Here is a 213,852-nt window from a genome sequence, read left to right as displayed (position 1 = left end):
AACAAAAAAAGCTAAACACCTTTTGTGTCTGGATTTTCACTTTTTGAAATATGGCAACCCTAGTTTATGTAATGTAAGATCTTCAAATATGTTTTCATATTATCTATACAGGATATATGCAAAAATAGACTTCTTAATTAGAACAAAGAACTCTCATTCCAGACCCTCCAAGTGCCCCTATTTTCCAGGGACAGTCCTAGATTTACAGAAGCCATCCTGGTTTCTGATTCGATCCTGGAATATCCTGCTTTTCCTTAAGGCATCCCTATTTTCATCAGATAAATGTTGGAGGGCGTGGAGTAGGATGTCCCTACTTTCACTGGAGAAATATTGGAGGGGACATTTATTTTCACCGGAGAATTGTTGGAGGGTGTGGAACAGGATGTCCCTATTTTCATCGGATAAATGTTGGAGGGTATCAGTTTTCACTAAGACATTATGCTGCCTGAGGTGAAGGACAAAATTATGCCCCCACACCCTAATTCCACAAATGGAAGCTGACTGGACTGGAAGTCAACTCTTACTTTAAGTGTGGTTATGGGACACCATCTTCCACCATACCTGAAATCAGGCTGGTTGTGGGGGCACAGAACAGGTCGCAAGGCACGCACAGTTCTGTCTTCCTATGAAGCGGAACGGCTAGGACTCTCAGAAGAAATTGCAGGGGGTTGCCATTCCCCTTCATCTCCCAGTAAACACTGTCTGAGGCAGTTGCCTGAATTTCACCAATAGCAGGGCCAGCTCTGTGTGTAACCATCACAAAACTACCCCAGACATCAAACCTGCAAGCAGTTCCATTGCAGAAATCTCCATTTTCCAGTTTTCAGACTACTAACTCTAGTTGCTAGGAAACAAAAATTCTTACAAGAAGTGCAATTTAAAAACCATGTGTGATGGTTGATTGGGATAATGTGGTTTGATTTTACAATTTCGATTTAAATTGTACTAGTTTTAATTGTAACCTCTCTTTTTTTGGTAACCTGTCCTGTGACCATCTAGGGAAGGGGGGGGGTTGTGATAAGTACAAATAATAAATAAATAAAGAACACCACGGAAACAGAGCCCATCACGCCACTTTCTGATGTGTCGCAATTCCCTCCCATGACTACCTGTGCCATTTTGAATGATCTGCCGTTTGTAATTTATTTCTACTTCCCCCCTCCCTTTTATTTTTGCATAATTTCTTATGTGGCAGCTCTGCGCTCCCAGCACTCAAGCACGCAATATTTACAATGGGAATGAGCCGTAGTCTCATTGAGCTTAAATGGGTTTATAGTAGGGACTGTTGTGATTAGTAAGGATATTTTATTTTCCACAGAGCATTCATTTTCCTCCCTGCTTTAGCAATGACGGTGTCAAGCCTACAGATGTGTGTGTGTGAGAGAGTTTTTGTGTGTGTATCACTCACTCACACACGCACGCTTCAGTCAGCGGAAGCTTCCAGAAAATCGATAAAGAGCCTGTGCCTTAGCTGTGGGCAATGAATATAGAAAGCTCATGCTTCTGACGTTTTCAGATTATAATGTGGGGCAAACCAATACATTTAGTGGACTCCAGCATAGCTGGGGAAATGAGCTAAGACCAACTCCGGGAGATTCCGTTGATCTGGTTAAGATCCATGCGAACGCAGCTGAAAATTGGTTATGAATATTTATTTGAATTTTCAAAGCAGCCTTTTCTTTTTTTTTTTTTATAAGAATTTATTGGCATTTTTCCAAACAACATATACCCTCACCCACACCCACAAATACAAAACAAATATGACAAATACAAACGGTATCAAGATTCTTATAGCATCTTTCTAAAAAGAAAAATTTCTTTTTCCATATCTTGACCATTGACTTCCCCTGCCTTTTCACCTTCGATTTTATATCCTTAATCTATTTTATAACCATTTCTTCTGAAAAAAAAAAAAAAAAAAAAAAAATTGGTTCAATTATATATTTACATCAAATTATCTTTTCAACACCTTACTAGTAAATACATCACCATAATAATACCTCATCCTAGTTCTTCTTAATTCAATCTTATCAATTTCTTAACTTAATCTAAGTCTTAATCTTGCTCCTCGCATCAAATCTAATTCTTCTATCCTTAAGATTACTGCTAATAACATAAAAACTTGAAATATCTCCTTTCATATACAAATAAAAATATAACAGAATATTGTTGACAGTATTCACCCTCCACTTTCGATTTGCCGTGTTAGACTACTTTAAATTTTGTTTAAGACTTCACCCCACACCCCCTCTGTCCATTATTCTTCTCCTGGTGGCATCGGCACTGAACATCCGTGTAACTTCTCTCTCCCAACGTCCACAGATCCAGGCACAGTCCATGTCTCTTCTTGCCACGAGTTCAGAGGTGTCCATCTCATCATCTCCCTGCTTCTTCGGTTCTTTGTAACGTTCCTTTTCTTCTTGTAAATACCTTAATTCTCTGTCCCTGGCCCCCGAGCTCACACCCCGGGGACTGGATATAACAAATCTTAACGTCGCCTTGGGGCTGCCACCCCCAAAAAGCGAATTTCTTCTCCGAAGTTGCTCACTCAGTTCTCTCCATCTTTCCATCCACTCTCTCAGCTCATTAGCAAGACATTCTTCATAAGTGTCAAAAGTTTTAAAAGCCTCCTCTGTGGGCAATTGGTTCCCTTTCAGATCCCCACACAAGACTTTGACTTTTCTATAAACAAGTTCCACCTTCAAGGCAGTGAGTCTCTGTTCATCTGTTAGTCCAGAGTTCAATACCAGTTCAAGGACAAAACCCAGCATACTGGCAGAGGAGGAGGAAGTGGGTGTTGTATTTCTGCTCTCCTCTTTGTTCAACGCCATTTTTCTGTGCTGAAGCGCAAACACCGCAACTTTAAATGGAGATATTTTCCTCTAGTTAACTGCCCGAAAAAAGAGTTTGCCAGTCTCATGTGTCAATTTTAGCTACATTGAAACCAGTTCTGTAGCAGTAAACCCTCATTTGGTTACATTCTTCGGCTCGAAGGGAGGGAGGCAGGCTACCTTTCCCCTTCCCCCCGGATCGTTCCAAAAGCGCGATTTTTAATCCAAATCCAAGTAAAGTAAAGATCAAAGCAGCCTTTTCATGCAAATATTTGATCAAACGGCTCAATCGTTGGGGCTCACAGCCTTAATATAAAGTGTGCCTGATGCACACATTGCTCCCTGTAACTCATGGTGCTTCTGTGTGCGACGTGATTATGACAATTAGACTTTATTAACCCCCTACGCTCTGAGGTAGAACAAAGTACAATTGGACTGTGAGATGGGTTATGTCTGCACTGCCACTGTTTAAAATATATGCATTATACAGTACATTAGCTGACACAAATGTATCTGGCATGCTGCATGTCTAATGCACACCCGAAAGCCTTGCTACTGAGCTTGATTAATCAGCTACTCAGTTCTCTCACCACTTCCCAGAAAGACTGAAAATAGCAGGTTTCACCTCCTCGGCAGTTTTGATGGCGGAGTTAATAACCTTCCATCAGAACAGGAAAATTAGGTCTGCTACACTTGCAGCAAGCTATTGCACATTTGAATTATCTTCTTTGCATTCAGGCAGTCCCTGGTTCAATCCTCCACAGCTCCATTTAAATAGTGTGGTAAAGACATCTCTACCCTTGGAAGATTACACGTTGGTCAGAGGAGGGCTAAATAGACAACTAGAGTGCACCCATAGCAGACTCTGTCAGCCTGGTGCCCTCCAAGTATTTTGGACTATGGTTCTTATCAGCCCTGGCCAATATAGTGGCAGAGGCTGATGGAAGGTGTTGTTCAAAACACCTGAAGAGCACTAGGTTGGTGAAGACGGTTTTACAGCATTTCTCCCAATAGTTCTGACAGGTTGTTGGTTTTTTTACAAGGCATCTGCATCCCCACCTTCATCCTTAACCTCTGCCCTCCTGCTGCCACCCATTTTTCCCCAATTGCAAATAATGTGGCTTTTGGGAAAGATCTGGAACAGCAGCGCCAAAAACTTAGGTGTGGGTGTTCCAGAGCAGTTTTACAGCTCAGGTTTCAATGGGTGTGGCAATGACAATCTGGTGGGCAGTTTCCCACTCTCATTCAGTTGCTCCTTCCTTGATCATATGTGAGCCATTTTGTTTCGGTCCACCATTACCACCATGAGAAATTGTAAATGCTGCTGTTTAATTTAATTTTATTTTTTAAGGCGCAGGTATTCTGGAGCATCAGTATTCCTGGCCTTATCTGAATGGAACATAGTATTTCCCTGTTGGGCCTTATGAGGAATGCCTCCCTCCCTACTTTTGCAGTGCCCTGACACAGGGATTTGGGGTTTTCATGCCTGCTTTTGCAACCCTTCAGATATCTCATTCCCTGTGGCGAACCAACCCTCTGTACACAAGCAGTCGCCCAGAAGGACGCAGGTGCCACAAAGAGCCATTAGAAAGTGGTCTCCTGGTGGTGACAGATGTTTGTTTTGTGTGCACTGGCTGTAAGTGAGCAATTCAGGCTGACGAGATTAACAAGCAAGTCCATGTAGCAGCAGGCCAAAGCTTCAGTTAGGATAAATCACTGGAATCAATCAGAAACAACTCCTGCAAATGGTTACCCTGACTCTGACTCCAACCAGCGCATGTTAATGAGCATGTTGCATTCAAGGGACCCGTAGCTGAAAGAAAAAGCTCCTTGTAAATTTCAGGGCGAGTTCTGCTACAACAATAAGCAGAAATGGTTTCAGATTCAGAAGAAGGTGATGAAGTTCCCACACAGTAAATACTAGCACTAGTGTAACATAGTGGCTTAAGAGTGTCAGCTTAAAATCCCCAGTTCGTATCTTGCCTTAGCTCTTAGCTAGTAATTTTAAAACAAAACAAAACAAAACAAAACACCCAGACTATATAGTAAACGGAAATATATTTCAGAAATGGAATATACATATTTATTACACCCCTTTGTGAAAGGGTGCAAAATTGATGCAACAAGCCGATGCTTCTTCTCTTGCCTTGATCCAATCAAGTATAGTTGCATAGCTAGGGCGGTTGTGGAATGTAATATGCATCCAAAATCACATCCTACTGAGGATATTGCCATGCAGATGGTCAAGATTCAGGTGCACATTCAAATAGAGACATTGTCCATCCACACTTGATCACTTTTTGATCACTTTTAATGGGGTATGCATAAGATGGCTAATTAGACATCATCATAAAAAGAAGAAATGCATCACTAAAAAAAAAAAAAGAAGAAGGGAAAAGATAACATAGATTTGTATTTGTTAATTTATACTTATGGATGAAATTTAGGAATAACTAATTATTTAATAATTTATAAATATGTACAACTCAACATAGCAGAGAAGACTGACCAGGTGACCTGTGTGCCTGCTCAGTTTGCTGTCCAGGGGATTACTACAAATGGGGGTGGGTGGGTGGGTGGAAGACTTCAAGAACCCAACAGCTTTATTTCAAACTAAGGACTCCTTCATATGGAGAACTGTTCTCTGTTAAGAAAGATATGTGGCCACCCCAGGTTTGAAAGCACACTCCCATCCACATTCTGTCCCAACTAGTCATATGTAACTACGGTCAAACTTCGGTTTTCAAACATCTCAGCTGCCGAACGTTTCGGAAGCCGGAAGCCAAAAACCCAGAAGTGAATGCTTCCGTTTTCGAACACGCCTCAGAAGTCTGAGGCGCGTTTTCCATTCCCCACCCCCCACCCCCCTGACTTTGCAGCCAGCCCACTGATCCTTGGTTTTCAAACGTTTCGGAAGTCAAACGGACTTCTGGAATGGATTACATTCGAAAACCAAGATTCCACTGTACACGCAGCTAGAGCAAGCTAAAAATCTCAGCACTGGCCAGCAATTACGTAACCAGTTTGTCATGACAAGAAAGGGCTTATGAGTGGGCAAACCAGTATTATTTGGCCTCCATTTCCTCTCCGTAACAAGATACTAGTGCTTCGCCACCACCACACCCTAACACAAGGTCTTTAGTGATGAATATGCCAAGGAAATTTTATAGACTGCCTTGAGCCCTAGAAAGGGTACGGAATAGGTCTATAGGAATAAATGCAGATTGCTGCAAGAGTTAACAGAAGCAGCAGGAATCCACATCCTGGCAGAAGCTGTGATGAAGAACATGTCTTCTTCTCTAGAAAATGTGCATCTGTGACCAAAAGCATGCATGTCATTTGATCTGCTCATAGCTCCAATTCTGCCGACTTGGTTGCCTGAGAGCACCAGGACCCTTTGTGCAGTTTGTATGGCACGAACCACTTTCCCCAACCCAAGAGCTGAGAGGATCAATAAAGTGCACCCAAGGGCCCAAAGCTAGCAATGTGCCTGCAATTTAACAATGCAGAAAATTCAATGAGGTCAACGATGTCACAAACACTCATCAGTCATTATGGGTCTGTCTCTCTGAGCTGATTACTAACTGGGAAACAGAGCAGTAAATCAGCAGAGCTCTGTCTGCCTCCATCTGGCAACAACGTACATGTCAGCATGGGAGATTCCTATGCTCTTTCCATGCCTTAGGAGCCGTTTCTGTGACCTCTGCGATTTGGGATGGCTCTTCATGTGGAGCAATCTCCAAGAGGCTTTGGATTAAACCAGCACCAGATGCTTGTTTGGTTGACATGATTCCAGCTCACAATTCAGAGTAAAAGAATCAAATGTGATTCAGCTCATGTCTGCAAATGCAGGTTGGGCAGCTGATTGGCAGGCCTTCTGCAACAAACCCGCTTCCTCAAAGGCTCACGCTTCCTGTGATAAGGGAAATGCAAAGGAAAGTGTGGGATAACTCTTGATTTGATGTAACATCGTCTAACATCCCTACAAACAAAGCAGAGCAAATTATCATTAGATAGCCCACACTGAAGATCTGGTACCCACAAATGTTACTCTAAGTCTGCAGGTCAATATGAGGCAAAGATTTGAAAGAAACTTCAGAGAGGCACTGAGGGATTGGGACCTTAATGAACAGTCTCTACCCCCCCCCCAACTGAATACAGGAAGGTTTGGGCTACAAATAGGACATGTTTCTGCCTATTTAGATTTTTTTTTCTGGGTTGCTCTGTCATTGAAATGATTTATGATCAACCGTCGCCCTGGCGACCCCACTGGATTTCATTAGAAACACTGCAGCTGGTTCTAAATTTAGTTTCAGCCAAAGGAATGAAAAGGAAAATCTTATTTGAGACTGCAGGAGGGATAGAATAAAGGGGCTGTTAAAAATTATTCCACTTAATGCCACACAAATAATACAGCAGAAGCAGCTTAGAAAGGTTCCCCATCCACAGGATGTAGCAGAAGGAGGTTGCATTGAAAGGTTTTGAAAAATGGATTCAGATCTCTATGAGCAGCAGATCAATAAAACACAATCAAATATAAAAACAGACGTTTACCTTAACTCTTAGGCAATAACATTGCAAACCTAAATACAATGTCCAAAAGTAAGGATCAGCTGAGCTGGGTACATGACAGGTAGCAGTGTATTTATTTGAGGTTCAGGACTCCTGCTTGTCTGGAATAAAACTTAATTCTTTCCTTTCCCCCTAGTTACACTTTGGATTTATCTGGAACTGTATTTAATGGCCACTTGACTGACCAAGGTGGAAGCAAGTGGAGCACAACCTTGAAACAGAATCACAGAATTGTAGAAATGGAAGGGACCCCGAGGGTCATCTAGTGGAAGCCCCTGCAATGCAGGACTCTCAAATAAAGCAGGTAGCATGAGCAATGAAGTGTGTGTGGGGGGGTGTCATGGTAGGGTTAGGAGAATTACATTAATTTTCCCAATAATGTTATACATTGATATTGTTGTGAGTTTGTGGGGGCATTAGGCTGTATGCCTGAGTCCCTTCTCATTCCTGGATCCAACTGGTGGAATAGCAGCCAGGCCAGCTTGGTAGTGGCCCCCTAGGTATGAGTCATTCAGGTAACAAAAGAAGTGGCTCTGTGCCAGAGGACAAATGGGTACTCCCCCCCCCCACACATCAGCTGGTAGTTTGAAGGGCAAAAACCAGAGTTCTGTGAGAGAGCTGGGCTAGAAGCAAGAGGCAGGCTGAAGCTTGTGAATAAGAGACATGCTTGATTTCTGCCTGACTCCAAGGCTGCGGCTATGGGAGAAGGAAGGACTTCTTGTGGTGTTAATACCATGAGCCCCTACATCATAGGCTCAGGTTGCGGACAGGATCCGTTCCGGAGCTCTGGTCGGATCCTGAGGTTTCTGCAACTGGAGGGACCACTTCTGCGCACACATGCACGGGGCGGTAGAGCACTTCTGTGCATGTGGGCGTGGCAAAAACCCAGAAATATACTTCAGGGTTTGCTGCTTACATATCCCGAAGTTTACGTAACCGGAGGGATACGTAAGCGGAGGTATGACTGTATTTGTAAAGAAACCAAGAATAGGAGCAATTGTGAAGGATGGAGGCACCCGCCCCCCAAAAAAGGCGTTTTATCTCAAGTCTTCCTCCATAGGGAAGCCCATGGGTTGAGAGGTGTAGTGTTGATTGTAAATAACAAAGCTGTATTTAAACACAGCTTCTTTGATTTCTACTAGCTGTGGATGTGGTCCACTTCCTTCCTGATATTGCACAGAGCTTTCAGGTTACATGGAAACAGTAGAACTTATCAGAACCACACCCATCGCCAAGCTGGTGGGTAATTTTAGAAGTATGACTTAATAACAGTGCTTGGTGGGGCTTTCAATGGCCAGCTGCTTACTTCTGCACACAATATTTCTCTTCTTCCACTGCCATTCCATGCTTAAAGCTTCTACATTCCTGATACATTGCAGCAATAACAAAACAAAACAAACAGTCTGCCAACCCTGATATGAGAGAGGAGAGGAGAGGAGAGGAGAGATTGCCAAGCAAGTGTAGTTTCACATTTTAAACTACCGTACTGAGATTTCGGCACCATCATGGCTACAGAAATAAAATGGTGTTTTCTGCTGCTGTCCTGATGCAAAACTAAGGGCACAGCCAGATCCTATATTTAAAGGACATTCAACGCACCTTTGAAGCACATGACTTCCCCTGCAGAGCTACAATTCCCAGTACTCTTGACTGACTACAACATTAGCTTGGCGTAACACAGGAATAAGATGGCCGGGGGGGGGGGCGTGCAAAGCAGCAGTGAGCTCCTCTCTGGAAGCCCACAAGTACATGCAGTTCAAGTACGCCATATCTTAGCTTGATGTGGCCTTCTCTCTCTGGTAGCCCGTCTCTGCGCACCACATGGAATTAGAGCCTCGTGAAATTAGGCCAAGGCCACAGGCTCCTCATCCCAGCTTTGTGGAGAGGGGAGAGATCTGTGTTTCTTGCGAACTCTCTCTTGAGAGACCTCTCCACAACACACACAAACACACATTTTCCCTCAACTGTGCTAAATCAGCCATGGGGGAAGCTGCTGTCAGGGTTGCAGCCCAATTTGCTTTGATGGAGGAATCTGAAGCTAAGGAAGGGAAACAGAGAGGTTCAGATTGCCAGCCTGCAACATCCAAATGTAATTTGCCTCACTGGAATCCCTCGGAGATGCCATTTCCCATCTGCTCAGGCACTGGGAGCCAGAGGCGGCTCTGGGCATCTGCATATCACAAAGCACCCTTGCTGACAGATCAACAGCAAACTCTCACTTTGTTTCTCCATCTGGGGAATCAGTCGGCAGCTCGTGACCTCTTCTTCTGTTCTGCATGTAAAACATGCAAGCCTCAGACAAACAAATTTCCTTTTGTGTCACGGGAAATAATTAAACTATCAACAGCTCAAGCTCAGGGCTGGTGCAAGAGATTCTGCCGCCTAAGGCAGGCAGCTGTGCTGTTTCTACCCACCACTCCTCCTCCTTCTGCTCCAGTCCTCCTTTCTCTTGTTGCCATCCCCTCTTCCTCCTCCTGTTACAATTTATTCTACGTTTAAACTGCATTACTAAATTCTTACAACACTACCATGGCAAACCACAGCACAGGCAGTTTCCTGGCCATCTCACCTAGAATGCCTTGCTTTGAGGAAACACCCCCTGCCTCATGGCCACTCCTGAGTGAGACAGTTGGAAATAGAGGGGGTGGGAAGCACTGTGCCTCTGTAGGTGGGTGGCACGAACATTGCAATCCTATGCACACACTTAGTAGGGGTAAACCCCATTGAACGTAGGTAGACCTACTGTATTTTTCCATCTACAAGATGCCCCCATGTATAAGACACCCCCTATTTTTGGGGACTCAGGTTTAAGAAAATGGGGGGTGTATCCATGTATAAGACACCCCCTAATTTTTGACATTTGGGGGGGACCTAGCCTTATACACGGAAAAATACAGTATATGCATAGTACTGTATATTTTTATGATCTGTGAATAGGTGTATTTTGTAAATATCAATGTTTAGGTACAAACACCACCACCAACAACAACAACAACAATAACAACACAAACAAACAAATGAAAGAACCCACAAACCTGGTAAAAGTAGAAGAGAGAAGGCAGTAAACTATATGGAAAGACTTTTGCTGCGTCAAAGAGCCACTGGCAGTAACTACCGTTTTTAAAGTAGGAACTGTATTCAATTTAGCAGTTTGGCTCCATCTGCACTATACAGTACATTTAAATTAGTATTATACCACACTGAACACAGCTCCCCCCCAAAAAAAACAATAATCCTGGGAACTGTAGTTTGTTAAGGGTGCTGAGAGTTGTCAGATCATCTGTATTCCGCCTCACAGAGCTGCAATTCTGAGTGGTTTAACAGCCCCTCTTTCTAGGGAACTGTGGGAATTGTAGCTCTGTGAGGGAAAGGGAAACTCCAATATGAAAGTGATGAATTAGAATTTACCAGGCAACTGATTCAAGCTCCCCTGCAGCTTGAATCAATAATGATTATGGATTATTTTTTTTATCACACTATATGTGTTAATTAGCTGACCAAGGCCAGGATGTTTGTGTTATCACCAGCACTGCCTTGTTAATTGGTCACGGTAATTATTTTGCTTTTAGGTAATCGCCTCTTCTTTTTGAATTGTACTTTGTTCTGATCTCACTTCTCTTCACCCATCCCAAACACGCACATGCCCCATACATAGCTGTCAAATTTCGGATTTGAAAATAAGGGATCAGAAGCCTCACCTATCCCGGGACAGTCACATGGCAGTGGTGGGCGGAGCCAGAAGCAAAAGTGGGCGGCACTGGTGTGAACGCGCGCAGTAGGCTTACTGTATTTTGGGAACGCTGCCCGTGGGCTACGATGCCTGTAAGCACAGGAAATGGCTCCCGCTTGCTTTGAGGCTGCAAGGAGGCGAGGTCTTCCCAGTCCCTGGCCAGCAGGGGGAGGGAGAGGAGCTGCTTCCTTTGAAAAAACAGGAAATTAAAGGGATATAAAAAATAAGGGATAGCAGCGGGAAACTGCTTGAAATAAGGGAGATTCCCGGGGAAAACGGGATACTTGACAGCACTGGCCCCATAACCATGTGTATATGATTTCCGGTGTAAGTTGCACTTCAGGCATCTGATGACATAGAGTCCATGAATGTTTATGCCGTAATGATAATTGTTAAGCTTAAAATGCCAAAAGACCTTAAGTTGTTTTCTGACGACCAGGATATCCTTCCTAAGCCAAATAGAGCTCACAGAAATATATCTATTGGCCAAAGGAAAACAAGCCACCAGTTGCTATTCAAGGAAGATCACCAGCAAGGGAAGATCAGACTGGCCCCAACTGGAGATCATGCTTTCCTGACCTTTGTTCTGACCTTTTGGGACCCTCCACTCTACCTTTGCCTTCCCTTAGTTCTCCTTCCCTTCTGTGTCTTTTTAGCTGGTAAGCTGCATTTGTCTGCCTGCCTTTCCTTTTGTACTGACATGAACTGCTTCAGGAAACAATGAGGTCACATCCATACCACACTTGTAAAGCACTTGGCTTCCTCCAAAGAATCCTAGGAACCCTAGTTCAGTAAAAGCGTTGCGAATTTAAGTTCTGTGGGGGATAAACTACATTTCCCATGGTCCTTTTGGAGAGGGGTGCCATTGTTATGGACAAGAATCTGATGCTTGGGGTGACCTGGGTTCAAATCCATGAAGCTCACTGAGTGTCTTGGGGGACTGGTATATTCCTCTTAGTCTAATCTACCCTACCTCACAGGGTTGTTGTGGGGATTAAATGAGGAGGGTAAGGACCAGGCACACCATCTTCAGCTCCTTGGAGAAAAGGTGAGGTATAAATGCAATAAACAAACAATAAATGAAATGGTGATGCTGCTTCTGACATGTCCCTCTTCAGACTGCAAATTTCAGGCTGTTCCACCACAGGTGGTGAATTCTGAGGACAACACAGGCAAGATCAACAACTGTTTCCCAAAATATGCCACTCTTGGGCTCTAATCTCTCCAGCTTCTAAGATGGCGCCATGGGTATGCTTCTACATGTTCTGTTGCCAGATGGATATGACAGAGCCTGTTGTGTTTAATAAAATCTTCAAGCTTTTCCAGAAACACCAACTATCAAGATGGTCCTATCTGAGGCTCACCTTCTTTGAGTGAGGCTTTGAACAGGATAGGAACTTTGATTGCATCTAAATCAACAATAACTTGAAAGGGATGTCAGCAGCAACGCCCCGTGACCTTTCAAGAGCCGAATGGCAGGGCTTAGCATGTTATTATCAAGATTAAGCTAACCCAGCTGGTGCACATCGTTTCAGCAGTGGCCTAGACTCTGTACGCAGCTTTGTGCTGATAACAGTTTTGATTTTCATGCATGCATTTGCAGCTTCACCTTCCTGAGGAGAGACAGAGAGAGGCTGCTGGGTGTATAAGCCTCGAGTCAGCTCTGCACAGTTGGGCGGGAAGGTAACCTGTCCCCAACTGAGTGTTGCCTGCAAATTTCCTGTCGCTCAGAGCAGAAAACTTTCCCACCTCAAACAGAGACCACAGACAGAGATAACAAGAGAGTAAATATAGAAGGAGCCAAAAATGAAGGGGGGGGGGAATTGTCAGAAACCCAAAACAGGCACAGGAAGTGGCAGGCTATTATTGAAACAAAGGCAGTTATTTCTGTCAGGCAAGGCCTAGTTTTATGCAACAACCACATCAATGTTATTGCTCAGGCTGCCTCCTTTGTGGATATTATTTGCCAGATACCAAGCTGATGTTAAGTAAGCATGAACTGCAATAGCTGTAGACTACAAGCACCTGCCAGGAGAGACATGCCCCATTGACTCTAGAGGAGTCTACATCATGTAAATACTGACCTATTATATTGAAGTACCTCATTTACAATACTTCCCTGGATGGGTGTTCAAAGCTTGACAGTGTGGGTTTCAGCCAAAAGTTAACATGCTTCCGGATGTTTTATTTTGGAGCTAAGGAATCAGGAAGTCAATGAACAAGCACGGATACAGTAATTCAGTGGCTGAAGAACAAATAACTTACATGTCATGGACAGTATGAAACTAAAATTACTGCTAGTAGCTAAACCAGTTCAGCATGAAGCATATAAATCAGGTTATCATCATCCTAATCCCCTCTACGGTATTTGCAATGTTCAAAGGCAGTTGCCGAGCCTTATGTAGCCAAGATGGCAGCATCCACAAGAAAGGAAGGCTTCAGTGGGTTTGGGGTAATTTCAAGGTTTAAAGAAAGACAAATAAACTTAGGGGGGGGACACGCGTGGAGGGGTGGGGGAAAACCAAATCAGGCCAGCGATGGTTGAACATGCTCACTTCAACAGACTCCTGACTACTGGGGTGGGGAAGAAAGAAAACAGAAAACCAAAAGGAGGAGGGAATGGAATGGAGTATCCTGGATGGAGGCATGGCTGATTGGCTGGAATACTAAAGAGGAGCACTCCACACTGCAACATTTTATTGCATACAGTCTAAGTCAGGTAGCCATGGTGATGCCTTCCAGTTGTTGTTAGACTACAACCCCCATGATTCTATTCACCATGCTGGCTGGGACTGATGGGATTTGCAGGCCAACAACACCTGGAGAGCATTGCATTGGCTACACCTGCTCTGATCTGTTTCCAGTTCCTTTTAGCACACATATAGATATATTTGGTTCAAAGGCTTGAGTTCTGCTGTTTCAGGTGCTGGGCTCAATTGGCAGCCTTCCCCTCAAACAACTGTTCCTTTAGAGCCAGCGGACTCTGGTGGAGTCTCTGTGGAGCTGCTGCTGCTTCTTTCCGGTCTTCCAGCTCATAAGGCTTTGTCCCTCCACCTGGGCAGGACCAACACCTTGCTGTCAGGTAGGACCTTCTCAGCTTCTTCCAGAAAGAGGTACCTCAGATTAATGGGCACCTCCACACCACAGTTGATTGTGGACTTGGAGCCAATCCACATACATTGCTGTACATGCAGAGGACTCCCTCCGTGAAGTTAGGGGCTGGACTGACAGAGGATGAGCAGCAGTGGCAAGTGGAGGAGGGAAGGCTGCCGAAGGAAAGAAGCCTGCTCTGTGTGATATCTGCTCGGCCACAGAGTCATTCATTGTCCTTGGGACCCTTTCAGCCTCACTGTTACCCTTCTATAAAATGGGTAAATATTTCCTAGAACGTCTTCTATATACATAATCCCATAAACATATATACTGGTATGTGCGACTTGACCTGAGTATGTTGCTTGGCTCCCTTCTTTGAGCTATCTGCTCTGTTCACAATGTATTATTTCCTCATGTCCAAATGTGGGCACAGTTGTACTCTGGGACTGTGATACTTGAGGGCCTGCCTGATGTCATGTGCAGATGGTATGTGCAAGGTTGGTTGGGAGACAATGGAGGAGTGCATCTTTGGGAGTGAAGTCAAACTGTTGGAAGGTTATAGTGCCTGCTGTGGCTGTAGAAGCAGATACAGGAGAGACATCTTTTGTTGCAGCTGGGGCAGATGAAGGCGTCTAGTTGTGTTGATGTTGCCAGGCTCCATGCCACTTTTGCAGACATCTTTGTAACATGGAGTTGGTCTGCCAACAGGCCAGTGCCTGAAGCCAGCTCCCCGTAGAGCACGTCCTTGGGGATCCTGCCATCTTCCATTCTGTGGGCATGACCAAGCCAGCGTAGATAACACTGAGACAGGTGTGTGAACATGCTGGGAATGTGGGCTTCGGTGAGCACATCTTTGTTTGAGACTCTGTCCTGCCATGTGATGCCCAAAATCTTCCTGACATAGCGCATGTGGAAGACTTAGAGGCATCGCTTCAGGTGGCTGTAAGTTGCCCACATCTCACTACCACAAAGCAGAGTGCTCAACACACAAGCCTGGCAGACCTTCATCTTGGTATTGGATGTGAGCATCACATTCTCCCATACTGTTTTGGAGAGGTGAGCCATTACCATAGCTGCCTTGCCAATACGCTTGCCCAGCTCAGCGTCGATGGAGGGGCTGCTGGTTAGGGTGGAGCCCAGGTAGACAAATTGTGTACCACTTCAAACGTGTGGTCAGCAGTGCTGGTGCGTGGAGTGCAGATGACGTCCTGACCCAGGATGTTGGTCTTCGTAAGGCTGATGGTAAGGCCAAACTCCCTGCAGGCTTGTGCAAAACAGTTGAGTCTCTGTAGAGCTTCATCAGTGTGGTGTCAAGGCTGTGCAGATGGTATGCTCGTGAACACAGGTGACTAATAACGATTCTGCAACAGTTGGGCACCGTATGTTTACAGACTGCTTTTGCACTGGGCTGTGCCTGCACATCTAGCAAAAACCACTCAGGCTCCATGCAGGTACTAGAATTTTAAAATTACTAGCCAGTCAGTGATCCTAAATCTGACTAGTTTCCATGGCAACCAGAATTAGTGAGCGACCTGCCTTTCACCTTGGTTTAACTGTTAGATGGTCACCCAGCAGCACCACACTGCTATGCTAGCGAAGTGGCCAATTGAATTTATTGCTGTGTGGCAGGATGAAAGCTTTGCCAGACTCTATTACATACTCAGTGAGGCCTCAAGGTAACACCAAAGAGGAATGCCAAACACCTTCCACCCCTCAGTCCTTAACACCAAATTTCTCAAAAGGAGTTCCTTCCAGACCAGGGTAGTACCTCTGCTTTTGAGGATAAGCAGTAAGTTATATGGCATGCGTGTTTCTCTGTCGCTCTCTCTGTCATCTCATTTAGACCAAATTCTCGCTCTATTTTGAGAGACTCCCTCCGTGGGTTCCAGTGCCTGCTGTGGAAGCAGAGGTGGCGACAAATACGGTATTATCCACTTCAACTTCTAATGCAAATGGCCTAATCTTCACTTTCCAAAGTAATACGCAAACTGAAACACGGTTGTCTTTCAAAAGGCACACTTCTCCCGATTATGTGATGCAATTCTTCAACCAAATAATGTGTACAAAAATGGGTATATTAGGGGAAAGTAGGAATACAAATAAATGTTAGCGAATACACACACACACACACACACACACACTCACTACATTACATTAGGGGAGATTGTTTGCACACAAAAAAGTAAGTTTATTTCAGGCAAAACTGCATGCAAAGAAAGTGTAACTTAGGGGGAATTTTAAAAAAATAGCAAACGGATACAGAAATGTGGAGATGTAATGCTGGAAAAATGAGGAACCGAGAGAAACTGAAATTGACAGATCACCCATCTCTATGCAGAAGAAAGTGGGGATTGTTACTATTGTTGTTGTTGTATTTTTTGTGGCTATGTAGGGTCTGGGGAGGCTGGGGAGCAGCTCTAGGACTCTGAAGGATAAAGAGAGAAGACTGGTACAGAAAGCACAGTTCAAGCAACTGAGACATGACGCAGAAAAACCACATCAGGACGGGGAGAAAGTACACTGCTTTCCTCCCCAACCCCTCCCTTTGCCTAGAGCAGGTAGCAGAGAAGCATCAGGGCAGGAACACAAAAGCGCTGCCTGTATATTGTCGGATGAGGAGGAACGTGCCGATGAAATTCAATCATCTTCTAGCCTTTGTCCCATTGACGTTGGTGGGGATGTGGGGTGAGTAGTGCTATCAAAGGCCATTCCATGGAAGGAGTAGTTCAAAACTCAGCAGAGTTGTAAACTCCCTGGTTGGCTTTAAACAAGCCACAATCCATCCCCCCCCCCCCCGCCTCCCTGGAATCTTTATAAATGATGATAATACAGGGTTTTTGAGTTAGTGCACGTGAAGCATTTTGAGCATTTCGGGGAAAGTCCTGTAGAAATTATAAGAGTTCTGATGGAGCTCTCTTGCTTCTGGAGTGCATTCAGAAATGTCACAACCCTGGGAGGGGCATTCAGCTGTCCCTGATCAACAGAGCATCTGTCAACAAACGGGCTGGCTGGGTAAAGGCGGCCAGTGGATGCCAATGCTAATATACTGGCCTAGGCCCAGATTATCTGAAGGAACATTCTCCCATATGTTCTCCCCCATGCACTGTGATCTCCAGAGCTTTCTCTATAATGTGTTCCTTCGTTCATGTAATTATGGTCAAGGGCAGATGGACGGTGGGCTTTCTCTGTCCGGGGGTGTGGGGGGTTGCTTTCTTTGACACTCGCTCCCTAGAGAAGATTACCTGGCAAATCCCCTCACAGTTTATGGAAGGTTATTGAAGAATTTCCATTTGGGCTTTTAGGTTGATGTAGTGAGGTGCATAACCTGCACGTTTAACAGATTTTGGAGACTGACTTGCCACTTACTCTTTGGTCTATTTTTTACTGTGAAAATGTATTCTCTTAATTGATGTTACATAAACTGCTTATTATCTAAGCAGCTGCTGCAAGAGACTTTAGTATAAGGGCATGGTGGGCCAGTGTAACTCACCCCAAAGATATCTCTATTTTTATTAAGTCTTTACCATTGGCAGGCAGACAGATTCTCAGCTCGATTACATCTCATTTTCCCGGTACCAATTTAGACCCGGGGCCAAATCCACACAAACCTTTTAAACTGGTATTGCTTGTTCTTGCTTGCTCTTAATGCTCATCACCACTTGTATTAATACGGCTTCTTAGAATCATAGAAGTGGATGGGACCACGAGGGTCATCTAGTCCAACCCCCTGCAATGTAGGAATATTTTGCCCAACATAGGGCTTGAACCCACAACGCTGAGATTAGGAGTCTCGTGCTCTTCTTACATTTTATTCCAGGCTTTTTTAGACAAGACAAGTCTTAATGGTGCTTTCTTTTTGTTATTGCATTTTGCTACAACCCTTTAGCAAGGTCTAGAACTGCTGTTAGTGGCAGACTGGCAGTGGCTTTGATCCTGCAGAACTGAGATGATGTACCCTCTATATATTATCTAATACATGGGTAGGCAAACTAAGGCCCGTGGGCCGAATCCGGCCCAATCGCCTTCTCAATCCGGTCCGCAGATGGTCCAGAAATCAGCGGGTTTTTTTTACATGAGTAGAATGTGTGCTTTTATTTAAAATGCACCTCTGGGTTATTTGTGGGGCATAGGAATTCATTCATATCCCCCCCCCCAAAAAAAATAGTACGCCCCCCCCAAGATCTGAGGGACAGTGGACCAGCCCCCGCTGAAAAAATTTGCTGACCCCTGATTTAATATTTCTTAGTACTGATTGTCTCGACTTCCTCCTCTGTTGGGTCAGAGCAATAATTTCATAGATTAAAAAAGGAAATAAACCCCATATCTTATGTATCTGAGGGGGAAATGTGCTCAGATGCAAACCAGCCTGTTTTCTAGGAGAAAAGCAAAGCATTTCAAACCAAGCCCAGGATCCTAATTAAGAGCAGAAGTCACTCCACTTTAGCAGGTGAGGTTAATGTGTGTGGAAGGAAGCCCTTGCACACACAGTCCTGTATGAGTGCTGCAAATGCACTTCCACTGTGATTGTGGGGGCAGGGGGGGCACTAAGCATTGCTACATCTGAATTAGCAGCTTGGGTAGAAGTCTGCTGGTGGAATATTGCTAATCATTTGGACCAGCAAGCGGTTAATCCTGAACTCCAAACCTTCCTTCTGCTGCTCCCTTCTTCTCCATTGTGCCTGAACACGATCAAAGCTCTTTTTATCTGTCTACCCTTGTTACATTTCCATTTAACTAGAGATAGTGAACTTTATATTATCAAGGGGGACTGTCAATGCTAGCAGAATATTTTTTTTGGGGGGGCTTTATTTTAGTGCAATACAATGCCAGTTCTTCTAGCTATGAGTAAAGATATAGATAGATTGATCGATGTAATAAAGAAGTATTACCTGGATGTTGAAGATGGATGGAAGGCTGATCGTAGGCTGCCACGGGAAAATCAAGTTCGGGGGACAAAATCAGTTCACCTCGAATTGTTTAAAATGGGAGAGATTGCAGTGGGCAGCGTATATGGATGCTTGCAGATTCTAAATTGTGCTGAGCATACCAACAGTGCTGTAATTCTGCATTACTATGCAATGTTTATGTATTTGTATAAATTTGCTGTGGCCTACCGCTAGTTTAGTACATTTACTTTACTTTACATAATGTTTATTTCACACAACCAGGCTAGCGGTCCTTGTCCCACAGTATCCCTTGTAACATGCGGTGCATAGAATATATATATATATATATATAACCTGAAAATATTATCTGATGATAATGATAGATGTCACCCATGCCAGGGCATTCATAGCGGAAGATAATAATAAAAAAATTTCCCAGTGCAGCTTTCTCTAGATAAATATATGTTTTGAGGTTTGTGTTCTGTGGTGCCTCCAGATGAGTTGTTTATTGAGCATTTAGCTTCATTTGTTTGCAGAAAGCTTGCACAGAAGTCATTGATGTTTACTGAGCCTTCATTCTGAGTGGTTTGCTCAGAGGTTACTTGACTTCCCACCAATCGATAGTTATCCCACACTTCCTTCACTGTGAGAAGTCTGCTTTAAAAAGTGGGTTTGCAGAGCCTCCAAGTGTCCCTATTTTCCTGGGACAGTCCTGGGTTTACAGAAGCTGTCCCAGTTTCTGATTTGATCCCGAAATGTCCTTTTCCTAAAGATGTCTCTATTTTCATCAGAGACATGTTGATGGATATGGTAGGACGTTCCTATTTTCATTGAAGGGTATGGAGTTATGCAACCTCCGAGCCAAGGAGATAAGTAACTGTACAACCTTTAGAAGACATCTAAAGGCAGCCCTGTATAGGGAAGTTTTTTTTAATGTGTTGTTTGTTTTATATATGTTGGAAGCCGTTCAGAGTGGCTGGGGCGACCCAGTCAGACGGACGGGGTATAAATAATAAAATTGTCATTGATTAGGACGTCCCTGTTTTCATCAGAGAAATGTTGGAAGGTACGGGGTTGTAGCACCAGAGCACTTTAGTATACTTTAACTGCAGAAACCTAAATTTGCTGATACATGATTGAAACCCTCCCATAAAACAGTGACAGTTTGGAGAGGACCCTAATTGCAATCAGGCAAAACATCCAATGATTAACTGGGAATCAACTGTAATTTGCTTTAATTGTTTTTAGTTCTGAATTTTGAATTGTTGCAGCCTGCCCTGGGACCTGCCAGAGAAGGACAGGTAATAAATATAATAATAATAGACATATTAACCCGAGAGTCTCCAGAAATGACTGAGCTTGTGTTAAGGGACCATTCTGGGGGTTTTCAGGCAACAATGATGCATAATACGAGAAATCACATTTAAGAGATACGAGTCTGGCTTTTGTTTTCAAGTGACAGTGGACAACATAGTATTGTGCCCTTGTTGTTTACAGCAATTAAGAGTGTGTTCACACAGTGCACAATTATTTCAGAGCCCTGTGGGGTACTCTGCATTCGGAATGATTCAGGGCACAGCATGTTGGCATTTGACCTCGGGAGATGGATTAACATTGTTGTTCTTGGGTCAATGACCAGCTCTGGACAAGCCACTTTGTCTCAGCCTCAGCTCTCCAAATGTAAAAGGAGAATGAAAATTATCACCCTCACAGGGTGGTGTAAAAAGATGCTGAATGTCATAAGGAACGTTAAACATTTTGCATGTTGAAAGTGTCAAATATGTGACAGGGCATGCCCAAGACATTTTGGCCCCTTGAGGCAAACCACAAAATGACGTTCTCACCGCCCATCCCTGACCAGGGAAGAATGGCTGAGTGAAGATCCACATCAGGAACAAACGGGGTAATAAAGATCTGCATCAGAAACATGGGTGGGAGGGGGATCAGTCATGCCTCCTATTTGCCAAGGTGCTGCTGTAGAGGTGGCATTGAGAGGGGGGCTGCCAAGGAGGTGTAAGATTCAGCCTCCGAGGAGCACACCACAGCTGTTGCTGCCACCACACCAGTGGCAGCCAATGATGCATTCCTTGGATCAGCTGCCCCTCTGGATCTTGCCGCCTGAGGTGGCCGCCTCATCTTGCCACGTAGGTGTAGTGGGCCGGCCCTGATGTGTGATGATTAAAAGTAAATGGGAGCTAAGCATTATGACTTAAATCTAGTTTCTTTCCAAGCATGGTCATTTTTATGTTGTTTGTTTATTTTTTAAAAATAGTTAGCACTTCTGGCGCTGTTGGATATAGCTGTAAACAAATAAATACTAAAAGCAAACAGGAAAGATGTATGGTACCTCCCCCATCCCCGCCGCAAAGGTGCGCTCTGAAAACGCATCGTGTTATTTATTTCATTTCCCAAATGTTTGCGGGTCTTGTCCTTCCTTATAAAAGTCCAAGCTGGCTGAATATTCTTTATAACAAAGAATAAAAAGCAAAGGTTTGTAAAACTTTTCAAAATGGAAGGATACTCTTACAGGGGAATGAGTGGCTAGACTAAAATGTATCTTAACTGTCTTGTCATGGCCCCCTCCCTGGCTTTTGTAAAAGGCTTGTCTGTCTGGTGCAGCACACAGCAAGTGAGTGCTGAGCCTCTAAAGACATTTTACCTGGCTCTCTGGACAGTTATTTTTCCCCTTATGAAACAGTGCCTTTGGGAGGGGGTATTTGAAACTCAGGAGGCTGGTGAAGAAAAGTGAGGGGGGGTGTTAGCAAAGAGGGAGCATTTCAATTCAGTTTTCATTCCCAGGCAAATCTGCCTAATTCGCACTTTCCTAAATACCGGTAATACACGAACTGAACCACAGCCATTCTTCAAAATCCACAGTTCTCTGAATTCTACAATGCATAATGTTTACAAGGATGAATATGTTGGGGGTAAAGTTTGCATAAAAATGTGTGTATTAGTGAAAATAAGGGTAGGGGAATTGCCTTGCAAGCAGAACTAAAATGCTAACAAACTTCCTTGAAGGCTTTATTTTAAAAAATGCAAACAGATAGGGAAATGTGGAGAACTTAAGACCGGGAAAATGAGAGAAACTGAATTTGACAGATTCATCAAAAGAAATTGGAATTACCGGTAATGCTCATTAAGTAACCAATGGCCATCTAACCTCTTAGCAAACCAATCAGGATTGATGCTCAACAAACAGGTCATGTGGAGACGCACTCTGTCGCAGGGTTTCAGGTGATGAATAGCAGCCATGAGACCCTCAATTTGGATCAAGACTATGGTGCTGCGGGAGGTGCAGGACAACCTTTCGTCTCCTGTGGCGTTTTCCCAATTAAAATCCTGCCCCCAGCTGCTATGTGTCTCAGGGGGGGGGGACTGTTATCCCCTGCTGGGCCTGTGGGAGGGGGTTTCTAGTTGGGGAAAGTGCAGGGGGGAAATGTTTAAATCCCCACCACCCCCAGCATCATGCCCATGACCTAAATTGGGGTTCCTGTCCGCTGTCCACTAAAAGCTTTACTATGGGTTTTTTTGGGGAGGGAAGCTCTGATTTTTTTATTTATCTTTAGCCCACCTCAATGCATGTCCACTCACAGAACAAACTTTTGCATATCTGCTCAGAAGTAACGGGGTTTCTGGGTAAGTGTGTGTCGAACAGCTGCCATAAATATTAATTTGAGCACCAGATACACTGAAATCAGTGTGTATGGTTCCTAGCTGTAATCCTGGTGTGCCCCGAGTTTCAGTCCATGTTGACTCCCTCAACCCAACCTGAACCTAAAATATGGAGCACGTTTCCCCTCCAGTCATACATTTCCATCTCTCTTGTCCCTGTTTTCAAGAGAGCCCTGGAACTATCAAGGGCTCTAAGCAGGCACACATATTTGAACATTATCAAGACATTACAAATTTGCTGGACGTAGCAATATTACAGCATTGGTGTGCCTGCCTAAAATGGGTCTTCCTTATAAAAGTGTGATGCAGCACTACTCAGTGCAGGGGATAATATAATTGGATTCGGGTGGAGGGAAAGGTATGTTCAAATTCCCACTGGGAGTCAAAGCTGAAGTGATGTGCAGGGGGTTACAGATTCTAGTTTATTTATTTTTTAATTTTAAGGCAGCAGAGGAAGTGGGAGATGTGTTTAACACTTTCATCCATGTTGGCTCCTTGATCAAAATGCTGCCGTTAGGTACCTATGTCCCCCACACACCCCAATTAACAGCAGCTCTGAGGGAGGAGGCATTTAGTTTGAGAGAAATGCTACAGGCACAGAAAGGGTTAAGCCACTGCTTTGATAAAAATTGGAGGCTCCTGTGGCTGCTTTGAAAATTAAAAATGAAGTTAAATGATCCATCAGGAACTTGGATCTCTGCTGTGAATTTCACTTCAGTGGCTGCTGTCATTCTTTCAGGCTAACTCTAATGATCCTGTCAGGATTGTTTCATGCTGTCACTCTGAGTTGCTTCAGTGCGGGTGCGGTCAGAGAATAAATGCATAATGAACAATTAGGAATGTGAGAGAAATTCAATTCAGTTCACATTTAGAGGTGAAACTACCAAATTTGCGCTTTTTGCAACCATATGCTAACCAAACCTCCGCCATCCTTCAAAATTTGCGCTTCTCTGAATTTTGCAGTTCAGCTGCGCAGCCACGTAATGTGTATACAAATGCATATAACTATGGTAAAGTGTGGATAAAAGGGGAAATAACAATAAAAATACATTATATTAGATGAAACAGCTTTGTAAAAGTGTGTACAGTATACAGTTTGTGAAAATGTGAAAATGTGTATGCTGGGAGAAATGGGCATGATTTCTCATGATTTTTCAATGCAAATTGATGGGGAAATCTGAAGAACTGAATTTGAGATTGGAAAAAACGAGAAAGTTCAAGAAACTGAAATTAACAGTTTTGCCCTTCCCTAGTAAGAAGTAATGTGGATATCGGCTATGGTGAAAGAGTTAAGCTTGGGTGCCTACAGGCTAAACAGGAGATGGCCTTGATTTTTTAATGTAATTAATGCACACCTTGTTTGTTCTACAAATAGCAGCTGACAGGAAGGCTGAGCAGCCTCTCATCCCGAGAGGCTGGAGAGAGAAAGTCTGACTCTTTCTCTTTCCAAAGTTGCCACTCCTAAGGTGTTGTTTGCATTTCAAGGAAAGCCTCCAATGATGCCAATTGGAGCTTCCCTTGAAATGCAAATAGCAGCTTCAGAGAGGCAAATTTTGTCAAGGACCATGGCAGTGAGAGAAAGGTTTAAACATCCTCGCCCTACCCTGCATGATCCTGATGCTGCTGAAGCTTCCCTGTGGCAGCTAACTACATAACACATGCACACATACATGCACAAATCACATTCATGCAATGATTTTCCATGCAACTGGCTGTTTAAAACAATGCAGTAAATGAAGCCTGGATAGTGTCGAGATCATTGCCCATTCAGAGTATCAGTAGACACTTGATGGTAGATGCAGGAGGCAGTGAGGTTGAGGACCTGCTAGGTCCAGCAAGAGGGCTGCTTGATACATGGAGCTGCAAAGCCATGCCAGCACAAGCACAATTGCCAGGGAGCTAGAGTTAAACCTTGCAAACATGTTTGTTGTATGCGCCTACAGATGTGAAAATGTAAAACACATTGGGTACGTTCTTCCTTCATGCGAGTACAATCCTTGCTGAAATGGTTGCATGGATTTGTGTTTTTTAAATGGAGGGGGAAAGCAAGGTGGTTTAAAGTAGGTAGAGGTGTAATTATGTTGCATGCTTAATTGTCAGGTCTAACGGGGAGAGAAAATTCCCTTGGTACAAATCGGGACAGCTCCACTGAGCTCAGCAGAAATCTAACTTGAGCCCTTAACCCGCATCTTTAATTATTATTCACTACTCTCGATGTACATCAAAATTCCGCTTAATCAAATTGTTCTTCTGAGAACAGTAAGAAAAGATGGTAATTGGTGCGGTAATCAGAATCAGAAGGAGACAAAGGGCCTAATTTGCATTTGTAAGGAATATCTCCTGCACATGTTCATTTAGAATGAATAGGAACAACATAAATTTGTTCTTTTGCACTTTTCTCATTAATGTCAAAGGAGCCTGTGGATAGGCTTTCCCAGTGGGTTTTATGGTTTTCAAGCACAGCTCATCTACTTCATAGACTCAGGGCATTTTTACACATTATGCTTAAAGTGGCTTTCATCAAGTCTGCAATGCCCATGTAAAAACTACATTTGTCAAAATGTGGTGTTAGGAATAGGAATAGGAATAATTTATTATTGACCAAGTACATTTTCCCCATACTTGGAATTTGTTTCAGCTACATTGCAATGTAAACATACAGACACTGTTCCTCTCACAATACAAAGAAGCAAGGAAACCCCACCCATAATTTACCCCCCCCCTTCAGCTATACAACTATGAATTTAACAATTTAATGGCACAAGGGAAAAAACTATTCTTGTGCCTGGCCGATTTTGTATATGAACTCCTGTAGCGATGTCCAGATGGAAGTAAATCAAGCAGATGATGACCGGGATGTAAAGGATCTGCTACAATTCTCTCTTCCTAACTCGGGTAGCATAAATTGTCTCTATTGAAGGCAAGCTAACACCAATTACCCTTTCTGCAATTCTTACAGCACGTTGGAGCCTTTTCTTGTCTCTCTTGGAGGCTGTACCGTACCAAGCTGTTATAGAATTACAGAGAACAGTTTCAATGATGCCTCTGTAGAATTGGAACAACACTTCCTGGGACAATTTAAATTTCCTTAGTTGACGCAGGAAATACAGCCTCTGGTGGACCTTTTTAATAATACTATTGATGTTGCTTGACCAATTTAAGTTATAAGAAATTATAGAGCCCAGGAACTTAAAGGACTCTACTACTACAACCATGTTACCAAGAATGGAAAGTGGTGGCAGAACGGAAGAGTGCCTTCTGAAATCAATTACCATTTCTACTGTCTTTTGGGTATTTAGTACCAAATTATTTTCGGTGCACCACGAAACAAGATGGTCTACTTCCCTCCTATACACAGATTCATCGTCCTCCTGGATAAGCCCAATAACTGTTGTGTCATCAGCAAATTTCAAGATCTTAACCGATGGATCAGTTAAGGTACATTCATTTGTGTAGAGAGAGAAAAGCAGTGGGGAAAGCACACACCCCTGGGGAGCACCGGTATTGATGGTATTGTTGCTCGATATAATTTTCCCCAACCTCACCTGCTGCCTCCTGTCCATTAAAAAGCTGTATATCCATCGGCAAACAGGGGCAGGTAAATTGAGATTAATTAATTTAGAAAACAATTTAGATGGTACAATAGTATTAAAAGCTGAGCTAAAGTCCACAAATAGAACTCGTACATAGGTCCGCAAGGAATCCAGGTGTTGCAGGATGTAGTGCAATGCCATGTTGATTGTATCATCTACTGACCTATTAGCTCGATAAGCAAATTGCAGCGGATCCAGCAAGGGATCAGTAACGTTGTTGCTGCTACTGCTGTCGTTGCATTTCAGGCATCTATTTCTTCCATATTTACAATACTTAGATATTATGCTCAAGAAGGTGGTGTCTAGAAAAAGAAGTGCCGGGACTCATCATGAACACCTCCCTCATTCTCTTAGAATGGCAATGGTGTCCACCTCAGAGGTACCAGAACTGAGTTCCAGCGAGTTCCAGCTGGAAAAAAGCGCTGGTCGTATTACATCAACCAGAATGTTCGATGGCGTTCAGGGCAGCCCAATACATTTTGCTGCCTGAGGCAAATTACAAGATCTCTCCCTCCCCTGCCCTCCCCATTCTACTTACAGAAGCCAACTGGACTAGCAACTAAATCTTCCTTCTGCACTGGCAATGGTGCTGTGTCCCCCTTCCCACGTGAAGGAAGCAGGCTCATTCAGATAGTGCAGAAAACGGTGCATGGCAGAAGGAACAACTAGGAAGGCCTGCTGTTGCTGGTGCCCTCCTGTCAGCATCTGCAAATACCTCTTTACCATATTCATTTACCTGAACAGGTTTTCTTAATGAGCTCGAGGTAAGAGGAGGGTCAAAAGCATTTGCAGTGTAAATTATTATTTTGGACAACGCCAGTTTTATGTTCTCACTGCAGCCCAGATTCAACAAGATCTGCTGTAAGCCTTTCGTCTGTAGGCCTCTGGTAGTTATCATGGTGTAACACAGAAGGAATGGCTTTACCCCCTCACATATCAAAACGCAGCCAAGGGGGACTAGCAGACTCACAGGGGGCATATGATTTCACCCCCCTTCCTTATTTGCATTTTGCTGACTGGCAGCTGATAGTTGGTGTAAGGGGTTATAATGGTGAGCATCAGGGATGGAACGGTTTTAGGGTGAGCTAGGTACAATACTATTAGGTAACATACAAACATAGCAGACTCTAACATACTTAACTGATGGATGTGTCACTATGTAGCCTACAGGCAACTCCCCACTTACGTGGGGGTTATGTTCCAGGCCTCCACACACGTAAGCGAAATGTGTGATGGGAGCCCACTGTAGTACATAAGCTCCCCACCCAACAGCATAGCGTGGTAGCAACGAGAGCTCCTGGCTGCCATTTTGGAACCCTTGGAGTCTTTTCTTTTTCTGGACTTTTGGCTCACTGACATCCTCTTCGGGGTCTGGGGAGGGTCTCCTCATGAGTTACAAGGACTTTCCAGTTCTCTTCTGCCATTTCAGGTTAAGAATGGAATTATTCATTTATTTCCCATCGCTTGCGTAGATGTGGTCATGTGTAAGTCAATAACGCACGAGTGGGGGGATGCTGGTTCCACCAAAATCCCAAGGACCTTGTGGTGTTCACTTCAGTGTGTGTGTGTGTATGTTGGGGTGGGGGCTTTTCTAGGGGCCCTTTCTCATTTCAGTTCCTTCAGCATGTCCCAAAAAAGCTGTAGAAAGATTCTCAAGAGCCATGTGCCATGTGGTGTGGGCGTATGCACCTGGTGGGCGATGAATCTGGAAATTCTTCCTTCTGCAGTTTGCGCTCACACACACCTTATGGGCTTCTGTCCCACTTTATGGTTGGTTGGTTGGTTTTTACTGTGTTCCTTTATTTGCAGTGGTCACTTGTGATGACGGACAAAGTGAAAGCCCTAAAGGTCAGTACTTCTCATTCAGTCAGTGGGGTCAGTGGGGTCAATCAGTTGCTTTAACTGCATTACAGCTGCACACTTGCCTGGGAGCAAGTCCCACCAAACAGAGTGAAATGCAGGGGCGTCGTTGGGGAGGGGCGGTACGCCCCCAGTGACAGATTGATAAGCGGCGGGTGGGTGTGACAAGCGGCGGCCCCTCCCGCCACTCCCACGCGCCGCCGCTCCCTCCGTCACCCCAGGAGCAGCAGCGCTGCACGGACAGGGTGCTCGCTCGGCTGAGCGAGCACCCGTCTGTGCAGCGCTGCTGCTCCCGGGGTGACCGGTGGTGCGTGGGGAGTGGTGGGAGGGGCCGCCGCTTGTCACCCCCACACACCGCCGCTCGCTCCGTCGCCGTGGGAGCAGCAGCGCACAGTGTGTGCGGTGCTGCTGCTCCTGGGGCGACGGAACGAACGGCGGCCGAAAGAGAAAGCGGGCGGGGAAACAAAGCGGGCGCTTAAACGCGCCACTTTGCTTCCTTTTTTCCTCCCCTTTCGGCTCTGAAAGAAGCCAAAAGGGAAGGGGGGGAGCAAAGCGGGCACTCTCAAGCGCCTGCTAGGTTCCTTTCTTTTTTCCTGGGGGCGTGGCGTCACGCTGTGAACGTGCGTCATGACGTCATAACGCACGCACACATCACGATGCCCCGCCCCCAGGGGTGCCTCTTGGCTTCCCGCCCCGGGCGGCCAAGGGGCTAGGAACGCCCCTGGTGAAATGCATTTGTGAGTCAACATGCATAGGACTCTGCTTCACCACATGGATTCAATTTTCATGATTTATACCTGTAAAGATGGTGCATAGCTAGCTCAGTTTCTGCCTTAGGCTGTGCCATGTCCCAACTGACATTTAATTTCCATGTTTTTTCATAAGAAAGGGCACGAGGCCTCCAAAATTAAGCACATTTAAATCGCATTATGCTTCAACATGGCAGTGTATTGTGGACTCACTGCTGCTGATTATTATTGTTATTTTTGCCATTATTATTATTATTATTATTATTATTATTATTATTTTATGAGTAACTATCAGAATTAGGTTTCTTATCTGCCATTCACCATAAGGTCCCAGGGCGCATTACACCAATGTAAATACGGAAAACAGTTAAAACAATTTACCATCAAAATATTAGGGTATTTCGTCTTGCACAGGACTTTCCCCCCTCCCCTAGTGTGTGCCCTGCACTGTCCTCAAATCTGCTCCAGAGGGTTAGGAAAAAAACCCCATAACAGATTTAGGAAGGGAACAGGGGCAGGCGAGAGGGGGAAAGTCCTGTTGAATACACGGAAACTGTTCCACTTACGCAATGAATGACACAGTGCCACATTGAATACAAGCGTATATATTTCAGGTGTCAAAGGCAAGGCATGCATTCTAGTTTTGGGCAGCATCCACATGGCATCTTCATCATCATGCCACCCCATACATCCCCATCACCACAACTTAATCTGGATTTTGTGTTTCCACGGGTACGTTTTTTCTAAAACTTTGTATTTTCCATGGATGTGGTAAAACTGGGTTGCACAGGGAAATAATACATGACAAGATAGCATTTTGATGAAGATGTTGCTGTGCCGAACTTGCTCGTATGATAAGGTTACCAGATTTTTTTCAATGAATCCGGGGACACTTTTAAACTTCAGTGGATTTTGTATGGGAACTGATTTGTAAATCCGGGGACTGTCCCCGAGAAATAGGGACGTCTGGTAACCTTATCATATTAGCCCACAATAAACAGCTGTGTGGAAGCAAAATTGGTCAGCCACCCCAAGAGGATGGAGAAGGTGCAGGGGGTGATGCTATGTTTGATGGTTTTGCCTGGATGTCTTCAGTATCTTAGTGTTTCCCCAACAGAACGGACTGTGAGGCTCAGTGGTACCAGCTCCAAGTGTTCTGGGTTGATGGAGATTTATCACACAGGCAAATGGAAGAGCATTTGTAGCACAGGTTGGACACAGCAGAATGCAGACCTTGCCTGTAAACAGCTTGGCTGCGGTTTCCCCTTTGGACTGCTGCAGCCATTTGCCAAAGAACCGCAGAAGCAAGAGATGCTCGTGCTGGGCTGCCAAGGAAATGAGACAGATCTGAGGGACTGCACCCCACAAGAATCCAACTGCACGTCCCATTTGGCCTTAGTTTGTCAAGGTAGTTAAAACACTCCTTCCTGCTTGCATTCTCTCTTTGGGCAAAACAAATGTGACAAAGAAGAGCGGTGGGGTGTGTGTGTGTGTGTGTTTTGGAAGCGCTTTCCCGTTGTACTAGAGCAGGCACGTCCAACAGGTAGATCGTGATCTACTGGTAGATCACTGGACACCTGTGGGTGATCACTGGTAGATCATTGGCTTCCCCAAAGTAGCTCAACAACTTTGGCCCTCCTAAAAAAAGCTCAACTTTTTTGCCCTGCACCCCAAAAAACAGGGGTTTCCTTCTCCCTAAAAAAAAGCTCAACAACTACTTTGACCTGAACCCCACAAAAGGGGGTAGATCACTGCCAGTTTTTAACTCTGTAAGTAGATCACAGTCTCTTCGGAGTTGGCCACCCCTGTACTAGAGATTCAGAGGTGTTCTCTGGCTTCTGCTAAGAGCAGACAAACCTTCAACTTGAATGTAAACTGTTTTATGATAGAGACACCTTTGAGGCCTAAAGCCACTATATGCAGCCAGCCATCTGAACAACAGTAGGGTTGCCATATTTCTAAAAGTAAAAACCAGGACACCCTGAAAGTTGTTGAGCTTTTTTAAGACAAAACCCAAAACACGATTTTCAGTTGACTTGCCTAAGATCCAGGACAAATCACCGCATTTCAAAAAATCCTCCCATACGTCATTTCTGCCTTTGAAATCCTGGTAATGTCTGGTTGTGTGGCAGCCCTAAGCAACAGCAATAGTTCTTCTTCCCACACTCCCCCTAGAAGGCAGATGGACCTGCCTCTAAATATTAACATGACTTACCGCAGAACAATTTACATACTGGGGGGGGGGGCTACTCTATAGAGGTAGGTCCTCTGCTTTGAATGGCTGTCAGGGGAAACAGTCCTCTATTTAAAAACGTCATCCACTTGAGGGCTATCCAGTCCAAGTCTGATTTAACAAGGAAGATCAGGAGCTACCAAGTCGCTTGCCAACAGTTACCAAGACCTGATCAGCACCCTGAGCAGGCCAACAAGGCACCTTGTGCCTTCCCCCCTTTTGACGAGCCCCAATTTTAAACCTATTTTTTTGGTAATAAAAAAAAAAACACCTAGTCTTACACGTGGAAAAATATGGTATATTTCTATTTTAAATTTTAGTAAATATTCATAATTTTGCATCTATACACTTATATGAAAATTTTATGCAGATTGGTGTCCTCTTTTATCGGTGATACAAATCCACATTTTTGGCCATGCGTATCTGGCCACCGTACAGAGAATTTAGCACAGTTCAGTACAAGTTTCACCTTTTTTCCATGCTGGGACAAGCACTCACTCTGCAAGTTTTCAAGTGTGGTTCAGTTTGAACCAGAGGGAAAACCTACCTATAGAAGGCTGCTCTTGGCTCTTGCCTGTAGCAATACTGATAAACTCACTCCCCGTTCCCCCTGTGCGACCCCTCTTAAAAGCTATAGCTCTTTTTCTTCTTTGGGTTGAGCTCATCCCTTTGGTTGCATTGATCATTTCAGATCCCATGGAAACCTCAACAGTATCACAGCCAGCAACAGCACCTTTCGTGACCTCCTTGAAACCCACCGGTAAGAAAACTAAGAAGCATAAATCCCCCAACTCTTTATTGATTCTGCTGCAAGTGATCAAAGCTACAGAAATCATAATTGTGATTTTAAAAATTAGTTTTCCTGTCCAATAACTGTCAATAGACCTCTCTTCCATGCCTTTGTCTAATCCCCTTTAAAACCATCTAAACTAGATAGCATAGCCGTATTCTGTAGCAGTGCATTCCATACATTAATGATGTGTTGTGTGAAGGACTGCTTTCTTTTATCTGGCCTGAACTAGCTGCCAGTCAGTTTAATTGGATGACCCAAAGTTCGAGTATCACAAGGAAGAAAATCCCTTCTCCGTCCAATTTCCCCCCATTATGAATATCAATATCCTAAATGTTCTCATTGTCATTTTCGTATACATGTCTACTCATGAGACAATCCCACTTTCAATGGGGCTTTGTTCCAGGAAAATGTATATAAATTTGCAGGCTATGTAATCTCCCCTTCCAAACGCAAAAGCAGTGACAGTTTAGCTTCTCCTTGTAAGGTGAATGCTCCCACCATTCATCATTTTGGTTGTCTTTTGCTGCACCTTCCCCACTTTTGCAATGTCCTTTATTCAGCACCCCACCTGTAGCCTTGCTATCTACTTATATAAAGCTATCATCATGCTGGCTGTTATTTCCCATCGCTTTCCTAGTTTTTGCTTTTTTGAACTATCAGCCATGACCTGACCCCAAGATCTTTCTTGTAAAGCTACTAGAGCCCATGAAACTATGTGAAATCATGTTTCCCCTTCCATGGGTCTCATCAGAGATGATGCCATGTAGGGTTATATGCCATTTTCTTTACCCATCCACCCTGTTTGGAGACATCCTTCTGGGTCTTATTTTAGGCAACTAAAACAACACAGCCAACAGTGAAGTAAGTCTTATACTAGGGTTACCAGACGTCCGGGGACAGTCCCCAGACTTGCAGATTTGTCCCCGGGAAACGGCGCAGTGGCAGCCTCAGCAGCCCGGAGCTAGCCTGGTAGCGCAGTTGGCTCTGGCTGGCTTCAGGAGCTGCTCGCTGCCACCGCCACTGCCGAAGGGGAATCAGGGACATCTGGCGGTACAGATCTCCTGCCCCCTTCCCCCTTTCTTTTGACAGATTGGGAGAGGCTCGGGAGTCATGGGCCCAGGAGGGGCACAAGGCGCGTGGTTTCTCTGCCAGGCAAGGTGCAAAGCCCTTCTTTTGCACCCTGTGAAACATAAATGTGCAGAGTTGTTTTTTAAAAAAAACTGGGCAACAGCCCCCCACCCATGACTCCCAAGCCTCCCCCAATCAGTCAAAACAAAGGAGGAAGGCGACAGGAGATCAGGGGAGGCTCAGGAGTCACGGGCGGGCAGCGCGCCGTTGCCCAGTTTAAAAACTCTGCACATTTATGTTTCACAGGGTGTGAAAGAAGGGCTTTGCACCTTTATACAATATGCATGTGTGCTTGGGCCCAGGGTCTTTTGCCTTACCATCCCCACTACTGACTCCCTGTTGCTACTCACCTTCAAAAAAAAAAAGTGTCCCCAGATTCATTGAAAAAAATCTGGTAACCATATCTTATACTGCCAGTCAGCTTCCTCCTCCTTAAGTCTCAGTACAGTGGTACCCCGCTAGACGAATGCCTCGCTAGACGAAAAACTCGCTAGACGAAAGGCATTCGCTAGCGGAAGGCTGTCTCGCAAGACGAATTTTTCAATGGGCTTGCCTCGCAAGACGAAAAAATTTCCGATTTTTTTTTTTCTTTTTTTCGTCAAACCGCTATTCTCTCGTTGGTGCTTCGCAAGACGAAAAATTCGCTATACGACAGCACTCGCAGAACGAATTATTTTCATCTAGCGAGGCACCACTGTATTTCTCAGCAGGGAGATGGATGGGGACAAAACTAGAATGGACTCTGCCTGTCATTGGCTCTGGCTTCACCTGTGGTTGACCTCCCTGCCTTCCACCCTAGCAGTCCCCAATGGCACCAGCCACCACCGAGTTCAGGGATAAAGTTCCCATTCAAGCCAGACACTTGCAGCTCATGCTGTTGAACACTGTACTGCCGCACGACTTTGACAGTGCCTTACACTCACTTCCCTGCTGTCTTTCTCTTGCAGATACTCCAAGGATAAGGCTAGAAGATGGGACCTCTTTATGCTCTGGGACTATGGAGCTGCAGTTTGGAGGTCGCTGGGAAATGGTTTGCCTGGCTTTGCAAAGCTGGTGGAATGGGTTAGCACCCAGGGATTGCCAAGGAGCGAAGTGTGAAGCTTCAGTAGGACTTAAGGACCTGGCGTGGAGGAATCCGTTGCCTGCCCACTGGTCGACGGTGCAGTGTGAGCAAAGGAACCTTAGCTTGGGCTGTCACGACAAGACACAAGGGTGCTTGATAACCTTGGTTAAATGCTCAGGTGGGCAAGGCTGACTAGAAGAGCACACCTATGCTCTGCTTTCCTCATTTGGATTACAGTATACGGAATTCCATTTTAGCATTGCGGGGGGGGATATAAATTTTATACACAACTGTAATCAGCTGAAGTTGTAGAATTCTGGATTCTAGAAGACTGCAAGTATAGGATAGTATTTTTTTAGAATAATAAATTCCCTCATTTTACAATTAATAATAAGCTCCATGCGGGTTTTTTGTTTGTTTGTTTGTAAATCACATAATGGTTTTAATATAATCAAGTGGTATATAATTTTTTAAAATTAGATAGAATAACTATAGTCAACTGGAACACCAGGGCTAAGACTTTTACTATGATACATTAGTTTAATATCTGTTTATTAACTTTTAACATGTTTTTACATAGGGGGACATTCTCAAATATGGTTCCACACACCCCTGCAGTCTGAAGGGGTGCAGTCCAGAATTCCACAACCACATTTTGCCACCTTACCTTATTTCATGTGGTTGCTTGGTTCATTGATTAAATGTAGAATGGCTTGCAATTTCCTGGGCTCTCTGAAAGTGAGATTTGAAGTATACCAGTCATTTCCTTTTCAACTTTGTTGCTATCCTGAACACCGAGGTTGGTAAATAGTATTTGAATGCTGTTTGCAGTGAAGGTTGAAAGTGGAAGATTGACTTAGGCTGCACTCCCACCCCCCTCACACATAAAAAGAATCCTGGGAATTTACAGGGTTGCAATTCCCAGCATCCTTAACAAACTACAGTTCCCAGGATTCTTGAGACAAGGGGGTGTGCTTTAGACTTGTGTTGTAGACACAGCCTATGTGTGTTTTTTTTTGTAGCATATTAGGAATGAATTTTGGAAGATAGATTTGCAGGTTTAGTATGGACAATGAGATAAAAAGGTGAGCACAATCCAGTGAATATCAGGGAGCAGCTGGTTTAGCTGTTAAGTGTCAGAGGCACTAACATTGATCTGAGGGCGAGCTTCCTCTAGGGAGGAAATAATATGTAATCTCAACTTCTCTCTCCTGACCAAGTTTCCAAGCCCAGGGTGTCCAATACTGAGACCGTCTTGGGAATCCTGCTGGGTCTTCTCCTCACAGCTGCCCTCCTGTTTTTCTGTGTTCCCCCAACTTATAAAAAGCTGGTGAAGAAATGTAAGTGGCATTCTTTGGTTGTGGCAAACTAGAAGCTCTTCTGTTTTGTAGAACAATGCCCCCAGCCTAAGTACCTATTCATCCTATCATATGGGAGCCCTCAGGGCGTGGGGGTAACGTGACCATGTGAGTTTTAGCACTGAAGCATATTGGGGGGGGGGGGGCTGAGGCCATGAGGGCGTGGCTTACTTAAGGTCATTCACTGATGGACTGAGATTAGATGTGCACCCGGGTCTTTCTGGTTCCCAGTTCCCAGTCTAAGACTACAGTTAGGGCAGGGAGAGTCTGTTTCTCCAAGTTTCTCATTTTTTCCAGACTTAAATCCACTTCTTTGCATTTCAATACCATTTTGTGGATTTACTTTTAAAAGCCCTCAGAAAAATTCATCGCTATTTTATGGCCTCCCCCCCATTTTTCCTAATGTACACATGCTTGTATGCAATTCTGCCTAATAGTCACATTTTAAATGTTATTTTTTGCTGATATAGGCATTTATACACACACTTTACCTTAGTATTTTCCTTTTCATACACGTTACTTGCCTGTAAAATTGCCCTGTAAAATTAGAAGTGTGAATTTCGAAGGATTGCTGTGTCTTGGCTTGCATTTTGTTTTGGGAGGTGCAAATTCAGTAAGTTCACTTTTAAATGCTAACGGAATCAAATTTATCCTGTAATGCTAGCTACGTTGTCATGCCCTACACTAGTTCTGTGATTGTGTGCACTAAGCTCTCTATATTGATTTCTTTCTGTTCTTGTTTCCTGTTACTTTCTCTGGAGTTTTTCTCTTTCTTGGCTTGTCAATTGTTCTGGGGAAAACCAGGGTAAGGTTGATTAAGGCCTAGGTATATTCCTGAAGGGAAAGGGTTTAATTTTTGATTGACATCTCACACATACGGAAATGCATGATGTTACAGGAAATTGTTTGCAAAATGGTTATAATTGTTTAAACCGCATACAAAAATATGTTTGCTAGGAGAAACTCACACTAAAGTTCTAAAAAAAATCATGAGCATTAAAAAAAATATCTCAAATTGTTGCAGAAATGTGGAGCACTGAATTTAATATTGGGAAAGTGAGAAACTTGTGAGAACTGAAGTAGGCAGAGTTGTCCATCCTTTGTGTTTACACATACCCACTTTTCTCCATCCTCTGTCCAGAAAAGCAAGAGGCATTATCACAGTTCAGTGGCATATTTCAGCCAGGCAAAAACATCGGGGGGGGGGAGGATGTCCTAGTGAGAGTCCCAAGGTCCGGAGGTTCCACACTCCTAGTATATAAGCCATATAGCTAATGTGCCTTAACTACATCATTTTTAGAGCCATGCAGTTTGGCACAGGGTATTTATTTTTGCCTATGCTCTATCTTGCTTATTGACCTATCAAACGTCCCCCCCCCTCTTCCCCACTGCAGATTCAAAAACCAGACAGCATCAGTGGATTGGCCCAAATGGAATGAATCAAAATGGTATGTATGTGCGCATGTGTGACATTTTTATACTGTCCTTCAAGCAAGTCGCCATGGTGTTTTACAAAAATTAAAATCCATAAAATACAAAATACAATCAAAATAAGCTAAAACAATAGCAATATAACATCTATGCCATGAGCGTAAGAGAAACATAAACAGCATAAAATCAATATGAAACCAGTTGGTAAGGAACCAATTAACAAGGTAGTGGATAAGAACAAACCCAGCTACCTCTCAACCCAAGACATATGCAAGACATAAATAAATCCATGTGAACCTCTTTTGAGGTTGTGTAATGTTAATATGGAATAGACAAAGAGATATTGAACATGCACCCCAGGTGTTTCAGGTTTTACATTCTCATTATAAACTGTTTTAACGGGATTGCCTACCGTAACTTGCAACTCTGGCCAGTTTGGTTTCAGACAGACTGACCTGGTGTTGCTTGACTCAGTAACAGACTATCATTTGCTAACTAGCAAGTATGGTGTAATGTGTAATCGGGGTTTCCATTTCCTACTATGTACAGCCAAAATGTGGAGTTTTATTATAGTGTGATATTACAGAGCTACAGAAGCGATGTTATCATACTGTAATAAACAGTCCACTTATTCTTTACACCTTTGACTGTTAGGGTCAGAGACCCAGTCTAATAATCCCAGTTCTATTGTTCCACATTTATGTCTGAAACATCATAGCAGAAAATTGAGCTTCCATACTTATATGCTGCTATTAGATTTTTGATGATTACATGTGATCATCTTTTAGAGACCACAGTAAGATCATTTGCTCCCTCTAGAGGCAAGAAATAGCTTCTTTTGTTGCAGCAAACCAAAAGCCAGGAAGCCAATATATTCATTCTGTTCCTTTCATTAAACAATAAGATGTATATTTAACTGAAAGTTAGGATATTTTCTGGATAGAAAGTGATTCCACATTATGCTCTTATTTAGTTTCATTCCATCGCAGCAGTTCTGTCACTTTCCAGCCACGTCCTGAAAGCCAAGAGGTTCAGGAAGAGAATAAGTATCCAGCCCTGAAGAAAAACCTTTATCTCTCACCCTATGCAGGTAACATACAATAGGTGGGGTTTTAAAGTCCTATAGTGTGTATCACATGACCTTTCTTTAAAAATCCACTGGGTTTCCCACTGTGTTCCAAAGGATCTAAGTCCCACTGCAGCCCAGGCTGGCACTCTTGGTATTAACTGAATGAATTTACATACCATTCATATTGTTGAAGCTGGGCAAATGTGAGTGTAATGTGCCATCTAAACCAATAGAGTATTATGACTGATAATTTTTAGTTCTATGCCGGACCTTGAGGCTTTATGTTATTCCAGTCTTAGCTGTATAGATGTTCACCCATAGGCTGCATTCTCACATAATATCACATGGTTTGACATTGCATCCATTCCTTTTGTACCATTGGCACATATTCTTGGAAAAGTCTCTTCTTCCTGGACCTCAGTTTCCCCAATACCCTTCTTCATATTTTTTTGTTCATTACATTGCTCAAGGTGAGTTGTTTATTATATTGATCCAAGGCGATCCAATGGTTTGAATACAAATATCTACATAAGCAAATGGAAAGCATTCCCACTTATGCAGGCAGCGGGAGCATCAATTTCCAACCATTTCTCCCACCCCAGAAGTAGCAAACAAATCCTGTGCTGGAGAGACCTCCAACCAATTAAGAGTGGCTTTTCAAGGGAGAATGAGTGGCTGTAGCAGGAAAGATTCAAGAAAGCCCTGTTGCACTCATGGAACACTGCATGCCATTCTCTGGATCAAATACCATTATCATTGAGCTTTGAAAACACAAAAATACAGTATTAAAACCATTCTCTTGGCATTCCAAATATTTTCTGAAAGAGGAGGGTTTGAGTCTCTTCTGGATGATGGCCATTATAGAAAGGTAACAGTCTTAAACACTCCCCAATTCTCCAAGCAATTAGAAGTTCACTGGCAGCACTGCAAGGTTTTGTTTCCTTCCAATGAAAATACGGGAGACATATGATGCCTTTGCAATATCTTGTTCTCTGCTGCCCCGGAGGGCAGAACCTGATCTGTTGGGCTTAATTCACAGGAGGGAATATTACATCTTCTTTAAAGTAAGAAGTTTCACAATTGAACCAATTATCTGCAGCGATGATAGGCTCTCCCTTACCAGAGGTATTCAAGCACAGATTGGACAGCCTTCTGCTGGGGATGCTCTAGCTCTGGGTTTCCTGCAGTAAGCTGAAGGTTTAGCTAGGCAGCCTACAAAGCCTCCTCAAATATGAGTCTATCCTTTAATATGTGTGTGTGTGTGTGTATGTGTTTTGTATGTGCACAAAGAGAGAGAGAGAGAAACCTTAGTGGCAGCAATTGGGCTCTTTCAGCGCAATCACTAATTCTGCATCAGATTTCCAAAGAGAGGATCTTCACCACAAGTGTGCCTCAGTATTAATTTTGACCAGCTCCAGCTAAAAACTGTGTCTTCCCCCAAATTCAAACTGCCGAAAACCTTTCTTCTCCCCTCCCAACCCCCACCCAGTGTTGACTTTAGACTCTTACCATGCAGGTAAGTGCCCTGTTAAGAAAACATATCCAGAAAATAGAGGAAACACCAGTCACTCACACCCTGGTATTAGGAAGCAATTCGCATAATTGTGGGCAGTCACCTAGAAAAATATAACAATAGCATGCACTGGTATATTGGGGTGAAAGCTGATGAATTGCTGGAATTAATTGTTGTTAGGATCTTGACCTCTATTAAGGAAATGCAACATATAAATGTAAGGTGATTGGATGAAGACAATTACTGAGTTTGTACAACACTAATGCAAAGGGAGATCCTCAAAATACAAACAGCATTGTGGCATATCCTGCTGCTACTTTAGTCTCTGTTATTTCAGTATTTCCCTGGAATATGCAATTCCCTTTGAAACATTATTTCTCTTTTTTTGTACAGCTCTGGAAGGGGCAAGCAACAGATCCTCCAACCCCCCAGACAACTCTTCTGACAGTGATTACGACTTATGTTCTGCACAACAGCTGTAAAATCTGAAAGGTATGAATGACTACTTCAAGAAACTTTCACGCCCAAGCTGACCTCCGATTGTTTTTTGTTTGTTTTTGCATATCCTTAGGTTGAAAGTAAACACCAGAAATAGGGCAGGTCTACAGCATAAATTAAAACTGATTTTTGCTGTTTGTGCAAACAATGAGAGTTTAGACAGCCGCTTTAGCTATGAGTCAGGCAAAACCTGTAGGATATAATCCTACAAACTTCAGTAGCTGCATTGCCACTTCTTAAAATATTGAATGAACTGAAATATTAATTTTGTGGGATTAATGTTCTCCCCTGCAGATACAGGCAGAATCCAATACAAGGAAAAGCTGGGATCAGCAGAACTGAAAAAAGCTTTCCACCCACACCAATCAGTGTGAAATACCATCAGCATCCTCCCTGCAACCATATATACCTTCTCTACCTTCATAGAGATGTAATAGCAAAGCCAGTGCATTTCCTTTTCAATGCACTGAGAGGAATTAGGATCTCTACCTCAAATCATCCAGAGCACTATTGTTCTATATTCAAACCTCATAGTGCAATTATGGTAGGTTCTCTCTGTTTGAGGGCCTATAAAAATGACCTTTGGACTTCTTTGCCAACCTTATACTGTACCCTGCAGTTGTTTAGGATGATTCCCATCAGCCCCAGCCTGTGCTAGAGGACACGAGGTTGGTGAATGTTGGTAGATTGTATCTACCGGTAGATCTCTCAATGGATATCATTGCAAAAATTAGGGCCGTCTCAAAAAATGCTAAGGTCCCTGGCAAGCGCTAGTTGGGCAAGATTTCTGACAATATTGTGCAATTGGCTGGGTAACCATTCTGAGTTAAGACAGGATTGTATGAATTAAAACAAAAACAAAAAACAGGGAAAGCTGTTGTTATTGAACAAACCAGGACTGCTTTTTAAAGAATATTTCCAAGCACAACAGTTTACCCTAGTAGCTAATGTATTATTGACTAAACTAGATTATATGTTTATAGATTTGTCATAATTGAGTAAGTATAGCTGTGGGTTTTTAATGTCAACTCTTAGTTTTGCACTTGAGTGCATCTGTAATTTAATTTAATTTGTAAATTGTGTATATTCATGTTTAATATCTGGAAGTATAATAAAAGCAGGAGGGGACACCCCAGACATGCAAACTGGCAGGAGCTTAGTGTATTTTGTATTTGAGACTGGACGCAATGACGGTTAAGTGGTGAGCCACAGTTCAGAAACCAAAAGCTGGCTGGCATATTGTACAAAGTTGCCTCTCATCCCGGTCATTGAATACAAGCTTCCATACATTTCAAAGGCATTTTAGACATTTAAATGATGCAGAAGCCATTTCATAGTTTTCAGCTGCAAAGTGAGATAGCAGTTTGAAAGCTGCCAGTGAAATTCTTTGTGAAGTGCAGTTACCCCTTACGATGATCCTCACAGTAAAAACCTATAAATAATTGAGGAACTTCAGAATAATTTAGGAAGTTGCCATGCTCTGGGCCAAAATAATAATACTCCCCCTTCCTGATCCAAAGAACTTTTTTTTTTAAGGTACCGGTACTTCTGGAATTTTAAAAATGATGTTAGTATCTTAAAAGATTACCATACACGTAATTACACACATGGTGTAGTGGCTAGTGTGTTGAATTAGTAGAGAGATCTTTGTTCATATCTTCACTCAGTTGTGAAGCTTATTGTGTTACCTCCAGCTTACCTACCTGACAGGGTTGTTGTAAGGACAAAGGCAGAGAACCATACGATTGTAAGTTCCAAGGTAGAAAGTTGAGACTAGAAATGCAGTTAAAAACGATAATGTGGTTTCCCTTTGGAATGAAATTGACTAGACAAAAAACCTGTTCTGTCCTAGACAATTTAACCACTCCATTGATTTGTATGGGATTACAAAAATAAATAAATTAGAAAGCAGAAAAATGGAACAAATAGCCTTACACTGGCTTTTAGACTCTTTAAGAGCCACCTTAGAGCTCTGGTCATTCCTACTTTCTATAGTCGGTTTTCAGAGTACTGTCCATATTTATCTACAAACAGAATTTTTCACATGCAATCCTCCGGGACCTAATTTTAGTGCACATAGGACAGCTATTTTCAGAATGTATTCTCTGCAAGGGCTGCCAAGATCTCCTCCTACATAGAATGTATTAATATGTGATGCAAAACTATGTGCATGCAGCCAAAGTTAAGGCTCCTCACACTTGTCTTGTATGTGTCGACATGCACTAATCCATGCGGGAGTGTGTATGAGAGTATGGGGTGACTATACTCACTTTTGTCATGTGGCCCATGCAGCCCTTGGAGCAAACAAGGTATATCACCTCTGATCTAGTGTTAGGTTAGAGTCTAACCTAGTATAGATGATAACCCTAATAGATCAAAGTTGGGGAACTGAGAGTTAAAAGTCATTGCCTTCCATATGAGAGGTTAATTACAGTAAACTGAAACAGAACAACACTAAACACATCAATAAGGAAAGGGCAAATGGATGATAGAAATTGCAATGGACAAGATAGAGGAAACATGGTGTTGAAGGATGTTGAGAAGGGCAAAGTTTATTAGTCCATGGGGAAGAAAGATGCACAAATGGATCTCTTAAGTAGGGCACAGACACAAGGAACAGTCAGATACGACCAGGAAACATATGACTCTGTGAGATGAAAGGTGAAAGGCCTTATTGACACAAACTAGACGTCAAAGGGAATATGTTTAGCAAGCAAAAAAGAAGCATCAATATCAGATATCCAGCACCACAACTCCATTTCCAAAAGTCATAATCATAAGCTTCTGTGCAATTCATCCAAGTTTTATTACCATAATTAATCACAGATATGGAATTGCTTCCATCAAATTCCAGGCGCGTTCTACCGGGTCAAATCTATTAGTAGTCTATTTTTTAAAAAATAAATTACGGGCAAGCAAAAGGATAAAGTGCTTAGCAAAGCTATTTTGATCAACATTAGATCCCCTCGGTTTCCTCAATTGGTAGCCAGTGTTTCTTCTTGTCAACTGAAGTGGGACAACAAATGAAGAGGGAGAGGCTTTCATTATCAAAGTCCTCTCTTACACTAAGAGGTTACTGACGAAAAAGGGCAGCCACAGAGGCCTACATGCTTCAGTGAAGCAAACTACAATCAACAATGGAAAGAGGAACAATAGCATTTTGTCCATTATTCCCACGTATAAAAACGCAGAGCGATTTGACTTTCTATAAAAGTCAACTTGCTGTCTTATTGTTCAACGAATCGTTCCAAGATCCTCTAGCTCACACCTTCCACATACTAATTATTAGTACAACTAATACATCCACTGTTTACCCTCAGAAGGGAGGATAAAGACAAATAAGCCATGATGAAAACACACTGGAGGAAAGGAACATGCAAACTAGCTAACCTCTATGGGAACGGCCACCATAGACGGATTAATGGACACTTGACTGCAGCTGAGGCTAGGTGAGGGAGCTTTTCATTCTCCATTTGTGTTAGCTGGGCTGTGCTTTCTATCTACTGTCTAGTAAATAGTACGTTTTCTTGTTGCCAGGAGAAATCATACATTCATTCCTCTTCTGGAAAACATGCTCTTCACATCAGAAATGCTGACCTGATTTCTCCATCATGAGTTTTGTGGAAATTATAAAATGAGCAGAATTCATTTTATTTATGTATTATAGATACTCTAGCGTAGTAAAGTACAAAATGACACACACAGTCGTGAGCACACAAACACACACACAGGACCAGATCCAAGCTGCGGCCAGTAAGCGGCTTACTTGGAACAATGTGAGTATACGTCAGCTAAGTGTCTGGGCCTAGATTTGTATTTTATACTATGGCTTGGACGGACTGCTTAGTCAGTACAGCTGGCCAGTGAAGGCTGCCAACAGTCATTGCCTGCTGATACTCAGAAAATGGAACCATCCCACACAGCCGTTCCTTTCCAACTCTTACAGCATCAAACCACACATGCCATCAATATAATGCTTACGGAAGTATGTCTCTCAAGAGGATACACCCAAGTTTTCATCTTGGGCTTCAGTAGCTAGCAAAAATCAATTCATCAGGCTGCTATGAAAAAGAATACTGTCTGGGAACAGGGACTAGTATCCTGGCCAAGAAGGGCCCCGAGGGGGGAGGGGCGGCGGCGGTGGATACCCAAACGGTGGGCTTGGACCTGTGGGATATGGAGGCTGGGAAGGGATGGGGTAGCTAGGCACTGGAGGCTGGGTAGGGTAAGGGCACTGCGGCCTTCCGGCTTGTGGAAAAAATTGAGACTGTGGGTATCCTGGTCCTGTAGATGGAGCCCTAACAGGAGGCTGAGGGTATCCTGGTCCAGAAGGGGGTGCTCTGGAGGGAGACCAAGAGTACCCAGAGGATGCAGATGGGTCTCCTACCTGAGGCTGGGGTAATGAATTGCTAGAAGATACAGGTGGGTACCCAGGACCTGAAGGTGATCTATTCGGAAATGAGAATTGGCTACTTGGCTGAGAGGAGGTGACATGTCCCACCATAACAGGTGCTCCTGCAAAAGAAGCTGGCTGGAGAGCTCCGTGAGCTGAAGGGCCAGTGGGCATGCAAGGGGATAGACTGTAAGGTAAAGGATAGGGTAGTCCCCCAGCCAGGCTATTCTGCGGCTGCTGGTTTGCAGGCCCAGAAGGCATCGGGGAAGGATGCTGGTGGTTGAACGCAGAGCTTCTGGCTGGCTCTTGGGAAGACTGAGACTTCCTCAACACTTCCTGAAGCTTCTCCACTTTCACCCGCCGTAGATGGGACAACTTCCTCATGGAGGAAAACTGCTCCAGGAATGTCTCCAGAGGCACTTCACCCTCCAGGAACTTTTCAGCCATCATCTGCAATGTAAAAAGACAATTAAACCAGGGCTTTCATTTGCAGTAAGAAACAAGGTTCTCTGCTGCATTCTTCATCGCAGCATGCACATCCCATCTCCCAATGACCACTCACAGTGAAACAGACTGGGCAGGGGGTGGGGGTGGCGAGAGAGAAACTGGATCCTCTCAGGCAATGGTGACCAAGTTCCCACAAGTCCACATATGATATAGTGCCCCTCAAGTGTATTTACAGCCCTCAGTTCCTTGGCACAGTTTTGCATCTAGTCTACCACCCTGGGAAGCAGGAAGGCAGGAGAGAGAGAGACAGAGCGCCAAACACAAGGGCAGGCCAGACCCTAAGGCATAGTCAGGTTCCTTGGCTATTTTGCCACCACACTGGAGTGCCATAAACTCTTGACCCTTGTGTGGTTTATGGGGCCCATGCTACTGACTAACCACCCACTCCAGCAAATAAAACAAGCTCAGTAAAACAAAACACATGAACTACATTACGAGACGATTCTCATGCTGGCTTGAATTTCGGGTGTGAGAAAGGAGAGATGACACAGTCCTGGCTGACAGTCTGGGTGTATGAGGGTCAGCATGGAGAGAGGTGAGCTCAGAATAGATCATCAGTATTAACAAACAGTATCATATGTGAGTCTTGTTTCCTCTTAAGTTTAAATCATAGGCTAACCTCAGATTCTTCTTCGATTTTCTGCCCTTCTACCTCCAGAAGATTTAACAGGGTGCCAGGCTGCATCGCTGCTGAGAATTTCTCTGGTGGGATGGGAAAAGAATAAAGGTGATTAAAAATGCCATGCAAAACAAGCATGCCTCCTTCCCTCCATCACAGTAACAATGTCAGTTCCTGATGGAGTGCCACCTCTGAAGGCACAGCTCCCATAACTTTCAGAGCTGCCACCACACAACTATCCAGCCACAACTGAGAGAGTGAGGTCGGGGAGATCAAGAACAGAGGTCTCTGTTGCCTATATACAAGCACCTAGCTTTCTATGGTTATCCAGGCACAAATAGCATTGAAACTATGGTGCACACCATCAGTCTGTTCAGGCTGCTAGAAAGCTCAGAAAAGAGGGAATCAAAATATTTTCTCATAAATGACCCTTCCTTCTTGATGACCACCCACATTTGCAATGGGAGAGGTGTCAAGAAACAGGAGCCATTTCCAGATCAGGAGTGGCTAACCCTAGGGTTCGTCTGCATACATCCCAACACAGAAGAGGAATCACAAGAAGTAAATCTGATTGTGTGTGTGGGGGGGGAAGCCTACTGATCCCCCACCTGGGCTGAGATCTGAAACATTACCCAGTTTTGCCTTTTGCTCCTGGCATTGCTCGACCAGCTTCTGCAGTTCTTGATATTTGTCTGAGAGGTTTGCACGTCCTGTTTCGAGGGGTTCCTGAAACTTCAGGTTCCGCTCTGCCAGACTGCGATTTGTGGCCAAAGCCATCTCCCTTTCCAACTGGACATCCTGAACCTGATACAGACAGACCACTGTTAGGGAAAGATGGCTCCCCTTAAGTCCCCCCTCCATTCCAGTACAAGCCTTCTGATGCATTCCAATATATTCTAACCTCATTAGACTCCAATGCCAAGCGTTCAATCTCCTCTGAATTGTCCTGCAGCTCCTTCAGCTCATCCACAGTCTTGTCTCTGAATGCCATCATCATTTAGGAGGCTCATTAATACCTCTGAGTCAAAAGAGAAAGCACAAGTGATTAGCAGGTTTTATATCCCATGCTAGACATTCCAACCCTTTCATGTGTTGATAATACAATGGTGCCCTGCTAGACGAATGCCTCGCTAGACAAAAGGCATTCACTAGCGGAAGGCTGTCTCGCAAGACGAATTTTTTCAATGCCTCGCAACACGAAAAAATTTCCGATACCCCCCCCATCAAACTGCTCTTCCCCCGTTGGTGCTTCGCAAGATGAAATTTTCGCTATACGACAGCACTCGCAGAACGAATTAATTTTGTCTTGCAAGGCACCACTGTAAAGCTCTTTACCCTTATTATCCATATAGACTGCAGGGTGACTCTATCATTTTCATTGTTAGTTTATGGAAGCTCTATTTCCACATAAGGCAAAACCACTGCACAGTAGCACACCATGATCGTGCTCATTCCCCCCCCCCCTCATTTTGGCATGTTGGATTTAAGAGTACATACAACAACATACAAATCCTTTATTCGACCGATAGTCAGAAAGAAGAAAAACATTTCTCAATACAAAATTATAGAACTAAAAACATCAGAGGGATACACAATTAAAAATTAAAAATAGGACAGCACTAGTAAACCTCATACAGAGAACCCACATCGAGACATTCGATTTTGCGCTTCCGACACTTGAGTGCCAGGAAGAGGAATTTAGCCACAGATAAGGCTATTTTCCCAGTGGGCTTATTCAGCAGATATGCTACCTGCCTTTCTCTTAAACGAGAGCTAAACTGAGATAAATATGGGGCTATGAGATACTGCCTTAAATCGTTATAAAAGGGACAACTCAGTAGAATGTGTTCTGTGGATTCTACCTCTCCTAAAGCACAATGGCACGTTCTCTGATCATATGGAACTCCTCTAAATCTTCCCCTCAAAACCGCCGAATCAAGAACGTTCAGTCTGGCCGCAGTGAGAAGTCTGCGGTATTCCACATAGTGGATATCCGCCAGGTAACAGGCTGGTGCAGCCCGATACACCTGCTCCCCCAGAAACATCCCAGGTTTCATGCGGGCTATGTCCTCGTGTCTGGCGATATCCCCCAATCTCTGAGCAACCACCGCTTTAGCGTGTTTATAAGTCATGGACTCTATATAGAGGGAGGACAGTCCGCACTTCTGCACTTCCTCCACCACCTCCCCTTCCCATGGTGATTTAAAATTATCCTTCAGTATCAGGGGGGCCAAACCCACCGGTCTAAAGCACAACTTGAGCCATAGCCATAATTTTGCCTTCAGGGCCACATACCTAAAGGCTTGGCAGCCGGTCTCTAGTCTCATGACTGCACCCGCAACGGAAGGGGGGATCCTGAGAATGGCCCTAAGGAATTGTGACTGGATAGATTCCAATCTTTCAAAGTCTCTACGTGAGCCCAAAGCAATGCCCACCAGTAATAGTGGAAGGACTTTCATTTGGAAGAGTCTCAGGATTTAAGAGTATACCTGCCACATGTGAATGTTAGCCCAATAACACATGATATTTTTTCTTCCAGATTTAGTAGGGAGGAAAGTACCAATGCATGCTGCACTTTCTGCATGCACGTGCCAGTTATACATTGTGTTCCTTTGCACAATAACCCTGTGTTTAAACTCTGTAATCCATCCTCGTCCTGCTAATCCCCAGCCCACTGTTTGAAGTAGCAGGATCTGCATGGGAATCTGCAACGTCCCTGCATCACTCTAGGGGTCAGGTACACTCAGGCAGCCCAATAACTGAAAAGTTCTAGGTATGAAAGCATGCAAAATTAGGAAACGGCAAGCATAAGAAACCACCCAATTCAGAAGCATGCTGCCTTACCCAGTATCAAGGAAACACACACACACACACAATTTGTATATACAATATTATGTCATTTGTATCTGAGAAACTCACAACAGACCTGTAGCTCACTCTCCCTTTGTTTGAATATCTAGTCTAAAAATGGCTTGCCTTTGTTTTGGAACAATGAAGAAATAGGCAAGCTCTCTCTCCATACTTCCTGCTCATTTAGCAACAGGCAGTGCACAATTGTTGGCACAAGACTTGGTTCAGATACTGCTCTTGTCTGCTAAAAAGTATTTATTTGATTCTGTTTATGAATCACTTCCCATAAAATATCTCAAAGTGATTTCACAGTAAAAAACATCAACAACAAAACCAAGATTGTATCTCAAGACAACTTGCATATTTAAAAACAATTTCACATCCAGCACAGATACAGATTTGGATGAAGATCTACACTTTTTTTTTGCTGGTCAAAAAAGAAAAGGTCTTCAGAAGGCACCAAAAAGACAATGTCTTATATTTAACAGAAGTGAGCTCCAAAAGGCAGCTCCCACTACTCTAAAGAATATTATACTGTATATTATAAAAATGGACTTGCTGATGAGATAATACCCACGGGAGGCCCTCTCCTGTGGAGCACAGCAGCCAACTGGGTACGTAAGGGGTATACAAAAATGATCTCTCTCGAAAATGATACTGTAATTTGAAATCACTCCCTGTTAAATAAGGCCGCAACCAACTCCAGATTGCAATGGAAACAAATTAAGTGGAGGCACAATACCCAATACAAGGGCAGGGAATAAAGAAACAATAAAGCAATTATCATCTCAAATACTTTATACAGACTTACTTCATATTATCTTGTTGTTGTTTATTTGATTTATTAGTCACTCAATGCAAAAAACAACAACTCTCTAGGCAGCTGAATTCATCTAACAGCCCCATAGAAGGAAGCCCCGACACAAGGACTTCTGGCTTTCCTCCACTCTCCGCCCCAGTTGGGAGAACTCCAAAACAAGGGGAGGATTGTTCCATTTAGTAAACTGCAATGTTTGCGCAGATGGTACAGCTGGATGAGAGTGATGTTGAATTCCACCCTATCAACCAATAGTCACTCCACACTGCATAATTAAGAGTGAAATTAATAAATTATTTTAACTCATTCCAAGTTTCTCAACAGTTCCTATCTACCAGTGTCCGTTAATATCAAAGGATCTGGTGGTTCTTTTTCCTTCCTCAGTTAAGTGAGTGAGTCCACCTTACTCTTTGTTTTTTGTGCTGATCAGAGGTGGGAGCAACTTTTTCCATTTCCTTTCTTTACCCAGTGTTTTCCAAGGGAAAACATAATCTGTGTCTGAGTAATGCTATCTCAGCATCTCTAGCAGTCATGTTGGGGCTTCATCATCTGCTGACTGCCAAGTGGTGCTTTTATCATAATCTTGCCAGCCAAGATGTATTACAAAGATTACTACTCAGTCACACTGTCACAGTCTCCCATTGTATGTGCTCATTGTCGCTGATTCTAGGATTAACCAAACTCAGTAGTCCTATGGGTCCAGATTAACACCTGACTTTTCAACAGTTTATCAGATCCTTCAAACATAGTTTCTCCCCCTTGCTGTCCCACCACATCTACTCTCGTTAAAGACAAGGGATGGAATTCAATATCACACTTTGATGGAATGCCCTGTCAGTACAAGCACTGCAGCAATACCCCACCCATCTGGCTCGGTTGCCCCAGCCACTCTGGGCAGCTTCCAAAACATATAAATACACTTTTGGGGATGGAATGGGGGTGAGGCATGATGGCAGTGAGGGCGCAGCGGTGCCCACTGGCAGAACCCATCTGGCGCTTCCACCCATGTACCAGCAACAAAACAATCCCCCTCTTTTCCCACTGTCACATAATAGTTTGGTCATTATTTTCCAAATATTCTGTTCAACACTAGGGGCAGAATCCAATGCTGGGTCCAACAAAACATACTCCTGTGAGCACAATGAAGCTTCTTCTCCTATCCCCTCCGCCTCCCAACATCCCAAATCAGCTTTGGAAAGTTAAGAAGAGCATGGGGGAGGAGAGAAAATGGATGCCATGCTGCACCAGTTGAATTCTGCCAAGAGCACTGGATACAACCCATAGTCTTAGCCTTTTCTAAACCAAAATTTGCACACAACAGTTGGCACAAACAACAAACTGGCACGGATCATAAGCTGTTACTACCTGGTAGTAGCTCTTCTACCTCTTGTTGAAGCAAAACATTTCACAGGTTTGGCTCTGAGGATCCTGCATCAGTATCTGCAAGAGAATTTAAGTCAACCTTGTGTTAGCCTACCTGCCTCCAAAGCCGAATGAATTGAGCGCTTCCATGGGAGGGAAATAGGTTTTCGTTTCAAGATTAGTGCCACAATTTGAGCAGCTGGGGGCCACTAGACATATTAAATTTTTACATCTACACCCAAGATGCTATTGAGTGTACACCCCCTTGAGCATACACTTGGTAGCAGATCATTTCCCTCTCTCTGTAATGTACAAAACTGCCTGTACAATGTGAAATGTGCTCAATGGCAGATAGAGAGGTGAGCACTCTTATTTAGCAAGTCTTTTAGTGAACTCTGGGGGCCAGCCAGGAAGCATTTGTTAGTTAGCAGACTGGACCAAACAGATACTCCACATCTTTCCAGGGTATCATTGCACATGTTTATCCGGTTTATCCCAGATATGCCAGTTCTTGAAAGGTATGCACATATGCAGGCAAGACTCAATTATAGCAGCATAATGGAAACTGTGTTTTGCACATGTCTTTACAGGCCATCCACGTGGGTTGTCACAGCTACAAAGCTGTTCTCTGCAAGTGGCAAAAACAGAGAACATTCCAGTAAGTCCAGAATGTGAATAAGCATTAGCATAAATCCTTGCTGTGCGCCAATACTGGACACAAATACAACTATCAGCAAGAAAACCTAAAAATTACTAACAAAGCTGTGGGAATCATTTCTATGTTGCGTTCAGGACTGGGAAGACAATAGATGCTCAGTTGTCAATGACAGGTGAGGCAGCATGAGATTTGCAAGGAAAATACTAGCTACAGAGGAAGTTGCTGTTTGTTCACCGGAATGTCAGTAGGAAACATATACCTGGGGGGTAAGGTAACTGATAAACAAAAAGTTCAAAAGTAAAAGATAACTGAGTTATTATTAATAATAATAATTATTATTATTTATTCAATTATTATTACACATGCATTTCTGGTACCATAGTTAGCTTTCCCCTTCTTTAACCACAACCTCAGAGGCAGCCAAAAAGGGGGGGGGCACACAATCATTCAATCCGATTTGCTATATGAAAATGAGCAGCGTCCCCTCCCCTTTTTAAAAACTGAACCAGAAATTCACACTAGGATTTGTTTTCAGTGCCATGAGTATTCCCCCCCCAACAAAGTTACAAAGTGTTGCTGTAAAGAGAGGACACATCTTTGAGCATGTAGCAAGCTGCCCCTAGCCAAACAATCCCATAATACCTAAGAGGAGGAGGAGGAGGAGATTCCCCTCAGGGAAGGCGTGGCTCCCAGAAGGGCACAAGCCCCAGTTCCCTCCCTGGCCATTTCAGAAGCCAAGCGATTACCACCCTCCATCGCTCAGGAGTGGGACCCTACGCACTAGGAGCAGGTGGCGGGGAAGGTGCCGCCCGCACAGAGGACTCCTCTCCACACACCTACACACCCTCCACTCGAATGAAGCAAGAAGACGCAGCTCGACTCTTCTCGCGAGACGGCGCGAGGAAGGGTTAAGTGATGAAACTACCGTCAGGGTCGCGATTTACCTGCGATGATCCGGAGGGAGGAGAAGGGGGAAGTGAAAAGCCGAACAGAAGAGGGAATCCCTAGCCTACGAAGTACTTCCGGCTTCCGGTGGAGATCCGGAAACTGTGTGCGCTCATTCTACTCCGAACCAAGAGGGGAGTGATTAACTCGAAGCTCATTCCCCCCTCCCTAAAGGAGGAGAGGTGGCATGTTCCGCAGGCATAACCAATGAGAACGGCGCGCGGCACCTCCGCCACGGCCATTTTGTCGGCCGGGGGAAGCCGCGCGGCGGACTGGGGCCTCTGTCGCGGGCAAGAGTGGGCGGAGTTTCTTCGCCCTCGCGCCACCCAAGTGGTCGAGGAAAGGGCGGGTATACGTGGTGGGGGGCGGAGTCGTCACGTGAAGTCTCCTCCCCCCGGACGCGTGGCAGGGAGTTGCGACGGATATTTCCATATACTGTACAGTACTCTCTCTAGTTGGGGCTGTTACCTAAGCTAAAACCTGTTCGGGCATAGCTTTATATTAGTCTTTTATTTTAAAGCTAGTTTTTAAAGCATAGTGGTGCAGTAGGAGCATCGCGCTGTAGAAATCCATATAGGATCCTCTCGTCCATTATTTAGTTTTTCTCCATGCGGGCGCCCATAAAACGCCTTAGGAAGCATCTTGCAATACTGGAAACTCTTTTAACAGTCTATTAAATGCAAATCTTCTACACACCTATTCGCTTGGTTCATTATTTCTACAACTTAGGTGTGGTCCACTTGGTTTGTTTTGTTTTTTTAACTGATTCTTCTTTTAGATAACTAGAAATGCACGCTTGCTTGCTTTCTTTCTTTACATACCATCACTTCATTTCAAGTCGACTGTCCTGCTCAGATGTGGTCCAAGGGGTCAGCAGGAGCTGTCCACCTGACGGTCTCAGGTTCCCTTCTGTCAAGACAAGCATCAGCCAAGAAAACGTCCAGCCAGCCAAGTGCAAGCCCCAGCTCTAAATAAATTAGTACAGGAACCCTTAAGGCAAAAGATGCCCTAAGCTGAGACAACAGCAATGGACACAAAAGCTGTGTAGAAACTCCCATTTACTCTACCCAGTGCGCTCCACTGCTGGTTTGGGAAGAACATTAGCCACAAGCCATGTCCATCCTGTTGTTTCTGAGGAAACTGTTTGGATGTGTTTCCCTCAAACCAGATTTGATCTGAATTTAGAAAAACAACGACTTAGCTGTGTTATAAACCCATAAGCCATGGGGAGTTGTGTCCAACAAATTTCTACTCAGAGTAGATCCACTAAATTTATTGGATGCAAGCTAATAGTGTCAGTTGATTTCAGCGGGTCTGCTCTCGAGAATGATTAATGTTGGATAGAACTCAAGGGTATAGGAAAACTTTGTGGCTCTTAGCTGAAAATAGAGTAGGCGTAGCTTGCAGGTGTGCCCATGCTGTTAAGAAGAGTGGGCAATCTTGAACCTTGTAGAATACAAATTTTTGACCTGCAAAGGACATCAGTAACTAGAGCTGTAGTTAGCACATGCTTTTGTTGGGTTTTTTTTTTGCACAGCAAAAACTAATTACCTTTAGTTTATATTGCATAAAAGAAAAATTTCTATGACTTTTCCAGCACAACAATATTAAAAACAAGTTTGTACTTGGGACAAGTGTCCAGTCTTTTTATTTTTAAAATCACCAGCTATTAAAATAAGACTTCCCCTAAGAGGCTTTTACACATATATCTACTAGCTTTATAAGATAAAAATACTAATGTGAATGGCTTCTTCCGCCATTTGGTATTTCAGCTGTAAAAGGCAAATAACAAAATGCTTATTAACCTGCCCAGCTGCTTCTTGATATACTTCCTCTAGAGCTATGCCAGTGCTAAGAGACAGGTGAAGTGGAAAAATGCATTATGATAATCCTCCATGTCTACGAAAAATTATATAGTTGTTTAGCTCTTTGACATCTGCCAGGAGGGCATTCCACAGGGCGGGTGCGACTACCAAAAGCCACATCAAAAAATGTCTGTGGCTGGGAGTCACCCACTTAACCTATGAATTTGAGCACAGCCACTGATGATCTCCATACATGGGCAGGTTTGTGCTGGAGAAGGTTATAGGCATCCTAGGCGTCCTACACTGAGCATTGTAAGAAAGCAAAGAATTGTTTCATGGCAGAACACAGTTCATGCAAACACGTACCCCATATAGAGAATATCTAGGGAGCTGATTTAGGAGATTGATTCAAATTGCATATGATTATGACAGACCCATTTATTTAAACCCAAGTCAGTGAGCACATACAAAGTGGGGGGGGGGGTGGAGCTCATTTTTCTTCAAAGAAAAGGGCAGCACATTAATGGGGGGAGCAGAACCCACCCCCTCCCACAGCTTACCTTCCTGCAGTTCCATTTTTCCTGGAAATGGAAGTGAGCCAAGGAAAGTGGCTTGGGGCGGGGTAGGATCTGCTCTGTCAGTACAGCTAGTTTACAAAGTATGTGCAGCAGAATGCTGCAGCCCATCCTGGTCATCTGCTATCAGTCTACCAACCTGATATTGACTAGCATGGGCTATGCAGTCCACATAGCCAACTTTTCAAAGTGGGCATGGAGCTGGTTCTGGGTTTCCTGCCTTTTGCATGATGCTGGATATAGTATGTATTTAGCATTGGAAGAGTTAACCCCCTAGATATTCATACCAGTAACAGGATGCTGAATATAGTGTTTCCATGTGGCTCAAATGACCTGCTGTAGTTAGCATTTAGCTGGCAACACTTTCCATTAACCACTGTTAAGATATTGGGACAAACATCCAGGAGCCGTTTGGGAACCACCTTGCACCACCTGTGATAACAAAGCAAGAATGCTAACAGACATTTCTACAGTGGCCAAACGATTCAAGCCCTTGGGTCATGTTGTAAAGCAAAAGATTGAAGGAATTCAAATCCATTTAGTTTATCAAAAACAGAGAAAAGGTTCAGAAGTCACTTGATTCCACCTTCAGTGGAAAAATACTGGGTACTAAAAAGTGCTGCTCCCTAATCAAGAGGGAAAGGAGTGGCAATAACCAATGACTCGCTTCCAAATTCCAATAGGAAAGAAAGTGCATGTATTTTTAACCATTGGTGAACACTGCTAATTTAATGGTGGACACTTTATCACTGCCAGTCTTCAACCAAAGCAAGAGAGTTCATTTCAAAGTGACACAACTTGACGAACCTCAATGTTCATTTACTTACCTTACTGGTGAAATCAAATTAAACCATTCCCAGTACCTTCAGGGACTCTTTCATTCTATGATTCTGGAGTTTGGCCAGGAGAGGAACTGGAATAACTGCTGAAGATTACCTTAGTAGTTCTGGCAAGTATCTCCTTTGTTAGGTGGCAGGTGATGTGCTGTTATCGAAACTGAATAGAGTGGCGAATTTATCTCAACAGCTGGCCTACAGCTGGCCTGAACTGGTGCATTTCCTCACATTCAGAAGCCAGACAAGTCTTAGTTCATCAGTGATGGGAAACATTCTCCACAGCACCTGAAGGCAGCAGGGAGGTGTGGGGCAAGTTGAATGCACACACAGCCATGGTATGTCTTCAAACATCTTGCTACCACTCCTTGCCCACCAACACCTGCTGCCTGAGGCATGTGCCTTGTTATGTATTGGTTTAATATGTATACATGAGTTTCACTGCTAGTTCTGTAACTACTGGTACCTTTCCAGCTCCAGGGTGATTCAAACGGGTGTGGTGACAGTTGCTATTAGTTAACTTGTTGGCACAATTTGGATCTTTACTCTGATTGGGTCCCGCCAAAATCTAAATGTATCCTTTCCCCAACTCCTGTTCCTGAGAGTATAAAAGGAGCTTGCCTTTCCCTCCAGTAAGTCAAGTTCCTACTGCAATAAAGGAGATTGTTCTTGTTAGACTTGACTCCTAGCATATCCTTGCTAGCATGCTGAATCATTACCAAGAGCTTATTACATGAAGAGCTGAAATCATATAGACACTGCACTCGCGACATAACATGCCTCCTTCCGCCTAATGGAATAATGGCTCTAGCATACCCAAAAGAGGGGTCAGATCTCTAACCCTCCCCACCTGAGGATTTTTCTGTGAACAAAAACAAAAGGAGACTGCAGTTTGTGTCTGGAGTCAGACTCAGACAGAGTCAGAGGTCTCTGGAAATCATTTTATATTCCTGGCTGTCCCCTAGGAGATATGATGTGGGAGAAGTAGATTTTGGCCGGCTTAGTTTAAATTTTTGTAAATAAATGCAAACAAGTATACAAAGCCATAATTTATGCCTCCTGCATCATTTCCTTCAAAATGAACCAAACCTGGGTGAGTGGCTGCACCCCCTAGAACTTCTCACTGTTCAAAGAACTGGAGTGTGCTTAACACCATAGTTACTAAAGGGGATCTCACCTCCACCTTCAGGTTGGCTGGTAGGCTTTCCTGCTCAGTAAAGAGGTGTAAGCCACAATCTACTGTGCTGAGGTTATAAGTGAGACGGGTCTCCCTTCTCCCCAGCTATCATTACTGCAGAGAATAGGAAATGCACTTATTTACCCAGTTCAGTTTATGAAGCAGCACACAAATAAATTGACCAGATAGAAATCCTACTAATTTGCACTTGTATGTGGGCAAAAGGTAAAGGTACCCCTGACCATTAGGTCCAGTCGTGGATGACTCTGGGGTTGCAGTGCTCATCTCCCTCTATAGGCCAAGGGAGCCAGCATTCGTCCGCAGACAGCTTCCGGGTCATGTGACCAGCATGACTAAGCCGCTTCTGGCGAACCAGAGCAGCGCCCAGAAATGCCGTTTACCTTCCTGCCAGAGCGGTACCTATCTTTTCCCTGCTCCTGTTTCCTTGCTCACATCCTCTGGGTTCAGACTGTTACTGTGCACTTGCAAATGCCCTGGATGAGCTACCATAATAGAAAATGTAAAAGATGCATCTTTACAAGCAAGTGCAGTTGCTACTCACAGATGCACAATTATGCAGTTCTTGTTAGAGTTTTTTAAATGAAATTGAAGAATTTGGGAGGGATAAAGCATGACCAAATCAGGCCATGCGCAACAAGGGACTATGAGAGCAAGCAAACATTGAGGATGCCCTGAGAAGTGGGAGATTATAGCTGTCCAACAATAAACATGTAAACAATGTGGGCTAACACTACATTAAACATGATAGAGCTGGTGGCACCTTTTCCATCAGTCATATACACATTTTAATATAAGACCTTGTTGGGCAAGTTAGCATTGTCACAATTTTGGCAATGCCATAAAATCTACCGGTAACTCATCTAGGAGTTGTAACACCTGCCCTGTCAACTGGGCTCATAGTTACCCAAGGGCATTTTCAGACAAGCAAGTGGAAGAAGAGTCAAATTACTAGGGAACATTACTAGGTCTACTTCTCAAGCAGCAGGTGAAGTGATAATTCTCTTCCTGAACTGCACCATTTCAAAGGGGACTCTCAAGATTAAATCCCCACATATAGAAAACTGGCGTGTCAGGGAGAAGCCTAAATTACAACCCTTTTCTAGGGCATTTATTGTTTGATCAGGACCTTTACTCTCTTTTTTTAAATGAAGGAATGTTATATCATGAGAATCTCCCCAACCCCCAGTCTAGATACAGATTTTCTAAGTCAGTTGATGTTTGTGACCTGAGATTATATGGAGGCATTATATGTCAAGAAATTAAAACATTTCTAACGGAAACTATTTATCAGTTTCACAAATTTATTGAGTTCTGTAATCTACTCTGCGAAATGTCCCCAAGCAGAGAATGAAAATTAAATTCCATTAATTAACAAACTACACAAGAGTATCAGGAGACAGCTGATAAACAGTATTTGCAATGCCATTTTCATCTTTTACGATAAATAAGGAGCAGATATGTAGCATGGCAGTATCAGGCCAGTCAGCACAAAAACTTTAGTAAAGGTCGCCCGAGAACTCATACACATCTATCCCACATTCCAATCCACTTAATTTTCTGGGGGTTTGCTTGTTCCTGCCAGTTCAGGACCCCAGTAGCTTTAATGGAAAATAAAGTTTGTTATCTAATGCTTGCAATGACTTAGTGTCTGATGGAAAAACCCTAACTTTTCTAAGCACTTCACTTGCAGTTACCCCATCCAGAGTCATAACCGTACGTGATTATATGTAACTGTGCTGTCACATGACCTTACAACAAATCTGGGTTTGCTACCATTCCTACTTTTCTGGAGATTTATGGCTTTTATTGTACATTTAAAAATACGTTGTTTTATATATTTTTATTCTTTTATGCATATTGCATTTTCATGGAATGAAATACTATGCATAAAGAAAAACTGTAATGACCTTAATACAAATCAACACAGCACACGTAAATGCAACAATTGCACTTGTAAGGCTAAGAGGGAAATCACTATTTCCCCCAGAAAGTTAGGACACTGGTTTGAGTGTGGGAAAATGTTTTCTGCTCTGCAATGGATGCAGTAGCAGAAGTATCATCTCCATCACAACTCAAATAATGCACAGCATCGGCCCTACCGTTAGGCAGAGTGAGGCAGCAGATGATTAAAGGCAAGGAATGACTAGGGATGTGTTTATCAAGCGGCCTTTCCTACACCAACTAAGATAGACCGATGCCCTCAAGTGCAGCCGAAGGTGTCCATCACCAGGGCTGAATTAAGATTTAATAGCTAGTCTGGTTGACTTTTGTAAATGGAACAGGAGAGTTACAGCAAAATGGCTCGAGCCAGTTTTGACAACCCATGTGCTTTAAAAATGTTTTGAAAAGGAGGCTAGATTTTTAAAAAAAGTTGGCTCCTATTTTTTTAAAGTTCATAAAATGGCACATGGACAGAAAAAGGGTCTAACTTTGTGCCTTACTACTAATGATGTCAATGGCATCATAAAATTGGCTCCCATTACACTAATGCAACCAGACTCCACATACTACTACTGCAAATGCAATCAACATGCTAGTTTAGGGGCAGGTTTTGTATTCTCCCAGTGACAACTTATTGCTATCTGTCCCAAACACACCCAGAATAACGAGTAACTGGATTTACCACAGTTTCTAGGAGTTCAGCTATCAGGTGATCTTTAGCTATGCTGCTGTGCTACAATATAAAATAATATAATATAATATTAAACAGCATATTTACAATTCCATACATTTTTTTGTTTTTTGAAGAAAAAATATTGGTGCTTATTGTCCTGAGTACCATAATAAGAAAATGTTCTCTTTTTAGTAAAAAGTCCTACTCAGAGTAGGCCCATTGGAATTGATAGACACTGTGAACTTAGGCCCATGTTTACCAATTATCTGCTAGCTGACACAGATATAGAGACTACTAGGGTTGTAGCTAAATATTGCTACTTGGTGACAAGAATAAGACATGCAATGATGAAAGCATCTACCAAAGATAATGATCCCAGTTAACCCACAGCAGATGGAGAGGCGACAGAGACTCAGCTTTTAATAGTCATGTTTTTAATAACCAATTTTAAAACTGTGTATTATTCAATATTCAATATTATTATAAGAAATAGAAATCTAACTTACGAATTGAACTGTACTATTTTTCTGCTGGTCTTTGACCGTATTAAAGTTTTCCTTACTTACTTACTTACTATCAATCGGTCTACTCTAAGCAGGACTTGGTTGAATACAATCCATTATGTAAGTGCCCTTGACACCTGCCAATGTGTTCTGATGGGTTTTAATGTCACATGAGTTTCAGCACCCTTTTAGGTCAAGATCCTAATGCAAATGGAAATGAATGAACTTGGAACGTTCTCTAAGCCTTTTCTTTAAGGACATAAAAAAAATCTTATCAGGAAGGTTTGCATTTCTTATCGGAGTTGCAAATACGATATGAAAGACTTGGAGCTCCATGTATATAAGAAGAAGCACCCTGCTGTGTTGCTCTACACTTGGGACCCACATTTCATTTTCATCAACGGCTTGGGGATAAAGGAGACATCATGAAGTTGCTTTTGCTTCTGGGCTTGGTGGCACTCTCCCAGTGCTTGGTGACCAAGTAAGTACTGGGCTTTCAGCTTTCTTGAAGGAAAGGAGGTACACTCTTCTTCAGAAACATCCAGCCTTATTTTTAAACCAGGGATGGTGAACCTATAGCCCTCCAGATTTTGTTAGGTACAACTCTCATCAGTCTTCACTATTGCCCATGCTAACTGGGACTGATGGGTGTTGGAATCCAACAGCATCAGGAGGGCCACATATCCTAACCAGGCTCTAAACTTTGTTCAACAAGCTCTTTCAGCAAACTTTCTGTCTCTGATACCAAGCAAGCCATAAACCCTTTGCTGTGCCCCAGTTCTACCCCCAAGAACTAAAGAAAGCATTAAAAAAATTAATCTATCTATTTAGCGATCTACAAAAACCCTGTACATTCTTAGGGTAGGAGGTGCCATCTTTCTATAGAAAACTTGTTGAAGCCATTCTTGACTAGGATCTCAAAGGCCTACTACATTGCAAATACTGAAAGTCCTAAAACAAACTTTGCTTTGCAAGCTTCGATAACTAGAATATTTTGTTTCTCCTATCACCTTGCCATCTTTCTTTCTTTCCCCCCTTCTCATTCTTTGCTTTTTAGGGTCCCTCTGAGGAAAGGGAAATCCCTGAGGCAAAATCTTAAAGAACATGGGCTGCTGGAAAAATACCTGGAGAAACATCCTCACAACTTGGGCTCAAAGTATTTCCCCAGCCAAGGCAATGCAAATGCCGCTGAGCCCTTGGAGAATTACATGGATGTAAGTATTCTTTATTCATAGGTTATAACTGAAATAATACATTACTAGTCTGGCTTACTGAGTTTTGGTAAAGAGAAGGAACTGACCAGGGTTATTATGTGCTTGCAAAATTAGTCCACTCAGTATAAAATTAAAATCTGATAAGGAGAAGATCAGGAGTGGGACCTACATCTTGGTAACCAGTCAACTCAATCTATTCCTTCCAAAAAATCCCCACACCAATCTCCATTGCTAAGCACCCTTGGTTTGTTCTTCGGCCACTTCTATCCTTCACTGAGGCACTCCTATCCTGGCACTTAGTGTTCCAATGCCAGAGCTTACCCTTAGGACTTCTCCAGATGACCTTTTTATTAGCATTCATATTGATTTGCTTCTACAAAGCTTATGTGGTAGTTAGACTATGCCTGGACTTTATTGAGCATTTGCTCTGTTTATTTATGGGGCAGTTATACCACAGTGAGCATTCATCCTGATCTGCTTGCAAGGCCTTCCTGTTAATAATTTGTTCATAATTTGTTCATCCCATACTTTCCCCTATCATTTTTCTAATGGCCAAAAGTCAGTTTTTTTAAAAAAGTGGATTTGTTGCTTTGGTCAATGGAGCACTTTAGTTCAGTTTAATTGTGCAAACCTAAAGCACCCTTAGATCTGAGGTACAATGTATTTAGAACAGGCATCATTTTAGCAGCGGTTTCCATGCAAACCCCTTCCTGAATGCAGAAGTGGTTGGCATGGACTCCTGCCAAACTGAGCAGGATTTAACCCTGCTGCTTGCACACACCCTGTTCCCAACAGGGAACAGGTATGCAAAGCCAACATGGAATTTAACCCTGCCCTTCTTCCTCTCAGATGATGTCACACGTGATGTCAGCTGATGGGCAGGTGGCTGTGGTTTGGAGAAAGTGGACTTGAGGGCCAACTTGGACTCCTGGTAGACCAAGATTGGCCGATAGGCCAAAAGTTCTCCACCCTTGTCATATGAGCTCCCAATGAACCAATCAGAATGGATGCTCAATAAGCGGGTCATCAGGAAGAACTTCTGCCTCCAGGTGACTCTTCTGTGGTGCAATAGTAATGATAACACCCCATTTTCTTTCCCCCACAGATTGAGTACATTGGCACCATCTACATCGGTACTCCACCACAGCAGTTCACAGTCCTCTTTGACACCGGCTCCTCCAACTTGTGGGTCCCTTCTGTGTACTGCTCCAGCTCAGCCTGCTGTAAGTAGCCTTTAGAATTGTGAATGGACTTGGTAATCCTTTCAGCCCATGCCCAGCGATCACCTCCTCAATGTGTATTCATGGTGGCCATGCAAAATGCAGCCCTAATATTAGGCTTAAGTGGACAGTTGCCTAGACTAGCCCATGGCAGGTGGTAATACTGCAAAGGGAATCGAGGTGGAACAACAACACAAGGTCTACCTTCACATATGGCAGGGATAAGGAACCGTTCTCAGCCCGAGGGTCACAATCTCTCATGGGCAACTTTTCAGGACCTGGGATGGGGAAGGAAGAGCCCTCAGGGGCAGGCAAAGAGGCCTGGAGGGTTGCATTTGGCCCCTGGGCCTGGAGGTTCCCCACCCCTAATATTTGGGGAAGTGAAATGAGGGGATATTTCTCTCTGCATCTACTGGACTGGCTGGAGAGGAGAATTCCCCCAAGCACTGGCCAGGTGTCTTCCCCTCACAACTACAGCCAGCTCCCATTCAGCAGAGGTTAGAGGAAAGAGCTTTCACATTTTAGTACTGAGGCAGCTCACGTCTGTATACATGTTAAACCTGAACACCACAACATCACGGATTAACTCCTTTGTGTTTTCAGCAAACCACAACCGCTTCAACCCCCAACAGTCCTCCACCTACCAGGCCACCAGCCAGAGCGTCTCCGTCACATATGGCACTGGGAGCATGACAGGATTCCTAGCCTATGACACCGTCCAGGTAAACTGCTAGGGGACAAAGAATGATGGGCAGCCAGTTTGGAAGCTAAACACTGGGCATAGGTGGATAAAGAGGAGCAGTACCGACCGAGAATGAGTGCTTTTTTCCAGGGGTACTCAAGGGTATGCAGTACTGGCACCTCTTTTTCTAGAAGAAAAGAACTGCCGAGAACTATAGAACTAAAATGCTGTACATCAGTCTTTGCCAACCTGTTGACCTTCAGATGTTTTGGGCCATGCTCCCCATCAGCCTCAGCCAGCACACCTTTCAGACTCTGCATTACAAGTCATATTCTATACTTTACAGTATAGCTATGCTAGATTCCCTTTTATCTAGATTAGTACAAGGTTCTTTGAAAAAGGATGTTTATATAGAGTAGGATTTACCTAATGAGTCCTGGCAGTGCAATATCTTCTTGCGCAATGGGGCTTTCCCCCCCTCTCCTCCCCAACTTGTCCAGCAGTGCACACACACACACCATTTTTTCCTGGGGGGAGGGGTTGGCAGAACATCCAAAACGGATGGAAGGGAGATCCTTCCATCTGGCAAACTGCAAGACATTCACCATAGCACAATGTTGAATTCCACCCACAGTGTTTTTCCTAGGTTCTCAAAGGAGTCCACAAATATTGGTCCCGTTTGAACAGAACTCAGAATCAGTTTAGTGCTACACAAATGAGCCTGGTTCAGACTTGTTGTGTTTAATAAGGTCAAAATGTGGTTAATTTAAACGATGGCTTATTTAAATAATCCAAGATCAAACTATGGTTTCTGATCCTGGCCTTCTTCAATAAACCGTAGTTTAAGCTATCAGCAGTTCCAGGTCTGAAAGTAATGACAACATGGTTAATTTAAAAAAGGAAACGAGTAATTCTTTTGTTCCATGTCAGAGAAGGATTGCTCATGTAGTACTAAAACTATGGTTTAGCATTAGGTCCAAGCCAGGCCAATATCATAGCAGTCCCTGCAACAGACCACTATTATGCTTCCCATGTTAAGGGCAAGGAGACCGAGAGTGGCTTACCTAACGCTACTTTTCCAATTTGTGGATGAGCTGAGCTTTGAAGAAGGGGAATTCCAGCTCACACTCAAGATTACACCAGCTGAAAAGCCAAAAAAAGAGAGCCTTTATTAGGGTTGCTATATTTCAAAAAGTGAAAATCTGGACACAAAAGTTGTTGAGCTTTTATTTCAAAATCTTGAAGAGAGAGAGAGAGAATTTAAAGCTTTCTATTTTTTTCTTTTGGAAATTTGCCAAAAAATTAACACTTCCAATTGAAATGTCTGGTTTCCCCAGACATTTCAACCGATTTCTGAAAATTCCACTCGGACGCCATTTTTGACAGACGAATTCCAAATAAGTCCAGGAAATTCTAGATGTATGGCAGCCCTAGCCTTCATTATGTTGCATGGTTAACAAAAAGAACTGCCCATCACTGCTGCTGCTACCACCACCACCACATAACATCAGCTAGGAAGTGGAATATTGTCATTTAATTTCATAATGTATCTGACTGTGGCTTCCCTCCCACATAGGTGGGAAGCATTGAGGTCACCAACCAGATCTTTGGCCTGAGTGAGACCGAGCCTGGCACCTTCCTTTATTATTCCCCCTTTGATGGCATCTTGGGTCTGGCTTATCCCAGCATTGCCTCCTCTGGTGCAACTCCTGTCTTTGACAACATGATGAGCGAGGGTCTGGTGTCTCAGGATCTCTTTTCTGTCTACCTGAGTTCGTAAGTACCGTATGAGCTACCTGAGAGCATCTCCCCGCAAAGGGATGCAACAGGGGCCCATTGCTAATGGTCAGAGGACCTGAGCACTTAATAGGTTGTTTCTAGAAAGTCAGCAGCAGGGAAACTTGTGATGGATAGTAAGTCCATAATTTGACCCAAATACCAAATTTAGCTTCACGTCTAAGCACAAAACTGCATGCAATAGTCTCTTTAAAATATTGGGGGTGCTGACTTTATTCCTCACTAGCCATCACCATATCAAGCATCACTTAGGGCTCAGCTGGATAAAGAACTAGGCAACTACTAAATATATTACATCTCCATAGTTTTCTTTACTCTCTATGCATGCCTTTAGTAGATGGTGGTGGTGATGTAACACTTTTTATAAGTGCTTGTTGCCCTTTACTTACTCTGACACCATAGTCTTTACAACAGCATGGATGGCAAACCTGTGTGCCTTCTGATGTTGTTGGACTCTGACTCCCATCGGTCTCAGTCAGCATGGGATTCAATCACATACTGAAAGCTTATTTGGAGCTCTTGTGCAACAAGCCCATTTCCCCAAAATACCAATAAGGAGAATAATTTCCTCATTTGCAATAAGGAAATTGATGGGGAAATGCAGTGGAAAGTGTGGATAACACTTGGTTTGATGCAACACCATCTATCCTCCCCACAAACAAATAGGAACGAATGATAATTAAATATCCAACATCATCAAATCTCCCTGCAAGCAAATGAGGATGAACGCTCAATAAACAGATCATATGAAAGCACCCTATGCTATGTGAAAGACTCTCTGCCTGAGATTCTGGGCAGTTGCAACCAGTCAGAGAAGACAATAATGGGCTAGGTGAACAAACAGTCCCACCTTATATCGGGCAAGTTCTTAGAGTCCTCTGTTGTTATTTTCTTCTCAGCAATGACCAGAGTGGAAGCTTTGTGATGTTCGGTGGTGTCGACTCATCCTACTATTCCGGAAACCTCTACTGGGTGCCTCTCTCTTCCGAGTCTTACTGGCAGATCACTCTGGACAGGTAACAACAACTTCAGTCATCACTTCAATCAGAAGCCACCAAGAAGAAGGTGCAGAATATGATGTGATGAACTGAGGCACATATGAGATTCAGAGAATGGCTGAGGGAGGAGGGAAAGTGGGCAGGAAAGAGGCAGAGGCAGAGGCAGAGAGAGCAGCCATGGAAAGTTGTACCTTACACGCAATGGGTGGACCTCATGAGAGCATTTCTCCCACATTTCCTCATGGGCACCTTGTGGGCTTTTTCTGTGTCACATTTGACCTGCCTGTGTTCTCTTCAGCATCACCATGAATGGCCAGGCTATCGCTTGTTCCGGCGGCTGCCAAGCTATTGTTGACACTGGTACCTCCCTCTTGGCTGGTCCCCCTCAAGGCATTTCTAACATTCAGTACTACATTGGTGCAAGCAACGGTGAGGTAAGGAAAGAAGGGAAGCTTCCAAAGGTACCAAAGAGACTGATATGACAGAGAGTATGTATGTGTGTGTGAGAGAGAGAGAGGCGTGGAGAGAGAGAAGAGTTCAATGCCAATTCTGACTTCAGGTTTGTTGTTGTTGGTTTTTTAAAAAGCACTGAAGTAGGCCAGCAGTGGGAAACATGTGGCTCTTCATATGTTGAACACCAACTCCTGTCAGCCCCTGCCAGCATGGCCAATGGCCAGAGATGATGGGAGCTGTAGACCAGCAACATTAAGAGGGCCACAAGTTCCTCACCTGTGAGGTAGGCCAAAATCAGATTATGAAGAGAGAAAAGGGGAATGGCAAGTTGGTCATTCTTCAGCCTTCCTGTGACCTTTCTCCATTGTACAAAGAACCTTCTGCTAGTGGCTGGTAGTCAGGGTAGTCAGGGTAAATAACTATATGTGAGTCTGAGTTTAAAAAAAAAATATATTAATGAGATGCTTGGGGTTTTAGAAGAAAAGTTACTTTGGTGCTATTGTTATGGTGGATGCAAACAGCTTCCCTAAGAAAGATCTTCTGCTGCAGGAGCATTCCCTTTTCAATCTGAAATAGACTGTTGCCAAGAAAAGGTCATTTCAATCCAAAAACCAGCCAGCTAGCACTATCATGGGATGGCTGTGCAAGAAGGTGGTTGTCTGTGGTGGCAAGTGGCCCAATTCCAGCCCTGCCCTCATGATACTGCATTCCTCACCCCACCCCGAAGTTGTCATAATCATTTCCTCTATTTGCAACGTTCAGGGGGTGTGTGCTGCTGCTTTTGCAGCCAAAACAGCAGCACCCATGCACCAGAGGAAAGCTTGAGGAGCCTCTAAGATTTGCAGAAATAGAACAATCTTTAGGAGACCAGAAGGGTGGGGGGACTCCAGATACAGTCCAATGAAGGCCATGGAAGACTGAACTGTTGAGGTGGGAGCAAAAAATCAGGGATGGGGTGGAGTGGAGTGGAGTGGAAAAGTAGAGTGGCTGGATTCCTGAACAGTAGGAACTCCACACTGCAACATTATGTTGAAGGTCCTATTTGTATTAACTAATGTCCTTCCCAGGGCCCTTCCACTTGGACTAATTGTTGGCTTTTCCTTTTGCTCTCAACATTTGAAGGCAGTGTCACATGGCTAATCTTGTTATTTTTTTATTTGTTCTACTCCACATCAGGTCAGTTGCAGTGCCATGAACAGCCTACCTGACATTGTTTTCACCATAAATGGCTATGAGTTCCCTGTGCCTGCCAGTGCCTACATTCGCCAGGTAAGGGTCATGGTTCATCTAAACTGGAATTTTCTCAAATCGTTTCTGCAAAGGGATCAGCCTGCTGGTTAAATCAGTCCCGCTGGCTAGGACCTGAACCAATGGATTCAAGTTACAAGAAAGGAGATTCTGACTAAACATCAGGAAGAACTTTCTGATAGTAAGAGCTGTTTGACAGTGGAACAGACTTCCTCGGAAGGTTGTGGACTCTCCTTCCTTGGAGGTTTCTAAGCAGAGGTTGGATGGCCATCTGTCATGGATGCTTTAGCTGAGATTCTTGCATTGCAGGGAGTTGGACTAGATGACCCTCAATGTCCCTTCCAACTCTACAATTCTATGAAAAGTTGATAGGAATCAGATTCCTGAAGGGGTAAAAATATAATATAAATTCAATAATATAAACCTAGGAAAGATCCACACCATACATTTGAAGTACATCCAATGCACATTTAAAGCACATGACTTCCTTCCCAAGAATCCTGGGAACTGTTGTTTGTTAAGGGTACTGGGAATTGTAGCTCTGTGAGGGGGAAATTACAGTTCTCAGGATTCTTTGAGAGAAGTTATGTGGCTAGGATATGCTTTAAATGCATAGTGTGAACCTGCAGGGTGTGTGGGGGGAGGAGGGAGAATCTCCTAATGCCACATTCCATAAAATTCACAAGCATTCAAGCAACACATGGCTGAATGGAAGGGAGGAAGGTGTGATAGGGAGATAGCTGGTGTCCAGCGAGTGACACAAACCACAAAGTCCTCCTTATATCAATCACAGGACAGTCTCCACACAGCCCCCAACCTCACTTCAACTTAGATGCTCTGTGAAGAGTCTCCCATGCCAGTGAAGCTACTCAAGTGGTGTGACACAAAAGCCAACACTAACCGTATCTTGTTTCCCCTTGTTTTAGGGCCAAAACGGCTATTGCACAAGTGGCTTTGAGTCCATCAGCATTCCTACTCAGTCTGGTGAGCTGTGGATCCTTGGGGATGTCTTCATCCGCGAGTACTACTGTGTCTTTGACAGAGCGAACAACCAGGTCGGCTTGGCCCCTGTGGCATGAACGTGACAACATCTATTGGCAAAATGATTCCCTCAATGTTGTTTATACTTGCTGGGACTAAATTTAGTCACTACGCTCCCTCCCCACAAGCTGAAACATTAATAACAGTAGAATAAAAGAATATAAAGCAAATGAATTTTGGTTTGCATTCTTCACAGACTGAATACATAGCTATCTAACTAAGTATTACCAGTGAGAAAGTGGCGCTGGTTTTCCTTTTTTCATGTTTATCTTTTCTAGTTTCCATGGGTCTCTGCTCTTCTCTCCCTGGCTAGATCTGTTGAGCAACTTAAAACACAGCACACAGAATCACTCTATCCTGAATTTCTGTTCACCAGTTCCATGTGAGAACACCAGTTCCATGTGAGAACTTCAACTATTTTTTCCGCTTCAGAGCAACTTGCTCTGTCCATTTCTGTTAAACTTGGTTCCACTGAACCTCTGATATGTTCTGTTGCACAGAGGGAATGCTCCCCCCCTCGCTTGAAATGGGTTAACAGAACATGAAACATAGACCTGGTACTTGGGGATCCCAAAGATACATGATGGCCCAAGAAAGGGGGAAGTCAGTGGCCCCAATGTTCCAGGCAGATAGGCAGGCAAGGCACAATCAGCAACTTGGAGAGAGACCTAGATGTGGATTTCAGGACGACAGCTAATAATCCTGCAGCTGAGGCACAGCATACAAGTTGCATCAGTGTCCTGGAGCAACTAGCAGATATGTCATAGCCTGGGCTAGGTATTAACTACCTAGGCCTCACCCACTGTATGCTGCATCTGGCCATAGACTTCTTCTGGCCTGTGTTTTCAAGCCGTAGGGATATCTGCTCTCCTTATCCTCTGAAGAGTCTGTGGACCAATGATCAGAATCTGGTGGCAAAAAGTGTCTCCTTGGGATTCAAGAGAGGAGAGATGGGCTCCAGTGCTAACAGCTGAGTTCCACGTGGGGCGGGCCAAAGACTGGATCCACCTCCTCCATCATTCCAGAGCCATGACAAAGCCCAAGTTTGAAATTTGCAGCACACATTTAGGCCAACCTGACACACCACGTTATATGTTGCAGAAATTCTTAATGTAAAACTCTTTACTTTGAACACTTTAGTTTTTAAAAGCTAAAAACAGCACTTTTGAAGAAACACAGGTTAAATTTATTTGACACAAGCATTGGTTTTTAAAAACAAACTCTTATTCCCCCGCCACTGCCACCTCCCACCCCACCCCCCACATTGGAAACATTCACCATAATCTGAAGCCAGCAATTCAGAATGCACAGCCTCAGTTAAAAATGCATCCTTCTCCAGCTGCCTGATGGGAGGTAGAAGAACCAGTAATACGGAGACCGAAGTCTGGACTGTAGAGATTAGATTTACACTGGACATGCTACAAGCTACTTTCCAAACTACCAAACTATGTTCCAAAAATAATTGACATCCATGATTCCCAAACAATGAGTTTTAAGAAGTGCTGTTTCATAATGGGACCAAGAGATACAACCTCACAAAATTACAATCCCTGGAGTTCAGGGCAGGGGTAGGGGGAAGCCATGGCAACTAGTCTGGTTTCAAATGTCCAGTACAGATGCATCCTTATTATACACCTCTCTGAGGTAGTTAAACAAAATCTGCCCTGCCACCAGTTTCAGGAGTTGGTTGCAAACACCTTCAAAGCCTAAAACAAATTCAAAAGGACCAAACCACTTTCAGGGAGGCTGGTGAGTGGCATGTTACAGCAAAGAAAATGAAATTCATGTTGAAATTTAAATTTCAAAATGCAAATTTACCTATCAATGGGGGGGGGAGACGGGACATGTTTACATTTAGCTACCACAAAACGTATGTTTTTGGTGTGTGCATAAATCTAGCTCCTGTGTAGTGTAATCTGAATTTCAGAACTCCTTACACAATAGTAGATCTGGTATCAAAGCAAGAAATGGAAACTAGCCAACTTCCCTTTAAAATTATCATCCCTGAAGACTGACGTTCTTGTATAAGTCCAAAAACAGCAACAGGATACCTATGCTAGACCTGGTGTGAGAACATTTACTATGCAAGGGATTCCTTCCCTTGGCTGTGCTGGAATCTTTATACTGATATTGCAAATAAAAAAAAAGAGGGTGATTATCCCATGTTGCTCTACAGCCAAGGAGACATTGGTTAGGTAAGAGCACAAACAGGCCTTGTCATCTCAACAGTACCTAGGGTTGAATAACTACCCCTGCTAATTATACCTGCTCTCCAAGAAAAGAGAAAGTAGATCCTGCCAATGGTAAGTAGCACCAGGGCCAGCTCACACCACTAGTGGCAACCCTTTCCCCCCTTTTTTTGGTAGACCCTCTTCTACTACGCCTATGAGGTTAAAAGTGGTTACGTTCCTCATGTTCAAAAGCAGGCCTGGTCTTTCCTTCAAGCTATGGAGCAGTGCCACTGAGGTTATTCTCACCACCAGGGGGCAATGTAAGGCTGCTCCCCCCAGTTTGCCAGTCCATGGGTGAACCTGTTGTGTGTGGTGGTCTGCCATCTTGAAGTTCCCGAGAAGAGTCTGGACTGAAGCTGGATGAAGGGGAAAGTGTTTCTGTTGGAGGTGACAGAGGAAGGCTGTGGGTATCTGAAGGCTGAAAGGGGGTGGTGATGGATTCTGTGAGGTTAGCTACCGTTAGCGGAGTGGAAGCAGGAACTGCGTTGGAGGGTGCAGGGGTCCCAGCAGTCCTTGTCATGAGGAAAAGGAGCCGAGGATGAGTCAACAGAGAGAGAAAAGAGCTTGGCCTGGTAGGAGAAGGCCTGGTGTTTCCCGGCCTATTTACAAGCGGCAAAGGAGACCCTGGTCTTATCTGAGGAGTCACAGATTGGCCTAGTTGAAAAGAAGGGGGTTTGGCACTTGGTGGCCAATTGAAACGCAGCTTGATGGGTCCTGGTCTGGTATGATGGAGACCAACGTTCTCTGGTGCCGTTGGCCTCATTGGCGAGATCTCCCAAGAACTTGCATTACTTGCCACAAGATGAACATCTGGACCAAGTGAAGCAGGTGTGGGAATGGGAGTGCAGAGGCTGCAGTTCCTCTCAGACACTGGGTCCATGGAATGCCTCTGGAAGGTTTGCAAGCCTGCCTTTGATTCTCCATCTTCCAAGTGAGAATTGGCTAGGCTCTTCTCCAGTGAAGCCACATCATCTGTTGTGAAACAACCACAGACTAGGCTGAGCACTGCTTACCCTGAATCATTCCAGTAAACTCGCAGCTTTTGGCCAAGGTTACAGACCACAAATTCCGAACTGCAAGGGCCATAGGCGCACATAAACACAAATGCACATTCTGCACCACACCATGAGATGCAAACACACACACTGGTGGCAAATTTCTGAGCTTTCTTGATTCTGAGAGAACCTGGGCACAACTAACACTCTGCTTCCTTTGGAAGTACATTGCAATAAACTTGACGGGTTTGCGCCAATTTGCATGTTTAAAAATTTGGGGTTGGTGGGAATTAACATGGGAATTAACGTAAGAGACAGCCAGGAATTAGGGGATTTAGCTCCTCTACCTCCCTCACTTCCTCTACCAGAGGTGAACTAGACTTTATTTCACCCAGGTCAAAGGCCCAGTCTGCCACCATCCCCATGCACATTTGCATAAACACACACACACACACACACACACACACAGAGGGAGCCTCAATGGAGCCCCTCTGGAGGCTTCACTCAGGGCCAAAAACCTGGTTAGTCCCCCCGCCCACCCCCGTAGCTCTGCCTCTGCCACCACACTCAATTTCATGACAGACAAATAAAAGCACTTTCTGTGGGCATTCCTGTGCATAAGGAAACTGCAGAGTTTTCCTTAAAGTGGGTAATGCTACCTGACCACACAGTTTTATTTTTCTGTTTCCAAAATGTGAAAAGAATTTTCCCTGCTGCAAGATTTGATGATGCTGAATTTATATCACAACACAAAATCACATGGCGGACCCAATGCAGGTACGATGAGCACCCCTACCTGGAACTTCATTACCATGGCAGTTGGGGCAGCAATGTGTAGGGGGGCCAAAGGGCTCCGCACAGGTGCCTGGACAGGGCCTCTTCTCACAACTCACCTCTCCAAGCTGAGGGACACAAAGCAACAGAGGAGAGGCTGAACTGGTTCAGACAAAAATGGGAAACCATGGCTTCTTCCTGTTTATTTATTGAAAGTGGTTCTAACCCACTCATTGTTGAAACCTTCTCCCAGAGCAGCTTACAGATCACTATAAACAATACAAACCCTGCCCACAGGCTTACAATCTAAAAAGACACACTACAAAAAGTGGATTGGGATGAAGGAGGAGATGCACACACTCAAGTACAACTTTTTTTTGATAACCAACTGAGTTGGAAAAGCTCAAGAGGAGGAGGCGTGAAAAGGTGCTGGTCTCCCAACTGCACTGATGGAGTGCTCATGCATCCTTTCATTTCCCTCCTCTGCTGCAGGCTGATGTAACAGCTTCACCCATGTGACAGTGGACGATGAGTCAGGCATCTTAGCAATCACCACATCAATGAGTTGCAGTGAGCCTTTGTTTGCGTGGTTCCCTCCCCTTTCACATATCAGCGGAAGGCTTTAAACTAACCACAGTTCCCTGTGACATCATAACTTGGATAACTGTTATGTTAATTAAACAATGGTTAGTGAAAATATGTTAGAATCAGCTTCTGGTTTAAACAAATCACAGTTCCAAGCTTGGGTGTCACAGGAAACTGTGGTTAGTTTAAAACGGTAAGTGGATGCTTCTGGCAAGGGAATGAGGAGGAGACAAGAGGGAAAGAAAGAAAAAACCTTTTCCCCAAGAAGGTAAAAGAATACTTTCAAGCTTTGGGGTTCTAGATAAAGAGCATTCATTCATTATTTTTCTAGGTTGCTATCTTGCTAAAGGCCATCTGATCTCCTTAATGCAGCCCAGCAGTTCAACACCACCAAACTTTATTCCCAGGCCTGCTAACAATAATAGCACTAATACAGAGCAAATGGGAAGAGCAAGAGAACAGTGTGGAAGTGTAACCCCTTTGAACCGCAGCAGCAAACCATCCCAGGCTCTCCCGTCACCCCAAGAGCTTCACAACTCACCTGACAAGTACAATGAATGCAGGGTTCACCTTCTGGTACAAAGACGTGTCCATTCACCACTTTCCTCCCTTTGTAATTGCAGTCTACAAAAGGAGAACAGCACAACAGATATAATTTTAGCCATAGAGACATTGCACCTAGTCTGATTAGAGAGAAAAGAAACCAGACATATTAGAATGTTGGTATTCACATATATAAGTAGGACAGTTACTTCCTCTAGCACTAAACCGTGACTATCACAAAAACCTGGACTGTCCTAGCTACTTAATGTTGCACAGTTGCAATGTACAAGTTAACTTATATAAATGCATTCCCGTGCAATTTAGAAGGCAATTGGACAACAAACCACCAGCTACTGATCTGAATACAGTGGTGCCCCGCTAGACGAATGCCTCGCTAGACGAAAAACTCGCTAGACGAAAGGCATTCGCTAGCGGAAGGCTGCCTCGCAAGACGAATTTTCCTATGGGCTTGCCTCGCAAGACGAAAAAATTGCCGATTTTTTTTAAAAAAAATCGTCAAACTGCTCTTCCCCCATTGGTGCTTCGCAAGACGAAATTTTCGCTATACGACAGCACTCGCAGAACGAATTAATTTCGTCTTGCGAGGCACCACTGTACTGTAAAACCATTCTAATGACTGATATATCATTTTCAGTTTTAGTGGGGATACTATATTGCACAACTAGCCCTCATTTTTAAAAACAAACAAACCATTTCAAAATTATTATCTGGAAAAGCCCTAAGATCATAGTGCTTACCATGACAAACTGGACAGCACTCTCCTTCTGGGTGGAAAGGATATGTACAAAAGACAACACAGTCCACGGGAGAACATGCCACAGAGCCTAGCTATAAGAAAACACACACACACACACACAGAGAGAGAGAGAGAGAGAGAGAGAGAGAGAGAGAGAGAGAGAGAGAAATCCTGCATTAAACAGCAGAGAAGTATAGAGAGCCTTGCCTTTCATTTCAAACCTCCCAGCCAATCTGTTTCAGGATACAGAGCATCTTATATAACCCTATGCATTTATTACTACTTGTTTATCTGGTCCTTTCACAGATCAATTCAACTTCTTGGCTGTGGCAGCCAGCGGCGTAGCTAGCCACTCGGTTGCCTGGTGCAGTGAGCACGTCCTGCAGCCAGGAGCGAGGTCAGCCACCCATGGGGGTGGGGTGCACTGCATGGAGCCTCTCCGCCGCCTCCCCCTCAGCTGTAGGGCAGCTGAGGGAGAGGCGGTGGACAGATGCAAGCTCCACGCTACCTATTCAGGCAGCGCTAAGCCTGCAGGCGCTCAAGCCACCACATCACTGCCAGGAGAGACGCGTGGCTCGGGCACGCTGCAGGCCCCGCGGTAAGTGCAGGCCCCCGTGGTGTGGCACCCAGTGCCACCCACATTTCGTTGCATTTGTTGGCTGAACTAAAAAGTTTCCTGACCCCAATTTTTTTTAAAAAAACTCATATTTTGTCACACACACCCTCAGTGATGACACCCGGGGCGGCCCGCACCCACCCCACCCCTCTTCCTCTGCCACTGGAGGCAGCAGCAGCAAAACTTAATACAATGTTAGAGTCACCACTGCACCCAGAGCCCTGTTTCTTGCCTGGGCAGCAGTTGGGTTGAGGGAGCAGGAGGATTCTGCTTTAATTTTTTTTTAATGCAGTGAACATCTCAAATTATCTCAATAACACAATATCAGCTTTTCAATAACATATACATTTCAATAAAGACAGCATCTTTACTGCCAATGCATTTAAAATAATAATAACAATTCCAATCATATAACATTCTATATCGTAAACACATTACAGCCTTCCAAATTAATAGTGCAGCCCTTTAAATGTCTCCTCAGAAGTAAGCCCTACTAAGTTCAACTGGGGTTTATTCCCAGATAAGCAGGTATAGGATTGCAGCCTAGGGTTGCATACACACTATAACTTTCAAAGCACATTTGAAACACGATTTCCTTCAGAGAATTCTGCCCACTGTAGTTTACCGCTCACAGAGTTAAAATACCCAGCAACCCTTAACAAACCACAGCGCCCTTAATTCTTTGAGGTAGATAATGTGCTTCAAATGCATTTTGGATGAATAGTGTATACACAGCCTAATTTTCTGGGGAAGCTGCCTTGTACAATCCCAGATACGACTTTAGTCTTCTTTGGGCTTTACATTTACAGTTAAGTAAACCTGTGTGCAAAGGCAGTGCAGATGAGAGCATTGCCTCCAGCTCTCCTGTTGCCATCTCGCTTGCCTGCCGACTTGTAGAAGGCGACAGTCTGAAGCAGTGAGCTTTTTGCATCTATGGAGGCCTCCCTTTGCATTTTAGAGTGCTGATGCCTCAAAGAGGGCTGCTGTTTGTTGCTGTATTTTTGCCTGCTCTGTAGCAGGCACGGGAACACTGTGGCCTTCCAGGTGTTATTGGACTGCAGCTCTCATCAGCCCCAGCCGGCATGGCCCGTGGTGAGGGATGATGGGAATTGTAGTCCAGTGACATTGGCAGGGTCACGGTTTTCCCAAGCTTCCTCTGTAGGACCTGTTACTAGGGCAGAACACTCCTTATAGGCTGGGAGAGGAGAACAGAGCACTTACCAAGCAAATGCAGCTTAGGCAGGGGTCCAAGACAGAGGGGAATGTCTCATTGTTGTAAAAGACTCTTCCTGCATAGGTGCAGCCTTCAGTCAAGAAAAAAGAAAAACACGCTTAGTTTGTCAACTTGGGTCACGTCAACAACCTGCTTTCATCTCATGCTTTTATCTTGTGAACTGCCCTGAGATCTTTTGACAAAGGGTGGTATATAAATCTAGTAAATAAAATAAAATATATAATAGGGCAATGTGGGTCATGACTCTTGACAATTACCCTTTTTCAGCCAAGGCTCCATCTACACTATACATTTAAAACACCATTATTCAGCTTTAAACAGAAAGAATCCTGGGAGCTGTAGTTTGTTAAGAGTGTTGAGAGTTATTGGGATCGAACCACTTTGGGAAGTGTGGATCTGTGAAGGGATTAGGGTGTGTGGGGAAGTGTGGGGGTGTCTCCTAACAACTCCCAGCACCACTTAACAAACTACATTTCCTGGGATTCTTGACATAAAGCCATGCATTTTTAAAGTGGTGTGGTGATGCTTTAAACGCATGGTGTGGATGGGGCCTTACATATGCAAACAGCAACAAACAGCAGCAGTCTTCTTCAGACATTAGATTTATGGTTAGGTAAACACATGAGGGTCAGTGGGGACAAGAACACAATCTTTGCGCTCCCATTCCCGGCCAAATCACAGAAGTCAATTCATGGAGCATAGTAAGCTTGTGGGCTTCCCACAGGTATCCAGTTAGCCACTGTGAGAACAGGATGCTGGATTAGAAGGGTCTTTGGCCTCATCCAGCAGAACATGTCTTATGTTCTTCCTTTAGTGACTTGCCATACATTTAATGTTGTTGTTGTTGTTCAGTCGTTCAGTCGTGTCCGACTCTTCGTGACCCCATGGACCAGAGTACGCCAGGCACGCCTATCCTTCACTGCCTCTCGCAGTTTGGCCAAACTCATGTTAGTAGCTTCAAGAACACTGTCCAACCATCTCATCCTCTGTCGTCCCCTTCTCCTTGTGCCCTCCATCTTTCCCAACATCAGGGTCTTTTCTAGGGATTCTTCTCTTCTCATGAGGTGGCCAAAGTACTGGAGCCTCAACTTCAGGATCTGTCCTTCTAGTGAGTACTCAGGGCTGATTTCTTTGAGAATGGATAGGTTTGATCTTCTTGCAGTCCACGGGACTCTCAAGAGTCTCCTCCAGCACCATAATTCAAAAGCATCAATTCTACGGCGATCAGCCTTCTTTATGGTCCAGCTCTCACTTCCGTACATTACTACTGGGAAAACCATAGCTTTAACTATACGGACCTTTGTCGGCAAGGTGATGTCTTTGCTTTTTAAGATGCTGTCTAGGTTTGTCATTGCTTTTCTTCCAAGAAGCAGGCGTCTTCTGATTTCGTGACTGCTGTCACCATCTGCAGTGATCATGGAACCCAAGAAAGTGAAGTCTCTCACTGCCTCCATTTCTTCCCCTTCTATTTGCCAGGAGGTGATGGGACCAGTGGCCATGATCTTAGTTTTTTTGATGTTGAGCTTCAGACCATATTTTGCGCTCTCTTCTTTCACCCTCATTAAAAGGTTCTTCAATTCTTCCTCACTTTCTGCCATCAAGGTAGTATCATCAGCATATCTGAGGTTGTTGATATTTTTTCCGGCAATCTTAATTCCGGTTGGGGATTCATCCAGTCCAGCCTTTCGCATGATGTATTCTGCATATAAGTTAAATAAGCAGGGAGACAATATACAGCCTTGTTGTACTCCTTTCCCAATTTTGAACCAATCAGTTGTTCCATATCCAGTTCTAACTGTAGCTTCTTGTCCCACATAGAGATTTCTCAGGAGGCAAATGAGGTGATCCGGCACTCCCATTTCTTTAAGAGCTTGCCATAGTTTGCTGTGGTCGACACAGTCAAATGCTTTTGCATAATCAATGAAGCAGAAGTAGATGTTTTTCTGGAACTCTCTGGCTTTCTCCATAATCCAGCGCATGTTTGCAATTTGGTCTCTGGTTCCTCTGCCCCTTCGAAATCCAGCTTGCACTTCTGGGAGTTCTCGGTCCACATACTGCTTAAGCCTGCCTTGTAGAATTTTAAGCATAACCTTGCTAGCGTGTGAAATGAGTGCAATTGTGCGGTAGTTGGAGCATTCTTTGGCATTGCCCTTCTTTGGGATTGGGATGTAGACTGATCTTCTCCAATCCTCTGGCCACTGCTGAGTTTTCCAAACTTGCTGGCATATTGAGTGCAGCACCTTAACAGCATCCTCTTTTAAAATTTTAAATAGTTCAGCTGGAATATCATCACTTCCACTGGCCTTGTTGTTAGCAAGGCTTTCTAAGGCCCATTTGACTTCACTCTCCAGGATGTCTGGCTCAAGGTCAGCAACCACATTTCCTGGGGTGTATGAGACCTCCATATCTTTCTGGTATAATTCCTCTGTGTATTCTTGCCACCTCTTCTTGATGTCTTCTGCTTCTGTTAGGTCCTTTCCACTTTTGTCCTTAATTGTGGTAATCTTTGTACGAAATGTTCCTTTCATATCTCCAATTTTCTTGAATAAATCTCTGGTTTTTCCCATTCTGTTATTTTCCTCTATTTCTTTGCATTGCTCGTTTAGAAAGGCCCTCTTGTCTCTCCTTGCTATTCTTTGGAAATCTGCATTCAATTTCCTGTATCTTTCACGATCTCCTTCACATTTTGCTTGTCTTCTCTCCCCCGCTATTTGTAAGGCTTCATTGGTCAGCCACTTTGCTTTCTTGCATTTTTTTTTCATTGGGATGGTTTTCGTTGCTGTCTCCTGTATAATGTTACGAGCCTCCATCCACAGTTCTTCAGGTACTCTATCCACCAAATCTAAATCCTTGAACCTGTTCTTCACTTCAACTGTGTATTCATAAGGAATTTGATTTAGATTGAATCTTACTGGCCCAGTGGTTTTTCCTACTTTCTTCAGTTTAAGCTGGAATTTTGCTATAAGAAGCTGATGATCTGAGCCACAGTCAGCTCCAGGTCTTGTTTTTGCTGAGTGTATAGAGCTTCTCCATCTTTGGCTGCAGAGAATATAATCAATCTGATTTCGATGTTGCCCATCTGGTGATGTCCATGTGTAGAGTCGTCTCTTGTGTTGTTGGAAAAGAGTGTTTGTGATGACCAGCTTGTTCTCTTGACAGAACTCTATTAGCCTTTGCCCTGCTTCATTTTGATCTCCAAGGCCAAACTTGCCAGTTGTTCCTTTTATCTCTTGACTTCCTACTTTAGCATTCCAATCCCCTATAATGAGAAGAACATCCTTCTTTGGTGTCATTTCTATAAGGTGTTGTAAGTCTTCATAGAATTGATCAATTTCGGTTTCTTCAGCACTGGTAGTTGGTGCATAAACTTGGATTACTGTGATGTTAAAAGGACTGCCTTGGATTCGTATCGAGATCATTCTATCATTTTTGAAGTTGCATCCCAGTACAGCTTTCGCCACTCTTTTGTTGACTATGAGGGCCACTCCATTTCTTTTACGGGATTCCTGCCCACAGTAGTAGATATGATAGTCATCCGAACTGAATTCGCCCATTCCTGTCCATTTTAGTTCACTGATGCCTAGGATGTCAATGTTTATTCTTGCCATCTCATTTTTTACCACATCCAGCTTACCAAGGTTCATGGTTCTTACATTCCAGGTTCCTATGCAATACTTTTCTTTACAGCATTGGACTTTCCTTTCGCTTCCAGGCATATCCACAACTGAGCGTCCTTTCGGCTTTGGCCCAGCCGCTTCATCAGCTCTGGATCTACTTGTACTTGTCCTCCGCTCTTCCCCAGTAGCAAGTTGGACGCCTTCCGACCTGAGGGGCTCATCTTCCAGCGTCATATCTTTTATATGCCTGTTGTCTTTGTCCATGGAGTTTTCTTGGCAGGGATACTGGAGCGGCTTGCCAGTTCCTTCTCCAGGTGGATCACGTTTGGTCCAAACTCTCCGCTATGACCTGTCCATCTTGACCTGTCCATAGCTTGCCTGAGTAATTCAAGCCCCTTCGCCACGACAAGGCAGTGATCCATGAAGGGGCATACATTTAATAGCCCTGGGAAATCAGGGTTCCAAAACAAACAAGGAACTTTCAGATACAAAAAACCCCCTCTTGCCCCAGATTGTTGCCCTGCTGTTTTCAGTTCTTTCTCTATATGAAAACATTTGGGGTCAAATGAACATGCACTGTAAGAGGCATTATATATGACAAGATATTTGTCATAGACTGTACTTCTTGCATTTCGACCCCGCTGTTTTGCAGTTGCTCTCTGCACTGATGTGTACATTAATTCTGCAATTAGAATAAGCAATGTAATATAAGGAAAAGCAGGCAAGTTAGCAACAACAGCAAAAGTTGAGTTTTCTGGCTGTGGATTCTGGTGTTCTGATTTCCCTGAGAAGGGAATAGCTGTCTGAGAAGATGGGAATTTACCTGCTGAACAATCTGGACAGCACTGCCCAGGGATCCGGATTGGGTGAGGACATGTCTCCAAACACTCTGTCCTCTTACAGCTCACTGAGCCATCTGCCTGCAATGGAAAAGAACTTCACAGAAACCCACAGCACAAACAGCTGGACTGTTGCAGGCAGATAGATTGATATCACCCCAGAAGAGACTTGAATTTCCTAGAGGTATCTGTCTTCAAAGCAGCATATATTTTCTGTCCCTGTGTCAGTTTTCATAAAAGGTTCCAGAATTGTTCAACTGCTTTACATTTGACACCTGAAAGCCCATGGTATGTAAGCAATAATTTTATAGTTTCCTCCTACAAAGGTTGTTTATAATTCAATGCCTGAAGTCCCCTTAACACTCAATAGACTAACTGCTCTGACATCACTTCGGCTAATTAAATGGTAATCACAGAAGCCATGATAACAACTCTGCCTGCCTAGATCCTCTCTGACATCACAGCAGGTCAGCAAGTAGCACTAAGGAATATAGGGCAGAGAGATCACAGGTTGAGGCGATGGCAAGAAGGAAGGCACAGGGTCACTGATGGAGGTTAATTCATTTTAAACATTTCTCTGCCACTACTCCCCCCCCCAAAAAAAAGGGTCCACATGGCAGCTTATACAAGTCAGTGAATTCAGTGACACTTATTGTCTACGGACTGTGAACACACTTATTTAATAAATAAAAGGCACTTCTGGCCTCCTAAACAGTCAGGAGAGATCAAAGCCTAAATTTTATAATTTTTGTGACATACAACAAGAACACAACTATACCCCTTAGGATCCCAGCATACAAGCATACACAGGCAAACAGAGCCTGAGGTTAGAACTACGGTACATTGTTCTAAGTGTTGATTGGATTCTCCTAGTCTTGGCTCAGCTAAGGTGGGGGCAGCAGCAGCAAAGGGCTACCATGGTTTTTGCAATAGGAGATTGGGAGGTTGAAACTGAATGAAGTAGAGCAGGTTATCATTCACCTGGCAGATGCATAACTCACAGGGATCACCCGGTGACCAGATCTGTCCGATTGGAAATTCAACTCCATTGTCATCCACAAAGCAACCTGGCCAAGAAAAGGGGGAAAATGGAAGGAAGCAGCTGTGAGCACAGAGTGGGGACCCCAGCAAGAGGAAAACAAGGTGTGTGACGATGGTGGGACAGTACAGCACAAAGATGCTTAGCTCACCAGAAGTCATGGACCACGTACAAACCTATCGGACAACCCATTGCCTACACTTATATACATCCTCATGCCACAACAACACGCCCCAGCCATTGAGATCTCCTTACCTGTCATGGGTACAGCCTTTCGGCAGGTGAAGCAGCACTGCCCTGGGGCCAACAGCCAATCATCTCGGGGACAGTCCAGAGTGGGACAAGGAGTGAAGGAGCACTCAACTTCACCTTGCTGAGGAAGGGCATGAGGGCGCATGTTACGCACAGTAATTACAAAGATAAAGATAGGAGGTTCACAAACTCTTCCTTACTGAATTTTGCAAAACAAGGGAATCGGGTCCTGCAACACCAGAGCTTCACAAACCCCACCACCATCTTCTACTATGCCCCTGCAGACCTTTCTTATAGGGGGCCCAAGAGTGTCCTTGCCTAGTGTTACTAAGGTTTGCTACAGAGACAGTTTAAAATGACTTGTTATACTGATAGCTACTCTAAGCCTTGGCCTGTGCTAAGCAATGGGCAACTTAAAACGTGCAAAAATCTTTGAGAAAGCCTGTAGCTCGGTAGCAGAGCATCTTCCTGATGTCTCCAGGTAGCGCTGGGAAAAGGTTCTCCCTGAAAACCTGGAGAGCCGCTGTCAGAGCAGGCAGTATAGAGCTGGATGTACTCAGTATCAGGCAGATTCCCATGTTCCCAACTGAATTGACATGTAAAGTCAGTGCAGCGGGGGGGGGGGGGATGATGACGTTTTGTCTTCTTTCTAACAGGTAAGGAGATTTTTACAAGGAGTCAGGAGACTGTGTGAGTGAGAATCACCAGTACTCCAGAGAACAACAAACACACCTAACAGTGAGTGACATGGCTAGCAAATCCTCTCAGATGAGGAGCATGGAGGGAGGCCTAGGCCAACACCTACCCTGCACACACAGGTGGTACAGTCATCGCCATCCAGGCTGAACTCAGCCCCCTCTGGGTATGTCTGGCCGCGGAAATGGCACTCAGCTACAAAGGAAGACAAGAGTATGTCAGTGATTCTCTGGCAGATCTACTGCAAAAGAGCATTAGTAAGGTTCCTCTTCGGCTGCAGTGCCCCATTTATGGAATGCTCCCTCTCAGTGAGGCTCTCCTGGTGCCACATGAAATTGCTTTCAGGAGCCAAGTAAAAAGGCCTTTCATTCGTTCATCTAGGACTTTTTTACATGCTCAACTTTTATGCTCTGTTAGCTGCTCTTCCACTTGGATGACGATTGAGCACAGTGCTTAGATGTGTTGCTGCACTAATTATTATTTCTGCTGAGTTCTGTGAGCAGTCTTGGGAAGCTTTTTAAAACAGAAAGGCAGCATAAAAGTGTTTCAGGTAAGTAAGTCCTTTGCTGTCCCTCCTGGTCAGTAATCTCGTGGGGTATTGCTTCCTCAGGACGTGTGGTATTGCACAGGGAGAACCACATAACTGCAGGCTCCCCCATAACAATGCTTCCTTGCACATAGAAAATGTCAGGGAGAAAGGCTCTACCTAATGCTCTCAAAGCTTGTCGTTTGCAGCTCTGTGAGGGTCAAGCTACAGTCTTCAGGATCCTTTGGGGGAATGTATGGTGTGAATGTGACCTCATTGTAGGGATTTTTTTTTTATCTCTGTCAATATATTGGGGCAGGGGACTTGTATTAGGCGTGTTCACAAACTTTGGTTCAGTAGAAACTCAAACATCGGGGTAAAATGATGAGATCATGAGATAGCACCCCCCCCTCTAATTGCTAGCATTAATTGCACTTGTGTTATCTTCCCTGTATCAGGGTTTCAGTAATTGGGGGAAATTCCACAGCTGTGAAGTCACATGTACACCCTGGATTCCCCGTTCTAGAAAACTACAGCCTTAAATGACTTCCAGTTGGCTGGGAAGGTTCAGGATGGTTACTAAGCAAAAGAGTATAAAGCTACCCCTATGCCCTGTAAGTTTTACCTCACCTTCCTGACTGACACCTATATTACATCTCTGCATAGGATCGTGGATTCATTAGTAATGTACTGTATGAGACTAAGTTAGCTAGCTTTATTGTTATTGTTTTGTGACTTCCCTGATGGGCCTTTATTTCTAACAGTATTTTCCTTTCCTATTTCTCCTGCTTGGTAATGGGCTTCATGCAATACTGCTATTTTGATTGTTATTATTATTAAAACCTCTTAATTTTGGTGTGCTTCTTTCAGGTTAAGCCTTGGTTCTCAACCAGTGCCTTGGATCTTCACATTTCCTGCTGCGTAATTTGGCTTATTTTGCCTGAGGCCCCCAGAAGCAGAGAAGGGTCTTCAACTCTTGCTCGTCGTGACATATTGGAATACAGCCTAAGATCTCCTGGCTCAAACTGGGTGGTTGGTTTTACCCTTGGATTTTAATAATGCCCAAACCCCCAGAAAATGCTGGCATGGCTTTTGGGCAAGACTTTCTTGACAATCCCTGTGAGGGAGCATTCAGCAGTGCAACCCACCCACTCCCTCAGCAGTGCTGTTCCAAGGACAGCTTTACCCCAGAATAATAACATTTTTCTCAATATGTGTTCCAAGCACCTGACATGTAGGGTGGCCTGTTTGTCTAAGCCAGGCCTTTGGAAGAGTTGATCTCACACCATTTCTACCACCCTTCGTTCGGCCTAGGAAACCACACCTCTCTCAGTGGAGAGGAGAGTGCCCAGACTGCCCCTCAGGCCCTGGCTGCTTTGTGAGTGAGCATCAAGTAGGATGTTGCAATCTATCTACCTGGCTGGCAGGGACAGCAGTCAGTCTGAGCAGAACTGGGGCATGGAGTGGGTGCACATTCTGGAGAGATACAGGATACGTTGCCTCCCTGGAATCAAGAACAGAGCCCTCAGCCAAGGTCACAGGTGAAATCAGTTGCAGATCACATGCCACACACAGAAATCAGGTGGCTATTGCCCCCTCAGATATCCCTACACAAAGCTTTCTGGGTCACTAGTAAAAAGTTGTCTACACAACTGAGACATTCTCACATGCCATAGCAAGGGCAAGGACCATTACGCGAAGCTCAACACATGAAGGGCAGGTTAGCAACAGTAGCAAAGTGATGAATATGCCCATTTCAAAGCAAGAAGGCGAGCTAACCTGAGGGACACACAAACAAACACACACACACCTTCCCTGGGACCTGTGGACTCTGTGATACTCACCAGGCAGACGCAGATTGTGCAGTTCTCCTCAGAAAGAGAAAAAACATCCCCCTCAGCTCTGGCAGTCCCATAATAGAAACAGCCTGCAGGAGACAGGAATGTGAAGTTTCTCCTCAGAGGGGAGAAGAGCCCTCTGTGGGTCCCATCTCATCTTGCCACTCCAGATTAGGAAACATTCATTGGCTTACATATGTAGCCACTTTTAAAAGGATTTGGCCGGATGACACATAATCTCCAGTGTTTCACAGATGAAAGTAAGGATAGGTTTGTACCCCTCCTCTTTTATATTTTTGAGTACAAAAACCCCCATACCAAGGTCACATCCACACCATGTATTTAAAACACAAGGTTTCCTCCCCCCCCCAAAAAAAAAAAATCATGGGAGCTGTAATTTACCCCTCACGGAGCTGCAACTTCTAGCACCCTTGTAGTTCCCAGGACTCTTCGGGGGATGTTTTAAATGTATGGTGTGGTTTTAACCCAGTGTCCTTGTGTGTGTGCATTCACATTTGTCTGGAAAGGGGGGATAGGTGCATTTGAGCCCCTTTTGTGGGAAAAGCAACACATAAGAAAGAATAGCTTCTAGAAAACCGGGGGAACAGGTTGAAAAATAAAATTCGGGCTAACGAAACTTTAATACGCCACTCCAAACAGGCAAAAATTTGGACAAAATAGAGATACTGGTGGTTTAAACCAGGGACGGCTTCCAGAAAACAGGGACTGTCCTTGGTGAACTCAGAGGGTTGAAACAAAATAGGAAACTCATACCAAGAACAAACTCAGTTGGTCTCTAAGGTGCTACTGGAAAGAATTTCCTATTTTGTTTCGACTATGGCAGACCAACACGGCTACCCACCTGTCAGAGGGTTGAGGTATACAGTGAAATATATATATATATAGTGGCAAAGTCCCCAATCTGGGTGTAGGGAAGGCCCATGTGCCACAACCAGACCCAGCAATGCAGTCTTAATCTTGAGGGCGCTTCTCTCACCTGTGCAGCTAGGACAGCACTCCCCCTCCATTGGAGGAACCGGATGGGAGCAGGCAACCTCACACATCACTGCTCCACACAGCACTTGCCCACCCTACAAAAGGAAAAGACAGTCACTGTAAAGGTGGCTGCACATATGACACAGGGCTTGGGGGGGCAGGGCAGGAGAAAGCTAGGAACCCAAGACATACTACACACCTCACAGGAGCAGTTCAGGCACCCTGGCTCCACCCAGTGGCTGCCATTCTTGTAAAAAAACCCTCTGTGCCAGCAGGCAGAAGGCAGGGCTGTGGAGGAAACCCCTGGAGCAGAAGGACTTGTGGGAGGGAATGTCGTCATCTCCTCCTGCAGCAGCGATGGCGGCAGTGGGCTCTCCATCCTGGAGGGCCTGGCGGTCTTTAGCAAGAAGGGTGCGCCAAGGGAGGAACTGGGTGGAGGGAATGAAGGGGTGGGAGAAGCTGCAGGCGGGAGCACAGGGACAGTGGGAAGGAGGCGGGAAGGAGGCGGAGTCCCGAGTGCCATGTGGGGAGCGGGTGCTCGGGATGGAGCAGAGCCCCTGGGGGGCACGGCAGGAGCCACCGAATCCGGAGAAAGGCGCAGGAGAGTTGGTGGGTGCTGGAGAGACTGCAAGATGGGAGACGGGGCCAGGCTGGTCTTTGAAAAACCTGGGTTGCAGGGGGAAAAGGGAGGGAGAGAGAAAATCCAGGTAAGTGAAAAAATCCCAACACGCACGTCAAAAATATAAGGCATTTTCCAGCACACTTAGGAGCTCCCCACCTGAGCCACTCATATATATTTCTATAGCCACTGTGGCAGGTACACACCCACCCTCACATCATTTGGCCACAGAAAAACAGGTACTGTAATAGCAATAGGCAAAGAGAGTTGAAGTCCATTTGAGAGTGAAGCTTTTTAACCATAGAAGGGTCATAAGTTTTGAATGTCCATCTTGGCCCTCATACTTCTGTCTCCTCCCTGACGTACCTCACATGTATTCCTAAGCATTTCCCAAGCAGCTGAATGCATATCCCTCATGGTCTCTTTCCAGACAACCAGTTTATATCACAATAAGTGCACAGCTGTTGTTCCTGTGGTGCAAGGAATCATTTCTTTCTTCTAGGTAGCACTTTGGGTGTGCTTGTGGGCGGCTATTTTCTCAGCAGTCCAAGGGTGATATTTTCTTTCTGGAAACGAACAACTCAGTCTTCACTCCACCGCCTGAACAGTGAGGGCAGTCCACATTGTGGCTGCTAGTGTCTATTGGACAGTGCCTATGACATCATTCAACATAAACAACACAACTCAACCCGGATGACAAAGGATGGAAAGATGGAAATGGTCTTTACCTTCACAGGACACTCTGTCCACACTGAGCCGGTAGCCTGGGCGACAGCTGCATATGAAACTCCCGAGCGTGTTGTGACAGGAGTGCTGGCAGGTTCGCTTCTCACCAAGTCGCCGGCATTCATTCACATCTGCACCAGATGCAGCACTTACTTCAGGGCTGGGTTGGGCTCAAGCTTGTGGCTCTACAAGCATTCCTGTTGCTTAGCCATACAAGGTCAGAAAAGGGATTGCACAGCAAGGGACCTGGTGCATTACCACACGGTCAAAGCTGGGCTCGGACCAGCCTTGAGGCACCTTTGACGCAAAGTGTATTCACAAGCTATGTGCAAAATGGTACTTCAGTGGGGAACAGCTATGGGCTTGTAAAAAAAAAAAATCCCGATTTTGCCTGATAGAATGGGGAACTAGGAATAGGAAGTGGTTCTAGCAAAATCCCTGGAGAATTGTTGTCGATTAATTCTTTTAAGGCAGCTAAGCTAACCTTTTTTGGTCAGAGGATTGCACACACAGAGGCACACAGCCTCCCTCCTCAGTTGATGGTTACTGCTCCCTCCTATCACTCCCATCCAATTATCAATGTGATGACCAGGGAGGGGGCAACTTAGATTCTCATCGGTGCACTGAGAATGGATGGGCATACATAAAATAAAATAAAATAAAATAACAAACTAAACATTTTTTTTAATCTGGAGGCAGCAGGAGGTTTTCTCTGGAAAAAGCCAAGCTGGGTTAGTGGCAAAGGGAGGTAACCTACCTCTAGAACACAGGAAGCAGCCTTATATTTAATCAAACCATTCTCTCATCTAGCTCAGTATTGTCTAGACACCAATGGGCTGTGACTCTTCGGGGTTTCAGACAAGGATCTTTCTCACTCTTATCTGCAGATGCTGGTACTGAACTGGGATCTTCTGCATGCAAAGCAGATACTCTACCAGTGAGCTATAGCCCTTCCTTTGCTAAGTTATACAACAGAAGTAGGGACACCTACCCACACAGGAGTGCTGGTTGCCATGCAGGTAGAAGCCGGAATGGCAGGAACATCGATAGCTGCCCATGCTGTTCTTGCAGTGGTGCTGACACGGTGTTGCTAGGCACTCATCAGTATCTAGGAGCAAAATGGAGGGTGCAAATGTCGATATTGTTTGCCCCACAAAAATAAACCGATCTTTGACATCCTCCGTAAAAATATTCCAGCTCCATCCCCCTCCCCTCCTATAGTGCCAAACACACTCACCTTGACAGCTGTGTCTGTCAGCAGAGAGTTGCATTCCTGGGCCACATTCACATACAAAGCCACCTTCTGTGTTCACACAAAGTCCCTCACAGGAGGCACTCAGACACTCATCAATGTCTGCAGGGGAAAACATTCCCAAGTGTCAATGAATGTAAAAGTGTACATTCAAGAAGCGGTACACCTGCCAAAGTGTTGCAATTCTGTGTGCAGCTTACTGTGGAAGAGCAATGACTGAGTAGCACTAAGAGCCCGCAGTCAGGAAGCTCCTTATCTCCCTGGGAGTAGGGGCTTCAGGCCCTGCTGGTTCCATGTAAGAAAGACACCTCTCTTCCAGCTCACCTGCACAGCGTACACCATTGGCTGTCTCAGTCATGGAAAACCCCAACGGACACACCCGCGCCACCTCCTGACAACCTCCATGATTACAAGCAAGGTCACAGCCATACTCTCCACAGGCACCAGGAGCGTCTGAAAAGACAGAGAGGAGAGATTTCAAGCCAGGGAATGGGACTCCCTCACTGAAAGAGGGTTAGAAAGCAAGAAGGAACCGGGAGTGAGAGATGCAGGTAGGCAATTTCAACGTTACATTTAGATCACTGTAGTCTCTGGTCCTAAACCCTTGTTGCGTGCACAACAGATAACAACCTCAAGGTGTCCCCTGCCCATTCTGCTAAGTGGAGCCCTGGATATCTGCCCCAAAGTCTATCCGTGAATGAACATCCAACTTACCTCATTGCAGGGGTCTCCCTACTGATAGATAGCAGGGCTTGTTCTAAGGTGTAAGAGGGCCTTCTTGGCAGGACACTTCTGATTTACGTCATAGTGGGCAGCAGCAGGCACTTCCCAAAATGACCTAGAGTGACACTATCTTGGAGGCATTGTGGGAAGTCAAAATGGCAGCTCCACACGGCCTGGGAAGAGAGACCTAGCAGGCTGGTGTTGGTGCAGCAGTAGGCCTTGTTGGAGCCCTGGGAGCCTAGCAGCTGACCAAGGATGCTGGAGTTGGTGACTAGGAGCAAATTAACTAAAGGCCACACTTTTGCAACAGAAGCAGAGATGAACACAACCCCAGTTGCATGGACTTCTGTTTCAGGAAGAGCAGAGTGTGGAAGAAGAGCATCCTATGACAGAGGCAGGCAAAAAAGAAGGAGGAGGAGGAGGAGTTTGGATTTGATACCCCGCTTTATCACTACCCGAAGGAGTCTCAAAGCGGCTAACATTCCCCTTTCCCTTCCTCTCCCACAACAAACACTCTGTGAGGTGAGTGGGGCTGAGAGACTTCAAAGAAGTATGACTAGCCCAAGGTCACCCAGCAGCTGCATGTGGAGGAGCGGAGACGCGAACCCGGTTCACCAGATTACGAGTCTACCGCTCTTAACCACTACACCACACTGGCAGGCTTAGGCTGCTGCACATCATAAAGCACATTCAATGCACTTTTCCCCACCCAAAGAATCCTAGGAACTAAAGTTTATTAAGGCTACTGAGAACTGTAACTTTGTGATGGGTAAACTATCCTTCTCAGATTTCTTTGGGAGGAAACATGTTCTATGAAAGCATGGTGCATAAGCAGCCTTAGAGAAGACACACATCAATCAGGAAGAACTTTAATGTCTCTTGCCAGCGAAAACAGGATGCCAACAGGAAATTTATGACTTCAGCAAGCTACAACTCTTGCCAACTAATGAATAAGCTATATAATCACAGGCAAATCACAGGCAAAGGTGCCCTAAAAGAAGTGGAAGAGGGCAGGCAAGGGAGGACCAGGCAGGGCATCACTGAAGGTACAGTGAGAAGGGCACAAGCCAGATACTTAGAGGGGGATGCCTCTTATAGGAAAGGGGTCAGAGGCCCTTGCCAGGGTTCAGAAAACCCACAATGGCTGGCCAGATTGCTGGAGGAGAATTCTTGGCCCCAGAAGCTCCAGCATCCAGTATGAGCAAGGAGGCAGCACAGTTGATAAGTTTGTTGTTATTGGGGGTGGTGGGTGGAATAAAGCACTGCTTGACCAATAAACCACTGCCTTCTAGCACAGCATTCAAAAAACGTAAGAACATCATAAACTTTGCATGGCCATTGTTGCAAAACCTACGATTACATAAACTGAAAATCATCCAGAATGTTACAACATGTTTTCAAAAGCCTTGTTCTGATTAAGTGTTGCTCTTAATATAGGTAATAATAACATGAACGGATTTCCCTTAAAAGCAACCAACTCTCAGATACATTTGAAGGGTATTTCACTAAGCCTTCGCAGCAAAAGTCTTGCTTTATACACCCAGAAAGGAAGGGCATTTTAGTAATTTGGTCGGTCCACTAAAATGTTTAAAGGCTGGATCTGGGCAAAGGAGAGGCAGAGCTTCTGCTGGTGTAGACCCATTGGGCTAAATAGAGCGAGGGCTGTCAGCCTTCTTTGGCCTGTGGGCTCATTTGAAAACCAGAGAAACTGCCATGGGCACCACACACACACCACAACCATAATCATGCACACATTCACTTTCCTTGCTTTCCCCCTCAAATCAGATTGAGAGGTGGTGATCTTTTTGGAAGGTAAAGTTGGACAGGCAAGATTTTATTTTAATTTTTCCCAAGCCCAATTGGGGGGGGGGCACGGAATCCTTCCCTTCACAGATGTGACTCTTCAACATGCCCCCCCCCCCGTTCCAATTAGGCTTCTAATTAGTTGTGGGATAACTCATTTCATAAAAGGTAAAGGGACCCCTGACCATTAGGTCCAGTCGCGGACGACTCTGGGGCTGCGGCGCTTATCTCACTTTATTGGCCGAAGGAGCCGCCGTACAGCTTTCGGGTCATGTGGCCAGCATGACTAAGCCGCTTCTGGTGAACCAGAGCAGTGTATGGAAACGCCATTTACCTTCCTGCCGGAGCGGTACCTATTTATCTACTTGCACTTTTGACGTGCTTTCTAACTGCTAGGTCGCAGGGATTTGAACTCATCTCATAACCAAAGTCTAATTAATGCATGAAGGTGTTAACACCATAAAGTAAGCTGTGGTGCCAGGTTTAGCTATGTCACTTCCCTTATCTTGGGAGGAAATAGGTAATCAAGCCTAATGTTCCCATCCAGTACACCTGAGAAGCGGCGTAATCTGTTTGCTCCAGCTCAGCCACACAGTTCTCATTAGCCACTCTTGAGTTCCTATACCAATAATTTAGGGACTTTCACCACTTTATGTAACTATGCTAAGTTCTACTACCTGTGCAACTTTTTTCTGAACGCTTTATGGAAAAGCACATTAATCTGACCCTGGAAAAGTTTGAAAGTAAAACCGTTTTTAACTGACAAAACAGGTGTATATTAGGAGAAATCAGCATCAAAGTGCTGATGAATTTTCTTTCTTTTTTTTTTATAAGATTTTTATTATTTTCCATTAAAACAGAAGAAAAACATAACATAAACATCAACATTAACACCATAAAAACACACTACATAGACACATCAAACAGTAACAATAAAAAGAAAAAGAAACTTATACAAACCTTAAGATAACACTAATCTTCATACTTTCCTTGTTTCTATCTTCTCTATTTGGGGACTTCCCCCATTCCCTCCACTGTCTTCAAAATCATATATATCTTCTAGGTAGCTTTATATCTAATTCCATTAACATTTGCCCCAATTTTTAATATGCTTATTTACTTAATCAAATACCTGATCAACTATAAATCTTATCTTAGCATCAAATCTTATCACATTTTAACAAATACATCATTCGCATAAAAAATTTCCTCTTAGCAATTTTCTCTAACATAAGTCTACTAAAGCCGATTCTATTTAATTCTGCTCAAATATTCAATTTAACTGATTTAACTAAATAATCTTTAAATTTTTTCCAATCCTGTGACACCTTCTCCTCCCTCTGGTCCCGGACTCTGGCGGTCAGTTCTGCGAGTTCCATGTATTCCATCATCTTCATCTGCCATTCTTCCACCGTTGGTATCTCTTCACCTTTCCATATTCTTGCCAATAAGATTCTGGCCGCTGTTGTGGCATACATAAAAAACACTCTATCCTGACTGGGTATCTCTTCGTTGGTTATGCTCAGAAGAAATGCCTCTGGTTTCTTACAAAAGGTAACTTTCATTACCTTCTTAAGCTCATTATAAATCTTATCCCAGAAAACATTTACCGCTGGGCACGACCACCACATATGAAAAAAGGTACCTTTCGCATGTTTACATTTCCAACATACATCTGACATTTTGGTATTCATCTTAGCTATCTTAACTGGTGTCAAATACCATCTATAAACCATTTTCATTATGTTTTCTCTTAAACTATGACAAGCAGTAAATTTGATACCTTTCTGCCACAATCTCTCCCAGTCGTCCATCATAATATTATGTCCTACATCTTTCGCCCAATCAATCATTGACGATTTAACCAGTTCATCTTTCGTATGCCACTCTAGCAAAAGATTATACATTTTGGAAAGGTTCTTAAAGTTCGATTCTATCAGTTCCGTTTCCAGTTTTGATTTTTCTACTTGAAAACCAAGTTTTTTGTCCATTTTAAATGTTTCATACACCTGATGATATTGCAGCCAATCGGGGACCTGACTTTTCACTTGATCGTAGCTTTTTAGCTTAAATGAGTCCCCTTCCTGCTGCAATATGTCCATATATCTTAACCAATTTGCAGACATATTCGGTCTCTTATAGGCCTTGGCCTCCACCGGAGAGATCCATCTAGGAGTCTTTCTCTCCAACAAGTCTTTGTATCTAGTCCAAACCTGATACAAGGATTTTCTAACTATATGAGTCTTAAAAGTTCTGTGAATTTTAACCTTGTCATACCAAAGGTATGCATGCCAACCAAACATATTATCGTGTCCTTCCAAGTCCAGCACATCAACATTCTCTAGTTTAAACCAGTCCTTTAACCAGCAAAAGGCCGCTGCTTCAAAATAGAGTCTTAAATCCGGCAGGGCAAAGCCTCCTCTCTCTTTAGAGTCTGTTAAAATCTTAAACTTGATTCTAGGCTTTTTGCCCTGCCATATAAACTTCGATAGGTCCTTTTGCCATTTCTTAAAACAATCCAATTTATCCAAAATTGGTATGGCTTGGAATAAAAACAGCATCCTTGGTAGGACATTCATTTTAATCACTGCTATTCTTCCCATTAACGATAGTTTTAATCTTGTCCATATTTCCATGTCTTTTTTTACCTCCATCCACAGTTTTTCGTAATTGTCCTTGTACAGGTTCAAATTCTTGGTTGTGAGATTGATACCTAGATATTTTACAGTTTTAACAAAATTGAGGCCAGTGGCTTCTTGTATTCTTTGAATCTGTTCTGCACTCAAATTTTTACCTAAAACTTTGGTTTTCTGCTTATTTAATTTGAAACCAGCTACAAGTCCAAATTGTTCAATTAATTCCAAAGCTCTGGGGACACTGCTTTCCGGTTGAAAGTGCTGATGAATTTTCATTGGAACTTCTAATGTTTTTCTTATTTTTACTATGTATTTTGTGGGTTTTATATTGTAATTTTATGTCGTGAATCGCCCTGAGATCCGTGGATGAAGGGCACTATATAAATGTAATAAATATTAATAATAATAAAACTTCTTTTTAAAAATTAATCACAAGCTGATGTGGAAATAAGGAGAAATGAAGGTGGGAAGATTGAGAAACTGAGAGAAACCAAAACTGACAGATTTGCACATTCCCAACCAGCCCTCACAGGAGTCCACATAGCAAACTGAATAACTAGCATCATTCCACAAAGTTCTCCTTACCTTGGCATGTAATGCCCTGCCCTCCATCCCTGCAGGAACAGACATTGGGAGCGATGCAGAAGCCACTTCCACAGCCAAAGGAACAGAGCGCTGCGAGAAGGTCCAAGAGAGCATCAGTTAATGAAGACCAAAAAAAAAAAAGGATCTTAATCCCACCACCGCTCTATCCCACCACAGTGCAGTAGAAGAGAACCACTCTCATGCCAAGCAGGAAGGAGCCCAGTTAAGAGATCTAGCAATAGATCAGAGCAGAATCACAGGTAAGGAAAGGGATTATTATTTTTTTGAAGAACTTTAAAGATAAATGAATGAGTTAGATGGGGAGGAGGCACTAAGATGCTTCCAGGCCGTCGCTATTTTGGGGTGGAAGTGTCACTTGGAGGCAACGCCATCTAGCCTCCCTGCAAAGAAATAATAATTAATTCTCATTAAGCAGGCAGCACATTCTATTCTCCCTGCAAACAAATCAGGATGAATGCTCCATAAACAGGTAGTGTGAAAGCACCCTCATTTGATCATTAAAAAAAAAACCACAATCTAATCAGTAGGTACTACGAATGTTTGCTGCCAAGAAATGGGATGTTAATGACGCTCCCTGTATCTAGAAGAAATATCTTTAATAAAATCCTGTGTTTATTTATGCAAAAAGAATTCCCACTGTGTGCAATGGAATGGAAGTGAGGACAGAATTGAAGCATTCACTGCCCTTTTAAAAAATAAAACATCGTCTTCTTTTTATTCCATGGGCATTTCCACGCTACCGCCCATTTGCCAGTTTTAAACTAATGCAACTATCCTAGCTCCTTGCTTGCCACCTGTGGTTTTGCGAGCATACTGAAAATGCTCAGGTAGAGCCCACTGATTCCTTTACAGAACTACAACTCCCAGCCCATACAGGAATTGCCCAGTCTAGCTGCCTGTATTCATTGTTGCATGAAAATCCCAGCTGCCATTTGGGTGACTTCTATCAAACACCACTCCATCCCCTCACCCTGCCACAAAAAAGAGAGATCTATTTTACTTCCATACTGTCTGCATGGGCATTGTGACATCAGCCTTGCTGCCTGCTATGCAGGAGGTAAGAGAAGCCCCCACCCCCTCCTTTTAGGGCTGGACTTGGCAGCACTTGCCAACAGTGAAATCTAACAAAAACGGTTAGTGAGTAGCGTGTTCTCGTCTCCAAATGCCAGATGCCAGAAATGAACGAGAGCAGCTGGTAGTAACCCTCTAAGGACGCAGCAGCTGGACCTTACGTGTCGACATGCGAGCAAATAAGCAGCTAAGCCAGGGAGCACCACCGCTATGAGCAAATGCAGCAGGACGCCACATTGGCACAGCACATGGGGCCAGCACTGCTGGGCTAGGGAAATCAACCTTTGCAAGATGGGGTGCTGTGAAAAGCATGTACAGTAGAAACGCCTACTGTGTAGAGGTGTGCAGCACTGTGCATGACGCTACGTGACCCACTTACGCACCACCCTGGAAGCTTTTTGACCATTGCAGCACATCTACAGGACAGACTTATTAATATTGGTTTTAGACAACACCTTAACAGTGGTGGGGACGCAGGTGGTGCTGTGGGTTAAACCACTGAGCCTAGGGCTTGCTGATCAGAAGGTCGGCGGTTCGAATTCTGTGACAGGGTGAGCTCCCGTTGCTCGGTCCCTGCTCCTGCCAACCTGGCAGTTCAAAAGCACGTCAAAGTGCAAGTAGATAAATAGGTACCGGTCCGGTGGGAAGGTAAATGGTGTTTCTGGCCACATGACCCAGAAGCTGTACACCGGCTCCCTTGGCCAGTAAAGCAAGATGAGCACCACAGCCCCAGAGTCGTCTGCAAATGGACCTAACGGTCAGGTCCCTAAACCTTTTTTTAACAGTGGTGGCCTCCCCAAACAATCCTAGAAAGGCTATAACTTGGGTATAAGAGCATCTGCTTGGCCTGCAGAATGCCCCCGTTTTGATTCTTGGCATCTCCAGGTAGCGCTGGAGAGACTCCTGTCTGAAATCTTGGTGGGCCATTGCCTGCTAGTGTAGGTGGGCCATTAGTCTGATTTGGTATCAAGCGGCTTCCTATGTTCCTAGTTTGCTGAGGTGCTGAAAATTATGACTGAGCTGCCTTATCCCCCCACAGCCCACCTCAGTTCACAAAATTGCATGAGCGAATGGACTGCTGAAACTAATTAAAAAGCTGTACACCTAGTATCTGATACTAAACTGTGAACCTAAGAAGAGCCCTGCTGGTTCAGGGCCCATCTAGTCAGGCATGCTGACCTCACAGTGGTCAACCAAGGTATTTGTGGGAAGCCCACAAGCAGGACCTGAGTGCAATAGTACTCTCTCCACTTGTGATTCCCAGCATCTGGTACTCGGAAGCGTACTACCTCCAACAGAGCATAGCCAGAGCATAGCGATGCTTACAGAACATAGCCATTGTGGCTAGTAAGCCTTATCCTCCATGAATTTGTGTAATTCCTTTCTAAAGACCACCAAGGGCACACATCTGTTGGTGCCACAATTCCTATGCACGGAGCCAAAAGTATGCTTTTTTTTTGTCCAGCCACTTTCCTCGGAAAAACCCCACGCTGTTTACCACTGTATTGGAACAAATGTCAATCGGATTTCCCACGGATTCAGCCGTAAACAGTAGGTTTTTCCAGGGAAACAGTGGGATTTGGGGGAGGGGGGACTTTCAGACCTGTGCCTAGGAATTGTGGCACAAACAGGAGTGTGGATGAGCCCTAATTTGGTGGCCATCATCACGTTTTGTGGGAGCAAATTCCATAGTTTAATTGTACACTGTGTGAAGAAGCAATTTGCTTTGTCTTGTCTTGAATCTTCCAATATTCAGATTCTTCGGTTGGCCCTGAGTCCTAGTGTTACAAGAGAGGGAGAAAAACTCTCCGTGTTGCTGCAATGGAGTTGAAAAGTGCTGGGTAGTCTTATGGATTCCATTAATCTTTTGGGCCTCGTAGTGGATGGAGGTTTCTGCAGCCATCTTAACATTTGTGGCTTCCAGTGCTGCTGTCATCCTACACCAACTTGTACATTCCCAGAAATTTATAGCCCAAGTTGAGATCAGTTCACTAATGAGATTTAGCAACAATACAGAAGGACAAGTGAGCTGATGTCTTCCAAAGAACTCCAGGTACTTACGCATGGTGCACTGTCCGCTGCCTGGAGATGGTATCCATCCAGGGCAGCATCCACTTCCAAAACCAGAGAGGCAAACATGTGGTCCGATGCGACGTCTAGGAATAGGAGAGAGACGGACTGAGACATTTCCAGGAGTGAAAAGTAACTCTCCAAGCTGCGCTGTTTTGAGGACTGAGTCACATTCCTCTTCTGCTTATGGAGGGCTAAGATTAGCGGTATGCTCAAGGCTGCCTGTGGTCACATCCCAGAATCCTGGGAACTGTAGTTTACCCCTCACAGAGCTACAATTCCCAGGACCCTTAGCAGTTCAAAGGTGGTGGTTTTTGTTTTTTTTTAAGGAAGCAATGTGCTTTAAATATGTGGTGATCAAAGGATTCCAGGCACTGCCGCGTTGTAGTTTACCCCTCACAGAGTTACAATACCCAGCAATGCTTAACAAACCACAGTGTCCAGAATAAGTACATGGGAATAAAAGGAGTAGATGGAACAGTGGCACATAGGGCTCAGCTGCATTTCTTTTTGCGCAGGTCCACACTTTAAAGCTCTGTTTCTGAGCGGGGGGGGGGGTTTTGTCCGTGGGAAAACCAAATTGCCGTTTGCTTAGATTCAGTGGTAAAATGTGGGCTTTCCCAGGGAAAGCGCCTGGACAAAAACACGAACATCACTCAGACCTGTACCTAGAAACATGACACAAAAGGAAGTCTGAATGAACCCATAGAGAGAAAGCTGTGCCCAGGATATGTGTAAACACAGGTAAGGAAACCACTCTGAACGTAATGATAAACATATGCACTATACCTAGAAAGCACATTCAAAGCACACACACCCCTCAAAGAATTCTGGGCACTGTTGTTTTTTGGGGGGTTGCTGGACATAGTAACTCTGTGGAGCGTAAATTAGTGCCCAGAATTCTCTGAAAGAATGTGCTTCAAATGTGCTTTCAAGGAACAGTGTGTATACAGCCTTCTGGGCTAAGACACACAATCACTCTGCACATGGTTGGGCACTTTCTACCCCCAGCACCTTTCTCTCATCTGTACTGAAACAGGTTCTCTCTCTAAATTGTTCACCACAAGTACACATTCCAGTTTTGCCTGCCACTCGGGGTTTCCCAGGCATGCAAAGCTGCAACTGCTGAGAGGTGGTCAGTCAGTCGGTGATGGTGCGCAGAATATACAGTATATCAGCCCACATTTGAAAGAAAAAGAAAAGGCAAACTAGGACTTTGGGCGCACCGTTGCCCCATCCATTACTATGCAGTCCCTCGGTCAGTCGACCTTTCATCCCAACTTCAAGGGTTGTGCAAGCTGAACTTTGTTCAGAAGTAAATTCGTGGAATTATGCTTCTGTTTAGGCACGTCATGAATTTTATAGATGATGAGGGCAAAAGTATGAAGGGGGCAGATCAACTGCACTGCAGCCTTCAGAAGTGAACAAAAATAGGTAATGGGCACCTCGAGGGAAACAAAATGCTCCAGGCAGGAATCGCTCTCTCTCTACCCATGATACAAACAAACAACCCCCTCTTTGGCGCAGATCAGGGAGGGGTCTCCAGGTCCCGCAGCCAAGCTCCAGGAGGTAGCTGTGTGTGTTTTGGTGTGTGCGTGTGTGTGGAGGTCTGGGACTTGGCTGCCCCTGTACAGAGATGGGTATGGGGGGTGGGGGGGGTACCTCTCCACGGCGAAGTTGGCAAGTTTCTTCCTTCCTGTGTAGACTCTCCCCTGGGCCCCTTGAAGGAACACAGAGACACAGGCAGCCTGGAAGAGCAGCTCGGCGAACATGACAGGCGTCTCTCTCCCAGTTCCTCAGAGATGCTCCCTTCAAGAGAGCTCTTTCCTTTTCCCCCCACAGGCCCCTCTCTACTACAGCATGGCAACTGCCTGGACTCTCCTCCCCAACCAAGGATGAGGCTGGGGGCTCCTTCTGGGCAGAGGGAAGGGAGCTGGGATCAATGATCTCAGGCTGGGGGCAGCATTGGGAGCAGACTCCTCCTCCCCACAGCCAGGCTCAGATTGCTCATTTCTCCCCCCCCCATGTGTACTGACTGGGGGGAAAAACTCTGTGCGCTGTGTGTGTGTGTGTGTGCCTCCCCCCTCCCCTCAAGGGCAGGGGCACCTCGAGAGGAGATGAGGAGGGAGGATCCAGCATTCCTAACACAGCAGCTCTGTTGTTTGACTGGGAAGAGGCTCACTCCCCCCCTCTCACCACCACCACCACCATCACCCCCCTTGTAGGAGTCTCCTTTTCCACATCTGGCAAGGCTCAAGAATCGCCCACCCCTCCTCTCTCTCTCTCTGGGCTGCTTTCCCAACTGCACCAAAGAGGAGCTGAAGGAGATAAAGTGTTCCAAGCCAGATCCAAAGGCGGGCTGGGGATTTGGGGAGGGGGCAAGACAACGCCGGGCATGTGTGTCAAATGGTGAATGTCGGAGAGGTGCCACTTGTGATAAAAAAGTGGGGGAGGGGAGGGGAGCTGTCCCAGAAAGGAGGCGCTGCAAAGCAAAAGCAAAATAATACAGGGCAAAAGGCCTTAGGTTCCCCTGTCACTTTGCATTTTCACTTGCATCCTAAAATAAAACAGGTGTCTCAGAATTCAACCAAAATGTTACTATTTACCATGTGCCCCCCCCCCCAACGTTGAGATTAGCTAGCAACACAAGTACATACCTGTGCACACAAACCCACTTACACAACCCACACCCGTCTTCTCATCTAGGCTAAGTGGTGTAACTATCATTCACAATTTTGGAGTAGAGCTGGTCAAAGCTGTTAAGATGGGCCACATCGCAGATGACACACCTCAAAGCTATTATTGTGCTAACAATAGTGGGCTTCCCTCAGCAGAGAGAACTGTCCAAAATTAGGCAGCTTCTCACCAAGTGGTGAAAACAAACAAGGGTGGGACTTGGGTCAACCCACATTCCAAATGCATAGAGCAGCGATCACTTAGTGTGGAAGGAGGAGGCCTGGTCACAATATGGGTGTCTTTCATGGTGTTGACTCAGTAATTGCACAGCTGCTGCACAGAATCCAGACTTTTTGAACTATCACATTTCCCCAAGCATTCTAATAACATCGTGGGGCAAGCATGGTTTTCCTCCCTGCTGGCAGCTCACCTGTGATTTGCAAATGCCACATGTTGCGTGATTGAACAAGTGTCCCTGGTAACACCGTGGCATTGTGGGTAATGAGCAACTCTTTCCATCCATCATGGCCACACAATTTTGTGGACTTGCAAACTTTCTATTTTTATGTTTCCTACATAGGCTGTGTACACATTACTGACTTAAAACACAGCAAGGTCCTTTCCTTTTCCACAAGTTGGATTGAAGCTGGTTTGTGGTGGGTGGGGTGGGGACACACGAAAATGTAATTAGAAAAGAAAGGAGAAAGAGCAGGTTGTCACTGTCTTTTACTTTCCAAACCAATGGTGAGAGCACACTGGATGCAGAGTAAATGGGAATGTGTGCACAGCCATTATTAGCGTCCGAGTGCTCCTGTGCCATAGAACTTGTATAATCCTTTTATTTTTCAAACAGTGGCAACGAGTAGTAAAGTTGCTTGTCCCTTTCTCCAGCAATGCCGCATTAAGGGAAGGCTTTGCTTTAAAGCAGTCTTCACCAATCTGATGCCCTACAGCTGGTCTATGAAATAGGACAGGCCCATAGCTCAGGGGTAGAGCATCTGCTTTGCATGTAGAAGATCCCAGGTTCAATTCCAGCACCTCCAGGTAAGGCTCTCTGAAACCCAAGAGATCTGCAGTCGGTCAAAGTGGACAATACTAAGCTAGATGGACCAATGATCTGACTCCGTATAAGGAAGCTTCCTATGACTGACAAAAAGGACTGAATCCTTGAAGTGGCGAGTGATTGCCTCCTTGTTTTTCTGAGTCGCACTTGCCCTTCAGACAGAGAAACAGCATCCCTTCCTTTATACTTTGACCACACTGGTCATCGTGGATCCTGCCAAGTCACATTGTTCCTCCCAAAGGGAAACAAAGAGAGGGTAATCTCCTCTTCAGAAAGCTGCCACCGCTGCTTTCCAATTGGGCTACATTTTGACTGAAAAGCAGCCCAGGCTGCACAGCTGTGTGATTGTTTCTCCCCTCGCACGCCAGCTTCAAGCACTTTTTGTACCTGGAGAAGCAGGTAACTTGGTTTTGAGAAGGCAATGAACAAACAATGATAGCAAGAAAACACACAAAGATCCCCGCTGGTTGAAGCCAAGGGTCCGCCTAGTCTCTTTCCAGCTGTGTCCTGCCAGATGCTTCCATGAAGCCTCCAAAGCAAGGCATGAAAGCAACAGCCCCTGCCTCCCAGTTTTGTCCTAAGTGGCAGCTAGTATTCAGAGGTATACTGCCTCTTAACATGGAGGCTCCGTTTAGCTGTCACTGGATGCCACCTTTGATGGATCTAGCCTCCATGAATGTGTCTTTTTTTTAAAAAAAAAAAAGCATACAAACCAAAAACTATTGCTATATTTGGTGCTGTTAGGTAGGAGCTATACTCTGCAACTCCATACATAGAAAAAGGACATGCAAGGATCTCGCTGATGGGGAGCTGATCTATATATTCAATGGCGGGAGGGATGGGGAGACCCTCTCCTGCTGCTATATTACTTCAGAATGCAGGTGTAGGACCATGTGTATGACTGCTTCCCTATATTAAAGCAAACAGCCATCTTAACGTGCATTGATTTGGCGGCAATTCTCCTCTAATATAAAAGTGTTTTAGGCATTAGCCTGGTGGTGGTACCATGGCCCCATTACACCAGGAGCAGTTCCCGCCACCCCCAACTCTACCATTTCAAAATTTCAGATGCATGAAAAATGAAGGAAAACACTGTAAGGAGAATCAAGAGGTATGCCTAGCTGTCTTACTAATCTGAGAACACCCATGAACTTATTCACTTGTGAGCATGTTTGTGCACATGAACAGAGATCTCACAAACAGTAAGTAGCCATCCTGGTTAAAGCTATGAGATGCTGTTAGTTGATTCCAGGCCAAACCAAGAGAACAGGCCGTAATAGCCTTAACATCACTGAAGTTTCAGATCTCTTAATCATTCCTTCTGGGAGTGCAGCCAGGCTCTTTGTGAACGCTCTTACTATAAAACTTGGCCATTCGCTACATAGGAAGGTTTACAGCTCTGTGTAAGGTTACCTGGCCAGTATCACTTATACAAGAAACCTTTCCAAACACCCTGCGCCAAGGGAAAACCTTTTGAAGTATACACTGTTTTACGGGAAGCTTGCAACCTTTGGCACCAGCAGATTTAGCACCTCATCTTAGTTACAGAATTGTACAATGAAACATAAATAATGACGCTAAATGTCTGCCAGACTGTCAGCAACAGTGTCTTGGCATCTCTTTAGAAGGGATGGGAAGCCAGAGGCCACAATCATCAAGTGCACAAGAATTTGTACAGGGCATGGCTTCCTGCTATCACAGGTGATGGGAACAGTTCCATTTATAGGCATTGAGATGTTTAAGAAACATGCTGCCCTCAGCTGGGCATTACAGGGAAGTGTACATCATTTCACCACCTGCAAATGTGAGACAACACAACCCTCCTCCCATATACAGTACCTTAAGACAAGTGCACAGAATCCTTTGGTAGAGCTGCAAACCCACTAGACAGCAGGGTTCCCCCTGCTGTGTGCTTAGCTTTGTGTGTAGGGGAGAGATAATGAGGTGACTTTGGTCTTCAAGAGTGGCAGACAACACAGCTGAAGCTGAGCAAGGCAGAGAACTGATAGCTAAGGAGATGGTAATGACATTTGCCCCTGTGCATTTGCCTCTTCCCATGGTCATTTATATTGTATTTTAATTATTTTTATATTAATTACAGTATTCCGTTTTCTGAGGATCGACTGCAGGTGCTGCCTTCCCCCAAACCCTAACTCCTATTCCTTTTAGCAGTTGCCAAAGCGGAGAGAGCTCTCCTCCCATGTCTGAGAACTGGTGAAACAAAGTGTGGAATTTGGTGTTGCAGGAAAAATAAATGCAGAATTGTAGTTTATGGAGGCTTGATAAAATAAATTTGCCAGCACCTGGTGGCCCTCCAGATACCCAATGGCAGTTTAGATATGATCAAATTCATAGGTGCTAATTCACTGAGAGCAGCTTTCTTGCTGTGTGGGAATAAAAATGTTACAATTACTGTAATTTCCTCACCCTGCCAAATCTTAATGCTAAACACTGTGTTAGGCTGCCATTTTTGTGTTGTATTTTGTTTTGTCTTTGTGTTATGTACCCTTAAACTAAGAATCACAACAATTCATAGAAATTTTATCTAGCTCCTTTTTCCAGATTCTTTTTTGCAGCCAGTGCATAGAGGGCCACACTGTGTTGTAAAACTATTATTGTCACTCAAAAGAAACCAAACGTTTTCTGCCAGAGTATGCCTGCTTGCTTGTGTGAATAAAGGTTTCAGAAAGCAGTATCTTGGGTCTCTATATAATGGCAGGCTAACAGATAATGAATGATGTCTTCCACCTGAGGTTGACCACAAACATGAAGTCTGTCTGCATATGAGACCTTGTTGTATCAGCCATCCAAGACTGCAGTGGGCATCACTTGGAAACACAGCTAAATAAAGGGATTTCTTAAGGAAACTGGCAAGAGTTTGGTCATGTAACGAACTATCTATAGCTCAGGTACCCTTGCTGAAATGGAATAAAAAATAAATTAAAAAAACAACATTCCACCTTTCTGTGTAAAATGCTCAAGGACAGCTTGCCAGAACCTCCGTGCTCTTGTGTGCAATGTGTTACAAGTGTGTGAAATACAAGATTCTCTCCCCCTGGCCTGATAGAGATACCAAAGTAGAATAGGGGAGATTATGACAGCCAAACCTTTCCTCTTGGACTACTTTTATTTGGTAAAATTCCAAAACCAACAACAGAATTTTTTTTGTTTTTGTTTTCCAGCCCCCTTCTCCCTGAATGAGCAGAAAGGCCCAGGGGAAGAGCAGCCTTCGACCCACTTGAGTTCCCTACCCAGACAGGCACAACTCCCATCTCTCCAACACCAGACACAGCCATCTAGCCATACGCCATCCAAATAGATGAAGAGGAAAGAAAGACTCCCACTTCAAAACACAAGGAACAACAAAAAAAAATAAACCCAAAAAAGATACTAAAAGACAACGGTGAATGAGCTGTGGGAAGAGTCTAGGTAGGGGGCGCACCTTTGCCAACTGCTAGCCGTTACTCAATGGGAACAACTGGCTGAGACCAGTACTGGGTTGGTGAATCCAAGCAGAACCTTATGTCATCAACAGCCAACATTGCATCCACAAGTCCCTAGCGAGATGGCTTCAGTTCAGAGAGATTCCCCACTTTCACCCAGGCGCGTTGCTACTGCCTCTAAAGTGTTACAGGGCAACTGGCTAGGGGACCCCAGCTGCAGGTGGGAAAGACTCCATACGCTAGCATGGAGGAAGGAGCTACAAAGTATCTCCTCATCCAGCTAGTGGATACGGGTGAGCTCTTCCACAATCTTGATCAGGTCATCCACTGTGGCTTCCCTCTTCATTCCGCTGCCATCATCAATCTGAAACAAAAAGAGGCATCAGAAGCCACTTGTGGAAACAATAGTGAAGGTGCTTCTTATTCGTACAATGCTATGTATGCTAACAAAAACAATGAAGATTTGCCAAGTTTAACGGTATTTGCTCCCACGCTAGTGAGCACAGCATTATGGCCTCTCAACAATGAGAAAGGCTGTCCCAAGAACTTCTAACAGGTGATTAGTTTTCCCATCCTACCTGTAGATTAGCCACAACTTCTTGCATCTTGGGTCGGCTGATGTCCAAAAAGCTTTCGATTAAGTCTCCATCAATAAACCCTGTAGCTGGCTCTGTCTTGCGTTCTGTATGAAATGATCTCCAGGTACAGTCATGAATCAAGGAAACAAACCATTCGGCAACACCAGCCTTAAAAGAACAAACTCTTACAGATTCTCATGCTCTTCACGAACAAAAATGGCATGATTAAACACATGACAAACGTGGTGCTTGATTGTAAAAAACAAACAAACAAACAAACCTCAAAGTGGTTTACAAAGACAGTAAAATCAAGAAAAAATTATAACCCTACTTTAAAAAATACACAAATTAATCTCTTTCTATATGTATCTTATTCATTGCACTGCATTCCTCCCTTAGTTAAGGCTTCCTTTTTGTCATTCCTCATCTTGGGCTGCTATCTATGCTTGGACTGCCCTGTCATGTGATGTTCACTTTGTTCATCTTCCTTTGAAAGATTTTTAGATCTTTCTCTTTGACACACATCTCTTTTAACTCCTTTCTCCTCTTTCATTCTTACATCTGTGTTGGTCATTTGGGGTTCAGATTACATTCATGCTCCTTCCCTTCCTCCCCTCCCCATTCTTTCATTTACTGCTATGGGTTTTTAAGTCTGTGGGCAGGGACCAGCCTTTTAAAAATATTCTTGTACTGCATCTAGTACGTCAGTTTGCATTTCTTGGTACAGAAAGTACTGATCTGATGTGTAGAGATCTTTCCTATTCTGATTAATTCAAGAGGGTTCTGGAAGCTTCTCTGTGTGAAAGAAACAAGCAGAAGGTCCATGATGTTTGGGTTATTGCTTCAGAGAAGCTGAGTAGAGCTGGCTTAAACTGGCTCTGTTATCTCTTTCTGTCAAGGTCATGCTGACTATATAATAAGGCCAGTAGGAGCCTGGGTTTCACTCTTTTCTATCTCTTTTTCCTTGTGGTGTGATGATCTGTATATAGCATGCTTAGTGTTAAGGTTTAGTCTTATTATAAGTTATTGTAAGTTTAAGTTAAGTCAGCTGCAACTGGATTTCTCATGGACAGGGCCAATCCTGAATGTACTGGATGTGTGACCATTATGCTCATTTACCTTCAGTAGCAGTAAAGCTCTGCTGGATGAAATATTAATTGCCTCTAGTCTATTTTGGGGGGAATCCTTCAACGTATTTAAGTTTTTTTACTCTGCTAACCATACGTTGGAATCTGCTCTGGTTCAATATGAGTGGAATTTATGACACAGTATTCTTAAGCATTTTGCACAATGAATAGGACGATGGTGAGACAAAGAAAGGATATAAGGAGTGTTCAATCTTTCCTACACTCTTAATAACTTTGTTAAGTCGGTTCTGCACATCCAGCAGGAGGTTATACCAGCTTTCTGACAGCGAAGTCACCAGCCCTATGGAGAAGGACAACTGTTAAAACAATATTTTCAAACAGTATTCAAGAGTTATCATTTCAGTCTCCACCTAAGGACTTTGAGGATGCTGCCTCATCTACAAGCTGAACTGCGAGGGAGGGAGGGAGGGAGGGAGGGAGGAAGATCGGACAATTCAGGGAGCAGGAGAGATCCGACAGGCAGCAGTTTTTCCTTTATTTGTCTTTTGCTGGTTGGCTACAGCAGTTTGAGAAGGAAACCAGGGAGGGAGGGGGAGCAGACAAATCACAGATTATAAATGTTCCCATAGGAAATAATGGAAACCATCAGCTTGTTATGTAAATGAACAATTTCCTGGGAACGCATTATGTTCAGACAGCGGGACGTGCATGTATATTCTTCACCCAAGGCTCTATTACTTCAATTCCTTTTACTAAAACTCCACGTTAGCAGTATCCCACCCCATCCCCATATTCCATATCAGCAAACAGTGAATGAGGCATTTTTCATTATTACATGGAGAGATAGAAGGTCCCTGGCTGGCTCTAACCTTACCAATCATTCCATTGACTGTGCCAAAAAGGACCGAGCCCTGTGTTGGTGTGGATGTTTCGCCCAGATTCTGCATGACCAGAGACCCATGACAGAAGACATTGACAAACTCCCCCAGGTGGAACAGCCCAAACTCCTGCAGATGCTGGCGCTCCTCATCAGTTGTGGCAGCACTGCAACACAGAAAATCAGCTAGGAAAAATGACAGGGCAACCACCACACCTCGATTCCCAAGTGTAGTTGCCACATGCATGCTGCTTCAATCCATCCTTTTGGGGAGGCATCTCACCTGTCCTTCTGGCACACAAACAAGTTAAATGCATTCTCTGCCCCTAAGAAGTTGTCATCGTCCAAAATTTCCACAGCACTCATCCAGTTTGGATTAAAGTCACGAGCTATCTAAAAGGGAAGGATAGGTCATTTGCTGTTGAAATTCATTATATTCCTAGCACAATCAAAACTGCACTGTAGCTATAGGATCTTTTGCACCGCAAAGGACAACTAATAATAATGAGGCGAGAGGCAGGACAAAGCTAGTGGGATGCAGCACAAGAAAGACCTAATGTGGAAGAAACCAGCCTCAGCAGAATATATATTTATTTATGCATGCATGCAAGCATGTGGTTCCAATCTCTGCCTCAGGCAGAAAATTCTAAGCTACTGTTAATCATCTTTACACAAATGTTTATTCATCCCACAAATGTGGCCAGTATTACACTCCAAACAGCCTTGAATATGGGGTGAAATGAAGAGGGCCAGTCAGCCCAAGATATTTGACTCCTGAGGTGGGAAGTCCATATGATGCCTCACTTCCAATAATAAACACACACTGAATTGACAATTTAATTGCCTCTAAAGACTGAAATCCAAACATCTGCAGCCTGAGGCACCCACCTTACACTACTCAGTGATAAGGCCAGCCTTGGTCAAATAGGCTTGACAAGTCAAGTTCAAAACTCCTCCCCTTAATGTGCTGTCATGAGAACACCGTGGCCAAAAGACATGAAAAGCTGTCCCTGTTCCTGTCAAATGTTATCTTCTTTTCTGAAGCTCTTTATGAGGGCCTATTGACTGCTGTACTCAATAAGGTAACAACCATAATCAATACCTCTTCAAAGTTCCCTTCCATGGGCTTATAGGCAAGCAAAAGGACAGAGCGCATTAGATCTCCAACTAAGATGAAGTCTCCCTTCGTCTTCACATAGAGGGCCATGATGTTGTTGTAATGATTGCATTCGGTGCGAAGCTCTTTCTCTGCTGTCCACTCATATAGCCGCACCTGGCAGAACAGAAAAGTGTGTGTCACAGCTGAGACAGAGCCAGGGACATCACAACAGGGTCAGGTGCACTCCTGCTCAAATAACCCCAGCCCTGGAAGACATGGATGCGAGAGCTCTTGGAAGCCTTACCGTGCTGTTTATGCTAGCTAAGAGTTTTCCATTGAATTCCACCATGGAATAAACAGCTCCTTTCACTTCCTTCTCAGCCAGACTCTGCAATTTACCTAGGATACACATCAATACAACAGTACTTAAAAAGGGCACGTGCTGCCCACATCTCAATGAGGAGCTAGACTTAGCTATAGCCAGAGCATTATTATGGTACTGATAACAACAAATTACAAGTTAGATCCCCGTATGGGACAGCTGCATATTCATGCATTGCAGGGGGTTGGATTAGATGATCCTCAGAGTCCCTTCCAACTCTACAATTCTATGACAGACTGGCCTTGGAAGTGCTGCATGTGTTTAATGCTTCACTATAGGCACAGTTTAATGATGAGAGTAGGAAGGTCTGTGCCACAAGATACAGCCTTCTCCATTGCTTATACCAAGTCCTTTCCACTTCACTGTATAAGAAACACAAGGTCTCTGTATGGCAGGTCGATCGCAATCTACTGGCCAATCGCAGGATGGCTCCCCCCAAAAAAGCTCAACATCTTTGGCTTCCCCCCCAAAGAAGCTCAACAACTCTGGTCAATCCAATGGGCAAATCACTGCCAGTTTTTTTTTTTTTTTATAGTGGTTGTAGATCGCAGTCTCTTGGAAGTTGGACAGCCCTGCTGTATGGCACTGGTGTTTGTTGGGATGGGAACTGCTATAGTGATTGCTATTTCTCTGCCTCTCTGAATGCTCTATCCCACTCTTGCAACACTAAAATAGCATGTCACTAAGGATCAACAACAGTGCTTGACATTTTATTCAAATTCATGATTTTAATATGTTGTTTGTCTTTTTCGTCCAACATAACACCTTCATGGTAATTTCATCAACAGCTTTCATTTCTCCAATGAAAAAGAAATCTTTCTGTGGCACAGTTGGCATATAACTATTGTCACTTTATTTGTATACGCATCGCTCAAAATGATTCTTAACAACACATTAGAATAGTATTACCCATGCAATCTCCCTAAAGTACTCCCTATTGAAGATTGGGAGAGAGAAGATAGGTCAAGAAGCTGCTCAAAAATGGCAACAAGTTGCAATGAATTCTCGTCATTGCAGGAAGCTGTGATTTTAAAAAATGGTTTCTCTGATATGCTTATTTTCCCCCACTTGAAGCAATTAAGGCAGTTCTTATAACATCAAAAACCGTGTCCAAGACTTTTACAATAGAAGACCCTGGAAGCTAAAACCTCTCATAAGCAAGAGACAATTCTGCAGGCAAAAACAGCAATTTCCAGAGGGCCTTAAAAAGTATGCAGAAGCAGAGATCACAATCAAGCTCATCAAGTCCCTTGGGGGAATGTGAAAATCTGATTCAAACCTCCAACTCTTACCATCAGAATAGTGGAACACCACAATACGCCCCTGCTTCGGTTCAGCCTCATCAGGATACACCATAGCTGTGCCCACAATAAAATATGTGTTGGGGTCTTTGCCCAGCTTGCAGGAGACGAGGCTTAATGCATACTCATTCTGCAGAAACTGGTGAGCATGAAGAACTGAAGACAAAAAAGTGAAGAAATGAGAGAAAGCTCAGCTGGAGCATCTAGTTAGACATAGGTAACTATGAAACTAAAAAATGTCCGTTCAGCACATTCCCATGCCAGCATGTGCTTCCAAGTTCCCCTTCCCAGTCCCTTTTCACATGCTTAAGTGCCTCTCAAAAAGCAGACTTCTCATAAGGGAAATTAGTAGCAGAGGAGGAGTACCTTCAAATGTATGCTGATCTATGATGAGTAGGTTGTGCACCTCTACCTCTTCGCCAAATGAGGTCTCATGTGGGGCTGTGCTGCTAGAGAACAACTTGCTGGAACTCACACTGCTGGAGAGGGCCTGAAACATGAAGGGAAGAATAACTCTTTCAAACTACTTCTAGAGGCCATGGAAACGGTAATAACCTAACCCCAATGAATGAGGCAAGCATATACTTTCCTTCTGACCATGAACATACATCAGAGATGAAGATACGCCAAGCATATGAAGAAGAGGACCATATATGGATTGGAGGGGAAGAAGGCAATGGAAAGGGTCAGGGAGAATTAAGCAGCAGATCCGTATTGCCAGGTTTCCTGTTTACTGAAGAGGCACTTGGAATTTAGCCTATAAGAAGGGTCAAAATTTCCTGGGGATCTGCTCATAAAAAGGAGAAACTTAAGTAAATTTATGAGCAGATCCCCAGGATATTTTGACACTAGAAAACTAGGAAAACAAAGTTTGAATATCTGGAGGTGCCTCAATGTGTTGGGCAGCCCAAAATATTTGTTCCTAACAAAAAACAGAGACATTGAATTCAAAAGCCACACACAACTATCCACTCAAATTCAGACTACTGTGCAAGGAAAGGACAAGTCTAGCCTGCTAAAAGCACTCAATCTCACAAAAGCAGGAATGATGAGAATGGTAAGCAAAATAAATTCCCTCTATGTAGCTGCAAGAAATCATGATACCAATGCCAGCTGCTTGCATGGCATATTGCAGAGAGGTATCTGCAAGGAAGTTCCTTTCACCTGTGTGCTTGCACTGGGTCTCAGTGCAGTGGTGCCTCCACTGGCATCCTGAACTTCAATGCGACTGGAGAGTACGCCAAAACACTGAGATACTTCCTGATAACAGATCTTCCTGCATGACAAAAAGGGACACATAGGTAAGGCAAGAATAAACAAAGCTACAACTACTAATACAGTCCTACCTATGCTGCTTTCTACATTGTCACAGGAATGCAGACAGAAATGATATCACCCTATCCCACTCCTAAAACCTCTCTATTAGGGCCCCTGGAGGTACTCTTTTCTCGCTTTACTCACCTGGGTGACTCATAAAGGGGAACAGTGCGAATGTGCAACTTCTGAATTTCATCAATGGTGCCAATGGTCAAAGTGCTGTTGTTGGCTAAAGCCAGGCTGCAAAGTAAGGACAAATAAGGCATTTCACTTTAAATTTAAAAAAAAATGTTCTTCCACCACTACACATAGGGCCTCTTGAATCCAGGGTTCCTATCCACACAGCTAAAGCAATAACAGTTTAAGAAATGCATCAATGTTGGTATTTCTTCTACCAAGACTTGCAGTAAGATAAAAAGGTAAATATCATAGCAAAAGAAGTAATGTGTGTTAAATGGTGAGATTTCTTGCTTTATCAAGGACTTCCTACACAGACATCCAGAACAAACACAGCATGTGGATAGTAAGAGGCAGGGGAAGGTTCAGGGAGTGGAAGACAATCCCTTGTATTGTACTGATAACATAGACTAGGGATGCAGAACCTATGAGACTTCAACTTCCATCAGCCCTGATCACTGGTCATGCTAGCTGGTGTCAATGAGTGAAACAAAATCTGAAGGGCCACCAGTTCCCCATCCACGATAGATAAACCTGTTATAGGGGATATGATTGTGAAAAGGCAGAATGTCTGTGGTATTGACACCAAGTTTGTTCCTTCTCTTCTCCCAACAGTACTCCCCATCAACGTGAAGGACCTGTCTTTTTAGCTTCCGAAACTTCCTTTGGAAAGCCACAGAAAGAGAGAACATATGCACACACAATGCTGAGGCATAAACAAAAACCTCACGCCTATTCTACCTCGTCACAGTATTCTCCCCACTCCTGAAGAAAATTAGTTTGTAAACTAACAGCCCCATTTCAGAATAAATGATGCAAAACACTAAGGAGTAGTTTACCAGGCACTTTAATTATCTTGGTTATTTATCAACTTGAATGGATACAATGAAAGATAAAAAACACCAGGATCAGTCAGTGGTATCTTATAGGATGAATAATGATTTCAGATGACATACAGTTAGATGTTGGGACTGAAATATACCATGAAAATGCAGGTGATTTATTCCAATATGGGGTGAACTAAGGTTCCTCTGAAGGGGGTTGGGGGTTGGAATATTATTTATTAAATTTCTATACAGCCCTTCATCCAAGGATCACAGAAGAATAAAGCATATGAATACATAACATAATAACAAACAAAACAATAATCCACCCATGCCCCCCTCCCAATAACTGCATAATTTCCACTTGCTTTCTGAAGATTTTAAACTGGCTGTGGGAGGAATCAGGGGCAGTTCATTTAAAAGCAGGTGAAACCTATCAGAGTTTAAAGGAGAAGAGAAGGAACAGGAAATCAAAGAAGAGGAGGAGTTTGTATTTGATATCCCGCTTTATCACTACCTGAAGGAGTCTCAAACGGCTAACATTCTCCTTTCCCTTCCTCTCCCACAACAAACACTCTGTGAGGTGAGTGGGGCTGAGAGACTTCAAAGAAGTGTGACTAGCCCAAGGTCACCCAGCAGCTGCATGTGGAGGAGCAGGGAATCGAACCCGGTTCACCAGATTACAAATCCACTGCTCTTAACCACTACACCACACTGGCTCTCCTTCACACTCAAGGGAATAACCCTGATGTAAAGGATTACTTTTTGCTCATCATTTAGAAGACTGCTTTGCTATTTTACTATTGTTTCAATAGTGGATTTTGAAAGCAAAAAAAAGCTAGCTTTGTGATCTCTATATTGTCTAAGCAGGCAGACCCAGAAGACTGCGTATTGCCAGTGTTCATTGCTACCAAATACTTGCTCTGAAACAGCCACAAGGAAACTGCAGTGTCCACGTATCAAGCAGGGGTGAGCAGGGAGGCAGCATGCATGCTCTGCAGAAAAACAGGCTACTTAAAGAGGAGAAACAGAGCATACCCACCTGTCAGGGTACCCATCTGAGTTGAGAGGACACATGTAGTTCACCTCCTTAAGATTGACATTGGAGAAGACCAGTTTGTGGTTGCTGCTGTATATCACAGTTGGGCGGTCAGAGCAGGCAAACACATTGGTGGTGGAGAGGGAGCGAAAGGTCCTTAAAACAGTGGGCTGGGTTCCCAGTGTCACTTTCTTACGATCACTCAACAAACCTGTTGTGAGAAAGTATAGCATTAGAGGTTACCTACCAAGAGAAAGCAAGGAGGGAAATAAACTAGCTGTAGTGTGACTGCTGTTTTCCCACCACATGCAGATTAACCTACTAAATTCTCTCACCCAACTAATGAGTATCAAGACCACTGTGTCTTTTCATTTTCCACAGAAATCCATTCCAGACAGAATGCAGAAAGATTCCCTTAAAACAGCTGCCCAAAAGAAGTGGGCAACAGTCTCTCAGTATAGATATCCTGAGTAGATTGGAGTCTTTTGGGGGAGAATCTCCCAAATGCTCTATTCTCCCAAATGCCAAACCCAGATTCTAGGGATGGAACATCTGCAATTAGACACCCGCTGTGTTTGTTTGTTTTAAGATAAAAGTGTGTGGGAGAGAAGGGAATCTGGATAAGAGTCAGTGTGTTGTGTGTGTGTGTGTGTGTGTGTGTGTGTGTGTGTGTGTGTGTTAACCCTTTCTCTGCATGCTGCTTTCCTTGTTTAAACTGTTTCCCCCATTGGGCCCAACATACACATAGTGTATTGGTATTTGCATGCTCTATGGGGCATGCACAATTTGGGGGATGACTTAATGTACACATTTGAAATGAAGCAAATGGCGTAAAGGGAAATGGTTGAACTGTTTGGCAGCAGCTGTCACCTTCAATAACAATTGCAACATACCTGATCACGAATCTCTGGATGTCGTAACCAAGTTGACCCTCAAAATGACTGTTACAGAGAAAGAAAGTTTGAGGAGGAGGAGGAGTCTAAAACCTCACCTGTCTCAATGTTCAGCCCAAAGTAGAAGAGAGCCCCATCTCCCAGGGCACAAAGCAGGTAATGGCTATTCTCAAAAGTGGTCATCAGAATGGAACGTGGGATGATCTCTGCAGAAAGTGGAACAGAGTTTGTTCAGATCGCCCTTAGCAGTATTTGCCTTTCCCAATACAGAAAACACACAAGCATCTCATACCTCCTCCCAACATCTCCTTATGTAAGAGGTCAAATGAGGGCAGCTTAAGAATGCGGGCTGAGATGTCAGTCCAAAGGCCAATAGCACACAGAGGGGACATGCCACTGGTATCTCCCAGGGGAGTGATGTCCAGGCAGGCCACTTCATGCTCCATCTCTGTGCAGCTGACAAGAAGGAAACATGTCAGTATTACAGTGAGTCTAAGAGATTCAGCACAAAATGTCCCAGCTGCAGTTCACATGCACCTTATCTGCTTGAGTTCCTGGGGGTGGATCTCTAGATAGTACAACACTCTCCCCACAGCCACCACCACTTGACTGCTGTTACAGGAAGCCACGCTGATGTTCTTCCCATTTGGCTCTTTCCATTCACTTGCAAGGGCTTTGGGCTCCTGAGTGACAAGCCGTACCGAGGCAGATGTTATCTAAAGAAAGAAACACAAATAGGTATCTCTTCCTGACTCAAAGGAAAGTTGTTTTTAGGTCTCTGTCCATGCACGACAGTCCTGATATTTCACTCCTGATAGTATGCATACTTTAAAAGCAGTGGTGGCTAACTTGTTGCCCTCCAGATGTTGCCCCTTCAGGTCCCTTCAGCCCAGCTAGCATGGCCAATGGATAGAGATAATGTGAACTGTAGTCCAGCAACAACCGGAGGGTGGGAAGTTAGCCACTCCTACTATGAAGGTTTTATCTTCAAGAAATGCTTGCTTGTTACCTGGATTAGCTGCTGATGTGCTACATTGCCACAGAAAAAGGTCTGCTGGTCGTCCACAAAACCTGTCAATTCGGTCTCCTCTACTTCCTCCCCATTCAACATCAAAACCCTGCAAAACGTAGAAAGACCTGGTCAAAATTATCGGCAAAGACATACAAATTTTCAACTCCACTTTCAGCCCTACAAAACATCAGCATTTCTCCTACCTGGTTTGACCCACAAACGACAGCACTAAGGTATTATCAGTTTCACGCTGTGAGTCTGACCTCAGAGGCCACAATCCTGCAGTGCAAAGACATAAAAAGATATTTTATCAAGAGATCACAAAAGACCAAGGGATCTTGTAACTCAGAAGTGCCAAGCCGGCACATTCTCCTGCCTCACTTCTACTAAAGCACCATACAGTGTTTACCCTGTGCCAACTATTCTCAGTTCTAGGCTAGAATAAATTATACAAACCATTATGTAATCTTTTCCCAGTCTAAGATTGTAGCTTCCACAGAATACAGAACAAAGGTAAAGAACAAAATACAGAAAGCAAAGAAAAAAGAGTAAAGAAAGGCAACTGAAAAGAAGGAACAGAAAAGCATTGAAATATTACAATCTTGTCCACCCAAAACTAGCCAGCCTACTCTGTAAGTCTTCACTAACCACTTGTCCAACATTATCTAATCTTTTCTAGACAGCCATGAGGGCTACAATCAAATGTTCTCTTTTTTTAGCGTAAAAAGCTCATTCATAAAATTTCCTATGTGACAACCTTGGCATATTGCTCAAAACACTTTGAGCAATATGTACTATCTTCACTTCAGAGAGTGCCACAAATTATTCATTTATATCATGATGACACACCTTTAATCCCTGGGAGATCAATGCTGGCATGTTCATGAATCCCAATCCCATTCCGGATGATCCTCAGAGAGCCCTCCTTAAAAGCACCAGAGCAAGTAACCAGCTGGGGAAAGCATAGAACAGCCATTAAAACACTCTGACATTAATAATGGCCATATTAAATGGGTAACGGACATTGCATTTAATCCAATTCAGTTCTTGAAGATAAGGAAGCTTTTCCTACAATCTACCAGAGAGGCATTTAAGCAAATCTCTGAAAGGAGAAAATATATTTCAGCCTGTCACCTTTCTGTAGGAAATAAAATATATTTCCAGAATGGACCCACTACTTAGGGGGCTAAGTTAAAGTTCTCTGAAATTGTCTCTCTACTTTATCACATTCATGGCTGGAGAGGAGCAACAATTTTCAATCTATCATCAGATTAACTAGACAGTGCCCTGGGTCACATTTGGAAACCTAAGAAACTGTCAGGTGCACACAAGACACCTATTTCACAGAAGTAAACCTGGCAATGGTCAGAAATTCCTCACCTACCACCACTACCACTCCATAAAAAACATACCAAAACCCCTGGATCCTTTAACAACAAAAACAAAGAGGAAAAAAGGAGGCAACCCTTGCCTGCAAAGGGACCCCCCCCCAAAAAAATCTTTTTAAATTAAAAACTGGGAAGGGCATGGGGCCTCAGTAGGTGTATGAGCACACTGATGCCCATTGGATAGCATGTCATGGTCAAGTCCATTTTTATTGTATATAGCCAAAGGTCTTTACAAAGGACAGAGAATAAAAGTTTCCTCTAAAATCATGCAATGTAAGGATAGCATGTCAGACCCTTGTTCAAAGTTCTGTTTAGCCACTGGGTGATCATGGGCTAGTCTCTGTTTGTCAGTCTAACCCACCATACAGGGTTGTTCTGAGGATAAAATGAGGGAGGACTACATTTATTACTCTGAATAACTTGAGAGGCAAGGTGAGATTAAAATGCAGCATTATTTCCAAAAGTACACAAAACGCCTCTCCTAGCGAGGTCAGACATTTCATAGAGAAGGAAGAACCAAAATTTACCTGCCCTTGGCCTTGCCTTTCAAGATCTACCACACACATGTCCACAATGGGGCCAAGATTGGTGAAGGTTTCCATGGCGACAACATAAGATCCTTGCTCATTACTGTCTACGTTGAGCTAGGAATGAAAATAAGATTAAATTTCTCAAGAAAACAAAAATAGAATAGAGCCTGCCAAAAATACTACACAGAGCTCCAAGAGACGGTGGAAATATACTCAATGTTCACCCGCCCATAGCATTTAAATATACATCGGGTAGAATATAGCTGAGCAACTATTTGCAGGTGAAAAATTCACAGGTTCACTGAGGGCTACATTTTACCTTCACAAGTTGGGAGTCCCCAAGCCGTGAGCCAACAAACACAACGCCATTATCTAAATAAGTCAGGCATTCAGCAATGGATGTCTAGTTGGGAATAAAATACAGAAAAAATAAGTCTTTTTAAAACATTTACTTATGCAGTTAATTATTATTTATTAAAAGTATTTTAAAATTACCGTTCTGCCCCAAGGGCCCTTAAAGGTGGAATACAACTTTAAAAATACTTTGTTAATCTGCTTATATTTTACAACAAGTTAAAAGAATTGCCAATCATCGGATTCTGAAACGTAAGCTAGTGTGGTGCTGCAGACAGAACCTGGAGGTCTTCTGGAGGAAACCAGGAATCAAATCCTCGTGACTATACAACTTGGTGGACAGCCTTGGAAAAGCATGGACTCTTTACTTTGCCTAATCTACCTCACTGGATTTTTGTGAGATGAACACACTACTCAGAGCTCATTTGAGGAAGGCTGGGATACACATGTTATAATAAATAAAATAAAATTAAGAAATGAAAGCACAATTAGATCTGTGAGAAATCCTTTCCCAGAGACAGGAGAGTCACAACTGAGGGAAATCCTACATTTATTGATTCTCTAAGACAATTCTTTAGGTAACACCTATACACAGCACTGCTTGGGTTTCTTAGCGCAAGCTGGGTGCAAATGCTTTACGAGACAGCACTGAAAGTTAGTGTTTGGAGAAAGATTCAAGCTGTCAATCTTTGCTGGGGATTGTTTCTTCACCTTCACTTTAACTGCCCAAATGGCTTTGCCAATTTGTTTCACCCCAAATGCCCCAGAAATGGAAGGAAGGAATAAGAACTACCTCTCCAAGAAGCTCCACACGCAAGTCCTTGAGACTGATGCCACCATCCATCTGCTCCTCCTTCTCCAGTAGTAGCATGAAGAGGCGGCCTTCCATGTCCCCCAGAAGGTAACGAGACCCATTTGGATCCACACGGTTGTGACATACGATTGTACTTTGCTGTTTCACAAAAGAGGCATTATTTAGAACTCTTCTGAGAACCAAGATGGCATTTACACTGAATTGCTCTTTGAATACTTTGATTTCCCTCCTAAAAATGGCGTCTAAAGCATTTGGGAAGTTTTAAAGAAAGTGAAAAATCTAAAAGCATCGCTTAACATAAAATATTCTGGTCCTAACCTCCTTGTGTTGCCACAGCTATTATTGGTAGAGTACTTTAGTTGTAGCAATCTTGACTGACAGGCCATTACATTTCACTTCTTGACTGTTGCGTTTACCATAGGTTGCTGTGATGAGGCCAACAGAGATACCACCTGATGAGTCTCGCACATCCTGCTCCTTCAGGTTCTGTAAAGCTGCCTTAAAACTACACAATCTAGACTGTGCCAAGTCACCTGTTTCCATTTCTGTGTGGAAAATTGTGCTTTGTGGAAGTGAAGGGAAATATTTCCCCTTTTCAAAAATGTTCACTGTCATTCATTCCCCTATCTCCTGCTTAGTTAGGAAATGCCTCTACTTTCCTTAATCAAGAATCACATACTGATTGTGACAACATCACATATTATCTAACTACATGCCCATATCACAGAAGTCAAAAAGAACTGATCTGAGTGACAGCAGTGCTTTATGGACTGATCACTGAATCAGTTCTGCTCTCAGAGGGCAAGAATGCATTCAAGATAGGCAAATACTTGTGCCTTTCTATAGCAAACATCAGAAATCATGGGAAAGAAGGCTTTCAACACAGACAGAAGTGTTCATAAAAATACCTCCCCACCCAATTTTGAGGTAGCCAATATAGTAAACCATACCACATTCACACACCATTAAGTACACATAGTAGATGGTACTTCCAGCTTTAAACAAAATATATTTCAAAGAGAAACATGTACTCACCTTGATGATGGGTGGGGCTATAGCCAAATATTTATCACCATTGTGGTAGGTGATGGATTCTTGTCCAATGATTATAGCCCCTCCAAATGGCTCAGGTACTGTAAGGAATGTGTTTGGAACATGCACATGATTTTTTATTTTATTTTTAAGCATCACAAACAGAAGAAAGGAATATTCAGCAAGAAAAGAGATTCTAGTAAGTAAATAAAAGAATTCCCGTCCCCCTTTCTTCTTATTCTGTATGGGATCCTCCCATCTCTGCTTTTTGTGTACTTAATTATATTCTCACCTAACTGATACACACAATCCCCAATTTTAAACTTGAAAAAATAGGGGGGAAATATAGTCTTATACACGGAAAAATACAGTATATCCCGATCTATCCTTAAGATACTTATCAACTTGCACATCCAGTTGGCTCTGTAGCTTTGTCTAGGAAGTTGCCTGATCAAACAAAGGGTTAAACTGGGAGATGGACCAGTGCACATGCACAAGTCACACCCACAATATCCCTGGGCATGTGGTTTTCTTCAGATCTTTGCACTCAGAGGGATATTCCTAACCATGGGTAAATCTGAAGAGCAGCCTGGGGACACTGGAGGCAGTTTGAGCCTTTATGTACTCTGGTAAACAACCAAACAGAGTTTCTAAGTCTCAAGCTTCTCTTTCTAACCCACTCCTCTGTTTCTCTCTCAAGAAAGCCATAGAGAGATAGAATTGTAAAGACATTCAAATCCTAAAACAAGCAAACACCTGAAACATTCAAGAGCTATAAGGACTCCATGCTCCACCATGCTGTGTTATCACATCCACCAGAATGTGCCATTATGTTATGTCTACAAGGAAAACAAGTCATGTGTTTCAATTTACAGGTTTGCCCTATAGGTATACTGGGTAGTGCTGATGCAGCCACACATGGTTCATTTTCTCTCTCCCCCTTGTAGCTTCAAAAGCCTAGTTGCTTTTGGCCTTCTTGTTAAATGAGAAGCAAAGCTGAAAACCATTAAAAACATTTTTTAAAACAGGGGAGAGGGAGAGGGAGAGGGAGAGAGAGAGAGAGAAGCAAAGCCATTACAGTGTCATGGAGCCAGATTTGGAAAGGAGAAGCAATGCAGTGACTAATGCTCCGTATGTCATCATTTGAAAAGCTGTACAAGAGGGGAGAACATGATGCTCTTATAAGCCACTTCAATGAATTGCAGGATTTATACGATTTCATTTGGGCTGAACTATAAAGATGCTACAGCATAATCAAGAAAACTGGAAGCTCTGGTGCACAGAGCTTCCCCATTATATTGTACCTGATGGTTGCTATACAAGAAGCAACTGCTGTGGGTTTTTTTAACCACAGGCAGCTGGAATCGTTAAGTGAGCAGTGGCTAGTGATCATTTGCCAGGGCTGAAACAAGATCCTACTAGGACAGAGATATATGGCTAATGACTGCAAGAAAGTAGTGGGCACAAAAGGTAACAAATATGAAGAATTAGTGAGTAGGAAAGCAAGATGCTCCACTGCAACATGAATCCCACCAGGAGAATGGGAAGCAGACACTACAAGATGACTGCAGGAGCAGATACAGGGAATATTCTTGAGAAGTATACACAGTTGGCTTCTGAAATAAGGAAAAAATGCAGCTTTTTCTACACACAGAAAGCCGCAAGCTTATTTTTAAGCATCTACAGATAAAGGTATTTTATGTAGATGAACTTACCTGCAATCACCATGGAGGCTTCAGCCTCCACATTCTCCTGTTTCCAGGGTCCCTTGTTAAACTCCTTCTCACGTAAAGACACTTCATATGTCTTGACATGCCGGCCCTGGGGATCCTAGAGATGGAAACAACAGGTATTGTCATGAATGGCACAAACAAATCTGTTCTGGAGGGTTCCCCCAAACCTCAGGAGCATATTTGAGGAAGACATAGTCTGGAGGTCCAAAACTGGGTTCTCATTATTTCAACCAAAACCTTCCATTTCTATACAGGTATTGCTGAAAAGGATTAAATGTATTTTCTATCACTGGTGGGATCTGCATCGTACTTCTAGTGGTGCGGCAATAAAACTGCTAGCACATTTGCAAAGCTAAACAGGGTCCAGTATGGTTTCAAATTGGATGAGGGACCATGTGTTGAGATCTCTGCATTGCAGTGGGTTGGACTAGATGATTCTTGGGGTCCCTTCCAACTATGATTCTATGTCTATGTTCTATAATAAGAACACGTTAAAAAAAGTGCAGTGGCTTGGATCCACACAACCAGTTCTACCTATCCAAGGGATCTTTGAAATTGTGTTTACTGAAAAGCATCCATTTCACCCCACCCACTCCTGGCTAACAGATTTGAAAAATCCAGATTTGTGACAAGGAATATGGAACCTGGAGCTGGTCATTATTCTGAACTAAACAAGGATGTGACATTTTGTCCACCAAACAGTGGCATCTCAAGTGGAAGTAAAAATAAAATAACTCTGCTCCAACTTCACTGCAATGAATAAGCATTTTCAGTTGGCATGGTAGCAAACCAAGCTCTAATATTATGTGGCACATACACACTGAAGCCAAGGATGGGTACAGGGAAGGATTCTTACCTACATCAATAAGGCAAGAAAAATATGTGCTAATATTTTATTGGGCAAACATGAGGAGAGCAGGAGATGCAGCTTGCATGGGTTTCCTCTCTCACACACACACCAGCTAAAAGTTTTATCAGGATTTTAAACTAACTTAACATGGAAAGGGGAAGAAGAGAAGAAGCCAGCCTTAAATTAAAACCTGTAAAGACTCCCGATTTGTTTTGGGGGCTGGATCAGGGCTAGCTGGAAGCACCAGATAAGACAAATCAGATGAGGGGGCCTTACACAGCCCTAAAAAAATTCCCACCCCACTTTTGTAAACAATGTTAAATCCCTTATACAACAATGAAGAGCTAAAACACATGCCTCTCATTACTGTGAAAAATATTGGCTACGTTATATTAAACAGTTTGTTGGCAGACATGTCGCCTAACAACCATTACACAAGAATGCATGGTTCATTGGGAAATAGGGCAGCAACATCGTTATACTAAGCTGGAAATATTAATACTGTGGGATCTTGCTATTTTATGAATAACCCAAGTGATGGGAGTTATGTCTCACAGATGGCTCTCCTTACCCCCAGCTGAATAGAAAGTGCCTGAACAACAATAAAGCCAACAATACAGGAAAAAGAAATATCATGATTAAAAGCTTTTAAAGCAGGATTGTCACATAAGCAGGCCATTCAGTTGATGATATCATATGATATAATGCAGAAAACAGATGTTGATATATGATGTAATGCAGAAAACAATACCAATATAAAAAGGGACAGGTTTTGCAGTATACAAATAAAAACTGAAATATCACATACATATGCACACACACACACAATGTTTTGCTTTTCACAAGTGTGCTTTGACAGATACAAAAACCTAGATATTAGCAACAGCCCTGAATCAAGTGTTCAGAGACTATTGTCCTCCACTAGCTCTGCCAGCAATTTCCATTAGAACACACAGACCAAATATTGGTACCTGGTAAACGAAACAGATGGTTGGAGGCTGGCACCCATACAGGAACTTGACATCAATGACCTGCAGCTCCTCCAGTCGTATGTTAAATGCCTTTAATTCCTTATTTTCCCGTTCCAAAGGAATCACCTTGAAGAGGCCATCATAGAGTCGCAGTCCTATCATCCTGCACTCTGGGTCAATTATGCCAATTATACCTGTCTCCGAGGGACGACCAATACGATCCTAGAAGAAAACAGGGAAAACCATTTCAGCAAGCTTCATGTCTGATAATGTTGCAGCTTCAGTGAAATGTGCAGGGTGGAGCCCTCTGAAATCTATCAAATTGGCTTTTGTGCATTAGCTAGTAATTTCTTCTACTTCAAGTTTGAAAAAAGTTTTTCCTACAACATAAACTATTCAGCTGTACCCTGTTTCTACCAGCACTAGTATTTTCTCTGTTGGTATTCCTATGCCTTATAATCAGTGTCAAACAAATATTGCCAGCTTAAATATGTGACAAATGAATGATGGGTTTTGTCTTTCACTGTTAAACTAGATGCTTTATATAGTAAGTTTGTGCATGCTCAGTCCATACTTTCCAACTCTGTATTGCGTTACCCCTGTATTAGCTGTATTTGAAAAAAGTACCAGTCTGATCTTTCCCCTTTAACACAAGCAGAATCTTTTGCAGTATGACAGCTCCTCGTAAAGATTGTCCTCATGTTGTAAAGAAATACTGGGCTGTATTTCTGTGCTGTCTTTCCATTCACAGATGGCTTGTTGACCCAGCAGAGGCATCTTTGACTCAGTCTCAGTGGGAGGCAATTTTCGCTAAGCCCCCCTTTCTCATATGGATTTGAAATAGATTTGAGGCGGCCAATGAAGGCTTCCAGTGTTAGAAACTGAGATATGAAAGCTAGAAGCTAAATGACACCTTATGTTATGGGTGCCGCAATGGAATGTCTAAGCGTGCTTTTTTATAACAAGAATAAAAAGCTGAAAATGAATGAACTGCAGCTAAAATCTTATATTCATTTTTCACATGGTCTAGTCCTCATCTGAAGACTGCAAAAAACAAAGTTGTGGTGTGTGTCTAAGCTGCTCCAAATGTCTCAGTAGCAGAGCATGACAAAAAGAAGCCCCAGTTCTCCCAGCAGTTGAAAAGGATTTCAGAGAGCCTCAGAAGCACAACACAAGTGTTGGCATGATCCCTGGCCCCCTTCTCCAGCTCTGAGTGGCCAACCAGATAACTTCAAAAAGTCCACAAGCATGGCATGAAGGCAACAGCCTTACCCCTATTTCCCCTCCTGCACATACTCATCACTGTGCAATTATCAGCTTTCTGCAGGACAGAATTTAATCATAGAGCACAGGTTCATAATGACTGTTGGGATCAGAAAGCAAAATGTATGTTTGCTTTTGGGCAGTATGAAAAGGTGGATGTGTAAAAGGAGTTAAATATGAACATTATACAAGTGGTACTGTAAACAAGCAGAGCTACAAGCACTTGGCAGTCATCAAAAGAAAATACACTGTAGTCGTACCTCGGGTTACGTACGCTTCGGGTTGCGTACTTTTCAGGTTACGAACTCCGGTAACCCGGAAGCGCAACCCGAAGCACGCGCAATTCGCGCATGCGCAAAAGTGTTTTTGCGGTCTGCGCATGCGCAGAAGCAGTTTTTCGGTTACGTACTTTTCGGGTTACGTACAGTGACCCGGAACCAATTAAGTACGTAACCCAAGGTACCACCTGTAACAGTAAATTGGTAGAAGGAGACCAAGACTCAAACCCCAACGGAAAAGTGCTGAGAAGATTGGCTGTTCAGACCCAGCAGATTGTTAGACGTAGCACAACAAGAATGGTTACCTGAACGGCATCATTACTTAGGTTGAACATGTACTACTAGCTTTTTGGAATATAGGCTATAGTTACACAAAAATACACAAAGTTAAGCAGTCCTAAGTCAATCTCCCCGCTTACCTGCACATTGCCATGGGCTCGGGTGATAATGTCAATGCTCTCCCCATTTTGTTTGTATTCAAGGATGCAGGCATTATATTTCGCTGTCAGAATAAAGAGCAAATCCTTGCTCTCCCCCTTAGGAGAAACAATACAATTAGAAAGTCTTGCCAAAAAGGATTCAACTGAAAAAGCCTCCTCAATCACACCTTGGACCAGAGTACATATTTAACCCATCATTTATTTAGAAGATTTACACTCCACTTTTCCCACAGAAACACAAAGCAGTTTATAATTTATAATACAAATAAAAAACTTGTGATGTAAACTAATGCTTTGAAAACTCTTCATTGTGTCTTGTTTGCTTTCCATTTAGCATTTCTTCTTTCTATGATGGACAACAGCTGCATTGGCTTTAGCCTGAGTACCTCCTGAAATTCAAAGTGTAGTCAATTTCATTTGGATGCCAGGTAGATTCATTGTGAATTAGAAACACCATTAAAAACTCAATCACCAATTCTGATGGTTCCTGGAAAACTTCAGTTAATGGATGACATCCATCTTGCCTCAAATGCTCCACAATGTTCCACAAGGCATTGCACTTTCAACAGGGAGTTATGGGGCTAGCTGGAAGGCTAGGTAGTCAGGGTAGTTGCTGAAGCCTTTGACAGGCTGGCAGAGTCAGATCTATCTCCTCCCTCCAGAGATCAGTCCAAGGTGGAATCAGTTGCCAGGACTGATCTCAGCAGCAATGAAAAGGAAGCCACTTAGGAAAAAGCACTCTTCAAGAGTCCAATCACAACTATATTAAACATGAATGGACCAGAGGAAAACACATCAGCTCATGGCAAAGTGGCATTGAGCATATCACCCTTACGTACCAAATTCAGCCTAGCCACCAGTTGTGAGGACACAGCCATACCATAAAAGCAAACATGCTTTACAAAGGCATCCTCAAAGCAGAACTGAAACAACTCTTCCCACCATATTATTGGAATATAAGAAAACATATGCAGTTCAAACAGCTAGCAGGCAGGGCCCCCTCTGTTTTGGCTGTTTTTAATTCTGATTTTTAAGCTGCTGTGGCTTGTAGTAACAACAACACTGCACAAAGGGGAGGTGCAGAGCCTGTTACAAGGTGCTTACTAAGCACTAACACTAAACAGCTGGTACAAGCGAGCCAAACAAAGCTGCAAGGAGAAGGTCAAAGCCATGTGGACCCCGATCCCGGGACAGCATTTGGTTGCTGCCATCCAGCTCCAGGACACAAGCAAAAGACTCTGGGTGCAAAATTCGCCGTCGCCCGCAGCTCGCCCCTAAGAGCAATGCTCACCTTGGGCCGGAAGAGCTCCATGACGGCGATCTTGCCATACATGCCCACCTCCTTGACGGGCCGCAGCCCTTCCGCAGTGACCACATAGATCTCCAGGCGAGTGTTCTTGGCGATGAGCAAGTTCAGGTCCTCCGCGGAGGTGAAGTGTCCTGGGCCGGAGGCAAAACATCGCGAAGTTGCCGGGGCCGCAGGGAAAGCTGTTTCTCCCGCCGCCGCTCCTCCCCCTCCACGCGGCCCTCCTCGCTTTAGGCTTCCCCTCCACGCACCGCGGACCGTTAACCGCCCCCTAACCGACTTCTTTCTCCCGCGCCTCCCCTCCCCCCGCTTTTTTTCCACGGCACCCCCCGCCTCCCGCCATTACCGGTGACGCAGCTGTTGACGGCCGTGGGCTTCTGTGCCGTCACCACGTAGTTGCACGACATGGCGGTATTGGCAAGCGGGGCTGTTGAAGACCCGCGGAAGGTGACGGGATTAGGAGGAGGAGGACGGGGAGGGGAAGCGCTGGGCAGCACACTCTCCAAAGGCCACTACCGCCTCCGGCACCACAGAGAAAGCGCCAGAGCGCCCGCGCGCCGCGCCGAGCACCACGGGAAACTTGACGAGAGGGGCTGCCGAGGCGCGCACGGCAGTGGCAGCGCCCTCTTCCGGTCAGAGGGGAGTAAACCTTACCACTCTCCTCCGAAAAAAGAAAAGACTCCGTGAGGAGCGTGACTGGCCCTGCGCGCTACCGCCAACTGCCGGAGCTCGCGCTGCCGTCGGCCAATCGGCTTCTTCCCCCCGCCCCTTGTCAGGCAGGGCGCGCGTGGTTGATGCTGTGAGCCAGGCGGAGTTTGGATTGCAGGGCGAAGTCTCTCTCGCCTTCGAAAAGGGAGGCGCGTAAAGGCAGTAGTGACAGGTCCGCACGGTAGCCAGAAGCGACTTCGCCTCACGCCCCTGAGCAGCCGCCGTCTCTCTCTCGGGAGCAGGAGGTGGTCCCTCCTCGCCTCGGCCTGAGGTTCTCTGAGCATCCTGCTGAGCTTGGTAGCCCGGGGTCGCAGCTCCAGAGGGGCAGCATGCAGGTGAGACCCAGATACGTCTGGTCTCCGTGAGACTGGGGGGGGGGGAGGTGTTATTGCGTTTCTGTCCCACTCCTCTGAAAACCCCTGTGAGGTAGGCGCTAGCCTGAGCGTGGCCCCAATTGACCCATGAGGCCCATGGCTGAGTTTGACACTTGGGCTAGAAAACTGTGCTTCAGATCCAGCACAGCTGCCCTTGCACTGTTTCTGCCTCAGTCAGAGCAGAGAATTGGTTTTGGTCAGCTGCGGTTGTGGGATCACTGGAAAGCAAGGGAAAGAGTCCTTTCCATTAAGTCTCTGAAGCCCTGCAGAATGAGGGAAAGCATCCGAAACAGGGTAACTTGTGACTTGGAAGTCAAACTTCAGTCTCTTTGTATCGGTCCCTTGCAGTGTTTGTATTCTGCCTCTCTGTTCACTCAGGAATATTCATGACAGCTTAGGGTACAAAGAAATACTGTAATAAAGCAAGTATGCTAGAAGAAATAAAGCAAGTGTTAAAAGCCCAGTCAAATGACTATGAAGCCAATGGGGCTAACAAGAGAGAGATGTCTGAATGCTTGGTGTGGGGACCTGAAGGTTTGCAGAAGTAGAAAATATATTGGGCGGAGGGACTGAGCATGTGATTAGTGGCCACAGAATCCCACTGATGGGGGGAGACAGAAAAACAGACAGGGAGATTGAATATGCTGAAAAAAGGCATAGCTGGCTGAAACTCTGAAAAGGGATGTTCTACACTGCAACATTTTGTGGCAGCTCCCACTTGTATAGCTCTGAAGGGCACACTGGCTGATAATTATCAATAATGCAGTCAGAAGACTCAGCAGATAATTAAGTGCACTGAAGCAGAAAATCTGGACCAGAGTCCAAACTCGGCTACTATCCATGGCAAATGTTTGCTTAAAGCTTAACAGTAGGAGTTTGACCTGGCACCTAAAAGTGAGCAAGGAGGGAGCCAGATATATCTGCCTGGGCAGCAAATTGTCAATTCCTCATTTTCTTTTGGGGGGTTATGTAGCAACTGTGACTATTTGAACCTTTTTGCATTACCTGGATGTGACTTTGGGGCCCATAGTATATATGATTTCAGAAGATTAAGTCTAAGACCCAGGAGTCACATGGAAATACCTACTTTTACAGGGTCTGTTACATAAAAATGCTCTGGAGACTGCATAAAGAAACCATTTCACCTTCCTTCTGGCCTTAGAAGTGGCTACCAGAAATTGTGCTAGAATGAGCCAGCTGCACAAACATGAAGCAACACTAGGAAGGCTGCACACATGGTTTTGTTATTCTTTCTAGCCCCAAGCTAAAAGGAAAACCAAAAAAGCAGCAAGTGCAGCATCTATAACATTCTGAAGACTGGATGTGACTATTTCTCAACATTAAGAGTGCAGCTCATTAGGACTAGGAGGGAATATGAGAAGTGTCAGGTGATGTTGCCACAGACTAATACTGTTGCAATTGCATGACCACCTCTTGATGACCTAAAATTAGTTATTTGTTGCTGTTGTTGTTCAGTCGTTCATCATGTCTGACTCTTTGTGACCCCATGGACCAGAGCACGCCAGGCACCCCTATCCTCTACTGCCTCCCGCAGTTTGGCCAAACCCATGCTAGTCGCTTCAAGAACACTGTCCAACCATCTCATCCTCTGTCGTCCCCTTCTCCTTGTGCCCTCCATTTTTCCCAACATCAGGGTCTTTTCCAGGGAGTCTTAACTTTTCATGAGGTGGCCAAAGTACTGGAGCCTCAACTTCAGGATCTGTCCTTCCAGTGAGTACTCGGGGCCGATTTCTTTAAGGATGGATAAGTTTGATCTTTTTGCAGTCCATGGGACTCTCAAGAGTCCTCTACAGGTGACCAAATGACTACTAAATTAGAATACTGTTAAATGACTAACATATTGTTCCCTAGTCAAAACAAAATAAAAAATAAAATTCCTTCCAGTAGCACCTTAGAGACCAACTAAGTTTGTTCTTGATATGAGCTTCCGCGTGCATGCACACTTCTTCAGATACACTGAAACAGAAGAATGGGGAGGGGTATTACTCAGGAGGGTAGTGGGAATGGGTGATAGGCTGATAGGTGTGGAAAACCTGTTGATGACTGTTGACTGTTAACGGCTGCAATTGGTCTTACAGGAAAAGGCAAGGGGTGAGGCGGCTAAAGATGACTTTGTCATGTATAATGAGATAAGAATCCAATGTCTTTGTTCAGAACAGGTGTCTCCATGGTTTTAAGTTTGGTAATTAGTTGCAATTCAGCAACTTCTCTTTCTTATTGTTACCTACTTCCCCTTCATGTTCTAAAGATCTCCGAAGCACAGTAACTGGTGTGTTTGTCCCTGTTCTGTGGAACAGAATTCCTGTCGGGCTATGACAGATACCTGCTATCTGCATGTTTGGTTGTCTAATTATTATTGTTTTTAAATTTATCTGTTTAGTATGTGTTTTTAGCTGTTTTTGTTGCATTTGTACACCTGGTGACGTTTGTGGAAGTCAATGTAGTAATAATAATGCTTTAGAATGAAGCAGGCTGGAAGTCTCAAAAAGTTAAATGGAAAATATATTGGGTACAAATTTAGACAAAGAGTGAACGAGTCAAAATTATGCTTTCATTGTTACATAAAACTCAGTTTTGATTCATGGTTGCTGCTCTTTTCTGCTAATGTGGAGGAACAGTTTTTTCGTGGATGGCTAATAAATTCTAACAATGTAATGGTTTTCTGTGGCATGACAGAAAGCATGGAAGCTGAATGATTCAATCTTCATTTTTTTTTAAAGCAATATCAGGTGGTATTGCAAATACTAATGAACGGGTGTTTTGTGTTCTTCATTTTCACTCTGCTATTCAGAGGTGTTTGACATGGGAAATGCATGGGCTTAAGCATTATACACAGCTTGCATGTGTCTCTTGCAATAATTCTTTTTTCAGATATTACAACAAAATAATGAATCACTGATACAATTGCTTATAAGCTGGTTGGACAGTCATGAACTAGAAACTACCTCCATGCAGAAGGCTGGGCGTATGAGAAACTTTTGTTGTGTTTTCCTATTCTAGGGTTCAAAGAAGCTAGTGAACACAATTCTGGGTTGCGCAGACGATGCGTTGGCTGGAACAGTGGCTTGTAATCCTCATCTCCAGATCCTGCATGGACACAGAGTGGCATTACGTGCTGACTTGGAGAATCTGCGGGGCAAAGTAGCACTTATTTCTGGAGGTGGTTCAGGACATGAGCCTGCACATGCAGGTTAGTGGGATCAAAGTTATGGGAGCTTTGAGCCTAGGGGAGAGAGTTTCGATCTGGTTTCCCCCACTTCACTTAACACTGGCATTTCATGGATACAAAGAGAAGAGGGCACTGTGATCCCATGGACATCATGAACTGAAAACTTTTGTGCCATAGTTCTCCTGGCAGCTGTAGGATTCAGTTATTGGAGTTAAGATAAACAGCCACAGAACTAGAGTGTGAGCAAGATGCTCCCAAAGCAGATGCAATACCGCCATGCCTGTCTTCTTTCCTCAGGGTACATCGGGAAGGGAATGCTCACTGGAGTGGTAGCTGGTCCAGTATTCACTTCACCTGCAGTGGGTAGCATTTTAGCAGCAATTCGGGCTGTGAAGCAAGCTGGTGCAGGTATGGCATCATTTTTGGTAGATGAACATCTCTTTTGAGGGAGGAATATCACAGAATTCAAACCATCTCTCTTCTGTAGTTGGGACGCTGCTAATAGTGAAGAACTATACTGGGGACCGTCTGAACTTTGGGCTGGCATTGGAACAAGCACGGGCAGAAGGGGCTTCTGTGGAGATGGTGGTTATTGGTGATGACTGTGCCTTTACCAAACAGAAGAAGGCTGGCAGGAGAGGACTATGTGGCACAGTGTTAATACACAAGGTAGGAATCATCCATTCCCAAATTCAGAACCAACATTGTCATTGACTCAGGACCCCACTGTACAGTAGTATTACCAAAGTGCAAGTAATGCTTTGAAGCTTAAGAATGTTGTAGAGTGTGAGGTGCCCATAGGCATTCCTTCCTGCATATTGTGCCTGAACTCATAGCCACATAAAAACATGATTCTTCACACAGCCATTCTTCTCCTTTAGTCCTGACACACCTGGCTTTGTCCCTGTAGTATGAAGTGAAGGAATGTATGCTAATCTGCTGTAATCCTTTTGTTGAGAAATCAAAGCAACATTTTTCCTTACAGTTGTTTATGTTTAGGTAGCTGGGGCTCTGTCTGAGGCAGGTTGTGGTCTGAGTGCAATTGCTCGCAAGGTTACTGCTGTTGCACACTCAATGGGTAAGTATTTAAGTAGTTCTGTTTGGGAGGTAAGCATCTGGCCAAAGGCTACATTATTCTTTGACACTTGGCAAATCAAGCAGTCTAGCAAGGTCATGCTGGCTAAATTTCTTACGCTGTCTTTTATAGGGTTTATTTGTTTTTGACATGCAGTGAATGTATTGAAGATTTAAAATTAATGATTCCTGAAAGAAAGAGAGCCCCAATTGTGTGGCTGAACCTTTGTGGTTAGTGTATAAGATTTGGACTCAGCATTCACCATCGCCTAGTTTAACCTCCCACACAGGATTGTTGTGAGGATTAAATGGGGAGAACCATATACACCACCTTCAGGTCATTGGAGGAAAAGGTGAGGTATAAGAACTTGAGAAGAGCACTGATGGGTCAGATCAAAGATGTATCTGTCCAGCTATGTGGTCCCTAGGTTCCCAATTCCATAAGCAGAACAGAGGTGCAATAAGACATTGTCACTCATGATCGCTAATAACTGGCATTCAGAAACATGCTGCCTCTGATAATGCAGATAAAATACTATCATGATTAGCAGCCATTGATAGCTTGATATAAGTTTAATTAATATTAACAAATAATGTTTCTGTAATTAGCAGGTGAACCTCAAGACTGCACCTTTCAATCCAAAACTACATTGCAATATTGTATCATTTAGAGTTGTGCATTGTAACCCAGGGCATAAGCAGAACATACACTTTTGTCTATTTTCTTGTACTGATGCTGAAACATCTGTATGGAAGGTGGCATTTTCTTTTTGCACAGGCACCCTTGGAGTTAGTCTATCCCCCTGCAGTGTTCCTGGATCTAGACCTACCTTCCAGCTTGCTGATGATGAACTTGAGCTAGGCTTAGGTGAGGAATGTGTTTCCATCTACTTCTCTAGAATGTCCTCATGAGTATTGTCTCTTTGGGACTGCATGCCGTTTGCTTTGGAACTCTGTCCATGCTCTGAGTTATTAGTTGTGACCAGTTCCATTCCATCATTGCAAGCATATGGGTGAGTCTGAGGTGCTATTGCCTATGATGCATGGGTATCCATTATCAGTCAGACACTAACAGGGCACAGATACATCTTTTTACTATTTTTCTTTTGTGTGTAGTTTAATTTCACTGGCTAGCATGACTAGGATTTCATCAATTAGTGCCCTTAAACTCAGTCATATTCTATTTAGAAAGAAGATAGTCATGGCAGGTGCCATAACTGATATCTGATATCTTGCTCTCTGTAGGAATCCATGGTGAAGCAGGTGTGCGCAGGATGAAGGTAAGTAGCCTATCGTCTTTTTGCTAATGAAGAAGTACAACCCTGCCCCCTTACACATGTCCTCTTCACAGATAGCATCAGCAGATCAGGTTGTCAAAATAATGCTGGATCACATGACCAGTCACTCCAATGCTTCACGTGTGCGACTCAAGTCTGGTGAGTAACAATTTTGAGGCTGGCCTATATATTATTCCTTCTACTCTGAGGAATCTGGGAATCTTTTTTTCTGTGGCTATTTTTCTATATCTGAGCTGTAATATATATACAGTACAATATGTACAAAAATGCTTGTAAAATCAGTCATGTAGTGAGTTTCTACCACAATATCAGCAATTGCTGGAATGGGCATTTACTGTGTGATTGGGCAGTCATTGATCAGTAGATCCAGATATTAGCCCAGATGTGGAGAAATAGCCATGCAGAAGCTTTTTACATCACCTTTTTGCATATTACGTATTGTGTGCATTTTAGTTTTCAATCTTACTTTATTTTGGCTTTCAGGTGCTTCTGTAGTCTTGATGGTGAACAATTTGGGTGGGTTATCCTACCTTGAATTAAGTGTAGTGGCTGGGTCTGCTGTGCATTGTCTTGGTAAGTTTCCTTTGTTAGATATTGGTTGAGTGAGAATGTTTAATTCTGCATTGTATAAAATTAAAAACTATGCAAATTACATAAATGAGGCCTGTGAAATAATGGATTGCCTAGATACCTATAAGGTGAGACAGAATCTGGACCATGCTTCATTGTGCAAAACTAGCATTTAATGTTTATAGTGATGCCTAGAAGTTTATAATACTTATGATGCAGATGATATGCAATTTTTTGATAGATAAAGCTTATCACATTTTACTTATTAGATCAGCATTAGAAAAACTCATCTTTTCCAACCCCCAAGGAAGGATGGTTCAGTAGTAGAGCACATGCTGTCCAGACTAGTATGCCACAAGCTAAGAGTAGGTGCAGTGTGAAGAAAAAGGAAAACATAGAGCAAATGGCTTGAAATGTATATAATGAAATAAATCACACACACACACACACACACACCAACAACGAACAGGGCACCAATCAGGTACTTTAGAGGACAGTAGCTTCACAGCTCCAATATGACAGCAGAACTTTGAAGCTTAATTTGGGGTATCTCCACCAAACATTATATTACTGTGGAACATCAGTTTGCCATGTTCTGCAAGACTGGGATGTATGGGGAAGAACCTTTATGATATCAGAGGATCACACAGATGTTCGGGGGGTGGGAAATGCACAATACCTTTTATAAATCCATCTGGCTGCACCCTGGCAGAGATGTAATGTTCCTAATCATGCTTCTTAGTTTCTCTTGCTTCATCACTGCAGAGAGCAGGGGCATCCATATTGCCCGGGTTTTTGTTGGCTCCTTTATGACTGCACTGGAAATGGCAGGTGTCTCCCTTACTGTTTTGCTTGTAGATGATGAGCTGTTGACTCTCATTGGTGAGTTCTTGAGATAACACTTTTCTTCTCAAATTTGCAACTTAAAATGAAGTTGTGACTTAATTGATCAGGGGGTGTGGGGTGTATGTCTTGAAAATATGTATTACCGTAGTTGTTGGAGGCTTCCTGATAATGAGTATATTCTCTTTCCAATACAGATAAAATAGATAATACAAATTACATTCTTTCCCTTGATCTAAATGACTGCATTTCCTGACAGTTTGACCAAATGTCACCAGCTTGCTACAAGTCCAGTGATGACACACAATAACTCTAAAATAAACAGATTTGTACATGTCATCAATATGTCAGACTGCCCAATTCTGTTATGTTGGGCTTGGTTATTTGGGGTTCACAACTAGACTTTCATGGCTTCTGCTAAGAAGAATGCTATGATTTTCAAGAGTCTATGTGTTGATGACTTCTTGGATATGAACCAATGGTGGTCTGAAACTATTCACAATTGTATATCACAGTCTTGTATTCCAAATTCTAGATTCCGACACTACAGCTGTTGCCTGGTCACAACCTGCCAAGGTGCATGTGTCCGGCCAGAAAAGAATGAGAGAGTCAGTAGAACCCAAGGAAGAAGAGGAAGATGAGAATTTTCCATTTAGAGGTACAGGCCTGAAGCATCTGCTCTCTCTCTGAGAAATTTCTTGTCATACTGTAACCATATTAATCCTGTCCGCTGAGACTGTGATTCTGGCTTTGTGATGGCTGAATGTCGTTCTTTCAAGGGGCGTTGAGAGTGAAAGTAACCTGGAGACACAAGCAGCACCAACAGGAGCCATTGTGTCCTGTTTGAAGGACTGGATGAGTAAAAGGATGGTCAGGACAGTAAATGCCTTTTTACCAGAAGTGTTGCCTTCTGTTTTGCTTCACGCTTGTTCTCTTACTATCTGTATGACATATAAAACAAAAATCCTTTCATACCCCAGTTTCTCCATCTGTAAGTTAATGATAATAGATTCCTAGGTAGTAGTATTTGCAGCGTTTCTTTCTGCATATGCAAGCAATTGGATGTGTTTGTCATATAGAGCAGGGAGAAAGGTTGTTTTCTGCTGCTCCAGAGGAGCAGACATGGGGCAATGGATTCAAACTACAAGAAAGAAGATCCCACCTAAACATTAGGAAGAACTTCCTGACAGTAAGAGCTGTTCGACAGTGGAATTTGCTGCCAAGGAGTGTGGTGGAGTCTCCTTCTTTGGAGGTCTTTAAGCGGAGGCTTGACAGCCATCTGTCAGGAATGCTTTGATTGTGTTTCCTGTTTGGCAGGGGGTTGGACTGGATGGCCCTTGTGGTCTCTTCCAATTCTATGATTCTATGATCTATGAGCTGGCCTTTCTGTTTCTGCACCAGTTAATCCATGTATATTCATGATGACTTCAGCATAAAGTGACTTATACACATGACTGGGCCATCATAGATCAAATATCACATGCATAATGTTTCATATTATTTTATTCATTTCAAATACAGAACTCTTCAGCTGAATCATTACAGATTTTCAGCTGTTTCATCAGGTGCTGAGTAAACAAGAGATGAAAAATCCAGCATGAACTGAAATAGCCTGCTGACAAAGTGATATGTTTGGGTAGAGTTTACCCTTACACTTGCACATTATATGAAAGGGAAATGCATAGCAACATCAGTACTTGCTCTGTAAGACAAAATGTGAAACTGGGAGCCTTACAACTATTGAAATGAAATAGCTATTCCCATTTCATTTAGCACCAGCCACCCCCTACATGAGAGCAGTTCTAGAGAAGGTGTGCAACAAACTGCTGAACCTACAAGAGGAGCTCAATGATCTAGATCGCGCCGCAGGTGATGGAGACTGTGGCAGCACACATGCACGAGCTGCCAGAGGTTAGTGCTCTTCCAACAACTCCCTTGCTAATTTTGTAGCACATAATCTCAGCTTGTGTTCCATTATAGACTTGGAGTTGTAAGTTAAATGAATAAAGACACTGGTGTACCACTTTTCTTAAGAACAGAGAGAATATGAGCTGGATGGATTAGATATGCTGTTTGATGATATGTTGATAAATAGTATGTTGGAATCCACAGGGTTCCATCTTATCCCCTATGCTATTTAACATCTATATGAAGCCTCTGGGCCCTATTTTTGATTGTAGGTTATTTTAACTGTTTTCAATGTTGCACTTTAAATTGTTGTAAATCATCCCAGGGTGCTGAAGAGTGGGCAATAAATTAAAATAATAATATTGTTAAGCTAAAATAGAGCAAAGAATATGCTGAAAGGTGCTAAATTTGTTCCTGTTCAGGAGGGAACAGTAGACTTGGTGGCCTACGTAAAATGGCTTTCTGAATCTTTCTGCTGCTAAAGGACTCTTCAGAGATGCCATATTTTGAATATGATAACAAGGTGTTGGTGTGGGGAAACTATGTACTCTGACTGAAAAAGGTTGTTGAGATCTTTTCCCTTGATGCTTTAAATTACCATACTAATTGAGACATATCTGCAGAATTGCTTTATAGGCTTAGTCCTAGCTATTTTTGGGACCTGTTGTTGAAAAATGCATTTGGTTGTAAAATTAGTGAGGGCCCCTCCAGACATCCTTTTTATTGTATATTCATGATTATTTGTGTTCTTGATCCTAATAGAGTTGTCCCAAGCTTTGGGATGGTCATACTAATCAGTGCATATCCTGTGCTGAAAACCTGTAGCTCTTTTTAACAAAAGTTTAAAATGTTCCTTTTTGTTCTTCTTTGTTGCATGATAGCCTCTCCAGACATCAGTAATGTGGTAGCATTAGAGAAGCATCACAGCAGAATAAATCCGCCATTTATGCACTATTACCGTGTTTAAAAACATTTTGCAGAATACACCTGCAATGAACACCAGTCTGGAGGGGCCCTTAGCCAGATGGGAGATTGTCAATTTTAACCAGTGTGTGTTGTTTCCTCAGCAATCCAGGAATGGGTGGAGTCAAAACCTCTACCACAGTACCCCTCTCAGCTGCTCTCTGCCCTAGCAAAGTTAATGCTGGAGAAGATGGGGGGTTCTTCGGGGGCGGTGAGTGTTAGGAGAATTTGGATAACCTGTTTAAGGTTGCTTCTTGTTATTATGTAAGGGTGATTGGTACTACTAGAATTTGTGTATGTAGTGGGAGAAGGAGCAACATTTAGGAAAAAGTAGCAAATAAGCATTTTTATTGCTGACACATATTCTCTAAAAATGTGGCTCATGTTAGGATACGGGGTGGAAGATGATCAGAATATTTTAAACACTTTCACATGGAGAAACTGGGAGCTTCCTAGTTGTGAGACTTAAACTAGCCCTACAACAAGCAACTCTTTAGAGTGCAATACTGTTTCCCTTTCTCATCAATAAATGCTCTTTTGGTGAGAAATTAAGTTTTAAAATTATAATATCTAACACAGAATCGGCAAATTTTCATAGCATAAAAATTAAAGCTTTTACTAAATTGGAGCAAATTTGTATGCATGTAGTAGTTCCAAAATACACTGAAACTGTTTCCACTGCGAAATTTAAATGTAGTCTATTCATGCAACGGACAGTTGTAGTAGCATAGACTGTGCTACTTCGGAGGTGGGGCACATTTTGGAAAGAAGTTCTAGCATAAAAGGAGTACGGTTAGGCTAATTTCTACTTACAAAATGTTTTTAGTGTAGAGGAACATGCACAAATGTGATCTCTTGCCTATAGTCAGAAGTGCTACAATCCATTTTACTACCTCAGGACTCTAGTCCATCTCATTCTGTTGTGTTTAGAGGTCAAAAGCTATCACAAAGGGAATTAATGAAGCAATGGTGTTGGACAATGGAGACACAGGTTTAACCCCTTTTGTCTGATACTCAGTGGGTGCCTTTGTGGTTAGTTAGTCTCACAACATGGCAGATATGCAGATAGAAAAGATGTGCCATAGACCTTGGAACTAGGGTGGGGTGTAGTTATTTGTTTTACTAGGGCCACTGAATTCCAATTTTGATCTGATAGCTCTTAGACTACCTTGACTATGGAAACTTTATTAAAAGGTTTTTGTTAAGATGCTTTTTGTTAGATTTTATTGCGTTTTAAACTATTTTCTGCCTCAAGCTGTAGTAGATAGGGTGGAAAATGTGCTAAAGAGAAATACTGCATTTGATTATTGTATTATTACCCTAGACTTTATCAGAGATGAAATCACTTTTGTTTTCTTACAGCTCTATGGACTGTTTCTGACAGCAGCAGCTCAGCCCCTACGGACTGATGATGAATTGGCAACTTGGTCAGCAGCCGTGGATGCTGGTATAGATGCCATGATGCGGTGAGTGTGACCCTTACATGACTACAGCAGAGTAATTATACATGTGTTCCCTTGCTACTTCCATCCTTGCTATATGAGTGAGACTGTCTCTACAGTGGGAGGGATGCACATGTGGAACCTACACTACTAACTGTATTCATCTGACAGGTATGGAGGAGCTGCACCTGGAGACAGAACTATGGTGAGTAATGTGCCCTAGCACTGTCCTTCATTAAGGCCCCTTCCATTCCAGCTATTTGCTGCATATCTGCAGTGTCCCAGGAACTAATTTTAGGGGATATCTATACAATGTCATGCTTGAGTTGCCACCTTGTTAATTCAGATTTACTGTTAATACCAGCATAGGTGCAAAAATTCCAAAGATAAGACTTTGAATTTTTGGAGACAGGTTGTTTCTGGGGTGTTATGGCACTTCTGAGGGTTGCTCCACTGCCATGATGCCTCACTTGTGGTTTGGCATAGAAGGACACACTTGAGTCAATGTATTTCAAGGAACAGCCATGGAAGGTTGTTACTCTTGCTTTGATGTGAAGTATGGAGAAAGGAGGGTCTATGCATGAAGAAAATGGGTACTCTTAGACATGGTCCAGATGGGATACCATGAATGCAAAAACACAAAATTCAGAATGGTATGAGCAGTGTCATGAGCAGTTTACTTAGCAGTCATGGCTTACAGTCCTAACTAATTACTTTAGAATGCTTCACACATCTGCACATGCCAGACACTTGCCCCTAGAAAGTTAGTGTAGTGTTAGTTAGCACAATTTAGCTAAACAATAGTTACCAACATTAACTTGCCTTAGTGAGTTGGTCTGTGACCGTAAAAATAAATTCATTCATTAACTTGCCTTGTCCAGAATGTATGGAATATTTCCCATAACATTCAGTTTCAGCAAACATTTCCAGGTGTTCAAGGTTCAGATAGGAGAATATCCCTGTCAAGATAATGACTGCCCATAACTAGCCCTGATAGAGCTATTGTCCTCTCAATTATTCTTTGTCTCTTTGCTATCTTTGCTAGCTGGATTCACTCTGTGCTGCTGCTGAGCAGCTCAGAGCTCTGAAGAACCCACAGACTAATCCACTGAAGGTTCTGACCAAAGCTGTAGAAGTGAGTATATTAATGTACCTACAACCCAAAGTGTAAAAAAACAAAAACCTTTTGCATCATTTAGGGAGATGAGAGCAGGGAACTATAAGCAAGTTTTCTCAGGCTATAGACACGTAGTATATGTCCCGTATCTGTAGTTCTGTGCATTCTCATATTGTCTAATCAACATGTATTATTATCAGGCACACAGTATCATTTTCACTAGTAGTCCATCTGCAATATGAAAAATTACCAAACACTTAAAATCATTAGGCAAAATCCTAAAGTGGTTTGTTTGCAGCATTAGGACTAAAAGGCATCACATCACAACAGAAATGGGGAGGACTAGTGTCCAAATGAGGGCTTATGGTTTCAAATTTAGAAGCATATGAAAGCTTCTGGTGGTATCTACTCTTAATTCCTTGCAAATGGTGAGCACATAGGTATCTGTTTCTCCTCTTATAATGTCTTGCTTTTTTCTGCAGGAAGCAGAGGCTGCTGCTGAGTCTACAAAACATATGGAAGCAGCTGCAGGCAGGGCCAGTTACATTGGCTCAGCCCGCCTAGATCGGCCAGACCCTGGTGCTGTAGCAGCTGCAGCTATTCTTCGTGCAGTGATGGAAGGATTGCAGGTTAAAACAATTTAATTTAGTGGTGATTAATTAATTGTATATATTTATAAAAGTATATACCACACTAAATCACAAACCATATCAAAGTGGTTTACAACATCTATATATATATATAAATGTTCCCATTGTGTGCGCAGCGGACACCGATGTTCTCCGTAACCGCTGGACCAAAGCACATCAAATTTAGGACACAGCGTAATATGACCATCAAGGAAGGATCTGGCATTAAAAAAAAAAACAACCACCTATCATGCGTAAAATATAGAATAAAGGCAAAAAAAAAAAATGGTGCACACATTACGTGTCACCAGCAACAGAACTGAAGACTTTGAACAACAACCAATAGAAAGGCTCATCGCAGGGCAGCGCCACAGACTGTGCGCCGACCAAAAAACCTCCTTAACCTCAGTCCTCCGTTTTCCTATGTGCAACCACCGCAGGAACTGACAGCAGGGACAGCCCCCATTAAGCTCCCTAGCCCCAGCCTCTGTACTCTTCCCGCACTCAGAAAAGATCGCCAAAAAAACAGTTAAGAGGAAGGCCTAAACTCTTCTTAGTAGTTTCAGCTCCAGGCAGGAAAAGGTTTTTAGGCCCGGGCCATACCATTCCTTATGGCGGGGGGATGTAGGATGAGAAAGCTCAGCAACTATGCTTTGCTTCCTATCCTGCCTCCACACACAATCCTTTCTGCACTGCTGTATCGCTTTACAAACGAAACTCCAGTTATCAGAAGAGGAAAAAGCACTGCACACAAATGTATAAGGACCCTACCAGTTCCCCATCACCCCTCCTTGCATCGTTATGGTCCCTTCTGACCCCAGGCTGAATGCCAGAGCGGACTGTACCATGTATCAGGTTTCCGGAGGGGGGGGTGTTAAATCTAGGGCAAGGGTTTAATTCTATTAAAGGGGCAAGCACGCATTTAAGAGAGAGACCAGGGTTCGAATTTGGGACTAGGGTGGAGGAGAATGCTCTTTAAGGTCCCCAGTGCCCTCACTTAAAATGGCCGCCGTGCTGTTTTTACATGAGTAGAATGTGTTCTTTTATGTAAAATGCATCTCTGGGTTATTTGTGGGGCATAAGAATTAGTTCATTTCCCCCAAAAAAATATAGTCCGGCCCACCACATGGTCTGAGGGACAGTGGACCGGCCCACGGCTGAAAAAGGTTGCTGACCCCTGCTCTAAAGGGACAGGGAAGAATGAAAACAGGAGCTTCCAGAATACTCTTGGGGTCAGGAGAATTTTAAAAAGCAAAACAAAAAACAAAAAACACTGCAGCAACGCGTGGCCGGGCCAGCTAGTTTAAAATATAAAAACTACATTTTAAAAGCAAATTTAAAAACTAATTTAAAAGAAAAAGAAGTTAAAAACAAGCATAAATAAACCATGGTGGAGGATGAACTCTTAATTGCCTGCATAAGCCTGGCGAAATAAAAAAAAGTTTTCAGCAGGCATTTAGAAGATGGCACAGAAGGTGCCTGCTGAAACTCTCTTGGCAGAGTATTCCAAAGGACTGAGCCAATGACACTAAAGGCTTGGTTTCTCATTGTTGTCAAATGAGCCTCACCAACTCAGGGAACACTCCTGCTGCTGATCTCAGAGGGATATAAAGGTTCAGGCGATCCCTGAGGTACCCTGGACCTAAGTTGTAGTGAAGCAGGCTGGGAAATTATTCTGCTGCCTCTATTGTATCCTCAAAGAGCCATGCAGCAGAATTGTTTTGAGTGTTCCAGAGTCTGGTTGTACCAGAAGTAGCAGATGGGCCTCTGGAACCTTTGGCAGCATGCTGTGAGCAATTTGCACAATGCTTTGGGGATAAAATCACTCAGCTCTGTAGTGCCTTGGATGTCAGTTACTGCAACTCTAGTTGTGGTGCCCATTGCAGCACTCTCTGGGGTCAATTTCAGTTTATATGGCCTGATGATGTAGACAGAACTCTTACAATGATGTGACCAGCTTCTTGCTCTTGACTGCCCATCCTGACTGGCAAAAGCTAGTTGGGAGGGGTCCTGGGTGCAGTGATACCTCCTTCCTTTGATTCAGATCATAATTCAAGACTTGCTATAATGTATCACTATTCCTCTCCTGTGCAGGGCTCTCCATTGAATCGAGGTAGCTTCAGAATGGCAACATGATGTTCTTATAGTACAGTACCTTGCTTCTAATACTTCAGGCTCAAGAGCATCCTTGCAGTGAATAGTATCTGGTGTTTCTGTAACCCCATGCATAAGTACAGGTCTATGCTTTATATTCTTAGTTTTGAGATCATTACTTTGTACTTTATGAAATTTGGCTGTAATAAAGAGTCCTATCTTTGGAGTTGCTTGTGTTGTCACTCTGCTACTTCATAATTTTTTGCAGCAATACCTCCTCACTTAGGAGCTGTTCCTGAAGATCTTTAATTAAAGCCATGCATTGATTACATTTAACAAAACAGGAAGTTTGTACATCTGTTACTCAGCTATGCTGACTGAGCTTTCTAGACACCACCCCGCTGATGAAGCCAGGGTGGGCTTTTTTCATAACACTTCACAGAAGAGAGCTGTGATTTAGATACATCTGTGGAGGATAAGAAAATCCATGGCTACTAGTCATGATGACCATAATACCTCCAGTATCAGAGATAGTGCCTCTGAATAGCAGGGGCTGGGGATCACAAGCTGGAAAGTATGGCTGTGCCCAGGTCCACAGCACTGAACTAGATGGATCTTTAGTCTGATCCAGCAGGCTTTTCTTATGTTAGTATGTTAATGGTGGGTGGGGCTAGAGGCAAAAGTAAGCGGAGCAATGGATTCTGGACACATTTTGGTTACATTATGGACACACAATTGTCAGAGGGTTTCTACACATACACCCTCTCCATCCAGGTAAACAAGAGACAGCATTATCTTAGTTCAAGGATACACTCCAGCTAGGAAAAGCACTCAAGGAGAGCATGGATCAAGGCTGGTGATGAGACATGGCCAAGGGAGATGCTTCCATTTGGCTCCTGGCCCTGAGGTTCCCTAGACCTCTACAAAGAGGATGCTCCTTTGAAATTACATTTTGTAGACAAAACAGTTTCGTGGGAATAGATAAGCTCATGTTTGGCCTGGGCTAATCACTGTCCTCAGTAAACCAGGTTTGTACTAGTGGCAGTAAGTAAGGAGAATGATATGTGCACACATACATACCCAAGTAGGAAAACAGAAATATTCAGGCCTTAGAAATATTGCACCTTTTCAAATGTTCATTCTTAGCTTGCTAAATTGCTTCCCTTTGTGCGACAATCCTGATAAGTTTATACTGCTGTTTCCAGTTGTATCTCAAAAGGGGGAACAGTGGCTTAATATCTAGTTGACAAATACTGGAATAATACAACTCAGACAATTTCTTCATAGAAAGCTTACCTGATATTGAATGGCTTGTATAGGCAGGGAGAAATGGTATTAGGATTATACTAAGGAGCTAATCACTTCATTTGCAAAGAACATTTGTCAAGAAGCAGATCACTGAATGGAGCTTTCTAAACAGCATTAAGGCTGCAATCCTTACCTAGGAATAATCCCTGTTTAGATCTATAGGATTCATTGGTCTGTAGACATGGTTAGGATTGCACTGCAAGACAATATACTGGTCTCAGGTTGCTTCCAGGTCACCTTTTTATGGCGCATTCACCCACATCTTTCTGTATGAAGTTTGCAGGGAGGTTACATGATATCCACTGTTACTGAGGATTTGTTTGCCAGGGGGTTGTACTATGTTGCTCAAGAAAGTGTTACAGTGGTACCGCTGGTTAACTGCTTAATTCGTTCAGGAGGTCTGTTCTTAACCTGAAATTGTTCTTAACCTGAAGCACCACTTTAGCTAATGGGGCCTCCCGCTGCCGTTGCACCGCCAGAGCATGATTTCTGTTCTTATCCTGAAGCAAAGTTCTTAACCTGAAGTGTTATTTCTGGGTTAGCGGAGTATGTCACCTGAAGTGTATGTAACCCGAGGTACCACTGTACTTCATACGTTGTAGGACATTTCCTCCTTTTCTTGCCACAAAAAGTCCAACTTGGTGGTGGAAGCATGTTGATATATATGGCAATGTACAAAATATAGTAAACATTAAAAGTGAATTTGGTGCTCTCGCACAATCCTGCCCACAAAATAGCAACACTGCAGAAGTGCTATTAGTCCTTTTAAGGTAAAAATGCCAAACAACAGTTTTAGACAAGAGACTGAGTACTCTGCTTCCCTCCCCCCCCCCCCTTTTTGTGTCTAGGAATAGAAGAGAAGACTAGGCATGCCCCAACCCTTACCCAGCCAAGGTCGCCTCCTGACGACCTGTTTATTGAACATTCAATTTCTTTGCACAATGCATCAAGTATGTGTTATCCCACCCTTTCCAGTGCTTTTTCCTATTACTTTCATTATCACAAAAGTATGACTGGGGTGGAAAGGTTTGTGGTCGTGCTGTATCAAATCGACTTTAATTGCACAAACTTAGTTTTCAGTTCCCCCTGAAGATAGCAACAGCATTCTCTACTTTTTGCCATAAGGTTCATATAAAGAGGCAGCATGTACAAGAGTTCTTAAACATCATTGCCTATTTTAAAAAGGTAGCAAGAATGAGACTAAGGAGGAGCTGTTGATGACTGAAAAAGTACTATGTATGTTTATGGATGGGTCTGGGGCGGTGGGGAGGATTATTTCACCAATCAGCCTATATTAGACTGTGATGGCCTTTTACCAGTTCTATCAGACTGAAGTCTACAATAAATATATAAAAAGGAGACACCATATGCTAGGAATAACTAAGCCAGATACCAGTGCTCTGAATCAGGTGATATCAATAAGTGTTATTCAAGTGCAAATTTAGCTTCATGCCAAGTAATAGTTCTCAACCAGGAAGAGACCAGTTCCCACTGCTTGTTTCAGTATGGGAGTCTTTATGTGGTTAACCATGGAGAAAGCAATCTGTCTTTCATAAGCACTCTCAAACACTACTGACATTATGGTACATAGTTTATAGTTCCAAAAATGATAGATGAGGTGACTCAGCAAAACAAGATATATATCAGAGAGAGAGAAGTCACAAGTATCCTATAAATGCTTGGCCTTGAACTAGGAGAGCTAATCTCATACCTAGTTACTAGAATGGCAGGATCGAAATCTCTATATAAAAATTTAAATAATGACTTGCCAGCTTATGTCAGGCTAGTTGAAGATCAGCTGGAAAAGGGGATGTGGTAAAACATAGTTCTGAAATAATTCAAATATCGTCCTGAATATCACTTCTAATTTGTACCTCTATATATCCCATGCTGCCATGGGATTTCTAGTATATTGGGGGGGGGGAATGGCTCCCCTCCCCTAAAGAAGGTTATGTTCATTTGTTACTAGAAAAATAAGCAGATCAGCTGTTCTTTGATTTGGGTTAAGTACAAGAAGTATTTAGGATACAATAAAAACATAAACGCATGACATCTTGAAAAAGCGGTGGGCATTCTGCAGACAAAACAAGGCACCCCAAGACATATTATGCATTGGCTGCTACCAATGTAGAATCACCAAGAAGTAGCCCCAAAGTCCTTCGCTTTGACTCTAATGACAGATGACCCAGATGCATTAAGGAACTCTTACTAGGTGGTAGCTGCAACAAAGGAAAAAAGAAAAAAGGAAGGCGTAACACTTTGTATAGCACCAGTGAAGGTATGAATCAGGGCACTGCCCCACCAGTCCCAGTCTGCCCCCAGTCAGCCCCCAAACGCCTGCCACCCTATTTTAGCATCCAGTCCAGGGATTGGTCCTGGCTGCCTTAGTCTCAATGTTGCTTGTACAACTCAGCAGAGAGGAGGGTGGCTCTGGCTCTATCTTTAGCTTTCTATCCTACCAGTCACCAAGGTGTACCAGAGTCCTATGTTAGAAATATATATGCTGTGTATAATACAAAATAAACTACAGAGCTAATCTACCGATGAGTGAAAAAAATGAATGGGGTTGATATAATGACTCCGACTAGAAATATAATAATGGTACATTGAATGGCAACAGATTGTCCTTACTTATAGATCACGGCACACACTGGCTGCTTCCATATGAGGCTTTCAGTATATGTGTTCATTATGCCTTCTCTGAAGTTTTTAATGTGTATTTGGTATGCTTCCGTTATGCAGTTTTACAAGGCATCTGGATGTAAGCCAAGTATAATCCTCCCATGCTTTCCCATTGCTTCTTCCATCTTTTTCTTACTGTTAAAGAGGGAAAGAGCAGAAGTGCACAGCAATCTCCTTGCAGCTGTGCACAGGAAAAGTCACATCTGAAATACACTGTGAGTTGTTTTCCCTGAGGAAGATAGTTGACATGTTGGAGATGACAGCTCCTTTCTCTAAGGCCTGCCATGTACTTCTGGTTTAAAAACCATTTCATGTGCTGTACCCCAACTCCTTTCTACCAGCTTTCAGCCTTAATAAATTGTTCCCTAGAACGAGGTTTCCTCAACCTACACACTTCAGTTAGCTATTTTATTAGTAAACTGCATTAAGATAGAGTAGTGCTAACTCCCAAGTACCAAGGTGTAGGTTTCAGCAGTAATCCTGCAAGGCCACAATCCTCCAGCCCCTGTGCTGCAGGCACTATTAAAAACATTTAACAATTGTACTGTGGTAAAATACTGCAACCAATAAGCAAGGGGGGGGGGAATCAATTTAGCATGCTTTCTAGCTGAGCTGGATTGTCCAATTAGATCTGGTTGTAAAATTGACTGAACTAGAGATTAGTCATTCTCAAGTGAAATCCACGGGATTTAGAGCCTGATCTCTAATGATGTTTACTTGGAAATAAGATGCAAGCACTATTTTTTTCACTTCTTAAGTTTTTTGCAATTGTGCTAATTGTGTAAACACACACAAAGCAGGGAGTTAAAATGGTGCTAAGAAGCACCCACTTCAAAATGTAAGGAAAAGGAGACATGTGACAGCCAACCGACAGGTGAAGAAACAGAAGGATATAACCTTGTCCATACAGTTATGTCATGGCCACCATGTGGACAAAATATAATGAGATGCAGACACTGCATCAGAGCAGCAGAGGCAGGTGGATAATCAGTTGCAATTCTGCTTATACTGTAATGGGAGAGTCATGATTGATAGCAGTAGGAGACCCTCATCTGGACACACTCATTGAAACTCCATCCCTTTAAGAAGATGGATGAGTAATGCTAAGGCTGCAGACACCTTCAGAATTGTGCTTTTTTTTTGTTCTTAAAAAGGTAAAGGGACCCCTGACCATTAGGTCCAGTCGTGTCCGACTCTGGGGTAGAGGCGCTCATCTCACGTTACTGGCCGAGGGAGCCGGCGTACAGCTTCCGGGTCATGTGGCCAGCATGACAAAGCATCTTCTGGCGAAGCAGAGCAGTGCACGGAAACGCCGTTTACCTTGCCGCCAGAGCGGTACCTATTTATCTACTTGTACTTTGATGTGCTTTCGAACTGCTAGGTGGGCAGGAGCTGGGACCAAGCAACAGGAGCTCACCCATCACAGGGATTCGAACCGCCGACCTTCTGATCAGCAAGCGCCACCCGCGTCTTTCTGTTCTTAAACACATACAAATACCTGACAAGGGTCACAGTAAAACACAGGAGGACAATACATGGATGTCAGTACTGTATGTATGCCCAATTCAGAAGTGAATGCCTGAAGCATGACAATTCCACACTAAACACCTAGTGTGGAAGCACCTGCAAATCCAACAGTAAAACAATTAGAAGGAATCATTTATTTCATCTGATAATTTAGGTTTCTAATAAGTCCATGAAGTACAAAAATCTGGGAACTTGTCATAATGGCACAATAGCAACTAATAAATGAATTGTTCAGAGATACCTGGATTTCCAGCAGCTCAACAACTCAGCAAGAGGAAGCCAGGGGTGGGGTGGGGGGAATTAATAAAGTACCCAGAATGCCAGACAATTCAATGCCACAATTAAAGTTTAAACTCTTGCACTGAAAACAGAAGCAAGAACGGCTGAAGATCTCAGTGGAGAACAGGCCACCACACAGGTCTGGATCACAATCCTTCCTGTTTGCTGCTTCATTTATCTTCCTGTAGCAAGGGCTGTAGAAAAAGAACACCAGAAGTAAATAATAAAGCTTGATTCCATAAGCTTTCTATCTCACTCTCAGAGATGTTAATTTTTCCTTGGATATTAAACTCTCTCAGAACATATTGTCTACTGTTTATGATGTTCAGTCTAGTCCTCTTGCGGAGAAAATTCAGACCAGGTCTCTAGGATTTAGCTCCCATACTGTTGCTCCTTTTGCCAGAGATAAGTTCTACTACTGCCGGTATACACATGTGTCATTCTATGTCTGCGTTGTCAAAACAAATGTTCTGCAATATAAACCCATGGAGGCTATGGGGGAAGAGGACAGAGAACTGTTGGAAACCAGTCAGACTAATCATTAATCATTAATCCACAAGGAACATGTCAAAAACACGCCCCACTGTTCAGTTCTTTCCTTCGTTAGGGTGGTATGCAATAAACATTTTTGCGCATGGAAAAAAGTATTTGATACCCTACTAAATTTGCCCATTTGCCCTCTGACGAAGAAATGACCAGTCCACAATTTTAATGGTAGGTTTAAAGTCAGAGATTGATGTGCATTATAATGAGTGAAATAAGTATTTGACCCCTTTGCAAAAGATGACTTAGTACTTGGTGGCAAAACCCTTGTTGGCAATTACAGAGGTCAGACGTTTTTTGTAGGTGGCCACCAGGTTTGCACACATCTCAGGAGGTATTTTGTCCCACTCCTCTTTGCAGATCCTCTCCAAGTCAGTAAGATTTCGAGACTGATGTGTAGCTACTCAAACCTTCAGCTCCCTCCACAGATTTTTGATGGGATTAAGGTCTGGAGACTGGCTAGGCCACTCCAGAACCTTAATGTGCTTCTTCTTGAGCCACTCCTTTGTTGCCTTGGCCATGTGTTTTGGGTCATTGTCATGCTGGAATACCCATCCTCGACCCATTTTCAATGCCCTGGCTGAAGGAAGGAGGTGCTCACCCAATATTTGACGATGCATGGTCCTGTCCATCGTCCCTTTGATGTGGTAAAGGTGTCCTGTCCCCTTAAGCAGCAAAACACCCCCAAAGCATAATATGTCCCCTTCCATGTTTGACGGTGGGGATGGTGTTCTTAGGGTCATAGGCAGCATTCCTCCTCCTCCAAACACAGTGAGTTGAGTTGATGCCAAAGAGCTCGATTTTGGTCTCATCTGACCACAACACTTTCACCCAGTTCTCCTCTGGGTCATTCAAATGTGCATTGGCAAACTGCAGATGGGCCTGTACATGTGCTGTCTTGGGCAAGGGGACCTTGCGGGCTCTGCAAGATCTGAGTCCTTCACAGTGTAGTGTGTTACCAACTGTTTTCATGGTGACTATGGTCCCAGCTGCCCTGAGATCATTGACAAGTCCGTCCCCCCCCCCCTGTAGTTCTTGGCTGCTTCATCACTGTTCTCGTGATCACTGCAACTCTACAAGATGAGATCTTGCATGGAGCCCCAGATTGAGGGAGGTTGACAGTTATTTTGTGTTTATTCCATTTGCGAATGATTGCACCAACTGTTGTCACCTTATCACCTAGTTGCTTGGCAATAGTCTTGTAGCCCAATCCAGCCTTGTGCAGGTCTACAATCTTGTCCCTAACATCCTTGGACAGCTCTTCATCTTGGTCATAGTGGCTACTTTGGAATCTGCTGGATTGATTGCTTCTGTCGACAGGTGTCTTTTGTACAGGTACTGTAATGAGCTGGGATTACAGGTAAGACCTCTCCCTTCTAATCTCAGCTCGTTACATACAGTGAAGATACCATGTAGCCTGACATCTGGCTGGTTGATAGGGGATCAAATACTTATTTCACTCATTATAATGCACATCAATCTCTGACTTTTGTCTTCTGGGTTTCTGGGGTTTTTCCTGTTGTTATTCTGTCTCTCACAGCTACAATAAACCTACCATTAAAATTATGGACTGGTCATTTCTTCATCAGAGGGCAAACGGGCAAATTTAGCAGGGGATCAAATACTCCCCCCCCTCACTATATCTATATCTATCTATATCTATATCATAAAACCAAAAAACCCACAACCCATAATCTAATGAAGTTTAATGTCTCCTGTCCATACTATCGGTCAGTTCTTGATGGGCTATACTCATACTATGTGTTATTGTTCCCCCTCTCCTCAATTAGTACTTCCCCATTAGTACTTTATAGAAACCCTCTCTGACTTAAGGATAACTGTGGTCCATTATGAGCATTTGCACAGGTATTTGCTTACTTGTGTGCACGGCCATTAAAAGAAATATAGATACAAGTTTTCTTATATACCAGATTTACGGAAAACAGCAGATTTTTTTAAAAAAAAGAAAGGGAAAGGAAAAAAGCATATATGTGTTATGAAACTTCCTGCGGGGGCAAGTTGTGAGACTGACCCCCAGGGCGGGACGAAGCCTCTGTGCCTTCCTGGCTACTCGAGTCCAGGGGCACATTAGTAATATGTGATTGTTCCCAGCTTCAAGAACAACACACACAAGCCTTTAAGGCTAAAACCTACTTTATTGTAGATAAAGTGCAGAGTATGCTTCTGCGTAGCCAGCTCCGATAGTCAGAGCTGTCTATAATACGTCCAGCATCTCTGAGCCAGAACAGAAAGTAAAGATACAACAGTACATTACAATAACATCATGTGTGTGGGAAGGCTAGTATGACCAGTGGCTTTCCCACAGGATGAAAACATGACTCATAGTCAAGTGACCTCGCTTCTTGCAGCTCGGTTTGTAATAATATCACAACAATATGAGGTCATACTCAGCCCCACCAGAAGCCCATTGAGAACTGCCTTGTCATCAGAAGTAGAGGTGATTATGAAAACATGACACCCAGCAAAACATCATCACACATGTATGTATATGGGAGTCACCCACGTAATGTGCTTTAGTACATTCATATTTGGGTAGCATGTGGTTTTATGTTGGATTTTTCCCCTTACTGCATTATCTGTGTATCAGGTAAATCTGAATTTTTGGGAGGTGGTGCAAGTTTCTACTTGAAGGAGAATAAAATCATATGGATGACAGGGGGGGGGACATGTAAACATGGGATGCACCAAATCTACTTGAAACTCTTGTGTGTACACAGCGAAAATACACTGCTCTCATCCTAACAACAGTTGAACAAGAGTTTCATTTTCTGGAAAAAAAAGTCTTCCCCCATCCCTCTGCTACTTTGTCCAAGCTAGTACACACTACCATTTAAACTCAACAGACATAAATTACATAAATTACAAGCCAGTATGGTGTAGTGACTAGAGTGCTGGACTAGGACCAAGAAGATCCAGGTTCAAATCCCCTCTCAGCCATGTAGCTCAGTGGGTGACTTTGGCCAGTCCCTCTTAGCCTAACCTGCCTCACAGGGTTGTTGTTAGGATAATTTGTAGTAGGGGAGACAGAAAACCTTGTGTGCTGCCTTGAAGGATAGGCAGGAAATAAAGGTAAAGGTAAAGGGACCCCTGACCATCAGGTCCAGTCGTGTCCGACTCTGGGGTTGCGGCGCTCATCTCGCTCTATAGGCCGAGGGAGCCGGCGTTTGTCCGCAGACAGCTTCCGGGTCATGTGGCCAGCATGACAAAGCCGCTTCTGGTGAACCAGAGCAGCGCACGGAAACGCCGTTTACCTTCCCGCCGGAGCGGTCCCTATTTATCTACTTGCACTTTTACGTGCTTTCAAACTGCTAGGTAGGCAGGAGCTGGGACCGAGCAACGAGAGCTCACCCCGTGGCAGGGATTCGAACTGCCAACCTTCTGATCAGCAAGCCCTAGACTCTGTGGTTTAACCCACAGCGCCACCTGGGTCCCTAGGCAGGAAATAGTTGTAGTAAAATAAATAAATCTTAAAGGTTAATAATAATAATAATAATAATAATAATAATAATAATACCACCTCTTGGGTATCTTGCAAATTCATATCTGGACGCTTCCATACTGGCATGGCAAGGGCAAACAGCACCAGTAGCCCAAAGACCAGGATCAGCATCCCCAGTATGTTGGCAAACCATGCCTCTGCAGGAAGCTGAGAGTAGGGTGTGGTTGTGTTCGTCCTAAAAGTACAGACAAAAAGCAAAAACGCTTGATGAAAAGCCAATAACACCACAAACACTTCCCCAGAGACCCATAAAGGGAAATATCTGGATAGTGCCAACAATCTATATTAAGCTACGTGATCTCTTTCACCATATGTAGCTTTGCTCCAACAGCCATTCTGCTGTCCCAGACACCTAAGTAATGCATTTGGGCTTGAGGCTGGAGCACATCTTATATTCAATGAAACGTGTAGAACGACCTATTGAGCAGAACACTTATCTTCACATTACAAGCCTCCAGACACTAGCTCCACATTCCCATCTGCTGCTGCTACATGTGGCTTAACCGCCTTCTTAGGTTCTCCATCGACTCGTGGACACATTTGCTGAATGTTGCTGAACTATATGTTCCTTATTCCTGGTCTAAAAGCTGTCATTGCTTTCAAACTTCATAATGACTGCTATCAATCCGGACCAGGCTGAGCAGCTTCCTCTTCATCCCTCATTATTTGTACCCCAGAAGACTGCCAACTGTCTCCAGTATAAATAACCAGCAACATATTCTCCATTGTCTTTTTAGCACGGACTATCCCCCCCCCCCCCCAGTATCAAGCCCTCTCTGTTTTGCTACTCACAGTTTGAAGAAAAGCTTCTCATTGATGCCTGAGATGCAGGCGGCCACAACTAAAGGGAGGATGGCAGAGCCAAAGAAGACATGGATGGGCTTGTACAAGGCTCGGAACCAGGTGGGAGCCCAAGGCAGCAAGAAAGAAGCAAAGCCCATGGCCCACTGGATGGAAGAGATAAGAAATTGGGATCTTTTCAGAAACCCATATTGGAGGAGGGGTCCGGCATGGTATCTGCACATGGACTGAGCACAAGTAATGCAGCAACCAGATTTGCAGAAGTATTTGTTTTATTATATATATATTTATCAATGATTTTTATTGATTTTAATATACACATATAATTACATATAGTAATTACATAAAATAGCTTATATTCTGTAACTAATATCGACTTCCAATCTTCCATGTTCTGTCTTCTTTAAATCAAACTTTTATATTTCACATTCTTATCCAATTTTCATAATTTAATAACTAATCTCTCAAACTTATACATCTAATGTTCTCAAAATATACATAATTTGTTTCCCTTTTCAAACGTCTACTTTTCAAACGTCTACCTTTCCGTTCTATTTCCATTTGCTGAATTTCCCTTCCCGTTATGAGGTTTATTTCCATATTAATCTACTTTACACATCTTCTCTATATATGTCATATAATTTCCCCATTCTTTTCGAAAAGCTTCGTCACCCTGTTGCCTGATTTTTGATGTCAATTTAGCAATTTCCATGTATTCCATAATCTTTTGTTGCCATTGCTCAACCGTTGGGAATTCCAAACCTGTGCCAACAACAGTCTTGCCCCAGTCGTTGCATACATAAACAATTTTCTGTCATTTTTTCTTATATTGTCACTCAGCATTCCTAAAAGAAAGGCCTCTAGTGTTTTCCTGAAGGTATATCTAAAGATTTTCTTTAGTTCGTTATAATTTTTTTTCCCAATAGGCTTTAACCATATCGCATGCCCACCACTGATGAAAGAAACATCTGGAGGGGTGAATGTTCCCCACACCTGATGCAAAGTATGTGCTCTGCCACAAAGCTGCAGCTTCTTAAGTTCTTACCCACCTGACAGGAGAAAAGCAGCACAGCACCAAGCCCTAGCCAGCTGTGGAGGGAGTACATGTTGGCAATGCCCTGTTTGTTGTGATATTCAAAGACGGCCACCAGTCCCAGGACAATTAGGATGAATGCTGCCAAAGTCAGTCCTGCATGCAGCAGCTTCCATGGAAGCTTGGGCCCCGACCAAGAGAAGGGCACGCGATACACTAGCACCGCTGGAGGAGAGAGAGGGGGAGAAGTCACTAGAGCCAAGATGGCCCAGGCACCCTCCCCACATCCCCCCCAAAATAGCCAAGTCACTGATTCCCAGGTTTGCTCGTTTTGTATACTGCCATTCATCCAATGATCTCAGGGTGGTTCACAGCATAAAAACCCAAGATAAAAACCACAAAATACATAATAAAATAACCCCCCTCTCACAAACATACTTAAAAGGATATATAGGGTGTTAATATCAGTTCTGCTACTGTGGCAGGACCAGGAGGAGGGGAAATCAGAAAAGGAATGGATCCTCTTTTCACTTACCTGCACCAGTCAAGACCAACATTCCTGTCACCATGAAAACTGGATGCCAGTTAAACATCTTAGAAGAACCATCCCAGGCAAAGCCACCAAGCCAGTGTTGGGTCCAGTAGACTGTGAACACCACACACAAGATCCCCAGAATTCCCAGTAGGATTGAGAGAAGCAAGAATGAGACTCTGGGCACCATTCTGTTCACAGGGAGCACACCTGAGAAGGCAAGACACCAGCTAGCTGTAAAAGCTACCCAACCATCTGCTGGTTCCGGCACCAGCAAGGTTTTTGTCTCCTCCCTTTCCTTACTACCTAGTTCTGCTTTCCTCCCTTCAGCAGAGAACTGCTTTTCTGTCACATAGTTTTGTAACCCAAAATAGGGTGGAGTCCAAGACGCTGGGTCAGAGGAACTAAATTCAATAATATGTCCACCACAGACCATGAAAGATCAAAACTTCACAGCTAAATGGAAAGTAGATCTGGAATTTCCCCAGGCTGGTTAAGGCAATTCACATTCTAACCACTATTCTCTCAAAAGTCAAGGTCTGCAGTTACCAACAGTGTGTCCAATGGGATAACACACCTCACAGACTATATCCAACTGTGTCAGCAGGGGCTTCTAATGTCTGCAGCCCCTGTCCACTAAAAGAAGGAGGCTCAACAGCTTCCTTTGGAAAGTAAATGGTACTGATGATTCCATATTTCCCAAAGCCAAGTTGCACAGAAACACCACAGGATTACACATGTTACTGAAGAGAAAGTTTCCAGGGAAACAAAACAGTCCCGTGGTTGTTGATCGGGAACCAGAACCTGCAATGAATTAATCACATGATCTGGCAGGATGCAACTCCAATTTAGTTAAATCTAGTTAGGCAAGAAGATACCATGTGTTATGTCCAATTCTGATATCCAAGGCTCTTCTGTGAACCAAGGCAAACTTTTGTGTAAGCAACACTGGCACTCATAAAGTGAAGTTAGATTGGCTACTACTGGATCCAACTGAGCCATATCTGAGTTTCAGCCAAAAACAAAGGTCACTGCAGCCAATTGCATAAGAAAACAGATAGCCCAGCATTAGTTTTCAAATTTATTTATGAACTGCTCCCACAGTGAAAGGTGTAAACCACAGACTATTTCTACCAATCCAGCAGCCCTACACAGATGCTGCACCTGCAACCACTGGGTCCTGGAGGGAGACAACTGTCACAAGATCATCCCAACTTCTGCTTTCAAGACAGAAGTGAGAAGTTTGCAAAGTGTGTGCATTAAAATATTATGGCAATGACTGAAACATTGCTCTTCACAGTGCAAAGGTGGGCTGGAAGTTAAGTGAATGACAATCTAGGGTCTTTCTTTCTTTCTTTTCTCTTTCTTTCTTTCTTTCTTTCTTTCTTTCTTTCTTTCTTTTTACAAGTCTCTTGTCTAACTGCAGCCAGACTCTCCTCTTCTCATGAACTGGAGAGCTCTACTGAAACTTTTGTGCCATTAACTCACCACGTACACCAAGAGGAAAATGTGCTGATGCATAAGTGAAAGCTGCTGAGCAGCTGTGTCCTGTGTGATTTCTGTGGGGGCACGGCCCACAAAAAAATTGTTTAAAGTTGCCAGTTCAGTTTGGGGTCACACCCATACCATACATTTACATTCAAAACTAATGGCTTCCTCGAAATAAGCTTGGGAATTGTAGTTTGCCTCTTATCAAGCTACAATTCACAGCACCCTTAACAAACTACAGTTCCCACAATTATATGGGGAAGTTTTACAGTTCAGGAGGGCCCTGTTTCTACCATTGCTGCCACGTTGGATTCAAACTGTCAGCCCACATTGTGCTGTGACCTCCTTTTCTCCTGAGACTCTGCTTCCCACCCAAAACTATTTCCCCTCTTGCTTCCATCAGTCCACTGCAACTGAAAAATGGCCTTTTGTCTTACTACCTCTCTAGAAGGAGGAGGGGGCTCACACCCTTCTGCTGTCCAGCACAGAGTAACTACTGTGTTTTTGTTTGCTAATATGGCATGCATTTTGGTGCTTTTATATTTTAAACTACCCTGTGATCCTTGGATGAAGGACAGTATAGAATTGTTGTTGTTGTTGTTGTTGTTGTTGTTGTTGTTGTTGTTGTTGTTGTTGTTGTTGTTGTTAATATTCCAGAGGTTCAGTGCTCGGCAGTTTTAACTCCCCAATTCTTGATTAATTCTAACTTTTATTGGACCCAGTAACTTAGAGAGTCTCTCACCCCACAAATTCATAACAACATACTGTACACACACACAAAAAAACCCATCAATAGATTTAGAACAAAGTATTAAAACTCCCTTAGGAAAGGAAGTGTAAACATCAAGGGTAAGTAGGTGTAAGATAAGAAATACACATAGGAACTACAGCCAACTTTGGAAATGTTTCACTCAAAATAAGGTTTTGCTAACATGTTTTGACCAGCTACCTGACTAGAATCGTTTATCTTTATGATCAACCTTTTTACTTACAGTCTCCTAGCTTTACTGTTAAGTATCAGCAGGTTCAAAGGGAAGAGCAGAAAATGGCCACTGTAACAAAAACTAATAAACACTGATGTACTACCATGCAAAAGAGCCCCTTTTGAAAATCGCACCAGGTGGTTGCTACTTTTGCTTTCCTTTGCAAAGAGACGAAGGACTTTAAGCACTTGTGGGTCGATATTTAAATTAGAATCGTTTCTGGCATCGACTGGTGAACAGATTTAACTTGTGACAAACTACCCCGTCTTTTAGCTTTTAATTTCATTGTATCTCGGTTTAATGAACATAACGGCAGCCAATGCAAAAAACAACCCTGGATGGGAAAGAATGCTAAGCTGGCACTACTTATAGCTGGCAGTCTCTCGGGGTGGCGCTGGCAGTGAAACGCGGCTGCCGACAGCTTACCGCGAGGCGCAGAAGTGTGCAAACGTCAGTTCCATATTCAGGCTGCTCCCTCATGCGTGCTGAACAAGGAACCAACTCCAGCCTCATAAAGTTAACAATAAAGCACAAAGTCCCGTGACGTCCAGTGCTCTGCCGCAAGAAAGCTGCTGGCATTTAAGCGATAAATTGGTTTGCTGCGGCAACAGCCTTCGTAAGCAACATACAGTACAGTTACCTTACACAACTGGGGCACCTGCTGCTCTCCAGGTACTGATAGACTACAACTCCCATCACCCAGGCCACCTCCCCCTTGTGGCTGAGGCTGATGGGAGCTGGAGTCCAGAAGCACCTGCAGGGCTGCAGGATCCCCGGTCCCATTTCTGTTCAACTAGCACACGAAACATCGATTGGATCCAGGCGAAGCTGAACCCACAGCAGTTCCAGAGAGCAACTTGCAAGGAGTTTTAGGCACTGCGGGTTCTGCTGCCCAGTGGCACACCCCCGACCGCGCCATTAAAGCAACATATGAGGAGCAATGAGGAAGTTACACTTGCTAGACATCATAACGTATAAATGGGTAGCGGGATCGCCCCTTGCAGGGAAGCGCCTGGGAACAGCCGCAAGAGGGATTGCGCGTACACAAGGATCAAGGTTTGCTTTCGCGACCCAGCTGCGGCCGCGTATCCAAAGAACCGAGAAATACAAGCAACAGCTCACACCTCGCTTCCGCCTGAGTCGCGGGGAGCGCCGGGAAAAGTAGTTCCAAAGCTCCAGGTCCCCTTCAGCTCCATCGTCTCTGCTCATGACAGGAGGCACTCAAGACAGGGTGCCAGAGTCTAGGCGCAGTTTAAGGCACTGTCCAGCCAACGCCACGACGGGTTTCAGGGAAACGTAGTTTTCTCGGCAAGATCTGTACAGTACTGTACAGTATATATTGCTCGGCATGAATACGGCGGGGAATCGAGCCGGGAAAGTTCTAATTCAAGGGTGCTTTACAAGCCTCTTCGTTTGCTTCTGCCTTTGCAATGTACCTAGGTGCACCCGTCATTACGGTTTTCCCTTGCGTCAAAGAGACGAGGGACTTCCTGGATGCCTAAGTGCCCGGCAAATTGAGCTGGTGTGGGTATATTGCAGGTATGTATGCAGGTGAAACGCGTCACGTGACGAAGTTTTGACTGTCACACACCAAGAGCTGAAGGCAAAGGAGGAGCTTGTTATTATTGTAGACTGGCAGCGGCGTTAGGTGCCCCTTAATCTGCTGAAATCGCGCTGCAGGATTTCACTCTGTACTAGCTGTGATATCAAAAGAAAAATAGATTTCCGGTGGTCTGATTCCACTGGAACAACTGTCTGCATTTTTTAAAACTGAGGCAGTAAACACGGATTCATTTCATCAAATGGTGGAATGCCGCTCCAGCTGCTGTAAGTTCCAGTTTAGTGCGCTGAAGGAGACCGAAGGGAAGGAAGGAAGGAGAGAATTCTTTCTTTCACACCGAAGTGGTAATAATCCACCAGAAAAGCTCAAAAGCCAGATCAGCGGCAAAGGGTAAATAAAGGCAAAATCAAAAAACAAAAAACACGCCCTCCACGCCATGTATCATACAGATAGAGAAATAGAGCACCAGCGGTCGTAGTCTGCACGCGGAATTTCAGCTGCTCATAGAAATCAAAGGAGAAATTGAAGATTTTACTTTAGGTATACAGGTGAAACTCGAAATTTAGAATAATCGTGGAAAGGTTCATTTCTTTCAGTAATTCAGCTTAAAAGGTGAAACTAATATACAAGATAGACTCATGACAAGCAAAGCGAGATATTTCAACTCTTCCCTCTCCCAAAATTGTAAACCCAAGACTTCATGCAAGGGCAGGGCAACTCAGGCCCAGCAATTCAGGGCTAGCCAGTGGGGCCCAATTTGAAGCAGTGGGGCGCAACTTGTTTTTTTTTTTGTAGGGCCCCAGTTCACACAATCTTGTTTGTCCTCAGTAACCAAAATTATATTATCAACGTATACAAGCAGAAAAGTTGTTTTTCTTCATTTGCAAGGAATCATACAAAACAAAGTGGCACTAATAAAGAAACGTTCCAGTGTGGCAACAGAAAACAAACTAAAAATGCTTTTGCAGTTGATCAAAACTATCCAGCAAGATCAAGTTATAGGAAAACTGGTGCTATTAACAGTAATCCTTCTGGTTGGTTAATTGGTTTGGCAACTTCCAGGCACATGATGTGTGATGCACATGTGCCCATCAAGCTGTGGGTGGGAATTATCCCTCCGTGTGTGGTGCTGTCAGGAGGGGGTCGTGCAAATGCTGCGCGTTGTGCAGAATGGAAATATTTAGGTGTGATGTTTTATCCATGGATGCAGCTTGCAGGGGGGAAATTAGAGAGGGTGAGGGAGCATGGGTCCGCTGTGGGGAGCGGAGAGCATTTATTGCACATGGGTGCCTGTCTGCAGAAGGGATTTGTGCTGCGGAGCTGTTGTGGAAAATGCCTATGTGGTTGTGTTGACAGGTGTGCAAAGGAGGGGTGCAGAAGCTAAAGGTATCAGTCTATATGGCCTTTCCAAAGGTTAGGTTGTGCAGTCAGCTGGGGCCTGTAAAAAGCCAGGCCAGGAGCCACCTTAAATTGAGGCTGCATAGGCCTTGTGGTGCATGTGATTCAGATTCTATTCAGTTGAACCTCTGGTTACAAAGTTGACATTTTTTTAGCAATGCCCCCCTAGTGAGCCTTCTTTTGTTCACTTCTTTTTATTTCGAGGCAGTGCACACCTACGAACTGCAAACCTTTCCAGTCATGTGTTACTCCATGTGATCCCTTATTTTCAAATCCGAAACTTGACAGCTATGGTCAAGCCTTTATTTGTTATAATTGTGATGATTATGGCGTACAGCTGAACCCCAAATTAACAATTTCAATTTTCATCAGCTGTATGCCATAATCATCACAATTATAACAAAGGTTTGACATATCTCGCTTTGCATGTCATGAGTCTATCTCATATATTAAACTCCAGTAGCTAATGAAAACAATTGCTTACATAAATGGACTTTTCCACGATACTCTAATTTTTCGAGTTTCACCTGTAGTTGGGAAGCAGCTGCCCACATAACGAGCAAAAAGTAGAAGCAAAGAGAGGAGTCTTTCTAACTCGGGTCTTGTATCAAGTGAAAGAGGCGCGTGCACACCCTTGTAAACATTTGCGAGTGTAGCGTGGAGTCTACGGAGTTTAGTAGCTGAGGGCTGGTATGAAGAGGCAAATGAACGAGACTGCTGTAACCTGCTGTTATAAGCAGCTCTCCAAGCCACAAACCCCGACACACACAATTTAGAGATGATGAAATGTGATCCGAGTGTGCTGTACCATGTTTTAATTTTTTAATTTTTATTTTTTTAAAACTAAGCATAAAAATGTAGTCCTCTCTAAGCCGCTGTAGAATCACGAGTTTCTTGCAGATGCATTCACTTCCGCCCCGTGGAAGACTTTATAAATGGCTTCCAGAGGCAGGGCGGAAGTTTCCTATCCGGGCAACGAGATTCTCCGTCCGCTCTGTCATTTACAACTCTGTGACCGCGACAGCAAGCACGGCAGCTTCCGGTTCGGCTGCTTCCTACGCTCCCCTGAAGGGCTGCGCCGTCTCCATGGGGACAGGCGAGGCTGTGCCAGGTGAGGGCCGGGAGCGAGCAGGAGCGGCGACGGGCCTTTCTCTAGTCGACCTGTCCTGCCCCGTTGCTTAACACGGGGAGCGTGAGGTCGAGGGCGCTTGGGAGCCCACGGAACGAGATCGTGTGTCTTGGCGCCGCAGAACCATATCAAAATCTTGATCACCAACGAGATGAGGTCTGTAGCGCTTGATCCGCGTTGCCCTGGAAGAAAAAGCGCCTTTTCCAGCCCCTTGGAGGTGGCTGTGGCCAGTCAGTCCTCGCCACCCACCCTCGTGCTTTGCTTTCCCCTGTGTAGAAATAGGAGAAAAGCCTCGTAGGGGCAGCAAGAGTAAAGTTCTTAGATCACCGAAAAGTGTTAAGAGCAGTGTTAGGCAATAGCAGTTAATGGTGCACCCAGTCGTACTTCAACAAAGGGATTCTTATTCCTTGTTTGTATTTTTGACTGGTTTATCTTTGCTCTCTAGTGCTAGATTGTGTGTGGTGTGCTCCAGATTTGTGATGCCCCCCCCCCCGGTCCGGACGTGAGACTTGCCTCTTCTTCGCTATTATTGCAAGTGTTGCTCATCTTATTCTTTTCCCCCACCTGGTGTTTCTGCAGGTTTGAGGTCTCTGCCCAAAGGGAGCTATGAGTGATTGCACTGGAGGAAAAAGTTTGTATCCCTCTGTTGTGTGAGCATGAGGTGTCCCTCTCATCTGGGATGCAGGCACTGAGGTCCCACGGCTCGAGGCAAGGAAGATGCTCCAAACCAGCAACTATAGCCTGGTGCTTTCCTTGCAGTTCCTACTGCTGTTCTATGACCTCTTTGTCAACTCCTTCTCGGAGCTGCTGCGCATGGCGCCCGTCATCCAGCTTGTGCTTTTCATGTGAGTATGGCACAACAGTGGGTGCTTGTCACTGTCTGGTTTTTTTTAAGGGCTTGTATACATTTGTCTCTGAAAAGATGCTCAACAGTGCTGTGAGCTCTTAAATAAGCTGTAGGGATCAAAAACGTGGTTACTCTTCAGGTCCTTGGATAGAACTGTAGACTAGTGCTTGAATAAGTGATTTGGAATGGAGAAGAGATGGTTAGTATGTCTACTCAGGAGCAACAGTGCAATCTTATATATTATGTGGACTCTGAAGGAAGTCCCATTGTTTTCAGTCATGCTTACTGTAGTGTAAGTGTGTATAGAATTGCAGCTTAAGCCTTTATGTATACAATGGGACTTGATCTATAGTAAATGTGTTTAAGATTGCAGAGAATCTGCCACATTGAACACAGTGGAACTTTTTTGAGTAAACATGCACAGGAATGCACTTTCTGTTTGTTTCTACTCTTCTTGGGACACTCTCATTCAGGAAAATGGGAAGAAGAGAGTGTCAGAGAAGAGATGAATGGACCAATGAAGTAGAATAAAAGATACCAAGAAAATTTTTATTCTTCCCCTACTCCTGAAACATCAGCAGTTAATAAGCTGTATTGTGTTGAATAATATTTTTTAAAGGGTGGTGCTATTATAATCCATTTATTCTATCTTTTCTCTGTGGGTATTAGCAGCTATTAGCTCAATTGCCATTACATAAAGTTCTACACCCAGATTATGAGAATGAGTGATAAGCAGGGGGAAAATAGAGGTAGCTGCAGCAGGTATTATTTCCATTGTAATCTTCTAGCAAGGGTTTTGGGGTTCCCGTTCCTCTGCAATTGGAGGACTAATGTCTCAATTGGCAGCATGGACAGTGAAAACTTCTGCAGCTATGTTAATGTGCTTTTTGTTCTCCAAGTACTAGGCTTTAGCCACAATTGTGGGGAGCCTGTGGCCCTCCAAAGGTTGATGGACCACAACACCCATTATCTCTGACCATGGTTGGTGGTGGGGAGCTGGTGTCCAGTAGCATTTGGAGAGCCACAAGCAGGGGCGTACGTAGGAGTTGGTTAGGTGGGCCCCTGCCAAGGGTGCAGGCCTGGGGTCTGTGCACAAACATTGTGCCTCTCCACTCTGGCTTGGAGAGGCTAGGAACCTGCTCGCCTGTTCATGTGCTCCCTAGGCCGCTCCTCCAGTACTATGGGTGGCTGGGCAAAGCATGCAGGCTCCTGTGGGTGCTTCGGTGGAGAAATGCAGTCGTGCAAGGGACCAGTGTGTGTGTGTGACAATATAGCTCCTTGCCAAGGAGGCAAAGGAGCCTAGGTACACCTCTGTGTATAAGGTATCCATCAATCTCTGTCTCATTAAAATGTCTGCCTGTCTTACAGCATTCAGGATATTGCCATCCTCTTCAATGTCATCATCATCTTCCTCATGTTCTTCAATACCTTCGTCTTCCAGGCTGGCCTGGTTAATCTTCTGTTCCAGAAATTTAAAGGGACCATTGTCCTGTCAGCAACATACCTTGCTTTGAGCATATCCTTCCACATCTGGGTCATGGTAAGGCAGGAGAGGATTGTTTATACTGGTTATCAAGGAAGCCCAAATTCTGAATATAGGAGTAATTGTGCAAGCAAAGAAAACACACGTTGAAACAAACTTTATTTTATGCTCCCCAGGTTTAGCACTGTGTAGTTTTTTAATATGGAGGTCTGGATGTAACAAAAAAGCAGTATGGTAAATGGAAGAAATGTGCAAGAGCAGGGATGAATAGAAGAAACTAACAGGTTAGATTAGGACAGGTAGCTGTGGAAGAGATAGAAGTGCTCTCTATTGAACCCTAGGAATTCCTTGGAAACACCACCTGTGGATTTCCAAATTTGTTTCAACACCCGTTATATTTTTTTAAAGAAGCTCAGGTTTTTGTACCAACTTCTGTGTGATAAATAATGTGTGCAGAATTTGTAGAACAGTAGCTGTCTCATTGAGTTGGCTGAGGAGTTCCCAGAAATAAAGACCTGGGAAGGAGTTGGATTAGATACACCAAATAATATTTAAGACATTTAAAAGCTCGTCTGATAAAACAGGATAAACTAACTGTTGCAAATGTTATACTGCAATATATTCTTGTGGCTTGGCATGTTAATTCACCTTCTAACCTTTCAGAATCTTGTCAGTATAAAGCTAGAATTTCCTATTGATATGGTTAGCTGGATACAGAAGGCCTTACAGTCTTCTTTGACAAGTGTTTGTTTTCTATTTTTCTCAGCTGTCCTTAGTTCTTCATCACACCCTGGACTTCCTGCATACATACCAATCACTTTTTTTTCTAAGATCTTTTTTGAACAAGCATACTTTTGTTTTGTTCTTGATGAGCATAATTTACAGTGTGCTCCATTATTCTTGTTTTCTTCGGACATCTTGTTACACTGACTTCTGCTCACATTAATTTATTGTTTTTAGATAACTGTGTCTGAGATCCATGAAAAATGATTTGCCTTGCAATAATTGCCTAAGTTGTCATTTAAGTGGTCTATTGTACATTTTGTTAATACTGTATTCATATGATAGCAAATCACACAAAGCACCCTAAGTTAATGTATTGCATCCTCCATCACAGTTGCCCTCTTATGGTCTTTACTGAGGGCAAGCTTGTTGTGTACATGTGATTATGTGAAAGTTGAGTGGTTATTAACATTTGTTTGACTTGGGGGCGCGAGCGTGCGAGGCACGAGAGGAGGCGGGGCTTGCGGAGGGCGTGGAGGAGGGAAAAAAAACATTTGTTTGACTTGGTATACTGGCACTTATTATGATTTGGAAGCTGTGTAAGCAACAGCTCCTCCTTCAGATTCCCCCCACCACCCAATTTCCTCGTTTCTCTTGTTGCTTTATGCACCAACACATTTCACCTTCATGCTGTCTTCACGTCTTTTCATCTTTTCAATGTAATGTATAGACTTTGTATCCCTTTACACTGCTCAATATGCTTGTAGCATAATCTCTTCTTAATCTTTTCACTTTTATTTTAAGATGCAAGGACAAATAAACAATCCCAACAATAAGGAAGGCTGATATCTTTTTCAAAAGAGCCAACAATAAAATTTATATTTTGATTCTTATAACAGACTTCCAAACTTTATCTGCAGTTTTGTCAAAGGCGGCCATACATGACTACCCATGCGGATTTGCAGCTGCAGCTATGGACACAAATGGAGTATTGGAATTACTAATTTGCTCAGTACTGGCGTTTGTGTAGTGAAGTCTGGTTGAAATGTTATATGCTTGCTACTATTTTGTAATATTGTATAACGATTGCCTCTCTAATTTATTATTGGGTGTATAAATAAGTTTCTTGGCTGCAGCATTGTTCACAGCCCATTATTCCATTGAATCCTGCTATGCTATTAGTTGATTGGGGTGAGCCTATTGGATCATTGAAGTCTCATAGAATGAGCAATATATTCTTTGTTCTGGCTCTATTTGCTTGGTTCTGTAGTTATCTCCTAGGTTTGTATTGTCCTTCTAGGCAGTGTGGCTGGGCATTTGTCCTATATCACATATCTTGAGCTTTAATAACTGTTACATCATTCACCTTTTTTCCTGGACAGATTTGTGAAGTTTGACAGAGGTCACTGTAATTTGGGTAATTAAAGGGAAAGAGGACAGAAGCGTTTGGAACAAAAGATTTGTAGGTTTCCAGGGTATTTGGAAGCGTCAGGAAGCCGTGCAGAAGTTGTCTTGGAACAGTGGCCAGGAAGTGTATTTGGTCTCTGAGCTTTTAGTCGATCAAACTGTATTTTCTCTTTGACACCCTGATCCATTGTAAGCACACAGCTTTTTTGCTGTTGTTGCAATAGGCTGTGATCTGTGTGATTTACTTTTCAAATATCAACAGATGTTGTGATTTAAAAACTAGGTCCTTATTCCTGGTTCTTTGTTTGTCTTGCTATCCAGTTGCCTAACTGAAGGATACATATTTCAATTCAGTCCAAGTTTTGTTCAGTGAAGCAAACAACTACAATGAACAGGTGCCATTGACATGCAGTGACTTACCATTGATGATGGGCTATATTGCCAAAGAGTCATAAAAGTTCGTGGTACAGCACCCTTGCCTTCTTGGAACAGAATGTTTAAATTCCAAAGCAGTGCTTGCAGTGATATGAATTCACTGCATTGAAGGCAAAAGCCTTCTCATATCTACAGTTTCAATAGTCTAGTACCTCCCTGTGGAAGTTTTTGGCTCTCTTTAGATGAGTGAATGCTTTACGGAGGCTAACAATAGATTTATTTCAATCTCGCCTCATTTCCATTTTAAATAACTCAATGTGCCTATTTTCCTTTTCATTCCCCATCTCTCTTTTTTTACTCTTTCTTATAAGATTGCATGGCATTATTTGTAAATGGCAAACCTACCTAGAATACACTGGACAAAATGGTATATAATGTAGTTAAGTCCTTGTATCTTGTCATCTGATATTTAGGGAATTAATATCTCATCTTTGAAGTTAGATGAAGCAATCTAGCTTGAAAGTTGGGTACTGCTGCTTTTCTAAACCTTGCTTGGTGAGGCAGGAGGATTTAAGAGGATTTTCTGTGATCAGTTGTTGAGAGCTAGAATAGGTCTGGTTGTTCTGTATAAATCTGCTGATCCGATTAACCTTTCTTTGCTCCCTGAGCTGCTCCTAGTGCTGGCATCCATCCCATGTGGTTTCTGGTTGCTTAACTGTTAAGAAAGACTTGGAGTAGCCTATTATGACTGGGAACATGAATTTTGGAAAGTCTCTAGTGGGACTAACATCGTTATTTTTTCCAACTAGCTCAACAAATATTGTGTCTAATTTTAATGTGGATCAACTTTTGGTTTTTATTTTATCTGTGAAAATATTTTTATAGATACAATTGCATAAGTCCTGGTTTGCTATACTTGGAAAAAATGTGGAAGCTTTCTTGAGTGGGATGTAGGAAGGGAGCACACCAATCAATGGGATACCACAGGCCTTCTTTATTGTCCTGGATTGTTGCATGGTTTCTAGAATATTTATTTGAGATTGTAGTAATCTTTCAAGACTTTCAAGAGAAGGAGTTAGGAATGTTGCTGCTTCCCAAATATATAAATAATTATTGGGAGTAGGAAAATTGGAGCCATGTTTCTGATGGAATTTGGTAGAAAGATGGGGCACTGAAGAAATTATGAAATGATGGTTGGTATTGTTTTGTGTTGTTCTGGGAGGAACAGTCTATTTCCTTCCTTTAATGTTTCATACATTTCTTTCCCACAGAACCTCCGCTGGAAAAATTCCAACTATTTTGTGTGGACAGATGGGCTGCAGACTCTTTTTGTTTTCCAGAGAATGGGTATGAGGCTGTTTCATTTCTCCCCTGTGTCATGACTTCTGAGCAAAGCTTAAATTTTTTTCAATGAGGCTGGTTATATCTGTGCTTCCCCACAGAAAGTAGATGGGACAGGGAGCAGGGGGAGTGTAGCTAGGGGGATAATGGTGAAGCTAAATGTAAGAAAACCAGTAAAGTTGATACAGGTGTTGACCTTGCTGGCTTGTGACTTATTTCTGATTGGTTGCAGTGGCTGTGCTGTACTACTACTTCTATAAGAGGACGGCTGTGCATTTGGGAGATCCCCGTTTCTATCAGGACTCTCTTTGGCTACGGAAAGAGTTTGCACAAGCGCACAGTTGACAGCTGCTTCTGGATCATTTGGAGCAGAGGCCAGCTTGCTAGAATGCCCACAGAGATTTTACCAATATCTTGCAGCAAGTTCCCCTCCTCCCACTACAATTTGTCTCCTACAGTCAAGTTCTAAATCTCATGTGGTCAAATGACTTCACCCCTTTCCTACATACGTGCACATTAGGCTACCATAAATGAAACTGCTCTTTTTTGGATACCCTGCTTGCTACTATATGCCTCTCAGTCTCCAAGCACTCCACAATCCTCCTTTCAGTTCAGCAAACTGCACTCTGGATTTGGCTGCAGCCTTACTGAGGAATGATTTGAAGTGCCAAACAGATTTGGCTGAGAACTCCCACTGAGTAGCAATACTGCATTTTCCCCCTTGAGAATATTTCCTTGCCCTAAGCTCCCCTGTGACAGAAAAGGATTCCTGCCTTCACTAGTACCTCTGACAGTGTGACAAGGCATAAAGACTATGGTTTGGCTTTGCAGTATTCAGCCTGAGCAAATGTACTCCCATTGACTTGTTAGATTCCCCTTTTGTACTTTCATTTTTATAAATGGTGAGAAAATAAATCGGCTCTTTTTCAGAAACCATAGTGTAGTGATCTTGCTTTATTGTTTTTCCTCTAGTGTGTGGTAATAAAAGGGTGTTATTTCCATTCCAACTTGATTTATTACCACCAGTTCTCTGTGTTGTGCTTTTGATACTAAAAATAAACCATATAATTTAGTAACATTACAATATAGGAAAGAAATGGATGTTTTCGTTTTGCTGAGCATGTGTGTGGTTTAGGGTAAGATAATGAAATTCACAGAAAAAATAAACTGGTGAAACAGAAGCTTGTTCCTAAAGCACAATACCCAGGAAATCTTGTACTCTAAAATGTGGGGCAGGATTCCTCTAACAGTAGAATTAATATTGGAACGCTGTGGGCCTTTGATAGAATAATAAAAATGCTTTCTGGGTGATGCTGGGTAACTTGTTAAGTGGTGGATTTGGGAGTGGATTTTCGGAGCTATACGAGCAAGGTGCCATTTGGGCCATGTGAACTGAGCAATCCGAGGTGCTTTGTATGATGTATGTGTGTGTATGTTGTCCCCACTTCCCGGAAAAAAACCTTGTAAAATCAAAAATCAAAATGTGCGTGTAAGGAAAGGGCGGAAGAAAAACGGGGCAGTTACATAACAAGCAAAGAAATAGGGGTCGCTCCTTGTCAGAAGGCGAGAGAACGGAGCCCCTGCGTTTATTTCCTGCCTCCACAACTCGCGCGGAGCAAGCCAGGGTAGAATTCATGGGTTACCATGGAGACGAGGTGACGCCGTCCCCGCTCCGAATCTGGGCCTCCGCCCCAAAGAGACGCGGTTCGATATCGAATGGAGCTTTTTGCCTTTCTAACGGGTCTTCCGCCACAAAGAGGCCAATGATAGAGCGGTTCCGCTCTGCGTCCATTCGGTCTAACGTGCCGGTTGCGAGCGAGGGAGCGAGCGCGCGCCTCACCGACCCAGACCTTTCTGCCTCTGCGAACGCTGCGCGACACCCCGCCCTCTCCCGCTTCCGTGCCGTGAGCTTCGCCGGAAGTGGGTTTCCTGCGTAGCGGTTTCCATGGCGATGGAAGATGGCGCCTCGGAGTAAGTCGGGGTCCCGGCAGCGTTCTAGGGCCCTGGGGGCTGCGAGGTCACGTGACCTCGACTGATCCCCGTGGAAGGCTCGGCTCTTCTTCATTACCACCCCGCTCGCCCGCCTCCCAGGACACCCCGAACCCTGGAGCAGAGACGGGAACCGGGCTCCAGCTGCAGCCCTGCAGCGACGGCGGGGATCCGACGGCATCCCGCCAAGCGTTCCCCAGGCGGGAGGAATAGCCAGAGCGAAGGGGAGGGAGGCGAAGTGCCCCCGGGGCCCCAGAGCCCGATGCGGGGCCTCTTGGCTCAGCCTAGCGCTGAGCTCCCCCAGAAAAAAAGACCCTGCCAGAGGAGGGTGGTAGACTCGTGGCCACGTCCTGCGGGAGGCTGCCCCTTCGCAACCCTCTCCTAGTGCAAAACTGCCCAAATACGGGGTTTGGACCCTTCCAAGGGGTTCAGGTCGGTGGGATGGCGGAGAATGTTGCTGGTTGGTTTCCCTTTGCCTGAGGTATGTTAGACCGTGTGCTGAGGTTCCACGCTAAGCTGGTGAGGCCGCAGCATCCCAGTTTTGAGCTCACAACGTCCATTGCACCCCCAAATGCAAGAAAGGCGAAATGGAGAGTGGCTGCACACAAGGCTTGTGTTCTGTGCCCTCGTCCAGCAGTGTACAAATATTGGCGTCCCCTAATGGCTGTTGTCATCTCAGGGCTTCCATTTTGACAATCTTCACCTCACACCGGTCTGTGGACTGAGTTTAGAACAGAACTGAGACTGTCTCATTGCTGCTTGGCTTCTTAGCAGCAGTTTCTGCTTGACTCACACCCCTTGCCCCACTCCTTTCCGAGGGAAAACCCACCTTGGGATAGATTGGAACAAATGGCAGTCCTGGGAAAACCAGAATTGCCATTGGCCCTGATTCAGCTCTGAAGCAGGGGGAAGGCAGTGGGACAAGAGTAAGTGTACATAAACATAGACAGTCATGTTCTGGTTTCACCTCCTAGATCGCCAACTCTCCTCCACCCCTCTGGAGATTCTCCTGTTCCTTAATGGCTGGTATTACGCAACATATTTTCTGCTGGAGATTTTCATATTTGTCTATAAAGGTGAGTCTTTGAAGGGATTATGTGTTTAGGTTGCCTGCAGGATTTTTTTAACGCATTTACCTTGTAGCACTCACCTGAAGAAAGTGAAAGAACGAAGTGGATAGTGTAATTATTTATTCCTCACCTAGCTGCTTGAGTAGCAGTTCGAAAGCACATCAAAGTGCAAATAGATAAATGGGTACCGCTCCGGCGGGAAGGTAAACGGCATTTCCGTGCGCTGCTCTGGTTTGCCAGAAGCAGCTTAGTCATGCTGGCCACAAAACCCGGAAGCTGTCTGTGGACAAACGCTGGCTCCCTCGGCCAGTAAAGCAAGATGAGCGCCGCAACCCCAGAGTCGTCTGCGACTGGACTTAACAGTCAGGGGTCCCTTTACCTTTACTAGCTGCCTGAGAGTTCACAGCCTTTTTCAGAACCATCCATGTCCCAGTGTTTGTTGTCATTCTAGCTGCTACATTAGATGTTAACCAACATCAGACACTCTTCTTTTATTAAGGAATTCATTAAATGGGAAGAAGCATCTGGCTTTGCTGTTCTTTTAATGCATATGTCCATTTGTGTACCCGCTTAGGACTCCTGTTGCCCTACCCCTCTGCCAATTTGGCTTTGGACCTGATTATGCTTTTTCTCTATCTTGGGATTGAAGTGACCCGGATATTTTTTGGTGAGTATTCAATAAAAATGTTCCCACGAGTAGTGCACTAACCTGCCATTTTATGAGCATCTTTGATGGCACTTGACCTGAAAAGATGACTCCTGGGCAGGATATGAATAAAATTATTATTATTATTATTAATGTGGTTCACTCATCAATAAATTCTGCTTCTCCAACAATAAAGATGTTTGAGAGTAGAGTAGTTGAGCAGAGTGTAAATTGCTGACAGTGCCTTCACTCCATCATTCCAGGCCTTCCTAATTATTCTGCTGAACTGGAATAGGTGCCTCCAATGAAATGATACCCAAAGGCTGAAAAAGGGGCTCTGTGTTACATTCCCTAATTCGGGAGTAGGTAGGAGGCAAGACAACATTATGTGGGTGGAAATATGAGATCCTTCCTGACCTGGGCCTAGCTTAGGAACTACAGTACAAATGTTAAATGCAAAACCCCATTCCTTATTCTCAGTTAAATGATTCAGGTAGGTAGCTGTGTTGGTCTGATGCAGTTGAAATAAATTTTTTAAAAAAATTATTTTACAAAAAATGTTCACAGTCAACAGTTTTACCACACCCATTGAGTCAATCACCCATCTCCTACTACCCTTCCGAGAAATACCCCACCCCACCCTCCCACTGTATATAAGGGCCTGGTGACTTCTGTTTCAGTGTATCTGAAGATGTGTGCATGCACACGAAAGCTTATACCCAGAACTTAGTTGGTCTCTAAGGTGCTACTGGACATTTATTTATTTATTTTTATTTAGTTAAATAAGTTAAATGAGAACTGATCCCTGAAAAGTAGAGCTATTCATTTCGTGCCCTCAGATTCCAAATATTGTGGCTTTTATGCTGAGCAGGTCTATGCATTTTCTTTTTTTGCTGGTCTATGACCGTAATAAAGTTTATTATTATTATGCATTTTCTTTTTCATATTGTCTGTGTATGGCAGGCTCAAAAGGGAACCTCTGTCAACGGAAAGTGCCACTTGCTATCAGTCTGGCTTTAACCTTTCCAGCAGCAGTGATGGCAGCCTATTATCTGCTGCTGCAGACTTATGCTCTGCGGCTGGAGGCCATCCTTAATGCTATCCTCCTCCTCTTCTATGCTGTGGAGCTGTTACTGGGTGTTCTCACTCTGGCTGCCTTCTCCAGGTACTTTACTTGCTTACCATTATGGTATTTTAGGGGGGGGGGAAATTATGTGCATTGATTAGATTTTATTTTTTAAGACACTGACTGTATCTGCATGTAATGTTGGGTTTAGTGCTATATGGAAAGGTCTAAGTGAAGTTTCAGGCTCGTTTGCGAGCCCCCATACCCTCTTCCTTTATGGCTGGGAGGAGGACTTGGAAGGATTTACTTTCACTTTTAAATACTGTAATCCCTGTTTAGCATCATGTTGGAACCAAGGATCCTGGTTTAAAACAACAAAAGTCCTGTGGCACATTAAAAAGTAACAAATTAGTTATGGTATAAGTTTTCATGGACTAGCTTAAGCTGTAATAAATGTGTTAGCTTAGCCTTTAATGTCCCCCAAAGACTGGACAGTATTCAACCAAATATCCACACTAGTGCAAGGATTAGTATTAGGACACTGGGACTTCTGTGCCCCATGCCATTCCGAGAGCATATTTAAGGGGCATGCAGGTGGGGAAAATGTTCAATTGCACAAGAAGAAATCTTTCTTCTTAGCGCTGTGTTGAATGCAAACATTTCTGTTATACTATCTGGAAATTGGTATATTGTAACTCTGGTCAGTTTAAGAAGCCAACTTCATAACCCATAGTTTGAAGTTGATTTATTATGGTACTTACCAGAGTTTTAAACCAGGATTCCTGGTTCAAACATAATGCTAAGCTAGGATTCTTTAAAAGTAGAATTAAATAGAGAACATAAATAAAATCCTGCTGAAGTCCTCCTTGGCTGTTGTGGGAGAGCGTGCAAGTTTGACGTTCTTTATCTAATTGATTCAGGCTCAATGATGTAATGCTAAATTGCACAGGTGACTTATCATATATTTATGTCAGTTGGTTTGTTTCTTCAAACAGGGGAATCAGTGGAATAGAACAGGGATAAAGTACCCATGGGCTCCCCAGATGTTGCTAGACAACAACTTCCATCATCACTATTGGCCATGGTGGGAGTTGGATTCCAACATCTGGAGGGCTGCAGGTTCCCCATCCTTGGAATAGGTGTTCAGTCTGTTCCACTGTACTTGGGGTAAGAAGGAAGAGGTATTTGCTGTTGCTGTTGCTAAGATCCTGACTTTTCGCTCTCTATTTTCTGCAGTTTGGACACTTACTGAGAACCTTTGTGGGCTGTAATGTATGGAACCGTGTGCTCTTCAGATTGGAGGCTGCATGAACCCTCCATTTCTGTGGCCGGGACAAGATGAGGTGTGGGTCCAATTCCCCCAATAAGCTGAAAGAAGGCGTCTCAACTTCTCATTTCAAGCTCATTCAGGTAGAGCACCATTAGCAGGGTCTCCAGTGTCTGGAAGCAGTTTTCATGAGAAGACAGACCCACACACCCTAACTAAGTTTGCAGTCCTCCTGGAGGGCGCTAATTGATCCATTCCAACTTTGTACCTTGGGTAATTGACTCTCGCAAGTCAAAAGACTATGGGCCAGTGAATGCCACCTAATAATCAGACTTTGCCTGCAGCTGGTGTATCCTTTGAATTCCCCGGTGTGGTACATTCTAACAACTCAAGACTCTAGCATGTGTGCAGTGACTCATGAGGGCAGTCTTGCTTATCCTCCCTAACTGTTGTGTTGCCTCCTGTGCCCTCTTCCTGAATGGGGGTAGGGATAAGGGCAGCAGGCCTTGTGCCCTTTCCCCCCAAATCAGTGTTGTTATTGGTGTGTGTTGACAATTTGTGATACTTGGTTTTCTACTGCATCCTTGGAATAAATATTTATTTTTAAACTACTGCAGCTATGTGGAGCTTCAGACAAACATTGGTACACTGGGAGAACAGCAGTGCTCCTAGAAGCATGGGGGACCCCTCTTGGGCTGAAGAGAGGTACACATCTTTAAGATAACTGAGGCTTTGCAAATCATCCTAACTGCATGAAGGCGGTTCAGAAGGGAGCTCATGGGCACAGAAAGTTTTTGCATAAGGACATTCACATGAAAGGGTCCTGGCTTGGGTCTGCTGTAGGTAGCAGAGCTTTCATTTGGAGTTTAAGTATGCCCTGTGTGAGGGAGGATCTACGGACGAAGGGTCATTTCCAAGAGGTCTAACACATGGGCCAATTGGGCATCAGTTGAGATAAGCATGAAGTAAGCCCACACAGAAAAAGTTTATTGGTGGGAAGAGCAGGGTCAGATGCTCTCAGAAATGGAACAGTGTTGCTCCAGATGCATCCGAAGCCCCTGCCCATAGTCGGCCTCCTTGCTCAGCCACAAAAAACTTGTTGTTGGGTGCTTTGATGATCAGGCAGCTGGAGGATGCAAACTGGATGGTGAAATTGCTGGGACGGTCACTGTTTACCAAGACTTGTCCATCTGTATCCAGAGCCCAGTACTTGCTGCCTGCAGGTCAAGTGGCAGAATTAGTGGAAGGAAGGGTGAGGGTCAAGATAGAGGTGTGGCAAGACCAGCTCTTGGATCTCTCTGACTTTTACAAGGTAAAAGAATCACGGGTAATTAGGATGTGCTCGTCACGGCAATACCACTAGGTATGGTTTAGAAAGAAACCATGTATAAAGGGAAAACATGACCGACACCTAGAATCATAGTTGGAAGGGACCCAAGAGTCATCTAGTCTAACCCCCTGCAACACAGGAATCGCAGCTAAATCAACCATGACCCAACCTGAACAGTAGTTTATCCTTAATTGGGCCTAGGAAACTATTGCTGGGGTCATGGAGCAAAACAAATGGCAAAGCGGGGTGGGATTAACTGGAAAATAGTGATGATGTGCTCTCTTGCATTGTTTTGGTTTGGAAAAGCAAGTTTTGGCTCCCTCTTATGGCTACGTATAAACTAGGCTTGTTTTTATAAAAATCATTTGATGGCAGCTCCCATTTGTGAGTAGGTCATGTTTCTCTTGCAACACAGATACTAGGAAACCCCAATCCCTTGGAATATACTTAGTCCCACCTGGAAAAATACTAACCAACTTGGAAGTTGTAGTAGCCTTCCTCGGTGAGTGACAGGCTGCTGGCAACATAGCTGACGCAGTTCCCTTCCAACTTCCTCATGTCAGAACACAGACCCACGTAGCCAGCATCACTGTGCAGGACAAGCAGTGGCCGGTTCACCAGCACCAGCAGGAAATCCTCACTCTTCCCTGAAGGTACAAGGGAAACCTTTAGCATTGGCCGCACCTGGCTTTCAAGGAGAACTATTTTCCCACCCTTCCTTTTGCTCTCAGTAGGGAAACATTTCCCCAAGGAAAGTCAACTTCAGTGCTAAAGATCAGGAGAAATCACCCCACACTGTGAAGCCAGGCTGAGTGTTGTAACGGGCCCAGCATTCACAGTGTCTCCCTCTAGTCTTTCTTACTCGATTCAAGGTGCTGCTTAAGGCACAGAAAGCCTTTAATGGCTTGGACTTCAAATACTGTGAAACTGTCTCTTCCCCTGGGTTTTATCCTGATTTCGGTTGTCAGTGGCATTTGCTCCAAAGTTCATTCAAGTAATCACTATGGACAACTGCACAGCTGTTTCAGGTGGTGGTTCCCCCCAAACTGGAAGCTGTTCTCTGACTGTTTCCCAGATCATATTACAGAAGCAATGTCAACATACTTGGCATGCAGTTCTGGGGGCCAGGATTATATGCACAGAGGGGCAGTGTTTTAGTGAACCTTAGCGTGTCCCCCTGCCATTTAGGGACTTAGTGCAAGGCTGTTGCTTCCATTCCTTTCCCCTAGAACAGGCATAGGCAACCTTCGGCTCTCCAGATGTTTCGGACTACAATTCCCATCATCCCTGACCACTGGTCCTGTTAGCTAGGGATCATGGGAGTTGTAGGCCAAAACATCTGGAGAGCCGAAGGTTGCCTATGCCTGCCCTAGAACTACCTAAAGCTAATTTGCAGCTGGCAGTGTGCAGTCTCTCTTCCCACCCTAGCTGCGTTCACCTGTCCACACTGATGCCCTGGTGCTTGTAAGGGAAGCTCTCTACCGACTTGTACCTGCAGCTTTGGGAATTGCCAGGAGCTGTCCATTGGGCCGCATGGACACTTGCTTGTCTGCTATGCGGAGACACACCTTTTGGTCTTGATACTGGATGTCGAACCAGACATTCCTGTCCTGTTTGGTGTTGCTGTTAATACAGTCATTAGGACCCTGCAAAAGACAGGATGCATTTATTGGAAAGTGCTTTTGGCTTACTTTGTCTGATAGAAACCTCCTGCTGCAGTCCCTTTATCAGCTACGTTCTGAGATCCATGTTGGTATATTTTCAGTGGAAGGTATTTGGTGCTGCATCAAGACTGAGAAACCCATTGTGGTGGGTGACGCAACACAAGAGTACAGCAATGCATGAGCATCTCAGTACCAGGGAGGTTAGTCCAGCAGTAGTTACTCCAAAAGGGGAGGGTTTCTAGCATCAGCAAGATAGGGATGGTGGTGGACCTTGGCTTTATTCAAAGCCACTTTCTTGTTGACTTCACACTTCAAGTTGCACTATGTGAACCATAGCCCAGACTGAAGCCAAACTAATGGTATGTTAGATGTAGACAATATAGGTTTTGAAGCACAATAAAAATCTTGCAAAATTTCTGACCAGGGCCCATAGCAGATAGTGTATGTGCACACCATGAACAACAATGCAGCCAGAAGACCACCTTCAACTCTACTTTTAAGTTTCATTTAGTTCAACAAGTTTTACTCCCAGGTAAGTGAATAGCAGACCTGAAAAAGATGTCTCCAGCCCTCCAGGCTTAAGCAGTTAGCCTTTTCTGAAGAGGTTGTTCAGGAAGTTGTGCGTTCCTACTGCACTCTTACATATTTCATCTGTGGCAGGGATGAGAAACCCGAGGCCCTCAAGATGTTGGAGTAATAACTGAAAGCCAATGGTCAAGGACAATAGGAATTTGAGTACAACAACTTGAGAGCCACAGGTTCTCCATCCTCAGTGTACAAAAAACCATTTTTCACAAGGAGGATTGTGTATAATGCCATGCTTTGCTTTGTAGAATAGATAACCCCCCCCCCCCCGCCCACACTAAAGTTGACAAAAGTTTTGGAAAAGGATTGAGACAGCCCTTACAAACAAGTTATTCACAAACAAGTCCAGGACCAAGAGCTATCTACTGCAGTTTAACAAGCCTCCTTTTGTCAGTTCCTTGCTTGCTATATTATTATCCTCTTGATTTGCAGCCTGCCTTTCTGTATTAATACACACACAGCGCAGATCGAGGATGCAGCTCACCCACCTCCTTGCTCACATTTAAAAGAATTCCAGATTAAGTTGGTGCACCACAATCTGGGCACAGATGTATCCAGGGGAGGCTGATCCACTTGGGCAAATGGGGCCCTGCCCCACCATCCTCACTCTGCCCTTGATCAGTCCCCACATCCTCACAACCAGTCGTGGGGTGGGGCTGCCTGTCAGCTTCCTCCCTCCTGAGTCTCAGTGTTGCCCATTGTAGAATATAGTCAGAAGGAGGTTGGGGACAAGACTGGAATGAGTGGCTGTGGCTGAAAAAAGCTTGGGGCTTTCTGCATGCAAAGCAGGTGCTCTGCCACCTATGAGCTACAGTCCTTCTCCATAGTTAGGAAACAAACTGAAATAGCTGGTCCTGCCTGATCGCTGCTGTTCCTCGTAACGCGTGGCAGGCACACTCACCAAGGACATATATGCGCCACTGTGGCTACGGAAGCAGACTTTCTTTGTGGTGTCATCAAACAGCACCTGGAAGATCTCTGTGTTGCCGACAGCCATAGCATTGGCATAGAGATCAGCACCTGCAGGGGGCAGGGAAGAAACGCCCTAGGTCAGCATTCCTACATATGCCATTGCCCACTCCTTGCAGGTTGAAATCAGTGCTTCGTGGATCGAAAGAGGAAAACATTGTGCAGAGAATGGGGGCATTGTCTGTGTGTCAACTGACCTAGGATCATTTGGACCTTCCTATCTTTTATCTTTGGAGGCAGGCTGGTTTAAGAGCACAAAACATCACGTGCAAGCCTAAATTCAAATCTTCTTTCAGATCTGGATTAATTGTGCACAAGTTAAATGTGCCGTAAGTTGCTGGCTTGCTGTACTTCATTTCTTCCAAAGGAGTGCAGAGTGTGGATTCAAGTAACCTGTCTCACCAGGGGAGCCCTATGGAAGATCAATGGCCACATGGCTTCTCCCATGGCCCCCCAAATGTGCTCTGCAGGTTCAAGACAACCCCCAAACAGTGTGTGTGGGAAAGGTGAAATCAGTTCATCTGGGAAGCAGAACAATCGTCTTAAAGTCACATTGAATTCTATCCTGGGTTTCTCTAGTCAAAGCACTGTGTGTGGTTTTCTTCCAGTCTTCTTGCCCCAGTTCTATAGCCACACCATTCATTTCCTCAGGTTTTTGCTTTTTCAGCTCACAGCCTACTTAGCCCCATTTCGATTGGCCATCTTGTATTCTGGTTAGCCTCCCTAGCATTTCTGTCACACCACTTTTAATAAGAAATGCTGTGGTTTTTTTCAGGGACCGTAATCTTACTGAATCCTTGCTACTTCAATTGTATGTGCCCTTTTCCTGCTTCTTACTTCTGCACCCTTTCTTCAGCCATCTTGCCTCTGAGGTCCCAGCATCAAAGCTTACCTACCTTCTAAGAACTCCTCCCAGCCTTCACCCTGCCTCCCAAGTCAGTCTTATCTCAGCCAAACTGACAATTGCCCCATTACTCGCAGAATGTGGACCACCACTGTGTCTCATTTTCTGAGCAGGTGGAATGGTCACAAACATTCCATCTCATCAGACCGGAAAAGCCGATCAGCTGCAGAGGCTTCACAAAGTGCAATGCAATATACACTGTAGATAGTGCTGTTTTCTCCTGACTTACCTGGCCTGCAGCAAATGAACTTGTTAGTAGAAGAGGAGCGCATCGAGACCTGGGCAGGGCTGGATTCCATGCTGAAGAGTTCCTCCCGTCCAGGTTTGTCCATCTTTACAGTTCTCATGCTACCCTCTCGCCCAGTCAAGTACTTTCCCTCCTCATCCCGCAGAGCGACCAAGCCGCCATGCACCTCCAGGGAGTACAAAGTTTGTGGGGTAACATCTGGCACCAGTGAGCCATTGGAAGCCAACAGTTTGCCAGCCCCATTCCTCAATCCATACTTCTTTGCTGGAGACAAAGGCGAGAGAGATGAGAGGTTGACAGCAGCTTGATGTTCAGTCCTGGAAAACAATCTCCAAATCAATTGTCTTACAAAGTAGCATCAGGGCTGATGCTTGTTTCACTGCAGAATTGCCACACAGACCCACCCTGCCTGCAGTTACAAACACCAACCCTTTAGAGCACCCTAGTCCTGTTCGCCCTTAACATTTCCCACTGTATTTCCCTTGCCCAGAATCTCATATATCATTTGTACATTTGTGTAAACAGCCCCCTGTGCTTTGTTCTGATAGGCAAGTTGAGGTTCATTGGGTCTGAGCTTTGTACAGTGGGTGGTGCTGACACTGCATTTGTTTCCTTGTTTGTTTCCTATTTTTCTTGCATAGCTACTTTGGGGATTTACATGTGTGCTTGATAAAGCTAGAGGCCATGGCCCCAACCCAGGTAGTGAGATGTGCCATGGGCACATGCAGGCTGAGATTGGGATTGAAGTCGTGTTCCCATCTGCACTAATATGCACCTTTATCCACACTACATGCATGTTTTAAAAACTGGTTGTATTAGATTCTTTAGCCTAGTGTGCAATTTCACTTAAAAGTGTGTGTGGGAGAGTGGGGAACCTCCAACACCAATACGGTCAGGAAAGAGGATTTGCACTTGGAAACTTCTCTGCACAGACAATTCCCTTTCTTGCCTTATTTGGAAAGTGTGCACTGGTGTCTAACTTACCAGAAAGTCTTGCATATCATGGCAATTAGTAGTTCTAAGAATTACCCAAGCTAATTAATGATGTTAAGGAAATCAAAATTCCTGCCAGCCACAGTGACTTCTTGGGTAAACAGAATTTTAATTCACCTGGTATGTATGGGGTAAATTGCCTTCTCTCACCATTGGACTCCAGACCTATTGGAGGAGATGCAAATGACTCAAACTGAACTTTTTCACACATCAATAACAGAGGACTATCTTAGAAGGTGCTTGGGTGGCTTTTGGATAGAGATGTGTAAATAAGGTAGTGTCACTCAAACTTTTTGAATTAAGACCTTCCACTTAGAAACATTTTCCGCCTTCCCAGGCCACCCCACTCACCTATCTGTAGCACTTAGAAATCCTCATGTACAGGTAAAATCACAAGCAGACAAACATCTGTAGAATAAAGCAGCAACTTTCTCACTGTGGGAGGAGAAAGCCTGTGACAGGTACAGACTTTCTTCATCTCTCAAATTTCTCAAGCCTTTCCAGGTGTTCAGACTTACCCCAGGTGTCTGCTCCATAGTTGGAGAGGATAACAGAAAACTTTAAACAATCCTTAGTTCAGAGGAAGCAGCTTTCTTGTTGGTATGGTAGCTCATCTGCCGTAGGAATTACTGTAAGTGTGTGTGTGTGCGTAACCCTACAGCAGAATGAAAGCTTGTTTTGCTTCTTTAACACGCCCCTCAACAAAGGGGGGGGGGAAGATGTGTGTTACAGTATTAGAGAGAGAAATTCACATATCAATTGAAAACAAAATAGGAAAATGCCACCACCCACCTCTGAAATCATAGTAGATAGTGATGACTGATTCAGCTCCCCAGGGCATGTCACGGTCACAGCGCAGTACCCCCGTTTTATCATCACACCGCACATAACGCTTCCTGTTGGGGCTGTACATGGCAACATTGGGGTGCACAGCCAGGTGGAGGGTCCATTTTTCGGTTTCGGTGGCAGCTTGGGCAAAGCAAGTGACATTATCCTCTGCTCCACCCAGGTAGCGCTTGGACTGTTCATTTTGCAAAGACACCTGCAGGGAGGGAAGGATGTCTGGTCAGCTACATTGCCCAAGCCAAGAAAAGCAGGAACACTCTCAGTGAGAGCAAAGAACATGGCAGAATAAAATTCAGGTATCATTATACTAATTACGTTACATCTTTGGGCTTATGGAGTTGCCATGATCACCCAAGTTCCATTGTGCTACAGTTGTTTCTAGCACAGGAACTAAAATAAGTTATTCAGACACATTTTCTCCCCTTCAGCCCATAGTGGCTGACTATCATACTGTTTGGCTAACAGGGGCAAAGAGCTTTGGCTCATGTGACTGGTTTCCCAAGGAGACCATGGGGCGGGGGGGGAGTCCAGGGACATTTTGCTCTTTTCCTGATGCACTTTACAGCACTGGGGTGCAGGAATCTGCTGCCTGGACTTTCCCGTAAGAATCTAGAAACTTGCACAGTAAGAAAAGACCCTGCTTCTCACCACAGCAAACTAGTCTGCAAGTTGAGCTCAATCCTGCCCTCTTAATTGTAAAAAACATTTGTAAGCAAAACAAGAGGCTCACATTTAAGCAATAGTGGAATAGTTTTGAGGCCCTATTGGGGCAACTTTAAGCATTGTTTTCCTACCTTCTACCCTCCGTCTCACCCACCCAACCGCACCCAGCCAGAATTCCAGCCCGATAATATCAGACATAAGCTACACTTGAGATAGGATGCTTGTGCCCGGGTGAGAGAAAGCACCTTGCCATCTGGATACTGATGCAAGAGAAAGAAGGTCTGAGGCCCTGGTTTGTCCTGGTCACAGGTGACTTTTCCATTTGCGTCAGCCGCCAAGTAGCGTTTCAGTGCACTGATTAGGTGAAGCTTTTGGCCAGCTCCTTCTCCTGGGCCAGCTGCCCCAGCTCCCTGTGGGCTCACAAACTGCAGTACCCACAACTGGCGAGGCTTCAGTTGCTTGCCTGTAGCTGCCACCTGGAAACGGAAAGGTTCAGCAGTCAGGTACCGGTTGGCCGCGTTAACAAGGCCAAATTCTAGTGAGTATGTCATGGTGAGAATAAAAAGAGACTTGAATGGTACCCATTCATCAGACCAGTTATGTGGACTCACTTGAGTTGGGATTAATCCTGGTCCCTTAGATCACAATTGTCACCTAGCAACCAGGTAAACCCACCCACTCAGCATTAAGCCCCTCCCACAGACTGTTCACCACTCAAGCTGCATTCTGAAAGTACTACCACCTCATCTGCCAGTCACAGGCAAATGCCCTTTTATGACAAACCTTCAGGAATGTGAAGCACACTATCTGTGCAAGCATATGATCCCCAGAAACATTTCACTGAATACCACTAGCAAGCAGGACAATATTCTTGTAACTGAACCTTTTCCTGCCATAGACAGAAAACCCTTATATGCTATTATATTTCCTTGTATCCTTGCCTGTAATACAGTATTCAATTTCACGTGAAAGGCACAATCCCCTTTCAAAGTGTTTGAGTTTCATCTGTTTTCATCATGGCTTCATTTCCCTTTCTGTTCAGCATAATGCTTATCCCTGTGATTTCTGTTCATGTTTTCCAGAGCAAATATTTTTTAAAGGAGCTACTTAAAATGATGCTGAGCATCGAATCTTCATTCAGTGTACTGATTTCACACTGGCAGAAATTCTCAAGGGTCTCAAATCTTTCATTGGCTTGCTACCAGACACTCCCCTTTAAATGGAGATAACTGAGAGATAGAAGCTTTTAAAAAATCATTTTAATATGTGTACATAAAGTGGTTTTGGAACTAGTTTAGCAATACATAAAACCATGGTTCTACAAGGGCTACTACCCAGCCAAAATATGGCACCTGTTTTATCTATCCATCTTCTTTTCCATATCAAGGTCTCCCCCCGCCCCACCCCCCCCCGGCTCATATTTAGTGGAGATTCTAGAAAACAGCTCACCCAGTATTCAAAATAGTTACAAAATGAAAAGCCATACAATGCAGTATAAAAGATTGACAATATCATCAAGTTTATTACACAATTTCCAACCTATCAGAAAAAGACAAACAAATCAAATCACGAAGAACAGGGGTGGGTGAGTTGAGAGGAACCAAGGCTATGTTTCTGTTGTTTCATTTCTTTCTTTTCTTACTTCCATTATTTCAAAACAAACTAAAAATGTCCATTATGTAAAAAGAAACTTTTCCATTCATCAATTTTTAATATATTTTACAGTTTAAGTTGTCACTCTTTTGCTTACACAACTTTCCCCGTTTTATTTTTAAAAAACCACATTTAGAGCTGAGCACCTCTGTGATCAACAGTACAAAAGGAGGTGCCACATCACACAAGAACATCCTTTGCCAGACACCACCTCCTCCTCCTTAGGCCACAACATTGTTCTGTGAGACAAAACAGGGTCCTTCTACAAGGGAGGCTTCACCATGCAGCTGAACAATCACATTAAGTGTTCATGAACACAACAGATGCTTGGCCTCACTACCGAGATCCAGTTGCTGGAGACTACATATTCCAGGGTGTAACGTGTTACCTTGATTTTAAGTAACAGGGTGCTCAGGCTAGGATGGATCAATGAAAGCTGAAAATGAACACCCGAAGGGTTACAACTCAAAGATGAGAGTTTAATCAAGAACTCTGCAGGTGCTTTTGTCCCATAATGCTCCGAACACACAGGTTTTGCTGCAACTGGTCTCAAAGGGCTGCCTGGTGACTAGAGTGGCTCCAGAAACCCTACTTACAATTACATAACACAGCTAAATATGGTGGTGTGAAGAGACGCCTCCCACTGTCTCTAATCGTCTCCCTAGACTGGCATGCCAGAGATCAGTGAGGTATGGTGCTATCTGAAGCAAACTTATGAGTGAACCACTCCAAAAAGGAACTCCTTTTAAAAGGAGGCAGGGGCCAAGGAAAGCTCTGGACCTTAAATCAACACGTTCAACAAGTACATCACATAGAATTTTTAAAATGCTCAGGGTGTGCTGCATTCAGTAACTTCCAGGTAGCCCCAGCTTGACATTGCCCCTTTCTATTCTATGGTCTCCGTTCACAACACTTCCTCTACAACAAGGAAGGCAGCAATCTGGGAGGGGCTGGCCCCAGAAACAAAGGTTTACATCTGAAGTTACAACTGAAGCAGCTATTGCATGAAACAAAGCGAGGAAAATGGTTAGCAAATCAGTGGAAAGCGGACCTGCAGTAGCCAGATCTATTTTTTAAGGGAGACTCAACGTTGCGAGCCGGTTGACCAATGCAGGCCCCTCTAGAAGAAGCCAGGTAGAAAGGAGGTGATATTTTCCCACAACTGAAGGAGGAAGGGAGAAGAGGGGTGACCCGAAGAAGCAGCCAGCCTGCCTTTCATCCTAGCAGGGAAATACTGTTTTCTAAGCTGTGTACAACGGTGCTGGAGGGCGAGACTGAAGCTGCTTTGGAAAAAGGATCAGAGTTAAGGAGGAATGGATGCCTCGATGCCTAAGAAAACAATGCAGTGTGGACCGTGGACACGAGTCCCGGGGAGAATAGGGTCAGACATCTCATACTGTGCTGAAGCACCAGTTTTTCTTGCAGGAGACGAGCTGGATGGGCTCCTTCCCCAGTGCTCCTAAAAAAACCACGGAAAGGAAAGAGGCGAGAGACCTCTGTGGAAAGCACCATTCTCTTTGGGTCCAATAATCCATGGATTGAAGTGGCCCCCTGGTCACGGTGGCTCAGACAACCAAACCCTCCCACCCTCCAAGTTATTCAGTGCTTCTCCATCAAGCAGCAGCGACAGCACACAGGCAGAGCTCAGGTCCCAATACCATGGTGTGCCAGATGGAGTTCTGCAGGCAAAGTCCCTTCCAAGGGGTCCGGAAAGAGCAGAGGGCAGTGGGAAGGAGGGGGTGGAGAAGCCTCCATATTTTAGTCTTGATTAAGGAGAGGAGGTAAGAGTCCATAAAAACACTGAATGCTTCCCACGCTCCTAGAAAGAGACAAAACAAAATTGGAAATGCTAGTAAGTTCTATAGCACTTTCAAAGAGGTTTGTTGAGAATTTTGCCCATTAACCCTGGACTGTAACTCCATGGGAAAGTCAGTTATTTCCACATGCAATAAGGAAACAAGGCTACAGGCTTGTCTAGCTCATAGCTGAACTGGACTAGACTTAGCACTTTACCCACTGAATCAAACTTACTCTCAAGTCAGACTCTCATTGCCATCTAAGGTGCTAATCACATTCATGAAGCAAAGAGGGTGGTGAGATTGCAAGGAGGTTATGTTTTACTTATTTTTATAGTTTCTACTCCACTTTTTATTCCAGGGCACCCAAGGCAGATTGCCACTGAAATTTTTTTGGCTGATTTTCAAGTTAGATAAATTATTCTACCAATACTAGTCTGTGATGCCCCTCTTGAAATAAAAGATGTGAATTTTTTTTGGCAATTTCTCTCCATTATGTCTCTCCCTTACAAGCTAGGTATGAGAATTCAAAGTAATATGAGTCAGTTGGATTTCTTGGTGGGTTTATTGGTTTGCTTTACAAAGAGGCAAACTAGACCAGCAAACATGAACACAGAGACAGTAAAAAACTCTTCAAAGAGATAGTTACATCTGTGGGTCATAGCTGGGCTTAGCAGGGATTCCATAAATCAAACACACTAATGATGACTGAATCTGAATTTAATGCTTCCAGAGGTACAGCCTCAGACACCATCAATGCACTCGGGAAGCGCAAAAGTAGCTTTCCGCACAAACTTAAAAGCAAAACTGCCCAAGCATTCCCACTTTGCTTCTCCTCCCATTGCATGGATGGGAGCAATAAGCCATGGAGATTGGCTTGTCATTAACATGCACATTGGAATCACAGCTTGTTTCTCTTGAACAATGGTCAGTAAGTCAAGAACAAACTTTGGCTTGTGGATTGTGGATTGTGTCTTGTTCAGATTATTGCTGTCATTCATGGTAGGGCAGCAGCAAACTGGCAGCTACTGAGCAGTTTGCATTGGCATGCTACTAGTTCACAGTAACCATGACTTATTGCGATATATGGACTGGGCCCATGACACATTTACCAGGGCATCTGATTCTAACCTACAGAAATAATCCACTAGTCACGGTACAAGGAATAATGAAAAGTACCCTGACAAAGTTGCATAGTTGGCCTGAGACACATATTTATTCAGAGCCCAGCTGAAAATACTATAAATCTACCAAGTTAGAAAATAAACAGCTCAAGGATGTACTCAAAGTGCAAGTCAATCAGGGAGCAGAAAACTCCATTGTTTTTGAAAAATCTTACCTCGCAGAACATACTGCATGGAGAACACAATACAATATATATTTGCCCTGGTAGCTTAAGATCCATGCATGACCATTCCACTCACTGAAGAGAAGTATGAGATTATGCCATGGAAAATCTTCCAGAGCATAAGGGAAATCAACCTTACCTAGCCAGCATCTACAAGAGGGATGATACTCAACTTGAAGAGAAGGGTACTCTTTTCAGAAAGAAAAATACACTGGTTGGGGGTGGAGGGAATGGGAAAGGTAAAGCACCCTGGAAATATCTCTCACTTCTCTCAGTGATGTCGGTCTCTTTCTCTGTCCCTGTCTCTATGTCGCTCATGATCCCGGCTTCTTTCCTGGAAATAGTCCTCATGCCGATCTTCATTATGGACCACGTCTCGGTGCCTCCTACTGCTCTCACGAGATCGACTGGGTGATCTATCCCGAGACCGGTGTCGTTTTCTGGAAAACAATGAGGTATCTAGTTACTGGCAAGCTGTAACAAGGAGACCCTTTCCCCTACAAAAAGCACTTATTCCTACCTGGCTGTACAAAGCCCAGGAAGGGGAAGAGAGCACAACTGAGACTCGCTCATCAGCAACATGAGTGACAGTAGCTGGATTACTTGGCAATAACTGTGCCTGAAGCTCACCTGGAGGAGCTGCTGCTGGTGCCCATGCTGTAAGACTTGGCTTCAATGCCATGAAGACAATCCTTGAGTGAAGAGATAAGGACTCTACACCGCTCATCATTTGCGACACGTGACTGTTTAATCACAGCGATGGCTGTGAGCAGGGTCTCAATGGCATCGCTGTAGTCCCCTGCAATATAACAGAGCAAAGGCGGCATGGTAAGAATGAGGCCAGGAGCGAGAAATGGAAAGAGGTAGCAAAAGCCAGCTCTGGTTACCTGCACTGGCACCAGACACAGCTTTGGAAATGGCACTGCTGGAAATTGCTCGATTCCTGTTCATGATATCTTCAAATTCAGCTTCACTGACAGGAGGTGGCAATGGGCCCAGTTCCCGGCTGTAGTACACAAACACACACCCATCACACATAGAGGATAAACAGCTTCAAGCAGAGTTATGACACAGTTCCTTATTCACAGACATGGCAATTCAAGGCCTTCCAAAACAGCAATGTGTGGTTGACCAGGTACTGCCCCCCACCCCAAAGCAGGCATTAAGTAGCATCCTTTAAGAACCAAGTTGTCAGCTGTCGTGCCCTAGAGCTATGCGAGGCATTTTCTACCAACGAGGTGTTGGTTTCATGTCTAGTCAAACCATCACTCTTTGCATAAAAACAAAACAACCAAGCCCTTGGAGATTTAGGTCTGCAGCCTTGCTAAACAAGAGGCTTAGCTACTGTTCTTTGCACTGCTTAGTTTTGATTTTTTCTTCTCAGATTCCCGGGAATGGGCTTGCTCTCACCTGCTGTGGTTGTATGCTGCAGAGCTCTTGTTATAGGTGTCTGGCGGGGGGCCCATTGCTGCATTGGGTGGGGGGAAGAAGGCTGGGTTGAGGTGCAGCGCAGGTGGCACGGCCCCAGGAGGTGGCACAGTGAGGTGTGGAGGAAGTCGAGGGGGAGGGGGCATTAGGTGTTGGTAGTGGATTCCTGGAGGGGGAGGGGGGACCCCAAAGCTTGAGGTAAGAGGAGGGGGTGGTATGGGTGGAGGTGGCAGCCCCATGAGAGGAAGTGCAGAAGGAGGGCGGTTGAAGAAAGGCAACACAGGAGGCTTCTCAATGCGTGGCGGTGGAACAGCATTCTCTGTTGGAGTGGCTCTGCCATCTACCGAGTCGGATGAATCCCTTGAGTGAGCCCTCGGAGGCACCCCTGTCAGACATCACAGAAGAGGAAAAGCACTCAACACTGTAGCAGTTGGGTAGGTCAGTTTTCTGACAAAACAACCCTCTCCCCGCTTTCCAGTAAGTACACCCATGTCAGCAATCATGCCTCTGAATTGCAATAACACCTTGCCCAAATAACAGAACTCTTATCTATACATGTGAGAAAAGGTGGGTTTCACTGGTATGTGCACACAGATTTTTGGGTTGATTTGGGCAAATGTTGAGGTATTTAGAGAGATCCCTTCCTGCACTGGAACTGGGCATTCCCAGTCTTGGCCAAGAGACCTGTAAGAGCTCTCTTAAGAGTTGTGTGCCGAGTTGACAGAGATAGTTGTATCATGAACTGATTATGAGTCAGATGGACAGGCAGCATAACATGCTAAATAAATGCTTAATTTTAATTACGATTTACAATAGAAGTGTGTCCAAACTGAACTGAGAACATTTCATTTATGGTCTTAGAATGTCTTAGTGTATTTTACACTGCTCACTTTCAGTGAAATAAATTTTGCCTGAGCATTCAAGTAATACTTATCATTCATATAGTGCTTATAGTGTGTTCAAAATGCTTTACGTATTAGCACAGTAAGCTTGATAATTATCCTACTTGACAGGTATTTATCGCAAAGATTGTAGATAGGTGTTTAGGCTGAGAAAGTGTGGCTTACCTAATATCACCTAGTGACTGAGCTTATAGGCAAGGTGAAATCTGAACTGGTGACTTTGTTTACATCTCAGTCATAGTCAGTATGCTTTATTATATATAAAGATATATTAAAATATTCATTTTTAATGTAACTGATTAGAACATCACATACTATCACAGACAAATGTATTGAACTTTCTCATTTAAGGAAAAGCAAAATCAGGAAGCTTCAAGAGAAAAGAACAAAAATGTGACAGACAGCATAAAAAAATAATCAAACCATGCTGAATATAAGGGGAATATTTGACTAACCCACTCTTTGGTACAGTGACAACTAAAATAGACAGTGTTGTATCCAATGCTGCATGAGCAGAGTTCAATGTGTTAATGGAAATCCACTGTGCAAACGTAACACCACAAGTGGGTTATCATTTGATGACTAGGAACTTGGAAGTTGACTTAAACCAAGTCAGATCATTTACAATTCTGATTCTGTGACTTACACATCTTATTCAGTATAGTCTACACTCACTGGCAGTAGCTCTCTGGGACTTCAGAGAAGACTCTTTCCAATCCTACCTGGCGATGCCAGGGATTAAATATGGAAACTTCTGCAGACAAAGCAATTGTTCTACCCTCTGAAAACTACAGGCAACAGTCACAAAACTATACATGAATGGCCTTCTCACTGATCTAATTCTCTTAACTAATGATGTAAAATGTGTCTGAAATTCTAGCTAACACTATACAAGCACTGGATTATGCAAGAATGGTCTTCTTCAGTAAAATCACTAATTGGCTATAGTGTTATCCCTACTCATTTCCTATTATAAGTATTCTAATGAGTGGAAACCTGAACATTCTAACACTACACAATTATATAGAATCCTCAAGACCCATAATTTTGGGAGATATGCTTAACTCCTACTCCTCCCCCGTCCCCTGAAATAATGACCTCAGGAACCTACTGCTTAGTGAATGCACTCAGCAGAACATTTGGTTCTTTTAGTAGGCAAATATCATCAGGCTTATATACATATTGCTGCTTTTAAGTCACTGAACTACTTCCAGAACACCTATTGCAAAGTGTTTTCCACTATATCCAGAAAATAATCAACATTTCCATTCTCATAGAAGTGATACAAAATGTAGATGCAGAGAAGTCTCTGAACCTTAATCTGTAACACAAACTGCATCTCCTACATAAAATAAGCAACTGAAATAAGCAACTATATGTGGAATGGAAGAAAACTATAGTCCTTCTGAGAGCAATATAGTTTTAGATACATCAGCAGATCCTGACTAATGAATTAAACTAGATTTGGTTGCCATGAATACTTCTGGCTACAATTAAGAAATCAACATTCTTAATAAATGCAACGTTAGAAAAACAAGGAGACAATACCCAAGTACTGGAAGGCAATTAATACTATCCACCTTTGCTCCACCAGGCCAGTTGCTTGGCCTCAAAGTCAGAAAGCATCCTAAATCTGGAAACATGGCACCTTTATTCTTCCCAATGAAAAGTTATTGACCCCAGAGAAATAATCAAGCCATGCTGACCAAAGTACTGTACTTAGAGTCAACTTTATTTGACACAAACCAAGATGGCAATAATATGGAAGGGCATTACAGGAAGTATTTACAAAGATTTACAATGTCTGCGTAAAGCAAAAATATATTATTTCAAAAACTCCAGGTTAAAAAAAGCTGTGTCATCTTAATTTGGAATTTAAATGTACAATAAGCTCAACTATAGTATGTAATGATATTTGATACATTTTTGAAATTAAGACCTTTATTCAAGATAGAGAATCTAAAACATAATTGAAAAAAATCAATAATCAAAAGAACTAAAAAAAATAAATCATGGCAAGAATGTTGAGATGGATTTTGAAACATATTGCGATCTTGTCTCAATGTGGCAAAATTAATTAATTGCAAATATAGCTGAGAAACATTTCAAAAGAAAAAAACCATGATCATACAATTGCAATGACACACAATAATTAGGGACACAGAAATCTGTTATACCATCGCCACATGAGACTTGGTGACAGCAAGTCTGGGATAATCTAATAACATTCATATTTCAAACTCAGCACGTGTCTGAATTACATTAAAAATTCACTTCATGGTCACCAAACGGAAGCCACTTTTAGCTTTCCTTTGTAATAAATAGGAGAGTAGAATAAAGAGAACTTCAAATGTTTAACTTGTGCATGTGTTTTTCTTTATCGTACTGGCTTGTCTGCTTTACAGTTCGCCACTTTGGGGGCTAGAGAGCGGCAGTGTAAATAAAATTACTAAATACAACAAATTTGTATTTCTCAGGCCCTTTGGGCGAGGAATCACAAAGTGGTGGAAGTCATTTACGAAGGCCTTGTCAAAAATGGTGACGTGCCATGGTTACTGTCAGGCGTTGCCATTCACCAGCGCGACCTCCTAGTGAAGATAAGATAAGCCCCTTTAAGCAGTTTTTCACAGGGAAAAGCTTGATGAGGGGTAAAAGCAGCTCTGCTTCATCTTATGATTCAGCAACACTGACTGACCTTCCTACCACAGAGAAATGGGCCACAGCACCATGAAACCCCATGGAGATAAGGGACATAGGAACAACATGACTTTCTGCACTGAAATTCAGTCAATATCTAGGACAGAACATGGAGGCCATTAAAATGCAGCTGTGCTAAAGCTGACAAGGCTGCAACTTTATAGTCAGTTGTGACTATGACAGGATCATACAAAACGGTGGATCCTAACTGTCCAGATTAATTCTGCAAACAACAGAGGAAACTGTCCTCTTCTTCACTTACTAAGTCAGAAAGTACATTCAACAGCATACCTTTCACAGAACTTGACAAACAGGGCCATCTATTATGGTCCTCCTTTGCCACCCTGGGCTCCCTTGGGAGAAAGGGTGGGATATGTGTTTTATTATTAATAATAATAATAATAATAATAATAATAATAATAATAATAATAATAATAAATGAATTATATGACCAAGAGGTAAGGCCCCAGCTGGAGCATTGCATCCAATACAGGGCACCTTACCTCTTCAGGGCTGCACAAATTCTGGAGAAGGTTCAGAGAGGAGCTGGGGGTGGTCCTAGCTTTAACAGCTTCAAGAGCTTAAGCCCATTCAGTTTGAAGGGTGCCTCAAATCATGCAACATAGAAGGGGATAATAAAATCTACTTAGGCGTCACTCAGCAGCAACAGAAAAAGAAAATATACATGGACACTCCCTGGATATTCACACGCATCCAACTGTAACTTAAATTGTTTCTGGCTTAAAGCTCTGCTCAGGTTTCTCTAAGACCTAACCAACACCCTTTATTTCTGCCTTGTTCTCTACTTAGCAAACGCAACCCCCATCTAAACTTACTTTTTCGAGCCTGAGCCTCAAACTGTGCAAGGTTTTGCCGGGTAGCCAACTTCACTTCCACTTTATCTCCATTGAGAATCTTCCCTGGTAGCAGCTCCAGAAGTTTGTGGACGGAGTTCTCAGAGGCAACCACCACTTCTGCATACCTGGTCACAGAGGAGAAACAACTGAAGACTGTCAGGAACATCTAGTAAGGAAAACCATCTAATCCACGGCAAGAAATCTCCCCCCACCCAAAGTCTACAAAATGTCACTTCTATATAGCATCGGTGGGTGGGATGCGAGGAAAAATTAGACAGGACCACCCCACTCCCTCTCTCACCCCCCCATCCACTCACACATCATTCATTCATCTCTCTCACATACATACAGATGCATTGAGGGAAAACCTCCCATTTGTTCCTATGTGAATGCCCCCCTCCCGGCAAATTGCAGGTGTAGGGGCCCAATCCATGTCAGGAATAAGAGGTAAGGGGTTTCATCCCTTTATCTCCCACTGCAGTACTTATCCAGATGAATTTCCTGCGCCTCCAACCTGCTGCACTTCTGTGATAGCTTGGGAGATAGAGAGCTCACTCCACCATGGTTTGACATTAGCGAGTGCCAATCACATTTTGCAATTGGCCTTTTGCAACTTGATGGAGATGTCCAGGCGCCACTTTTGGTGCCTAGCATCTCCCTCTTTGTTTTTTGCTGCTGCCCCACTGCCAGGTGAATCAGGTGTTTGGCAGGGTAGAGAGGTAGCAAAAGATGTGTCTTTTGCTGCCGCGCTACACTGCAGACCCCCTGATTCACCTGGCAGCAATTTTTATTGCTGTGGGGCTGCCTGGTCTGGTGGGGAGGCGCAATAAAAATGGCCCCCTACACATTTTGTTTTGGCACCCACATGGCTCCTAGTATTCCTATCCCAATTTCTAACACTGCCCTCCACATCCATCCCAGGAGCCAAGGACAAGAGGCTGTGGAGACTGGATGGGAATCCTCTGAGGGCCAGATGTGGCCCACAGGCCCAAGGTTCTCCCATTCCTGATTTGAATGATTTCTCAGGTCAACCCCGCTGCCCACAAGCAGTGTCATTAGCAGTGCAGAATTTTCAGCTCCATGCCCTCCCAACATAAAGCAGTCATTAAGAGCAGCAGCAAATAGCACATTGTCCAGGGTTCGCTCTGCAGAATTGGACAGAGCCTACCACCTTCCTGAATCACATATAACAAGTAGTCATTTAGTCTGAAGGCAGTGGTATCTAAACAGGACAGTTACTCCTAAGGCAACCTTAAAAAAATAGCAAGAAAACCAGACTTATGTGCACACCATTATCAACCACACTGGTCCCTAGATCATTCCTCCCACAATAACAGCCCCTCATGATGGGTCCTTTTATGAAGCGGTCTTGGAGTGCTCACCCTTTGGACTGGCCATTGGCTCTGTTCTCAGCAAACTTGAGTTCCACCACATCATAAACACCCACAGAACGGATTATTCGGGTCAGCTGCTGGTCAGTTGTCCACTATGTTTGAAGAAGCAGAAAATTACATTATAACCTGAAACCTTTTAGAGAACCCACATCTAATGAAGGAACATTTGATTAAACCCCTCCCACTAAAGTCACTTTTGGAGCTGCGGATGTGTGTGTGCGTACATGTGTGAACATGTATCTTCCTAGAAGATGCAAGTTCTAGACAGACCTAAGTAAGTGAAGGAGCAGCAGCAGCAGCAATCCCTTTCCCAACACATAGCACAGGTATTCAAGAGAACTACATGCACTTAGGGCAGTGATCAGTGTACACACCCTAAATCACGACACAGCAGGCCCAATATGACTTACTCAGGTCCTAAGAGATTCATTCATAGGAGAACTCTCATACCTGTATGCCAGCTACAGAAAATTGTGTGAAAATGTCTGTATCATGGCGTTTAAAGGGCCTCAAATCTACTGTTATCATATTTTCCGAAGTATCTTAAATGTGTTAAATCCTCTTCTCTTAAAAGTTACCCTGCTAATGCAAGACCATATTCTCCAACTCTGAGATGTGCTGCTTTTTAGCACAGTACGAAACACTTGGAGAAAATTCATCCACAGTTGCTGCAGGTTATTTATTTGAAGCCACTGTTGAGTCTTTGTGAGAAAAGCAGGATAAAAATGTCCTAAATAGAGCAATGTGTCATAATGAACAATGCTTCCAGTTATTTATCCAATGTGTTGTGAGGACTGAGGTTGGCAAGCAGCAGCAAACCTACCCACCCACATGGGGCACTATACTCCATTAAAGAACAGTGCATCTGTAGTAAGATTAAAGTGCAGATGCAGCCTTCCACACAAATGTTTTGTTTTTGTTAGGCCTTTTACTTTCTGCTCCGATTATGGAACACACTCACCCAAGAGAAGCTGCCTACATAAACAGCAGCCCTCTTATTACGCAGCCCACTGTAGGTATACAGGATAGCAGGTGATTTGCTGTTTGGCTTAGGAGACTGCTCTTGCCGGTTTTCGGGTGGTGGCTCGGAGCTGCTAGTGCAACTTTCAGTAGGTTGTGAGCTGGCAGCTAGCACGTCGTCATATAGATCCATCTGGTCAGCATTACTAAACTCAGAGTCCTAGAAGACACAAGATACCACTGAGCACACGCAGAGGCAAAGCAGGGCCAATTCTCCACATTAGTTCTTTTCGTAATAGAATAGTAGCGAACCTATATCAAATAATAAATTCTAGAATTTAAGTAGTAAAGCATGCTCTTTTTTTGCTAGCTGCAAGGAGAGCAAAGTGTATAGTAGGACTAGCTATTTCACGTAGCCCCAAGCACCCCATCATTTTCTCCGAGATGAGGAGAATGCATGTTTCACTGCCATCTATTACTGCACAAGACGTTTTGCCTCTCCATTCTTTGTGGACTGGGTAATCGAACCACATTTTTACATCCCCTCCCCCAATCTACACTGTGTGCAGACCCGCCTCATTTTCCTCACTGCTCCAATGAGAGGTATTTCCTTGTTGCATATATGCAGTGAAGGAGACTATCACATATAGCATAACCACCAACCTCTATAAGAGGCCACTCAAATTGGCAGAAAGGCCTCTTGGTTTCTTTCCCTATTTTGGATTATTTGAGCAGTATCATGTTGTAGGCTGTTCATGAAAGGTGATCAGGTTGTGTCAAGATTTATACTGAACTCCACTAGAAATCAGCCTCTACATTTTTCTTCAGAGGAGTTAGGTATCATGCAGTATTATTTCATCCTCACAACACTTAAGAGTGTCACTATCAGAAGCAAACAATTATATTGGAACTCTAATGATATTTCACTAGTCTCCTGAAAATGTAGTTATAGTCTTCTGTGATTCACACTACAATCCTTTGCTAGCTAAAAAAATGCACCGTAAAAGAATTCCAATACATGAATATGCACATTATGCACATACATGTATGCCGTATTTTTCGCTCCATAGGGCGCACCTCGTTTTTAGAGGAGGAAACAAGATAAAAAACTATTTTTTCTGGTCTTCCTCCTCTAAAAGCCCTGTCTTTTTGAGGATCAGCTAAAAGTTTTGCAGCTGTTTTGCAAAGGGAAAAGCCCTGTTTTTGAGGATCAGCTAAAAGTTTTGCAGCTTTTTTGCAAAGGGAAAAGCCCTGGTTTTTTGAGGATCAGCTAAAAGTTTTGCAGCTTTTTTTGCAAAGGGAAAAGCCCTGGTTTTTTGAGGATCAGCTAAAAGTTTTGCAGCTTTTTTGCAAAGGGGGAAAAGCAAAGCTCCTTTTGCAAAGGGGGAAAAGCAAAGAGGAAAAGCTGTTTTTATGGGGTTCAACTCACATTTCTGCAGCTTCTAAATGAAAGGGAGCCTTTTCTACAGTTTCCAGACAGATAATCTAATCAGCCAGTCACATGTTGCTGGGGAAACAAACAACCTCCCTGCAGCACATTCAACAATGGAGGCCTGGGCAAGAGGGCGGGGCTGAAAGGGAGCCAGGACTCTTATCTCTCTCCCGATCTCTTGCTGATCAGCTGCTGAGCGGGGTCCTTTCAACACCCCCTTTTCTCTTTGTAAAATAAAAAGCATGATAATCTTTTGGCCCCTGGGAAATTCAGCTCCAGGGACCACCATTCGCTCCATAAGACGCACAGATATTTCCCCTTACTTTTAAGGAGGAAAAAAGTGTGTCTTATGGAGCAAAAAAATACGGTTAATTCCTGTCAGCCTAGAGTTATCTAGAAGCTGGAATGCAGTAACAATGGGATATAACTGTATATGAAATGCAGTATTATGTAGAGTGGTATATAAAAGTTTCATCTTCCCATGCAATATAATCTGGCCCAATTTGTATACACAGCAGCAGCTAGAACATAAAGCTTATACTGCCTTTTAAAAACAAGGTTATTTTTCAGATTTTTTTCTCTTTTCCTTTATGCCAGTTTTAATGTGTGTCTGTTTATATACTCAAAGTCACTTTGTGTACCTCTGCTAAAAAAGCAACTAATAGATTGAATAAATAAAACAAACACACATTACTATTACTGTAATTTGCAGATTATTGTAAGGTATGGCTTCCCACCTGAAGGATTCTTCCATGTTTTAAACTAGCAAGATTGCAAAAACTCATGCAGGATATAAACAATCAAATTCTAGCATTTGTTATGGGTTTGAATTCAACAATTTATCCTATGTTATCAAGAACATCAGAATTCTGGCAAGTACTGGATCATGGTCACTGTCTAATTTCAGATGGATGTGCTTAACTCCACTGAAATCAGTCAAACTTTTAATCACAATTAGCCTGTTACATAGTTTTCAATGGGCTTTAGCCCGAGTATGCTAAATTGGATTAAAGTCAATATATTGGGATGCAGGTCACAACCATTTGTTGGTTTCATAGAACTAGTGATATGCTTGTTACATTCCAATTATCTACAATAAAAGAAACTTGGGTGTTTCAGACCATTTTAAACGTAACAGCAGCTCCTGCTTCAAGCAGTCTTTATACAGTAAAGTCAAATACTGGGAAGTCTTCAAGTAGAAAGTGGTACATACTACAACAAAATTACTAGCAGTAGAAATAGTTTTACATAGTAGTAGGAGACAAATCTGCAACAATGAATGGATATTACGTATAAGAAGAAAAGTTACTACTAACAAAATGTTATCAATTAAGAAAAGCAGTGATATTAAAGGGTGATAGGGAAATCAAGTCACTTCAACATTTTCAAGCTATCAGCACTTAATTCTATTTTTAGAACACCTCTTAAATCTGCAAAGCAGAAGATTGGAAACTTACTTATTGTTAGCTTCCTGACATCAAGAAAAATATATTTAGATTTCCTCAGTAAAGACCACAGTACAGCTTGTGATACTCACTTTCAACTAAACTAAGACAGTAGGGGCACAAGACCACTCTAGCCTTGTAGCAAATACTGACTGCCACTGCAAGGCAATGAAAAGCCCACACCATCAGAAGAATGTCCCCAATAGCCTCCAGCAACCTAAGACAGAATCACATAAGCTACAGGGGAGGAGAAAACAGTGCATATCCAGCAACACCACCCACACATATACTACAAAGTAGTTTCCTGATGACTTATCATCAGGAACAAGGATAGTGGCTGTTGATAATGCTATTGAAACCTTCCAAAGATCATGTTAAATGTGTTTGCAAGCATTCATGTGAGCAAGACCTGCACATTCTTGGTTATCTGGTCATGTCTCACACAGGTAACACGTTTTATTTTATTTGCTGTATTTCTGGGCAGTTTTTGAACCATGCAATAAGCCTGACACAAGAGTTCTTCCCTGCACACAATACAGTCTCAATAAATAATACAGACCTACCGGTATTTATTCTCAGCAACTTTGCTGTAACACCTAGAGATTCTCTTTCCACCGGCCACGGTTCCCAAGGAGACAGCGCTACATGTTGTGTCTCTTCAGACTCAAACATACTACAATGCTGATATCCCCTTTTTCAAGGCAAGAGGGAATTCCAGAGTTTATTCATTACTATTTCCACAAATAGAGAATTGATGATTTACAGTTTCTCCCTGCATCCTAGATGGCTCTCAATTTTTTCCTTTTTTGCCAAACAATATTTATTGGAACTTGAAAAAGTGAATCAAGACCATTAGATGCAATTGGTAAACCAAAGACATGACAGCATAAAAGTTCTTTTTTTAGCAGTATAGGAAGAGATTTGGGGTTAATTTTTATTTTACCCCTACCCTGGTACTTCCAAGTGAATGAGGAACTGTTAAGACAGTTTTCAGAGTGAGTTTTAAAACCTTTGGAGTAAGAAAAAGCTCCATACTAGGAAATATCCAGCTGGAATTTCATTGGCTTCATACTTTGCTTTCCATTACTTTGGACCCTTTTCAAATTTGAAATGTGACTATCTTATTTCTTTTTACAATCAGAGTAAAGCTCAATTCCATGGAAAGCCTGACCCTTTTCTTCAAAATTTAAATGCACAGGACTTCATCAAGAGTTTCCCTTCGTTTGTGGAAGGGATAGCTCCTGCTGGAGGGCGGCCGTGATGGCCATTTTTGCACATTTCCTCCTGCTGCCCCCTCCCATGCTGTTCCAAAGGATCTTCCTCAACACCCTCCCCTCAGAGCAGTTCTTCAGGGGGCAGGAAGGATCAGTGATGGCTTTTCCTTTCCTCCAATGGGAGCACAGATTGAGCGAAGTTCTGCCTGCAGGAACTCTGGACCCAAGCCACAGTATGTGCTTCTTTACTTTTGTATGGCACAGAGACTTTGAATTCTCTACAATGTGTGTTTTTCATGAAGCTGCATTTGCAACACATTCTTGTTTGCACTCTGAATCTGCAGAGGAAACAAATAAGTTTGCTGAAACTTTGATCAAATCTTTAGCCTACTTCCATACATTGAGATTTTCATTTCCAAAACTTGATCCTAGAACACAGTTCTATATTCTTGGCTCAACTATTAATTTATTGTAAAAACCTATATCCTGCCTTTAAGGAAAAAAATGGAATTAGGGTGGTTTCCAAATCCTAGTTTCATACAATATCTAAAAACATAAAATAGCAGCAATTCTAAAAAATAGTGGTAATGAGGAATTGTTAACATGCCAGTTCGAAGAATATAATAAAATTCCTGAAAATCCAGTTCTTCAGTGGATTCTCTTATGGACAAGAAAGCTTACAAGCAACTTTTGCATCTCTGGGTCCAAAGGTGTATTCCCACATCCATGTAATACCACTGCACTAGTGCAGTTGTGGTGTGCAAATCCTAATGCTGCTAAGATGGAAGAAAACGAAACTAATGAAAAAAAATTATGTTTCTCATTAGCATTCTATCCAAGGGCCATGAGTGTAAACTGACAACCATCATAGGAAACAGCCCACACCCTCCACCGCTAGACAAGCGTGGCTAACCCTCCTGCCAAAAGACACAGGGACAGAACTCTGAAATGAAAGGGTTAGCACATAAAGACAACCCATTGAAAAGCTATGGGAACCAAGTTACTCTTCAACGAGAGGAAATAACATGGGCGGCAGCATCCATTACATCAGAACCCACTCCACAGAGGATCTGGGACTGGGCCATAGCTGAAAGGTAGAGCATCAGCACTGCATGCAGAATATTAAAAGGTCAATCCCTGGCATACCAGATAGGGCTGGGAGATACCATGGTCTGAAAATTCAGAGAGCCACTGCTAATCACTGTAGACAATACTGTACTGAGCTACAGAGACAAATGGTCTGATTTAGTTTAAGGCAGCTCCCCATGTTCCTCAAGCAGAGGTTCAGGTACAGCCCAAACTGATCATCATACTCTTGAACAAGCACATGGAATGACAAAGTGCCACATACCAAACACGTGACAAAACTCAGTACATAAACTATCCTGGAATACATGTATTTAAAAATATGAGCTCTATGCACACCACCTGCTCAGACTGGTAAGGCAAATTATTCATGAACTGGGAACTCAGTATCTAATGTGAAGACAGTTCCCTGCTATCCATAGTGCTTTGTTTTTCAACCACTGTTCCGCGGCACACTAGTGTGCCGCGAGATGTTGCCTGGTGTGCCATGGGAAAAATTGAAAAATTACTTTATATATAGTCAATATAGGCACAGAGTTAAATTTTTTAACATTTTCTAATGGTGGTGTGCCTCGTGATTTTTTTCATGAAACAAGTGTGCCTTTGCCCAAAAAAGGTTGAAAAACACTGCCATAGTGGAAAAAACACTTGATAACCCACATGTTTTGCATCATGGAAAGGAGCCCTACTCCAACACAAATGGAACATTTACACCTGCACATAGCTCTCATCTGTCAAAATCATTGTGGTGGTGCAACTCTGCACTTGTGTAGCAGCCAGTGATGTCACAACTATGGCTATGGGCGAGATTCAAATTAGAAAAAGTAAGGAAGAAAGGGCAGGTGCCCAATGTTTACTATGTTTTCAGGCTCTCCAGAAACAGTCTGTCTCATTGCTCAGTACACAAACAGGTGAGAAGCTCAACTCCTGTACTTACACAAGGAGATGCATACTAGTAAGCAGGTCCCCATGAAAGGTCAGTAGTGTGGGGAATAAGCCACACATAGTAGCAAATAACCCACCACAAAGCACCACCTTCCAAGTTGAAGTTGCTATCCACAACCAGAGTATGCCACCACCCCACCGCCCTCAGGGAAGCTCCAACCATGAACACTGTGAATTTTCACTATTCTTCTTATCCTGCAACAGATAAAGTGTGGCTGATGACATCAATGGCAATAGATTATGAAAGAAGCAACTATAGGCCTACAAATACTCTTCTTTCTTTCTCATCATGTACACCAATAAGGTCACATTCAAACCATACATTTAAAGCACTCTTGGGGTGCTGAAAGTTGTTAGGAGACTCCCATTCCCCTCCCAAAACTTCAATTCCTAGAGTTCCCTATGAAGAGGGGCTGACTGTGGGAACTGTAGCTCTGTGAGGGGAATAGGGATTTCATAACAACTCTCAGCATCCTTAATAAACGACAGCTCCCAGAATTCTTTGGGATAAGCCATGGCAGTATAAAGTGGTATCATGGTACTTTTAGAAGTATGGTGTGAATATGGCCTAAATCTATCCACTGGGGAACAAGCCAATATGGGTGAAGACTGGGTAAGCACACATTAAAGAGAAGAGTGGCTGAAGGTATACAGAATGAAGTGTATGGTAGGCAGAAATACCACAGGAAAAACATAGCACACACGGTGAATGTGCACAAAAGTCATATAAAGTTTGTGAATTATGTAACAAATACCTGAACAAGAGGATTTGGTCCTCAATATATTTATGTTTCTCTTCTTGCCACAACTAGGAATTTCAAATAAATATGTAAGACATATTTGTCTGAAAGCTACACCTTCACCAAAACAGATTATCAAGTTTACAAGAACAATCCTTTACTCTAGAAAACTACTGTAGAAATATGAAAACCTCTGATAGATAACATTAATTCATTACATACTTGTGTTATACTTCTTTTACTCTTGATAGGGAACAGAATATTTAAAAAGGGGGCACTATAGGCAGAATACAATAAATTTTCCCTGATCAAGTGTTTGAACTTCTAATAGGAACATTTAAAACATACACCCCAAGCCTTCCAGAGACAAGCATCCATCCATCCAATGCTCCCAGAGATGAAATGTGGTCATTACCTAGAGCCATGCAGTCAGAAAAAAAACAATTAGTGCAGCAGCAGAAACCCTGTGTGATGTTGTAACAACTTCACCAGCATTGATATACAGTGGTGCCCCGCTAGACGAATGCCTCGCTAGACGAAGGCATTTGTCTAGCGGAAGACTGCCCCGCAAGACGAATTTGTCTATGGGGCTGCCTCGCAAGACGAAAAATTTTCGTCTTTTTTTTTTTTCCGTTTTGCGGAGCGCGGCTGTCATTGCCGCTCCGCAAGACGAAAAACCCGCTAGACGAAAATTTTCGCAGGACGAATTATTTTCGTCTAGCGGGGCACCACTGTATTCAAGATTACTGAAAACAGCTAAGTGCCTTTGCACTAGTTGTGAATGCAAGATGGCATGTACATGAATACACCTGAATACACCCCAAAGAGGAAATGTTCCTACACATCCCAAACCAAGATACAGGAAGGGTGACATATAGGTATTAATCCTCTCTTGTAGACCAACCAATCTAGTGTCTGCATTGCTATAACCACATACAGGGATACATAATGAACATAAACTAGAACCCTTGAGAAATGAAACTTATGCATAGTAGTAAATAAATAAAGAGGAAAGAATGGGTGTGACCAGGAGTTAAGGACAGGACAAACTGAAGATGAAATGGCGCTGCTTGGAGGTGGCAAGATTAAACTTGGGACCTTGGTATATAAACTATAAGCTTTATCTTTACCCATTAGTATTGCACATGTAGGAAGCCTGTGACCCTCCAGATGTGCTTAACTACAATGCCCATCATCCCTGAGCACTAACCATGCTGCCTAGGACAGAAGGTAGCGGGGGGGGGGCGCTAAAGCATATGGAGCTATATGTTCCTCAGTCCAGGTTTGTAGGAATATTAGGTGCTGGTTTAAGGCAAGTCAGACCACTGTCCATATAGCTTAGTATTTGCTAGACTGACTGGCAAAGGTTCTACGGGGCTTCAGACAGCAGTCAGTCACTCTTTGGAGATGGCAGGGACTGCTCTTGGGACCTCCTGCGTGGTCTGTTATGTTCTGCCACTGAACAATGCCACTAAATGAGTTATTATAAACAAACTGGCTGTTGGTTGCCATGTTTCTGTGGTTACAGTACAATTCTGTTCAGTGTAAGTTTGGTTCCAGCCCATCTTCTTATGGAATTGCATGACCTTCTTAATGTTCTATTTAAAGTAATACATAAACACACACTTGAAACACATGTGGGTGTTTATTTTTATTTATTTATAATCCACACTTTCATCAAAATATACCAAGGTGGTTAACAGCATATAAAAATAAAAGCAGCAAAAAGGACCAATAAAACATCATTAAAAACTGAGGGTTTAAAGAGAAAAATTGTATTGCAAAGTCCTGTACTGTTTAGGGTTTTTGAATTAATATAAGTACCTTGAACCTAGACAGGTAACAAACAGGCAACCACAACAGCTCCCTTAGCAGTAGAGCAGTATGTTGAGCAGTTTGGCTACTACATTCTGCACAAATTGATGCTTCCGGACTAGATAAAGGGTAGCCCCACATAAAGTGTGCTACAGTAATCAAGCCTTGAGGTTTGAAATCAATAGGGAACAATATACACCACAAACCAGATCTGACTTCTAGTGCAATGCACTCTCACACAAAGTTAATACACTAGACAGAAAAGGTTATCCTGTCTTCCCACTTCTTTCCCCCATTAAACACAGTCATTTCAATAAGTAAGATGACCCAATTGATAGTTGTAACAAAAAATATTAGGTATAAGCAGGCATGAAAAGTGGTAAGTAGAACTGTAAGGTGGGCTAAAGTTGCTGTTACCTACCCCTAACATCACTTAACTGTTCACTTTTTAGGCTAGAAATAACATGTACTGCAAGCAATGTGTGCACAAAACTGAAGGATCTTTTCCTATGAAGGTGCTAGTATTGCCTGTGATTAACTGCGTAGTTGCCTGTCAGTTTCCATGTTTATTTTTGTGTGTGTGTCAATGTGGTGCAGTGAATGGGACAGAATACTATGTAACTTGAAATCACATATGCAGGAGCTACTGGTCTGCTCACTGACCCAGGCTACATATTTGTAAAAGAGTCAGCATCCTCAACTGTTATGTTAACTTGATTCCAGGAAGGCGCCTTTCTCACTTGAGAGAGATTATGGAGACTAACTTGCTATTACTTTCTATTTGTATCATGCTGTAACTTCCTATTTCTTTTTTTTAAAGGAAGACTTCAAACATTCCAAAACACACAAGCACAAATAGTGATTCAACATGTCTTCCAACATGCATTCATTTGGTTCACGATGTTTTCTTTCCTGTAGAGTAAAACAATTCACACCAATTGGCAAATGTGAGGAGTTTATTTGAAAATCTCCAGTTATAACGCTGATTTAACACTATTCACTTTTCACTCAACGAACTTTTCACACAAGGGAATTTTCTTTCTACAGAGATTTTCGTATTTCTACCGTGAAAGGAAAGGATGCTCCAGCAGCCTAACAACGCACCTGAGGACAAACCTCTCTTTTGAGACCTCAGCACGGGCCGAAGTTTCGGGGCTCGTGGAGAGTTCGCCTCTTCTTCTAGCGCTCACCTGCCGCCCTTCCACATCCCGCCGAGACGGTGGCGCAGCCCTCACGCCCACCCAGCGGGGTCCGCAGCCGCGCTCACCTGGTTAAACTCTTCGTCGGCGTAGATGTCGATGAGGTCCACTCCTTCCGACATATTTCTCCAGGGGAGCCGCCGAGAGAACCGGGGGTGGGGGGAGAAGAAAGAGCCGCACTGCGGGGGTCACAGAGCAAAGAGAAGGGGGAAGAAGACGCAGGTTAGTGAGATCGGCGCCTCACGCGGCCGCCGGCGCCGGGAGAGCCCAGGCCCGTTCCCGCGCAGCCCCGCTCCGCCGAGGATCCCGCTGAAGCGGCCCCGCCCCCCTAGCCGCCTCAGTGCGACTCGGACGACGGGACCTTCCATCGGCAGCGGAGAACTCGAGAGCCGGCCCGCCGCCGCCGCCGCCCTCCCCGCTTCCCCTCCTCCACGGGCCGCCATAGCTGCGCGCGCCAGGACGCTCGCGCCCGCCATCGCCTCCTTTTTCCCGCGCTGCGACGGAGACACGCCACCGCTGCCCACTTCCCCCGCGCTCACCCCGGCCACGAAGCTCCGCCGCCTCCCCGGCGCCGCTCGGGGCCCGTTATACTGCTCAAGGCCTAGCAACCCCAGGCAGGCCCAAAACGCGCGCGCGAACCCCCCACCCCCCTCGTCCTCGGCCGCCTCCTCCTCCTCTCACCGCTACAGCCAGCGCCTCCTCCCGTCGCCCCGCCCCTTCCTCCCTGCCGAGCCCCCGCCCCTTCCGCAAGGACCGCCCCTTCCGGCCTGTTGCTCTGCCGCCTAGCGAAGGAGTAAACAAAAACAGAAAAGGCCCCTCTCCGTAGAAGGCTTTTCCTAAGCGGGCGCGGGAGGCCGAGAGGTGGCTTTAGGGCGCATGCGTTGTTGTGGAGAAGCTGAGAGGCTTCCGTAGAGGTCTCTGTGTCTATGGTGGGCCGCGAAGGGTAGAGCGGCTGCGGAGGAAACCAGGATGGCGGCGCTGAGCGTTCGCGTGAGTAAAAGGAGATGCGTGTTACGTATCTAGGCATTTGTTGAATTCGTGCCCACCGCTTCTCCTCCTCCAAGGAGCTCAAGGTGAAGCACATAGTCCTCCTGGTTTAACCCCCACAACACCAACCCTGCGAGGTCGGCTAGGCTGAGATTGAGAGGCAGCGACTGGCCCCCAAGGTCACCCCTTGAGCGTCGTGGCCTCCCCGAGTCTTAGTCCGATTCCCTAACCGTCGCACCAGCAGCAGCTCCGGCGCGTTCACTTCGTAACGGAGTGGCAGGTCGGACGCTGCTGCTGCCGCCGCCCTTGGTTGCCTTACGCCGCTTCCCTGCCTGTTTGTCTTGCAGCGCCTCTTTCTCCTCCCCGCCTGCGTCCTCCGCTCGTCGAAATGCTGCTACCGCGGGGACTCTCCCTCCGACTCCGGGCGGGATCTGCTGGAGATCCCTCTGCCGCCTTGGCAGGTCCGGCCCCACGAAACCCCGCAGAGGAAGCGCGCGAGGCTGCTGTACGAGAGCCGCAAGAGGGGCATGCTGGAGAACTGCCTCCTGCTCAGGTGAGCCGTCGCCTTCTGTTCTGCCTTTCCTAAACCACCTCGTTGCTTTCAACTTGGACTTGTTTCCTGGTAACCATATTAAGAATCGAGTCTTTAAAATTCCCACACTCCAGTATCTCTCTCCCGCTTTTAGTATAGTTTTTCTATTATTATTATTATTATTATTATTATTTCACTTTCTAATGTACAGTGTATAAAACAGAGATAAGAATGATGAAACTATGTTCTCTGGGCAGTTTGCAAATTTAAATTGATAAAATGCAACTGGAAATTTAGCTGAAAACTGTGAATACAAAATCATTGTTGTCTACTCTCTCCATATTGTGCATCATTTTATAAACCTACATTAAAAAAAAAGAAATGTTGCTCTCTCCTTGCACTTGGAAATACCCTTACCCAAGGACAGCACTAGGAAGCATTGTTATGAAATATTGAAAATCAGCTTATAGAGGAAAAAGGAGAAGATTGTCAATTCTGTTTTCTCTTGGTTATCAAGAGTATAGTCAGACATTGGTTTATCTTTAACTGGTAGAGGGGAACCTGGGGCTGAATGTGGTCCCCTCTGGGCCCCTCTATCCAGTTCCTGGGACTCTTCTCCAAAGGCCACACCCCTCAGTGTCCCTGCTCCTCATTGCTTTTGCCTGGAGGGAATTGGACCTTGAACTGTAATACAGTGGTACCTCGGGTTACATACTTAATTGGTTCCAGGTTGCCGGTCATAACCCGAAAAGTACGTAACCCGAAAATCGCGCTTTGCGCATGTGCGAACTGCGCAGAACGCTTCTGCGCATGCACGGAAAAACACTTCTGGGTTACGGGACTACGTAACCTGAAAAGTACGTAACCCATGGTACGACTGTAATGCCTTTTGTTTGTCTGGATGGGTGTGCAGAAATTCCTGGCACTTGCATAGCCAGAATGTAGTATCTTTATTACATTGTGCTATCTGTATCTTTTTTTCTACCTAGTCTGGTTTTCCCAGTATGTTGTTTTATTGTTTCCAATAGTTTCTTTGCCAAAGAGAATCTGAATCGAATGAATGAGCAACAGCTGGATCTTTATGATCGCCTGATTAATGAGCCCAGCAATGATTGGGATATCTACTACTGGGCAACAGGTAAAGCAAAACACAGTATTTTGGGGTCCCTTTCTATTGGCTTTTATGTGATTTGGGTGGGGCGTGTCTTATGAAGGGCATTTCACAATATAAAAACGTAAAAATATACAGCATAGTAACGAACAAGAACAATAACCCCCCTGCACACAGTTAAAAAGGCCAAAGGCCTGGGAGAAGGGGGAATTTAGCCTGATGCCTAAAGATATGTAAATGAAGACGTCAGGCAAGCCTCTTTGGGGAGAACATTCCACAAGTGGGGAGCCGTCGCAGAAAAGGCCTGTTCTCATGTTGCTGCCCTCTGGACCACATGCATCAGGACAGTACATGTAATAGTAATATTTTGTCCTCTGTCCTGAAAAGGTGTGTGATTGTCCTAGAAGGTTGTCACTGACAATCTGAAATACAGTTTTAGCTATGAGCAGGGTCTAAAAATTGTCATGTTCACGATATAAACATTCCAACTCTAGCAGTCAGGCTGATCAAGAGTATAACTAATGTATACTCTGCCTTTAAACATATGTGTTTTTATTTGCAGTAAGCCCTTTTTGAATTTTGTAGAACTTAACATCCTCCTTAACAAGTGTAGTTTTGGGTTGCAGAACTGCTGTATAGTTAATTATAATATCTTATTATATATTTTATGGCAGCGGTGGGGAACTGTATCTGGCCACTCTACTTCCCCTTGCTTCCCATGGGCCAACTTTGACAGATGCATGGGACCACCCAACTGTCAGTTACCTGATGACATAATACATCAAATAACACCTATCAACATTCAAATGGGTTACTGTACAACAATCTTCTTTGTAGATGCACTTTCAGCACCAATCGGCTGATGAGCATTACAGGGAACCTTTGAAGTCCATTTGGAGGTAGCAATTAGGATTCAAAGTGGTTGCTCCAAACAGCTAGCTGTTTTTTCTCTACAAAGGGGGAAATACTCTGTTTGGAGTGCCACTGACTCCCAGCAGGGCTCCCTGTCTGCATTAATCAGCTGATTGGTGCTGACAGAGAGCCTTTCTTTCAAAGAAATAATTGAGAACTCACTTTAAACTCCCGATTGTCCTTTTCTTGCCCATACCTGCCCCATTTCACTTATGATGTCTTGTGGGTTGAGGGCAACAGCCTCATGGGACCTGCGCCAGCCTATTTAGGGTCATGGGCCAAGATTTCCCACTGCCATTTTACAAAAAGCTCCAAAAACATTCTTGCTTCCTGGCATATAAAAATGCCTTTCATTAGTTTGCAAAGCAGGCATTCCATTTTGTTTCCTTTTCTGTACTTAACACACTAACTGGGATGTCTTTGAAATGGGGCTTGACAAATAATTTTAAGTCCAGTGACAAAATGATCTTGGAAAACCTACTAGATCTGTAGACTCTGTAGTTCTGAGCAGGGGTAGCCAATGTGATTTCATCCAGATTTATCTGGACTACAACTCTTATCTTTGTTGGCTGGCACTGATGAGTTGAAATCCAACATCTGGTGGGCACCTCAGTGTACAGAATCTTCAGACACTGGTAGCAGAGCTTATAATGTTGTTTCACTTCTTCCTTTTTTTCTCCCCAAAGAAGCAAAGCCTGCTCCAGAAATATTTGAAAATGAAGTCATGGAGATGCTTAGAGAGTTTACCAAAAACAAGAACAGAGAAAAGAGACTGCAACAACCAGATCTTGAATATCTTGTTGAAGGTTCACACTGATCCTGTGGTTTCTGGAGAAGGCCATACATTCTGGACATCCTTTGAAATCTAGAAGCACACACTGGTATTCAGGCCTCTTGAGTCCCACTCTTCTGAAATATTTCCTGAACAGTCACTGTTTTCCATGCTTTGCTTCTCTGTAATAAAGCCTCAGTGTTTTTTTTCCTTGAAGACTAATTGCCCCTTAGATACTTGGTTATAGCTCCCATTAAATTCAATGCAACTTACTTCTGAGAAGACAGGTATAGAAGTGTTGACAGGGTACCTTTTCTGACTCAGAATGCACTTTGGCAATCCTACTGGTATAGGACTGCAGGGTTATTGATAAAAACAAAAGGCATTGTTGTGTGTTCTGGTTCATTGAGAAATGCACATGGTTGTTAAATTACACGTAACAAATTACAGTTGTACCTCAGCTCCTGAACGCCTTGAGAGTCGAACGTTCTGGCTCCCAAACGATTGAAAACTGGAAGTGAGTGTTCCGGTTTTTGAATGTTCTTTTGGAAGCCGAACATCTGACGGGGCTTTTGCGGCTTCTGATTGGCTGCAGGAGCTTCCTGAAGCCAATCAGTAGCCGCGCTTTGGAAGTCGGAACATTTCAGAAGTTGAACGGACTTCCAGAACGGATTCTGTTTGACTTCCAAGGTACGACTAGTATTATTTTATATTCTGCTCAGTTCCAGGGTTCCTGGGCAGATTTCTGTATTGTACGATTCTGTCCAAAAGGTGAACAAATGATTGAGAATCATAGATTTGTGGAAGTCTATAGTGTATTTCTATAGTGTATTTTCAATAATGAGTGGATAGCAACCCCATATAAGTAATTTATTACTGGACATCTTAGATGCTGAGGATACATTCGTAAAGCCAATTGCTGGAGTTGGTGCAGTCATCTGACTCCATGCAGTCACATGACAGCAATGGGGTTGCCTCAGGCCTCCCCGCAAGTGCAGCTTTGTCCTGGATATACTTACCAGTTTTCAGCTATGTCAGCCTATGCATTGTTGGATGTGCCCATCACTTCCATTCTGCTTGATAGGTTGCATTTGCTACTGCCTTTTTCCATTTGCTACAACTCCTGTGTCCCTAGCCTAGGAGACTTTATTCTTGCTCTTAGCCACAAATATTTTTGCAGGAATTTTGAGACCTCAAGTTGAAGGCTCCACCAGAACTTGTACATATTGGTGCTGTTTGTTAGGACATCTTCAGTAGATCAATGAGGCCAACATTAACAAGCTGCATATGGAAGATGTGGTCCTTGCATATTGCCCTTGTGTATGTCCTTGGCAGTGTGTTTATTATTTATTTAAAGATTTTTTTAATCCCACTGTTCAGCCCAAAAAGGCTTGCAGAGCATCTTACAAATCATTAAAATCACAGTATATGTCACCAGCCTTACAATCTAAAAATACATGACACAAAACGAAATGGAGGGAGCTCTTTGAACTCTGGTTCAAATCCATGTTTTCAAGTTGCTTTAATGACCAGCTGGGATGGGAAAATGCAAAGAGAGGAGGCACCAAAAGTTACCGATCTCTCAGCTGTCCCAGTGGAGTGGCCCTACATTCCTTCTCTTCCATCATTGGCAACAGGCAGATGTAATTACTGCTATTCGGTGACAGTGGATGCATGGAGGGGCCTAATTCCTTCACAGAGTGGATGGCAGCCCCTATTCGGTGGTACGTTATTTCATGTGATTTTTTTTTTGGGGGGGGAGAAGAGTCATATGTTGGGAATTGCGCCCGTGTCCCCGACTACCTTAATCCAACTTTGGACTCAAGGTTTTAGCTGCGACTTGTCAGCGAAAACCAGTGGCACATGTCCTCCCCCGCTGACCCTATCTTTTATAGTCTGTGACTCCTGGGTACTCAGCCATCCTTGTTAGTCTATCATTTCACTCTTCTTCCCTCATTTGCTAACATCTGATATAGTGGCAGCTGCTGCATTAAATGGATACTGTCTGTCCTTTGTAGTTGTTGTAATTTGATGAGTTTGGCAGTTAGTGAATACTCACACTGTCTCCCCCCACCCACTATATTAAAACAAAGTTTAATATAGAAGTACATATATTAAATGAATTAATATCTCCAACTAAACATTCGGGGAAAAACCTTTCTGGCAGTAAGAGCTGTTTGGCAGTGAAACAGACTCCCGTGAGAGGTGGTGGGCTCTCCTTCCTTGGAGGTTTTTAAACAGAGATTGGATGGCCATCTGTCATGGGTGCTTTAGCTGAGATATATGCATTGCAGGGGGTTGGACTAGATGACCCTTGGGCCCCCTCCATCTCTGATTCTATGATTGATTACATTTTTATACTACCTTTCATTCAAAGATCACAGGGCAGTTCTTGACATAGAAAGCCAAATGAGAACAAAAGAAGCCGAAAGTAGAATTTAACTTACAATAGCATCATTTCCCACAACACAAAAATGTGTGCCATTTGCTGACAAAGCAAGGTTCTTCACTATAAATTAATTATTCTAAAGGGGACTACTACCCTTCCATTTGAAAATTTTATGTGAAATACTTAAAAATAAAAAAGCAAATAGATCAGCCTATGTCTCTGTTCATAAATTTTCATAAACATACACCGTGTATTCAGTGGGTGGCTGCTGCTTACATTTCCTTTTTTCGCCCAATCAGCTACCAGCATTCCTAGCTGAATGAACTTTCACTATTCTATTTTTATAAGTTGATTGTGCAAAAAAAGAAAACAGTACTGTGTGACATGTCCAACCCTGTTAGGCTCTTTTCCACTTTTCAGTCATTTACTGGGAGTCGAGTATTTTCAAAACAGGTGTTTGAAATTGGTCTAAGATTTTTTTCTTCTTCTGGCCAGCAGTGACTTGTTCAATAATCATATAAATAACACTTTCAGACACCCAGGGGTTTCTACAGAACATGGTTTATGTCATGTACTTTTATATAAAAAATCCTATTAAAACTCTAGCTGTGTGACAATTTGAAATACAGCTTGGCCCTCCTAGAGTTGCCCCCCCCCCCTTATCACACATAACGTTAAAAGTCATGCTTAAGGTTACATGTTTCTTTGCAGCCACCTAGTCTATGGCATTACCTTTAAACTACCACATGGTGTCATTATAAGCATGTTGATGTTTGCTCAGTACTGAATATTCACATGCAGGCTTGATCAAAAGTGATGTGTAACTTACATATCTTTAATTTTGTATGCTCGGAGATTTCTATTCCGTGTCAAAGTTCAGATTGCAGAGATTCTGTGTCAAGCAATGCCACATTCAATGACGTGAGTAAAATATAACACAAATACACTTATTTTAGTCCTACGTAGGCAACAGATTCACACAGCACCGAAACTGAGCTATCTGAAACCCACAATTCATACTGCTGAGACTTTTCAATAACACTTCAAAATTATTTCGCAGATACAAATGCAGAACATTGGGAGGTGGGATAATGGTGGTGAAGGCTTAAATCCTCAAGCGGCGTGTGCCGGACATCTAAAGTTACACCTGAATTACACTGCACAGCTTTGACTGCAGACATTTAGTAGGCACATAGCCTTACACATGTTCCTTTCTGCCCACTTGGTACTGTTCTATGTTTTACGGACATGGGAGCAGTGGCAGCACTGATCTGGTGACTCTTCCTTGTTCAACTGCTACATACCTCCCCAGCTCCTACCTAGTAGCTCGACTTGAATACAATGGGAAAATGGCTCAGGAAACGCACAGATCTCAAACCCTTGAGGGCTATATTTAGGAATCCAAATAATCAGAACCATTTCATGTATTTGGCATGTGTGCCCAGGGCCCCTGCAGTCGCTCCCAATACCCTTTGAACTATAAGGCCATTGGAAGGAGAGCAATGTTGTCGAGCTAGTTGCTAGGTGCTGGTTGCTAGGTTACATGCTGCTAGACTTCAGCTTTCTGCATTCGACCGTCAGGTTCCCAACTTCAGTTCCTTAAATAAATGAATGGTTTGTTCTTCTTGGACGTCACCAAGTTCTGCTTGCTACCATCAGCCAGCAAGCAGTGCCTCGCTTGGTTGGGACAGGTAAGGACAATGCCATCCTCATGAGGCGAAATGGGGTGGTGGCCGCAGGCTGCTGTCCATGGTGGATTTAGCTTTGCGTGAGGAAGAAGCATGTTGTCTCACAAACTTTTCTGCAGTGTCCTTTGGTCTCCCTTGCACTGCACTGGCTCAGTACTTTCTGACTGGAAGTGACTAGCCAATGGTTTCCCCCAACTATGCAATTTTAAAGACCTTTTTGGTTGGAGCTACCAGAGACTGAACTTTGGACCTTTTGGACACAAAATATGGTCTGACCCTGATCTATGCTTCTGTACCTAAGTTAAATAGTCCCCCCCCTTTTTCTGTGCTCAGAAGATTTGGAAATATTAATGCTTAGAAAAACGACAAGGTAAGGGGCAATTGCTGTTTTTGGAGAATCTGTTTAGATGTGGTCATATGGTGGTCTTTACTCGCTGCACAACCCTATGTAAGGACATACGTACGCATTTAGTTTCTCTTGCTGGGTTCCCAGATATGTGTATGCACGTGTCTGGTGTGTACAGCAATGTTTCCTACAATGATGGATATTTTCTGACACCTTCAAATTATTCAGGTCAATAGAAACAAAATGGGATTCCAAGTGGAACTGGCTGAATAGGCATAAAAATGGCAAAATCAGTACATTTATTTATTCCATTTATATACCATATTTCCACTTAAGGAGCTCAGGATAGTGTACATGGATCAATTCCTCCCCATTTTATCCCCGGCAACCCTGTGTGGTAGGTTAGACTCTGAGGCTGTGGCTCCCAGTCAGCTTAATGGCTGAGCAGGGTTTTCAAGCCTGGTCTCTGAGGTCCAACTCCAAGCACAACAACGACCACCTATTTGTAAAGTGATGCACATTGGGGCCAAAAGATCCTATATGCTGTTGGGGGGTCTGAGCTGATGGTGACCAACCAGGAAATGCTCAGTGCAAATGTTGACCCAGTGTGAGACAG

General features: G+C 43.7%; 12 protein-coding genes and 1 long non-coding RNA gene across 26 annotated transcripts; 6 read left to right on the top strand and 7 right to left on the bottom strand.

Moving 5' to 3' along the window:
* Positions 1-16,637: 16,637 nt before the first annotated feature.
* On the top strand, positions 16,638-40,765 carry CD5 (CD5 molecule). Of its 2 annotated transcripts, none has more exons than XM_033157396.1 (10): positions 16,638-16,911; positions 28,190-28,228; positions 30,107-30,397; positions 31,914-31,982; positions 34,091-34,384; positions 35,421-35,546; positions 36,959-37,012; positions 37,969-38,085; positions 39,971-40,069; positions 40,370-40,765. In XM_033157396.1, the coding sequence occupies exons 1-9, from the start codon at positions 16,707-16,709 to the stop codon at positions 40,057-40,059; spliced, it is 1,284 nt and encodes a 427-aa protein (XP_033013287.1). In that variant the 5' UTR covers positions 16,638-16,706; the 3' UTR covers positions 40,060-40,069; positions 40,370-40,765. The 2 variants fall into 2 exon arrangements, with proteins under 2 accessions (XP_033013287.1, XP_033013297.1); XM_033157406.1 differs by having other exon boundaries at positions 16,639-16,911; positions 35,427-35,546.
* A 1,836-nt stretch (positions 40,766-42,601) lies between these two features.
* VPS37C (VPS37C subunit of ESCRT-I) lies at positions 42,602-52,358 on the bottom strand. Of its 2 annotated transcripts, none has more exons than XM_033157375.1 (6): positions 52,226-52,358; positions 50,627-50,701; positions 46,496-46,612; positions 46,227-46,398; positions 45,595-45,677; positions 42,602-44,918 (listed from the first exon to the last, which is right to left on the bottom strand). In XM_033157375.1, the coding sequence occupies exons 3-6, from the start codon at positions 46,589-46,591 to the stop codon at positions 44,169-44,171; spliced, it is 1,101 nt and encodes a 366-aa protein (XP_033013266.1). In that variant the 5' UTR covers positions 46,592-46,612; positions 50,627-50,701; positions 52,226-52,358; the 3' UTR covers positions 42,602-44,168. The 2 variants fall into 2 exon arrangements, with proteins under 2 accessions (XP_033013266.1, XP_033013275.1); XM_033157384.1 differs by lacking the exon at positions 52,226-52,358 and adding an exon at positions 51,924-51,986.
* Positions 52,359-60,111: 7,753 nt separating this feature from the next.
* PGA3 (pepsinogen A3) lies at positions 60,112-68,581 on the top strand. Its single transcript, XM_033157353.1, has 9 exons — positions 60,112-60,235; positions 60,812-60,968; positions 62,074-62,191; positions 62,792-62,910; positions 64,447-64,646; positions 65,567-65,683; positions 65,964-66,099; positions 67,295-67,387; positions 68,293-68,581. Exons 1-9 carry the CDS (start codon positions 60,180-60,182, stop codon positions 68,443-68,445), a joined length of 1,149 nt encoding a protein of 382 aa, XP_033013244.1. The 5' UTR covers positions 60,112-60,179; the 3' UTR covers positions 68,446-68,581.
* LOC117051200 lies at positions 63,444-65,580 on the bottom strand. The gene is made up of 3 exons (XR_004427160.1): positions 65,518-65,580; positions 63,935-64,013; positions 63,444-63,735 (listed from the first exon to the last, which is right to left on the bottom strand). It is a non-coding gene; the product is annotated as an uncharacterized LOC117051200 (long non-coding RNA).
* A 1,212-nt stretch (positions 68,582-69,793) lies between the features above and the next one.
* Positions 69,794-99,463, bottom strand: VWCE (von Willebrand factor C and EGF domains). Of its 5 annotated transcripts, none has more exons than XM_033157314.1 (20): positions 99,114-99,462; positions 97,443-97,537; positions 94,290-94,379; positions 88,867-88,995; positions 88,528-88,644; positions 88,282-88,398; positions 87,293-87,421; positions 86,145-86,611; positions 85,947-86,040; positions 84,956-85,038; positions 84,528-84,615; positions 82,695-82,780; positions 81,893-82,010; positions 81,580-81,665; positions 80,583-80,679; positions 76,130-76,212; positions 74,294-74,384; positions 73,534-73,616; positions 72,430-72,535; positions 69,794-71,610 (listed from the first exon to the last, which is right to left on the bottom strand). In XM_033157314.1, exons 1-20 carry the CDS (start codon positions 99,221-99,223, stop codon positions 70,853-70,855), a joined length of 3,027 nt encoding a protein of 1,008 aa, XP_033013205.1. In that variant the 5' UTR covers positions 99,224-99,462; the 3' UTR covers positions 69,794-70,852. The 5 variants fall into 5 exon arrangements, 3 of the variants coding, with proteins under 3 accessions (XP_033013205.1, XP_033013215.1, XP_033013223.1); XM_033157324.1 differs by having other exon boundaries at positions 80,583-80,675; positions 81,600-81,665; XM_033157332.1 differs by lacking the exon at positions 87,293-87,421.
* Positions 99,464-104,298: 4,835 nt separating this feature from the next.
* Positions 104,299-126,646, bottom strand: DDB1 (damage specific DNA binding protein 1). The gene is made up of 27 exons (XM_033157250.1): positions 126,526-126,646; positions 126,165-126,313; positions 124,853-124,969; positions 122,893-123,114; positions 121,054-121,168; positions 119,342-119,439; positions 118,286-118,444; positions 117,458-117,541; positions 117,136-117,252; positions 116,070-116,172; positions 115,424-115,499; positions 115,218-115,326; positions 114,746-114,924; positions 114,501-114,664; positions 114,307-114,414; positions 113,319-113,526; positions 111,420-111,515; positions 111,123-111,234; positions 110,325-110,448; positions 109,950-110,114; positions 108,580-108,674; positions 108,279-108,449; positions 107,460-107,569; positions 107,174-107,343; positions 106,537-106,639; positions 105,212-105,335; positions 104,299-104,997 (listed from the first exon to the last, which is right to left on the bottom strand). The coding sequence occupies exons 1-27, from the start codon at positions 126,584-126,586 to the stop codon at positions 104,914-104,916; spliced, it is 3,423 nt and encodes a 1,140-aa protein (XP_033013141.1). The 5' UTR covers positions 126,587-126,646; the 3' UTR covers positions 104,299-104,913.
* Positions 126,647-126,899: 253 nt separating this feature from the next.
* Positions 126,900-142,615, top strand: TKFC (triokinase and FMN cyclase). Of its 2 annotated transcripts, XM_033157263.1 has the most exons (18): positions 126,904-127,222; positions 130,283-130,472; positions 130,749-130,859; positions 130,939-131,120; positions 131,451-131,529; positions 132,304-132,393; positions 132,771-132,805; positions 132,877-132,961; positions 133,307-133,396; positions 134,159-134,275; positions 134,772-134,894; positions 136,010-136,147; positions 137,212-137,318; positions 138,470-138,573; positions 138,721-138,754; positions 139,595-139,684; positions 140,149-140,295; positions 142,390-142,615. In XM_033157263.1, the coding sequence occupies exons 1-18, from the start codon at positions 127,217-127,219 to the stop codon at positions 142,429-142,431; spliced, it is 1,770 nt and encodes a 589-aa protein (XP_033013154.1). In that variant the 5' UTR covers positions 126,904-127,216; the 3' UTR covers positions 142,432-142,615. The 2 variants fall into 2 exon arrangements, with proteins under 2 accessions (XP_033013164.1, XP_033013154.1); XM_033157273.1 differs by lacking the exon at positions 139,595-139,684 and having other exon boundaries at positions 126,900-127,222.
* A 5,405-nt stretch (positions 142,616-148,020) lies between these two features.
* On the bottom strand, positions 148,021-158,340 carry LOC117051155 (cytochrome b ascorbate-dependent protein 3). 3 transcript variants are annotated; one of them, XM_033157293.1, is made up of 6 exons: positions 158,210-158,340; positions 154,618-154,824; positions 154,099-154,307; positions 153,041-153,195; positions 152,267-152,423; positions 148,021-148,379 (listed from the first exon to the last, which is right to left on the bottom strand). In XM_033157293.1, exons 1-6 carry the CDS (start codon positions 158,292-158,294, stop codon positions 148,356-148,358), a joined length of 837 nt encoding a protein of 278 aa, XP_033013184.1. In that variant the 5' UTR covers positions 158,295-158,340; the 3' UTR covers positions 148,021-148,355. The 3 variants fall into 3 exon arrangements, with proteins under 3 accessions (XP_033013184.1, XP_033013193.1, XP_033013176.1); XM_033157302.1 differs by lacking the exon at positions 158,210-158,340 and adding an exon at positions 157,512-157,898; XM_033157285.1 differs by lacking the exon at positions 158,210-158,340 and having other exon boundaries at positions 154,618-155,143.
* Positions 158,341-161,190: 2,850 nt separating this feature from the next.
* Positions 161,191-168,285, top strand: TMEM138 (transmembrane protein 138). Its single transcript, XM_033157223.1, has 5 exons — positions 161,191-161,329; positions 161,753-162,018; positions 163,389-163,560; positions 167,280-167,355; positions 167,582-168,285. The coding sequence occupies exons 2-5, from the start codon at positions 161,891-161,893 to the stop codon at positions 167,692-167,694; spliced, it is 489 nt and encodes a 162-aa protein (XP_033013114.1). The 5' UTR covers positions 161,191-161,329; positions 161,753-161,890; the 3' UTR covers positions 167,695-168,285.
* Positions 168,286-169,217: 932 nt separating this feature from the next.
* Positions 169,218-173,422, top strand: TMEM216 (transmembrane protein 216). Its single transcript, XM_033157235.1, has 5 exons — positions 169,218-169,320; positions 170,313-170,414; positions 170,983-171,075; positions 172,018-172,219; positions 173,357-173,422. The coding sequence occupies exons 1-5, from the start codon at positions 169,308-169,310 to the stop codon at positions 173,370-173,372; spliced, it is 426 nt and encodes a 141-aa protein (XP_033013126.1). The 5' UTR covers positions 169,218-169,307; the 3' UTR covers positions 173,373-173,422.
* A 926-nt stretch (positions 173,423-174,348) lies between these two features.
* LOC117051119 (fascin-like) lies at positions 174,349-182,198 on the bottom strand. The gene is made up of 8 exons (XM_033157211.1): positions 181,834-182,198; positions 180,872-181,121; positions 180,197-180,244; positions 179,069-179,350; positions 177,868-177,986; positions 176,210-176,363; positions 175,191-175,364; positions 174,349-174,604 (listed from the first exon to the last, which is right to left on the bottom strand). Exons 1-8 carry the CDS (start codon positions 182,137-182,139, stop codon positions 174,405-174,407), a joined length of 1,533 nt encoding a protein of 510 aa, XP_033013102.1. The 5' UTR covers positions 182,140-182,198; the 3' UTR covers positions 174,349-174,404.
* Positions 182,199-183,083: 885 nt separating this feature from the next.
* On the bottom strand, positions 183,084-205,240 carry CPSF7 (cleavage and polyadenylation specific factor 7). 5 transcript variants are annotated; one of them, XM_033157165.1, is made up of 10 exons: positions 205,181-205,240; positions 204,568-204,678; positions 194,625-194,843; positions 193,652-193,755; positions 192,249-192,394; positions 187,796-188,198; positions 187,273-187,391; positions 187,016-187,184; positions 186,652-186,825; positions 183,084-185,060 (listed from the first exon to the last, which is right to left on the bottom strand). In XM_033157165.1, the coding sequence occupies exons 2-9, from the start codon at positions 204,619-204,621 to the stop codon at positions 186,657-186,659; spliced, it is 1,383 nt and encodes a 460-aa protein (XP_033013056.1). In that variant the 5' UTR covers positions 204,622-204,678; positions 205,181-205,240; the 3' UTR covers positions 183,084-185,060; positions 186,652-186,656. The 5 variants fall into 5 exon arrangements, with proteins under 5 accessions (XP_033013056.1, XP_033013047.1, XP_033013063.1 ...); XM_033157156.1 differs by lacking the exon at positions 205,181-205,240 and adding an exon at positions 205,039-205,174; XM_033157172.1 differs by lacking the exon at positions 205,181-205,240 and having other exon boundaries at positions 204,405-204,678.
* Positions 205,241-205,352: 112 nt separating this feature from the next.
* On the top strand, positions 205,353-209,019 carry SDHAF2 (succinate dehydrogenase complex assembly factor 2). The gene is made up of 4 exons (XM_033157199.1): positions 205,353-205,489; positions 205,834-206,039; positions 207,047-207,156; positions 208,728-209,019. Exons 1-4 carry the CDS (start codon positions 205,469-205,471, stop codon positions 208,856-208,858), a joined length of 468 nt encoding a protein of 155 aa, XP_033013090.1. The 5' UTR covers positions 205,353-205,468; the 3' UTR covers positions 208,859-209,019.
* The last annotated feature ends 4,833 nt before the right edge of the window (positions 209,020-213,852 follow it).

This window comes from Lacerta agilis, chromosome 1 (assembly GCF_009819535.1).
Source record: "Lacerta agilis isolate rLacAgi1 chromosome 1, rLacAgi1.pri, whole genome shotgun sequence".
In the NCBI taxonomy this organism is placed as follows: Eukaryota; Metazoa; Chordata; class Lepidosauria; order Squamata; family Lacertidae; genus Lacerta; species Lacerta agilis.
This window is presented reverse-complemented; position numbering and strand designations above follow the sequence as displayed.

Coding starts and splice junctions, on each gene's coding strand:
- PGA3 (XM_033157353.1), top strand. CDS start 60,180: ATGAAGTTGCTTTTGCTTCTGGGCTTGGTGGCACTCTCCCAGTGCTTG. Junction 60,969..62,073: donor CCTTGGAGAATTACATGGAT/GTAAGTATTCTT, acceptor TTTCCCCCACAG/ATTGAGTACATTGGCACCAT. Junction 67,388..68,292: donor CCAGTGCCTACATTCGCCAG/GTAAGGGTCATG, acceptor CCCTTGTTTTAG/GGCCAAAACGGCTATTGCAC.
- TMEM138 (XM_033157223.1), top strand. CDS start 161,891: ATGCTCCAAACCAGCAACTATAGCCTGGTGCTTTCCTTGCAGTTCCTA. Junction 162,019..163,388: donor ATCCAGCTTGTGCTTTTCAT/GTGAGTATGGCA, acceptor CCTGTCTTACAG/CATTCAGGATATTGCCATCC. Junction 167,356..167,581: donor TTTTGTTTTCCAGAGAATGG/GTATGAGGCTGT, acceptor GATTGGTTGCAG/TGGCTGTGCTGTACTACTAC.
- LOC117051155 (XM_033157285.1), bottom strand. CDS start 155,050: ATGGTCTGTGGTGGACATATTATTGAATTTAGTTCCTCTGACCCAGCG. Junction 154,308..154,617: donor GTTGGTCTTGACTGGTGCAG/GTAAGTGAAAAG, acceptor TCTCTCCTCCAG/CGGTGCTAGTGTATCGCGTG. Junction 153,196..154,098: donor TGCTGCTTTTCTCCTGTCAG/GTGGGTAAGAAC, acceptor TCTTCCATCCAG/TGGGCCATGGGCTTTGCTTC.
- CD5 (XM_033157396.1), top strand. CDS start 16,707: ATGACGCAGAAAAACCACATCAGGACGGGGAGAAAGTACACTGCTTTC. Junction 16,912..28,189: donor GACGTTGGTGGGGATGTGGG/GTGAGTAGTGCT, acceptor CTTTATTTGCAG/TGGTCACTTGTGATGACGGA. Junction 30,398..31,913: donor TTTGGCCTTAGTTTGTCAAG/GTAGTTAAAACA, acceptor TGATCATTTCAG/ATCCCATGGAAACCTCAACA.
- CPSF7 (XM_033157165.1), bottom strand. CDS start 204,621: ATGTCGGAAGGAGTGGACCTCATCGACATCTACGCCGACGAAGAGTTT. Junction 192,395..193,651: donor GCCAATGGCCAGTCCAAAGG/GTGAGCACTCCA, acceptor CTCTGTGACCAG/GTATGCAGAAGTGGTGGTTG. Junction 186,826..187,015: donor ACCAGCAGCAGCTCCTCCAG/GTGAGCTTCAGG, acceptor ATTGTTTTCCAG/AAAACGACACCGGTCTCGGG.
- DDB1 (XM_033157250.1), bottom strand. CDS start 126,586: ATGTCGTGCAACTACGTGGTGACGGCACAGAAGCCCACGGCCGTCAAC. Junction 113,527..114,306: donor TGGGCTGAACATTGAGACAG/GTGAGGTTTTAG, acceptor TTCTCACAACAG/GTTTGTTGAGTGATCGTAAG. Junction 105,336..106,536: donor GGAAAGATTGAACACTCCTT/ATATCCTTTCTT, acceptor TCATGACTGTAC/CTGGAGATCATTTCATACAG.
- LOC117051119 (XM_033157211.1), bottom strand. CDS start 182,139: ATGACATACTCACTAGAATTTGGCCTTGTTAACGCGGCCAACCGGTAC. Junction 177,987..179,068: donor GTTCATTTGCTGCAGGCCAG/GTAAGTCAGGAG, acceptor TGCCCCCTGCAG/GTGCTGATCTCTATGCCAAT. Junction 175,365..176,209: donor GGCAATTCCCAAAGCTGCAG/GTACAAGTCGGT, acceptor TTGTACCTTCAG/GGAAGAGTGAGGATTTCCTG.
- TMEM216 (XM_033157235.1), top strand. Junction 170,415..170,982: donor TTTCATATTTGTCTATAAAG/GTGAGTCTTTGA, acceptor GTACCCGCTTAG/GACTCCTGTTGCCCTACCCC. Junction 171,076..172,017: donor AGTGACCCGGATATTTTTTG/GTGAGTATTCAA, acceptor TGTGTATGGCAG/GCTCAAAAGGGAACCTCTGT.
- VWCE (XM_033157314.1), bottom strand. CDS start 99,223: ATGTTCGCCGAGCTGCTCTTCCAGGCTGCCTGTGTCTCTGTGTTCCTT. Junction 85,039..85,946: donor GTGCTGTCCTAGCTGCACAG/GTGAGAGAAGCG, acceptor TGTCTCCTGCAG/GCTGTTTCTATTATGGGACT. Junction 71,611..72,429: donor CCATGGTAATGAAGTTCCAG/GTAGGGGTGCTC, acceptor GTTTCACAACAG/ATGATGTGGCTTCACTGGAG.
- SDHAF2 (XM_033157199.1), top strand. CDS start 205,469: ATGGCGGCGCTGAGCGTTCGC. Junction 206,040..207,046: donor GAGAACTGCCTCCTGCTCAG/GTGAGCCGTCGC, acceptor TGTTTCCAATAG/TTTCTTTGCCAAAGAGAATC. Junction 207,157..208,727: donor TATCTACTACTGGGCAACAG/GTAAAGCAAAAC, acceptor TTCTCCCCAAAG/AAGCAAAGCCTGCTCCAGAA.
- TKFC (XM_033157263.1), top strand. Junction 134,276..134,771: donor TGAGCTGTTGACTCTCATTG/GTGAGTTCTTGA, acceptor TCCAAATTCTAG/ATTCCGACACTACAGCTGTT. Junction 138,574..138,720: donor GGTATAGATGCCATGATGCG/GTGAGTGTGACC, acceptor TTCATCTGACAG/GTATGGAGGAGCTGCACCTG.
- VPS37C (XM_033157375.1), bottom strand. CDS start 46,591: ATGATGATGGCATTCAGAGACAAGACTGTGGATGAGCTGAAGGAGCTG. Junction 45,678..46,226: donor GGAGCAAAAGGCAAAACTGG/GTAATGTTTCAG, acceptor CCATCCCACCAG/AGAAATTCTCAGCAGCGATG. Junction 44,919..45,594: donor AAATCGAAGAAGAATCTGAG/GTTAGCCTATGA, acceptor TTTACATTGCAG/ATGATGGCTGAAAAGTTCCT.